Source organism: Petromyzon marinus, chromosome 44 (assembly GCF_048934315.1).
Source record: "Petromyzon marinus isolate PM22_M1 ecotype Great Lakes invasive population chromosome 44, UKy_Petmar_22M1.pri1.0, whole genome shotgun sequence".
Taxonomy (NCBI): Eukaryota; Metazoa; Chordata; class Hyperoartia; order Petromyzontiformes; family Petromyzontidae; genus Petromyzon; species Petromyzon marinus.
Window position 1 is genome coordinate 137,959 of NC_133710.1, and position 260,451 is coordinate 398,409.

General features: G+C 45.7%; 6 protein-coding genes across 12 annotated transcripts; 3 read left to right on the forward strand and 3 right to left on the reverse strand.

Annotated features, from left to right (window-relative positions):
- The first annotated feature begins 4,248 nt into the window (after nt 1-4,248).
- Nucleotides 4,249-30,784, forward strand: LOC116951814 (uncharacterized). Of its 2 annotated transcripts, none has more exons than XM_032970543.2 (9): nt 4,249-6,161; nt 7,664-8,692; nt 17,150-18,104; nt 18,795-18,904; nt 19,503-19,677; nt 24,668-24,769; nt 26,438-26,537; nt 27,484-27,592; nt 28,311-30,784. In XM_032970543.2, the coding sequence occupies exons 2-9, from the start codon at nt 7,808-7,810 to the stop codon at nt 28,455-28,457; spliced, it is 2,583 nt and encodes an 860-aa protein (XP_032826434.2). In that variant the 5' UTR covers nt 4,249-6,161; nt 7,664-7,807; the 3' UTR covers nt 28,458-30,784. The 2 variants fall into 2 exon arrangements, with proteins under 2 accessions (XP_032826434.2, XP_032826435.2); XM_032970544.2 differs by having other exon boundaries at nt 4,249-6,131.
- A 3,815-nt stretch (nt 30,785-34,599) lies between these two features.
- Nucleotides 34,600-50,589, forward strand: PLEKHJ1 (pleckstrin homology domain containing J1). Of its 2 annotated transcripts, XM_032970709.2 has the most exons (7): nt 34,633-34,923; nt 43,973-44,040; nt 44,450-44,525; nt 45,513-45,603; nt 46,076-46,139; nt 46,673-46,758; nt 47,547-50,589. In XM_032970709.2, exons 1-6 carry the CDS (start codon nt 34,824-34,826, stop codon nt 46,736-46,738), a joined length of 465 nt encoding a protein of 154 aa, XP_032826600.1. In that variant the 5' UTR covers nt 34,633-34,823; the 3' UTR covers nt 46,739-46,758; nt 47,547-50,589. The 2 variants fall into 2 exon arrangements, with proteins under 2 accessions (XP_075930017.1, XP_032826600.1); XM_076073902.1 differs by lacking the exon at nt 46,076-46,139 and having other exon boundaries at nt 34,600-34,923.
- An 879-nt stretch (nt 50,590-51,468) lies between these two features.
- LOC116951840 (cAMP-dependent protein kinase catalytic subunit alpha) lies at nt 51,469-143,997 on the reverse strand. 2 transcript variants are annotated; one of them, XM_032970614.2, is made up of 10 exons: nt 143,481-143,997; nt 86,080-86,141; nt 81,441-81,569; nt 78,087-78,185; nt 75,611-75,693; nt 70,402-70,528; nt 69,974-70,069; nt 68,770-68,892; nt 63,564-63,728; nt 51,469-62,860 (listed from the first exon to the last, which is right to left on the reverse strand). In XM_032970614.2, exons 1-10 carry the CDS (start codon nt 143,524-143,526, stop codon nt 62,735-62,737), a joined length of 1,056 nt encoding a protein of 351 aa, XP_032826505.1. In that variant the 5' UTR covers nt 143,527-143,997; the 3' UTR covers nt 51,469-62,734. The 2 variants fall into 2 exon arrangements, with proteins under 2 accessions (XP_032826505.1, XP_032826506.1); XM_032970615.2 differs by lacking the exon at nt 143,481-143,997 and adding an exon at nt 90,215-90,543.
- Nucleotides 143,990-164,680, forward strand: LOC116951989 (uncharacterized). Of its 3 annotated transcripts, none has more exons than XM_076073901.1 (5): nt 143,990-144,079; nt 157,045-157,210; nt 158,107-159,438; nt 159,771-160,192; nt 160,408-164,680. In XM_076073901.1, exons 2-5 carry the CDS (start codon nt 157,120-157,122, stop codon nt 160,693-160,695), a joined length of 2,133 nt encoding a protein of 710 aa, XP_075930016.1. In that variant the 5' UTR covers nt 143,990-144,079; nt 157,045-157,119; the 3' UTR covers nt 160,696-164,680. The 3 variants fall into 3 exon arrangements, with proteins under 3 accessions (XP_075930016.1, XP_075930013.1, XP_075930014.1); XM_076073898.1 differs by lacking the exon at nt 143,990-144,079 and adding an exon at nt 155,013-155,643; XM_076073899.1 differs by lacking the exon at nt 143,990-144,079 and adding an exon at nt 155,013-155,545.
- On the reverse strand, nt 161,081-189,754 carry LOC116951990 (riboflavin-binding protein-like). 2 transcript variants are annotated; one of them, XM_032970948.2, is made up of 6 exons: nt 189,615-189,754; nt 169,193-169,358; nt 168,010-168,109; nt 167,193-167,321; nt 165,890-165,998; nt 161,081-164,677 (listed from the first exon to the last, which is right to left on the reverse strand). In XM_032970948.2, exons 2-6 carry the CDS (start codon nt 169,350-169,352, stop codon nt 164,414-164,416), a joined length of 762 nt encoding a protein of 253 aa, XP_032826839.2. In that variant the 5' UTR covers nt 169,353-169,358; nt 189,615-189,754; the 3' UTR covers nt 161,081-164,413. The 2 variants fall into 2 exon arrangements, with proteins under 2 accessions (XP_032826839.2, XP_032826838.2); XM_032970947.2 differs by having other exon boundaries at nt 189,600-189,726.
- Nucleotides 189,755-201,595: 11,841 nt separating this feature from the next.
- Nucleotides 201,596-208,251, reverse strand: LOC116951855 (uncharacterized). The gene has a single exon (XM_032970653.2). It carries the CDS (start codon nt 207,564-207,566, stop codon nt 206,154-206,156), a length of 1,413 nt encoding a protein of 470 aa, XP_032826544.2. The 5' UTR covers nt 207,567-208,251; the 3' UTR covers nt 201,596-206,153.
- Between the last annotated feature and the right edge of the window lie 52,200 nt (nt 208,252-260,451).

Consider the following 260,451-nt stretch of genomic DNA (forward strand, 5'->3'; position numbering starts at 1 on the left):
ATCACACCTGGCACGGCTGACAGTATGGGGTGGGGAGTCAAAGCCGGCCGGGCGCATGGGGCTTCTGACCACAGCGCGTCTTCTTCCGAGTGTCGGCTTTAGTAGATGCTCGCAATCATCGGTGTACATAACAGCAGCCGGTGCTGTATAGGGACACGTGTAAGTCATACCTGTGTGTACGCGAGTGTGTACGTGGTGGGGAGCGGTGGCGTAGCGGTTAGCGCGCAGCACTACGAACCCAGTGACCCCAGTTTTATTCCGGCCAACACCAGTGACAATTATCTGAACCGGTCCTGGGCCTCCTCCCCTAGGTCGACTCAGCCTCAAATTAGTACCTGGTACAGTGTGTAAAACATTTGCCACTGGGGAGGCTAAGGCGGTCGAGCGTGGTGCTAGCCACACACAACCACAGTTCACCACTAAGTGGCGGTGACGTGACCACGGCGCTTGTGCCAGGCGAGGTGCACTTTGAGGCCACGTGACGTGTCGAAGGCCCGCTGGCAGGAGGTCACGGAACATACCCAGGTGCCATGGGTTGATTGAGATGGCTGGCTGATGCACCACCTGTGCTCACCACTCTGCCAACTTCTGCGCTTTATCCGCCCGTCGCTCCGCTCGTTGTTGTGAGCGTCGCTCCTCTGTCCTCCGTTATTGTCGGAGGGCGAATTCCACCAGCGTTCTTCGCGAACCTCCTCCACATCAGCACATCTCTTCTCTAGCCCGCGCTGTCCCCGTTTAGCTCACTCTATGCGGGTGAACAGAAGCTGCTTGGGCATGCGATGGCTGGGAATGCGGGCTACGTGACCCAGCCAACGCAGCCTCGTCTGCCGGAGGAGCTCACTGATAGGACTGTGTCCAGATCTTTCACACACACAGGGACACACAGAGACACACGCGGACACACGGAAACACAGAGTCACAGAGACAGACACAGCAATCACGTGGACAGTCAAACAGGGACACACAGACAAACAGCGACACACAGAAACAGGGTACAGGGACACAGAAACGCATGGAGAGACAGAGACACGTGGGCCATGTACATGAGAGAGGCACACACAGAAAGGACAGGAGCGTATGGGAGATGGAAGGGAGATTGGGGTGGAGAAATAAGGGGTTAGAATGGAGATGGGACGAAGAGAGAGTATGAAGAGGAAGGGGAGAGCGAGGGAGAGGGAGGTGGTGTGGTAGTAAAGGGATGGAGAGAGGAGAGGTAACGAAGATGGAGGTGGGGTAGAGAGAGGGAAATGAGAGATAAGGGAGAGGGATGGAGAGAGGAGAGGGAGCGGTAAGGGAGAGGGAGGTGGGGTGGAGAGAGGGAAGGGAGACGGAATGGATAGAGGGGAGGGATGGAGAGAGGACATGGGGGGAGGGAGAGGGGATATGGGGGAGGGAGAGGGGGAAGGGAGAGGGTGCCATGGGGGAGGGAGACGGAATGGATAGAGGGGAGGGATGGAGAGGGGACATGGGGGAGGGAGAGGGGGGAGGCAGAGGGGGGAGGGGTGGCTGCAGGAACGCGCGCGCTGCTCGCAACGCGCGCGCCGCCGACATTTTCCCGACCGCCCCGCGACGCGGGTTCACAACGCGCGCGTGTGTACTGTGTAGGTGTACTGTGAGTGTATTGTGTGTACTGTGTGTGATGTGAGTGTATTGTCTGTGCTGTGTGGGTGTACTGTGTGTAATGTGAGTGTATTGTATGTGCTGTGTGAGTGTACGGTGTGGGTGTACTGTGTGAGTGTACTGTGTGTAATGTGAGTGTATTGTCTGTGCTGTATGGGTGTACTGTGCGTAATGTGAGTGTATTGTATGTGCTGTGTGAGTGTACTGTGTGGGTGTACTGTGTGTAATGCGAGTGTATTGTATGTGCTGTGTGAGTGTACTGTGTGGGTGTACTGTGTGAGTGTACTGTGTGTAATGTGAGTGTATTGTCTGTGCTGTATGGGTGTACTGTGCGTAATGTGAGTGTATTGTATGTGCTGTGTGAGTGTACTGTGAGTGTATTGTGTGTAATGCGAGTGTATTGTATGTGCTGTGTGAGTGTACTGTGTGGGTGTACTGTGTGAATGTACTGTGTGTAATGTGAGTGTATTGTATGTGCTGTGTGAGTACTGTGTGGGTGTACTGTGAGTGTATTGTGTGTAATGCGAGTGTATTGTATGTGCTGTGTGAGTGTACTGTGAGTGTATTGTGTGTAATGTGAGTGTATTGTATGTGCTGTGTGAGTGTACTATGTGGGTGTACTGTGTGAGTGTACTGTGTGTAATGTGAGTGTATTGTATGTGCTGTGTGAGTGTACTGTGAGTGTATTGTGTGTAATGTGAGTGTATTATATGTGCTGTGTGAGTGTACTATCTGGGTGTACTGTGTGAGTGTACTGTGTGTAATGTGAGTGTATTGTATGTGCTGTGTGAGTGTACTGTGAGTGTATTGTGTGTAATGTGAGTGTATTGTATGTGCTGTGTGAGTGTACTATGTGGGTGTACTGTGTGAGTGTACTGTGTGTAATGTGAGTGTATTGTATGTGCTGTGTGAGTGTACTGTGTGGGTGTACTGTGAGTGTATTGTGTGTAATGTGAGTGTATTGTATGTGCTGTGTGAGTGTACTGTGTGTAATGTGAGTGTATTGTATATGCTGTGTGAGTGTACTGTGAGTGTATTGTGTGTAATGCGAGTGTATTGCATGTCCTGTGAGTGTTCTGTGAGTGTATTGTGTGTAATGAGTGTACTGTGTGAATGTATTATATGTGCTGTGAGTTTACTGTGTGGGTGTACTGTTAGTGTACTGTGTGAGTGTATTGTATGTGCTGTGTGAGTGTACTGCGTGTACTGTGTGATGTGTGTATAATGTATGCACTGTGTGAATACTGTGTGTATTGTCTAAAGGTACGAGTGTATTCTGCGTGTGTGCTGTGTTCAGAGCGTGTGTACTGTATGTGGGTACTGTGCGTGTGTACTGTGTCCCTTGTGTACTATGTGCGTACGGTCTGTGGTCACAGCGTGTGTGTGCACTGTGTTCTGTGTGGGTACTGAGTGTGTACTATCACTGTCGTGTAACTATTTGTATCACTGTGTTCACACTGCGTGTGCCTGCCGGAATGGTGGCGCAGTGGTTGTCGCACCGCTTTACGAACCCGGCGACCCGAGTTTGATTCCCGCTCACGAACAATAACGGTGAATATATTGAGCCACTCCAGGGCCTCCCCTAGGTCAACTTAGCCTCAAATGAGTACGTGGTGTGGTATGTGAACATCAGCACTGGGGAAACCAAGGCCACTCACCCCCTCGTGTGGCGTGCCGGCCTTAATAGATGCTTGCTAATGTCATTTTCCCCCAAATCGGTTAAGGCTATATGGGGGATGTTTGTATTTTGTTTAGTGTGCATGATGTGTGTGCACTGTGTGTGTACTGTGAGGTGTTTACACAAGCGATGCGTTGTTGTGGGGATGTTCTGCTCCACGTGTTTATTATTTTCATGGCACCAGACACCGCAAACTCGTACGAGAGACGCACGCAGATATAGAGAGACACACGGGAAAACAGAGACATGGAGAGATGCACACATATAGAGACACGGGGAGAGAGAGAGACACGCAGATATAGACAGAGGACAAGAGAGTGGGAGAGACACGGGGAGACTTGGAGTGGGTGGTAGCGATGGTGGGAAGAGAGACGTGGGTGGGAGAGAAGGGGGTGCTGGGGTGGTTAGAGGAGCGGGAATTGAACCCGGTAACCCGGGTTCGATTCACGCTCAGGGCTAACACCAGTGACGATTATCTGAGCCCGTCCTGAGCCTCCCCTACGTCGACTCAGCTCAAATGAGTACCTGGTGCGTTGTATAAAACATCGCCACAAGGAGACAAAGGCGGTCAGGCTTGGTGCTGGCCACCCACCCCATCGTGTAACGTGTCGGCCTTCAAAGGTGCTCGCTAACAGCACTTGCCCCAACAATCTGTTATAAAGGCTAAACGGGGGATCTTTGGTTAGGGTACATTGGATGGGAGATGAGGAGGGTGGGAGACGAGGGTAGATGATGGAGAGTGCAAGAGACTGTGTGAGAGAGAGGGGTAATGCTGATGGGAGCCTTGGGGAGACGGGAAACGTGAAGTGGGTTATATGGGAGTCGCGTTCGACAGCACGACGGGGAGACGGGGCAGGGAGATGGTGGGGGAAGAGGGGGACGGAGGTGGAGACGAGAGGAGAGGTAGACGGGGTGGGTGGGGGGAGACTGTGAGGGAGACTGTGGGGAGGGAGGTGGAGACGTGGGGAGAGGGAGACTGGAGGGAGGGAGGGAGGGGGGCGCACGTCGGGCTGCGTGGGGAGGGAAACGCGTCTCGGGCTGCGGAAACGCGCTCCGCTCTCCCCCCTCTCTCTCCCACGCTCTCCCTTCGCTCTCCCCCTCTCGCTCCTCGATTCTTCGCTCTCTCTCTCCGGTCGTCGCTCCTTCCCCCATCTTCCACCATTACCTCCTCCCCTCAGTCCTCGTCGGCACGATCATCCCTCTCCCTCCCATTGCTCCCCCCCCACCACCTCTCTCTATTCGCGCTCCTCCAGGGCCTCGCCGACAAAACAACGCGGAGAGCGCAACAACAACAACATCCACAACAACATTCACCACGCGAACACAACAGCCACCACCACCACTTACGTCCACAGCTGTTGTTGATGCTACTGGTGGTGGTAGTTGCTGATGGTGGTTGTGACTCATCCGTGTGTGTGTGTCTTTGTGTTACGTGCTGCCGAGTCTGTGTCAGTTTCTGTGGCGCAATGGTCAGCGCGCTGCACTGCGCTACGAACCCGCGTGCGGCGTAACCACGGCCAGCATCAGTGGCGAGCGATACCTCGATCCCGGTCCTGGGCCTCTCTTAGGTCGACTCAAGCTTTAAAAAATGAGTACCTGGTACGATAACTGCACTGGGGAGACAAAGGCGGCCAGGCCTGGTTTTGGTCACCCCTTCCCATCGTTATGCGCCGTGCCGGCCGTATAGTCGGTGTTCGGTCACGGAACTTGCCCCAACAGTCTGTGTAGGCTACACGTGGGATCTTTGCTTTTTGTGGACACGTGTGTACAGTCTTTGTGTACAGTATACACGTGCGCGCGTCCACACCGTGCGCGCTGCTCTTGCTGCTGCCGATGTTTGCGGATGATGATCAACATCCCAAACACAACTACAGTAGCAAGAAACAACAACCACTCCCAACAACCTAAACATCGACTTATCAAGCTCCCCAATCACACACTGACCGCACCACAACCATCACCACGCGCTTCGTGAAGGCTTTTCCGCGGCCATCACCATCATCATCTACCCCTCCTATCCGCAGAACACCATCACCCACACCATCACCTCAATCCTCAACATTATTAACCTCCCCCATCTCTCTTCCGCTCCTCCATCTCCACATAGAACATCCACCCTTCCCTTTACAACTACAACCATCACCACCATCACCATTCCGCTTCCCATCACTACCACTATTACCACCCCACATCACCGTCCTTCTACAAGACAAGACAAAGAACCCCCCAATAGCCTTAACAGACTGTTGGGGCAAGTATTGTTAGCGAGGACCTATGAAGGCCGGCACGGCACACGAAGGTGGTAGGTGGCCAGAACCACGCCCGGCCGCCTTTGTCTCCCCAGTGCAGATGTTTTTTTTACTCATTTAAGTCTGAGTCGATCTAGGGGGGAGGCCCAGGACCGGTTCAAACATTCGCCACTACTGTTATTGGTCGTGAGCAGGAATCGAAGTTATGTCGCTGGATTCGTAGCTCAATGCGCTAACCGCTGCGCCACTAATCACCATCACCAGCTCCCCCCACACACCCCCGACCATCAACATCACCACCCGCATCATCATCACCATCACCACCTCCTCCGTTACCGCCCGGAGCTCGCTGCGCATGCGCGCGTTTGGCGCAGTCGAAGAAGGGAACGCGCGCATCGCAGGCGCTTTACCCCACTTAACTATCGCCACCGCTAACTACCGCCGCTAACTACCGCCAACTAACTACAACTGCTGCTGCGGAGGAGGAGGATAAATGCGAAGTGACTCGAGAAGCTACGGCGAAACCAGCTATACCATCACGACCACCATCACAACCACCATCAGCAAGGCAGCGCGCATGTGTTGTGAGTCTTGTGCGCGTGTTTGTAGAGGCGGTGAGTATAGAGTTGGTAGTCTAGAACGTACTAGACGCTAACAAGTATACACACGCGTGTGTACACTAGGTTATGCTACAAAGATAGACGCGTACACCACAGGCTAGTACACGCAGACGTATACCAGTTGACACCGAGACGTGTACACATACGTGGACGTGTACGCATGTACAGTCGTGTAAACACACGTGTATACAGACGTTCATACACGTAGCAACACGAACGTGTGCATACACGGATATACACGGGTTCTGTCGTCGTGTTAGTAGACGGGGGGCGTCTGGGGGGAGGGTGGTGACTGTGTGGGGCAGAGTGCACTCGCGCGGGTACTCACACGGATATACATAGTCACACAGAAACGGAGAAATAGCTAACGCAGGATTATTAGACGGTTTAACATCAGTGAGACGGAGAGCGAGAAAGACAAAGGCGCGCGTGCGTGCGCGCGCGCGTGCGGCCGTGAGCGGCTGGGAGAGACGCGGGTTGATGGAGGCGCGTCGCGCGTAGGGAGAGCTTGGAGACACGCGACACGTACCCACACACGCGTACACGTACCCACACACGCGTACACACACTGATAGACTCCGATACGCACGTACACACAGATACTCACGTAGATACTTACAACGGAGATATACACCGACACGCGCACACAAAGACGCACGTTATCGTATCACGCTCGGATACACGCTGATACGTACACAGCACCGGCAGACAAATACACATTTACATATGTGAATATTCATATAGATATACATACGAATAGACATACGCATATACTCATATACATACGCGTATCTAATCAAATACACGCAGGCTAGCGTGTAGGCTGTGTACACGTAATCACGTGTGCGTACGCACGAGACACACGTGTACACACACGCAGGTGCTTGTGTGTACACGTGTGTCTGTTAACACGCGTGTAGGGCTGAGTGCGCGTGTACCGCACAGAGACGGAGAGAGAGCGTCTACAGGGGAGGGGGGAGTACTCGGGGAGAGTACTCGGGGAGAGAGAGGGGGAGAGTACTCGGGGAGGGAGAGGGGGGTAGTACTCGGGGAGAGAGAGTACTCGGGGAGGGAGAGGGGGAGAGTACTCGGGGAGGGAGAGGGGGAGAGGCTCTACTCGGGGCGTGGGGGGAGATCACAGGGAGAGAGATTGTATTAGGAGAGAGAGGGGGTGGTGGATGTGTGTGCGGAGGGAGTGTAAAGGCCTGCGCCGAGGGAGAGTAGGGAGGGGAGAGTGCGCGTTCAGGAGAGAGAGGCACGGCGGGGGGTGAAGAGAGGGAGAGAGACTAAGGGAGAGTGCACAGGGAGAGAGACGTTGTGTAAGGAGAGAGAGGAGAGAGTGCACGAGGAGGAGGTAGGCACTCGATTGGGAGAGTGGTGTGTATAGACTCTGTAGAGTAGGGAGATTGTCCAGGGAGAGTGCGAGCGGTTAGGGAGGGAAGTGGGAGAGTATTGTAAGAGGCGCTATCGGTCGTCATTGTCTCGGGGGAGAGCAGACGGAGGGAGTGCACGGGCAGCTGAGGAGTAGTGACTCCTCAAACAACCACCACTCGATCATCGCCACCATCGCCTCCATTCGGCACCACCCCGAACCAGCCACCTCAACCACAGACATTAACAGCGCTTCCACCACCACCACCATGTCGGAGTCTCGCTACAAGGAGTGGATCTTGGACTCGATCGACTCGCTGCGCTCCCGCAAGGCGCGACCGGATCGCGAGCGGATCTGCCGAATGGTGGAGCGCAGGCACGGCGTGTCGGCGTGCCTCACGCAGGCCGCCCTCGAGCGCCTCGTGGCCTCGTCCCTGGTGGTCAAAGTCTCCTACAAGGGCTCCCACAGCTACAGGAACGCAGCCAAGTGTCGCCGCGGCCGCACTCACGGCATGGTCCTCCCTCCGTCGTCCTCACCCATCGGGAAGGAAAACGACGACGACGAGGATGGTGGTGGTGGTGTCGGTGAAGAGGAGGAGGATGACGGTGGTTGTGATAATGACGGTGGTGGTGGTGGAGGAGGTGATGGTGGAGGTGGTCCTGGAGATAATGAAGATGGTGGAGGTGATGAAAAGGTGATACCGGCGGATGCTCCTGCTGTTGAGGCTGGTGGGGATGATTCTGCTCCAGCTAAATCTGATGATGTTGATGATGGTGATCATCGTGATGGTAGTGATGGTTCCGGTGGCGATGGTAATGATGGTTCCACTATGGGAGGTGGTGGTGAAGCTGCCGGGTGCAGGAGAGGGCGGTCGAAGCCCATTCGTAATTTTGCCGCATCATCGATAACAACTTTGACAACGTCGTCGTCGTCGTCAACAACGTCAACAACGTCAACAACATCACCGCCCCAAGTGAAACTCGAAACCTCGCCTCGACTCCTTTCGGCCCGCGCTGCCCGCAACCCCGCGGCTAAAGCGCGGAGCTCCCCCACTCCACGGGACCGCGGCGGGGCTCAGTACGGTGGTGGCGTAGAGGAGAGCGGCGGGATCAGCTTGGGGAGAGCGGCGGCGAGGAGGAGCCTCAAGAAAAAGGTGAGGGTGGTGATGTTGTTGATATAGATTTATTTAAACCCTTTGACAAGGAATATCTCGTTTCCGAGGTTGTCCAGAGTGGCATTTGACACAGCACTGATGCTGTTTTGATGGAAGTGGTGTTGTGTTCATGTGGGCAGCGGTAGTTCGAATCCCGCACACGGCTAACATAAGTCGACTCGGTCTCAAATGAGTACCCGGTGCGATGTGTTAAACATCGCTACTAGGGAGACAAAGGCGGCCGGGCGTGGTGTTGGCCACCCACCCTTCCGTGTACCTTGACCTTCATAGGTGCTCGCTAACAGCACTTTCTCATACAGTCTGTCTTGTGTTGATGGTGGCGGTGTTGGTGTGAGCTTCAGTGGTGTTCGTGATCACACTGATGTTCCTCATAGTGGTGTTGTGTTGCAGACATCTGAAAAAAGAGCTTTTTAGCTAATCGGATTCCTCCAGTATACATAACGATTCTGATGTGGATGATTGTGATAGAGCTGCGGATAATGGGCACTAATTGGTGTTGATGGTTGAAATTGTGCTGCTGGTGTGACTGTTGTGGTTTATGTGATGGCAGTGATGTCGATGGGGTGGTGCAGGTTTTGTGGCATCCGATGATGGTGGTGATGGATTTGTTGGTCCTGTATTGATGTTACATTATCGATGTTGATTATGGTAATTATGATAGTGATGATAGTGATATTATTGGTAACGTTAACGCGGTTCCGACCATTCGAGTTTTGCGAAGTCGGGAATGGACGTGACGGATTCGGGACTGGGTCTTGGGTCTCGTGTCTGGGTCTCGTGTCTGGATCTAGGGTCTGGCCCTGAGTGGAGTCTTGTGTCTGGGTCTTGTGTTTGGGTCTTGGGTCTCGTTGTGTATGGCTCTCACGCGCGGGGGTGGTCTTCTCGTGTCTATCGCCGTCTGTATTTGGGTCCACGCCTGTGTATGGCTCTGGGTCGCGGGAGAGGGGGGGCGGGGGGCTGATGGGTGTGTGGGGGGGGGGTCCGCTATGCGCGGGAGGCGTCGGGTTACAGTTACACAGACACACACACAAAGACAAAGATCCCCCGTATAACCTTAACTGACGTTTGGGGCAAGTGCTGTTAGCGAGTAGCACCTACGAAGGCTGGCACGGGTGTTCAGCACCCACGCCGGGCGCCTTTATCTCTCTAGTGGCGATGTTCACGACACACCGCACCAGGTACACTACTCATTTCAGGCGGAGTCGACCTAGGGGAGGCCCACGACCGGTTTAGATATAACGTCACTGGTGTTGGCACGTGAGCAGGAATCGAACTCGGGTCACCCGGGTTCGTAGCGCAGTGTGCTAACCACGACACTACCGCTCCACAAAGACACACGCACACAGTTACAGCCACGCACTCACGCGAGGTGGGTGTAGAATCACACCGGCAGGTGTGGGTACACGCGTGTACCAAAGACAGGACGTATACATACGCATCCAGAGAGTTATTGACGAATGTGTTGTTTTGTGTGTATGTGTACACGTGTGTGCACACGTGTACACATACACACGCGTACACACACGTGCACACACACACACGTGTACACATACACACGTGTACACACACACGCGTGTACACACACACGCGTGTACACACACACGTGTACATACACGTGTACATACACACGTGTACACACGCGGATTTGAGATGCGGCGGTGGCAGCGCGCATTGCACCGACGGGCGCGTCTCTTCAACAAGGCAAAGACAAAGATCCCCCACATAGCCTCTAACCGACTGTTAGGACAAGTGCTGTTTGCGAGCACCTATTCTGGTCGGCACACGATTCGGTGGTGGAAAAACACCACAACACTGAGAAGGGTGCACACATTCACAGTTACACACGGTTACAAACACAGGGCAAAGATCCCCCTATAGCCTGAGACTTGTGGGGCAGTGGTGTTAGCCAGCACCTATGAAGGCCGACACGGCACACGGGGAATAATTGGTGGCAAAGGCACAGGCTCGCACACATAGACACACACAGCAAAACAAATACACGCAATAGCCATACGGACACGCACAAATCCAGACTAGGCGGGCACACACAGGGCACACGTACAAACACGCGTCTATACAAAAACACAAAGACAAAGGTCCTCCTTCCAGACTTAACAGACTATTGAGGCAAGTGCTATTAGCGAGCACCTATGAAGGCCGGCAGGGGGTGTGGGTACCCAGGACCAGGCCCGGCCGCCTTTATCTCCCCAGTGGCGATGTTTACACACCGCACCACGTACTCATTTGATGCTGAGTCGACCTAGGGGAAGCCCAGGACCGGTTCAGATAATTGTCACTGGTGGTGATGAGCGGGAATTGGTTAGCGCAGTGTAGCGCGGTTAGCGCAGTGCGCTAACCGCGCTACACTACCGCTCCCCACAAAGAGCACACACACACAGGGCACACGTACAAACACGCGCACACACATAGACACACACATACACACACAGGGCACACACATACACACAGGGCACACGAACAAACACGCGCACACACATAGACACACACATAGACACACAGGCGACCAGAGGCGATCACGCGCGCGCTCACACGCGCATTGCACGCACAAACGCCCTTGCGCGCAGACGCAAACACACAAAAAGACAAAGATCCCCCATATAGCTTTAAACTGACTGTTGGGGCAAGTGCCGTCAGCGAGCACCTATGAAGGTCGGCACAGCGCACGAGGAAGGTGGTTGTAAAACACCACGCACGGCCGCCTTTGTCTTCCTAGTGGCCATGTTTACACATCGTACCGGGTATTTATTATAGGCTGAGTCGGCCTAGGGGAGGCCTCCGTTCAGATAATCGTCACTGGTGTTGGCCGTGAGCGGGAATCGAACCCGGGTGGTCGGGTCGCCGGGTTTGTAGCGCAGCGCGCTCACCGCTACACTACCGCTCCCACAGGCACGCACACGCTCACACGCACACACACACGCACACACACACGCACACACACGCTCACACGCACACACACATGCTCACACGCTCACACACACGCACATACACGCTCAACACGCGCGCACATACACGGACGCTCAAACACGCACACACGCATATAAACGCACACAGACACACGTTCACACACGCAACACATACGCACGAACCCACAGGCGCTCGAACACAAAGAACCGCACACGTGCACGCGCGTTTGCATTGATAATTGAGATCACGGACACAGACGCGCGCGCACACGCAGAGACAAAGATCCCCCGTATAGCGTTTAACACACTGTTGGGGGCAAGTGCTGTTAGCGAGCACCTATGAAGACCGGCACGGTACACGGGGGGGGGGGTGGCTGGAAAACACCACGCCCGGCCGCCTTTGCCTCCCCGGTGCCGATGTATACACACCGCACCAGGTACTTATTTAAGGCTGAGTCAACATAGGGGAGGCCCGGGGCCGGTTGAGATATTCGCCACCACGGTTGCTGGTCGTGAGCAGCGAATTGAACTCGAGTCGCCGGGTTATTAGCGAAAGTGTGCTCACCGCTGCACCACCGCTTCCCGTAGGACACGTACATACACACACACACATTGGCGAACGTGCGAACACGTACAACACGCACAAATACACGACACAAACACGCACGCGTGTACGCACACACACACAGACACGAGCATGCGCTCACACACGGACACACAAAGGCACCGTCACGCACAGACGCCACGACGCACGAGCATCCACAAGGACATTCACGGACACACTCGCACACTCACGTACACACAAAGACAAATACCCCCCGTATAGCCTTAACAAACTGTTGAGGCAAGTGCTGTTAGCGAGCACCTATGAAGGCCGGCACGGCACACGCCGGGGGTTGTGGGTGCCAATGACCAGGCCCGACCGCCTTTGTCTCCCTAGTGGCGATGTTTACACAGGTGCTCATTTGAGGCTGAGTCGACCGAGGGGAGGCCCAGGACCTGTTCAGATGATCGTGAGCGGGAATCAAACTCGGGTAGCTGGGTTCGTAGCGCAGCGAACTAACATGGACACTTCTGCTCCCCTACATTTACACACGCACACTCAAGTACACAGACAAAGATCGCCCGCGTAGCTTACGCAGTTTGGGCAAATGCCGCTAGTGATGAGCGAACGATGAAGGTCAACACAATCCGCACGATCCATGGTGGTGTGATTTGCACCACGCCTAACCTACTGCCCACTTTGTATCCCTAGTTGTAACGTTTTTACACATCGCACCAACATGGGGGTGGGGGTGGCGCAGGACCGGTTTCACGTATTCGTCGCCGATGGTGGCTGTGAATGGGAATTGAACTCGGGTTTACAGGGTTCGTAGCGCATGGCGCTGACCACTTCGCAACCGCTAACCACTGCACTAGCGCTAACTTCTGCGATAACCACTGCACCACCACTCACACATGAACACACACACGCAGGCACTCACACGCACACTGATGATCACTCATTAACGCACACGCGTACAAAGATCCCCGTGTAGCTTTCATAGGCTGTTGAGTAAAGTGCTTATAGCGAGCACCTATGAAGGCCGGCACGGCACACAAGGGGGTGGGTTGGCCAGCTCCATGCCTGGCCGCCTTTGTATCCCGAGCAGCGATATTTACCGACCACAATAGGTACTCATTTTAAGCTGAGTCGACCTAGTCGAGGCCTCACGCAAGGACAGACAACCCCCACCCTCCCGTGTGGTCTGCACAGACTCTTTGTGCAAGTGCTGTTAGCAAGCACCTATGAAGGCAATCATGGCGCAGCACGAGGAATTGGCATACCTAGAACCTCGACCGCATTTGTATCCCAAAAGCGCTGACTTTTAGACACTTCACCAGGTACTCTTTTAAGGCTGAGTCAATGTAGGGGAGGCCAGCATTTAGGTTCAGAGTTCACATTGGCCATGAGCCGGAATCGAATGAAGGTCGCCGGTATTCGTAGCGCAGTTATGCTCACCACAGCGCCACCGCTCTCCTCACCCCACACAATGCGCGAACGCGAATCCCATATCACTAGGGAGGCTGTCTGATATCGATTAAATAATCCAGCAGTGGTTATTATAGTACCAATAGAGCATTGTATAATACTGTAGGTTTAAAAGTAGGACATGGAGTGGGTGGTGTGACCAGCAACCACCCTCGACCGCCTTTGTCTCCCCAGTGCCAATGTTCTCAAGCACGCACGTGCACGTTCTCACGCAAACAAAGACAGAGCTCCCCCGTATAGCCTTCACACTGTTGGGGGAAGTGCTGTTAGCGAGCACCTATGAAGGCCGGCACGGCGCATGAGGGGGTGCGTGGTCAGCAATGCTGATGATTACGCACCGTGCCACTGGAATGCAGTTTATGTTGAGTTAACCTAGGGGGAGACGTAGGACCGGTTCAGATATTTGTCACTGATGTTGGCCGCGAGGAGCTCACGATGGGACTGTATCCAGATCTCTTAAGGACATGTGAGCCCCTCACACAATTCAGTTTGGTTAAACCCAGGATGGATAGGCAGGCCAACCTGAATGTTTCAAACTGGTGTAGATGTTCTGTCAAAGGAGTCCCACGTTCCACAAGCGTAGAGCATGTAGGGCATGAATGTGGACGAGAAGACCCAGAGCTTCATATGGAGTATAAAGGCGAGGCAGTTTCCACATAGTCTGCCTATGAAAAGAGAATGCCGCTCGACTGACTCGGAGTGAAACCTTTGCGGCCAAACCGGAACGAGTCATAAGCAAACTTCCGAGATATGGGAACTCCTCCACTCACTTTACAACTGCCCCATCACTCCTGGGGAATTGAGGGGGTGCAGTATTTGATGACACAAAATACACAGGAAGGGTGCTTTGTTTTGGCACGTTCCAGGTTCATCAGTAGCCGCCATTCGCCACTAAGTAACGTGACTACGCGGCGCTTGTGCCAGGCTAGGTGCGCTCCGAGACTGTCGAAGGCTCGCTGCTGGCAGGCGGTCACGGGACAGACCCAGGTTTCCATGGTTTGACTGAGACGACTAGCAGATGGCACACACACACACGCTCGCGTACCCACACACGCTATAACAATCTCACACAGCCCCCCACCCACCCCCACATGCACATGCATACTCCCACGTACTACCCACATACCCCCACCTACCCCCCCCTCCCCACCTCAATAGCCCTCGCCCTAATCGGGGATCATCATTACTAACGGACACAGCCGCCACCTCCAGTGACGTCACTAATCGGATCTCAGCCTCTAGAGTTCCCCACGTGGGGGCCGCGGGGACCGAGCGGGGGGGGGGGGGGGTTTGGGGGGCGAGGGGAACCGGTGGGGGAACCGAGGGGCGGGGCTGTGGGGGGGAGTACCGGGGGGAACGAGGGGGTGGGCAGGGAGGGAACCGATGTCATCGCTCCCGTAACGTTCTGGTCACGGCTCCGCTCCGTGCAGTCAGAACAGAGCGAGCCCGTGGGATGCGGGATCCGCATTTGTTCCGCCTCATTTGAAACTGCGTTGCCTCCACCGTGTGCGGTCTGTACTGCTGCTGTCTCGTGTGTACTGCTGTGTTGTCTCCTTCTAGGAGTGCCTGTGTCCTGTGTGTGTGCTTTGGCCGTTCACTTTTTTTTCGATGAGCGGACGAGGAGCGGTGGCGCAGTGGTTAGTGCAGTGTGCCACGATCCCGGGCCCAACTCGAGTTCCATTCCCGCTCACGGCCACCAACACTGGTAACGAATATCTTGAACCGGTCCTGGCCCTCCCCTTAGGTAGAATCTGCCGTGATAAATGAGCACCTGCCGTGGTGCGTAGAAGCATCAGCACTGGAGAAACAAAGGCGGTCGGGCGTGGTGTTGGCCACAGCTCCATTCACTCGTGTGCCCTGCCGGTTTTAATAGGTGCTCGCTAACACCACTTGGCCCAAACAGTCCGTTAATTCTATACGGGGGGCAGGACCTTTGTATTTTGGCCATTGTTAGCCTGGCTGATTTGATTAAACAAACGACAACATGTTGCACGTACGAGAGGGAAAAAACCCCAATTATTAATTACGGCATCAATGCTGTGTTTCAGATCCTGTTCTCTTGATGAAACGCGAGAGACAATAATGGATTTTGATCGATGAATTCTTTGTTATATAACGTGCGATAGCGTTTGACCGTGGAGGGTGGCTGCCCCCTCCTGGTATTGGTGGGAACTGCGCCACCCTAAAAACCAAAATGTGCCAATTTTAACATAACAATCACAACAATAGCCGCTCGTTAGGCCCCCCTGGGTCATGTCGTCAAAAATACATAGCACCGCTATTAATTATAACACGTGTAGGTTTTCGCGAACAAAATATTTTTGTTTGTTTCAAATCACGTGAGTAAAAATGTGTGTTGTACACCCTCCACCACCCCACCACCTGCGCAGCCAATTCATTAAGTTGTTACGTGATGAATACACGTGGCCGCTTTACTCCTACTGCTGCAGACACATTGTTACATTATATGCGTGTTTGCCTTTTCCCGACTGCCCGCAGATTATAGTTTTACATCACCCGGGAGGCCGCCCTGGACAATACCATGGGTGTATTAACTGTAAAATGCACGCTGGCTGCTTGCTTTACATTGGACGTTCAAGATCCGCTGACGTCATTCCAGAAAAGAGGAGCCCCCACCTCCCCTTTCATTTTCGGCATCGTGCTCTTAAACGTTTCCATTTATAAAATTACACAGCAAATTACTCAATTGGGATTACACACAGAGAGCCTGTCATTGCTACCCTTATTGGCAGACTAAAACTAGACTAAACTTTTTTTAATTTGATCAGGTAAGGCCCACGAAGCTATATCGCTATTTATCAGAAGCGACCTTTCTATAACAAATGATAGCTCAACGAAGTGGCTTATCACACACATGGAAATTTATCGCAGACAAATACTCTAAATGCGTGATGTTGATTCTAAATGTGGAGGGAAAAACCGGAGGACCTGGAGAAAAATCCACATGACCACGTGGAGAACATGCAAACTCCAAATATACAGGCGTCGGGGTCAGGATTGAATCCACAACCTCCTGTATAGAAGGCGAGGTAGTTAACATCTCGCCACTGTGGCACCTCTATTGACAGACTAATACTCCCAGGTCACTCTTGCCAATTATGCTCATAATGATCTCTTTGAGTACTCACATTGTTCAACACATTAAACTTGAAACTTCATTCCATGGCAGCATCCCAGTGTGCGTAGTTGTTGTAGTGTAGCGGTTAGCACGCTGCACGACGAACCCGGCGACCTGACTTCAATTCCCGCTCACGGCCAACATCGGTGATAATTATCTGAACCAGTCGTGGGCCTCCCCTAAGCCGACTCAGCCTGAAATGAGTACTTGATATGGTGTGTAAACATCACCACTTTGGATGCAAAAGCAGGCAGGTGTGGTGCTGGCCACCCACTACCTCGTGTACTGTTCCGGCCTTCATAGGTGCTCGCTAACAGCACAGGGAATCTTTGTCTTTGTAGATGTTGGACGACGACTTCGTGGACCCGTCTGTGCTGGGCAAGCGTCGCCGTGACGGTGAGGCCCCCGTCACCACCATCAGCAGCAACAACAACAACCCTACCACCACCGCCACTGCCACCGCCACTGTCGCGACGGCGATCAGCGTCCGTGGGACGCGGCGAGCGACGTCAGCCAGGGTGCCCGCGCCGACCCCGGCGTCGATGCCGGCGCCAGCCCTGCAAGAGCCCACGACTCGTGCCACACGGCACGCGGCACCACACCCGGCCAACGGGTCACCGCATCTGGCACCGCACCCGGCCAACGGGTCACCGCATCTGGCACCGCTCCCGGCCAACGAGTCACCGCATCTGGCACCGCATCCGGCCAACGAGTCACCGCATCTGGCACCGCACCCGGCCAACGAGTCACCGCATCTGGCACCGCACCCGGCCAATGGATCACCGCACCCGGTACTGCGCCCGGCCAACGAGTCACCGCACCCAGCGAGCGCTTCACACTCGGCCGCCCCAGACACCCCCGCCGCCCACGCCGATGCCGCTGCTGCCGCCACAGCCGACAAAGCGGATCGGCCCGGGTCCGGTACACGGAGCTGGTCCGGCTGCGAGGCCAGGACCGCTCGCCCTTCCTCCTCCGCGTCCTCGGCGTCGGCCACAATTGGCGGCGGCGGCGGCGGTGGCGACGGTGGCAGCAGCGACTCCTCGGACTCGGATTGCGAGTCGAACGGCCCGGCGACGGACTCGGCGGGGACTCCGCCGCGAGGCCCTGGCAGAGAGAACGGCGGTGGAGTCGCTGGCGGCGGAGTCAATGGAGGGCGGCAGGAGGAGGCGGGCAGGGCGGGCCGGCCCACCAACGTGGAGGGGGTAGGCGGCAGGAGCCCGTCGAGCCAGCCGCCCGCTGCCCCTTCGCTGCCCTCGCAGCCCATGCTGCTGCCTCCCGATGCAGCAGGAAGCCACGGTGAGGACGGAAATGGGATCCTCCTGAAAAAAGTATTGGGATACAGTGAGGCTTTCGTGGGTAAACAAGCATAACAATAAACATACATTTGTTAATCTTGTAAACACACTGCAAGTATATGGAGTGTGGGTCTCCCCATGCTGTGCAAGTCACGGGGGCTCTTTTACCATACTTCACCAATCTGGTCAATGCTGGTCAATGCTGTTTGGTGGATATATGAAATAAGCCGCGGATGGAAATCAAACTCAAGTCCCAATCACAAATCATCACCTACGACTGATTCCATCCCATCCTGGCAGCTAAGCAGATTTTGAGCCTGATTAGTGCTTGAATGGGTGACCATCAGTGCTTGCCAGGTGTTGCAGGCATGTTGATGTGAGGGAGGGCTGGACCACAACAGGAGATGGCAGCACGACAAATGGGTTTGGTCCACGGATGGATTTGGTCCTCACCATCATCATAATCACCATCATCTTCTCTCCATCGTCATCACCTACTTAATCATCATGATCATCATTGTGCCTCCAAAGTTTATAAAATGTGGATCGCTTTGTGGGACTTCAACAGTAGTTGCCCCATGGATGACCTGGTTCCTGACATGGGAATGTGTAATGGTGTGTGATATCTGGACACCACCCCCCCTTGGCTCCCCCCACTCCGCGCACTCTCTCCACTGTGTTCTCTGTGCAGCTTCTTTGGTCTGCTCCAATGAGATGCCAGGCCAGAGCAGTGGAGTGCCCAGCGAGTGGATGAGTCCCGGCCGCCGCCGGACTTCGTGTTCCATCTGTGCCGAGGACAGCGTAAGATGCTCTCGCAGATTTCTACTTCAACCGCGTTCAGCAGTTATAGAGCAGGGGCTCTCGGGTGGCTTAGGGGGTTCATAATGGCCGTGTTGGAGACACGTGTGAGTCAACGCTGCCAAGATGCTGGGTTCTAGCCCTAGGCGTGGGTGCCTGTCTCTCAAAGGGTTCATAATGTCCGTGATGGAGATACTGAGCCGACACCACTGAGATCCTGGGTTCGTTTTCTGGTTACAGTCGCCTGTAATCAAACCAGGTTCTCAAGTGTAGTGAGTTGATGATCTCGGATCAGTCACTAATTACTGCACACATGCACAGACACAAAAAAAAAACAATTGTGTTAAATTTTTATCCTTCACTGAAGTTGGCATCGCCCAGCTGGGAGGAGTATTCAAAATGTATAAATACATGAGATGACTGGCGCGCGGCTAAGCCGACTGGACGGTGTGATGGTGGAGCTGCTACCTGGTGGTGCGAGAGGGGCCTCCTGTGAAAAGACCGAGCAGGGCAGTCCCACAAACTCTATCGTCACCATCATTGTCCGGCACTCATCTGCTACATCAGTAATGTGATTGACCATGTTTTTTGTTGTTCTCAGAATGCACTGCTGTGCTGTCGCACGTGCGGCAGCTGTTACCACCCGCGGTGTCACGAGGGTTTGGCGTCGCGACGTCACCACAACCACGCCAACCACGCTAACCACACCACGAGCAACGCCACCACAGCTACAGTCGTTGCCACCACCAACATCGCCACCACCGCCACCACACAAGGTGAGTGTCAGCATCAAACTCCTCGTGGTGTCCGTGGGTGGTGGTGGAGGAGCAGTGAGGAGGGTGTTGGGTTAGGACCTGGTTTTTGCAAAGGTTTATTTCATCACAGTCATTTCATTATAATAATCACAAGTAGTCATGATCATCACCTACTTTTCATGATCATCATCGCAACCCCCATTGCCACAATCTTTATGATAATCTTTATCACAGCCCCTTCTATCATCACAGCTCCATAACCATCATCACAACCTCATGATAGGCTGTAGGTAATGAAGTCGTGCTCCATGTGAAATGAAGTCACGGGCCGAATAATGAATTGTCACAATCCTGGTTTGCTGCTTGATTCAAAAACTATTATTTTATTTTGTTTTTACGCTGTCTCATTCGTAGCGTCTGCCTCGTTCGGTGTGATTTGTAAAATTATGCGTACTTTGCGAGATGGGGATGCCACCCACTCAGGTACAACGAGCCAGGTACGCATTACAGGCAGAAAAATATCTCATGTGAACGCATCACTCAAAATAACCACAAGGGTTGTTGAGAGGGGTCTTTTCCTGTAAGATCAGCAGTTCACTGGCATTCATTCAAGCAACCCCGACTCTTGCTGACAAGACACTGAATGTCGAAACCGGTCCATAGTTTTGTTTGTAATTGAATCAGTGTTGCTGCAATTATGTGCTCCCAGAAGGCCGTGCGGCTGTTGGGTTGTGAGATATATATTTTTTTACATGGAGAGACGGCCATGTGAAGGAGATTTCGTCCGCTTGTCTATTATGTTTCATGCAGATGCTTTGTCTTGAGTGGTGGTGGTGTTGTTATTATGATTATTACTACAATGCAACTACTGGGGAAAAAAATGGGCATTTGTAATGCCCTGGGAAGATGTGCAGACTTTCCCAGGACGATGCTGAAAATAACCGGGACCAGGTGCCATCTGTAGATGGCAGCTAAAATAGTATACAATTATATATATTTTAATCTTCAAGGATCGGCGGGATAGTTTTGTAATTGGTAAGTGGGACATTCATTTTGTCTTGGAACATCTGGATACAAACGAGACGATTATTTGAGGCCAGAAGTGTGTGTTTCGGACCAGTTGGTTTTGGTGGTTGAGCGGCCAGCTCGCAATGGAAAGGTTGCAAGTTTCAATCTTGGGTTGGGAGTTCACTTGACCCATCCTCCTTCTGGGGTCGATAAAATAATTACGTTGTCGGGAAGGTCATCATTGGTTGGCCTATGGATAAGACCCCACCTCCCATAAGAATGTGGAATTTCCACAGCCGAGTCATTGAAGCTAGAACTCACTTGACCATCGTCAGTTCGCAATGGCCTGCAAGGAACGTTAATCAGAAAATTATGTTGCCCTGCTTAATGCGTGAAAGCAGGGAGGCAAGGAAGTGGGACCGCTACACAAACACCAGCAGCAAGGCGTGTGCAGCAGCTGTTGCTGATAATGTTTTATGTTTGCAGTTGAATACATTTAGCATCTGCGGAGGAGAGATTGTTTGATGGTGTGCGTCGATGATTTTCCACTGTCCCTAGGCATCGCCTGATGGGATGCCGGGCAATGAATTGTATTTCCTGCTGTCCCTATGCAAATTGACCTTTCCTGGATTCAACTATTAAGTGGTTTTGTCTGAAATTGATCAAATTAGATGGTGGTGTGGCCGGTCCTGTAGTGAATTATTGAGTGGTGTGGTATTCTCTGTAGTAAATGAGATAGTGGTGTGGCCTGACCTGTAGTTACAAATTGAGTGGTGTGGTATTCTCTGTAGTAAATATAGTGGTGTGGTATTCTCTGTAGTAAATGAGATAGCGGTGTGGCCTTTCCTATAGTGAATGATTGAGTGGTGTGGTATTCTCTGTAGTAAATATAGTGGTGTTTGCGCTGACCTCTAGTGACTGATTGAGTGGTGTGGTATTCTCTGTAGCAAATATTGTGGTGTGGCCTAACGTGTAGTTACGAATTGAGTGGTGTGGCATAATTTACAGTAAATGAAATGGTGAGCATAGTGAATGAGACAGTATGGTTTATTGTCTGTTCTTGCGATTAGAAGCGGTACGGTTCAGGAGTTGGATGTCAGTGTCAACAGGTTAGCCTGGTTCAGATAATCGTCATTGGTGGTGTTGGCCATGAGCAGGAATCGAATTAGAATTGCCGAGTTCGTAACACAACACACTAACCATTGCACTACATATAAAGGCAGTCTCACACACAAGACAAAGATCCCCCGTGTAGCCTTCACAAACTGTAGGGGCAAGTGCTGTTAGCGAGCACCTATGAAAGCTGACACGGTACACGAGGGGGTGGGTGGCCAGCACCACGCCCGACCGCCTTTGTCTCCCCGGTGGCGATGATTACACATCGCACCAGGTACTCATTTAAGGCTGTCGACCTAGGGGAGGCCCAGGACCCGTTCAGGTAATTGTCACCAGTGTTGGCCGTGAGCGAGAATCGAACTCGTGTAGCTAGGTTCATAGCGCAGCGCGCTAACCGATACACGACCGCTCCCTACACACACACAGTCACACACCGACACAAAAAATACACTCACACATCGACAAAGATCCCCCGTATAGCCTTAGCAGACTGTTAGCGAGCATCTATGAAGGCTGGCACGGCACACGAGGGGGTGGGTGGCCAACACCATGCCCAGCCGCCTTTGTCTCCCTAGTAGCGATGCTCACACATTGCATCAGGTACTCATTTGAGGCTGAGTCGACCTAGGGGAGGCCCAAGACCGGTTCAGATAATCGTCACTGGTGTTGGCCTTGAGCAGGAATCGAACCAGGGTCGCCAGGTTCGTAGCGCAGCGCGTTAACCGCTACACTATCGCTCCCCACTCACACTAGCACACACAAACACACAGGATCACACCCTCACATACACTCACGCCTACACGCTCTCACACGTCAGATGGAATCTGGGAGGGGCTTTGCCCTTCTCTCAGACGATTGGTTGATTGGATTATTAGTCGCACTTCCTTACCCCCAGCAGGGGATATCACTCATTTCTCTATGCAAGTGTCAACGTGCTAGTGTGGGTGGGTGTGTGCGCACATGCATGCATACGCGTGTCGGCGTGTGCGCGTGTGCCTGAGCCGCTCAACACAACCACTCCTGCCATAGGCCATTGCACACTTCCTCATTCCCTTCCTCGCTCCCTTGCCTTCGTCCATCGCTCCTTTGCTGCCTTTCTCCTCCGTCGCTTCCTCCCTGTTCCCTCCTTCCCTCCATCGTTGTCGCTTGCCACCATTGAGGACTGCAGCCCGGCTTGACCCCCTCTGCCGTGACCCATGGACCCCACGCACGCTTGATCGTCAACCCCGTGACGGGAACAGCTTAAAACGCCGGGCGGTCGCTCCTGTTAAAACGTAACGTTTTGCTGCTGCTGATATCTCATTACAACCCGCCCCACCACAAAAAAAACGTAAATCTCTTGGGTCAGCAAGCCGGTGATAATGAAGGGCCGGTTGAGCTGCCTGGCTGACTGGCAGCTTGGCTGGCTGACTGGTGGCCTGGCTGACAGGCTGGCAGGCTGACCGGTTGCCTCGCTGGCAGGCTAACAGGCGGCTTTGCTAGCTGACTGGTGGCCTGACTTGGCAGGCTGACTGGTGGCTTTGTTAACTGACTGGTGGCCTGACTGGCAGACTGACTGGTGGCTTGGTTAGCTGACTGGTGGCCTGACTTGGCAGGCTGACTGGTGGCTTGGTTAGCTGTCTGGTGGCCTGGCTTGGCTGGCGGGCCAACTGGCTGGCTGACAGGCTGTCTGGATTGACTGGAGGCCTGGCTGGCTACCTGGCGGTCGAGCATTGGCGGTGGTGGTGCGGACTGGGATCATCGCGGGGTGATGCCGTGGCAGCGTTGATCGGTGAGAACGTGAGAGGAGGCAGACGCTGCGGTCGTTGGTGGCGTCCGTGATTCCGTTAGCCTGGTAAACGTTGCTGTTGTTTGTGCCAAGGTGAAGAGTTTGTTTTCATGGCCGAGTGTTTATTAAGGTGTGTTGTATGTGATGGGCTTGGTGAGCCTCGTGTGTCGTCAATGGGTGGATGACAGTTGTATCGGTGTTTAGTTACGCATGCTCTCATTGGCTGAGTTGATTCTGCAAAGTAGAGTTTCGTAAAGTGTGAACCCATTGGTCTGATAATTATTACTGTACTCATGTGTAAACAGACAAGGATATATGATGTCTAATGCAATTGCAAGTGAAGTTATAAAAATAAAAATTACAATTTAGCATCAAATTGTGATGTACATGGGAGACGAACCAAGGACATTTTTTAGAAATAATGGAACAAAGTTAGGTGCAGTTTAAGGTTGTTTAGCCATATGCATTGTAAGATGTGCTACGATTGGTGAGGCCACAGTTTGTTAGTTTAACCAAGTCTTTAAAAGACATGCCGCGATTGGATTGACCGAGTGCACGTTGTTTGGCCAAGCTGTGATTGGCCAGATGAAGATTGTTTGGTCAACAGCTTGGTACTGTGTCTTTGGGGAACACGTGGAGCACAGTGCGTGCGTGTCTGCCGTGGAGCACAGTGCGTGCGTGTCTGCCGTGGAGCACAGTGCGTGCGTGTCTGCGCGTGGAGCACAGTGCGTGCGTGTCTGCGCGTGGAGCACAGTGCGTGCATGTCTGCGCGTGGAGCTGAGAGTTCTGCGGTACGTGAGTGGACACGCGGGATTTGCGTGTGAGAGCGCGAGGCAGTGGGCAGCGGTGAAGTGTGGTTGGCCATGAAATGCATAAGATGTGCGTTTATTGGTGAAATGCACAACGTGTCTACGGGTTAATAGGGTATGGGGAGCGATCGTTTATTTGTTATCTAGCGCACGGCGCTACGAACCTGACAACTGAAGTTCGATTCCCGCTCACGGTCAACACCAGTGGCGATTATCTGAACCAGTCCTGGGCCTCCTCTAGGTCCACTCGGCCTTAAATTAGTACCTGGTGCGGTGTGTAAAAACATTGTCACTTTTTTATTGGTTGCAGGCGAGTGGGTGTGCACGAGGTGTGAGGAGAGCATGCTGTCGGGAAAGCCGTCCCCACCAGCTCCGGCCACACCACGCGAGGATACCGAGCACACAGCGGAAGGTGCGACGCCACTCTGCGCCCACGCCACACCAAACACACTACGCAGTACTACGCGTACACACTACCCAGTACCGTATACCACACACCACGCACACTCTCCACACAATGCTACACGTGAATAATACCTGACATCACACACCACGCAATACACCGATCACTTCACACCATCCACCACACATCACCCCATCCACTACATGCCACACCATATCTTATACATCACAACATATACTGTGCACACCACACCACACACTGTAAGCCACACACACTAAGAAATGCACCATACCATACTATCCACCACAAACCAGGCAAGGATGCGTTGGCCGGGTCACGTAGCTGTTACAATGTTTTTCCTTCGCATAACCGAATGGAAAACAGCGGTAAAACCTGTTTACCTTTTTTTTCTACTGAGAAACACAGGCAGCTGCCACAGTGGGTGGTGTAACGGTCAGCGCTCTGGACTTGCGACCCAGAGGTTGCGAGTGTGGTTCCATCTTCCGCGGTGGGGGTTTAATTAACGGAGGCAAAGTTTCCTTTAATGTCCCCTGCCTGAGCTTTTCCACTCAGCAGCGGCAGGTAAACTAAACTAAACTTTTTTATTTTACCAGGCAAAGCCCACTGAGCTATATAGTAGCTCGTTTTCAGAAGCAACCTGCCTACAAATGATAAGCCGATCAAAGTGGCTAATGACGTGGAAATGTATAGCAGCCATATACTTTAAATGCATGTTCATTCTAAATGTGGAGGGAAAAACCAGAGGACCCGGAAAAAAAATCCACACGACCACGGGGAGAGAGACATGCAAATATACAGCAAGCGTCAGGTTCGGAATCTAACCTACGACCTCCTGCATACCAGGCGAGGTTGTTAACATCTTGCCACCGTGGCACCTCTTCCAACATATCCGTTTAACGTGGAAGAGGAGCACTGATACCCTTCAGAGTGCCCCCTGTGCAGAGGCCCTTCTGCCAGCAAGCAAGCAATTTCAGGATTGCACCTTTACCTTTATACCCTTTACCTGAATTGAGAAAGGGACGCAAAACGCGGGGACTTGGGCCACCGTAGGCGCAGCGGCTGGAAGACAACTGCCACTGGCCAATCAGAGTCCTCACACAGTGTTGTTTTGCACATCCGCGCATGCCGATTTGTGCGTTCAATCTACACATTCCACAGTTGACGGCTGTAACCGGTAATCGATAATGCGAACGGTTGGCGGGTAAGCAGTTGTCGTTTCGTAAACCATAGTAGCCCGCATGCCCAGCCACTGCGTGCGCAGCCCACCCTCATGCGCCGTGCCGGCCTTCATAGGTGCTCGCTAACTGCACTTGCCCTACCAGTCTGTTAAGGCTATACAGGGGATCTTTGTCTGTGGGGCAGCGGCATGGTGGGTAATACACTTTCCTGAGTTCAACTCACGGCCTTGGTTAACATAAGTGGCGAGTGATATCTGAACTGGTTTTGCCTCTCCGCCCAGGTCAATGCACCCTGAACTGAGTACCTGATGCAGAGAGTAAATCATACAGCACTAAGAAGATGAAGATGGCCAGGCCAGGCTTCTGGACACACCCCCCTCTTCCCCTTGTGGCTCCATGTCAACAATGGGTGCTCGCTAGCAGCACTTACCCCAACATGCTGTCAATAGCTACACGGGGGACCTTTGTCTTTGTGTAGTTCCTGAGGTGCGCGGGGCTTCGTGTTTGCCGACTCCATCCGCATCCCCATCCCCAGCGAGCCAGGGAGACGCCGAACGGAGTCCGCCACACCACAACGGGTACCCCACACCGCCACTATCACCACATCACACCACTAAACCACACCATCACCATACCACACCAGCAACAACAGCTGCCATTCGCCACCAAGTGGTGGTGACATCACCACGGCGCTTGTGCCAGGCCAGGTGCACTCCGAGGCCACGTGACGTATCGAAGGCTCCCTTCTGGCAGGTCACGGGATATGCCCAGGTGCCATGGGTTGACTGATATGATTGGCAGATGCACCACCTGTGCTCCCTACTGTGCCAACTTGCTGTGTTTTAGCCCCCCGGCGTTCTGCTCGTTGTTGTTAGCATCGTTGCTGTCTGCCTTCAACTGCCTAGTTCTTCACGAGCCAACTCGACAGAGGCTGATCTTGACACTGCTGGTACCAAGTCATTAGCAAATCCACTCAACTCCATGTCCTCTCATACCACATAATTTCATCTCTTCTCCAGCCCTGTACTGCGCCCGTTTAGCCCCCTCTATCCAGCCATACAAAAACTGCTTGGTTATGCGGTAGCTGGGCATGCAGGCTACATGACCCGCATCACATCACTATATACCCACACCACACCATTACTATGCCACATGTCACCACGATGGGCGATATGGGTGATTTTTTACTTTGTGCGCGTATGTCTTTATCGCTCACTAGAACAAAAAAAATGGGAGCGGTGGCACAATGGTTAGCGCATCGCACTACGAACCCGGCCACTCGAGTTCTAACATTGGTGACAAATATCTGGGCCTCCTCAAGGTCGACTCAGCCTCAAATCAGTGCCTGGTGCATTTTGTACATACTAGCACTAGGGAAGACAAAGGCAGCCAGGTGTGGTGCTGGCCACACCATCTCCCCCCATGGGCCGTACCGGCCTTAATAGGTGTTCGCTAACAGCCCTTGCCCCAACAGTCTGGTGAAAGCTAGGGGAGTGGGATCTTTGTCTTTGTGCGTGCGTGCAGCGCCGAGGGGCTGAAGCTGCTGGAGCCAGCTGATTGGTCGATCGCCGACGTCGTGAGCTACTTCCGCACCGCCGGATTTGACGAGGAGGCGCGCGCCTTCCAGGAGCAGGTGGGGATGCAACCACGGCAACCACTACAACCACCGCAAACATGGCAATCACCACAACCATAGCAACCTCCATAGCCACAGCAACCATGACAACTAGTGCAACCATGGCAACCACCAGAACCTGAGTTGAACGTAGGGTAAGCGTCAATGTTTTTGTTGGAGTCAGGGTAAGGGTTCAAGTCATGTCCTATCACTGGGGTTGATGTAAAACGAAACTTTTTATTTTTACCAGGTAAGGCCCACTGGGCTTTTTAGACATTTTTCAGAAGCGACCTGGCCACCAATGATAGCCCAATTAAGTGGCTTATCACGTGGAAATGTATAGCAGCCAAATACAGGGTAAGGGTTAGTGTCAGGGCTGTGTCTGGTGGTTAGAGTTATGGTTATAGTCATAATTGGTGGAAACCCACCACCAGCGCCATCGTTGCCCCATACGACCATCACTTACATTAACATTAGCTGCCCCGCCCATGCTGCTGACACTTGGGCTACGCCCATTTTAAACCTTTATAAACAGTTTGCCTTGAGAGGCTAACCCCTTTTTCCTGATGACGACCGCTTGTGTTGTGATCGAAACGTCGTGGTTCGAAATGTTATTACTTTTATTCACTTTATAATTTTTCTATCTACGTGACTTTAAAAGAACCAAGGAATAAGACAGGGTAAGGGTTATAGTCAGGGCTGTGGCTCGGGTTCACGTTGTGGTCGTGCCGTGTAGGAGATCGATGGGAAGTCGCTGCTGCTCATGAAGAGGAGCGACGTCCTCACGGGCCTCTCCATCAAGCTGGGGCCCGCGCTCAAGATCTACGAGTTCCACGTCAAGGCTCTGCAGAGCCACCACTTCCACAGCGATGCCTCCTACTGACACGGCGACACCGACAACAGAGTGACACAGTGACACATTGACATCGAAACACTGACACAACGACGCCTCCTACTGACACAGCGACACTGACGCAGTGACACCGACACCGTGACACTGACGGCGACGCACTGACAGAGTGATATCCCGCAATGAAACTGACGCAGTGACACTGACGCGGTGACATCGACATGGTGAGATTGACACAGTGATATCTCATACTGATACGGCGAAATCGACACCATGGTAACAATACAGCGCACAGTGATACCTCACACTGACGCGGTGACACAGCGCCCACGACCTCGGCCTAAGCCCTTCGTGCGCGCCTGCGTGGCTAACATAAACACAGCCGACCTCTGAGGTTATAGGTCACCTTGAAACAGTCGCTCAGGGACATCATCGCCCCGTGGTCACAGAACTTCATGAGATGCGCGACACACAGAGACTCTCGGCAAGACACGGAAGAACGTAGGGAAACACGTGGAGACGTAACGCAAGAGTCTCGTCTGCGACGGCCGCGTCGGAGATGGGGGTTCGCCTGCAGAGCTCTACCCGGTGACCGACTATGCACTGGGGCCATCGTGCCATTGCTTACGTTGGTTGGAGGCAGCCTGTGTGAACGATAAACGCTCAGCTCCAGGAGGAAGAGACTGCTGATGTTGGACCCAGAGAAAGTGCGAACAAGGTGGGGGTGTGGTGAGGGGTCTGGCTCAGTATCACTGTCATCGTCGTCGTCATCATCACCGTCGTTTAATATTGACACCGCACCTCCCATGCAGTACGTCTCAGGGGTGCCCTGCAGCAGGGGGACCCCCTCGGTGGAAGCTCCCCCTGTTAGGCACAGTGAATGCGGCACCGGCCACACAGTGCTCGGAGTGGAGCGATGGAGAAATGGTGGGGATCGTGCGCCGGCTGGGTAAAATAGATATCTTGTGGATGCCCCTGCCATTGAGTATAATTGCACAAACCGAGCCGTGCCAGTGCCGTGCCGTGCCGGCTCAGCAGGCACCGAGTCGTTTTTCCACTGCAGAAGCCAAGCCGTGCCGCTGATGTCACGCACGAGAAATGGGTCAAATCACGTGTAGCAGTGACGCCGCCGTGTTCCCGCGGGGTATTCTTTGGTGATGCACGCAATGAATGCCGCCATTAGCCCCCCGAGCCAGGCTTGGATGTGGTTGTCGTGAGGCCTGGTGTAGCACAGTTTGGTGGCTCTGTCTCGGCCAGCCCGTGGACACGACTGCACATACATGCATATTCAAAAGAGAATGCAAATGGAAATTGTGTAGTTCAAGCCATTATTTCACGTTTGTGATTTTGGGCTTGGACCCTGGCATGAAATACATGTCGTGGGATCGCTTGTTACTCAAACGACGGGTGCACCCTTGGGTGTAATGCATCGGATCCGTTGCTCTGCTTAGCTCACACACACACACTGCAGCCACCTCGATTTGCGTGGAGAGAGGACTCTGGCAGGGTTGATGGTGGTGATCAAGAGGCATCGGGAAGTGGCAATTAAATTTGTATGAAATGCCACCCCTGCCTCACACCTCCACCATTTCGCCCATCACCACACGTGTCGTAGCATAAACAGTGACGCTTTGATTCGATGGATGTCTCGGCAAACTCAGCCGCACGTTACATTGCGTGTCATCTCAACGGTTCAAATGCCCTGCCAGGCAGATCGCCCTCCTCACCCCCTATCGGCAACTGTCCCTGCGTGGGACAAGATACACGCAGCATCGGCCTTGCAAGTGGGGCTTTGGTCTAACCTGTGGGTGTCACTTGAAGCAAGAGGTGTAGCGTGCTGTAAGCCATTACTGCTGTTCACGTTAACATCGCAACGTCTCAAGACGGGGGCAGGGTTATTGCAGTAATTTGATGTCGGCTGTTTTTTGCGGTGCTGAGCCAGTGGTGTAAATTGTATGAATGTTGAACTTCTTTCGCACCGTATGTAGCCAACCGTGTTAATCTTATGACGAGGTGGGGGAGGGGGGGGTTCAGTTTATCCGTAGCATGGCCACTGGATTCTTAATTCCGTTGACCCTGTGAGGGATGAAAGTTGGGTCGCACCCCGACCGTGGATTTGAAGTTGTAACCTTCACCCCTGCGAGTCGAGTGCTGCGGCCGTTGGGCCATGGCGGGCAGGCGTTATCACTACGTGTCATTGTTTGCTGTATAATTGCGTTTATAAAAGTATTGTCAAGTGTATTTGCGTAATGTGAGTGTCTATGTGGTACGTTTGGCGTTCTGAGTTACTACCCAAGCGACTGGGCTTGTACAAAGCAATGTTACTACATATAGCCAAAATTAAATGTTATTGCTTGAAAGTGTGTATTTTCTCGTTCATTCGTCGATTGTTTTATTTATACTAAGTTTTTATTTATTTATTAACGAATATGTTACCCCCCCAGCAATAAATGCAAGAAATGTGAGTGGCCTCAAATTCAGATTTTAGAGTCGACATTTACCGTGGAATGTCTCACCAAGCCTCAAAACTCGTTTTGAGGAGTGTGCTGCATTGGAATATTTTATCGAATTGGAATATTTTATCGAATTAGACGAGTGAGTCGTTCGCATGTTCAGCTTTTTGCCAGTCCACTGTTGGATGTAGCCACTTCCCGTGCCCGTGTTGGTCACGGCAGCTGTTTGAGACGCACTTCACCACGCTGGTCACTGACGGTGAAGATGCCTACGATCGGTTGAGGCATCTGTACCACTCGCCACCGATGTGAGCCATGGCCTGGAATCCAACTTGGGTGACCGCGGGTCACAGCGCATCGCATTGACCACCGCGAGACAGCTCCACCCGGGTTTTGTTCTGTGGCAGGAAACCGGAGTTCCCGGATAAATTCCAGTGCATACTTCTGGCCTCTCGATGTGCTGTGAAGAAGGGCCATTGTCCGAAACGTCACCCCGTTTTACTTTTGAGGCATTGTTATTGGTTAATGTGTCGAGTTCTTGTGCTTGTACACCACTGCCAACGCGGTATCACCGAATTACGTGTCCAGTTGGTACGGTACAATCGAACGTAGACATTAGGGTTGCCACCTGCTGTATGTAATGGGAAGAACTATATCGCAACCTTTCGGAAAGCTAGATAACTGTACATACATTCTTTGTCTAGATTGCTATTATTAATATTATTACATGAGTGTACCGTGACGACTTGCGTATTTCCCAGAACAGCAGCTACATCAACAATAAGGACGATTCCAGTATAATCCGTGGCATATCTAACAGGGAGGCTCCCTTTCTCTTGTAGTTCAGCATTGGTTTCTGGTAAGCCTGACTGCTGATGAGAAACTGCATGTGAAAACCGGTGCAGAGTTTTGATTGTATTTCGCTGAAATTATGCACTCCCAGAAGGCCGTGTGGCCGATGGGTTGTGTAAGAATTACTTATACAGTATGTAGTTTATGTAGACTTGCCTGTCAACCTATACGGTTTAACCGTATTATTGTACAGGGAAATCATGTCCATACGGCGTAAAGCCGTTTCACTATGGGCAAAAACACGTTGGGTTTTTAAAAAATCTATATGTGTTTCTCACTTGTAATGAGACTGTATGATGAACGTTGAGATTTATAAGGGCACCAATAAGGTCTGAATTAGTCTGTAATAGGTAGGGCACTGGTAAGGCGATGACAGGTATGATGTAGATATGATGTGAATGAGACACTTTGCTGTGTTACTTATTCTCCACAATCATGCTAATTATGTTATATACAGTGTATTTAAAATCTGCGGTCGATCATGTTTGGTTTATAATGGACCTTGTTATTTAAGACCGTGTGCCTCGTGAAGGTGATTCCAGTCACAGTGGTGACCGATTAAACTAATTTTATTTTTATTTTACCAGATCAGGCCCACTGAGCTAAATAGCTCTTTTTCAGAAGCGACTCGCCCATGTGGAAATTCATATCAGCTGAATACTCTAAAAGCATGTCTCTAAATGTGGACGATAAAAATCCACGTGACCAAGGTGACAGAGACACGCAACTCCAAATGTCCAGCAGGCGTCAGGGTCGGGATCGAACCCTCTATACCAGGCGAGGTAGTCAACATCTCGCCACCATGCCACCTGGCTCCACATTCACGTGTCAAGGGACACGAGGGGGACATCTGTGAGGAGAGACAGACAGGTCTGTCCCTGTGTCTCTGGTCTGTCAGTGTAGCAAACACGGTAATGGTAAATGCCCATTATGCAAAACTGCAATGTGCTTTAGCTATGAAGGGCCATTTGCGTGGAACGTCACCGATTGCATATTTTTTTCTTTTTTGAAGCCACTTCAAGGTTCTTGAGGGAATGTTTTGAGTTGTCCCACGACGACTGGGGACATACCATCCCGCAGTGTAAGTACGTCAAGACTATTCAATAACCGAGGTAACTTGCTAGTAATGTTCTTTGGGTCTTTCGGTAAAGTAACGTAGATGTATCTGCGGCAGTAGTTACATTGGGGAAACTAAGCGACATGTCTCGGACCGTGTTCGTGAGCTTAAGTCAGATTTGAAATACGGTAGCACCAATACCTCAGCCGTGGATGATCATTGTTTTAATGCGGTGGGCTCACGAAATTGATTTCTCTAAGACGAAGGTACTTTGTAAGCCCACTGGCTATAAACAAAGATTCGTTCATGAAGCCATCCACATATACACACACAATTTCAACCGAGAGATTTGGTGCACACTCAGCAATCATTGGAAGGACGTCATCAACCAGTTTAAGTCATAACTGGCTGTGATGTTCCCATCCTGCCACCTTCCAATGTTAGTTTTTATTTTCCCCGTGCCTTATATTAACATGCTAACTTCTCACATTAATATGCTAACTTTTAACATGCTAACTTCTCACATTAGCATGGTAACTTCTCACATTAACATGCTAACTTCTCACATTAACATGCTAACGTCTCACATTAACATGCTAATCTCTAACATTAACACGCTAATCTCTCACATTAACATGGTAATTTCTCACATCATGCTAACTTCTCACATTAACATGGTAACTTCTCACATTAACATGCTAACTTCACACATTAACATGTTCATCTCTCACATTAACATGCTAACTTCACACATTAACATGTTAATCTCTCACATTAACATGCTAACTTCACACATTAACATGTTAATCTCTCACATTAACATGCTAACTTCACACATTAACATGTTAATCTCTCACATTAACATGCTAACTTCACACATTAACATGTTAATCTCTCACATTAACATGCTAACTTCACACATTAACATGTTAATCTCTCACATTAACATGCTAACTTCACACATTAACATGTTAATCTCTCACATTAACATGCTAACTTCACACATTAACATGTTAATCTCTCACATTAACATGCTAACTTCACACATTAACATGTTAATCTCTCACATTAACATGCTAACTTCTCACATTAACATGCCAATCTCTCACATTAGCATCACTAGCCCTGCCCACGTCGTTGACCCTTGGGCTATACCCATTTAAACCTTTAAAACAGTCTGCCTCCTGATGACGATCGCTTGTGTTGTGATCGAAACGTCGTAGTTGTTTGTTTATTTTATTTTTATTAATTTGAACCTATCTACGTGACTTTGCCGAAAGACCCAAAGAATATGAATTCCTGCAGTTGCGAAAGCTTTAAGTCAAGATTTTGCTGGTAATAATGACGTTTTCTCGCGAAAGTCCCCAATGTTTCATTCGTTAATTTAATTTTAACACTTTCGCGCCTTTTTATGCGGTTTGAGACGATGACGTCACGCGCGTTAATTCGTCAGCGCGAACGCCAATTACATTCACGGAGTGACCATGAAATAAGGTGACGCACCCCGTACGCCACAACGACGTGACGTCGATAACGGCACCAAACAGGCCGTCGGCACTTGATAATGACGTCACGGAAACGAATTAAAGCCGAGGCGTCGTTCGACGCGGGCCTTCACAACGAACTCGTCTGACGTAATGACGCAATGGCATGGGTCACCTAACGCGATGACGTTTTGATTTGACCTGACGATGTGACGTCAACACAAAGGCGGATTTGGACGTGTTCGACGTCAGCGCAGTGTGCTTTGGCTGCCGTTGCCAACTTGATGACGTTGCCCGGAGGAAAAACCTGGCGCGATGACATCATTCAAGCGAGGCAGAGGTGGTCTACGTGATGACGTCATGTCCCATGTGGTGAGGGCGCCCTATATAAGGCGAGACGGACGATCAAGACATCTTGCAGTGCGGTTGGGAGCCGGACCTGGGACGCGGAGGGTAGCGATTTTGATCCCTAGGGACCTCGGGCCTGCTGGGGGCGGGGGGAGACCGGGGAGGACCCCGATAGGACCCGGGAGGAGACGGTGCCGGGGGGGTGATGCGTTACAACGAGCGGGAGTTGGTGAGCCTGGCGGGGCAGCCCTGCCAGAGGCAGGCGCGGGTGCAGATGCGCGCATGGGCCGCGGGAAAGAGAGAAGGCGAGTGCCACACAACCACCACCCTATAGACACGTAGCCCTCCGTGTCGCCTTAGCAGACTGTTGGGGGCGAGTGCTGTTCGCAAGTAACACCTAATGAAGGCCGGAACGGCACACGAAGGGGGGTGGGGGTGGCCAGCACCATGTCCGGCCGCCTTTATCTCCCTCAGTAGCGCTGTTTAAACGCCGCACCAATGTACTCTTTTGAGGCCGAGTCTTCCTGAGGAGACCCAGGACTGGTTCAGGTGATCGTCACTGGTGTTGGTGACCGTGAGCGGGAATCGAACTTGGAAAACCGGGTTCGTAGCGCAGCACGCTGGCTGCTACACTACCGCTCCCACCACCACCATCACTCAACAACAATAACAACCGTGGCGTTGTTACTACCACGACGCCTGTGCCAGGCGAGGTGCACGCACAACACACGCATTGTCTACGAGGGGTACGAGTATGTACTGTCTAGTTGTCCCATAGTATTACTGAAATGTCCTGCTGTGTTAGTGTTCTATAGTATAGTGTTCTGACTCGGCCTCAAACGAGTACCTGGTGCGCTGTGTGAACATCGCCACTCGGGAGACAAAGGCGGCCGGACGTGGTGCTGGCCACCCACCCCCCCCCCCCCCCCATAGGTGCTCGCTCACAGCACTTGCCCCAAAAGTGTGATCGGGCTACACGGGGGATCTTTAATGGTTTTGTTCGATAGTGTTCTGTGGTGTTCGTTATGCAGTGTGGTGTTCTGTAGTGTAGTGTTGTTCTATGGTGGTGTTCTGTAGTGAAGTGTAGTGTTCAATGGTGGTGTTCTGTAGTGTAGTGTTGTTCTATGGTGGTGTTGTGTAGTGTAGTGTTGTTCTATGGTGGTGTTGTGTAGTGTAGTGTTGTTCTATGGTGGTGTTCTATGGTGGTGTTCTGTAGTGTTTTATGGTGGTGTTCTGTAGTGCTCGTTGTGTAGTGGTGTTCTGTAGTGGTGTTCTGTAGTGCTCGTTGTGTTCTATGGTGGTGTTCTGTAGTGTAGTGTTGTTCTATGGTGGTGTTCTGTAGTGTAGTGTTGTTCTATGGTGGTGTTCTGTAGTGTAGTGTTGTTCTATGGTGGTGTTCTGTAGTGTAGTGTTGTTCTATGGTGGTGTTCTGTAGTGTAGTGTTGTTCTATGGTGGTGTTCTGTAGTGTAGTGTTGTTCTATGGTGGTGTTCTGTAGTGTAGTGTTGTTCTATGGTGGTGTTCTGTAGTGTAGTGTTGTTCTATGGTGGTGTTCTGTAGTGTAGTGTTGTTCTATGGTGGTGTTCTGTAGTGTAGTGTTGTTCTATGGTGGTGTTCTGTAGTGTAGTGTTGTTCTATGGTGGTGTTCTGTAGTGTAGTGTTGTTCTATGGTGGTGTTCTGTAGTGTAGTGTTGTTCTATGGTGGTGTTCTGTAGTGTAGTGGTGTTCTATGGTGGTGTTCTGTAGTGTAGTGGTGTTCTATGGTGGTGTTCTGTAGTGTAGTGTTGTTCTATGGTGGTGTTCTGTAGTGTAGTGTTGTTCTATGGTGGTGTTCTGTAGTGTAGTGTTGTTCTATGGTGGTGTTCTGTAGTGTAGTGTTGTTCTATGGTGGTGTTCTGTAGTGTAGTGTTGTTCTATGGTGGTGTTCTGTAGTGTAGTGTTGTTCTATGGTGGTGTTCTGTAGTGTAGTGGTGTTCTATGGTGGTGTTCTGTAGTGTAGTGGTGTTCTATGGTGGTGTTCTGTAGTGTAGTGGTGTTCTATGGTGGTGTTCTGTAGTGTAGTGTTGTTCTATGGTGGTGTTCTGTAGTGTAGTGTTGTTCTATGGTGGTGTTCTGTAGTGTAGTGTTGTTCTATGGTGGTGTTCTGTAGTGTAGTGTTGTTCTATGGTGGTGTTCTGTAGTGTAGTGTTGTTCTATGGTGGTGTTCTGTAGTGTAGTGTTGTTCTATGGTGGTGTTCTGTAGTGTAGTGTTGTTCTATGGTGGTGTTCTGTAGTGTAGTGTTGTTCTATGGTGGTGTTCTGTAGTGTAGTGTTGTTCTATGGTGGTGTTCTGTAGTGTAGTGTTGTTCTATGGTGGTGTTCTGTAGTGTAGTGTTGTTCTATGGTGGTGTTCTGTAGTGTAGTGTTGTTCTATGGTGGTGTTCTGTAGTGTAGTGTTGTTCTATGGTGGTGTTCTGTAGTGTAGTGTTGTTCTATGGTGGTGTTCTGTAGTGTAGTGTTGTTCTATGGTGGTGTTCTGTAGTGTAGTGTTGTTCTATGGTGGTGTTCTGTAGTGTAGTGTTGTTCTATGGTGGTGTTCTGTAGTGTAGTGTTGTTCTATGGTGGTGTTCTGTAGTGTAGTGTTGTTCTATGGTGGTGTTCTGTAGTGTAGTGTTGTTCTATGGTGGTGTTCTGTAGTGTAGTGTTGTTCTATGGTGGTGTTCTGTAGTGTAGTGTTGTTCTATGGTGGTGTTCTGTAGTGTAGTGTTGTTCTATGGTGGTGTTCTGTAGTGTAGTGTTGTTCTATGGTGGTGTTCTGTAGTGTAGTGTTGTTCTATGGTGGTGTTCTGTAGTGTAGTGTTGTTCTATGGTGGTGTTCTGTAGTGTAGTGTTGTTCTATGGTGGTGTTCTGTAGTGTAGTGTTGTTCTATGGTGGTGTTCTGTAGTGTAGTGTTGTTCTATGGTGGTGTTCTGTAGTGTAGTGTTGTTCTATGGTGGTGTTCTGTAGTGTAGTGTTGTTCTATGGTGGTGTTCTGTAGTGTAGTGTTGTTCTATGGTGGTGTTCTGTAGTGTAGTGTTGTTCTATGGTGGTGTTCTGTAGTGTAGTGTTGTTCTATGGTGGTGTTCTGTAGTGTAGTGTTGTTCTATGGTGGTGTTCTGTAGTGTAGTGGTGTTCTATGGTGGTGTTCTGTAGTGTAGTGGTGTTCTATGGTGGTGTTCTGTAGTGTAGTGGTGTTCTATGGTGGTGTTCTGTAGTGTAGTGGTGTTCTATGGTGGTGTTCTGTAGTGTAGTGGTGTTCTATGGTGGTGTTCTGTAGTGTAGTGGTGTTCTATGGTGGTGTTCTGTAGTGTAGTGGTGTTCTATGGTGGTGTTCTGTAGTGTAGTGGTGTTCTATGGTGGTGTTCTGTAGTGTAGTGGTGTTCTATGGTGGTGTTCTGTAGTGTAGTGGTGTTCTATGGTGGTGTTCTGTAGTGTAGTGGTGTTCTATGGTGGTGTTCTGTAGTGTAGTGGTGTTCTATGGTGGTGTTCTGTAGTGTAGTGGTGTTCTATGGTGGTGTTCTGTAGTGTAGTGTTGTTCTATGGTGGTGTTCTGTAGTGTAGTGTTGTTCTATGGTGGTGTTCTGTAGTGTAGTGTTGTTCTATGGTGGTGTTCTGTAGTGTAGTGTTGTTCTATGGTGGTGTTCTGTAGTGTAGTGTTGTTCTATGGTGGTGTTCTGTAGTGTAGTGTTGTTCTATGGTGGTGTTCTGTAGTGTAGTGTTGTTCTATGGTGGTGTTCTGTAGTGTAGTGTTGTTCTATGGTGGTGTTCTGTAGTGTAGTGTTGTTCTATGGTGGTGTTCTGTAGTGTAGTGTTGTTCTATGGTGGTGTTCTGTAGTGTAGTGTTGTTCTATGGTGGTGTTCTGTAGTGTAGTGTTGTTCTATGGTGGTGTTCTGTAGTGTAGTGTTGTTCTATGGTGGTGTTCTGTAGTGTAGTGTTGTTCTATGGTGGTGTTCTGTAGTGTAGTGTTGTTCTATGGTGGTGTTCTGTAGTGTAGTGTTGTTCTATGGTGGTGTTCTGTAGTGTAGTGGTGTTCTATGGTGGTGTTCTGTAGTGTAGTGGTGCTCTATGGTGGTGTTCTGTAGTGTAGTGGTGCTCTATGGTGGTGTTCTGTAGTGTAGTGGTGCTCTATGGTGGTGTTCTGTAGTGTAGTGTTGCTCTATGGTGGTGTTCTGTAGTGTAGTGTTGCTCTATGGTGGTGTTCTGTAGTGTAGTGTTGTTCTATGGTGGTGTTCTGTAGTGTAGTGTTGTTCTATGGTGGTGTTCTGTAGTGTAGTGTTGTTCTATGGTGGTGTTCTGTAGTGTAGTGTTGTTCTATGGTGGTGTTCTGTAGTGTAGTGTTGTTCTATGGTGGTGTTCTGTAGTGTAGTGTTGTTCTATGGTGGTGTTCTGTAGTGTAGTGTTGTTCTATGGTGGTGTTCTGTAGTGTAGTGTTGTTCTATGGTGGTGTTCTGTAGTGTAGTGTTGTTCTATGGTGGTGTTCTGTAGTGTAGTGTTGTTCTATGGTGGTGTTCTGTAGTGTAGTGTTGTTCTATGGTGGTGTTCTGTAGTGTAGTGTTGTTCTATGGTGGTGTTCTGTAGTGTAGTGTTGTTCTATGGTGGTGTTCTGTAGTGTAGTGTTGTTCTATGGTGGTGTTCTGTAGTGTAGTGTTGTTCTATGGTGGTGTTCTGTAGTGTAGTGTTGTTCTATGGTGGTGTTCTGTAGTGTAGTGTTGTTCTATGGTGGTGTTCTGTAGTGTAGTGTTGTTCTATGGTGGTGTTCTGTAGTGTAGTGTTGTTCTATGGTGGTGTTCTGTAGTGTAGTGTTGTTCTATGGTGGTGTTCTGTAGTGTAGTGTTGTTCTATGGTGGTGTTCTGTAGTGTAGTGTTGTTCTATGGTGGTGTTCTGTAGTGTAGTGTTGTTCTATGGTGGTGTTCTGTAGTGTAGTGTTGTTCTATGGTGGTGTTCTGTAGTGTAGTGTTGTTCTATGGTGGTGTTCTGTAGTGTAGTGGTGCTCTATGGTGGTGTTCTGTAGTGTAGTGGTGCTCTATGGTGGTGTTCTGTAGTGTAGTGGTGCTCTATGGTGGTGTTCTGTAGTGTAGTGGTGCTCTATGGTGGTGTTCTGTAGTGTAGTGGTGCTCTATGGTGGTGTTCTGTAGTGTAGTGGTGCTCTATGGTGGTGTTCTGTAGTGTAGTGGTGTTCTATGGTGGTGTTCTGTAGTGTAGTGGTGTTCTATGGTGGTGTTCTGTAGTGTAGTGGTGTTCTATGGTGGTGTTCTGTAGTGTAGTGTTGTTCTATGGTGGTGTTCTGTAGTGTAGTGTTGTTCTATGGTGGTGTTCTGTAGTGTAGTGTTGTTCTATGGTGGTGTTCTGTAGTGTAGTGTTGTTCTATGGTGGTGTTCTGTAGTGTAGTGTTGTTCTATGGTGGTGTTCTGTAGTGTAGTGTTGTTCTATGGTGGTGTTCTGTAGTGTAGTGTTGTTCTATGGTGGTGTTCTGTAGTGTAGTGTTGTTCTATGGTGGTGTTCTGTAGTGTAGTGTTGTTCTATGGTGGTGTTCTGTAGTGTAGTGTTGTTCTATGGTGGTGTTCTGTAGTGTAGTGTTGTTCTATGGTGGTGTTCTGTAGTGTAGTGTTGTTCTATGGTGGTGTTCTGTAGTGTAGTGTTGTTCTATGGTGGTGTTCTGTAGTGTAGTGTTGTTCTATGGTGGTGTTCTGTAGTGTAGTGTTGTTCTATGGTGGTGTTCTGTAGTGTAGTGTTGTTCTATGGTGGTGTTCTGTAGTGTAGTGTTGTTCTATGGTGGTGTTCTGTAGTGTAGTGTTGTTCTATGGTGGTGTTCTGTAGTGTAGTGTTGTTCTATGGTGGTGTTCTGTAGTGTAGTGTTGTTCTATGGTGGTGTTCTGTAGTGTAGTGTTGTTCTATGGTGGTGTTCTGTAGTGTAGTGTTGTTCTATGGTGGTGTTCTGTAGTGTAGTGTTGTTCTATGGTGGTGTTCTGTAGTGTAGTGTTGTTCTATGGTGGTGTTCTGTAGTGTAGTGTTGTTCTATGGTGGTGTTCTGTAGTGTAGTGTTGTTCTATGGTGGTGTTCTGTAGTGTAGTGTTGTTCTATGGTGGTGTTCTGTAGTGTAGTGTTGTTCTATGGTGGTGTTCTGTAGTGTAGTGTTGTTCTATGGTGGTGTTCTGTAGTGTAGTGTTGTTCTATGGTGGTGTTCTGTAGTGTAGTGTTGTTCTATGGTGGTGTTCTGTAGTGTAGTGTTGTTCTATGGTGGTGTTCTGTAGTGTAGTGTTGTTCTATGGTGGTGTTCTGTAGTGTAGTGTTGTTCTATGGTGGTGTTCTGTAGTGTAGTGTTGTTCTATGGTGGTGTTCTGTAGTGTAGTGTTGTTCTATGGTGGTGTTCTGTAGTGTAGTGTTGTTCTATGGTGGTGTTCTGTAGTGCAGTGTTGTTCTATGGTGGTGTTCTGTAGTGCAGTGTTGTTCTATGGTGGTGTTCTGTAGTGCTGCTGCCACGCTCGCTCACGCCACGAGGGGGCTGTCTAGAGGAGGGTACAGGACTTGGCCTACACTCTCACGCTGAGCAGACGTCCCACCACCACGACATTTAAGTAAACTTGGATCGTTCCGCCTGCCGCGCCGGTAGATCGCGTTGAGCCGGCGACCTCTGGAGCCCAGAAGCGCTGCCCTTAATTGTCCAACGGTGGCAGCTCCCTTCGTTTCGCAGTTGAAAATGTAACGCTTATCGTAGCTTTTTGCGCGAGACAATTCTATTTTGTGATAACGAGCTCCTCGATATAATTCGGCACCAATGATCGTGTTCTAAGCGAAACTTTGTCTCGTCTCATAAAATCGTCGTCCAGCGAACGTTCGTCTCAGGAACCGAGGGCTTTCTCTTCAGCTCCAGTGTGTCCCTGGCACGGCAAACGCCCCGTTATCCGGGCACTCTTTACTCAATTAACCAGCATCGGTCATAGACGACAACACCAACATTCCAGCAGCCACCCGGCATCTTGCCGTGGCTTCTCATAGATCCGTTGTTGTTTACGGAAGCTTCAGGACGCAGCTGCCGAGTGGTGACACTCACGGAAAGTGTACATACAAGTACTGTACAACTGTGTACTGTACTCTAAACGGCCCCAACTGCTTCTCTTCGATAAACGTAGAATTTCTCTACAACTGACGAGTTGAGTTCCTCTGTAAAATAGTATTATTTATCGTATCATATTTAAAATGTAGGACGAGTTTCTTTCTTGAAATGTTTCACCTATTTGGAAAAGTTTGATAACCGTAAGTATAACTGTTTAACATGTAGGCTTTCGCGACCAATATCCATAATACAATTTTTTTTGGGTTCGATCGCGTAAATATGTCGTTTAACCGGCCACCACCCGACACAACCAATGAGTAAGGTTTGTCACGTAAACAGAACATGCCAATTTGTTACTAGCACAGCACACCGGTGTGTTGTAGAGCAAAGCCGCAACATATACAGCCAAATCTGTCTGTCGCCTGATGAAGCTAGTTGTAATTACTGGTGAAACGTAGTACTCGGATTGTAAGTTTTGTGGCTTTGCTCTCCAACACACCGTGTGCTGTACCCGTAACGGATGACATGTTTGTCGGATTGGTGGCCGCTTTAACGACATTTACGCGATCTAACCCAAAAACACCCGTATTACGTAAGTATAATAACGCTCAGATTCCAGCATATTTGATTAATCGGCACCATCCATTCCCCATAAATGCTGGGTAAGAGAGCTTTTGTATATACAGTACCTCTCACTATTGCTGTGGCTACCAATGTGCCGCTACCAATGTGCCGCTACTTGTCAAGTCTATCAGCGACATGGAAAATATTTAAAATCCCTGCATCGAACTTTTTACTTTTCAACCTTGTTCTAATCAACACACTGCAACACACTATAAACTAAACTATTTTTATTTCACCAGGTAAGGCCCACTGAGCTATATAGCTATTTTTCAGAAGCAACCTGGCCACACTTGATAGCGCAATGAAGTGGAGTATCACGTGGAAATGTATAACTAAACGTACGTTGATTCTAAATGTAGAGGGAAAAACCGGAGGACCCGGAGAAAAATCCATGCCACCATGGGGAGAGAACGTGCAAACTTCACATGTACAGGCGTCAGGATTGGGAATGAACTCACGAGCTCCTGCATATTAGGCGAGGTAGATGACATCTCGCCGCCAAGGCGCCCATTCCCGTGACATAAATATCTTAATGTGAAATTCTGGTCTCATGAAATCCGTAATGATCTCATCTAATGATGATCCTAGGTCTTATCAGCCGCGGTGTTTTTCTCAACCTTGGTTTTGTTTGAGTTGCCTTGAGCAAATTGAAGGGGTTTACTGGAAAACAAAACTCTAACATACAAATTATGGTTTCCAGGAAGTATGATTTTTTGGGGGAGGGGAGGCACATCAAGTGGATGTAACAAATTTAATTACTACGTAGGTTTTTCTGTAGTTGGGCTGTACATCTCTCGGACGTTAAGGTTAGATTTGTTTTTAACTCGGTGAGATCTTAAGACACCTGGATGAGTTCCATTTGCCAGCGTAACCTGAGCCACCAAATTTACAAAAGCAAAGAAAATAAAGTCCAGGAAGAAAGAAACCGGAGCAATGTGGTGCCGGGTTGTACCACGTGTTGTTCAGCATGATGTCCGACGTTTTGCTCCATTTGCTGAGAGCTTCAGAAACTAAATCCATATTCTTGGTTCTTTCGGTAAAGTCACGTAGAAGGGAAACTAAATAATAAAAATATAAAACAATAAAATTCTCATGACGTTTCGACTGCAACACAAGCAATCATCATCAGGTGTGAAAACCACAGCAAGAAAATTTTTATTTTATTGTTTCCCTTCTACGTTACTTTACCGAAAGAACCAAGAATATGAATCCCTGCAGTCACGAAAGCTTTAAATCAAAATTCAACTGAATCCAGTTCAGTACAATCGGAAACCACATTTGAGAGAATTATTTAGTTCATTATGTAGCCATGTGTGTCGAGATTATTGTCTGACACAACTGTCACTGCAATTCTCATGAAAATTGTTCAATATGACCAAATTTTGTGTTGCTGCTCGACTCGCATAGATTCCCACAGTCAATTAAAGAGACGAATAGACTGACAATGACTCACAGATTCCTTGCCCATATTCATGCCTTGTTCAAGTTCTTTATTTGCCCTCTGCCTAGGACTGACTGCCTTAATCTTCAGAATAAATTTGCCCAATGTTTCTGTACAGTGTCTTGAGTTGTGATCACCTTTAGGTGCTATGTAAATAAATGTTGTATTGTGCTATGTGTTTTCTGTGTGTGCTTTGTGCTGTGGTTAAACTGCAGGATACAAAGAGCGAAATATCAAGTTGGTGATGAATTTCCTATTCTACTTCAGAGTCGATGAGACAGAGGTGACCCATCTCATACCACCACAACCACCTCAACTGCAATCCATCAATATACACAACCACCATTACAGCATTCACTGCTATGTACCTCAACTGGAACGGTAGTGTAGCAGTTAGCGCGCTGGCCTACAAACCCAGCGACCAGAGTTCCATTCCCGCCGACGACCAATATCAGCGGTGAATATTTTAACTAGTCCTGGGCCTCCCCTAGGTCGACTGCCTCAAATTAGTACCTAGTGCAGTTAGTAAATATCGCCACTGTGGAGACAAAAGACGGCTGGGCGTGGTGTTGGCCACCTACCCACTCGTTTGCTCTTCTGGCCTTCATAGGTGCTCGCTAACAGCACTGCCCCAACAGTCTGTTCAGGCTATACAGGGGATGTTTGTGTGTTTGTGTGTGTGTACGTATCAGCCGGTGGGAGCGCTGGTCCTGGAGGAGTGCGAGGTGGAGCGTAACTCACTACCCAATTCCAACTGCTTCTCACTCGGTGAGCACGCTGCCTCCTCCTCACCTCTTCACACCTCTTACCTTCCCCTAGATTTTCCCTCACCACCTCCACTCACGTCTGTCTCGCACCACCTCCTTAGCTCCGTACACGACCTCCCAGCTTCCCTTGCCTCCACACGTTGTCACCTCCACAAGACTGTATCCTCAATACCACTTCATCAACAACAGTCATCTCAATTCGCCTCCAAAAACAAAGACAAAGATCCACCGTATAGCCTTAACAGACTGTAGGGGCAAGTGCTGTTCACGAGCACCTATATTCACCTACTCACACCACCTCTCGTACATCTCCATCTACCTCTTTCACACTTTCTCAAATATCATTAACACCATCTTCTTACCTGACATACAGTGAGGGATAGCACACTGGACTTGCATTCAAGAAGTTGTTCGATCCACTGGCATGGAAGTTGAAACAACGGTGCAGGTTTCGTAAATTCTAAGTAAATGGGTACCACCACGGTCAAGGTCAATTGACAGGTCGCGTTTGGTGGGATAAAGTGTGGGTACTCCCACCTCTTCCAAGACATCTGGCCAACGTGGAAGAATAGGCTAAAATAAATATATAATTTTATTTCATTTTTTTAAATCTACGTGACTACCGAAATAACCAAAGAGTAGGCTAAATACCCTTTAGATGGTTTCTCCAGAGCTACCTCGAGTGGAGGTCCTTCCGACAGCAGTTACGTGATCAAGCACTTGGAGAGCTGCAAGGCTGCGCCCCGAGTTGGATTCCCGTTCACAATCAACATTGGTGACGAGTATTGGAACCAATCCTGAGCCTTAAACGAGTACAGGCACCCGTTGCTGTGTGTAAACATCGGCATAGGGGAGACAAATTCGGCTGGGGGTGGTTCTGGCCAACCACCTATCTCGTGTGCGCCGTTCGGATTTTAATAGTTCCTCACTAACATCACTTACGCCAACAGCATCTTGAAGGATATATGGGTGATCTTTGTTTTTGTAGTGTACCGGGGTGGGACGGAGCAGCGCTACTGCTTTGTATGCTCATCCATATCCGAGTGTGACGAGTGGATGAAGCTGCTGGCAAGAGCGAGGTGTGGGCTCCACACAAACAACACACACACATAATACATACACTCGCAATACATGGCACACCCGACACGAACAACACGCATGCTTACGGCACATAAACAATACTAAAACACGCACACTCGCAGCACGTGACCAATGCGTAACGCACACAACACCCACGCAACATACAGACGCCACACATAAAAAAACACGCACTCACAACACAGCACACCTCGCATAAACAAGACACATAACACACAAAGAACACGCACGCAACACACGTACCACACGTAAACACACCCACAACACTTGAAACGCATAAACCAACACCACACGCATTGCCCATACCTCACACACCATGCACGCCACTCACACACACTATTCCACGTGTCGCACGAACTCCCTTCATGTGTAACACTCGTTACGCCAATGTGGTTTTGGGTGGGGGGTTTGGTGTGAGGCGTTAAGTCCTCACGGATGGGTTTGTGTGCGCAGCTACGAGAGGATGAGGAGGAGGGCGATTGGCCTCCGGGAGGAGATCCGGCAGCGCACGGGGAAGGTACACAGTGGCACTTTACACTCTTACTTGGTACTCACTGTTGTTATAGTACACGTGTATGTGGCACACACCACTGTGCAGTGGACACCATCGTGTGGTACAGTGTTATATGGTGCACTCATTTTTGTGGTAATCTTATACGGCACAATGTTTCAAAGTACACGTGTCACATTTTCAATTGGCACATGGTACACAATAGTACGTGCAGCATTCACAGTTCACATACGACTGTGGCTGTGTCGCGTCTGCGTCAGGAAGCAGTTGTGCATGCCCTTGCCTATAAACTTGGTGACCTCGGTTCGATTCTGATTCTCAGGTATGTCTAACATCAGAAATTTCCCCTTGGTTTGCTCAGCCTGAAGTGAGTACCTGGTATGGTGTGTAAACATCAGCACTGGGGAGACAAAGGTGGCCTGGCATGGTGTTCGCCATTTCACCCCTTGGTGCTGTGCCAGCCATCATAGGTCCTCCGTATAACAGCACTTTCCCCCACAGTCTGTTTAGGCTATGTGTCTTTGTGCTCCGTGGTCTAGGATCCCCTGGAGCAGTACGGGATCTCGGATGAGTCGCGATTCCAGCTGGCACAGAGGAAGCTCTGACACCACCACCATCTCCCCAGGTAACACGTAGTGAGTCTCTCAAGTCAAAGTGATGAACTAAAACTAAACTATTTTTTTTATTTTACCAGGTAAGGTCCACTGAGCTATATAGCTCTCTTTCAGACACGACCTGGCCACAAATGAATGCTCATTGGAGTGGCTTATCACGTGGAATGTGATAGCAGACAAATACGCTAACCGCGTGATTCTAAATGTAGAGGGAAAAACCGGAGAACCCGGAGAAAAAATCCACACAACCATGGGTAGAGCACGCTAAAATATACAAGCGTTCAGTGTCAGGATTAAACCTACGACCTCTATACCAGGCTAGGTAGTTAACATTTCGCTACCATGGCACCCGTTTCCTGTTCAATAGAATTGAGAGGCGGTGCCCATATCCTTTCCATTTTGTAATCTTCCCCGGCCTTTGCTTGACATGGCGCGATCTTACTCCGCTGAGCGAAATAAGATTTGTCCAAAAGATGGGGCTTTCCAAGAAACGTGGTTGCCATGTGTTGGTCATATGATATCTTTACAGACAGACAGAACCCGGAGAGGAACAGCATAATTAAACTGGGTTCTCAAAAGTAGTGAGTGGATGGTCCATGGCCCAGTCACGAGTGGCTGAACAAAACAAAAATCTCTGTTAGTGATGAACTCTGTTGAGCCCGTTGAGTCGACACAACTAATTAAACAATGTGGGGGTTTTGAACAGCTACAGAGAGTTGCTGTAAAAGTTGTGTGTTTGCGTAAGGATGTCGGCAGAGGCCTGCGATGTCACTCCAGCATCGTCATCTGCGGTGTGCAGGAACTCGGAACCCTGGGCATGCCCCTGTGCGTTGGAACGTGGGAGGGGTGGACCATAGGGGACGGAGTGGACTGTGAATCGCTTCCCATTGCTGTCCTCGCCGGTGGACACGTGTGCATGCATGCACGCGCATACACGCTTGTTCATAGGTACACGTGCGTCCTGTGAAGAGCCAAAGAAAACAGGGTGGAGTCCATGGCCGTGGGTGGAGAGTGGCTTCTGGCTCCATTGCAGCAGTGTCATCATCACCGCCCAAGCGTTTTTATTTTATACCAAAAACCCCCAAGTTGCTGCGTGACTGGTGGCACGAGGATCTCACTGTATGGGGCGACATGTGGCTTGGACACGGAGAAGTTCTCAACCTCGTGTGCTCCTAACCACTGCATGGTGAAGTGGTGTCTGTGGGATGCAGTGCAGAGAGTAAGTTGCCACCCTTACCTGTGCTGAGCTTGAGTGTTATCCGCCTCGTAGGTATGTGGGTTTTCCTTGTGCACTCCACTGTCCGACCACATTGCAATGAATGCTGTCAAATGGAATTGGCCAAACATCCAAATGAAAGAGTCTTATAATTCTCAGCCTCGTGCGAGTAGAGATGTTTCAAACTGTTCACTGCCACGTCATCTCTCATCAACTGCAAATAAGAGTCGGTTAAAAAACCAGGAACGGGGGCCAAACGATGTGATACTAGTTTGTGTACATGTAGAAATTATTTCGCACCATACCTAACCAATCGTGGTAATTGGAGGTGCGGGAGAAGGACAACACTAAACGCAAAGCAGTTTGTGTGCAAGCATTGAACCTGGCCCACAGCGGTTCCATTCCTGGTCACGACTAACATCAGTGGAGAACTATACAAATGAACTGGCCCTGGGCCTCCCCCTCTATCTCCCACCCCACCCCTCCACTCCAACCCGCATTGATCAGTGTATTGAGGTATGGTCTCGGCATTCTCCACGATGAACACGGTGTGAGAAGACCTTTATCCACCAGTGGATTGACAAAGGGCTGTTGATAACATCTGGAGAGCACAGTTGGTGTCACCTTTAGAATTGGCGGCATATTTGCCTACAAATCGGTACAAACTGAATTCAGAAACCACGCCTCGTTGAGATACTGTTGGCAGTGGTGCACAAATAACAATACATCACGTTTGTCAATAGGATTGCCCTAAAGAGGAAAGAATATTTTAAATATAAATGTTTTAATATATAATTATATAAGAGGTGACACTTTGGGCAGTGGCCATTTTTATAGCAGAGATCATCAAAGCTGTTGTCCAAAATGTTGCCGGTTTTATATTTTTCCCTCTTTACAGTGGTATCACAGATGAACGTGAGTTTTGGGAAAAAGATGGCTGAAATTTTTTTAGAAATCCTGAGCGACCCTTTCACTGCATGGCAGTGATGTTTAACGCGGTTTAGCGCGGTTGTGTTAACGCTGAAGCGCTTACAACTCAAGATCATTTGCAGCCAACTTGGGGGTTGATCCACTCAGCAGGAAGTGACAACCAAAATGAAATGTGGACATTTTAGTGAGGTATCGCGTTTATGTGATTGTGATTTCTCCTCGATGCAATGGTGGACACTTCATCAGCTTTGGAAACGCGGGGCAGCGTGTTTAGGAACGGCACCTTCCAACTCGGTGCCAGGAAATCGGTCTCCATTTATCACTTTGAATCAAGCTGAGTGTCTTCGGTGGGAGTCAACAGAGCGCTGCCAGCAGAGATAGAAGTCTTATTTTCATTGCCACATTTGGGTATTCTATACTGCGAAGCCCCTGAGCCTGCGCATGTCTCGCATCAAGTGAACATGATGTCGTACACAATATTAGATATGTGACGATCCGTCCCCTCGGTGATTCGATGACTTGTCAGGATCTGAGGTCGATTCAATGATGTTTTTTTTTGTCTCATTTACAGCGCAGTTATGTCCTTGGTCTCGTAAGTTGCCTTGACCGTTTTGTATTTGAAAAGGCACATGAGTGCATAATGCAGGGTGTTTCAAAAAGATGGACTCGATTTCAAAGCAGTATATTTCACGATAGCAACATGTTACAAATACAAAGTTACCAACGGTTTAATGAGTTTTCAAGTTTTACTAACCATTTTATAAATGCTCTGTGCCCTCCACCTGCTGTACGGAGAACATCAAGATGTTGAATTTGTCCCAAACGCCTCTCAAAGTCTTCTTCCACTGAAGTCACTGCTTCCGTGATTATGTTTTTGAGGTCATCCAGATTAGTTGCTAATGGTGGCACAAAAACACGGTATTTTGGGCCACCACGCTCTTTGACATTGGCGGATCAATGCTAAAACGCCGTTGAAACGCACGCTGCACCACAATTACAGATTCAGTCTTGCTGAACTGTGGAACGCAAAACGCCCCTTGTGTTGCGGGGTCACGATCTTGCGAATGACTGAGCCTAGGGGCTGTTTGTGCGCTGGGAGAGGCATTTAGCGGTAATCATTTGAAACTCTGCCCCGCCCTTTCAAGTGGTAAGAGTTTCATTCATGGGCGGTTCGTGGTTGCAGAGATACAGCGGTTTCAAATCGGGTCCATCGTTTTGAAAGACCCCCTACATCTTAACGGCCCGATTTCTCACACACATGGAACGATGCTTGTATTGTGAGCTTATGCATTACAGAGATGATTTGATATGTGCCTAAATAATTAAATGCAAAAATAGCCTATCTCGGTAAACTGGAGCAATATTATTGAATAGTTTCTCAATGAAGATATTTTTTTTTAAAGGCCAAGCAGATTTTTCACTCGCCAAGGCCTCTTGCATAAATTTCATCAATGCAACTCGTCGCTTTCCACGTTATGCTTGCTGCAGACTGTGACTACTGTGATCATTGTCTGTGCAGGTCCAACTCGAGACTACAATTGCCAAAGCGCAAAGGGTCGTTTTAGGAGGATAGCCTATGCAATGAAAGTGAATACTACAGCAGTTTAAACTGTCCGGTAATAACAACATACACCAAGTGTTGTTTGGTTACCAATGTATGTAAAACTAGTTAATAATAAAGACAGGACTGGAGTGACTTGCCTACGTCTTTCGTGCATGGTTTTCGAAGAAATCTCGAGCCCATGAGCCAAATGGGGGTTCTGTTTGTACCACCTGCAGTGGCAAACACTTCTCAAAGGCACCATTTGCAGAAACATCGGCGTACATACTCTGTTTTATATGCACACTAACTTCTTATTTTTGTATTGCTTGGATGTTTAATTTCACTTCCCCCTCCCCAGTACTATGGCACTTTTTATCAACTGGTTTCCCGTACAAAGCTACCAGTGACCTTCGTATCATACGTCATCTGGAGGTACAATTCTCCGATAAATTATTAGCATTTGCCACCCAAGTATTAACTGATAAGCCATGGCTCAAGGTTTGTTTAGACGCTCACCTGGTTACATAGCAGACGCCACGCGTGAATGTCCAATTACTGCACAGGCCTCCAAAGTTGTTTCCCTGTTTGAATGTGCAGTGCAGCATCGGCTCTCCTTTGGTGGATCTCCAGGCCAGTGTTTGCACAATTCCAGATTCTCACGAGGGTTACCAATCTAAACAACCATATCTAACACAGGTTGCCGGTTCAATCTAGCATGGTAGTTGAAACAATGGTGTATGATTACAATAGAAAAAAAGGCCCACCCACCTTCAATGAATGGTGTACCCATTTTATGACCACCCAGCAGCATTAACTGTCCTCTAGTTTGTTGAACGACTGGTTGCATGTCAGGCCAGAATACTGTCTAGAGCCCATCCAGAGGATACTGTGGAGGACCTTCAGGCACCATTTGTGAACATGCAGATGCAGAGCTGCACACCGATGTTTTTTCCCAACACTATACAATATCAATGCAAAGATTCAAGTGGTGGATGCCAAATGCAATGCAAAAACAACTTTACTCATAAGAGGTTTGTACAAATGAGCAGTTTATTCATATTTTAACCTTACAATTTTGTACATAGAGTTACATAAAATCTACTACAAAGTCTGTTCTGCACAAACATGATCATACATGGGGCAGGGTAGCGCGAGTGTTGCGGCTGCACAGGACGGGGGGAGGGTGGTGGAGTGGGCAAAGGGGAGGGGTGCTGTGGGGGTTTAAGTGTCAGGGGATTGGGGGGGGGGGTGAGTGGGTGATTTGGTAGTCTGGGGGGCAGGGATGTGGGAGGGGTGGGGGGTGTAGGAGGTTCCTCGGCTTCAGCCCTTGGGTAAGCGATGCATGCGACATGCTGGGTTGGACATTACAAGCCAACGTGGGCTCAGTGACATGTGCCACAGGATGGGGTAGGGCATTACATAAACCAACGGTGGATGGGCACCATATTCCTCAGACTATATGATCCATTTTCCCCCTCCTGTATTTTAAAGCAAGATTTGGGGGGTGCGCGCGTGTGGGAGACCAGATTTGTGTAACCTGACGAAGCACAGGTTTGGGGTGCTTCTTACTTCCTGGCGTGAGTCGTACAATCCAAAGAACATGGTAGGAGGATGAGGTTGGGAGGGTTATCTTGTGAAACAGACGTCGGTTATAAAAGGATGCTCTAAACCGTCCCCAATCTGTTTTCCCCAGTAAATGAGTGCACGACGTCAATGGACGACTGCGTAGCTCCCCGAGGTGTCGGGTTGCTACCGCGTGATGTGCGGCACAATTTGCTCCACGTGCTGGGAGCTGAAATAACGTCAGACATGCCGGACAAAGTGGTACAACTAGAAAACACATCGAAGAGTTTGACATTGAGATGCCTGCTACAACGAGGACAGTCCGTGTGAGATTTGGGGAAAGGTGATACCAACCATAAGGGGACCCAATGAATTCTCACACGCACAAGCGAAACAAAGATCCCCCTGTTTAGCTTTACAGGCACACAGCTGAATCCCTATACCAGGGCTAAAAAAAGAAAGCAAGAACTCATCAAAAACCCATCCACGTTAACTCCCTCGACAGCCAGATCGCAGACACACCCTCAATCAAACGACCATCAGAGTTCCCCTCAACTGCCCCATGGCCTAATTTTACAGATTGTGGTGGGCAGGGTTGTGTGTTATAAAGACTTGATTGACCAAGAGGCACTGAACTTCAAGAATGATTTGAGCAGATTGGTTTAAACACCAAGGCCGAGGTTCGGGTTTGTAATTAAGGGGACGGGCTGGTGTGCGGTACTCGTAGTGCAGCACTATAGATAAGGGGTAGGGACAAGACAGCTGGGGAAATTTGTTTAGATTCAGGTTTTGACCTTGGTTGCCTTGCGGTAGTATTATGGTCATATTGGTTAGTGGGGGCAAAGGTTAGAACTAGGGGTTGTTTTGGCTAATTTGTTCGGGTAGGAGTAGTTCTAGGGTCTTGTTGGCTGGTGTGATTAACGGTTAGGCTAAGGTCTGGTAGGATAGTGTATTTTATGTGTGGTCTTCGAGGTTAGATCAGGAGTTTAGCATTTCTCTCAAGCCTTCACCACGCACTACTGCGGGCAATCGCCGGAAGACCACATTTGCATTATAATTGGCTGTGAAAACCTGCAGGTAAAATACAAAGTATGGTTCAGAGAAGGGTTGAGGTCTGACTAGATAATGTGCATAACCCTTGACGAATACACTTCTCATGATGCCAGCTGAGACCTCATTTTTGATGTTCACAAAGCCACTGGGGAGGGGGCAGCCACTCCAAAGTAGCCACAGCGACAAGGCTCTGCCCAGCGCATTTGGCTGTGGTGCCATGCCACTTGATGAGGGTACCGTGGCTCCCTTACAAAACCCAATGCAAAAACCCTTCGACGCGCATCGTCACAATCACTCGTGGGCCAGAATGGCCCGGATCGCCGCCACTGCGCGAGGGGACACGCGCTATCCACATTGGTGTTGGGAAGAGCGCTGTATACTGCAGCTCTTTCAAGGCTTCTCATCCGGCCTGCATCCAGACCTAAGCCAAGTTTGCAAGACGGGCAATGTGCGAGCTTGCCCAATGGGTGGCGCGAAATTGACTCGTGGCGGCACGAAACCAGTACCAGAATGAACAGGAATCTAAATATTCGCCGTGCAACGTTTGAAACGTCTGAGAAATGATATTGCACCTGTGATGGAGTGAGATGCCCAACAAAGTTTTGTATGCCGTGTACGGCAGATAAATCCCCCTTGATTATCGCAAATGGTGAATTGAAAATGTCGGTGCAGATTTTATGCAATCAGTGGACAGGTAGCCAGCTGTGTATTTCAGTGCAATGACCTCGTCTTGTACTTGAGTCTTTTCCCAGTCATGTTTATAGCCGAAATTATATCAAGTGTCCCTCTGGAGCCACAGGTTGTGAACTTTGATGCATTTACCCCCCCCCCCCCCCCCCCCCCGCTCATGCAGTATGGACACACCGCCGTCTACTGCAAACTTGAGATGGCTTGCATCCTTATAAAGTTGAGGACCTTGTAAATGCGGAGCAAAAAACCCCTCTCAGTTGTTCGCTTGGACCCACAGTTCTGTGTTTAGCTTGTCCTTCTGCCCCGCACCTCTGATTAGCACAGTTGGGTATGTACGGTGCGGGAGAAGTTCAACATACATACACTTAAGAGAGTGAGATCAGTGGAGGCCCCATGCAGCATAGTTTTACGTTAAAGCGGAAGAGATGAGGCTGTGGCGAATAAGCTGTTGGGAGAGTTTGTGGAAATTTGCTTGACCACTCCACAATTAGCTGAGACTCGGACTCGCCAGCATGACTACAACCAGCATCAGTCCCATCACTATTGCAACATCACCACTATTATCACCACCTGTACACCTTTTAACAGCTCTGCCATACTCCACGACTACGCAAAACAGCCAACACCTCTGCAGCCAACCTCACCCCCACACCACCAGACAGCCTCACAGGCACTCCCCTAGACTCATTCTCACCCTACACCTCCCACCCCCCAAAGATACCCCTAACTCCACCCTGACAAACAGCCTTATGCCACAATAATCATCGCACTCAACCTCACTCCTAACTCGTCGTCCCAATGCAGTCTCTCGCTTCGGTCGATGCAACACATTAAACGGCACGGACACAAATGACACGGTGGAGATTGACATGTCCCTTCAAAGAAACAACACACACAGAGAAACAAAACGCTAAGTTAACAGGAGTTGTCAGCGTGAGAGGTGACATGGAACCATCTACACAGGCAGTGGTGTACACGTGAGTGAGCAGCATGGGACGAACACATACACACTCAGGTGGTGGAGGAGTAAAACGTCTGTGATTGGATTACAAAAATCAGGTCCTGGTAAACCCAGATGAGTACTCAGTCTTCAAAGTGTAATCAGATTGTGATAACTCAGCGTGTACTGGTTGATTACTTGTCAAAATCACTTTTGCTATTAATAATTAGAAAACGATGAAAGACTTAAAGGGTGTGGGGGGGGGTCGCTTGGGCTAACGCAAGGACTGCAGCAGCCAATGAATACAGATCAGGCTACAAGGCCTTGTCGTAGGACAGAGTTGTCAAATTTGTAATAGGTGTACAGTAGGATTAAGCAATCATGAATGTAATCAAGACTAGGTTGCGAAAAAAATACCAAATATGGGATGACCGTGCTTTGCATAGGCTTCTAAAACCTCGAACAATCAGAGACCGATTACTTTGGAAGTCGCTCTCCCAACACCGACCGTGCATCACCGTCCACATCACTAACATTCACGCCGCGGAGAGCGCAGCTGCGAGGCAGTGTCTGCTAACGGCGATGGTCGTCAAATGTCTTTAGCGCGTGCGTGTGTCCAGCGCAAACGTAATACGCGCTCCGACACGGCCACGGAGGACAACCGCCTCGGCGCGTTACACAATCGGTTGCCACGTCGTTGGCCCGTGCGTGGTGTTGCGCATGGCTGAAACAATATTGCTGGAGTGGAGGTGTCTTCCTCTCAGAGAGCCGTGATCGTATTTAAAATGAAACCAGGTGACGGCCCACAACCAAATTACCTGCAATGCGCCCGAGTTTGTCAGATCTCGGAGGCTTAGGGTTGAGCCTCCATCGTGCCTGGATGGGCGACTTCCCTGCATGTTATAGATTGCGAGACTCCGCAGTAGGCAGTAGGGGGCAGTGCACTGATGTCTATGTTTTCCCAACTCTGCTGTGGTTGTCCCATCTGATGACGGACGCTTGTGTTGCGCCCGAAACGTCGTGATTTGATTTATTTTATTTTATACCTACGTGACTTTACCGAAAGAACCAAAGAGTATGAGTATTTCTAGGTCCCCCGAAGACATCGCAACACTGGGCTGCAACTTCACCCCACAAAGCATTTCCCCTGTTGCACGCCGAAACAAAAAAACGCCTGTGTGACGCAAGTATGCAGCCGCAGCAGATAAAACGGTCAGCTGCAGATGCACCGATTAACAATCGCTTGGATCGTTCATGTCAATTCAAGATGTCATGGTGGTCAAAGCCATTGATGCCACCACATCGCATCGCCAATGCTTTGTACCCTATACTCTTTGGTTCTTTCGGTAAAGTCACGTGGGTATAAAATCAAATAATTCACGACGTTTCCATCGCAGCAGTGGAACTGCTGAACCGGGTTTTAGCAGTTCCACTGCTGGATTATATTTTTTCCACCTGAGGACGACCGCTTGTGTTGCGATCGAAACGTCGTGATTTATTTTATTTTATACCTACGTGACTTTACCGAAAGAACCAAAGAGTATAGATTCCTGCAGTCACGAAAGCTTCAAATCAAGCTTTGTACCCTGTCAGGTTCCTCAACTGCTGCACAGTAGGTACGTGACCTACAAGCTTTGCCCGAACAGGAGGGCACCATCTGGTCTTAGGTCCCCCTTGGTCGCTGGACTCGTGGAGACTTCAGTCATGTCAGGAATATAACCTAGCTGCGAATTGGCCATCTGTCTGCAAATGCATCATATCCCTGATTCCTCGAGAATCTTGCTTCCAGTATACAGTGCTTTGGTAGTAAAAACAAACATAAAGAACTCAACACCAAAGTGGATGCAAGCGGGCCAATATTCTCATGCATGGAAGGGCGACTACGATGCATAATACAGGTGTTGTAGGTTGCTACGGGCATTCGTTGTCAGCAAAGGGCAGTGCTCTCACGTCTATGCTCACAGCCCCCATCAATTCGCACTGACCAGCATCGTGAAGCATCGTCTCCACTGGAGCCATGCATTTTTAAATCTTGATTGAAAACTAATTTATTTGGAACTGATTTTTCTTGTTTAGTTTGTTGTCCTTCCCCCGCACCTCCGATTAACACTGCTGGCTATGTACGGTGCAAAAGAAGTTCAACACAAACATGGTCAAATAACCCCCACAACCTGCACGGCTTGGGGAGGTGGCTCGTCCGGCAGTGGACTGACGACAGGGCTGTACTTTTTCCATACATTCTGAGGCTAAAAGCAGCACGAGAGGCTAATGGTGAGATGGGGCTCGCAGCTTAAGAAACCCCTACACTGGCTGAACTGACAGTGATGTAACAATACCGGTCCCAACCACCGAGCTGACTGCAACTCAAACACAGGAAGGATACTAACTGAACACAAAGCGCAGACTGTGCAATAGGACACCTCAATACTTCCACTTACATTCATACAAACATGCCTCTTTAGCCTTACAGATTGCAGGGTCAAGTACTGTTAGCGATCGCCTGTTAAGACCAGCATGGCACACGAGGGGGTGGTGTGACCAGCATCACAAGCAAGAGCCTTTGTCTCTGCATTGCTCATGTTTACACAATTGACCAGCCACTCGTTTAAAACAGATTCAACCAAGGGCAGGATCCGGAATAGGTTCAGATATCACTAATCATTGACGAGAATGAAGTTTAATTTATCTGACATATGTCTATGTATTGCATGACCCCACGTCCATGGAAATTATTTTAACGTCTCGGAAAGCATCTCCACTTTTTTCTCTCATAGCACCTGGGCAAGGAGAACGCCAATAACCTGGAAACTCAGTGCAGTCAGGACAACGGGTCAGTGCACTCTGAGGAAAAACACGACTAAGATTCGTAAGGCCAGCGAAGGGTGTGTTTATGTGTAGCGGTCTAAACCTACTGCCGTTATGAGAATCCTCATTGAACTCTGTCATGTTTACAATTCGGCAGAAAAGTGCATGGCAACTGGATAGGTTGTGCCCTCATTAGGGATCTACGGTAGATATCGGTGCTGCTATATCACTACCGCCTGTGACCAAATCATCCAGAATGCAGCCGATTTCATTGGATCTAGGAAGCTAAGTTGGGGTTGTTCCTGGATCGTGCTCGGCTGAGTGACACCACGAGGTATGAAACGCGTCGCAGGCTACTGCGGGCCTACTTTGTCAGCAGGTGGCAGTGCAGCAAATTCCATTGCTGTTACAGTACTATGCTCCATTGTGCATGCTTCTCACCACGATTACCAACACTGACCAACGTAAAGTATCGTCAAATAATCAAGGTCTCTGACAAGGGACAGGTGAGCAATCATGGCTGGGTAGCACAAGCTATCCAATGGTGAATATTTTGCATTCAAAAACCTAGTACTGCCGACTCCCCACGAAGTGGTTACTCATTTTATTAACCCTCAGGGAGTTTAGGTCGAGTTGGTTGCAAAGAATGGAAATTGTAAGCATCCATATGCGAGTTGAGTGCCTTAAGCACACCACCACCCAGTTGTATGTTTTATGATTAATTTGTCGATAATTTTCAACATTTGAGATGTATGTACAAGCCTGGACATCAAGAAAGCGGCATGTTCCTGTGAGCGGTCAGTCTTTAACATCCACGACTGCAGGGCAGCATGCGTTGGCAAATCCCATATGACAGTGGGAAATGAAGCCTCAAAACTGGGCGGGTGGTGACCGTGCAGACCACCCCACCACAATATTTTCTGACAGGTCGTTTTTTTTTTCCTCCAAGTAAACACCCTGTTTATCGTCCAACCTGGCGGTTTCTGGTAAACGCTGCTACCCAGAGGCTGAACATTGGTCAAAGTATGCAGGCCGTCCCACGAGTCATTAGCTTTGTAGAACTGTTACAACTAAAACAGAAGCTTACAGTGATGCGAAAAATACCACACATTTAACAATCCACCCATCTGGAAAAACACGTTGTTCCAATGAACTAATATCACACGTGTGTGCCCATGGCGACATCACCAGGAATGCACCCATCAGACCCCAGAAGCTAAGAGGATTTGAACCTGGATGATGCCTGTATGGGCAACCACCATCAAAACAGCAGTAGGCAGAGAGCAGCAAAGGGCAGTGCACTAAAATCCATTGTTTTGTAATACCCACCCACAATCACCAACGCATTCGCAGTGTGGCGAAGTATGGTCAAATAACCCTCAACTGCCTGCACGGTGTGGTTATGCCCTCATCCAGCCATGCATTGGCAAAACATGCATTTAGAGTATTTGGCTCCAATACATTTTCACAACAGCCACTTGGGGTTGAGCTGTCAATTGAAGCCAGGTCGCTTCTGAAAAAGCTAATAGCTCAGTGGTCTTTGCCTGGTATGATAAAATAGTTGTTTCATTTATATAATTAAAAAAGTAATTTGTTTACCTTTCCTATACTTTTCACTATCGTGTTGTTTGCTTTTGTAACGTACTGACCTGCCGACTAGACATCTGTAAAAAATGAGCTTTATAGCTCATCGGATTCCTCCAGGATAATAAACATTCTGATTCTGATGATTACAAATGCACCTCCCTTGTCATACGTGCTGGACCTCAACGGGCCGTGACCTGGATAAGCTAAGGAAGGTGATATCTGTTGTGACTGGTGGCCAGAAAAAACGTGATGAAAGTTTCAGGTATTGGAAGGTGATATCTGTTGTGACTGGTGGCCAGAAAAAAACGTGATGAAAGTTTCAGGTATTGGAAAAACTCTTGCAATTGAAAAGTGTCAAATCGTCTAGTGTGGAGCAGAAACATCGTCCGAAGACTTTGACCAATTTTGTTTTTATTATACCATGTACAGTCGCTTGAACAGCAACACATTATACACCGTATATATACAGTACTGTATATATGTGCGAGGGGACTGTCAATGTTTTGAGGACGCATTACCAACATTGAAACGTTGCGACCAAGTATTATGTTTAGCTTAAAGCTACATAATTAATAAACCTTCGAACAATTACAGGGCAACACAATAAAAGGCCTACAATCAATCACCCAGAATGCACCTCATCGTGTCAGCTCACTGAAGCTAAAGCAGGGTTGAAACTGGATAGTGTTTGGATGGGCAACCACCATGCATGACAGGCGTTAGAGGCTAAAGTGGTGGGCAGTAGAGGGCAGTTCAACAAAATTCATTATTGTACTGTCCTGCCAAGGTTATACTCCCCGACTTACAACCTACACGACTAACCAGCGTGGTGAGGTACTCACCCAGCAGTGGATTGACAACAGGTCTGAACATGTATATGAAGAGACCAATTACAGGGTAAATACATTAACAGGGGCAGCTACATGGACAAATGTAACAGAGTGTGGGTCTGTGCATGCTCCTCATATATATATCTGGTTTTCAAAACCTTCCACAGCCCCTCGTAAACAAAACAGACAAATGGGGTTCAACTGTCGAGTTGTAGAGGGCTCACTTCCCACAGCATACGACTTCTCTCACTCAGCTATGTAAAATCAGCAGCAGCAGCAAGTCTGTGGACCCTGGCATGCTTTAGAATGATAGGTTGAGGTTAGGGTTTAGACGTGAGAGCTACGGATGGATCTAAAGGTGTACAGGATGTTACCTACAGTGGTCCGTGTTCAGTCTAAAATAAAAAGGTGAGCCATAGCGTAGGATCTGGCTGGGTGACACCATCTGCAAAGTGATCAACAATTTGAAAATCACCAGTTCATATCGAGTTGGTGGATCAACTCAGTCCATCACCATCCTCTGGCTTCGATAAAATGAGTATCATTTTCTGGGAAAACATTCATTCATCACGCATAGTCAACAAAGAACTGTTGCACCAAACGTGTGACCTTTTGCGACAGCACTCGCATAATCTTCTCTAGCTGCCGTACACCAGCGTCGAGTGATGTTTGATCCACGGATCACGGTGGGGGCGACCACGGGGCAGTGCCATTCCTTTGAGGGTCGCAGCCCACTTCGAACGTCCACCGCCAACTGAAGACAATTAAACCTCAAAGAATGACTGACCCCCAAAATAGTAAAGTGAAATTTTGAAACACTAGATAAGGGCCGTCGAGAGACACGAGTGTCACCACATTGTTCATTTGGGCATGGAGAGGTGTTTCCTATGGACATGGCTTTGGAGGAGGCTTCGTGTTTAAGTCTAATAGGTGATGTGTTGAGTTAGATCGCTCACCTAAGCCTTGGTCACGTGCCGGAACACACAACCCCTTGTGTTGTCAGACTCGGTGAGATACTGGGGACCTCCTTGCTTATTGATAGACACACACCAACAAGTTCACATTTCCCCAGTTAACAACCCTGCAACGATCAATTTAGCAGTGATAGCTAAATCTTTCATCTTCACGCATTTCTGCTTGTTGGCCAAATAATATTTTAAAACACTGTGGACAGCCAACCACCTCCCCCAACCCTTGATAGTTATAAACATATGGCTGCATTGTATTTACCATGGCGTGGCCGACATTTTCATTTTATCAGCCCAACAGACTGACACATAGTTCCCCAATGGCTAGTACGTTAGTTCCCTTGCAATGTTGCTGCACTGGTGCCAAACAAGTTTTGATATTCAGTCACCTGAAGCCTGGCCTTGTCATTTTCTTTAATACGAATCAAATTTCACTGACAAAACGACCAAGTGCTTGCAACGCTTTGCAGAGGCAGGGTTTGAGCTCAGTGTTAAAAGGGTGGCACAAAGGGGCCTCCCTCCGCTCTTGGGGTATGGCTGCCATTTCTAAATGCACTTTTACCGGAGCACTCGCACGAGACAGTCGCTATGAAAGAGTAAATTGATGCGCAACCTTTCGAGTAGCCACATGTAAATGGCACTGTGTACCACTGCTATCACTGCTCTTGCTTGGGCTGGCAAACACACTCCGGCTCCCCTAACTGACCATTCAATCACTCGACAGTCATCAGACACTCCAGGGACAACAAAAAACTTCACTCTCATTATCAATCCTTTGCCTTGAGTCATAATTCACTGTCCATGCCGCGCTTCCACCCTAACCAAGAGAAGGTGCGGGAGGAGTCCCGATTAAAATATTGGCACTCGTTAAGTAAAAGTAAAAATAACATTACCGGCTTTTTTTATTGTAACAGACAACGCCCACGACCGAATCACTGACAGATGGAGGTAAACGAAGGTGGCAGGGGCTGGTAGGGCGGGGGGGGGGGCAGGGAGGGAAAGGGCCGAGGGCAGGCAGTGGGAGAGGACCCCCGTTTCTACGCAGCACGTGAAGGGGGCGGGGGAGAGCAGCAGAGCCGTGAGAAGCGCTCGGGACCAGGTATATACAGTGTGACAGCAGTTAGGAAGCGGGGGACTGTTGATGCGGCGAGCAGGCAGCAGCATATCCATGGGGAGAGGAGGAGGTCCATGGGTTAGGGTCAACCCTCGGGTGACGTGGAGGTGCGCGCAACACGTGCCACACCCCAAATATGCCACTGAGGGAGGGCGGTGGAGCAAGGCTGAGGGAAGATTTAAGGGGTTGTGTGTACACGTGTGTTGGTAAGGAAGGGACCGTACGTGTAAGTGTTGTTCGTGGGAGGTTGTGTGTGCACATGCCAAGAATTGGGAATGGTAGGGGGGCAGGGATAGACAGATCATGTGTACACGTGTGTTGATGGCAGGGCACGTGCCATATGTACGTGTGTTGATGGCTGGGGTCGTGAGCATGCTCGTAGTTGTTGTGGGTGGAATCGTGTGTACACATGCTTATTGGTTGGGAGGTTGTGTGTACACGTGTCGCTTGTCACTGCAGCAAGAGGGATCTCGTGTATACATGTGTCGAGGTGGGCTCGGCCAAGTGTATACGTGTCTCAAGAGTGGTGGGAGTGAGGGTGGAGGGGAAAAGTCATGTGTACGTGAGTGGCAGTTGTGGTGGTTATGGGTTGACATGTACATGTGTCTTGGTGCGAGGGTGGGAGGAGGGGGCGACCCCGTCTGCCTTTTAAACGCGCGGATGGTCGGACGGACGGACAGGGTGGACACGCAGTGGGCGACGCTGGACCGGGAGAGCGAGGAGGGAGGAGGCGAGGCGCAGGCGGTGTTCAGAAGTCGGCAAACTCCTTGGCGCACTTCTCAGTGGACGAGATGCGGATTTCCTCCTCCTCGTAGTCGTCAAAATTGCTGGCGTCGCCTGGGCCCTTGCACTTGGGAATGAAGGGAGCCTCGACCTGGAGGTGTGAGCAAAGTGGGCACAGGAAATGATAACAAAGGTCAAGAGGTCACCACTCCATTACAACAATGCTATCATACATCGTTTTACTTTCTTGTTTTAAATTGAATTCGCAGTCGACACCCAACCAATCCTAGGTCTGTTCTGTCTTATCAGAATCAGAAAATGTATTTATACTGGAGTAATCTCATGTTCTTTAGTTCTTTCGGTAAAGTCACGTAAAATGAGAATAAAATAATAAAGTAATAAAATAAAACACAATAAAATTGTCACGACGTTTCGGCCACAACACAAGCAGCCTTCTTCAGGTGAAAGAACAGAACTGTCGGGACGACAGAGCTGTCGGGACGACGGAGCTTCAATTGAAGCTCCGTCGTCCCGACAGTTCTGTTCTTTCACCTGAAGAAGGCTGCTTGTGTTGTGGCCGAAACGTCGTGAGAATTTTATTGTGTTATTTTATTTTATTATTTTATTCTCATTCTACGTGACTTTACCGAAAGAACCAAAGAAGATGAATCCTTGCAGTCACGAAAGCTTTAAATCGAAATTTAATCTCATGTTACAGAGCTCACACATCCCTCAAAGACCACTCTTATAGTCTCGTCATCACTGCCACCTGGTTTTAGGTTGTCCCCTTTGTTTCACAGTTGGGTTCAGGTTATCGTCAGTGGTGGTGTTGCCTTAGAGATAGGGAAAGGCACCTTGCGTTGGTAAATTGCGATCCAGTCGGTGGTGGAGAACCACTTATGGTTCTTGATGTCGTTGACACCGTTCTTGAGGTTTCCGAATCGCTTGGTGAGGTCCACTTGCAGCAGGTTCCTCAGCAGGTCCTTGAGGTCCGAGCTGAAGTGAGAAGGGAACCGCACCTGCAGCGACAATGGCAGTGAGGACATACGCAAGTGGGATGTAACAGGCAGCCTATTAGCTTCATTTATTTTTATGTATTGTCCTTAAAAGCTCTGTGCCGATCCACTGTTGGAAGGTCGGAAGGTCTCAGCATGCTGTGCTGGTCAAGTGGGATGTTTGACCACACTTCATCACACTGGTCACTGTGGATTGGTGAAGACTGGTGCAGATGTCACTTCATATACCGCATGTTAACCTTGACTTAGAATTTAACTCAGGTGGTTGGTTTCATGTGGCCCAAAAGCCATTATGGCACTATTCTGTCAAGTACGCAAACGTCAAGCGTATATCAGCAATGTATATAACAGCTACATTTACTCTTACTTACACCTTGTTTAGTTGCGATGGTTATCCCCATAAGCACATTCAATTGAAACAACCTATGTCTTCTAAAATCATGTGTCGATCACTATATTTTCCTGTTACTACAAGATGATTACCATTTTCAATACAAGGTGCACACGTTAAACACATTTCTTTACATATTTCAACAAGTGTTCCAGCTGTAATTGTCTTGATTGCAGAGACAACACAAAATCATGTACAGGTAGTCCTCTACTTACGATGGAGATGCATTACGACGACCCCATCGTAAGTCAAAATATCGCAAGTCGAAGATGGCCTAGCCTACCCAGGGGTCTTAAAGAATGGTGATAATTTAGCAAAATAGAGCAATTTACAGTACTGTACTGTATAAACTATATACTGTATGTATTTATTAATTACAATACTATATTGCACAGTGAAATGTAAACTAAATAAAACGCAAGGTAAATTCTTAGCCTATCTATATGAACTGCAATTTATAGAAAGTTTTTTGAGGAAACAATCCTATCTGCTATAAAAAACTTTTAACATGCATTGAACGTATTCTTAGCTCTTTCGGTAAAGTCACGTTGAAGGGAAACAATAAAATAATAAAATATATATAAAACAATTAAAATTCTCACGACGTTTCGACCATTACACAAACGGTCGTTTGTGTTATAGTCGAAACGTCGTGAGAATTTTTATTGTTTTATATATATTTTATTATTTTATTGTTTCCCTTCAACGTGACTTTACCGAAAGAGCTAAGAATATGAATTACTGCAGTCACGAAAGCTTTAAATCAAAATTTATGCATTGAAGGTATCGTATCGTGGTAACCCTAAAATGAAATCGCTAAAGCTATGTATCATACATGCATTGAACGTATTGTTCGCTGCTGCGTTTGCCTGCCGCGCGAAATCTAAAACATTTAAAATTTTGTCGTATCGCTATCGCCATCGTAAGATCGAAATATCGTAAGTCGGACCATCGTAACTCGGGGACTATCTGCATATGAAGTAAATATTATTGCAAACATGTGTATTCATTAAATGGGTATACAAATGTGGTACTCACCAGACACATTATATGAAATAACTAGCAGGAAGTACCCGGCGTTGCCCGGGAGAAAAATATATTTCAAAACTTCTCTTAAAAACATAGCAAACAAACAAATACGAAGCTATTGTGAAGTATCTACCGACTCTATAGTAGTAACTACTGACTCTATAGTAGCATCTACTGACTCAATAGTTGTATACACTGACTATAGTAGTAACTTAACTCTATAGTTACTTCTCACAAGAGCAGTATCTGCATACTGTAGTAACTGCTGACTCTATAGCAGTATCTGACTCTATAGCAGTATCTGCTGACTCTATATTCGTATCTACCGACTCTACAGCAGTATATACGGACTGTAGTAGTATCTACTGAGTCTATAGCAGTATCTGCTAATTATAGCAGTATCTAATGACTCTATAGTCATATCGACTACTCTGCAGCAGTATATACTTACTATAGTGGATATACAGACTGTTGTATTATATACCGACTCTATAGTAGTATTTACTGACTATAGTAGTAACTACTGACCCTACAGTAGTATCTACTGAATCTAGAGTAGTATGTATTTACTCTATAGTAGTATCTACTGACTATAGTCGTAACTACTAACTATATAGTAGTATCTGCTGACTATATAGCAGTATCTATATGACTATACAGTAGCATCTACCGACTCTGCAGTAGTATCTTCTGACTTTACAGGAGTATCTACAGACTCTACAGTAGCATCTACCGACTCTATAGTCATATATACCAACTCTATAATAGTATCTATCGACTCTAGAGCAGTTAACAACTAACTTCAGAGTGCCGTGGTAAGGCCTAATCATGTGCAGAGCCTCCAGCCTTGCCTAGATTGGCCAACCGGCCAAGGTGGCACCTTGGCAGGCTGGGGCTGGGCTGCTATACCTCCCCCCCCCCCCAACGCCCGTTCTACAGTAGCAGTAACTACAAACTCTACAGTATTATCTACTTACTCTACAGTCGTAATAAACCGACTCGATAATAGTATATATCGACTCTATAATACTAACTTCACAGAGTGTAGTGGTGAGGCCTGGTCCCGTGCAGAGCCCCCGGCCTCGCCTACTTTGCTCAGCTGGCCGAGGAGGCACCTTTGCAGGCTGGGCTGCTACGCCCGACCCCCCCACCATCCACCCGCCCGCTCTACAATAATATTATCCTAGGACTATAACAGTAGTATCTACCGACCCTATAGTAGTAAGTGCACACATTGGGGTGGGGGGGGGGGAAGAGGACATCACACTGTGAAGAATTTACCTAAGTGTTGTGTATTTTTTTGCATTTTTAACGCGAATGAGAATTCCCCCCTCCCCCCATCGATCGCGTCTGTGCGTTTGCCACGGCAACCACCACCACAGAGTCGGCGTTCTCACGCATGCGCGGATGCGTGCTCTGGCGCTACCGTGTGCTTATAAGAGTGTTAATTTAACTACTTTAAACTTATTCTTGGTTCTTTCGGTAAAGTCACGTAGAAGGGAAACAATAAAATAATAAAAATATAAAACAATAAAATTCTCACGACGTTTCGACTGCAACACAAGCAATCACCTGATGATGATTGATTTATTTTAATGAGGGAAATAAGTATTTGACCCCCTCTCAATCAGAAAGATTTATGGCTTCCACGTGTCTTTTATACAGGTAACGAGCTGAGATTAGTAGCACACTCTTAAAGGGAGTGCTCCTAATCTCAGCTTGTTACCTGTATAAAAGACACCTGTCCACAGAAGCAATCAATCAATCATATTCCAAACTCTCCACCATGGCCAAGACCAAAGAGCTCTCCAAGGATGCCAGGGACAAAATTGTATACCTACACAAGGCTGGAATGGGCTACAAGATCATTGCCAAGCAGCTTGGTGAGAAGGTGACAACAGTTGGTGCGATTATTCGCAAATGGAAGAAACACAAAAGAATAGTCAATCTCCCTCAGCCTGGGGCTCCATGCAAGATCTCACCTTGTGGAGTTGCAATGATCATGAGAACGGTGAGGAATCAGCCCAGAACTACACGGGTGGATCTTGTCAATGATCTCAAGGCAGCTGGGACCATAGTCACCAAGAAAACAATTGGTAACACACTACACCGTGAAGGACTGAAATCCTGCAGCGCCCGCAAGGTCCCCCTGCTCAAGAAAGCACATATACATGCACGTCTGAAGTTTGCCAATGAACATCTGAATGATTCAGAGGACAACTGGGTGAAAGTGTTGTGGTCAGATGAAACCAAAATGGAGCTCTTTGGCATCAACTCAACTTGCTGTGTTTGGAGGAGGAATGCTGCCTATAACCCCAAGAACACCATCCCCACCGTCAAACATGGAGGTGGAAACATTATGCTTTGGGGGTGTTTTTCTGCTAAGGGGACAGGACAACTTCACCGCATCAAAGGGACGATGGACGGGGCCATGTACCGTCAATTCTTCGGTGAGAACCTCCTTCCCTCAGCCAGGGCATTGAAAATGGGTCGTGGATGGGTATTCCAGCATGACAATGACCCAAAACACACGGCCAAGGCAACAAAGGAGTGGCTCAAGAAGCACATTAAGGTCCTGGAGTGGCCTAGCCAGTCTCCTGACCTTAATCCCATAGAAAATATGTGGAGGGAGCTGAAGGTTCGAGTTGCCAAACGCCAGCCTCGAAACCTTAATGACTTGGAGAAGATCTGCAAAAAGGAGTGGGACAAAATCCCTCCTGAGATGTGTGCAAACCTGGTGGCCAACTACAAGAAACGTTTGACCTCTGTGATTGCCAACAAGGGTTTTTGCCGCCAAGTACTAACTCATGTTTTGCAGAGGGGTCAAATACTTATTTCCCTCATTAAAATGAAAATCAATTTATAACATTTTTGACATGCGTTTTTCTGGATTTTTTTGTTGCTATTCTGTCTCTATCTGTTCAAATAAACCTACCATTAAAATTATAGACTGATCATTTATTTGTCAGTGGGCAAATGTACAAAATTAGCAGGGGATCAAATACTTTTTTCCCTCACTGTAGGTAAAATATATAGGGTCAGTGTTCTCTTGGTGAAATGAGCAATGGGGGAGTGCATCACCATTGGTGGACCTAATCCATTGGTCCACACAATGGAGAAGCCACTCAAAGCATAGAAAGAGCACTTGCTGTCTACCCACACACTGGTACGTATTTTATCGACCCCAGATAGATGTGGTTCATAGTCGACCCCAGACAAGGATTTACACACACATTTCTAATTAATACATGCCGTCTAATCACAGTGAGACTCAACCAGATTGATATTGATCAGCCATGACTGATCCACTGCAGGATGAAGGCCTCCCCCCAATTCATCACCATCTCGCTCAGTTCGGTAATGTAATAATCCATCAGGCACATGCACATGGTATAAATTCATTGCTTCATCGCCTCAATCGACGTCTTCTCAGACACATTATATATTTCCAAAATAAAATATCACATTGCGAAAAAAAAACCCACCGAGTATTTTAAAGACACTTGCCCATTTTATGCTCAGCACTTGCTACACTACGAGAGCCAAACACTGAAGCATAAAAACAGAGAGAGGACAATTTACGAGTGGGCAATGAGGTAAGCTGCAGTGCTGGGAAACGTGTACCTTCCCAGAGACGATCTTCTCGTATATCTGGATGGGTTGGTCGGCGAAGAATGGCGGGTATCCAGCCGCCATCTCATAGATGAGCACGCCCAGCGCCCACCAGTCAACCGCTTTGTTGTAGCCCTAAGTGGCACACATGTCCACACAATTAAAACAGCACCGCGCAACGGTGGTTCATGAACTATAAACAGCTTGCTCTCGATTATCTAGGTTACGGATTAACTGTGCTCATTGGCACCTTTTTATGCACAAGCTGGTTTAACTTTTGGCTGCTCCTCACTTGGCGAGGATCAGTGAGCAGCAGTTAACCTATTACTTGAATAAGGAAATATTGAATAAGGGTCACGTAGGCGGCGGCGCCAATTCTCAAAAAAACAGGACACATTATTGCCCCAATCTACGCCGGTAAACAATACATACGTTTTTTATATCTTAATTTTTGTACATTTTGCGTTACGTGTTTTGGTTTTACCAAGGGTTGACTGTACACATGCAAGCACACACACACTTTTTCAAGGTAACCACATGTACGAACAGCCACAAAGATCCCCTTAGCCTAAACGACTGTTCAGGCAAGAGCTGTTAGCAAGCACACAATGGGGTGGTTTGGCCAGTGTCATGCTGGGATGCCTTAATCTCCCCAGCGCTGATGTTTACACACCACACCAGGTATTAATTTAAGACCAACTCGAGTTAGATGAGGCCCAGAACAGTTCAGATACCACTTCACACCTATGTTATTATGCATGACTGAAAAACAAACTCAGGTGACCAGGATATTGGCACATAGTGCAAAAGCAATGTACTGTTGCTCTCTATGTAAGCACACAAAAAGACAAGAACTCCCATACAGCCTTCAACAGACTGTTGGAGTAAGTGCTGTTAGTGAACACCCTATTAAGGTGAGCCAGGGCATGGTGTGGCAAATGCCACGCCTGGCTGCCTTTGTCTCCCCAGTGCTGATTTTTAATCATGACACCGGAGACTCATATAATGCTGAGTTGTACTTGGGACATTCCAGGATCGGTTAAAAAAAGAACTTGATGTTAGCCATGGCCAAGAATCAAGCTTAGGTTGTCAAGTTCATAGTACAGCGATCAAACCATTGTACCACCAGTCCTCTCTCCCACACACACACACAGCAGCAGGTACATTTGTGATCGAGGCGGGAGTGTGTGGAACAGTTGAGGATGAGCCAGTGTACCTTGCTGAGGATGATCTCGGGAGCCAGATACTCTGGTGTTCCACACAGAGTCCAGGTTCGCCCCTTCACGCGCTTAGCAAACCCAAAGTCTGTCACCTGTTCACGCATGGAAATAAAAGAGTTGAAAATTAGGAAACATAAAAAAATGTTAGCCAGACCACTGCTGCACGCCAATTAAGTTACACGTGGAAGGATAGTGTTTTCCTGTTTTTCCACAAGAGTAGGCCCAAGGCAACGGGTTTACCGCTCGTATTGGTTTACCATGCAGTCTACTGGTGATATACTCCCCAATCTGCTCCCATATATACCTGCATGTGCCTTTTTCTATATGTAGCTGTGTGTACCTCTGTGTACCCTGAGTAAAATATGGGTTAAGTGCCTTCATGCTCCTGTATACTCCTATACACTTCGTGTGAGCCTGTGCGCACCTGGATGTATCCTTGCTGGTCAATAAGGAGGTTCTCAGGCTTGAGGTCCCGGTAGATGAGGTCCAACGAGTGCAGGTACTCGAACGCCAACACGATTTGTGCCGCGTAGAACCGTGAGTGAGGCTCACTGTAAAGACAAAAAGATCGCCCGTATAGCCTTAACAGACTGTTGGAGCAAGTGCTGTTCGTGAGCACCTATGAAGGCCAGAATGGCACATGATGGGGTAGTGTGGCCAGAATCACGCCTTGCACCTTTGTCTCTCTAGTGCTGATGTTTACACACCACACCAGGAAATCAGCCAAGGCTGAGTCGAGCTAGGGGAGGCCCAGAACCAGTTCAGATAACCGCCACTGGTATTGATCAGAAGTGAGAATCGAACTCAAGGTCACCAGGGGGTTTGTAACACTGAGTGCTAACCCCTGCACCATTGCACACACTTGGGCACAGCACACACATGTGGGGGTATACACACCAGCATGTAAGCATACACAGGCACACACATAGCCACACACGCAGGGATATACCGTATTTTCCCCCATATAGCCCGCATACGCATATAATCTGCAGACGCATATAACCCGCAAAAATAGCGTTTTGTGTAAAACAAATTTCAGATAGCCCGCACCTCCTATGCCCCGCATGCATTCATATCTTTAAAGTCATTACCGCAGCTTAATTCCATCATATTAATACAAAGTTTACATTTGTAATACATTCCACTATCAAATGTTAACATTAAAATCATAACGTGCACAAAGAAAACAAACTAACCGGAAACGAGTGAACTTAAAACAGTAAATAAGTAACAAAAGTAAATATCCAATAAATAAGTAACACATAACTGGTAGATAATTACCTTAAGTAAGCGTACTGTTAGGATTACCAGCATTCGACCTCATCATATTACAGCTACTGGACCGGTAGTTACCCCTGTACAGTTTTAGCACTGGTAGATTGCACACTGCGCAGACTATAGCTGCACTACGGTACGCCATTGCCTCCTGGCAACAAAGCCATTGGAAGTTTGAAACAAAGCTCACGGTCGCGACAGTATAGTGCTCAGCTAATAGCAGCGGCCTAAGGGACTCGGCAATTATGATTCCGTGTCCGGTGGACGCTTGTTAAGACCCTTCCCATTGTGCAATTCATAGCCTCAGCTGAAACTTTCGCACCCCCCTACAGCCACTGAAAGTGTTACGGTAAACAAAGTGCGCCCACTTCAAACATTGTCGTTTCATTGTACAAACAATTCGAATAATTTAAAACGTGATAAAATGTGCAATTTTAGTTAGAGTGGCAAATTCAGCAGTGCTTTCATTTAAAACGTGATAACATGTGCAATTTTAGTGAGCGTGGTAAATTCAGCAGTGCTTTAGTCAAAGATAAGTGTTGCATAGTGGATAGTCCTCCCATGAAAACATTAAACGAGTTATGACATGTCACACGTGTAAAATATTTTTGGGATAGCCCACGCCTCCACATACCCCGCAGGGTCTTGTTTTGTTTGTATAAAATGGTATACCCCGCGGGTTATATGCGGGAAAATGCGGTACACACACCGGCATGTAAACGGACGTGGGTACAGAATGTACACAAACACACACCGGGCATTAACACACTAGTATGTAAACAAACAGTCACAGCACACTTGCACACATGAGGGGATATATAAGCTGGCAAGTAAAATAAACAAAGGCACAGCACATACATATGGGTATGTAAAAACGAGGATGTGGTTCAATCAAAGTGTCTGAGCCGAACATACATTAAAACTACATACACACCCGAAAAAGAACCACACAATTATTAACACCTTCACCCTCATATCAATAATGAAGCTTTCAAATTCCCTGCAGAAATAACTTTTCATCCTGTCCATTCAGGTTCCCATACACAGCCTTCTATTAGCATTTTTTTGTAAAATCAGGGCACAACACCCCTCCACTTTGGGATAAAAACAAAATATAATTTTTAAAAACACTAAATAAATCCTAGTGGGATTTGAACCAAGCTTTCCCATTCACCAGTCAAAAAACATAACCACTTGGCTATGGACTTCACAGTCAGTGTGTCTTATGTGACCTTATTTTATTTCATTTCGTCAAAATCAACAAAACGTGACCAACGTAAATATTTAGTCACTTCGGAAAAAAGTAAGTCACTAGGAACCAGGTCTGCGGAATAGGCAGGGTGTGGGAGTTCATCCAACTGGTATTCCTTGACACTATTAGTCTTTGCAGCTTTACCATTCACATTAATTAGATTATTTTGCTGCTCTTAATTTCCACATTATAAGCCACTTTGCTGACCTTTAATTTATGACCAGGTCACTTCTAAAAAATAAGTTCATACCTCAGTGGGCTATGCCTGGTAGGATGGGGATGGTCTTAGTTTTATTTTTATTTTTTTTGGGTGACTGTTTACCTCTCCTGTACTTTGCACAACTATCATGTTTTGTATTGTTTTTTTACGTTCTTACCTGCGCCTACTGGGCATCTGTGAAATAGAGCTTTATAGCTCTTCGGATTTCTCCAGTATAATACATTATGATTCCGATTCTGTAATGGGGCAATGTCACGCACAAGCAAGGGGTTCGGTTCTCATCTTTCCATGTATTTTATCTTTTACTTATGCAGTTGATGGAGAAAGTCTGCATGATATTGCATTGAGCTGTCATTGTCTCTGTGTGTGGCATGAAGTCAATATGCACCACAGCTTTAGCATCTGAAAATATGGCATACATGATTTTGCCTGCAGAGCGGTCCAACTTGAACATTTTTGTTGCATTGGAGAAGTTAGATTTTTCTACTGCATGGATTTCTCTTTGGACTGAGGGTCCGAATGGTAAATCAAGGTATCATCACCAGTAAGTAATACTCATAATAAAGGTTTTTGGGTTAGATCGCGTTATTTATAAATGTGTCGTAACCCTCCACCACCCGACACGGCCAATCAGCAAAAAAAGTGTCACGTTGACAAAAGACAAATAATTCACTACTTTAGCCCACCGGTGTGTTGAAGAGTGAATCCACAACATTTACAGTTGTCAACGTGACACTTTTTTTGCTGATTGACCGTGTCGGGTGGTGGAGGGATACGACACATTTATAAATAACGCGATCTAACCCAAAAACCTTTATTATTAATAATATTGGTCGCGAAAGCCTACGTGTTAAACAGTAAGTAATACATTGCCTCAAATTTGTCCCCGTCTGCCTTCATCACTTCTAGATTATCATGAGAAGTTATCACACTCCTTGCCACGTGTCCGCATGCTCCGGGACCCAAGGTGCATATGCCTTGTTCATTCCAAAATTATCATGCAGAGTGTTTTCCAGGGATCCCATATACAGGGCAGTTTTACAAAACTATGTCCTTGCACGGCCTTGATGTATGCCTCAATCATTGCAGTCCCAGGCCGCCCTGACCTGGAGACATCATCAACAGTCTTTCTGCCAGGAGAAAGTTGTGAAACCCACATTTTAAGTGTTGCACATTATGGTGCATTTTCCCCAAACGCTTTGAACATGGATTTCAAACGTCCTTTCGGTTCATCAGCAAACATTCTATGACAGCACAATGATTTTACATTTTCAGCATCCTTCATGGTCTACCTATAATAGATGAAGCATGAATAAGGAAATAAGACGTCTAGAATACTGTGCCATGGTCATTTGCATACACGCAACATGGACTATAAGTAGCTGCAATATCAATAGCCTCTGATAATCCCCTCTATATTAGCCTCAGAACTTTTTGTACCACTGGCACATACATGCATACACATGTACAGAAGGACATTTACATATATGTACGCACACACAGATACACATGCACACCCACTAATGCAAAGATAAATATATTTTGTTTTGCCTTGTAGACAATGGGGGCATGGGCTTAGTGAGCACCTATTAAGGTCGACATGGCACATGAAATGGTGTAACCACAACCACGCCCTGCATCCTTTATCGCCCAATTGTTACATGCCTCTAAATCTCTGTTTATCAAGAGCCTGGCATAAGAGTCCAGGTCACCTAATTCGTAGAGGTGTGCATGCACACACATGCAATGGGAGGTGCTCATACCCACCAAAGGCCCTGAAACAGGAGTGAAAGTTCCCCATTCCAATAGTCTGAGCCAATCTAGTCTCACCATAGGGTGACCACTGCTGCTTCCATCCCAGAGAGTGGTACCAAATCTATCATAACCACAACCCCAGAGTGATAATGGTTTGAGATGATCCTTGACAAGGATTTGAACATGTAACCCTCCAATTTTCAAGAATAAAGTGCTTTATAACCTCAGCACCAGCTGGATCGACAGAAGTAGCGGAGGCAAGATGCCACATTTTACAACTCCCTTGGTACTATATACACCATGCTGGGAATTGCATGGAAGGATAGGGGAAACAACTTTGACATTCACAACAAAAGACAGAAAGCAATGAGATGTAAGACAACATTTGTTGCTTTAATCACAGCACCAACCGGCTTACATCTGTCTATATCAGGGGTGGTCAACATACAGTCCATGGCCACATGAGGCCTATTACTTCTAAACTGCCCGCAAACAATAATTGTCCATCACTGCAAGCATCTTAGTTGCACAATCTGGGTACTAGAGGAAACACGAGTATGCAATTAGTGCGTGCTCAGCCACTTCTGTAACTGAAGGTGTATCTTCATACTAGGCCGAGGCACATGTAATTTATCGCACAATTACTCGATAACACTAAGGTGTTTGTTTTAATATTATTACGCTTGTTCACCCAGGAAATATTTTTTCAGGATGGCTCCGCCAGGTTTTCGCAATAGGGAGCAATATCGAAAGTAAGTTGCAGGATTTTATTTTAGTAATGGGGTGTTTTGGCCAATACCTATTACATGTTTTTTTTGCTAAAGGAGGAAAATGGAGAATGTGGAAGAAACCCATGCAGAACAGGGGGGGGGGGAGAACATACCAACTTCACACAAAAAGGTGCCTAAGTCAGGAATCGAACCTAGAAGATTACGTATTCTGAGACACAGGTGTTACCAACTGCACCACACTCCCGTCCATCAAATTGTTAATGAGAAGTTATCCTGTTCGGCCCTCAGTACGGGGAAAGGTTCCCGACCCCTGGGCTACATGGCTTGTGTATCCACGTGTCTCCATCGGTACATCCATGTGCCTGTGTGCTTGTTCATCCGTGTGCCTGACTGTCAAGACCTGAAGCGGCCGATCCTGCGCAGATGTGAGAACATCTCTCCACCGGGCACGTACTCCAGCACCATGTAGAGGTTGGAATTGTCCTGTGGAACACATCGGGCATCACTACGTCCCTCTTCCGTCTCCCACACGAGCCACTATGGTTCACCGTAGACATGTAATGCTTTCAATAATTCATTGATTAACGAAATCGACGAACATGCTTGCGATGGGATACTATTATGCTTGACCATGTCAAAGCACGGGAGCCTATTTCCAAGCAGTGGCCATGAAGAGCAAGGATCGTGGGAACAGCAGTAGAATAATGAGAGTGATAGAAAGCCATGTCAATAATGATTAATGGAATGCAGCAAGACAGTCAATGTCTCACTGCCTGGTCAGTGGCTGTACTGCAGATGTGGTTGTGTTCGGGTCAGGGGATCCAACCTGGAGCACTCTCGGACAGTGTAAAGGGATAGTAATTGCTCGTGACAGCAGAGATTCTTGGAGGGCACAGAAGGCACTGATGGAGGGAGAGAGGGGGCGAGAAAATGGCTAATGGGAACAGACACGAGGAGGAGTATGTGGGTAATGGAGGCTTTTACAGCTATTTTACAGCCTATTTTTGGTGCCCTACAATTCGTGCCATTTTCAACGTGAAAAAATGACCCCTAATTAACATAGGCAAAAGCCACCCACCATCAGCGTTAGGCATTTATCAATACAAATGTAATCATTTACTCATGACACATACAACGAATGGTGCGTGTTAAGATGAGATTATTTCCAAATTATGCAAACATCATTAGACCTCCTTTGCCAGTACCAAAATGTAATAATAGGATTTTTCCCCTTTATTCTGGCAACAAAACTGAAACCTTTTTACAAGGATTCGTGTCTGCCTTTTGGCATCATCTGGTCGAGCACCAATTGGGTCGAGGCTCAAAAGAAAGCCGTCCCTTGGTGTGGACCAATCAGTTTCAAGGACAATGCATATATTATCATAGTATGTTTTTGTTTGCATTTTGACTGCAGGTATTGTGGTTATTGCAGACATGAATCCTTGTAAAAAGGTTTCAGTTTTGTTGCCAGAATAAAGGGGAAAAATCCTATTATTATGCAAACATGTTAAGGAAATATTTTATTTATGACTAATGGTCAGAATAAACAAAATGGCACTAATATTAACAAGACAGTACAAACAAGACAGAACAGAATGGTACAGCCAGTACCATGCTTGTCATTGCTCGTACATGTCTCTCTCTTATCTGTATGGGCTGGACTACCTCTCATGTGAACATAATACTGCTCCGTAATTGTTCAGCGCTATGTGAATATTTTTCAAAAACACTTTATAAAACAAATCTATTATTAGAGTACAAACCAAACAGGACAATAAAGGCAAAAAGCAACAAGACAAATAATAATAAATTATTTCTTTAAATCAGGGCCCTGAATCATGAAAATGTATCAATTCGCAGGGGGAGGCTTCGTGAGTTAAGTCTCGTGGACATTTATGATTTAGAAGGTGCAGAGTAAATGCATATACATAACACATAGTATGACAGTGGGAGGGTGTATGGGTCTGGTGGTATCAGGAACACACACCTGTGCTAGGCTCTATTAATATTAATTTAGAACAAAAAAATCAACGTGTCTCACCCCTCAAAGGGGCCTTTGGACAGTGCTCATCTCCGTTTATGCCACAGATCCTATGCACAGGAAGTGGTACTCATTCCTTTAGTCCGAGTGATGACAGGTTGAGTTGATCCCAAACTGGGATTTGATGGAACTAATTTGTTCAATATTCGGTGTTTCAAATAAAACACACTTCAATAACAATTATTAAGCTAACGACCAACCAGTTCATTTGTTGTTTGAGGCTAATATAAGGTGTTTGGATTGCTCACATTCATGGAGCTGAGGATTACAAAGAATCTGTGGCACACAGCGAACAGTGCCTGTCCACATTCGGCCGGAACAACTATCAGTTGTGGCAAGTACCGCAGCTGGCTAACATTACATTGATAGCGCTGCTTGTCCACAAGAATTAGGGCAACGTGCTTACCCAACGAGAACCATATAATCTTAGCAGGTAAGAGATATGTAGACAGGTGAAGGATTATGGGGAAGGAGAGGATGATGCACGAAGATTAATAGCGAGGGGTAAGGAGAGATGTGGGGAGATGTGGGTGCAAAGTCGAGTGGGGAAGGGTGAAGAGTGGTGGAGGGGAAATAAAAGATGAGATGGGAGCAGCGCTTGCCACTGCTATCCCGAAAGAAGAGCTTTAAAGAGCATTTCTCAAAGATGAGACAGTTGGTCAGGAAGCTATGATCAAGGATGAGCACAGTTGGCTACATATGGTAGGAAAGAAGTTCTACATACATACAGGGTTAAGAGAGACGATTTTGCAGGGGGGGATAGGAAATAGGAAGCACACGGAGTAACGGGGAGATTCAAAGAGGGATGCGGAGACCAAGGAAAGCACGGAATCACCTTGAAGCTGTATTCGAGGCGCACAAGGAAAGGGAAGCTGATGGCCTGCAGGATGCGTTTCTCATTGAGCGTGTGTTCCACTTGTTTTAACTTGACCACCTGCAGTCATCCGCACACGGCACACACGCCATGCATACACCTGTTTGTGGAATGCGTGTAACAAAACCAAAACCATTCGAATAACAATATAAACAAAAAAATAGGGTTTATTATGAACAAAAATAGGGGTATTAGTTGCACCAATAACAGCAATAGCAACAGCTATAACAACAGCAATAGAAATAGAAGCAAGTTAATAATGCTGTTCCACCTGAAAGTCCATTAACTGGATGTCTGACCAAGTGTTGTACATCGGGGAAAATCATAAGTGGACAGAGAGCACTCCGAAAATGATGTTGGCAATACAGCAAACAGATCACTGTTTCATATGTGCAGTGGGCTACTTGCTCTATTGTTTACAGTACAATAAATTAAATTATAACTGTGTTGCAGTAACAAACTAGATCTCTGCGAGTTACACCAACCTGTGCGAGTGTGGACGATCACTTCCTATTAAATAGCACTAAAGCAGTGGCTAGGGCCACCTTGCTGTCGCACTGGATGACAGTGCTTGTGTGTGTGTGATGGTGTGAGCCTACCAAAATAACCTACACCATCCATTTGGCCAGCTCCAGCCTGTACTAAGGTATTAAGGAGATTTATACGTAGGGCCAAATAAGAATGTGCGTTACATTTTTTTTGCCACATCCATAACTCAGAACAGTTCATCAGCTGTGGGTAGGGCCTAGAATGGATACCAAAAACTGTGGAAATCAAAGGCATCTACCAATTCTAATCACCACACACTTTTGTTCTCTTTGTGGCCTTGAGGCTAACATGCTGTCCCACCTGTTCACCTGACAATATTGGGTCAGCTGTAGCTTTGGCAAAAGGTTGACCACTTTCACCAACATTTTCATTGGATGATGACATTTGGCCAAAAAAATACAAATTCAATAGGGGGCAATATTCGGGATAAAAAAAAATCTTATAGATACTGCCTTCTGTCAAGTGAAAGTTATGCCCGATAGGTAGAGTATCTTTGTATGTGTAGAGACTTAACTCGGGGACAAGTAAGACTTTTATTTAACGAGCACCATCGGGATGATACACCACCCTACGTGGGTACACACTAGTACTGTTGCTCGCCTATACAAAACACCACGTGGGTACACACTATTACTGTTGCTAGCCTATACACAACACCACGTGGGTACACACTATTACTGTTGTTAGCCTATACACAACACCACGTGGGTACACACTATCACTGTTGCTAGCCTACACAAAACACGAACAGTCTAACACTGACGGCGCTGAATGCAAACAGCCAACAACGATCTAGCAGCACAATATCGAGTGAAGACGGCAGCAACGATGGCGACGAGACGACGACGAGATGGTAACGACGACTATCTTGAACAGCACGACGGGGATCCCACTTCCAAAAACAGCCACGAGGTCCCCTACAGGGGCTCTTCCTTATACTCTGAGCGTGGCCTCTCTCCATCCTGACCACGCCTCCTCTCTGGAACCTACTCGCGGGTTCCCTGACCTTTCCCCGCGATGTCCATCTCTCGTGTCGATCGTGGCCTGTTGATATGGGTACTGCCATACACAGCAGTTACCCTTTTTTGCCAGCAGCCAGCGCTATGCTACTACATGTGTATGATGTTTCTATGCGTTTAGGTGTATGGGCTGTGTGGTAAATGAGTGCTGTGTGGTGTATCGTGCACATTTATGGTGCGTGTGTGTGTGTAGTGTGTGTGTGGTGTCATATGGTGGGGAGCGAGAGTGTAGCGGTTAGCGTGCTGCGCAATGAACCCGGAAACCCGGCTTCGATTCCCACTCACGGCCAACACCAGTGACGATTATCTGAACCGGTCCTGGGCCTCCCCTAGGTCGACTCAGCCTCAAATGAGTACCTGGTGCGATGTGTACACATCGCCACTGGGGAGACAAAGGTGGTCGGGCATGGTGCTGGCCACCCACCCCCTCGTGTACCGTTCCAGCCTTCATAGGTGCTCGCTAACAGCACTTGCCCCCTACAGTCTGTTAAGGCTATACGGGGGATCTTTGTCTTTGTTATTGTATGGTGTGTGTAGGAATTAAATGCATGGTAAATATGTATGGCGTGTTGGTATGTACGGTGGGTGTATTTGTATGTTGTATGTGTAATGCCTTTGTTTATATGTTGTGTAGGTGTGTATGTAATGAACACTTGCCTGCGGTGAATGTTTATGGTGTATTTGTATTTACGATGTGGTGTATTGTGTGTATTATGTATTTTAACATAGGCCATTTATATTTGTATGTGCTGTGTGTGCGTTTGTAAGGAGAGGGTGGTGTGCATGTGTGTTTGTAGTGTCGTCTATGTCAGTGGAAAAAAAGGCTTTATACCTTGGTAAAAACTTTTTTTTTCTAGTTCATGCCGCCATCCACTGGTCACCTAGTTATTTTTAACGATAAAAAAATCCCATTCGGGTCACGGTACATGATGTATACAGAGTTCTGTTGTGGGCACTATGTTCCTGGCCCTGCGATCTTATACTTCCACCGCCCACAACCCATAAATCTCACTACTCTATGTAAAGCCAATTTTTAAGGTAGAGGACAACGCAAGGATTGTCAACAATGGCAGCAAGGGCTAGAGAAGACTTAAGTGGTACAGGTGCATGTGGAGCTGAGTTTACTTGCTGAACACTGGTATGAGGGTTGTCAAGATCAGCCTCTATGGAGGAGGCTCTTGAAAATTGCTACTGGGCAGATTGAGGAAGTCACCCTCCAACAATAAGAGGGCAGAGGAGTGACACGTACAAGAATGAGCAGAGCACCGGGGAGCTAAAAAACAGCAAGTTGGCACAGTGGAGCCCATAGGTGGTGCATTTGCTAGTCATTTCAGTCAGTCAACCTACATCACCTGGGTCTGTCTCTTAACCTCCTGTCAGTGAACCTTTGACATTTCACCTAGCCTCGCACAAGTTATGTCACCACCACTTAGTGTCAAATGGAAGCTGATGTTGTATGGTGTGTAGGTTGTGTGCGATGTGTGTGGTGTAAACGTGTGTATGGTATTTGTATGGGGAGTGCGAAGTGTGGTGTATGGTGTGTGTGGTGGAGAGTGGCCTTCATTGGTGCTCGCTAACAGCACTTCCCCCAAGTCTTTTCAGCATATTATGGGGGATCTTTATCTTTGTATTGAATATGGTGTGTGTGTTTGTATGGTGTGTGCAATGTGCGGTGTGTGTGGTACATCGTGTGTGCAATGTGTGAGGTGTATGGTGCACAGTGCTGGCTACAGCCTGGCCTCCTAACCTTCTGTTTGTCGAGGATCTTCATGGCGAAAAACTGGTCGCTGGACTTGTGCTTGACGAGCATGACGCGGCCGAACGAGCCTGTGCCAAGCGTCTTTATTCGCTCAAAGTCCTCCAGGCACGACGTGTTCTGTATGGGACACAGAAAACACACAATGCTCAACCCTAATACGCTACTCTTACCCCATCACCTAACCTGAACAATAACACTCACCCTTAAAACAAAAAAATTACTATTAACCTAACACCTACTGACAGACACAAACATTGAACGGAAACACTAACTCTAACACAATTTCAACTGAGAGGATGGGTACAAACTTAGCAATTATTGGAAGGTCGTAATCAACCAGTTTAAGTCATAACTGATTGTGATGTTCCCACCCTGCCACCTTCCTATGTTAGTTATTATTTTCGGCTCTCCGATTTTACATTAACAGGTTAAATTTCTCACACCAACACAGCCACCTCCGTGCCGACGGCTCTGCGATCTTACAATAACATGCTAATCTCTCACATTAACATAGCCACCTCAGCACGCTCACCGTGGAGGCCGCTCTCCGATCTAACACTGACATGCTAATTTTTACCTGGCAGCAATTTAATTGGTGGAAACCCACTGCCAGCGCCCGTTGTTGACCATTACTTACATTAACATTAGCTGCCCCGCCAATGCTGCTGACACTTGGGCTACGCCCATTCTAAGCCTTTAGAAACAGTTTGCCTTAAGAGGCTAACCCCCCTTTTCCTGATGATGACCGCTTGTGTTGTGATCGAAACGTCGTGGTTTTTATTCTTATTATTATTTTTTATATCTACGTGACTTTACCGAAAGAACCAAAGAATACTAACTCTAACCTTTATTGCCAACCTAAATATTGACCACAAACCTAGCCTTTAACACCTACTACTAACCCCAAAACTAATGCCTAAAACTTAAAACTAATCCCTTACCTTAACATCCAACTATTAATATCAACTATAACAATAACACATTACATGACATTATGAGACCTCCTTTGCCAGTAACAAGATATAGGAATAGGTTTTACCCTTTTAACTGGCACAAAAACTGACACCTTTTTTACTGGCAAAGGAGGTCTCATAATGTAAATGCTCACCCCGAGCCCTCAATACTCTGATAGTGCGCTGTTTTTGAGTTGTACGCCTTTTGGCGTCTTTTGGTCCAACACCAATGGAGACTAGGCTCTAAGAAAAGCCGTCTCGGGTGTGGACCAATCAAATTCAAGGCCAGTGCATATTATTATCAGAGTTGTCTTTTTTGTTTGCATTTTGACTGCTTGTGTTGTGGTTATTGCAAACATGATGCCTTGAATAAAGGTGTCAGTTTTTGTGCCAGTTAAAAGGGTAAAACCTATTCCTACATTACATGACGTTTATATGAACTCCAAATCCTACCACTAACCCCTTAAGCAAATATTAACCCTAACATTAACCCAACCGTTAACTCTGACTCAAACAATTAAAGCATAACTAGAGCATTAACCCCTAACCTTAACATCTAACGCTAAAAATAACCACATACTTTAACATTAACCACCAACCTCTCAGGTCTCCCTAACAAACGACATCTCAGATTAGCCTTAAACTTTAACACCAAAACCTTTAATTAACAATAATTACATTTCTTCTTGAAACAGCTGTATCCTCAGCTTGAGCATTCAAAAAGAAAAGCCTCAACCATCATCACTAGAATCACAAGATCACAGCATGTACGTTGTATTTGCATGCATAGATGCAAAGGAATAAAATACATTCATTTTCCCAGCACGTTTATAAGCAATATGCGCCAATGAGATGCAAAGTCTCGTTTAAAAAGCCCTTCTGATGGGATAGAGGCTAAAATTTGGCTCAACTCGACACAATATGCATGGTTGGACAAATTGCCTAATACAGATTCAGACTGGTGCTTTGGTCAGAGGGCTTAACAGTGCACAATTTCTATCAGATGTGCTTAAACGGATGGAGAACTGCGTCGTGCTATTTTAAATCCTCGAAAGTTTATCTCGGCCAGTGTGGTTTTCCTATGTGTGGTGAGTCCAACTGAGTCGCAGACGTTATCTTAGGAGCAACACTATTTATTTACACAACGGTATGTAACATAACACAATCTACACTCGGGTCTCGAATGGCCATCTAACCACGATACGGCAGAACTAGACATGGTTCGCAATCCCGGTCCGGACCACAAGCTGGGTCTCGGACTGCATGGCTAGAGGCTTCTTCTCCCCGACGAGGATCTTCGTAACACCCGCACACGAAGAACCTCGAGCTCGTCACGGGGCCCTTGTTATATGCCCCCGGGCTGCGGCTGGGGCTGGCTCCACCCTTCAACCCGGCCCACCTTCCAGGTCTCTCGCGCTCCTTCTCGAAGGTTCCCGAGAGCTCTTTTGGACCACGTGACCGCCCCGCAGCCCCCGTCCACCGATGGCCCCCCTCCAATATCATCCGGTCACGTGTCAGCAGGTAAACCAGCGTATCATGCTCCAAGGTAACCCTGGCTGGCTGACGCTCCCTCAACGGGAGCCCACACCGCACACTGCTCGGGGTGCCTCTGCGCTAACCAGCGCTCACGCAAGCCCCGCTAGGGCTGGTACTACATCCCGTAACCCGGGATGCCCATAATGACAACACATTACCCGCCGTAGCGTCATAAGCCCCGGCACCAGTGACAAGCACAGTCACTACATATGCAAAAACAAAGGAAACTCATGGGCTACACAATAACTGTCAGACAATCACAGCATGTATGAGACTCCAATGCAAAAAATTACAAAAAAATTGTTTTTATTAGTCTTGCTTACCCAGGTGGAAGCCTTACTGAGCATTAAGCCTATTTTTCAGGAAGGTCCCACCAAGCTTTTGCGGTGATGTTGCTACGTGCAATCCCAATTGATACATTTGCAGGCAATTTATTTGCATTGGGATATATGGTCAATAACAGTAACATTGCATGGTTTTTTTTAGATATGGGAGGAAACTGAAAAACCCAGAGGAAGCCCATCCAGAACAGGGGGAGAACGTAAATCTCGACACAGAAAGGGCCCGAACCCACAGACTCATCATTGGAGGCACCAACTGCTGCCCAAATTTGGATTCATTAAGGACTTAAATGTGACCAAATTTGTGGTGACATAAGACACTGTGCCCAAAATGGGGCCATACATTTAGTACGTACACAAAAAAATCTGTCAAAACTTGACCCCTCCCCCCCTCCCTGTATGCACACGTACTTTTGACACCCCCACCTGCGTAAGCAAGTACGTAAGCTTGACACACCCCCCCCCCCCCCGAATCCTATAGAAGGATTAATAATATTAATTTGGTTAAGCAAACAGATAGGCCACCGCCGGACTATCTAACTCATTTGAAGGCCAATGTAGACAAATTATTATCGAGACTTCACTCCCCCCCCCCCCATGCATACGTACATTGTCAGTAGACCCCCCATACGCAAGCGTACGCATTTGGGTTAACCCCCCTCCCCCCCTCCATGCATACGTACTAAATGGATGGCCCCAATCTCAGTTAAATTAAATGAGTCCTGGGTTTCCTACCCCCTTCACCAACCCGCACATACCAGCCTAGTAAAATATGTATTCTTTGGGTCTTTCGGTAAAGCCACGTAGATAGAAAAATAATAAAAATATCATGACGTTTCGATCGCAACACAAGCAATCGTCATCAGGTGAAAAAATATAGCGGGAGAGCTACTGAGGCAAGATTTAGTAAAGTATGGCCAAACAATCACCATGACTGACAGTGTAGAGAGACTTTCATTCAGCAGTGGATTGACAAGGGGCTGTATATATAGCATTTAAATATGATCACATCCCAACTAATTATTTTACAGCGAGGCACTTAAGATCTGAGCTCCTGTTAACTTGATGATGCCCAATGTAATATCCCCCCAAATGTGTACCCATTCACATGTTGTGAGATTATTCTCCAAACTAGTGTACCTGAAGAAGTAATACATTTGGCACGTTTGATTCACGTGACACTTTTATTAATTGCCTGTGTCAGATGGAAGAGGGTTTACGACAAACCTATTTACACGACCTAACAAAAATGAACCAATTATGAATCAGAGGCAGTCAGTTATAGGCTGAGCAAAAAGGAAAGGTCTTAAGCATGGACTTGAATAGCGGCCGGTAGAGAACAGCGTTTATAGTTGTGGGAAGGGAGTTTTAGGATATGGAACAACATATGGAATGAGTGACCTCCAACAGAGCAAAGGTTGAAAAACTCACAACTGTTGAGGTTTAATAAAAATTCAACGTATTCTTAATTATATTTGAAGTATAGCAATTTACATTTTAGATGCACAAACATTCGTTGGAGGCTGGCATCCCTAAATAGACTGTGGTGGAGTGTTGTTAGTGAGTGCCTATTAAGCCCAGCATAGATAATGTGGTGGAGCCAGTACCATCTATACCCACTGCCCTGAGTTTTTCCAGTGCCGATGTTGTCTGTATGTATGTTGAACTTATTTCGCACCATACATAGCCAAACGTGCTAATGTTGGCAAACAGCATCAGGAACCCATCTTGCATTGCGGCTCACAAACATTGATTGCTGTTGTGTGTGTAAAGCTGTGCGGTTTGCCTTGCTCTCACCTGCTGTGGGTTTTCCCATTTTCGCATAAAATCTTCCTTCGCCTTCGCCAGGAACTCTTTCACTGCAACAAGAAATGTTAAAAAAATAAGATGAGCAGGCTAAATCGTCCAATGTACATCCTCATATAGCACATACATAAGAACTCTCTTTTCCATTGTACAACCGAGCCATGCTGGGCCTGTACCAAACCAGCCTGGCGTGGCTCAGGAGGATCCAGGTTGTTTTTCCATTGCAGCATCCAAGGCATTCTACTGATATTACACACATTGAGCATGTGACAATGTCACACTTCCAAGGCTATTGACTGACGCAACGGATGATGAATGACAAAGCTCGCTCTTGGCCCTGCTTGGTCCAAAGCCAGATTCAAATGAGATCAGTCTTATGAGATCAGAGTTTCAGTTTGGTTCTGGCTCCGCTTTGCAAATAGCCAGTGGAAAACCACCAATAGGGTGAGAGCCTCCACTGGCATGGCTCAAGGGTATGAGTGGCCAATGGGACAGCCAAGGAGAACTGTCTAGATTATATTTTTCAGATAAGCCAGCAGCATGGATGCTTCATCGCATCATAAGTATACAGGCAATCCTCGGTTTATGCGCTTTGTGAGATGCCATTTTGGAATAACGCCCGCTTTGTGTTTAGACATTTTCTTGATATACGTGAGGACATTTTCGGAATGTCATCCGCAACGCGACATATGGCACCCTAGCCTGGCACCGCGACCCAATGGCAGTGCCAGCAGCCAGTGCAGGTGTGATAACTAGTGTACTATAGTGTACAGCATCTTGCTGCGTGTACACCAGCACTCTTCCCTTGTCTCGCGTCTCTCGTTGTGATCGTACGCTGTCAAGTTTACTCGTCTCCATCCATCCTCTCCACAACTCCGGCAAAGTTACAAGTAAGAATGTATTTGTTTTAATTAAAATTTCTATTTTCTAGGAAGTATATTAGAGTTTACATTATTTTCCTTTTAATTTAAAGTATTATATTGTGTATGTATTGTATTGATATAGGCTAGGATAATAAAGGCGAATATATGTCTGTGAGTGTGAGTGAAATCCCCTAACCCATTCCTTTACCATTATCTATGGGAAAATTGCTTTTAATATATGCCATTTTGAGATACGCGCGCTTTTTCAGGAACGCATCTATCGCGTATGTCAAGGAATGCCTGTATTATCCTCTCAACTTAACATACCTATTTCATGAGACTCTCCCCGTATATAAAAGAGCTTTCTTGTTCAGGAAACCAGTTTAAAAAAAGTATATCATCATATATCCCACTTGTACTGCCAGTCAAATCATGAAGCAAAGAAACATTTCTTGGAACTCCCTTATTCAGCATAGTATCACAAAGTTAGGACAAACTCCCGACGATACCAACATGGAACAATTTCTGTTGTTACTTATAACAGGCATCTCTCTTACATTATGCAAGATGGTGCTCCTTCACACTTTATAAATCAACAGATATTAAAAACTGCTTCAGGGCTGGACTAAAACCCAATGTTATAATCGTTTGTTTTTTGCACTATGTTGCACATTCATTATAAACAACGCTGTGTACAACCTAAAGTTCTATAGCACGCACACATCGATCTTTTGGCCAGAATGACTTTGAAATCAATTTTTCCCAAAGGCAATTGTTCAAAAGTCTGTACTCATTGCCAATAGAAAATATTGACATTGAAGCCCTTTCTCGGACAAATGGGTACACTTTCCTGTCACGGCACTTTCCATGTTTTTGCATTGAATTGCACTACCGTCACTTAATGTAAATACGGCACATTATCAAGAGAGAAAAATCACTTCCTTCTTCACACAGCCTGCCCCCCCCCCCTCTTTGTGAAGAGTATTAAGAGATTTACATTCAGAAATTTTTTAAAAGCTATTTATGCAGAATTAATTCGAGCAGTCTACTTGCTTGGCTGAATATTTATTCTCATGCATATTTTTTCTCCACCGTTTAACGGAACAAATAATATAGCCACTATAATACAGATCCTACTGACATTATTTATTGTAATTACAAGCAAGCCTTACATATTTGCACCACTACAGTATTTACAAATCACCATGTTTGACTATGCGTAGGTTATTGTTTTTTTAATGCAAAACTACTGAATAACCAACACCAAGCGAGTTGTGTTTTATTGTAAATGCAACTTACATGTAAAACAATGGTATGACAAATGTTAAAAGTTAACATTCCATTGTGTTAACCTTCTATACCAGCTACAGGTAATGTGCCTGCATACATGCATGCACATGTGTGTTGCAATGTCACATAACTAAACCTATTCACAAAAAGGATCACCTTCCAGCTATTCACATACAGGCTATAACTGGCATTCGTAAATAAGCTTGGATTTCCGTGCGTAAGGTATTGTCCACTCACTGTTCTCTCTCTAACAAGTGATCCATATTTCCATCGCGCATGTGTGCGAATCAGTGGCATCAAATAGCTTGTAGTGACATCATGACTAACGCCATGCATCCTGACGTCACGATGACATCACCGTGCACGACTCTACAACTCGACTAGAAAATTAGTAGCAAAATAAATGAAACGCTGGCAAGTAATCGAGCAACGGAAACGACACAGCCGCCAGAATCCTCTACATATATGAATGACCTCGCATTCTGGGTGTAATCAATAGACTAGTGTCAAAAATATTATGGCCCATAAACCTTTATTTAACATTTGGTAATACAATGCAATTGTGTGTGCAGGCAGTCCGATGTTTGGTCAGTGGGGGAGTAAGCATGTGCATGCCATGCATGTGTGTTCAGTGTGTTTCAACCTCTAGGTTTTTCATGTAAAGGAGACACCAGGCACAAACTGGCTGTCGCTTTATGTCAGATAAGGTGGTGTGCACCCCTTTGATACACCGCGTTGGAGGCAACGGTTGGTGGATCACGTGCAATTGTTACACTCCCAAACACTGTGGGGCTAGGTGAGCACACAATGATCGTGTAGCAATCGGGTCCTAAACCTGTCTCAAGACATTTGAGAATAATGACCAGGTACATCTGGGTTTTTATCAAAGTAATCTAGTTTTCCCCCGCATGTAAAAATTCCTTTAAAAATAACAACTTATCAGACGAATCTCCCGAAACCTGGTAAAATTAGCAGAAGCATCCATCAGTGAACTGACAGAATACTGTACATTCTAGATTTGAAGCTTTCGTGACTGCAAGGATTCACTCTTTAGTTTTATTCGGTAAAGTTACGTAGGTAAAACCTGGTAAAATTAGCAGAAGCAGCGATTTTTTGCAGTGACTGTTTCCACCTGAAGACGGAAGCGTGTGTTGCCTCCGAAACGTCGTGTTTTAATTGTTTCTTTTATTTCATTTTTATTTGTTTTACCTACGTGACTTTACCGAATAAAACCAAAGAGCATGAATACTGTACATGTATATTGAACAGAGGCAATGGATCATCAACCACAGGTCTCCCTTGAATCAACAACATACACATCAAATGGCTATGGCTGTTAAAAACATTTTTTTCTCAACCAGCTCTGTTTGGTGATAGACAGGAATGTATTAAGCTAGTCACTTGAGACCTGTATTATTGACTCACAAGACGAGCCAAACGGAGGTCTCACAGGAGCCACCCACAGGTGTATCTCGCAACAGGTAACCAAAAGTGTGATTTTCCATGCCCCTCGTGATAGCCTGTTTTTCTAGTTGAGCCCTACTGCAAGCCTGCCTTGGGTGCGAGGGTGCTGTCACAGGTGACTGCTCATGACATTTCATTTCTCAGGGCGGACGTGGCAGAAGCCAGGCGCAGCTCATTTTGCTCACGGGAGCAACGATAGAAATGGGCAATTGCTTCTGCAAATTTTCAGCCAAGGGAGCCCAAATAGCAAAACCGCCGGTGCAACAGAGAGGCAGCTCCATGCGAACGTGCCATTTGTGGCACCCAACCGCGCGGTGCAAAAACACGAAAATGCAACGTCTCTTACGGTGAGCGAGCCCTTGTCACGTACACCCCTACCGCGCGCTATAAATAGGCCGCTTTTAATGAATGAGCCGCGAAATGAAAGGGACTAATAATAGGCCGTGAAGAGAGGGTGGGGGGGGGGAAGAAGGAGCAGGGTCAGCCAACGTAGGTGACGTGAGCCTTACCGTCCATCCCGCACGCCGGGTTCCCAAATAACGTTGACGGTGGCGCCCAGACCAGTCTGGCAGGGTACGGCCGCCGCGGTGAACCCTGCCAGCGGGGCCCGACGGCTCAGCCGAGCGGGCCCGCGGCACAAACCACACAGGCGAACGGACGGACGAAAGGCAGAGACGAGGATAAAGATGACGATAACTGTGGCGGTGGAAGAAAGAGGAGCCGGACGGTTGATTACGAGCTGCTTGCCGGCTAAGCGTTGGCAGCGCTCACGGGAACGAACGCGCACAGGAACGAACGCACGACTGCCTCGAGCCACCACTCCCTCGCTCGCTCATTCCCTCTCACGCCCACCCACCACTCCCCTCCCCGCGAGCGCAAGCAGAACACCACACACGCACGCGCAGCGCGCACGCGCTTACTCCCTCGCCGACTGAAGACATTGGAATACCTGGGGACACATGGGCTGCATTTGCAGCAGGGAACGTATTCTGCCTGCTGCAAGACACTGTTTATTTTTACCTCCAAGCTACCGCGATGGCAATGTAATGAGGAAAGTGATCTCCTGAAAGCATAGCTTTTCCAGCGCACAGGCTGGAGTTATGTAGCCGTACATCTGAATGTGCTGCTCCTTCCTTGCTGCACTTGCAGCCCGTCTATTTTTAAAAGCAACACTGTACGGCCGAGCCTGGTCTGTCACTCTCTTGCCCAAAGACATCTAGTGATGCTCTGAAATGAAATAAATAAAGCGCAAGGATTTTACTTGTTAACAACATTGCTCGGGGTTGCTAATATCGCGTGAGAACACGGAGTTAGAGCTACTGATACCCTAGGTTTTAAACCAGGTTTCACCTTTGAGTAAACTGGGTTCTCAAGTGGAGAAAGGTAATGCTTTCAACCCAGTCACCAATAACCGTGCAACAAAAAGTATGGACATGAGACCAATGCAATGTGGGGGGAAAAAATAATTTTATTTTCACTTTATATAAATTTTAGCTTTAAAGATTCTATTTTCTTGCCACGCTACACTCTTTGCAGGGCATATAAAAAGCATACTTACTTTGTGTGGACAAAAGGTCTAATTTCAAATTAATTTAGAAGCTTTTCTTACGTCATCAACTCGGGCTAGTTTAAAATCACAAGGTGTTGCACTGTTCCCTGGGTATTTCAAACAGACACATCGTCATCTAATAACACGATACAAACAGAAAAAACTGGAATAAAACTGGGAGAAAAAATTAAACATAGGGAGTGTTTGAAAATTGCTTTAGATTTTCAGTTGCTGGAAAAGCATATTCAGGAACAAAAAGCCACGTGTTGATATGGTTAGAGCACTCATCCCATGATTGGAAAATGGCAAGTTTAAATCTGGGTCGAGGGTTGGCTCAACCCACCATTCTGCTTTGGTCAATAAAATCAGTACCACCTTGATTTTAGCTAAGAAGTGCTTCTCCACACAACTACTAAAACCCTCAACTTAAAGTTAAATTATTATCATGCTTCCATGCTTAAAAGATAATTGTAGTAACCCTTATCTGCTGGTAGCCCTGAGCCAGTTGTGGGAATGCCATGTTACCATAACAGGGCCAGGAAATTAACAAAACAACCCTTTGCTATGAATTGCATTACCATGGAAATAAATTATAACTTAGGTCGCAGATATGAAACAAGTCTCCGATTCGGCAATGTAAATATACTCTTAAGCCGTCAATGAACAAATGATATAGTGCGTGAAAGAATACATCACAGCAAAGTTCAGTGAAACGCTGCACGTACGTGGGAATTTTAAAGCCATGTACTACGAGAACAAAATTACTATTGAGTTGAATTATTATCCTAAATCATGGCAATTAATCAAATAGAGGATGGGATGAATTACTACATGCCTCATAACATGTTTCTTTTGCAAAAGAGATAATGAATTGCATTGAGCTCTCATCAGGTTTGAAACATGCTGAGGTAGACTGCTTCTCTCGTCTAATCACATATACACAGAAAACCAGGAGGGGACAGTGCAAAGTGCCAACTGGTTTCATTCTCACTACCCCCACTTCACCAACCCACACTGACTAGCGTGGTATAAAGTACAGTCTGTTCTTCTATAACGCGGTAGTTGCGTTCCTGAATAACACCATGTTATGGAAAAATCGCATTATAATAAATATAGGGTAAAGCACAGTTCGCGATAACACATGAGATGCGTATGTAGGCTGAAATAAGACTGAGGTGTAGCATCTAGAAGCATCCAGCAGCATCCCGCCTTGTGTGATGGTATGCTGAGGCAGCCGTACAACCGCTTATTCCTACTCACGCGACACAGTTCAGGTCACTCAATCCAATCATATCCATTTTTCTTGTCCGCATTATAAAAAGGTGTTCCCTAATACATTCATCAATTCGCGTTATGAAAATACGCGTTACAGCAGAATTGACTGGATAGTCTCCGATGACCAAGGGAGGTCATCGGAGACATCAAAATGGTAGCATTCCTGATGGGTCTCCAAGGCGGTCTCTCCAAGTTTCCCTGCTTATCTTTGGGGCAATAGGGACACCAAGGCACACTACCACAGGCTGGACTGGCCACAGTGGACCGAGTTCTTTGTGGGGAGGAACAACGTCAAGTGGGAGCCACTGGTGGACCCCTGGAAGGTGCTGATACCACCACTGCACATCAAATTGGGTCTTATGAAACAATTTGTCAGAGCTGTAGATAAGGAGTCGGCAGCCTTCAAGTACCTTCAAGACTTCTTGCCTAAGCCGTCTGAGCCAAAGGTCAAAGCCGGTGTCTACGCGCGGACCACAGATAAAGAAGATCCTCGAATGCAATGAATTCTCCAAGAAGCTCGCGAGTAAGGAGAAAGCGGCTTGGGACAGCTTTGTCGCAGTGGTTCGTGGCTTCCTGGGCAATCACAAGGTCGACAACTATGTGCAGCTGGTTGAGACTCTGGTGAAGAACTACAGCACAATGGGCTGTAGGATCTCCCTCAAAATCCATATCACCACTACCAAGGACAGTATAACGAGAACATGATGGGAGACTACATTTTGGGGCTGGTTCGTTAAAATCGTAAATCTCAAAAAACTACTCACTTCTAAATCTTTTGTAGTAATTTTTGTGTTAGTTTAGTATAAATACATGTTAATTTTGATTCATGTTGTTTTTTTCTGACTTTATGTGAACCAAGAGACACAAATTCGCCCGTTTTCTCATTGAAAAGAGGTAAATTTCAAAATATCACTGTCCCGGTTACAAAAGCAAAGTTTGTGGGGAATAATAGCCATTTTCTATACTTTTTAGGCCTAAGCAATCACGAAATAACACTTACTACCCAGGAACAAAATTGTGTTAGTGTAATTTGAGTGTGGCTAGGTCTGATCCATACTGGTGCCCAGTACTCAACTACGGAGTACATCAGTAGAACGGATGCATCAGCATCAGTTCTACAGATGTCGATGCTCCCCAACTTTTGCTTGTCAGTTGACCATTGTCTTCATCTTAGCGGCACCTCCTTCAAATTGTTGTGGAAAGTTACCATGTTGTCCAGCTTACCTCCTAGTTCGTTTAGAGAGGGGTAATGTTGCAGTGTTGCTGCAAAAGAACACTTTCAGGATGCACTAAGCATTTCTGTTATCATGATGAAAAGCAGCGAGTTGTTATGTGGGGGTTTGGCTTGAGCCACCATTTCCTGAAAAAAATCCCTCAATGGTGTTTAGGTCCCAGTTCAAGGTGGATTCGATGTCATTGGAGGTGGCTGCTTGTTTTGTCAGGGCAATAGCATCCGCATATGTACGTTCGGGTTAATTTGCTCATGGCATGTTGCTTGTGTCGAAATTGACGAGTGTCGGCGCAAGTAATGAGCGTTTTGGTAGCTCTGTGGTTGAGGAACCGGAGTGAGCTGTCGCCCAAATGGGGACACGTAGATGCATCGTCCATACCAAGCATAGTGTTGTGAAGCAGGGGATGATTCTTGTAAGCTTAATCTCCTTTAACCCACACCATGTTGTAGGCTGAGTGGAAGTTGGCAGCCTTCACGCTGCCCCGAAATCACGACTAATCATGTCTCCAGAGCAACAACTCATAATGGGCCATGAAAAAGTGGCTACGTCGTGATATCCTTACACGAAAAAATGGCGAGAATACCAAACATACTAATGATTTTAATTAATTTAGCAGTGGCTGGACAAGGGGCAAAGAGTATACATAATTTTGTGAAATGCACTACTGTATTATCCTAGCCATCCCACTCTCATGCAAATGATTTACCTCAACATGTTCCTGTAATGTTTATACCCAAGTCTCCCCTAGAAGCAAGCAGCTGAGTCTCATGGCACTCCCACCTGCTCCTAAATAAAGGACTTTTCTACACAATCCTGCAGGCAGGCGTGAGCATGCGTGTGCATGCGTGTGCGCAATGCTCAAGAGACCTCGGCTCAAACGACTTCAGAGTCTGCACACGCCGATTGCTGTCGGCAAACACGTGTGAAAAGCCCACATTACCACTGACAACACTGGATGGTTGAACACCAGGAAAGGGTTGTGCATCGCAGGAAACATTTTGTCACACAGAAGCGTGGTTTCCCATGTGTGATAAAGGAAGTTTTTTTAACCTTTTCCTCTCAATTTTATTCAGGCTGTGGCTGGTGTGAAGTTATAAGAAACAGAAATCTACATTTGGATCATTGACTAAACCACTTTTAAAGTCATGCTAATAAATAAATAAATACCAACTATTCACAATCCACCAATGAAGAATCCCCATGCCATGTCAATGTGTTTTTTTTACCATACTTCACTACGCTGGCCAGTATGGGTTTGTGAAGAAAGGGGGGAGCAGGACCAGTTTTTATATCAATGGCAACTGTTGTTAGCCATGGCCAACAATTGAACTCAGGTCAGTAGATTTATACTGCAGCTCGCAAAACAACTGTACCACTTTCCACTTCTCAGGTCAACATGTTACTGTAATGTTTACACTCAAAACTTCCCGTCGTCACTTTAAAATGCTTCTAATCCTTATTAAGTAACAGACCTTGTTTTATTATGCCCTATGAAAATTGTCCACTTAATGATCGTTTGTTGTGCTGTTATTGGGGACTGGTTGAGACTATCAACTTGCTACACTTGATAATCCAATTTAATCACAGGTGGCTGCCTGGGACCTCACGGGTGTCCACTCCATGCTTTGGATTAGTATTATCCCCCTAAACTACCTTGATCATCTTCTTGGTTCTTTCGGTAAAGTCACGTAGAAGGGAAATAATAAAATAAAAAAATACAATTCTCACGTTTCGGCTACAACACAAGTAGCCTTCCTCAGGTGAGGAAACAGAACTGTCGGAAAGACAGCGCTCATTTTATTATGTTGTATTTTTTATTATTTTATTATTTCCCTTCTTTGTGACTTTATCTAAAGAACCAAGAAAATGAATCCCTGCAGTCATGAAAGCTTTAAAGCGAAATCTACCTTGACCACTTCTAAGATGAGGATATTTCACTAGTAAAAGATACAGTTTAAAAAGTATACCTTTAGTTTGGCCTAAAAATGTCCTAGAACTCTTTATGTGAACGTTGCACCCCTGCAGTAACTTTGTTGCTTCTCTGTTTTTACACTACTGAGCTCTCTTGGCCATATTGCATTAATTTGTTGCCACCATCTTCAAAGCCAATAATTGACTATGGTTATTTGGAAAAAATATATTGGCTGATGTCACAGACTTAAGCTAGTCGAAAGTCTTCTACAGTCAGAAAGAACAAAATTACATTGGTTAAAATTGGGCTTAAACAGGTTCCCAAATGAATTACCTTCACAATCTGATATCTTAATTTTACAAAACCCTAAAAAACCAATAACATGTCTCCAATTTATTTCACAGCCCCTTTCATCAGCCCACTGCTGCATGAGTCTCCCCACGCCATGTGGGGAGACTGTTTCGTGTGTGTGAAGGCAGAGGAGAATAAAAGTTGGATTTTGGGTACACTTCCCTCTGCTGACAATGGAGGCTTGCAGTAGCCTATGACACCTGTTTTGTGCATGGTGGTTGCCCATCCAAACAATATCCAGATTCAAAGTCTGTTTCTCTACCGAGATGCTATGAAATTAGGCGCATTGCATGTGATTTAGTCAAAGGCATGTTCAATATATCAACACAAAAACTGGTAAATATGTATGAAGCTCTTCATACACGGAAATACAGTCTCTATTACACTTAGAAACAATGAAGACCGTGTTAGCTTTCAACAAGTTATTATATTCTTTATTTAGAAATTATGAATGTGGGTGTGTTAGAACTGCACCTGTTCATTGTTTATATAGGTATTCATCTTTAAGTCATCTTTATTACAATTAGTACGACTCTGGTTGGAAGTCAACAGTGAATTTTATATGTAGACTGGGGCACTGTTATGGGAATGCAGAAACAATGTGGAATTTATGTCAATGAACTGGCTCAGTGCCACCAATAGAAATAAGTGCTGTCCCACTGTTAGTATGAGAGGAGACACTTTTTTTTACCTGAAATAAAAATGAGATGGAGGAATACAAAGCAAATTATGGCTAGTTTTGCATCGTGATACAGCTCTATTTTCGCTGTTCCTGGCATGTTGATAGTACAACTGAAACACTGTAGAATACAAAACAAACCCTATGCTTGATTGCCATTTTAAATTGAAATCAAAGTCTTGTTATTTTTTCCAAACAAACATGTTTGTCAGAATGCTGGGGCTACCTGCCAGGTCTAACCTGTTGGAATGCATGTTACCATAAATAATGTACTGTGAAAATTCACACACACTCTCACACATGTTAAATGCCAAACAACTCCACCCGTGGGCCATTTTGCCCTCTTCTAGTGGGGCCAGATGATCTACTGAGTTATTTGCTGCTGTAGATTTGAAAAAGGTTCCATAACTTTCTGGCCTCACTGCATATCTGTGTGGCTTGTATCTTAAATTGCGCACTTTGAAGGTGTCTACTTCCAAAAAGTTACAAATGTTTATATTGCTTGAGAATAGGTTTTTTCCCCTTTTATCTGGCAACAAAAGAGGTGTTAAGTTGTTAAAACACCAAACTCAAACCTTTTACAAGGAATTATGTCTGCATTAACCACAATACTTGTGGTGAAAATGCAAAAAAAACCATGGTACTGGCATAAAGGAGGTCCCATGATGTAGATGCTCACCCCGAGTTCTCATTACTCTGATAGTGCATTGTCTTTGTGCTGGACGTCTTTTGGCGTCCTCTGGGCTAACACCGTTTGAGACGAGGCTCAAAAGAAAGCTGTCTCTGGTGTGGACAAATCAGTTTCAAAGACAATGCCACATATATTATCATATTTTGGTACTGGCAAAGGAGCTCCCATGATGTTTCTAATGCTTGTTTGCGTTTTATTATTATTAATAATTTATTCTAATACATGTGTATCAGCAGAGTACTTTTGTCAACATAGTGCTGGATGAGAGCTGCTCTAGGGGTCGTGGGGATTATGAGACCATTACTTCATTATGCTAGTCGTTGAGAGTTGGTCATGGCGGGGAAAAGAGACATGAGAGTGTAGATGTACTGTATAACAGTTTATATTGGTGCACTGCCTGCAGCTAACAACCAAACAGCCCCACAGTCAATAATATCTGTTCTGTTTATTCTGGCCACTTATTCAAGCATTATCCAGGCTCAACTCTGCTTAGTTCTCGAGATCAAGATTCCGCAGTGTCTGGGTAATTTAGAAAAAAGCAGTTATTGAGTCAGGAGAATCAAATCAAGACTTTTGCTCATCCACGTAACTAACATACTTGCTATTTATACACTGTTGTTCCACAAACTTAAGAAAATATTGACACACAGGGCAAGCGCCCCCATGGTAGTTCCATGTTGACACTACTCAAAATCAAGACAAGCAGCAACGTGTTGTCGGAAGCCAATTCTGCACAAGCGGCCACAGGAAAAACACAAACTTCATGCCCTCTATTGGGGGCCTTGAAAGTCACTGTGCTTACACACGGGCCACCGGTGTAGAGACGTATGGGCACGGACTGATGCTGGATCATTCTCAACCACTAGCCTTTTGCCTGTCCAAGGACGGGTGTATTGCAGTAAATCTGAAACTTGCAAGCGAAAAGCAGACCGTGACATGATATTCATTGCATTAGGTTTTACACGTAGGCTTTTGCGACCAATATTATCCATAAGAGGTTTTTGACGAATTAGATAATCTATCGAAATTGAAAGAAATCAAAATAACTTTAACCGTTCGGATAGCTACCGCCTTAGTGCTGCGTAGAAGCGAATAATAAAATAATATATTCTTTAAATGCATACCTACAAAGGGCAGCATACTTCAATTAGGGATTACCGTTGGTAGGGTTATTTTAATAAACACAATAAGACAGGAAGGATAAGTTCAAAGGGCCTGGATAATGTACATGCATAATATACGTTGCCTCAGTAATCCCCCCCCCCCACATTGCGCAAGAACGCAGAAGCATGGTCACCAACGTCTACGCCTCTATATAAGGACCGAAACAGTAAGATTTCTCCACAAATCTGGCTGTTGCCTGATGAAGCTAGTTGTAATTACTGGCGAAACGTTGTACTCAGATTGTAAATGTTGTGGCTTGGCTCTCCAACACACCGGTGTACTGTACTAGTGACGAATTGGCATGTTCTGTTTACGTGACAACCCTTACTAGTTGGCTGTGTCAGGTGGTGGCGGGTTTTAACGACACATTAATATATTTACACGATCTAACCCAAAAACCTCTATTATGGATCATTGCATTAATGCATGTGAAATTTAGAAGGGCGCGGTGACAGACCTATTTCATTCGAAGGTTATAATCCCTGGTTTATCATGACATCCTTTTTACTTTGATGTCTCAATAGCGTTACAGAGATCGCGTGACGTGAGGGCTCTGCCTTTGTCGCGAGGATTGTAAGTTGACGCCGAGGAGGGGGAAGGAGGCGCCTCGGCCCCCCATGTCGAGTGACGTCAGTGGCTAATTATTATAAATGGGAGGGGGTGTCCATTTGGAGGACGTCACCTTATGATTATTAATGAGGGGGGCTGTTCGATGTTGAGTGACATCACCTGTTCATGATTATTAATGGAGAGGGTGCTCCATGTGGAGTGACGTCACCTGCTCATGATTAATAATGAGGGGAGGTCCATTTGGAAGGCATCACCTGATCATGATTATTAATGAGGGGGGCTGTTCGATATGGAGCGACGTCACTTGCGCATGATTATTAGTGGGGGGGGGGGAGTACTCCATATTGAGTGACGCCACACGCTCATGATTATTAATGAGGGGTGGGGGGGGTGTCCATTTGGAGGACGTCACCTGCCATAGAATATTAATGAGGGGGGCTAGTCGATGTGGAGTGACGTCACGAGCATTAAGGACAGACATTCCTGGGTGATTATAGAAGGTATTAGAACGTAATCAACCAGGCTATGCTTTAATTGTGTGTTAACCGACTCTCTGTGTTGCATTGCATTACACTTCCTAATTTTACTAAATTTGCTTTCTCAAACTTCCGATTTTCTTGCTCTAAATATTGCCGTGCTGGTTTGTTTATAGTCCATTGTCTCTCCTCTGGCCACTATGGTCCAGAATTCCACACAACTCTCTAATTGTCCTCTACCCCAATCCCCCCCCCCTCTCTCTGCCACAACCCCATCTCTATTTAAGGCATCAACACAGTGGCGCTGTCTTTCTGTTTGTCATTCTTTGGCAGAACGTAATCAACCAGTTGGGGTGTTGACTGTTGTGTTAGTCGACTCCCTGTGTTGTATTGCATTATATTCATAAGTTTACTATGGTTGTTTTTTCTCATTCATTCTTACCTGATGATGGTTGCTTGTGTTGCAATCGAAACATCGTATTCCATTATTATTTGATTTTATTTTCTACACGAGTAATTCCTGCAGTCACGAAAGCTTCGAATCTAATGAAAATACTGTTGATTTACGTCACTGTCACGTTGGTGCCCTATCTGAGTCTGTAAAGGTAATTGGAGTAACGCTCGACAAACATCTCAATTTCAACTGCAGCATTACAAACATCTGCTGTGATTGGAACTATCACATCCGGGCACTCCGCAATATTAAGGCTGGTGGTACTGGACAAATTGACTGAGCACGCTTGCTTGCAGTATTGTGAACACATGACTAGATTCCTGCAATTCGCTGCTGATCATCTGGTAACCTCAGCAGACAACAGCACATTCAGCCTCACACGTGTCATCTACGAGGCATCACATCGTGACACGTCTACCACACTTTTCATGGGTTTTCATTAGCTGCCGATTCAGAAATGTATCGAGTTCAAGGCTGCTTCCATCACTCACCAGGCTCTTGACAGATTCGCCGCCCATCTGTGTTTGAACAACTCACAATCTGATCAGACTTATGTGATCAGCCAGCAAATCCTTGCTGTGATTCCACTGACCAGAACCGTAATGACCGACAGAGCATTTCAAGTCGCCTCTCCATCGGTGTGGAATACTCTGCCAGATTACCTTAGAGCCATCCCATCTCACGAAACGTTGAACAAAAACATTTCATAACATCCTTGTTTCATGCACCTTTTGGAACTTAGGACTGAAAGTCACCAGCGCATCTGCATTCAGGCATCGCCAAAGGCCTCCGCCTCTTGACAATGTCTCTAAAATATGGTGCTGGGCAAATAAATATACAACTTCAGGAGAAAACATTCCCACCACTAGTGACCATTTTTGTTGCATTGTTTCCCTCGACCTGCATTTTGGCTGCAAGGGGAGAAGAATGCGAACAAGGCAAAAAAAGGGCTTGGCAGTCAACATGTTAATTACGTAGTAGAGCTGTGGGCACTACACAAACTACCTATGCAACAATCACCGAGCCCTCTAAAAACACTGATGCACGTGAGATTAGAAGCATGTTGTCCTGCTGCAAGATGCATATTTTCCCAAAGCCACTCAACTTTGTTTTTAAGTTTCAGACTACTTTAATGAAACCTTGCTTAAAGTTGATGCTTATATTCATAATACATTAATTCAACTCTTTTTCACCTGATGACGACTGCTTGTGTTGCGATCGATACGTCGTGATCTATTATTTTTTCTACCTATGTGACTTTACCGAAAGAACCAAAGAGTATGAATTAAGCTGTTATTATCTCAACCCACTATTTATGATTATATTTCATATGATTTGTACAACAAAACTCCACTATAGGTTCTAGATGCACCACAACAAATTATTGTTATGCTTGTTTGCCTAAAACAGCCTCAATGAGTCAAGACTTTTTTTATACGAGGACCATGCCAACTTTTCAAGGGGCGATGTTGCAATGCGTAATCCGATTGTGTGTACATTATACTGTTTTTGGGCCCCAAAAATCACAATAACTATGAGTGGCTGCTCGCAATTAATCACTATTGACATACGGTGACATGTATAGGCATGCGATTAGACAGTGATTGCATGCCTATGGTCGCAAAAGCCTATGTGTTGTTAAACAGGCAAAAGCGGAAGAATTTATGTTGATTAACTGTGAATAACCCAACTAATCATAGATATCAATTGGAATTTACATGACTAGGTTAACCCCCCCTCTGGTCTTCGCATCTGTTTGGCTCACAAGTGACGACATCATATTCACCCCTCTATTTAAGAACGAAACAGGAGGATTTCTCCACACACAATTCTGGCTGTCGCCTGATGAGGCTGGTTGAAATTTCCGGCGAAACGCCGTACTCAAATTGTAAATGTTGTGGGATTACTCTCCAACACACTAGTGTGCTGAACTAGTAACTAATTGGCATGTTTTGTTCGTGACAAACCATACTAACTGGCTGTGTTGGGTGGGGGCAGGTTTCTCTACACATTTCTATTCATGCAATCCAACTAAAAAAAACTATTTTGGGAAAAAAATACCTCATAATATCAGCAACTGTGGATGGGTGACCCTGTTTAGGACAAAACATCGATACATTTCTGTAAACAGGACAGAGCAGGGTTATGCCCTTAACGTAGAAAAAAATATTTCCACTGCATTTCATTCATGTTAAAAACACAGAAAGAACACGCTCATCACGTGGCACTGTACATAACTACTGTTGTTTAAATATTTCAAAATACTAGCGCTGAATAAACATAAAAACGTATTCATTCATGAAGAACAGCAATTATTGGGGTTAATAATATGGGCCAAGCTTTCTTCCATCTGTGCATAATTAATAAGAGCTTTAACACTGGCTGCAAGACCAAGTGGCCGTTGTGTTAGCCCAAGCGTTGTATAGGTGTCTTGGTTCAAATACCACAGCTAAAAAGTTGACCAAGTAATTGTTTAGATTAAAGTTACTGTAAATAAAATACCCTGAAAATCACAAATCTGGAAGGATATGCTGTGGTTTGCAAGAGCACTTTGACTCAAAAAGGAAATGTTCAAATTAAATCCTTCTCTGGGGGTTTACTCAGCCTGTTATACCTCAGGGAAATTAGTGTCACTCTACAGTTGTCCTAAGGCTTGTTATACTAATTCTGATGGGTTATCAGATGTTATTGGCAAGTGCAATACATCTGCATCAATCATGATTCTTTTTGCCAGTTCTAAATGTATATAGAGCCCTTTTGTCAATCCATTGAGCAGGTGATTTACAGAAGGGCTGTACACCATGTTGGTCACACCACCACGTTGATCAGCGCAGGTTGGTGAAGGCCGGCAGCATAGACGTGGAAACATACAAGTACAGTACAACAATACACTTTGCTGAAACGTCCTCTGTTGCCCACAACGCAGATGCGCAGCAATATTACAATCTGTTTGTGCATGATAGTCGCCCATCGTAGCACAAATCTGACGAGGTTGAGAGCATTTTCTTTGGTTCTTTCGGTAAAGTCACGTAGAATGAGAATAAAATAATACATTGATAAAATAAAATAACACAATAATATTCTCACGACGTTTCGGCCACAACACAAGCGGCCTTCATCAGGTGAAGGGACGAGACTGTCAGCACTCCAGCGCTGTCCTACCAGACAGTCTCGTCCCTTCACCTGATGAAGGCCACTTGTGTTGTGGCCGAAACGTCGTGAGAATATTATTGTGTTATTTTATTTTATCAATTTATTATTTTATTCTCATTCTACGTGACTTTACCGAAAGAACCAAAGAAGATGAATCCTTCCAGTCACGAAAGCTTTAAATCGAAAGTTGAGAGCATTCTCGGTGACTTGGTCAAAAACGGCCTCATACAAAGTGGTATTCATTAAAAAACGCCAGACACACTAACATTGGACACGTAGAACAGTCAAAATAACAAATAATGATCCATGTTGTATCCACTTGTGGCTGAAGGCATCCCAATGCCATTGGCATCCCTCGCGCTGTTATGACGCCGAAATCCATCTCTCTTGTGCATGAGCCTTATCTCATCACTCCATCTCCGTGGTGTTCATAATCTTGGGTGTATTTTCTCATGTTAGTCAGTGTGGGTTCGTAAAGAAGGGGAGGGGGCAACCCCGGTTGTGATATCACTTGCCACTGATGTTCGCCGTGTTTTGCAATCGAACTCGGGTCACTGGGTTAATAGCACATGCGCAGCTTTTGCACGTCAAACAAACATCCCACTTCATCAGAGTCTGCCACCTCCTGGGCTAAATAAAACACCGTGCAAATCGAGGCTATTTTTAAACTACAGCACATTCATTTTTTCTGAAGCAATGCATGTTTTTTGGTGCAATGTCTCGAGTACACATTTTTTTTGTCAACAACAATAATATATATGCTTAGTTCTTTCGGTAAAGTCACGTTGAAGGGAAACAACAACAAAATAATAATATATATATAAAACAATAAAAATTCTCACGACGTTTCGACCATAACACAAACGGTCGTCTTCAGGTGTGTTGGTTTGCATAAATTCATTTTTAAACGGTGCATTTATTTATTTATAAAAAAACCGTTAGCGTGTGGCGCTAACGTTTTTATTGTTTTATATATATTTTATTATTTTGTTGTTTCCCTTCAACGTGACTTTACCGAAAGAACTAAGAATATGAATGACTGCAGTCACGAAAGCTTTAAATCAAAAAACAATAATATATCTTTGGAATGCATGCAGAATTCTGACTAAAACAATACAAAAAGTGAACACCATGATTACATTTTCTTTTGATGACATTCTAAGCATGTCTTCAGTAGGTTAAGAGAAGAAATTCCATTCAAAGACCTCAGAGAGAACATGTAACACCATCACGAGTCAGTTAATGGCCTCAAATTATAGCATCACTCCACCTACTTTCGAAGACCATTCGTTGTCCAATGATCTACTCTGTGATAAATAATTTCACATGCCCTGCAAAGATTGTTCATCACATGGCAATCAACATTTAAAATGTAGGTTTCTTCTGTAAAATTAAATTACGAATAAAATGTAATCTAATTGTGTTATTTCTTATTGAAATGAGACTTTCTACACGTGACCACCTGGTCTAATTGCAAGTGGCCAAATCCCAGATTTTGCACCAAGGCTCATAGTGGTGCCAATTGAGTGTTTGGTTATGAGCAACTTTCCTAACGTTTGTTTTTTCACTCCACACAATTAATAACTTTGTTATTAATTAATAACAATTAATAACGAGTTGATCATTAGCAGACACTATACTCATTGGGTGATATATGCATTGGATAATGCATACTCTATAAGATAATAGGTTTTCCCCTTTTTTCTGGAAACAAAACAAGTGTTAAGATGTTAAAACACCAAACTGAAACCTTTTACATTAACCACATTAACCACAATGCTTGTGGTCAGAAGGCAAAAAAAAAACACTAACATATGCATTGTCCTTGGAACTGATGGACAGCTTTCTTTTGAGCCTCGTCTCAAACGGTGTTAGACCAGGACTTTTGGCGTCCTCTGGTCTAAGACCGTTTGAGACGAGGCTCAAAAGAAAGCTGTCTCTGGTGTGGACCAATCAGTTTCAAGGACAATGCATCTATTATCAGTGCCTTTTTTTCTTCTTGGTTCTTTCGGTAAAGTCACGTAGAATGGAAATAAAATAATAAAAATAAAACAATGAAAAATAAAATTTTCACGACGTTTCGGCCACAACACAAGTAGCCTTCTGGTTCCTCAAGGACTAAACACTGAGGTACCCCCCCTGGTGAGACACTGTTTAACCAATACATACTTCACTTGGAATGGAACTTTCTACAAACTGAGGGCACCCCAATGGGCTCCCCCCTATCTCCGGTTATAGCCAACATTTTCATGGAGAAATTTGAGACTGACGCCATCCAGACTGCCACTCTGCGCCCAACCTTATGGAAGAGGTACGTGGATGACACTTTTGTCATCTGGCCACATGGCCGGCCTGCTCTAGACCAATTCTTCGACCACATCAATTCCATATACCCCAGCCATCAGATTTACCATGGAAGTCGAAAAAGATGGCAAGCTACCTTTTTTGGATGTCCTAATAAAAAAGAGACCTGATGGTTCAATAAGCCACTCTGTCTACAGAAAAGCTACCCATACGGATGCTTACCTGAAACCGGATTCCCACCACCATCCATCACAGAAGAATTCTCTCATCAAGACTCTGCACCATAGAGCCCAATGCATATCCGACCAGGAACACATAGGCAGTGAACTCAAGCACGTACACCAAGCTCTTAAGGCTAATGGTTACTCCGACTATACAATCCGCAAAGCTATCACTCAAACCATGAAGAAGGACCCTCTTGAGGAGCCTTTCAAAACCATCACTTTACCCTACATTGCGGGGATCACAAAAAAAATCTCCAATATCTTGAATAAACACAAGATCCAGGTCCGTTTCAACACATTACATAAAATCCGTGATCTGGTTCCGTCTGTAAAAGATGTGATTCCGGACATACAGTACCCTGGTGTCTACAAACTAAGTTGCCTCTGTGGTAGTAGTTACATTGGAGAAACCAAACGACATGTCTCGGACCGCATTCGTGAACACAAAGCAGACCTTAAAGACGGTAGGACCAACACCTCGGCCATGGCAGATCACTGTTATAATTCAGTAGGCTCACATGACATTGACTTCTCCAAGACAGAGGTTTTTGGCAAGCCATCTGGCTACCATGAGAGATTCGTTCATGAGGCTATCCACATATACAAACACAGAGCCAACTTCAACTGAGAAGATGGATTCTGGCTTAGCAATCATTGGAATGATTTGATAAACCATTTCGGGTCTTAATTGATTGTTCACGCTTACGGTGGCTTTCAGACAGCATACATGAATTTTTCGTCTCCCCCCTCCTCTTTTCCGAACATAGATGGACTCGTCCATCTAAACAAACTGTCAAATCTCTATCCGTGGTGCTAACATATATAAATAAATAAATACAGACCGCCACTTCTTTCAAATGTTCTTGCCGTTGGTTTTCACACTTGATGATGACTGCTTGTGTTGCAGTCGAAACGTCGTGAGAATTTTATTGTTTTATATATTTTATTGTTTCCCTTCAATGTGACTTTACCGAAAGAACCAAGAATATGAATCACTGCAGTCACGAAAGCTTTAAATCAAAATTTATATTGACGTAGTTTATACGGTTTATTGTATGATAGTTGGGTAGTTGCAGTCCTTTAGCGTCCATATACTAAATGCCTCTGTTGAGATGTAAACTTTGACTTTAACATAGCTATTTCCGTGACCAGTCACATGCTAATCCCTCACATTAACATCATGCTAATCTCCCAGTTACATGTTAATTTCTGACTTTAACACCCTGCTGATCCAACACTTTAACACAGCTATTTCAATGCTACATTCTCCTGTTTGATATGTAAACTCCTTTGTCAAGGCGCTTTACCTCTCCCACCTAGCTTAAAAGATGCTGCGAATCTTAGCAGTCATTGAAGCGCTGTCGTCCCGACAGTTCTGTTCCTTCACCTGAAGGCTACTTGTGTTGTGGCCGAAACATCGTGAGAATTTTATTTTTCATTGTTTTATTTTTGTCATTGTATTTCCATTCTACGTGACTTTACCGAAAGAACCAAGAAGATGAATCCCTGCAGTCCCGAAAGCTTTAAATCGAAAAAGTGTCTATTTTGTTTGCATTCTGACCACAAGTATTGTGGTTAATGCAGACATGATTCCTTGTAAAAGGTTTCAGTTTGGTGTATTAACACCTTCACACCTGTTTTGTTGCCAGAAAAAAGGGGAAAAACCTATTATCATATTTTGGTACTGGCAAAGGAGGTCCCATGACACTCTATAAGCTTTACAGTAAAACCTCGTTATTGTCGTATGTGATCATTCGTAATTTGGGGATAATTCGATACGGCTGCACTTTCGGTGTATACATAGCTTTGTATTAAGTATTAGTAATTCGCCATGAGCCGAATTGCCGTACCGAATGGTACAATTTCAGCATACACATGGAGCGACGCCGCGCGTCGACCAAAACAATGACACGGTCTAGTGACCTTGTTTATGCACTCTGTGCCATCAAACACTATCAGAAATGTCGTCCACATCTACATTAAGTAGAAGGGAGTGAAGTATAAATCCCTTAGTCTGCGAGACAAATCCCAAGTGTTAGATATAATTGATGCAGGCGTGTGTCAATGCGCATGGTGTGTGAAGAGTTTGACGTAAAATCAAGCACCTTTTACGACACCAAGAAAGGCCGGGAGAAGATTGGGAAGCGTGCCTTAACCTTGGAGGATCCTAGCAGTTCCAAAAAGGTACAGGAAAGGATCAAGGCCACAGAGTTTGTTGACTTGGATAGTGCAGTGTACAAGTGGCACAAACAACAGCGTGCAGCTGGCGTTAACGTTCGCGGTGTGTGGCAAGAGGCACTGGGTCGTACCATTGTTCATCATTCGCAATATTGGATAATTCAGCAAGAGCGAGAGCCCCATGTGTCGAATTCACAATGGTTTGCGAGAGATTAAAAACGTTTTCATGTGTCTTTACTCGTTTATTATGTTGTGTCAATTGAGGCCCTGGACACCCTTGCAAACGAGGTGTTTGATCAATAGAATTATTCAGGTGACATTTTCCAATTAAATAAAGTTTGTGCCATTAAAACTTGGCAAGTGAGACTTGCCGACATCTGGCGCAATAGCTAATTTAAGTAACTATTACTCCTAGCATTGTACAACACATTACAGTAAACAGTCAGAGAAAAAAGCATTTGATCCCCTGCTGATTTTGTACATTTGCCCACTGACAAAGAAATGATCAGTCTATAATTTTAATGGTAGGTTTATTTGAACAGTGAGAGACAGAATAACAACAAAATAATCCAGAAAAACGCATGTCAAAATGTTATAAATTGATGCATTTTAATGAGGGAAATAAGTATTTGACCCCCTTTCAATCAGAAAGATTTCTGGCTCCCAGGTGTCTTTTATACAGGTAACGAACTGAGATTAGGAGCACACTCTTAAAGGGAGTGCTCCTAATCTCAGCTTGTTACCTGTATAAAAGGCACCTGTCCACAGAAGCAATCAATCAGATTCCAAACTCTCCACCATTGCCAAGACCAAAGAGCTCTCCAAGGATGTCAGGGATAAGATTGTAGATCTACACAAGGCTGGAATGGGCTACAAGACCATTGCCAAGCAGCTTGGTGAGAAGGTGACAACAGTTGGTACGATTATTCGCAAATGGAAGAAACACAAAAAAACTGTCAATCTCCCTCGGCCTGGGGCTCCATGCAAGATCTCACCTCGTGGAGTTGCAATGATCATGAGAACGGTGAGGAATCAGCCCAGAACTACACGGGAGGATCTTGTCAATGATCTCAAGGCAGCTGGGACCATAGTCACCAAGAAAACAATTGGTAACACACTACACCGTGAAGGACTGAAATCCTGCAGCGCCCGCAAGGTCCCCCTGCTCAAGAAAGCACATATACATGCCCGTCTGAAGTTTGCCAATGAACATCTGAATGATTCAGAGGACAACTGGGTGAAAGTGTTGTGGTCAGATGAGACCAAAATGGAGCTCTTTGGCATCAACTCAACTCGCAGTGTTTGGAGGAGGAGGAATGCTGCCTATGACCCCAAGAACACCATCCCCACCGTCAAACATGGAGGTGGAAACATTATGCTTTGGGGGTGTTTTTCTGCTAAGGGGACAGGACAACTTCACCGCATCAAAGGGACAATGAACGGAGCCATGTACCGTCAAATCTTGGGTGAGAACCTCCTTCCCTCAGCCAGGGCATTGAAAATGGGTCGTGGATGGGTATTCCAGCATGACAATCACCCAAAACACACGGCCAAGGCAACAAAGGAGTGGCTCAAGAAGAAGCACATTAAGGTCCTGGAGTGGCCTAGCCAGTCTCCAGACCTTAATCCCATAGAAAATATGTGAGGGAGCTGAAGGTTCGAGTTGCCAAACATCAGCCTCGAAACCTTAATGACTTGGAGAAGATCTGCAAAGAGGAGTGGAACAAAATCCCTCCTGAGATGTGTGCAAACCTGGTGGCCAACTACAAGAAACGTCTGACCTCTGTGATTGCCAACAAGGGTTTTGCCACCAAGTACTAAGTCATGTTTTGCAGAGGGGTCAAATACTTATTTCCCTCATTAAAATGCAAATCAATTCATAATATTTTTGACATGCGTTATTCTGGATTTTTGTTGTTGTTATTCTGTCTCTCACTGTTTAAATAAACCTACCATTAAAATTATAGACTGATCATTTCTTTGTCAGTGGGCAAACGTATAAAATCAGCAGGGGATCAAATATCTTTTTCCCTCACTGTATAGCTACAAACCACATGACACACATTTCCAAACGGACACACAATTTGATAATAAAGATAAACACACTTCACTGACAAATTAGTTACAAACATGCATGTAAACTCCATGGAAACCACTATCATACCTCTCAATCCATACGGTTTACCCGTATTCTTGTAAAGGTAAAATTAGTTCTCAGGTCCATAAAGCATACAGCCGTTTCAATATGGCCAAAAAAATGTGTTTGTCTATTTGTTTGTGCTTCTCCCTTGTGATGGTACTTTGTAGGATGAACATTGAGATTTCTAAGAACACGGAGTGACCAATAACGTCTGAATTGGTCTGTAATAAGATAGGCACTGATAAGGGGTTGACAGGTATACACAATGCCCCGGACCGGTTCATTCAGTACCGTCTCTTGCCCTTCCTACTCTTACCCATAACCTGAGGGAACAATGCTGGCTCCGCAGCATAGATATGGCGCCACCGTGTGGCAAATGCCAGTAAAGCTGGCTGCATCGGCACATGACAAGGGGATAGGAAGGTTCAGAATGACTGATTCTACACAGGACCAAGGTCAATAAATCATGATAATTGTTTCATTTTATATAGCGTCATTCATGAAATTGGATCCCACAACGCTGCACAGCAATTATCCAGTTCCATACACAATACAAAAACAAAACCCCACTAAATTTTCATTTAAAGCTTTTGTGACTGCAGGGATTCATATTCTTGGTTCTTTCGGTAAAGTCACGTAAAAGGGAAACAATAAAATAATACCAAAAGAACCAAGAATATAAAAAAACCCCACTACTTAGCAAAAAAATTACATAAATTATGAGAAAAAAAGACACCACATGAAAAAATAATTATTGGAGAGAAAATCAATTAAAATAAATACATTCGTTCGGTCTCCATACCACAGACCACAATCCCAACATTTCGCCGGATTTTGGAGAACCTTCCCTGGAGAGGTGGTGGAGTGGCCAAAAAGTTACGAGCCAGTTTGACAATAATATAAATGCCTGCTTTCCAGCATATGCCTGGACAAATACATTGGCCTTTAGTTCAGATTTGAATAAGTTAATTTATTTCATTTGTCGGATGTGTAGTGGGAGAGTGTTCCAGACTGTGGGGGCTGTATATGTGAATTCTCGTCCACCAATTAATTTGTGTTAAATTTTTGGGGTGGACATCAAACCTAGTGAAGCAGAGCGAAGAACCTGAGGTGGGGAATAAACTGAAATGAGAGGGGAAAGATAGGCAGGGGCAAGCTCATAAAGAATTTTAAAAACAGTAAGAGCAGTCTTCTTTGGTTCTTTCGGTAAAGTCACGTAGAATGAGAATAAAATAATAAAATAACACAATAAAATTCTCACGACGTTTCGGCCACAACGCACGCGGCCGTCTTCAGGTGAAAGGAACAGACCTGTCGGGACGACAGAGCTTCTTAAAAGCTATTCTGGACTGAGTAGGTAGCGAGTGGAGGGATCGTAAGATGGGTGTAATAGGATGACAGCTGCAAGAGTGAGTACTCTTGCAGCTGCATTCTGCACATATTGTACACGATGGATAAGATCCAAGTGAAGACCATATAACAGATAATTGCAATAGTCTAGCCTGTAGGTAACAAATGCATGAATAATTGCTTCTGCAGCCATATCGGAGAGACAGTTACGGATACGAGAAGTTAAGGAGATGGAATTAAGCAGTTTTGCACATAAAGGAAATGTGAGAAGAAAAGGATAAGTTAGTCGAGAATTAAACCAAAATTCCGTGCCTGTTGACTGACATGATGATCAGAGTCAAGCAGACTAATACTAGAGTGATGAGAACTTGAGTTTTAGCGTTATTCATTTGAAGAAAATTTGCGGCGAGCCAGGCAGCAACTGCGGTCAAACAGGAAGACAGAGTGGAAGTTGGATTTATATCAGAATGACTGAAACTGATATAAATCTGTATATCATTTGCATAGAAATGGTGTTTTATACCAAAACTTGAGACGTGTTTGCCTAAAGGAAGATGATATAGATTTAATAGAAGAGGACCTAGAATATATCCTTGTGGAACACCATGAAGCAGTTTTCTGAGAGGAAGAGAAACCGTTTATAATGATGTGATACACCCGATCAGAGAGATAAGAAAATCAAGTTAGAAAGGCATCAGAGCAGCCGACATGGCTGTGAAGGCACTCGAGGAGAATAGAATGATGGATCGGGTCAAATGCAGAATATAAATCAAGGAGAACCAGGTAAGAAAGAGATCTGGAGTCAGTAGACAAGAGAAGATCATTAGAAACAAGTAAAGCAGTTTTAGTTAAAGTGATTTTTCTAAGAACCTGATTGAACCGGACCAGAGGTTATGTTGAAGAAGATGATTAATTAAATGATTGCATACAACGCGTTCTATTACCTTAGATAAGAATGGAAGATTTCAAACAGGGCGATAGTTTTAATGCATATCAGTATCAAGAGAAGGATTTTTTAGAACCAGGGTGATAGCTGCTACCTTGAGTTCCGATGGGAAGACTAAAGAGCATATAGATTCATGAATAATTTTGGTAATAGAATAAAAATTGCCGAACATGGAATAACCAATGAAAGAGGCAACGGGTCAATGCTGAGGGTGTTTTTTTTTAATGTTAACAATGTTTTCAGATAATAACGGTGGTAAGTGCAGGCAGGGAGGGATAGATGAAGGCCAGAAAGCACAACATGACATAGATGGGGTTATGATTTATCTGATATTTTGCACTATTTGATGGAATTAATAAACTAATTTCTAAAATCGAAACACCGATATAGATGTAGTGAAAGATTGTTTTTTTGATGTAGAAGAGTATTGTTTTGTATAATTTATTTGAGTCTCCCTCAGCTTCGTTGACCAGCCTAGAATAAGTAAGTTTTGGATTCAAGAAATGGAGAAATATGATGGCAAATGCTACGATTCAGTGAGGCAGAAAATGACTAATGCTGCTGATGCACCACATCTTACCATTTACTTTCTTTCTTCTCTGGTAGATCCCACAGCTTGTCAAGTCAACACTTTACCTCCAAGGTCTAAATTTATAGCATTTTACTTTCTGACAAAAACTTGTCATTGGTTCCCAACCTCTGGATGCACTTGTCTCAAACGATCTAACATCCCCCTTTTGATTACATCAATTATATTTACTGTTTCTCAATTCTTTCTTGCAATTTATATTCTGCAATTACAAGTTGCTTACCTTAGCCTGTCATGGAATGTATAACATTTCTGCAAGATGAGGGCCCCCTCACACCATGCAGGTTGTGGGGCTTATTTGACCATAATTCCCCATGCTTGCCAGTGCACATAGGTGAATGCAGGGAGCAATCCATGTCGGCATAGAAAACAGTACAGCAAACTTTTTTCTGAACTGCCCTCTGCTGCCCATCACTGAATCCCACAGCCCCATGACAAGTGCATGGTGGTCAACGATCCCACAGCCCCATGACAAGTGCATGGTGGTCAACTATCCCACAGCCCCATGACAAGTGCATGGTGGTCAACCATCCCACAGCCCCATGACAAGTGCATGGTGGTCAACCATCCCCACAGCCCCATGACAAGTGCATGGTGGTCAACCATCCCACAGCCCCATGACAAGTGCATGGTGGTCAACGATCCCACAGTCCCATGACAAGTGCATGGTGGTCAACGATCCCACAGCCCCATGACAAGTGCATGGTGGTCAACCATCCCACAGCCCCATGACAAGTGCATGGTGGGCAACGATCCCACAGCCCCATGACAAGTGCATGGTGGTCAACCATCCCACAGCCCCATGACAAGTGCATGGTGGTCAACCATCTCACAGCCCCATGACAAGTGCATGGTGGTCAACGATCCCACAGCCCCATGACAAGTGCATGGTGGTCAACCATCCCACAGCCCCATGACAAGTGCATGGTGGTCAACTATCCCACAGCCCCATGACAAGTGCATGGTGGTCAACCATCCCACAGCCCCATGACAAGTGCATGGTGGTCAACCATCCCACAGCCCCATGACAAGTGCATGGTGGTCAACTATCCCACAGCCCCATGACAAGTGCATGGTGGTCAACTATCCCACAGCCCCATGACAAGTGCATGGTGGTCAACTATCCCACAGCCCCATGACAAGTGCATGGTGGTCAACCATCCAAGCACTATCTCGGCTCAATCCTGCTCATTTTTCAAGACCTGATGAGAACGGATGCATTCTGGGTGATTTGGTTATAGACAGCAAATTAAAAGGGATTGTTTCAATTACTTCTACGGAGCTCAAATGCGCTGTTATTGGAGTACTTAACTCTAATAATTGGAAGGTTTCCAGTTGGCATACTGGTCGAATTTTGACTCAACCCATCATCCCTTTATGGTCAATGAGTAACCACTGTTGGATGTCACAAGTGGCCCTATTGTGGAGAGAATGACCCTTATATGTGAAAAAGGTATTTCCATCACTGTCCCAGGGCCATCAATGGAGATAAGGACCAACCCAACGCTCATTCATCTAAGTACAGAATTTGACTTCTAAGCTTTATAAATCTGTGATTTTTGTCATGTAATTAAATTTAAAAATATAAAAAGTTTCGAAATCGGAGAATTATATGTCATCGTTTTGGAAATGAAAGTGCCTGAATAAGTGCTAAAGCCAGATCATCTTATGTTGGCTGTGAACACGTTGTTAATGCACTACCAATAGGGGGCAGCACTGCCATGAATGTTACATTTTAAACTTAACACTTTGTAAACGGTAACAATCATAAATTCACTCTTTGGTTCTTTCGATAAAGTCACGTAACTGTAAGATAGGAGAGCGACCGCTCTCCTATCTTACAATTACATGATAATTTCTCACATTAACATCACTAGCCCCGGCCACTTCTTTATGACCCTTGAGCTACACCCATTTCAAGCCTTTAAGACAGTCTGCCTCAGCAGCAGACCATGCTTTCCCACCTGATGATGGACGCTTGTGTTGCGCCCGAAACGTCGTGATTTATCTTATGCCTACGTGACTTTACCGAAAGAACCAAAGAGTATGGATTCCTGCAGTCACAAAAGCTTCAAATCAATAATAAATTCATTTGATCACAAAAATTATAATAGCTATTGCAAACCACAGAGGTACTTTCTGTATCAGTGGGCTCTCACGGGATTGTATTTATATTGAATATGAAAATAATTCCTGACTATCCCCAACGGTACAATTTCATCTGAAACTTAAAAATAACTCTAGTTGTTACTGTAACCCAAACATTACTTATAACCCGAAATTACACCCGAATTCGAAGTCGAACCCCTATTATATACTGGGAATCATAACTCTTGACTCCAATGCGAACTTAAAGCCCTATTTAAGACCAAACGCTCACCTTAACCATTCATCTGTGAGGTTCTTTGAATGTTATCCTCTCATATGCATGGGTTCTCTTCAGATACTCTGGTTTCCTGCTACATGAAAACACTCATTCAGCATACTCTGGGATTAATTATTAAATAAAGCTTACTCCCCCCTCTCCCACCAGGGTGGACCAGTGACAGTCATTAGCACACTGCACTATGAACCCATCAACATGGGTTTGATTGATTCCTAGACACAGCAAACACCAGTGGTGAATTAAATTTGATACGGTCTTTGGCACTCACTTCACCAATCCATACTAACCAGCATGGTGAAGTATGGGTAAAGAGGCCCCCTTGAACAACATAGCATGGACAAGGCTTCATCCAACAGTGGCCTAGCAAAATTTTGTAAATGTATTTCATATTGAACCCAAACTAGAGTATATACTCAATAAGCGGTCACTAGTTTTAATCAAGGCTGGAATAGGTGAGAGCTGTAAGTAGGCACTTTATTCATCTCAATTCAAGATCGAATCAGCCTCAATTTTACAATGTCCAATCTGGCAATGCTTGGTACAGCAACTTTATTTGCTGAATCTCCATGTTTTTATGAAACAGTGATATGATGCATTATTTTGATTAGGTAAGGTGGCACCCTGCAATCCAAATTATTTACTCAACACGCCACACTCTGCACACACCCCCATTTCCCCCAATACCTTACAGATCCAGAGCGGAAATTGGTAGCACAACCTTAAGTGGCAAACGCTAGTTGTACAGACGTAATTTTACGTGGCCAATACAATTTAATTAGTGCCACTGGTTCTTTGCCCATTGAGGTGGCTATCCAGAAGTGAAATATTTAGTCTGGGTCCATGGATTATTATGTACGTCATAGCCCTCTCTTCCATGTTCTTTATCAATCCTCAGATTGCACATGCATCCCTCCATCCCCACTCTCCCACTCGCCTGCCCGCCCCACACCCCAGCCAGCTGTGCGATGGGATTAACCTTCGCAAAGCAGATGCTATATTTAGGAAAACGCCAAGCACTGCGCTCACACAACGTGGCCGGAAGTATACTGGATTAGGCCCCTGACTGGTGCCCTCCACTCCCCTCATCAATTATTGCTCATCTGTGGAGGTGACTGGGTTGCTCTGGGAGATAATACCATGCCAGTGTCAGAGCATTGAGCTGGCACAACAGAGATCACGGGTATAGATTGTGGGCACCGATCTGATATTACTTTAGGTTTTAGGGTGTTAATTATAATAATGTACTTGGAGTACCAAAAAATACCTCGCTGGGTCTGAAGGGTCCTACATCGGGATGTTTAGCCAATTCCACTTAAACGTGTTTTGCATGTGGGAGGAAACCAGAGTACCAAATAAAACCCACACACACGAGGGGATAAAACCCACACACATCTACAAGCCACCTCACAGAATAAGCCAACAATCTTGGCAGTCTCCCATTGCCGTACTAACCTGGCTCAAAGTTGCTTAGCTTCCAAGATGTGACAATATGGGCACATTCAATGTGATTTCGTAAGTTTCAGTACATACAATGTTCTCTATTCAGACATCATGATGGCACAAAATAAATGTTTACATGTTTTTGTACCGTTTGATGTGTCCACCTAAATGTGAACTTCTGTATATAAATGAACAGCTTTTCCGTGCTCAATATTATGAGGGGCAGAGCTCATCTCCATTGTCAGTTATCTGCCAGTGATGGGAATTTCACAGACCTATGTCGTCAGAGCAAACTCCTTCATAGGAACAAATACTGTTTACTTTATACATGGGAGTCATGTTATTAACCAAAGAAATAAGAGCCAAGTCTACCCGCAACAGGACCATAATTGGCTGAACCATGTATATATTTTAGTGACATCAATGAAACAAAAACATTATTTAAAAACGATAGAAAGTGTTCTGAAACTATGGCTCCTGGAGCCAAATTTAATTCTTATATACCCGGCTGGGTGGCACTTTCATAAGAGCACTCAATTCAAAATCAGTAAGGATGTGAGTTCAAACCATGGTCAGGGATCGAATAAACTGATCATCTCTTTAGGGGCCAATAGGATTATCAATGTGAAAAGTCGTTCTATGGAGAGCTTGAGCCCCACCATGGTGAATTTGGAATTTCCATCACTGGCTTAAGGCACACATGCAAATTAATGCATCCTAATAACTTAAGCAGGGACATATTTTGAATTTAATAACTTCATCATGAACAAATGTCACCAATCTTGGGTGGCGACATGTCCTAGCAGTATAGCACATTCGCTGCTTGTTTCACAGGTTCATGGTCCGCATCCAACGGCCGCCCTGATTTTTACTGCAGGTGTAAAAACCATGATAATTTGCGCCATCGGCTTCACAGCGGATGTTCAAGATATCTTTACATAATTGCAGGAGGAGGCCATCGTGTGCCAGTATCAGGGTCCAATTGAAAACACCAACTACAAATTATTAAAATAGGATTAGATATAAAACAACCACTGTCCCCTACTTGCAGACGAATACCCATTTGAGGCCAGGTGCAAAGTCACCTTTTGCACACAGGGACAGCTGCCACTGGGGAGCCCTTTCAAATGTGCTGAGATGAGATGTGATGTAAAGTGCTTTTAGACGCCACAGTGTGTAGGGCACGGTCTAAAAATCGAATAATTATCATTATCTTCCTACAAATTTTCATTGAAGGCTATGATTATCAGGGTGTGCATATGTGCCCAAAAAATTGTGGATGTGCAGAGGCAACTAAAACCACAGAAAAAAGTATCATCGGCTTAGTGTGCAGCTAATTAACGCAGTATTTATAGCAAAGCACAGACTTAAATTAAAATTTTAGAAATAATTCAGACCAGAGCATGGAACGCGTTAAAAACCTGAGAAGCAGAACATGGATTTGTATTGATTTTCCAATCAAAGTGAAGGAAAGGAACAATGTTTATCCGCCTCCTTATGTAAAGACACAACCAGGTACAAATGCTGTTGCTCACAACCAAATTGACCATGATGTATGTGCCTGGCTAGATGCAGTCTGAGGCCACGTAAATTGATATGTTTCATTAAGAAATGGAATAAGCAACTTAGAATTTGGAAAAGAACACAGAAAAAAGTATTTAACATACGAGAGCGTTGCAATGGGTGAGGCACCTGCAGGATGGATGAGAACAGTTTATTAATATAGGCATTGAAGTGGTACCCATAAGTCAGTAACTTGGGGAAAGATGTAAAGCCAGATGGTGGTGGTGATGCCACTGCAAGAACCTTGCAGGGTAACGGAAGTGGAAGTGCAGTGGAATAGCATCATTGGAATTGGTCATGATGCCCTTTAGTCCTTGGCCTTAAAATTGAAGCTCTTTGGCGGGAATTATTAGAATGGCCTGGTGACTTGAGTGGAATAGTGAAGGTTTGCTCATAGGAAATGGATGCACATGTTTACTGGTTTTGTAGACTGGAGTGGCTGGTGTCCACACTGACCCTGCTTGCTGCATTAGATCTGCCCAACAATCCATTTAATGGTGAACCTTGTTCCTCCAAACTCTTTTCATTATGAGTGACGATGAAACAGATGGGCAAGAGAGACAGACAGGGCTGGATCACGAACCTTTTATGAAAATGTGATCAATAGTTTAATTTTGTAACATTTCCTTCACAATTATTATACTCCTTTACCCAGGTCTCACATACTTTGAAGACGACTTCAGGATGGTCATGCCAAGCTCGAGCAGCAGGGGGCGACAATTGTTATGCTTCCCAAATAAAATGAGTAATTTTTCTAACTTTGCATTCATATGCGCATGATGACACTGATTTTAGGCTTAGTAAACAAACCTTACATCTGTATTGTGGTAAAATACGCAGTACGCACTGGTGCCCGAGGGCAACCGAGGGCAGGCAGGTGTGCTTGTGCAACTTAAGGTTGCACGTGCAAACCGCCACCTCATTAACGAGAGATTCGGTTGCAGACGGGGTCGCTCCGGGGTCGTATGCTGGCACCGGAGGTGTCGCCTTGGAGACGTGCGATAAGGAGTGATTGATGGCCTAATTGGCGCCATCCTGTCGGGCCCTAAAGAGACACAAGAGAGGAGCTGGATAATTGGGAGGAGGATATAAGGGGGTGTGTGAGAGCGGAGCGGGAGTTCTGGTTCTGGGACCAAGGTGAAGACATCTCGCCGCTGCCGCTCAAGCCAGGGACGAGTCGACGGGCGGGTGATGGTTGATCCCCCCGCCCGGATCAGACGAGTGAGTGGGTCTGAGGGAACGTAGGCGAGAGCAGCGGCGCAAAAGGAAAGCTGCTGTGTGCAAGCTCTGTGTGAGCGCGACTGTGTGCAAGCTCTGTGAGCTGCTGTCTGTGTGAGGAGCTGCTGAGAGGAAGAGCTACCGCAGGCAGGTCAGCGAGGTGTAAAGTAGATAGGGGAAGTTGGTTAACAAAGTGACCGTATAGACAGAGATAAGAGTGCCTACAACTGGTGCAAGAGTAGAGTAATAGTGTAAGCAGGTGACTTGAAACAACGTGTCCGACAGTGATTCTACACAACACTACATTTGGTGTTATAAGTGCCAACGAACCTGCGTCATCATGTCCAAGTCGGCGTCGAAACGAAGAAACCCACCTGCTGCGTCGTCGGACGATGAAGCGGAGCAGGATGTCGTCCCTCCAACGGCTCCGGTTGCCGGGGCTTCAAGCGGCCGCTCTGACTACGTGCTGCAGTCGGCACAGGAGACCGTGGCGAGCCCAACCCTGCCGCCTCATCCGCAGAGCTGGCTGGACGTCGCCGGTCATCTGGGGAGGCTGTTGTCGGCCGCCGCTCACCTGTTCGAGCGGATGACGGCCGTGTCGACCACCGGTCTTCCAGGGCGCGCGTCACGCCACTGTCGGGTTCGAGGCGTCGGGAGCGCCGGACCCGGCCGCCATTTCGGAGGCTGCAGCTGGGCTCCGCACGTCCGCCATTTTACGCAATCGGCCCACGCCGCAGCAGCAGCTGCCGTCTCCCAAGCTGGAGGACGCCTCCAGACTTCAACGACTGCCGCCGGTGCACCAGTTCGTAGCTGCGGAGGGCGATTGGACGGCCTTCCGTCGTCGGTTTGAGGTTGCCTAGATCTCGGTGGGATGGACGGCCGGCGAAGCGCTTCGAGCTCTTCCCACGGCCCTCGACGACGACTCGCTAGCCGCCTTCTTCGCCATCCCTGAGGCTGATAGGGCGACCCTCACGCACGCCAACACCGAGATGGCCGCTATCTACGACCCCCCGTCGAATGTGCGTCGAAGATTCCGCCTGAGACGACGGGGCGAGAACGATACGCCTTTGGCGTTTCGCAGTGCTCTCTTCGCTCTGGGGCACGCGGCTTTTCTGAAATTGGACAGCCAAGCACTGGACTCTCGCCTTGGAGCGACTTCTCTCCGTGGCTCGGGAGTTTGGGGTCACCCTCACGGTGACGGAGGACGACAACATCACCTCCCTGCAAGTGGCCCACGGCATCCAGACACCTCGACCTCAACGACCGGCCGGTGGTGGCGGCCAGCGCAGCCTCTGTGTGAGCGAAGCCTGTGTGAGCGAAGCCTCTGTGTGAGCGCGTCTGTGTGCAAGCTCTGTGTGAGCTGCTGTCTGTGTGCGGAGCTCTGAGTGCGGAGCTGCTGTAAGAGCTGGCCACAGGCAGGTCGGCGAGGTGTAAAGTAGATATGGGAAGTTGGTTAACAAAGTGACCGTATAGACAGAGATAGGAGTGCCGACAACTGGTGCAAGAGTAGAGTAATAGTGTAAGCAGGTGACTTGGAATGTGTTCAACTGAGTGATTCTACACAACACTCCACATGCCTGCACCACAGTAATCAGCCAGCACTAATGATATCCAGCATAACTATAAAAACCGCATTGATACAGGGATAATATATCACAGATCCTGTAATCAGTGGTGTACTGCATAAGTCAGTTCAATTCATTAAAAAATATTTGCATCGAAGCTGTGTAGATTACAAATGAAGCAAGGGCACATGACCAATGGATAAATTAATCCGTGATAAACTTGCGGATTATCAGGTTGAGTTTTTCTTAATTTGCCATATGGGTCTATGTTAAATATTTTTTTAAAAATGTATATATATTTAAGTCTCAATATTGCTAATATATTCTACTAAACAAATCACATTAGCACAGTTAGTCTTGTGCTGATGCATAAAAAAAGGTATTTCTGCATTCCATGCAGATCTGCTCCTGTAGCTCCTCATTAGCTCTGCCCATCACTATGGATCACGGTTTGTGGTCCGAATATTTTTTTTCAATCTGCTGTGATGTGCTATCAATTACAGAAGCAGAGGTGAACTACCAATAAGCCACAAATGACAGGGATTTACAGAATCTATGATCATAAATTATTTGATTTCTGCCATATTAAAACACATGATTTAAATAATACCAAGTCTCATGTGCAGCACGGTTCAGTAGGAAACATTAGTTTGGCGAGGGCAAGTGGAATAATGTGAAAGCCTTCAGAACACTGACCATAGAATTACTGGAAAGAGACGAAGTAGTCTACAGTAGGTGAGGATGCAGGCCAGCTTTTATTTGCTCACACCACTGATGGCAGAAGGGGCACCATTCAAGGAAGTTCAGATGAACTCCTCCTTGTGGGTATTTAACCTACCCTAGCCATCGAACAAAGATGGTCACTGCATCGCACGCGTTCAGATACACTTCTGCTGCCGTTGGGAATGCTCTTCCTTCCGATATTAGGAAGTCACTGGAGCTATATACTTTTAAATCTAGATTGAAAACTAATTTCTTTATACGTTTTTTGTGTTTAATTTGTTTTCCTTCCCCCGTAACTCTGATTAGCACGGTTGGTTACATATGGTGCAAAGTAATTTTAACATACATAGTCTCCCTAAGAGGTTTTTTGGGTTAGATCGCATAAATATATAAATGTGTTGTTAAAACCCACCACCACCAGACACAGCTAACTAGTAAGGGTTGTCACGTAAACAGAACATGCCAATTCGTCACTAGTACAGCCTCTATATAAGGAACGAAACAGTAAAACTTCTCCACAAATCTGTCTGTCGCCTGATGAAGCTAGTTGTAATTACTGGCGAAACGTCTTACTCAGATTGTAAATGTTGTGGCTTGGCTCTCCAACCGATCTAACCCAAAAAAACTCTTATGGATGATATTGGTCACGAAAGTCTACGTGTTATACATATTCTCCCACGCTGGGCAGATGTCATGGACAAGAATGGAGAACCCACATCTTACTCTGCCACACGTGACATGCTGATGAACTGTGGCCTACTCATTGATACTGTTAGGTGGGCAGAGCTGGACGAAATAAAAATAACTGCTAGTTGTTTCAACTGCCGTGCCAGGAGATCGAATTGAACTGGCGACCTCTGGATTATCAGTCCAGTGTGCTCACCATTACACCAGGATAGCATCCTCATATACAAGGCAAATAATTGAATTAAATCCGTGTATGTGGACAGCACAACTGCGATACAAAACAATAAATAACACTGAAGCAAAAAAAGCAAGCCCTTTGGGACAAAAGTAAGCCTGGGCAGCGAGGCTGCTACTGAGTTGGTTACGTTTTTCCACTATAGCTGAAGTGCTGTGGTCATGAGTAGACTACAGTGCTCAGAAACCCCCACTGCGGCATCACCAAAGCAACAGTACGTTTCCCATGCGCATGGCAGAAGAGCTAATCATGCCAAGTCCATGGTGGGAACCATGCTATGTCATGTGACAGGTGCTTCTCAAGATTTGTGGATTGGCACCCGTGTTCCTACGGGTCATTTTTATCAAGCCCAAAGTAATTTTGGAAAAAGTGGAGCCCCTACCTAGTGTACGAAATGGTGACATTCAGTTTGCTGGTTGAGTACTATGATGACAGTGCTGCCAAGCCAAAATAAAAACCTGTTCCAAAACTTGACTTGTCTGTTGTCACTGGTCGAGGAGAGTCAAGACGAAAGAAGCAGCCGCTTTGGCAGACAAGTGTCAGTAATACTGTCAGTGTTTAGGAGAGCTGCCGGAACCCGTCTCCTGCAGGCATATAGCCGGGTTTACAGAGGCGTGGGTGCCCACGACAATGGACGCATGAGTTAAAGTGGTAGTGGAGCACGGCTACAAGCTCAACTTCCAGGAGCTTCTGCGCTACAGTGGATTCCAACCTTCGCCTCCACCGGAGAATTCGGAGCTCGCTCAGGGGTTCGCCAGGAAATTTCACGGGTTATGAATATCCAATCCATTCCATACGTGGCTACCCACCAACAACGCTTTGAGTTTAACTCCAGACTTATCATGGTCAGAAAAAGCTCAGAGGGATTAAGAGTAATCTTTGATTTAAAGAGCACTTCAAGGAGTATTCTGCACTCCATAACGATCTCCCTGCAACAGGGAGAATGACATCAGTGGACCTGCAAGATGCCTACCTGCACGTGCCAATGCACCCTGAGGTTATATGCCCTTGGTCAATGCGAGTACTGAGCAATGCCATTTTGGTCTGGCCTCGGCCCCAAGAATGTTCACCAAGAACCTTGTGGCCTTTGGTGGCAGCGATAAAGTAGAGAGGAATTCATATTTACCCCTATCTAGACGATGTTCTGATCAGAGCATCATTATGTCCCAAGCTTCAGCGGGAAACCGAGATTGTTTTTCCACTGCTAGAGGACCACAGTTGGGAGGTAAAGACGGCCAAATGTGTCCTCTAACCAACTCAATGGCTTTACCAACTCGGGGCCGACATATGGACACACCTGGGTCTGATATACCTCACGAGCTGTAAGCCAGTCCAGTGACCAGGGCGAGAGACATCCTAGTCCAGGGGTCAGCAACTTGTGGCTCCGGAGCTGCATGCGGCTCTTTAAGGACTGCTTCGTGACATAGTGTTCACATGCGTTGCGGCTCTTGCAATATTGAGGGGGTTTTTTTACGAATAAAAAAATGGCTCTTATTATTTTGGTTGCCAATCCCTGTCCTAGTCCTTCTGGGACACATGGCCTCTACCACATGAATGGCAGCCAGGGCAATACTGCACAGGAAGCCACTTGATTTAAAGCTTTCGTGACTGCAAGGATTCATACTCTTTGGTTTTATTCGGTAAAGTCACGTAGATAAAATAAAACAAAATAAAAGAAACAATTAAAGCACGACGTTTCGGAGGCAACACAAGCTTCCTTCTTCAGGTGGAAGTCAACGCAGAATATCTGTGTCAGGAGCACAGTTCAGAGACGACCGGGATTATACACAGGTTAAGGGGGGGGAGGAGTCAGTAAGGGGGCGTGGGTGGGTGGGAGGGCTGGGTTAAGCAGCCCTTTGATAGACTGCTGGAGCAACAACTACTTCGCACTGCACGAGAGTGGGTAAAACCCATCTTTTGTTATGCTGCGTGGGGGGTCGGGGAGAGGGAGAGACATGTTGCATGTGTACATCTCCATTTTTTGAAAGCGGCAGCAAACGGCTGTTTAATTATAAGGTAGTTAAAGTTTGATAATCTACTACTAAGAAAAGGAAATGGCTGTACCAAAAAATTGAAAGACATCTAACGTTTGACTTGATTTAAAACACCTTTCCAGTGATTGCTCAATTTGAAACCATAGTGGCTATTTCAGCTCTCGCAACGTCCGCTTGGATGTGTCCTATGCCTTTGAGGGCTACATCGACCTGAGAGATGATATCATCTACCGGTATATGTTTTGGGGTGACAGCGAAATTTAAAAAAGAGAGATGATATAGTCATCCTCTCGGCTGACAAAGGCAATGCCACTGTAATTATGGATAAAAACTCATACAACAAAATCCAGGACCTACTCAATGATGGGAGTTACTCAAAAATTAAAAATGACCCTACTAACAGCCTAACATAAAAACCAACAAGATCATCACTAGTTCAACTTCCCTAATTGAACCAACCAAACGTCCCTCCTTAAAACCCTCCGCTGCAAGACCTCCCATATTCTATGGTCTTCCCAAGATCCATAAAGAAGGTACCCCACTACGACCCATCGTGTCCACTATCAACTCACCTACATACAAACTGGCCCGTTTTTTGTCAGATACTCTGCTTTCCTTCACTGGCAAGACCAGCTCAGCAGTACTTAACTCAACCCAATTGGTCTCTATGGTTAACGATTAACGGTTAACGATATCCTCGTCAGCTTTGATGTGGTCTCTCTGTTCACCAAGGTCCCAGTACCTGATGCCATCACAATAATCTAAGATTTTGTCCAACATGGACTTGACCTCGATGTACCGGCGTTGGTTAAGCTCTGCCTCACCAATACCTACTTTACTTGGAATGGCACCTTCTAAAACAAAATGAGGGTACCCCAATGGGTTCCCGCTTATCACCAGTGATAGCCAATGTTTTCATGGAGAAATTTGAATCAGACACCATCCAGACATCCACCCTCAGCCCTTCCCTGTGGAAGAGATATGTGGATGACACTTTTGTCATTTGGCCACATGGCCTCCCAGCTTTGAACTTTTTCCTAGACCACATCAATTCCAGACACCCTTCCATCAAATTCACCATGGAAGTGGAGAAAGATGGCAAGCTACCATTCTTGGATGTCCTGTTTGAGAGAAGGCCTGATGGCTCTTTGGGACATTCTGTTTACAGGAAGCCCACCCACACAGACTCCTACTTGAAACCTGATTCCCACCACCACCCGACTCAGAAGAACTCTCTCATCAAAACGTTAATCCATAGGGCTCATTGCATTTCTGACAAACACCACCTGACCAGTGAATTAAAACATGTACATCTGGCCCTCAAGATGAACGGTTATTCTGACCGTACCATCCGCCAAGCTGCTTCTCCCACCATACAGAAACAACCACTTGACACTCCGATCAAAATCATCACGTTACCATACATAGCAGGCGTTACTAAAAAGATTTCCAAAATTCTAAACAAACACAAGATCCAGGTCCAGTTCAACGCAGTGCACAAAATCCGTGATCTGATCCCGTCAGTAAAGGATGTTATTCCTGACTTACAGTACCCCGGTGTTTACAAATTGAGTTGTACCTGCGGGGACTGCTATATCGGGGAGACAGAGCGACATATCTCTGACCGAATTCGCGAGCACAAATCAGATTTGAAACACGGCAGAACTAATTCTTCTGCCGTGGCTGATCATTGTTACAACGCTGTGGGTGATCATGATAATGTTTTCTCCGATACCAAGGTTCTCTGCAAACCTACCGGTTATTATCAGAGATTTGTCCACGAGGCCATCCAGATTTACAAACACAGACACAACTTCAACCGAGAGGTTGGTTTTAAATTGAGCAATCACTGGAAAGATGTTTGAAATCAAGTCAAACGTTAGATGCCTTTCAATTTTTTGGTACAGCCATTTCCTTTTCTTGGTAGTTGTATATCAAACTTTAACTACCTTATAATTAAACAGCCTATTCTGAGCTCTTTTGGTAAAGTCACGTTGAAGGGAAACAAAACAATAAAAATTCTCACGTTTCGACCATAACACAAACGGTCGTCATCAGGTGTGAAAAAACCAACGGCAAGAAACATTTGAAAAAAGTGTCGGTTAGCATTAATTCATTTTTTTTTATAAATAACACACCGTTTAAAAATAAATTAATTAATGCGGACCGACACTTCTTTCAAATGTTTCTTGTCGTTGGTTTTTTCACACCTGATGACGACCGTTTGTGTTATGGTCGAAACGTCGTGAGAATTTTTAGTGTTTTATATATATTATTGTTTCCCTTCAACGTGACTTTACCGAAAGAGCTAATAATATGAATTACTGCTGTCACGAAAGCTTTAAATCAAAAATTAAACAGCCGTTTGCCGCCGCTTTAAAAAAATGGAGATGTACACATGCAACATCTCTCCCTCCCCCCGACCCCCCACGCAGCATAACAAAAGATGGGTTTTACCCACTCTCGTGCAGTGCGAAGTAGCTGTTGCCTCAGCAGTCTATCAAAGGGCTACTTAACCCAGCCCTCCCACCCACCCACGCCCCCTTACTGACTCCTCCCCCCCCCTTAACCTGTATATAATCCCGGTCGTCTCTGAACTGTGCTCCTGACACAGATATTCTGCGTTGACTATTCCACCTGAAGAAGGAAGCTTGTGTTGCCTCTGAAACGTCGTGATTTAATTGTTTCTTTTATTGTTTTATTTTATCTACGTGACTTTACCGAATAAAACCAAAGAGTAGGAAGCCACTTCATTCGGTCCTCCTACATAAATGGAATCTGACTCGGCATTATAAGATGCACCCGCAACTTTTGCTTTCAAGTACAGAGGAAAAAACGTGCATCGCATTCCAGAGAATATGGCAACTGCTATACTGTACACTAAACAGTACAGATGTGGTTAACTCTCAGGGTAACAGCCGATTGCACACCACTTTGGCATTCAACCCCAAAAACTATATACAACCCCAAAAACTATAACCTGTTGATTTTTAGTCTATTAATACTGAGGCTGTAATCATGGGCTTTCCAACATACGTTTTAAGCTTTGTTAATGGGAAAGATAACTTTATTTCACAGCTGTGTGATTTCCAGGAACATGGTCAGTGCTCTTTAGCCATGCCACAGCCTCGCTGGACAGCATCCACACCTGTTCATAAGGTGGGAACCAATGCAACACAACTATGTCACGATGCACGGTGGGAAATGTTCCCGTTAATCTGAGGAGCACAGCGTATACAGGGATATTTTGTTATCCATGATGGGGGGATTCCATGCTGCACTTGGAATTTGAAAAGTGATTTGGTAAAATTTGACTTCGAGATGCATATTTATTACCATCACCCTGTTATAGGTTATGGGTATGATTCACCACCCCCCACCCCCATCTCTCACCAGGCCCCAGTCACACAATGTTGGAATTCAGGATTGCGCATTCAGTTTAATAACTGTATTTAATGTTGAATTTAGTATCTTGGAGTGAACGTACAACATGAAATAAAAAAGTTATTTTTACACATGCAATTCCATTCATGTACAGAAAGCTTAAAAATCAATAAAAATTGATAACCCAATGTATCACTATACCCCTAATGAACTGATATTATTTTGAATATTCTTGGTTCTTTCGGTAAAGTCACCAAGAATATGAATTCCTGCAGTCACGAAAGTTTTAAGTAAAAAATTATTTTGAATGTTTAAAAGCGGACCTAAACTATGTCTACAATAGCTTTCAAATAGGTACAAATATAAAACATGTCTTTTCTAATCATTAAGGGGAAATTATGATAAGAGATTATTTCATCGATAGTACTCATTAATATTTCAACAATTTTATTCATTAAAAAAAACACTTTTCTTCTTAAATCGATTCGGCCCAGGCTTCTACATCTTGTACTCCACCTTAACAAACCTCCAATCTCAGATTCTTTTGACAAATTGCCTTTTTCCTTGAAGCTGTGGAAATCTCCTCGCTTCTTATATGAATCACTCATTACTTTCCAATAACGACATTTCATCAATGATGAGCACTATTTTTAGCCATCCCAACCTGAAATTACTGCCATTTTATGTACCGACTGTAAATGTAAACTCTCGTGAACTTTGCAGTACAAGTTACATCTATAAGAAATCAATTATTTGAGGCTGACGGTGACACGTCCATTTTATTACATTTGATATCAGTTGATTACCGAAGTCACTTACAACTGAATCTGTAATAGCTGCTGTTCATTGGCCATCAGAGAGAATATTACACGCTTTAAGCAATCCTGTGTTAACCCAGCACGACCGGTAAACACATGTTGATACTTTTACAGCATGCCTCACTCACAGAGGGGGTCGCCGAAATTTGTCAAATTTCATGCATTAGCATTAACGTGAATGCAGCCAGCAAAGCCACAATTTATGGATGGATGAAAAGTATTATTTCAAGTCATGGGAGAGAATAGGGCCAAACAGGGTCTTTGGTAAGAGACATAGTTGAAAGGTACAAACAAGGAAATGCAAACGTTCTTAATGATTTGTTAGTCTGCATTTGTTTAAAATATGCAACTGTAAAGTTGCACTGTAAAGTTGAATTTTGGCATGTGGTTACACTGAGATATTTGTTAACATGAATTCCATTGTTGATACGTTTTTTTTAAAAGCAGGAATACTTCAAGGGCCTACCCAAAAGTAGGAGACGGTAGTTCCCAAACCTGATGTTCGTGGCTCACTGGTGGTCCGCAAGGCTGTGGGAAGTGGTCCACGGAAACTGTTGCAGAAGCGATAATTTTTCTCACAAAAACACGATATTTTTAATGCCCATTACCAAAATATTTAGATGAGTAGATAAGAAAGGTAATTGTTATGCATTGAAAAAACCAGAACACTGTAGAGTAATTTTTATTGAGAAAATGTTGTTGGTGCATGATGGTCTGCAAAAAGGGGTGACAGCATTTCATGGTGACCAGAAAGGTTGGGAAGATAATTCCTAAGCTTGGGAATTCCAAAGAAAGTTAAAATCATTGGTCCGGACAAAAAGCACACTTAATAAAGTTTGTGGGAAAAAACATCTTTAACTTCCTGCAATATTAATCTGGTGCAACTGCTTCATGTGAATTGATGAAACACGAACATAGAAATGAAAATTGCTTGAGAAATGTACTAAATTGTGGGCGTGTAACAGTTAAGCCCCACCTAATGAATTGTCATTATTCAGAGTTGCGATTCGATTCTAAAATCAATCGTTCGTCTAATTTTTGCCAGTATTTTTGTTCTTACATGCATGATTCAAATGCATGTATTGGAATTGCGAGAATCGATGTATCATGACATACCCACCAAATTTATCTTACTATTACACTATTATTGCTCCCGACACAGAAAAGGACCGTACACTATTATAATCTACTACTAGAGAACATACATTAGCCATGATGTATCAATGGCTGGATGAAATTTATCTAAGTTATTACTATGAGTGCTCTATTTTTTCCATCCCTTAATCTTCTTTTTACAATTAAATTACTAACAAAATCTGACACCTCCATAACCAACATCTACTCTCGATATCTCAAACTCAAATCCACTTGAAAAGTATTCACCCTTTAATTTAAACTTCAATGTATCCATAGCACACATGACCACCTCCCTCTCTTCCTAAACATGATCAAACACTCCTGTCCTCTACCCCTTGTAGCTTTGTCAGATTCTTGCAGGGAGCATTGTCATTGGGCCGAAATGTGGGTGAAAATAAATCTATGTAATATATTAGAATCATGCAGTTTTATTACACATTCTAATACCACCACTGCCGGGTGTTTGAGTGAGGTGAGTGACGTCACGGAGTAAGTGTACGGTTGCTGTGGTGACTACGTGATATCATGACCAGTTCCAGGGTCGGCCTGGCTAGAAGGGCATATCACTGCACTACAGGCATTCCCTCGAGTAGTTACTGAGCATGGATATAGCAGGGCTATGCCAAATAAGGCCCACAGTGGGGACAGACAAAACTCTGGCAGCCTGGTTCCATCGCACCTCTGAGGAATCCTGTGAAAATTAGACCGTGCAAAATGTCAAAGTTACAGAAGGGGCTTACCATGAAACTATTAACTGTACATTTTTATGCTGGGTCTATTTTAAGCGACACAAGAATGTGCATCAAGCCAGATGAGAAAAGAAGGCTATGATAAACAGACCCGACCGTCCAAGTAGTACAGTAGTGTACAGTTATACTTCCCACCAGCAAATAAATGGGAGTGTAAACATACACGGGTGCTGCATGTAATTCAATCACCAACCAATTCATGGCTTTGAAAAAAAGTCCAGCAACAACTTTCAAATGGAAACTGAGTTTTTTTTTTTAAACAGTCTCTGCTATCAATTAGAAAGCTAAAAATAGCCGTGCAATTATAACTTATCTGCTCTGCAATTGACAATAAATTAATAAAAACATGCCAACAGAGCTAATAGTTTCGCACATGTCTGGGATGTGGTCGTAAAGCACATACCAGAGCTATTTAAATGTTTACATTCTTTGACATTGCAATGTTAGGGCCAATACGGTGGCTCCACAGCAGTGCAGCACATGCACACATAAAGAAGGTTAATGCAGGCGCAACTGCATCCTTAAGAAGCACATTTATAGTAACATTACCAGTACAGTTAATGTTCTGTAAACTCTCTCAGTAGTGACTTAATGCTGGCGAATGCCGCAGGTCTGGGTAGGCGTGCCAGCTGCATTGCCTGCCGAAAAAGTTCAGGCACAGCCGGTCGGAATTATCTCAAATGAAAAGGTTACTAAAACTTGATCTAAAACACTCGCACATCTGACATAACAAAACCAAAAAATATAGTAGGGTACTGTTTTAAGCAATGGCCCTTTTTGAACCAGAAGTCATTTCACAATCGGACATATTGGCTGACTTATGGTTGAGACCTCGATTTACAGTGTGGTGCATTAAAAACCCAGAGAAATTTGCCGAAGGTTGACATACCAGCAGTTTTTTACTTAACGTATAAGTAAATTTCACTTTGTAGCCAGAGTAAAAACATCCTAAGAATCAAAATATATACATTTAAACGGATTTAAATTGTGTTCTGCATTTATATACATCGGTAAGCTCATGCTCTAAAACTTTAGCCACATGATCTCTAAGATGTTCATTAAAAACAACCTCAATACCTCTCTACTTAATGAGCAAAGGTGTGGTACTCATCTGTCAGTGAAAGGAACCAGCTACTTCAAAGGACATCCACAAAATGTTACTTATTTTATTGACTGCAGAAGGATTAGCCGAGTGAACACCAGATCGGGATTTAAGGATACAACCTTTCGATTACAAACCAAACCACACTGTCACCATGGCAAATGTCATTAAGTATTGAAGTATTTGGAGCGGCGGTGGTGCAGTGGAGAGCATACAGCACAATCAACATAGCCACCCGGGTTCAATCCTCTGCCACAGATAACTGGACCTGCTTCCTCCTTCCTTTCAAACCTGCACCAGCAAGAGTACGCAGGGTCAAACAATCCCCATGCCCAACACCTTCATCCAGCAGTGAATTAAGGGCTGTAAACTATTATGTATTAAAGTATGATGGAATATAAAAAATAAAGTGAAAACGTTACATTCACTAAGGTGTTTTAAGTTACTTACATACAGTTTCAGTTTCTTTATTTTGGTATAGCCCTGTGAGCCATTCGGCTCTTGAATTGGGTGCAACCACAACAAACAAAAACACGAACAAGAAAACTAATCTCAAAGTGACTTTGTGTGACTGTGCAAACAGAAAATCCATGAAAAAAAACAGCAAAATATTCCTGAAAAAAGCACCGTACACCAACGCTGTGTGCAAAAAATCCCAGTGGGATGCAAGTCAAACAACAACAACCACAAGAAAACTTAGATTAAGGCCATCAGTCTAACTCAGTACTACAACAAAACAAACATGTCAAAACCAAAAAACGTTTTCGAAATCACCAAAAAATAAAGCCATAATTGCAACGTAACAGTGATCATGGTAATAGAAAATCTGCAGTCACATATATTCTACAAGCACCAACATACTCTTTGGTTTTATTCGGTAAAGTCACGTAGGTAAAACAAAATAAAAGAAAACAATTAAATCACGACGTTTCGGAGGCAACACAAGCTTCCGTCTTCAGGTGGAATAGTCACAGCAGAATATCTGTGTCAAGTGCACAGCTCTGAGACGATCGGGTTTATATATAGGTTAAGGGGGGGAGGAGCCAAAAAGGAAACGTGGGTGCATGGGAGGGCTGAGTTAAGCTGACCGAATTCGCGAGCACAAATCAGATTTGAAACAAGGCAGAACTAATTCTTCTGCCGTAGCGATCACTGTTACAACGCTGTGGGTTATCATGATATTGTTTTCTCCGATACCAAGGTACTCTGCAAACCTCCCGGTTATTACCAGAGATTTGTCCACGAGGCCATCCAGATATACAAACACAGACACAACTTCAACCGAGAGGATGGTTTCAAATTAAGCAACCATTGGAAAGATGTTATAATTCAAGTCAAACGTTAGCTGCCTTTTAATTGTACAGCAATTTTCAGTGGTGGTATGCCAAACTTCAGCTGCTTCTTTCGTTTTAAAAAAATGGGGCGTACTCGCACACCATCGCCTCCCCCCGAACCCCCCTGCAGCATAACAAAAGGGTTTTATATTCTTAGTTTTTTCGGTAAAGTCACGAAAGCTTTAAATCAAAAGGGTTTTACTCGCATGTGTTTGCAGTCCACTACCCCCTCCACCCGAACCTCCTACAGCTTAACAAAAAGGCGGCTTAACTCAGCCCTCCCACCCACGTTTCCTTTTTGGCTCCTCCCCCCCCTTAACCTATATATAAACCCGATCGTCTCAGAGCTGTGCACTTGACACAGATATTCTGCTGTGACTATTCCACCTGAAGACGGAAGCTTGTCTTGCCTCCGAAACGTCGTAATTTAATTGTTTTATTTTATTTTACCTACGTGACTTTACCGAATAAAACCAAAGAGTATGAATCCTTGCAGTCACGAAAGCTTCAAATCTATAAGCACCAACATGGTAAAACAAGTATGGAGGAATGAAACAAGATCCCAGGTCATAATAATTCACCTAATCATGGACGAGGTGAATCAGTACATTCCTGCTAAAATATGTTAAATGTACTACATTCCATGGGCCCAGTGTAGATATTTCCCTTGCCGATACGTAGTTGATTGTTTTCTCAAAAAGTAAAAAATACCAATCACTTACACATCTGAAGATATTACTACACACCTCAATGTTTAGTAGTGTAAAGAAATTAGTACCACAAATGTTTGCAACCTCATGTGTTACTAAGTTTTATTCTGGCGAAGGCATGAAACCTGAAGAAAGATTAAATCACAACCATTTTTGTTGTCTACATTGTACCTTCCACTTATCTATATACAAGGATTAACACAAGACCACAACCTCACATATATCAGTTCACAGAAACTAAACTAAAATTATGCATATTTTAAAAAATCAACATCTCCTTTCTCAACCCAGTAATGCAGCAGTGTTGCTCTTCATTGCTGGCACTCACGCAGTTGACGAAATGCCACATTTCCATCATAGGGACCGTGTCTCTCTTAAGGACAATGACCATATGACTTCCCTCAACTTAATGCCACAACTGGTACAATAATTTGCATATATGTGGGTGCCCTTGTGCAGTGCACATGACCCACAAAAAGTTTTTTTTTAGCAATGCTCCCCTAAAAAATAAGCAAATTGGCAAAATGCCGTTGCTCCCATAGAGCAATATAGTACAAACACATTAAGTGTACCCTTGAAAATCGGTTATTTGTAACTGATCAACTCCGTAGTTGTTTGATCTTCATCAAGTAACCTAAAGAAACTCTCATGGTTGCAAAACCATCTCGCCCACATCAACCTCGGTGCTTGTCATCCTTGGCTAAATTCCTTCACCTCCCTCCACAAGTTTCCCATCACCAGCAGTCCTCTACAAGATTGCCTGCCTGTGCCACAACGCCTCAACTTTCAGTCTTCTTTCTTGGCTCCTGTCACCCTGTACAATAGCTCATGGTACAACTCGTATTGCAGTGCAACTCACAACCTTCTCTCTACACCAATGTCCAGAACCGTCACGACCAGGCGTTGTTACTCCATGGCAGCTCCCGCTGTCTGGAACACCATCTTGCTGCACATTCTCCCCATTCAATCTACAACTACTTTTAAGAGCCACTTAAAGGAACACCTCTTTCACCTGACTTTTTAAGTGAAACTGGTTCCTCAATTCAGTCATGGTCATTTAAGTCAATGAAATATCAAGTGAAACTATTAACTCATGGTGAATAGTCTTTGACCAGTGAACACAACTTGTTCAACAAATACAGGGGTCCCCAAAAACCGTTGTGGTCAGGGACCCGAAAGTTGACTTAAACCGAAACGATGTATAAAGTGGACTTTCCCCCCATAGGAATACATGTTAATCAGGGGGGATAGGGACCCGAAGAGCGTAAATATTGCCTAAGCGATGTAAAGCAGGGCAATTTCTCCCATAAGAAACAATGGAATAAAGTAGGGATAGAGACCATAACTTGGGAAATGTTGTTTCGTACCTATCAACAAAAATACGTACTTTACATGTACATAAAAACAGGTATTTTACATGTACAGTACGTGTACTATGCAACACAATGTACACATATTTATAACCAATTCTAAGTTCAAGAACTTTAAACAGAATTCACTCAAACACTTAATTGAAAACCATTTTTATAAGCATTTGTAAGCAGTCCTGTACACTTGAAAAGTTCCTTTTTTAATAGAAAACGTATTTGTGACACTTTATACAATGGCATTTGTGTAAAAAAGCACGGAATTTGAAACAGCATTTTAAATATATTTTACCTTAACCTAAAATTTGTATGATCTTACCTTGAGTTGATGAGTTGTGTTGAAGGGTTGCGACGATATTTTGCGATAAAGTCCGTGCCAATTACAATGAGAACTTAGTACGCGCACGAGAGAATACGATGGGACTAAGTAGTTGGCAGCGCATGCGCAAGTTGTACAATACATCTACATCCCATCCACCCCAGAGCCGAGTTCAACTGAGCCGAGTCGAAAATGATAATTGAAAATGATAATTGAAAACAACAATAGTCAAGGGTGTTTGCCGTCAGCGGGATCGAAGTCAGTTTGCCGGGCTCGTAGTGCATCGCGCTAACCGCTAAGCAGCCACGCATGTTTTCTACACGGCTCAACTGAAATTAGTAAAAAAAAACGACGTATATGCGGAAAAATTTAACGTTGCGTTCCTCAAAAAGGCGGCGACGTGAAACAACATATATCGAGAGGACAAATGCCGTGCAAACTTTATTCTAATCTGCCAAACTGAAGTGCAGCGGCTGTTAAAAAGACCATTGAAGGCTAATGAATACCTATTCTTGGTTCTTTCAGTAAAGTCACGTAGAAGGCAAACAATAAAATAAAAAAAATTATAAAACAACAAAATTCAAGAATTACTCAACGATGGCAGCTATACAAAAATAAAAAGAGATCCCACAACAGCCTCGTCATACAAACCAACAAAATAATTTCTGATTCAACCGCTATAATTGATAAAACCAAACAGTTCTCGATGAAACCTTCTGCTGCCAGGCCACCAAGATTATACGGCTTACCAAAAATACATAAAGTAGATACACCCCTTCGTCCCATCGTCTCTACTATCAACTCCCCCACCTACAAACTGGCTCGTTTTCTGTCTGAAATCCTGCGGCCTTTCACTGGAAAAAACACCTCTGCGGTACAAAATTTGACTCACCTAGCATCGACAATCACGGGTATTTCCCTGTCCCCAGACGACCTGCTTGTCAGTTTTGATGTAGTTTCCTTATTCACCAAAGTTCCTGTACCTGACACCATCACAATCATTGAAGACTTGGTTCATCAAGGACTAAACACTGAGGTACCCCCCCCCTGGTGAGACACTGCTTAACCAATACATACTTCACTTGGAATGGAACTTTCTACAAACTGAGGGCACCCCAATGGGCTCCATCCTATCTCTGGTTGTAGCCAACATTTTCATGGAGAAATTTGAGACTGACGCCATCCAGACTGCCACTCTGCGCCCAACCTTATGGAAGAGGTACGTGGATGACACTTTTGTCATCTGGCCACATGGCCGGCCTGCTCTAGACCAATTCTTCGACCACATCAATTCCATACACCCAGCCATCAGATTTACCATGGAAGTCGAAAAAGATGGATGGCCGAATAAAAAAGATGGATGTCCTAATAAAAAAGAGACCTGATGGTTCAATAAGCCACTCTGTCTACAGGAAAGCTACCCATACGGATGCTTACCTGAAACCGGATTCCCACCACCATCCATCACAAAAGAATTCCCTCATCAAGACTGCACCATAGAGCCCAATGCATATCCGACCAGGAACACATAGCCAGTGAACTCAAGCACGTACACCAAGCTCTTAAGGCTAATGGTTACGCCGACTACACAATCCGCAAAGCTATCACTCCAACCATGAAGAAGGACCCTCTTGAGGAGCCTTTCAAAACCATCACTTTACCCTACATTGCGGGGATCACAAAAAAGATTTCCAAAATCTTGAATAAACACAAGATACAAGTCCGATTCAACACATTACATAAAATCCGTGATCTGGTTCCATCTGTAAAAGATGTGATTCCGGACATACAGTACCCAGGCGTCTACAAACCAAGTTGCCTCTGTGGTAGTAGTTACATTGGAGAAACGAAACGACATGTCTCAAACCGCATTCGTGAACACAAAGCAGACCTAAAACACGGTAGGACCAACACCTCGGCCGTGGCAGATCACTGTTATAATTCAGTAGGCTCACATGACATTGACTTCTCCAAGACAGAGGTTCTTTGCAAGTCATCTGGCTACCATGAGAGATTCGTTCATGAGGCTATCCACATATAAAAACAGACAATTTCAACCGAGAAGATGGAGTCTTGCTTAGCAATCATTGGAAGGACTTGATCAACCATTTAGGGTCTTAATTGATTGTTCACGCTTACGGTGGCTTTCAGACCGCATCCATTATTTTCGTCTCCCCCCTCCTCTTTTCCGAACATAGATGGACTCGTCCATCTGAATAACTACCAAATCGCTCTCCGTGGTGCTAACGTTATAAAAAAATAAAAGCCACCACTTTTTTCAAATTTTCTTGCTGTGGTTTTCACACCTGATGATGATTGCTTGTGTTGCAGTCGAAACGTCGTGAGAATTTTATTGTTTTCTATTTTTTTTATTTTGTTTCCCTTCTACGTGACTTTACCGAAAGAACCAAGAATATGAATCCTTGCAGTCACAAAAGCTTTAATTCAAAATTTTACTGAATACCTGTTACATTTCTCCTGTATTATTACACAAGGAGGCATTTCACTTTGCTACAGTATATGGACTAGAAGTTAATCATGCACCCGTCTTTTTCAAGGATGCCATTATTGGTGAGAAAATTGGAAAATCCTTAAATTAACTGTCAAATATATAATAAATAAAAGTATTGAGACTGCTCTAAAAGCAACATGTTCACAGCTTATCAATCACTAAGCCAAGGTCAATGTCAAGTGGAGATACATTTTAAACGTAATCTATTGTCATAAATTTGTTTTCGATTAGGTTTCATTCACCTGCTGATTAATCCAATGATTACAGTAACTGGTTGGACAACAATTAACAGGGAAATTGCGTCAATCACACTCCTAACACCACACCAACACTTGCGACGTGACAGGTTCGACTCGTAATCTTGCTCCTCTGTGATTAAAGCAGAACCATGTGAAATGGCATCGTAAGATTAAGAAAAACTTTTTTAGAGCACTGTAAAGCAAATGTATCTGTAGGATCTCCAGAAACCAATGGGATAACTTCATGGGTATCAAAAAAGAGTCTCTAAAAGTAAAATGAAGTTTGTCTACATGCGAGTGGTTGATCCTGTATATAAGACTACCTCTGCTCAGACACCTGGTGTGTGGAAGATACCAAGGAGACAACGAATGACCTTGTGGCTTATTCAAAAGATAGCTAGGAGTGGGAACGGGATATGTCCTGTTACATTCTGGATGCTGCCACGTGCTCTCTAGGCGTGTGTGCTCCCACACCTGATTAAGAATAAAACAATGAATCAGCTCAAGTGCCTTTCATTAATTATAAAACTAGGAGCGAAAGCATACAGTAGTTGTATAACAAAATCAGAGGAATGAGCAGCAGGAATAAGATGAAAAAGAGTTAGATTTATTAAGCAATGTCACTTTCAGACTGAAGATCAACCAGTTATGTATCTGGGTTTAACCCTGTTTTCAATATGTATTACTTTATACAGTTGAAAGTACACCCAATTTGAAATTTAGAGAGGTTAAAACTCTAAGACATGGTTTGGTAGATCCAGGTTTCAAAATTAAGCGACAAATTCCAAATTGTACCTTTCGTGGACCCAAAACTTTAGGCATGGGCAGATATTTGCACAGCAACAAATAAGTTATATACAGACAAGTCTATAAGGATGTCAACCTAACCGACAACGCTTTAGGATGTGTACACCCCTGAGGCTGCATTCACCACACCCAACAGCACTCTACGAACATATGACGGAGTCCCTCCATACCCAGGATTAAACGATGCAACCCCGCCTTCTTGAGCTGGCTGAATTTGGGGCTCCGTGGCCCGGCATAAACACAGCTGTATCGGATGAGCCTGCCCTGCAAGGGCAGCATTTGGGGCAAATAAAATAGCAATATATTGTTAATAGGCAGCTGTTTTGAATATGCAACTTTTTTTACTCTTACACCTGCGTTCATTTAGCACCCTCAAATGACCTGATTTCAGCACTCCATCTCCATGGAAAACACTTTCAGGACTGATCCTTTCGTCATTATTCGGATTCACCGGCCATTATTCCTCCTCACATTGTGTCCAAACCAAGCTCACATTTTCTTAACACTTGAAATTATGACATTAACCTACGTGTGTTCCCTAATCCATGTTTTCCTCTTTCTGTCTCTCAGTGTAATCTCAATCATACATCTCTCCATGCTCCTTTGCATACTTTTGAGCTATTGCGCCAACTTCTTCGTTCATGTTAATGTTTTTGATCTACATCAAAGCAGGAAATACATATTAAAAACTTTCTTCTTTGAACACATTAGCTTCTTATGACGATACTGATAATAAACCAAGCACTGGACCAATATTAGCATGGCCAATAATTAATTATCTCAAACACAATATATACATTACACTGAAATTTGAGGGTTTTACTACATGAGCAAACCACTCATCAAAATGGGCTTACAAGGCCTGGACATGAACACCATTGCCTTACAGTATGAAAAATAATTGAATGATCTGTTTGGCTAATGAGGTGATTAAAACAAAGCAGTATAACTCTTTGGTTCTTTAGGTAAAGTCACGTAGAAAGAAAATAAATAAAATAATAGAGTACGACGTTTCGATTACAACGCAAGCAACCGTCATCAGGTAGAACTAAATTTGAGAGAGACAAAACACAGACACGGAGACAGACATACAAGCAGAAAAAGACAACACACACATAGATAGAGACACACAACATAGACACACTGTGTGTCTGTCTGTCTCTGTGTCTGTATTTTGTCTCTCTCTCAAATGTAGTTCTACCTGATGACAGTTGTTTGTGTTGTAATCGAAACGTCGTACTCTATTATTTAATTTATTTTCTTTCTAAGTGACTTTACCGAAAGAACCAAAGAGTAATTCCTGCAGTCACGAATGCTTCAAATCAAGTTAGAGCAATATAACTTCATGACTCTAGGGCATGAAGACATTGTATTAAAAGCAATAGACAGCCCATTCTGCCAGTGAATGCACATGCAAAATTTGCTCAATTTCTGGGAAGTACAATGCAATGTAAATCTTATGAGCCACTTAGAAAGATGAAATTTATATATGACCAGGCAAGAATATGGGTTTGCTTTCAGCTTGGGGTGCAGTTCGAGATCCTTGCTAAATTTGTGAAAAATGCATTGACGGTGCTTGTCTCATACACATTTCTTTTCCAAAAGCAAACCCTACCTACTAACCACAAAGAACACCATGCCAAAACCCAACTTCCTCAACCAAAGCTGGACATGGCAAGGTTGGCCAGTGGTGGCCAAACAATTAACCTTCCCTCTTCTTAAACCCCTTGACTGCTCACTACCAAAGTTTCCTATTACCATCATTTCCTGAGTCACACCCGGCCAGTGTAAACTATCCCTGTCCTTCGCCTTTTCCTCCGTCAACTGAGCCCAACCATCCTTCCTACTCAGTCTCTCATTCCTTTTACTTCCTAATTACTTCCTCAGGCAAGCCAAGATTGGGCAATGATGAGCAAAGCAAGAAGGTCAGGACGTGGCTGGGCAGGGCCGCCATCTTTTCTCTGATGCCCTGCCAAGACCAAACCAAGGCAGGGACCATTGCTCCCTTACTGTCCCCTCTTCTCCAATGCCAGGTCATCCCTTCCAAAACACAAATGCCTCCACTGCCAGGCCAAGCTGAAAGACTAGGCAGGTCAAAAAATGGCTGGGCAGCAGACAGCATGTGAGCTAAGGTTTTGGTTAGTTGAGGGATAGATACAATACAAGGCATGGCATAATAGAACACGAATAAAGCAGTGCTGGAAAAAGCTGTTCAGAAGAGGGTAGAACGAAGTACAGTAATTTAGGACGGCCCATCACCAGCCAGGGCATCACAGGGAAGGACACTGCATAGCAGAAAATGGCATGAACCCATTAGACAGAGAGGGAGGGCGTGAAAGGCCCTCAAACAGAGGTGGAACAAGGCAGAGTATTCAGGAAATATGGCAGGGCATCAATTAAAATGCAGGGCATTATAGGGCAGGGTTGAAAGCATGAGGCAGAAGATCTCACGACAGCATATGACACCATATTTTTAAGACAGTGTACGCCAGTGTGGGAAAAGGCCTAACAGAGATAAAAACTGAGCATTTCAGCACAGTAGAGCACTGAGCATTACTATGAAAGAGCATTATAGGTAAGGAAAATGCAGCACAAGACATGTAATGGGAGGACAGGGAAGGGTAGGATTGGTGAGGACTGTTCAGCAGAGGACAGAACAGGGTAGGAGAGCACAGGACAACACACATTTAAACCGAGTACTAAGCATAAGGAGCATGGTAGGGCATCACAATCTATCTACGTGACTTTACCAAAAGACCCAAAGAGTATAAAGGGAAAAGGGCAGGGCAGAAAACGGCAAAATATTCCATGGCATATGCAGGGCATTCTGATGCAGGACATTAAATAGCACTACAGCGTATTTTAGTACAGGACATGACAGGGCATTACATGACATCACATGGAATTATGGAGCATGATACAACAGAATATTACAAAACATAACTGTACAGAACAGGGAATCATTGTACAGAGCAGAGAATTGATCAACAGTGCGTTAGAGGATGAGGACATATAGGCTATTACAACACAGGCCATCACATAACAGGGCATGGCAGCATCTGGCATTATACGATAGGGCATTACAGCACAAGGCATTATACAATGCTGCAGCACAGGGAGAACGACGAGACAGAACACAGGGCATTACTGCAAAGGGAAGTACACCACAAGACAATCAGTACAGTGCATTACAAGACATTACAACAGTGCATCACACCAATAATAATGAATGTACTGTACAGCGTTATGGGATGCAATTAGCATGAATAACGCTATATATAGGTAATAAAGTATAAACACATAGCATTACACCAAAGACTTTCGGAACGCAGTCGATATTATTACTTGAAAGGGCATTGCAGTGCATTGCAGCACAATTAATTACACTACTGAGAATCGTATCACCGAAGCATTGAAGGACATGAGATTACAACACAGGGCATCACAGCACAGGGAATGACAGCACAGGACATAAACTGACAGGGCATAGAGCACAAGGCATCACAGCACGTGGAATTACTAAGCCTTCATCGACTATAAAATCAAAGGGCATTAAACGAGATCAAAGCAGAGGGCATTATAACACAGGACAGGGAATTACAGTATAGCACTATACATCCCAACACAGGGCATTACAAACAATTACAAAACACCACATTAAAGGGCATTACAGAGCATCACACGACGGGTGAATTACAGTACAGAGCATGACTGTACAGGGCATTACAGGACACATTATTAGAGTACATGGCATGAGCATCACCCGACAAAGAAAGAGGGCATGTACAGGGCAAGGCGTCAACATTACATCACATTGAGAGCCATTACTGGGCACTACCGGTGACGACAGCAGAGTGCACTACAGCACAGATAACGACAATGGCAGAGCATTACAGTACAGGACGTGAGCATCATTGAACACGGCAGCAAAGGACATTAACAGCACAAGGTAACACAGGGCATCATCGGCCAAGACACCACAGAACAGGCCATTACAGGGTAGGGCACTTAACAGCACATAACAGCAAAGGGCATGACTGGATATAAATGCATAGGGCATTACGGCACATGACAGAGCATGACATGACAGGATAGATCATGACAGCACTTGACAACAATACAGTATATTACATAAATACTACATCAAAGGGCATTACAGCACAGGGCAGTACAGGCCACTGGCCCGTCCCCACCCGTGGCCGAGCGAAGGCCGGGCCCTCCCCTCGCCTGCCGTCCGCTCGGCTCTCACCGCTCTCCGCCTCGCCCCCTTTCTTTGTCGCCGCCGCGTTCCCCATTCGCCCTCCTGCAGCCTCCGTCCAGAGGCGACGAAGACGACGAAGGAGGAGAAGACGACGACGATGATGATGATGATGATGAGAACGAGGAGGACGCGGGGCGGGGAGGAGGCGCCTCCCCTCTGCACTCCCGCTAATTTATTAACAGGGCGCAATATTTATATATTTACTGTAGTAAAATTATATTATTTTGCCTGTTTTTTTTACAATTTCAAACACAAATGTTTAGTCCTCAGGCAATAATCCTATTGCAATGTTGTGTTAATTTAGTGTGGGTTTTCTGAGGTAAAAAAAAAAATTGGTGATATAAACTACAATTGTAACAGTCGAAGTATCGTATTGATTGTTATTGTTTAATCTTAATCTGTTGTCGTTAATTGTTTATTTATTGTTTGTTGTTTATTGTTGTTTTTAAGCGCGCGCGCTTCACGGCCCCTCGCGCCGACAAGATGGCGGGACGACCGCGCGCGAGACCCTCGGCGCATGCGCCCTCGTGGTCTCGGGGGCCCGATGTGGGCGGCCATCTTTGTACGGGAGACTTCCGGTGGTGGGGGTGAGTCGAAAGTACTCGGGAGAGGGCGTGTTAAACCCCTTACCAACATGGCCGTCTCCCTGGTAACTGTCGCTATGGAAAATAACGTCACCGGTTATCTCGTCCCTCTGATCCTCAGCCCATAATCTTCCGCCCCTCATCCCAGGGCTCCTCATGCCAACTCAGAGGTTTGTTTTAACCTCTAGATATAATGGGCTTTTGTGTACTATATAGTCACTGGGTGGTCCAGGCGTCTTGTGACTCCACCCCCCTAATTAATTGACACCTAACATCGTTTCCCTTCGCATATAAATTTATGTTTTAAATATATTGTACTTTTTAAAAATTACGTTTTAGAGAATGAATTGGGAGTCACAAGACTTCTGAACCACGCTGTACATTTTATCTCAGTGACAATACAACACATTCGCCAAAATACGTCTGCTAAATAACTTGTCGATCATTTAATCTCCCAGGTAAATTCCCGTATCTTTAGAAACTCCTTCACCCTGTTAGTGATTAAAGCCCCCTTAACTGTGGGTGGAGAACCAGACTCGGTTTAGATTCCCTCCGTGTAGTGGCGGCTCCTCATCTCTGCCAATAACCTCGCGAAAATATTTGGCATCAAAAATCTCAACATCCTTGTCCCACTTTCAATTTTGTGATCTTATCGTCCTCGTCTGGTATGCAGGAGGTCGGGCGGTTCGATCCCAATCCTGACACCTGAATATTTTCAGTCTGCATGTCCGGGTCCTCCGACAAGCCACTTCTTTGAGCTATCATTTGTGGCCAGGTCGCTTCTGAAAAAGAAGCTAATAGCTCAGTGGGCATTACCTGATAAAATAAAGCATTGTTTAGTTTTATTTGTATATCTTTCTTTAATGATGTTTACTTCACCTATACTTTGCACTGTTTTTGTATTGTTTACTGTTGTATTGTGACCTGCCCCGACTGGAGATCTGTGACAAAGAGCTTTATAGCTCATCGGATTCCTCCTGCAGTATAAATAAATATTCTGATTCTAAATCACTTTCAGAGTTTAGATGTCCTTTCAAGTGTTCGTACAATTAATCTATGGCTCTACTTTGCTGACTTTTTTTAGACGCGTGTGTTTTTACAATCCTACCGACCTCGGTGCTGTTTTTCTTACAAGATTTTGTTTGTTCGAGATGCGTTCTGCCAGCTTTGCTTCGTTCTTTGTGCTGGTATTGCCATGATGTTGATGCACGACTTTGCCATTCGCAACTTCACTACGTACACAGTTGTTCGTTTTGGTTCACGTATTTGTTTTGCTGTAGTAACCAAGTTTAGACGGTGTTTCCAGGTCCCCATCGAAAATGAGCATTCATTGCCCTATGTGTTTTACCTGTGCCAAAATAAACCAAACTCGTAACATTGTGTCTTGAATTGGAAAAGTATCTAACAGGCAACATTTCGGGAAATGGCCCTTCATACCACGTGAATAGAGATGCCAGAGACTGAATAAGTATTGGAGACTGCAGTTTACACCATGGGGCCTGTTCATGACGAATGTGTTGAGTTTTAAAAATATTTTTGTATTTCATTATGTTTTATTTTATTTATTTTATTTCCATTTCTACGTGACTTTACCGCAAGAACCAAGAAGATTATGCGTGCTTGTGCACCACTGCCAACGCAATATCACCTGCTAAGTTATTTCCATGATTGCTGCTACTGCCTGCCGATCACGTTGACTCAAATTTACTTTGATGGTGACCGCAGACAATAGGACCACCGTACAGTTCTTCAGGAACTGATGTTTTTTGCATCATGCAAAAAGGCTGAGTGCTTATATTACACATTTCTGTTTTCTTTGAAACATGTAACTTTGTCTCCAAAAAATAGTAATTTTGTCAATCCACCGCTGGATTGAGAGCCATTTGACCATACTCCACGGCAGCTGGCTGGTGAAGGCGTGCAGCATAGTGCAGTACAACAATGGATTATGCTATCTGCCCTGTGCTACCCATAACAAAGCTCCACAGCCACAACAGCAACCTATGAAACCTGTAATGCATGGCGCTCAACCATTCATGCACAATGCAAGCTCATACCTGCTTAGCTTCAAACATCTCATGAGATGGGGGCACATTACAGGCGATTTGGTCCTTGGCAATTCTCAATCAAATAAGCACCGATGCCTCCAATATTAATGTCAGAAGGGAATTGCTTTGACTTGAATCACTAGCATGAGCCCAATGAATTAGCAATTGAAACATTCTCTAAAGAAAACCACTGTGAGTGTCAATGGCGAAAAAGTGACACCACAATAAACCTGCACAGTACGGGAACTACACATTCATGCAAGGGCATTGAGTCTGCAATGTTTCCAGCAGATGGCGATGTGCAATATTTTAAAGGTAACCCAGGACACTTCACACGTCGGATAAATTTAAAGTAACATACGATAAACTATTTTTTTATTTTACCAGGTAAGGCCCACTGAGCTATATATAGCTCTTTTTCAGAAGCCACCTGGCCACAAATGATAGCCCAACGAAGTGGCTCATCACGTGACATTTCATAGCAGCCAAATACTCTAAACGGACGTTTCTAAATGTGGAGGGAAAAACTGGAGGACCCGGAGAAAACAATCCACGCGACCATGGGAAGAACATGCAAACTCCAAATATATCGGTGTCAGGGTAGGGATCGAACCCACGACCTCATGTATACCAAGCAAGGTAGTTAACATCTCGCCACCACAGCACCCCATGCAGACACTGGCCGTGCCATTCTGACTGCCGTGTGTAGACGTCTCCCAAGGGCCTTTTCACAGTCATCACGAGTAGGTGGATTTGGCTTTACACATTCAAACGGATACTTTTAATTAATCGAGATGGAATGAATACAAATCGAATATAGAAATAAATCTAATATGATGGGGGGTTTGTGCAGTCAATGATGACCAGGCTGAGACCTTCAACTCACGACACTTAAGGACCCAGGTTGATCTCTGGGTATGTGGGTCTCTATGTGAGTCGATGTAGATCTCTATGTGGGTAGGTGCATGGGCCTTTGGTGACGGGCAGCTGACCATATTAAAACTTCGGATCTTGAAATGTCCACCTCAGAACCGGAATATATACACGACGATATATAGTACGATATAAGATTAATTATAATCGTATCGTCCGTTTTACAAAATAATCGTACTATCGCGATTATCGGTGCTCATTTCATACATTCATTGACTTCCTTGGAAAATGTGTGTGGAATAACCAACTTACACTTAACGTTGTAAATAAATAGCTATACTTTAAATTCATGCTTAGTAAAAATGCTCTTCCGAATAATTACCGGGATGTGCGATCATATCACACCATAGTTTTCCGATGGCATTTTTATAATTGAAGTAATTTGCTTGTTACCGAGAGCATGTGCGTTATCGATTATGATGATGGCAAGCCTTCTGGAAGAATTGTCTAGAGTGAACTGCAGTTGGAGAACTTTTAAGTAAATCTTTATTCGTTCCTTAAAGTACAGCAAAGCACAAAAACAATCCAAAACATTTCCAATAACGATGACCAAGTTACGTGAAAGTGATATCGCGACAATCGTGACATTTTATATCGTATCGTGGATAATTATATTGTTGCGACTATAACTTGAAACAAGTGCACTTGGGTTTTCACAATCGCGACACTAGATGTCGCACGTACACATCACATTGGGAACACGCAGTGTACTCCTGTATCGTTTTAGTTCTGACATTCGTCAAAAAAAGTGTGAGTTTGAAAGTAAAAAGTATATAATAAGCGTCGTTTCGGGCAATAGCCCTTCTTTATAACACGCTGTATGTATGCCCAGCCAGCTCGCTGTGTTTACAATTCTTCTTTCTGGAAGACGTGCTGTTTCTTCAAGCAATAATAGTTTTTAAGAATGTGTGAGGTGGATAAAGATATATAGCATCTAAACCTTGAACATATATCTCACTTGTGACTGGGATGGCCATTTTTGACTTTCCCTCAAAGTGGGTATTAATTTTACCGACCACAGTGGGATGATTGGATGAATCAACTTCGCAATATTTGAACTCTCAACTTTCCGATTGCTCTACTGGTGAGCCACCTTGCCCAGGTGAAAATTTAACGTTGGGCCAACATTCATTGCATGCTTATTGGGTGTACGTATATTATTGCATGGGTGGATGAATAGGTTTTAAAGCACACTGCTTCACTTACACAAAATAATGAAGCAGACGCTATATACAGTACATCCTTCATATATCTGTCCCTTTACATAAAATAACATAAACGTAAATTTGTTTACACATCCCATCAACCACAAGGCCTTCTGGGAGTGCATCATTTCAGCAGCATTGGCTCACCTGAAGCAAAACTCTCAAATTACACTCTCACAGAAGTACGTGTGGTTGACGGGAAGCAACGATACAAAAACTACTTTTATATATCTTCTTTGGTTCTTTCGGTAAAGTCACGTAGAATGAGAATAAAATAATAAAATAACACAATAAAATTCTCACGACGTTTCGGCCACAACGCAAGCGGCCGTCTTCAGGTGAAAGGTACAGAACTGTCGGGACGACAGAGCTTCAAATTATTGTGTTATTTTATTCTCATTCTACGTGACTTTACCGAAAGAACCAAAGAAGATGAATCCTTGCAGTCACGAAAGCTTCAAATCAATACTTTTATATAATTTCATGTCTGGGGGGACAGACAGACAAACGAAGGAGATGTATTCGTCTGCTTATTTATTGTGTTGCTCACACTCTCCACAACGACGCGAACGATTATATTTTTGTTTTATTTACAAAGGGGCACCATGGCAACCAACACAGTGAGGACAACCGTGAGTGAGCCCCCAAGATTAAGTGTAACAACACCGATCCTACCCAACCCCTCTCCCGCCTGCCTGCCCAGCAACCCCCGTACTTGGCCTTCCCCAAGTTCGCGTGCCATCATCCAGTGTCAACAGAGAGTGCGCGCGTGTTCTTGTGTAGAGGTGGGCACTGGAGAGACAAAGGCGGCCGGGGTGGTGCTGGCCAGCCACCCCCCTCGTGATTCGTGCCGACCTAAATAACAGCACTTGCCCCAAGAGTATGTTAAGGCTATACGGGGGATCTTTGTCTTGTTTATAACCTGACTCCACAAAGTGGGATGTGTAAGAAAATACTTTTTAATATGTGGAACGACAAAAAATGGTAAAGAGACCGTGTTGTCTGCGTATTGTGTTGCTTATATTTCCCACAACGCCAATAAGACTTATTTTGTGTTATTTACAATGTAGCGTTGCGTCGAACTGGGGGACCCATCTGTAATAGACAGAGGGTCATTGTCGATAAACATATGGGCAGTTCACCAGCATTGGTGTCAAGCGAGACCCAAGTCTGCTGATGAGACTTTGAAATGTCAAAACCGATCCAGTGTTGACTACTGCCCACCAAAGACAAGAGCGTGACTGACTTGCGACGGGATTAAATTAACGAGTCTGAGTGAATACTGTGATAGTTTAGTTGTGTGCCTAGGGACTGCAGTGCACTGAGGAAAGCCAAACATTACAATTGGATATACATATATACTCAAAGGTACACAGATTTACTGAGGAGTTTACTTGGCTGAGATCATATTTACGGCGGGAGACTGAGAGAAAATTACGCACCCCAATGAAAGTGGACTAAATGTCTAACTGCTGGTTCAAATATAATTATTCTGTTACATTCCTCAGACTAAGACTGTACTAAACGTCCACAGATTTGAGATTTTCACACCCTTGCAAACATACTTTTTATCTTATTGCGTGTGTGACTTCATCAGCTACAATGAGGGAAAAAAGTATTTGATCCCCTGCTGATTTTGTACGTTTGCCCACTGACAAAGAAATGATCAGTCTATAATTTTAATGGTAGGTTTATTTGAACAGTGAAAGACAGAATAACAACAAAAAAATCCAGAAAAACGCATGTCAAAAATGTTATAAATTGATTTGCATTTTAATTAGGGAAATAAGTATTTGACCCCCTCTCAATCAGAAAGATTTCTGGCTCCCAGGTGTCTTTTATACAGGTAACGAGCTGAGATTAGGAGCACACTCTTAAAGGGAGTGCTTCTAATCTCAGCTTGTTACCTGTATAAAAGACACCTGTCCACAGAAGCAATCAATCAATCAGATTCCAAACTCTCCACCATGGCCAAGACCAAAGATCTCTCCAAGGATCTCAGGGACAAGATTATAGACCTTCACAAGGCTGGAATGGGCTACAAGACCATTACCAAGCAGCTTGGTGAGAAGGTGACAACAGTTGGTGCGATTATTCGTAAATGGAAGAAACACAAAAGAACTGTCAATCTCCCTCGGCCTGGGGCTCCATGCAAGATCTCACCTCGTGGAGTTGCAATGATCATGAGAACGGTGAGGAATCAGCCCAGAACTACACGGGAGGATCTTGTCAATGATCTCAAGGCAGCTGGGACCATAGTCACCAAGAAAACAATTGGTAACACACGCCGTGAAGGACTGAAATCTTGCAGCGCCCGCAAGATCCCCCTGCTCAAGAAAGCACATATACATGCCCGTCTGAAGTTTGCCAATGAACATCTGAATGATTCAGAGGACAACTGGGTGAATGTGTTGTGGTCAGATGAGACCAAAATGGAGCTCTTTGGCATCAACTCAACTCGCCGTGTTTGGAGGAGGAGGAATGCTGCCTATGACCACAAGAACACCATCCCCACTGTCAAACATGGAGGTGGAAACATTATGCTTTGGAGGTGTTTTTCTGCTAAGGGGACAGGACAACTTCACCGCATCAAAGGGACGATGGACGGGGCCATATGCCGTCAAATCTTGCGTGAGAACCTCCTTCCCTCAGCCAGGGCATTGAAAATGGGTCGTGGATGGGTATTCCAGCATGACAATCACCCAAAACACACGGCCAAGGCAACAAAGGAGTGGCTCAAGAAGAAGCACATTAAGGTCCTGGAGTGGCCTAGCCAGTCTCCAGACCTTAATCCCATAGAAAATCTGTGGAGGGAGCTGAAGGTTCGAGTTGCCAAACGTCAGCTTCGAAACTTCCTCCTGAGTTGTGTGCAAACCTGGTGGCCAACTACAAGAAACGTCTGACCTCTGTGATTGCCAACAAGGGTTTTGCCACCAAGTACTAAGTCATGTTTTGCAGAGGGGTCAAATACTTATTTCCCTCATTAAAATGCCAATCAATTCATAACATTTTTGACATGCGTTTTTCTGGATTTTGTTGTTGTTATTCTGTCTTTCACTGTTCAAATAAACCTTCCATTAAAATTATAGACTGATCATTTCTTTATCAGTGGGCAAACGTACAAAATCAGCAGGGGATCAAATACTTTTTTCCCTCACTGTATTTGTTGCTGGTGATGATGAAATCACACGAAGGACAAAGCTCCCCCGTATCGCCTTAACGGACTGGTGGCGAGTAGCACCTATGAAGGCCGGTACGGCACATGTGGGGGTAGGTGGCCAGCACCACCCCCAGCCGCCTTTGTCTCCCTCATGGCGATGTTTAGACACTGCACCACGTACTCATTTGAGGCTGAGTCGGTCTAGGGGAGGCCCAGAACCGGTTCAGATAGTCGTCACTGACGTTGGCCTTGAGCAGAAAACGAACTGGGGTCGCCGGGGTTCGTAGCGCAGCCACACAGACGAATAAATGTAACGAATTATGATTTTAATTCGACGGGGGCTGTCGTCGCGACGAGACAAAGAGTACGGCAAAAAAACACATTTACAATTTGAGTGCAATGTTTCGTTGGTGATTACAATCAGCTTCATCAGGCGATTTGCCATAATTGTAAATGTTGTGGGTTGACTCTCCAACAGACCGGTGTGCTGCAGTAGTAACCAATTGGCACGTTTTTGTTACGTGACTAACCTTCCTAATCGTCCGTGTCGGATGGTGGCGGGGTTAACGACACATTTATATTTACGCGATCTAACCCGAAAAACGTTTCTTATGAATAATATTGGTCGCGAAAGCCTACTACGTGTTAAACTGGAATTTAGCCAAATTGCAGTCAAATCTCTGAACTTGAGAACCCAGTGTATGATCACAAGATCCGAACAGTGCCAGCTCAGTGCTCTGAACTCTGAGCCACCTCAAAATTACAAAAAAATATTTCTTAATTCCCCAGCGCCTCTCTGTCCACCCACCAGTATACACATGGTTACATACCACAGTCGATCGGCAGGTGGTGGAAGAGTAGGCCAATTACTCTGTAGTGGTGAGCTCTGCGGAGCTCTATCAGGCGGATGCCCTTTTGCCAGCAGTAGCGTGAATAATCAGCAGTGCCACAAAAAAACTAATTTAGGCCTGTATATGTACCACTGCGAGACGTATGTGTGTATGTTGAACTTCTTTTGCACCGTACGTAGCCAAACGTGCTAATTGGAGGTGCGGGAGAAGGACAACAAAAACACAAAAAAGCAGATCCAAGGAAATTAGTTTTCAATCTAGATTTAAAAGTGCATAGCTCCAGTGATTTCCTAGTATCGGAAGGAAGAGTGTGACAGACGGCCGCAGAAGCGCATCTGAAAGTGCGCAATGCGGTAACCGTCTTTGTTTCATGGCCAGCTGCGAGGATGACCGGAGCCCCCATGGCAGTTTATGCTCCTTGATGAGATCAGCAAAGAGACAATGCACTTACACGCATCTCTCCTCTCTTCTGGTGCTGTAAGATATTCCTCCCGGTCTTGTCTTACAAATGTCAGAAGTGGCAATTACATAGCTGCACCTTTGCCTACATGACCATGAGAACACTTCCCCCCTCTTCCAGACACCGAGAACACCAACTGAGTTCTCCCACAGTTAACATAAAGGTCATCAGTCTCGCCTACGCAAAGCTAATTACTGTGTACGTTTAGCCAAAGTCGCTTACATGAATTAATATAGTAGGCCTAGGTGAACATGATAAACTATAAAACATAAACTATTTTTTTTATTTTACCAGGTAAAGCCCACTGATCTATATAGCTATTTTGATAAGCAACTTGGTTATCATAAATTATAGCACAACAAAGTGGCTTATTGTGTGGACATTTATAGAAAGCAAATATTTGAAACGCATTTTGATTCTAAATGTGGAGAGAAAAACCGGGTGACCCGGACCAAAATCCACGGGTCACTTGGAGAGACTCCAAATATACAGGCTTCGGGATCGAACCCACGACCTCCTGTATACCAGGCAAGGTAGTTGACATCTCGCCACCGATGCGTGTGCGTTTGCCTGTTCCTCTCTAGAGCCTGTCTTAAAACCATTATATTCCATGGACAGTGTGTGTATTATATGTTATAATTTCAGTGTCGTATGGATAAAAAAAAAGTCTTCGTGATTTTCGGCTGCTCGACTGCGCATCGACGCATTGGTGCTGAGCTCCTGTTTACAGTCCTGCAGAGCGAGTGGTGGGAATTTCAATTTTTTTTATGGCGGCGTCCATCCATAGGACAATCATTGGTGACTCCCCACGAAGTGGTCACTTATTTAATTGACTCCAGAGAGAGAGCTGATGGGTTGAGTCTACCCCTAACCAGGATTTTAACTCGCAACTTTTAAAATGTGAATCTCAAAACTATGCTGTGGGTTTAAAATTTACTTTTCTTTATTCAGGCTTTGTAAGTAAACATTTTAAAATTTCCGCAACAATTAACTGCGGCTATTTTTAAATCCACTGCCGGATGAAGCCTTCCCCACGCCGTGTGATTCGTGGATGAGGGGGGATATTTGACCATACTTCACCATGCTTGGCCAGTGCTGTGGGTTGGTGGAGGCGGTCACACCCATGGCTGGCTTAGATCTCACCCACCACCCATTTTGTCGTTGGCCAGGAGATGTTATGCCACCGCCTCACCCAGTGGAGGAGCCGTGTTCTTTACTCATTTTCAGAGCGGGGCCACTTTCGCCATAAGACATCCGTGTGAGGGCCGCCGTACATTTGAAACCATTTGGGTTTGACAACACGATGGTTGTTGTCACCATCTGTGTATTGTCAGGGGCCGCATTAAAGGCCACCAGGGGCCGCCAGTGGCCCGCGGGCCTTGCAATGAAGAAGCACTGCGGTCAAGTCTCGCAGAGTCTCAAGATTCCACTTCAGGATGGTCCTGCCAAGTTTTCGCAGTAGGGTTCCGATGCCGTTGCTGTGTGTAATCCCAATTGAGTACATTTTCAGGTATTTTTTTTCCGCATTTGTATGTTTGGCACATGCCAGTTACATTGTACGCTTCTCTAGCTATGGGGGGGCGGGCGGCGAATCCATAGGAAACCCAAGAGGACAGAGAAAGGCGACCTATTCGGCAATGGAACTTGAGCCCTTGCTGTGGGGCACAAGTGGGACCAACGCGCCACCCTGCCCTGCGTGCATTGGAAGAGTTGTGGTTATGCAATTACGTTTCCCGGGGTCTCGCTGGGAGCCCAACTGATTAAACAGCATTGAAGCACTGTACTGTGCTCTGTGATGTGAGGGCTGTGGGCTGTACCATTGCAGCGGGGTTTGCTTTGGGTGCTCAAGGGTGCCAATGATTAGCCCTTAGCTATTTCAATTCTAAATTCTATGCTAATTCCTATGTCAAGGGGTGCCTTTGCGGATGTGTATGCTTTAACTTTAACATAGCCATTTCTGTGACCAGTCACAAGCTAATCACTCAGCCATTTCAATGCTAAATTCTATGCTAATTCCTTTGTCAAGGCGCTTTGTTTCTTCTCACACAGCTTAAAGGTCGTGATCTGAGCGTGGCTTTTTCACTCCAGCGCTGTCCTCCAGACAGTCTCGTCCCTTCACCTGATGAAGGCAGCTTGTGTTGTGGCCGAAACGTCGTGAGAATATGATTGTGTTATTTTATTTTACCAATTTATTATTTTATTCTCATTCGACGTGACTTTACCGAAAGAACCAAAGAAGATTAGCCCTTCTCCATCACACCTGTACCTGTGCTGCAAGTGGTACAGCCCAACATGTTCAGACATCTCAGGTGTGTGAGTGGGATCTCGTGTGTGAGAGTGCACGAGAAGAGAGAGAGAGAGGGATTGCGAGTGTGTGAGAGGGATTGAGTGTGTATTGGGCAGATTGTGCGTGTGTGCGACTGTGAGAGTGTGAGAAACGTGAGTATGCGAGAACAAGATTGTATATGTGTGCGTGTGTAAGCGATCGGTTGTGCGTGAGATTGTGTGTGTGTGCGGGAGAAAGATTGTGAGTGAGAGATATTGTGAGAGAGCGAGAGGAAGAGCAAAGTTGTGTGAGAGATTGAGTGTGCGGGAGATTGTGTGTGTGAGATTATGCGTGTGTGAGTATGAGAGATTGAGTGTGCGGGAGATTTTGTGCGTGTGAGATTGTGCGAGTGTGAGATATTGAGACTGAGTGTGATATGTATCGAGTGTGAGGAGTGTGTAGAGAGATTGTGAGGATTGTAAATGAGTTCGAGACTGAGAGAGTGTGTACGCGAAATATTGTGAGCAAGACAGATTGTGTGTTTGGGTAAGATAGCTTATGAGTGTTGAGGAGTGTGACATACACATTGTGAGTGTAATTGAGAGAGGGTATGATTGTGCAGTCCACCTGTACTCTATCGGAAGGTGTGTATATGTGTATGCATCGTACCTTCTGCGTGTGGATGGAGGTATTTAATGTCCATCAGACGTGCGTATGTGTGCTGAGTGTCATGTTGAGTTTATGTGTTGTGTGTACGTGCTGCATTATGTATGGATGTATGGACTGAATGTGGTACGTATTGTGCAGTATGCTACCGTATTGTGTTGTATGTGTACATTATATTGGGTATTTATGTATCCGTGTGTGGTAATGAAGTGCAATGTATCTGTTGTAAGTGTGCATGTGTTGTATATGTACAGGATAGGGTAAGTTTATGAGTAGAGTATGTATTTTATGTACGTTATATGAAATGTATTGTGTATTTATGTATACGTGTGGTGAATGTGTTGAGTGTATTCTCTAAGTGTACCGTGTATATTTTTGCGTACACTGCTGCGTGTGTGTCATTTACCCCAAATTGTTACCTTTTGCGTGGAGTAAATATCATCACTGTGGAGAGACAAAGGCGGCCGGGCGTGGTTTGACCACACCACCGCGTGGGGGCATCGTGTGCCCGGGCATTCATAGGTGTTGCTCGCTAAAACACTCGCCCCAACAACCTGTCAAAGGTTACACGGGGGATCTTTATCTTTACAGCTATATGAATGGCAATTTAAAACGACGTGAGCCTGTATTGTGTGTAACTATTTAGTTAAGCGTGTCACGGCTAACATCAGTGGCAGGTTCCGGTCCTTTTGCTTGGGCCTCCCACGTCATCGATCCGTATTGACAAACGTGATGAAGTGTGGCCAACAAACAACAGTCACGGCCACGGGTGGAGAAGGGCTGCATTCATCTAGCAGTGGATAAATAGACAAAAGGGGCTTTAGAATTAACTCGGTGTGTTTGTTATGAGTTCGGGGTTTCCCTCTACATTTAGGAACGTGCGTTTAGAGTATTTGATTGCTATACATTGCCACGAAATAAGCCACGTCGTTGAGCTATCATTCCCGGCCAGGTTGCTTCTGAAAAACAGCTATTTAGCTCAGTGGGCCTTACCTGGTAAAATAAAAATACACGTAGTTTCGTGTGCCACTATCGGTGGGTGAGTGGGGAGCGGTGGTGCAGTGGTTAGCACTGGCGACCCGTGTTCGATTCCCGCTCACGGCCAACATCGGTGACGAATATTTTAACCGGTCGCGGGCCTCCCCTGGGTTAACTCAGCCATACTTGAGTACCTGGTGCGGTGTGTGAACATCATCGCTTGGGAGACAAAGGCGGTCCGGCGTGGTGCTGTTGGCCACCTACTCGTGTGCCGTTGAGGCCTTCATAATTGTGCTTACTCGCTCACAGCACCTGCCCCAACAGTCTGTGAGATGCTATACGGGGGATCTGTTTCTTTGTATGAGTGAGTGAACTTGTTTGTGCATCAAATGTTTGTCTAGACCCTCCAGGGCTTCTTTCAACTTACACGACCACCAAAGACGCGACCACCTCCTCCACCACCACCCACCCACGTCATGGCAGTGGCCCAAAGCAGAAAGGTCTCGGTGAGGCTCGTGGCACCGTCAGAGGAGACGCCACGGGGCACACAGCGGCCACGTGGACCAGGTAAGGAATTGGCATAGGTGAGGGCGAGCCACCTCTAGTACCCGACTGAGCACGGAGCCGGATTCGTTGTGATTGGTCCAGCCCAAGGGCCCTCGGGTTTTTGAGTTAATCACCCCCACTAAAGGACCTCCAGTCGAGGGCGCTCTCGAGAGCCGCTACGTCTTGGAGGAGGTGGGAGTACCCACACTTTACCCCACCAGACACGACCAAGCTGATCGACTGGTGGTGGTGTTACTGAACTCGTACTGCTGCTGGGTGGACGGACCGAGGTCGGCCCGGGTGGTGGTGGGGAGGTAATTTAGGGATTTAAGAAAGTTGGCTCATTGTTTAAACTGCTGCACCTGGAGATGGAATTGAACTGCAGCGTCTCTAGATTGTCCAGTGTTGGTGACCATTTACGTTATGGTGGCAGCTGCTCTCATAATAATAAGTACTATACCGCTGTGTAACGATATAAAACGCTAGATTGTGGCGCTCTGATGAACGATATGGGTTATGTGATGATTAAAACCATATCATCACCATGTGTGTAGTGTTAGTTACCGCCAGTAGTGTGCCGAAATTATCGTAGTTTTGTTCGTTTTAACTTTGGATTAGCTCTACAATTCGTATGTGTATATATGTAGGGTAGCCCAAAATCAGGATACGTTGGGTTATTACTATATAACTATTTTAACAAATCAAATCGGGTTATTTTTTTTTCTTTTTTACGAAGATCAAATTGACTGCAATTAGCCAGTCGTGACGGACTGGACTCATCAGAGTGCACGATGAGACATGCTCAGACCGACTCAGGGTGCAATGCGCTCCCGCTGGGACCTGTTGGGGGGTAACTCAATCATCGCTCCACCTGCGAGGAGGGGGGGGGGTCCCCGCTCTTCTCTGCCCCTCTGCAGGGTCGAGCATGGAGCTGCACGCGGCCGTGCGCAGCGGGGATCTGGCGCGGGCGCGCACGCTGCTGGAGGACGGGGGGGCCGATCCGGGGGGGCGGGGGCCCGGGGGGGTCACGCCGCTCATGCTGTGCGCGCTGCACGACGGGGAGGCCCGCGCCCTGGCTTGCGCGCGGATGCTGCTGCAGGTGACGGGAGGGGGGGGGGGGCTGTGTCCTGCGGGCCCCGGTGCAGTTGCGACCGTCTGCGCGATCGATGGTCACGTCGCCGTCAGTGCCCACCACACCGCCGCCCTCCTCGTTGACCTCCGCGTTGACCCCCGTGTCCACCACGCTGCCGCCCTCGTTGACCCCCGCATTGACCTCTGCGCCCACCACGCCGCCCCCCTCCCCGTGCCCACCCGTGAACCGTGTGCTGCCCCTGCTCCCCCCTCCGCCCCCCCCCAGGCGGGCGCGCGAGTGGGAGACAGGGAGCCGGCGGGCGGCTGGGACGCCATCATGTTGGCGGCGACGCTGGGCCGCGGGCGGCTGCTGCAGCTGCTGCTGGCGGCGGGCGAGGGGGGCGAGGTGGCGCAGCGCGAGCGCTCGGCGCGCATGACGGCGCTGCACCTCGCCGTGTGGGCCGACCGGCCCCGCGAGGCAGCCGCCCTCGCCGCGGCCATGCGGCGCCAGCGCCTGGAGCCCGGGGAGGCGCGGGATGCCCGCGGGAGGAGCGCAGCGGCCCTCGCCAGGGAGCTGGGCCGGGGAGCATGCGAGAGCGCTATCGGGCGGCCGGGGGAAGGGGTGGCGACGACGCGGGGAGACCCGGGAGGTGCGGAGGAGCGCGGGGATCGGATGAAAGGTCGGGACAACGGGGAGACGCCAGGAGACCTGAGGGGAGACCGGGACGATTTTACGGCAGGGCCCGGTGGTCGGGAAGAGGGGGTCCGCCGAAAGACACTCGGGGACGATGAGATCGGTTTGGAGACTCGATACGACACAAAAGTCGAGTTGGGTAAGTCAACCGGCCAACCGCGGCAGCTAGAGGCGATTGACTCGGAGGCACGTCTGGGAGGCAGCGTTGAGTCGGAGGCGCTCGCGAGGCCGACGGAGACGCCCGCCGAGCCGTGCGGAGTCGCGACCGGCTCCCAGCGATCTGCGCGCTTGCTGAGCGGGAGGTGGACGATCCCGCGAGCGGAAGGGCGGAGCCAAGGACCCGCAGAGCCGGCCTGGAGGTCGCTGGGTCAGCAGTTGGGTGTCGTCCTCGTGGAGGAGATGGCGCTGGGTGCGAGGAGATGCGGGGCGACCGGGCCGGCGTGTCCGCAGAGTTTCCCGACGTTCGCTACGCGACGCGTCCCAGGTAGGGTCGCCTGGTTTTCAGAGGATTGTCCGCTCTTTGATGTACCGTGTTCTCATTGCAAGGCGTAGTTTATTTTCACTCGTACTGCATTAAAAAAAGTTTTGCTGGCTGGCTGATGCACGGGCGGCCAAGTGCGCGGTGATGATGTCACTCGCAGCTCACAGAGCTCAGACGAGTTTGTCCTCTCGCCCACCCACCCTCCAACCTGACCGTTTGTCAAGCACCTCCGATTAGCGTGGTTGGCTACGTACGGTGCGAAAGAAGTTCAACGTACACATATTCCGCACAAATACACCGACGGTTGTTTTTTCTCGCTTGCGCGAATTGGCCAGAGGCGGCGACGCTCACGCCGGGCCTCCCGGCGTCTCTGCGGCCGCTCTCGGCCCACGTGTGGGAGAGGTCGGAGCGCAGGCGCGCGGCCCACGCGCGCACTTGCGCCTTCGCCCAGAGGATGCGCTCGCTCCGCTCGGGGCCTCGCGACCGCCGGGTAGCGGGGACGGCGACCGACACGGGGACCGCCGCCGTGACCACGGCAGGCGGCGCGAGGCCAACGACGGCGGCGGCGGGGGAGGAGGGATGGAGCGCCGGCACACGGAGGAGGGGAGCAGCGCCGGTGACGACCTCCTCCTCGTCGTACCCCACGTCCAGCGCGGGAGACTCGGCGGAGCCGCGTCCGTCGGGACCGAGGGGGTCGGGCCCGCGCGGCGCTCGGCCGCACACGGCGCCGGCGCTGAATGCGACGGCGTTCGGAGCGGTGAGTGCCGAGCGGAATTTCAGTGTCCCGCGGCCGCTTCTGTCCGGTCGTGACCTCTGAACTCTGTGATGTCATCTCACTGCTGCTGCTGCTGTCCTGCTGTCTCTCTCTCTGCTTCTCTTCCCCTCTTTCTCGGTCTCCACCCCACAATGTTGCCACCGCGTCATTGTTGCTGCCGCTGTTACCTTAGTCATCGTTGTTGTTCCTCATGACAGAGGGCACGGCCTTGCTCCTGGAGGGACAGCCTGGCTGACCTCTCCGTCTTCTGGGAGCTACAGTACTCGCCCTCGTACCGCAACGCGGCTGCGGGGCCTGCGCCGCCGCCGCAGCTGCCACCGGCGCTCCCGACGAGGGCCGCCTCAGACGTCTCCGATGCCGCGGGCAGCAGCGGAGGCGAGGGCAAAGGTCGCCTGAAGGGGGCGGCGGCGAGGAACAGGGGGCGGCCGCAGAGGGCGGTTTCGCGAGCTCAGTCCCGCGCGACGATGCCGAGGAAAGAGCAGTGAGTGCCGTGCCGCTCGTGCTGTGGGGTTTGAAACTTCGAACGGAGATGCAATGAAAAAATACCGCTGGGTGCCGTTCTGCATATGTGATGAATATGAATGCACATACGCGATATGGACACACGGCCTCAACGCTGACCCACAGCCTCGATGCTGACCTACAGCCTCAACACCGCACGCAGGGACGTGAGAACCCGTGAGGGCAGCGACCTTCGCTCAGGCAGGAGGAGCCTAGATGCATCGAGTTTACATCTTAAAAAAAAAGTCAGAAATCCGCCGCGTGACCACGTCGCTGTGGATCGGTAGCACCACGCCACAAACGTGAACACAGAGATAGCTCGGTAGAGCCAGAAGTCGAGAAATAAGTCTTACACAGGACACCCTGCAGTCATAGATTGGCATGTCTTTAATTGCAATGTAAAGCAGCCTTAATCGAAAGGATGGTTGGAGTGATATATTAAACTGCGTCTGTTAAAGCATTCAATTTAATATAAAGACATCGTCAAGACCATTTATGCATAGTCAGTTGTGTACGAGTAGTTTTGAAATAAAATTTTCGCGAAACCCGATAGAACAATTATTACATCCCAATTGCATCATCATTGGTGTCGTATCACGAGATGAAACATTGCGCCCCGTTTGAAGAAAATGCCATCGCGTCGGAGAACGGCGGCCTAGCAGATGGCACCGCACAACTCCACCTGGGCTCATTTAATCCAGACTCTGCTCTTTTATGCCATCATCATCATCGTTCCACTGCTGGATGAAGGTCTGCCTAAACCGCCACCACCGCCTCTCACAATCCCACGATGCAACGATCCCATGGCACATGAACAGATTTCGTCGCTCTATCTCCCCGGTGGACGTACTCCTGGACACATTCCATTGCTCGGCTGCTACTCCGTTATTATTCCTGACCGTTGTCGGTCCTCCCTCCTCGCCGCGACGTGTCCTATCCAAGAGAGGCTTACATTTCTCAATGATGCTTCAGACGTAATTGTTTTAAAAATAATAATTATCAGAAACGCAACACTAGCACAATTCTCTGAAGACGCAGTGGTCTTTAGCATAGCCTTCCGGACCGGACACAATTGTGCCAGTCTATTACTCAAATTGTGATATGATTGATGTTCTAAATAAACGTCGGAGGTGTATGTTAGAGTTATGCACGGCAAAGAAACGTCGTTGTGAGTGAACGCACACGTGGATGAGCTCGCTTGGCTTTCTGCTGTATCCATAGAAGCGCACAGGTATCCCTCGATTTATGAACGTTCGGTTTACCAAATTTCGCGTGAATGCAATTGACAAATTATAGACACTTTTGGATGATCGAAATTGAATTTCCGCGTTAATGAAATTTCACTTCGGCACGCACCGCGAGATTATTGAACAAGAAGCACGGGGGAGGCTGTCATCCGTCCGCGACAGCGTCACGGTGTCCCTGCAGTGCAGCACCAACGCCTCCACATCACCGTTACAGTCATGCCAACATGCAGCAGACCTTTTGGTGAGTTCCCTCAAAAGGTTCATTATTTTTATTAAAATTATTCAATCGTTTCATAATTTATGTTCTTTATCATTATTTTTGTCTTGTGAAAAATGTTATAGGTGTATATTTTTAGGTGAGGAGTAGAGTTGGAATAAACGAAATTTAGTTTTCCGCTTGTTATTTTAAAAACGCATCCCTGTCGTAAATTGAGCGATACCTGTTTTATTTTAATGCTGGTATATTGCAAGCTCATGTGCATAAGGAATATTAAGCTGATACAAAGCTTTTCATTTAACATCATCAGATTATGGCAACTTGAGGTCACTGTTTCTGAATCAGTGGCTTTCATACTCGACTCCAAGAGACTGGATTTCAGCTTCCAGGTTTAAAGATCCGGCTTGAGACTTTATTCAATGAGCACTGGGTCTCAGGATTGGGTGTTGAGAAACAGGAGGACTCAACTCCAGGAGATAACTCGACTGTGTTTTAGACTTCTCGTGAGAAGCAGTCTGCAAAAGACTGCGTCTCAGGACTGGGGTCTTGAGATTACGGTGACTCAGTGGTGGATTGCGGTACTTGACTTTAGGGTTAGAATCTTGACAATGTCTGCTTCCCAGCAGACGCTAAATATCCCGTGAAGTCTCTCGTAAGAGTAGGCCATCGTGTGTCAGTGTAATGGTCCAAATTTGCCAAATGTGAAACATCACCGTTACAGTTTCTCAATTGAGATTGTACTGACCGAGTACCCCCACCGACCGACTCCCTTACTGACAGACCACAGAGATTTGGCAATTGTAACGAATAACACTGCCTTAAAAAGAAACGTATATAATAGGTGACGTTTCGGGTAATGGCCCTTATTCAGAGCAGATCGAGACTCTAAAAAAGAGATACTTTAGATTGTGTTTTAGGATCCGTTTTTGGAAACTGCCTCCTGGGAGACCCAGTTTGATGATCTGAGGCTTTGAGTGCAGGGAGAGCAACAATATTCGCTAAACACGGCCCATAACTACATTTCATATGGCCCACAACGCCATTTCATTCAGCCCGAGGTCACGTGAGGCCTAACCCCCTTCGAAAAAACCTGAAAAACAAAATCCATCACTTCAAGCATCTTAGCCACAAAGATCCCCCGTGTAGCCTTAACAGACTGTTGGGACAAGTGCTGTTAGCGAGTAGCACCTATGAAGGCCGGAACGGCACACGAGGGGGTGGGTGGCTAGCACCACGCCTGGCCACTTTTGTCTTCCTAGTAGCGATATTTAGACACCGTACCAAGTCCTCAGGCTGAGTCGACCTTGGAGAGGCCCAGAACCAGTTCAGATAATCGTCATTGGCCGTGAGCGAAAATCAAACTTGGGTTGCTGGGCTTGTAGCGCAGCGCGCTAAACGCTCCGCTATCTTAGTCACATTAATTGGGTCGCCATCATTACTGGTGAATCCACTGTTGCATGAAGGCGTGTCCAATCCGCCACCATCATCATCTCCCACGATCATGCGATGCGTTACTAATCGGCTACGAGAGGGAGATGTGAAAGTCAATGTGTTAGCAAGAGGACAGCAGGCATGACATTGCATCAGTGCGAGTTAAAGGTGAGCCTCATTTACTTTTTTGCGGTGTTATCAGAAAACGCGAAGGTGTTAATGTGATTGCCCACCAAAGGTTAATTTAAAAGCCCTATTCGTAAAAGGTTCCCCAGTTCTGCATTCCGTGTTTCCAGTGGTCAGTTGAATTAAATATCTTAAGTAATATTGAACTATTAGTTGGCAATTCAAATGAGTGAGAACCTAGGGAAAATTTAACTTAAGGATTTTTGTGCATCTGCCCACAGATTTTCCACAACCGTGTAGTTTTTCACGGTGGTGCTGTTCAGCTCTGCGATGTGTTTTTCGGGTTGTGCCGCGTGTGCGGCGTTTCGCACCGTGTGCTGGGAGCTTTTTCAAGAACTAAACTGAGCGGCTCATTTTCTCTCTCTCGACTGTTTAGCATTGCTGGCTGCTGCAGGCTTTCCCATTTCTAGCCCAATCACCATCCAGTACTGGCAATACCAGCGACAGCCAGCAACGTTATATAATCTCAAACAAAAGTGAGCCACTCAGTTCAATTCCTGAAAAAGCTCCTAGCACGCAGGGCGAACCGTCGAACATCATGCTGAACAATTCACGGTGTCGCCCGGAAAAAAAAAACCTCATCGGAGAGTTTCCGGATTTCCCCTGGGGAGTTCGGCTCTCTCAGAAGCCGCTGCCGCTGCCTTCCACCTCTTCCTGGAAGAGTGCGCGTTTGGCACGGCGTGCGACGTCGCGGCTCGCAGCATTGCCCCTCGTTGGAGGGGCTGCGCTTTCCACCACCGTCGACGTCACGATAGCACCAGTGGCGGTGGCGGTGATGTCGCCCTCTCGGTCGCCCGGAGAGATGCACGGCTCCACTCCATGGGCCACGGGGAGGAGGGCGAGGCCCCAGAAACCCTCGCACAAATCGCGGCCGTCCCGGAACATCTGCGCGCACGTACAAAAAAACAGAACGCGCAAATACGGCTGTCGTTGCCGTCGTCATCGGTATCATCAGCCATGATCTATCAACTACTGGACGATGACGGCTTCTCCCAAGCTGTTACAGTTCTGCGAGGCAGCAATCCGCACTCAGCGGATTTTGTTGCTCCATCTCTAGAGGACGCCAGGTGGATGGCTCAGAGATCTGAGCGCTAAGCCGGCACCGCTGGGTTTGATTTCAGGTTTCAGCCGCCTACGATTAAACCGGCTTCTCAAGCGTAGTGAGTTGATGTCCCATTGCGTTGAATTTGGTTCTGCGCTTAAATTTGGCAAAATTCCAGCTCTGAAAATGTAAACATTGGTTTGACCGTCACGCGACGAACATTAATTACTCTCACCGAGTGGCGAATGCTGCCTGCCATGTAAGCCAGAGATCACTACTGTTGAGCCATCTTAGCAGTATTTGTGCGATATCCGTTTCCGCAGGCCGTTTATTTAACTTTTTTTATTGAGGCAATGCGCGAGCCCGATATATAGCATTATGATGCACGTACGCACCATTAATATAAACTAAACTGGTTATGAAAAGCAGGGGATAGAAAAATAGGAAATGAACCCATGGTCCCAACACAGACCGTACTTTAACACAGGGTGATGACTCACGACACGGATAGCGCAGTCGGGATGGTATTGGAGAAGAGATTAAAAAACTGCTATTTATTTTTCTCAACATGGTTTCCAACTCCTGTCAGACTGCCTGTGTGGGCCACACGGCCTTAAGCTTCAAGGTTTTTTTCGAAAGTATTATTTAATGGTAAATGCATGACAATATTTAAAAAATATTACATTTTAAAAATATTGTTGTTTATTCAGGAAAGCCTAACTGAGTCTCAAGATAATTTTTCAGGAGGGACCTGCCAAGCTTTCACAGTAGGGGCAATATTGCGGCTGTGTGTAATACCACTTGAGTAATTTGCAGGTAATTTTTCAGCATTCGGATGTTTGGGCAGTACCGATTTCATTGTTTGGAGTTTGTATTAGCTATAGGAGGGAACCGGAGAACCTAGAGGAAATCCATGTAGAACAGGAGGAGAACATACAAACTCCACACACACACACAGGAAGGGGCCTGAGTTTCCAATCAAACTCAGGTGCCTTGTTGCTGCGAGGCACCATATTGGCGCCCTAAAGGTGGGATACCACGGAGATGAAATCAACCTGAGAAAAAGGCACGCAGGCTCCGGGACAGAAGTTCCCTTCGACGCTCCAGTCCCAGTCATAGATCCAGTTGCGCACGCACGTGAAATCCTCGCGGCAAGCATCGAACCTGCAGACACGCACACAAACTGTTTTATAGCTATTTTTATTTTACCAGTTAAGGCCCACTCAACTGTATAGCTATTTTTCATAAGCGACCTGGCCACAAATGATCGCTCAACAAAGTGGCCTATCACGTGGAAATGTATTAGCAGCCAAATACTCTCAACACACGTTTCTAAATGTGGTGGGAAAAATAGAAGGGCCTGGAGAAAATCTCAGAGACCACAGGGAGAACATGCAAACTCCAAATATACGGCGTTAGGGTCGGGTTCAAACCCACGACCTCCTGTACACCAGGCGAGGTATTTAACATCTCACCACCGTGGCGCCGAACATCACGCGATACAACTGTAAAACACGTCAAAGAGGTGTACTGCCAGTAGATACGCGGACAATGTCCCCGTCATATGTCTCTCTCTCCATATATACTGTATATATAAAAAGTATCTCTAACAATCCGCCAGCCAAACGGCCTTCAAGGAGTGCATAATTTCAGCAGCATTAATACAATAACAAGCCAAAACTCTGAGCTGGTTTTTATCTCTTTTACAGCCTCACCTCTTCTCTACTGCCCATCCTCTTCCCTCACCCCTCCACTCCTTCCCATCCCTCCCCTACCCTTTCGTAACCCCTAAGTACCCCTCAACCTCAGTCACTCATTCCTCAGCCCTTACAAGACGCCTCTGCCATCCAGATAATTCTAATCTGTTACCGTATTTTTTATTTTGTTAAACGTGGAGCGTCAGTGTCTGGAATATTGTTATGCACACTTACCTGTAGTAGCACACATGTGTCCATAGGGGGTGGAACCCACTACAAACACATTGAGTGAAGGCATTCCATATATAACATAAAGAACGGCCGCCGTATTTCTGACTAACCTAAACAATTTTTTTTAGCAGGTAAGGGCCACTGAGCTATGTAGCTATTTTTCAGAAGTGACCTAGCTATCACAAATGATAGATCAACGAAGTGGATTATCACGTGGAAATGTAAAGCAGCCAAATACTCTAAACGCGTGTTTCTAAATGTGGAGGGAAAGACCGTAGGACCCGGAGAAAAATTCACGTGACCACGGACAGGGAGACACAAACTCCAAATAAACAGCCGTTGTCAGATTCGGGATCAAACCCATGACCTCCTGCATACCAGGCGAGGGAGATAACATCCCGCCAGTGCAGCACCCGCCTCCCCCACTTACCAGGAGTCGCAGAAGTGTGAGCACACGGGCACGTGGTGGAGGAGGCTGGGGTGAGCGCGGTGAGCCCAGCGCGATGCGAGTGGTGAGCAGCGGGAGTAGCACTCGACCCGCTTGAGGAACGACTCGCAGCTGCGCAGGGTCGAGATGCCACAACGGTTACACGAAGCAACGGCAGCAGTAGTGGCAGCGGCAGCAGCAGCAACCTCAACAACGATCATTATTCATCATTGTCACATTCATCGTATTCATCGCAATAATCGTACTGTCGACAACGTGTCATAATAAAGGTTGCGGAGGTCATGTGATGGTGGTCGCGGAATTCATGAAATCTCAACAAAGTCTAAAGTGGCCGTAAAAACAGATTAGATTTCGCGCTTCCTTTAATTCCTCACAAAATATGAATGCGCTGAAAATGGTTCCAATGGGGTTGATGACGTTTGTGTTCCGTTTCAAAGCTGTGGCCTCATGTGACTGAGGTCCACATGAAATTGATTTGTGGACCGTATCCGGCCTGCAGAGTGCATGAAATTAAGTAGCGGGCCCTACGAAACAACGTCATGCAAAATGAAGTCGTGGATAATGTGACTTAAGTTTTGCGAAATGCACTTTGTACGAAATTTTTCGCACGTCGCGTTAATTTCTGTTGTGGGTCTTTTGAGACGAAGTCGCGGGCCCCGTGAAACAAAGTCGGCCGCCTTCTCAGGCCCCGTGGAGCCACGGTGCGGTCCCTACGGCGCAGGTTGAACATCCTTCGCACCGTACGTAGCCAAACGCGTTAATCGGAGGTGCACGGCCGGTCACGCGAGCGGCGAGGCACCTGGGGGTGAGGTTTCCGCAGCGGTCCCATAGCAGCTCGTCCACGCGCACCACGGGGGACTGGGAGAGCTGCCGCACCGACTCCGGCGTGCAGCACGCGTCTGCAGCGCGGTGAGTGGAGGTGACGAGAGGTGGTGGAGGGAGGGGGTGGCAGGGGACGGTATGTGTAATTGGCGGTGGAAGAGAGGAGATATGAAGACAGCAGGTGTGGAGCGGATAGTAGGTGATGGAAGATGATGAGTGGTGAAGAGATGGCAGAGAAAGTGGTGATGGGAAGGGTGGCATCAGAGGTGAAGAAAGATTAACGAAGGAGATGGGCGGGGTAGGGAGAGAGATTAAGGGTGGATGTGGGAAGAGCAGAGAGATGAAGGGTGGAGATCAGCGGTGATGGAAGGAGAAAGGATGGCAGTGGTGAAGAGGCAGGTAATTGAAGGTAGGTGAAAGGAAGGAAAGTGATGGGACAATAATATAAGGGAGATGAGGAGAGATAAATAAGAAGGGTGATAGAAAGAGAAGGGGGTTGATGGGATGATGGGAAACGTTGTAAAAGAGAACCGATAACGGGAGATGGGAGAATGCGATGGTGATGCAAGGTGATGGGAGGACAAGCATTGTAAATGGAGGTGAGGTGGTGTGATGCAAGATGAATAGAAAATTAGTTTGTGTCCCGAAGCTTTTGTGAAATTCGGGATTTCGTCCAGGTTTATTTAAAAAAAAAATCAGTCTTCATACTCGAATCGGACTCATCATTGGGGACAGTCCTGAGTAGAGTGGGCGGGGCAACCTGGGCACAGGGCGGGGCCAGTTACAGAGTGGATGGGGCTGTGTGGCTGTGGGCGGGGTTGTGGGCGTGGCTACATCACCACCCCGTGCCCTCGTTGAGCCCTCCTGGCAATGTGGTTGCGTCAGCAACAAAAAAGTCACACGAATCACCGATGATGCAGTCGTGAAAGCGAAGGGAAATCAAGTGGACATAGGTGGGCAGGACGCATCCCGAGAACTGGCGAGAGACAGAATTAACAACCATGTGGGAGACCGAGAGAAGAGAAAGAGATGGACATCGCGCCTGAAGAGGTGCAACTAAATCTCTTGAAGGAAATTAAGGAATTTCAGGGTCATTTGCCCAGCAATGGAAAGATTCTTACAGGCTGACAACAATGATGGGCGTGAAAGGCGACACTCACTCTGGTTGTACTGGCTACAGGCCTGCAGGCCCGGCTCAGGCCCAGGCCTCGGCTTGCTCTTGGAGCCCGCCATGCAGCCACCTGCTCCTGCGGGCGATCCAGCAGAGGCTAGGCCGCACAGCAGCAGCAGCAGCAGGCAGCAGAGCCACGGTGGTGACATCGCGGCCTACAGCCACAGTCAAAACACAATCGCGATGTTTATTGTTCTGCAGGAGGAATCCGATGAGCTATAACGCTCTTTTTCACAGATGTCCAGTAAGGGGCACACGATCAGAACGTTACAACAATAGAAAAACACGATATGGGTGCAAAGTATAGGAAAGGTAAACATCACTTTAAAAAACTACAAATTTAAAACTAAACTTTTTTATTTAACCAGGTAAGTTATTTTTCATAAACGGCATGGCCACAAATAGCTCAACAAAGTGGCTTATGTGGACATTTACAGCGGCAGAATAATCTATATGCATTGATATTTTAAACTACATTAGAAAAACGTTTTGCTGTCTGGTTGGTTAGCAAGACGTGACGTCCAGAAGGAGGGACGGTCACGGCCAAATCACGCGCGGGCTGCCATATAAATACATTGGGTAGATTACAAAATCACATACTCTTTGGTTCTTTCGGTAAAGTCAAGTAGGTATACAAGAAAAATAAATTAAATCACGACGTTTCGGGCGCAACACAAGCGTCCGTCATCAGGTGGGAACAACCACAGCAAGAAACAATTGCTGAAGTGGGCAAAAGGGCTGCTGCAACAAGAGGCTATATAGGCAAGAGAAGGGGGGAGGAGCCAGGGAGGGTGGGGGTGTGGGGTAGGTGGAGTGGAGGCTACAAGTTAAGACACAAGCATGGCAAAAAATGCCGGGGTGGGGAGGGGAAGTGGGCGAGGCTGGGAGTGGGAGGATTAGGAAACTGGAGATGCGGATATGAAGGCAGGTCAAAAGCAGTTATGGTTTTACCTGGTTAATAACATCCTTCCAATGATTGCTCAATCTGTATCCATCTTCCCGGTTGAAGTTATGTCTATGGTTATATATCTGGAAGGCTTTATGAGCAAACCTTTGATAGTAGCCCGAAGGTTTGCAGAGCACCTTGGTCTCGGAAAAAAACTATATCATAAGAGCCCGCAGCGTTATAGCACTCCCAGCCCCACCCACTTCCCCTCCCCAGCCCGGCATTGTTTTAGGGGCGTGCTTCACACGCTATGCGTTTCACAGTTATGCGCTCGAGAGAAAAAACAGGTTAATTAAAAATGTAAAAATAACAATGCTTGTTCAGTGATCAAAATTCAAAGTAACAAAAAATATCTGTCGCAGGTGAAGCGACTGAACTCTGTCTGATGGCGTCTCGGGCTGAGCCATCGCAGATCTCAGTAGAGGCAGGCCACGGAAGCATTCAAGAAGCGCTGAAGTCATTCCTTATTAAGCAGTCATCATTTTAATCTTAATTATTATTTGTTTTAAAATTCCTTGTTAAGTAAGTTTTTGTTATGCTAGTAACAGTATTATGAAGTAATATATTTATACGTATTTTGTAAATTCAGGGCTAAAATAGATTACGTATTACTTCATGTGCTTCGGTGACGCAATTCCACCCCCCTTAAAACGTGTATGTCTATGGGCAAGCAGGCTTAATACAGCGCGGTTCGACTTACGACCTGCTTTTTAGGAACGCATTTCACGCGCTATGCGAGGAACGTCGCCAGTACATTACACTGAATGTTGCTGCACTGACCTCTACTGCCTACGACGTAGACCCTGCGGCATCCAATAATACGCACCATCCAGGCTCAAATCTGCTGAGATTGTGAGCTCTGAGGTTGAGTGAATTCCGCATGGCTTGGCCATGAGCTATTATACATTAGTTGTACAGGGTGGTCCAGATGCCTTGTGCCCCCCATTTTATCCTTTAATACGTAATAAATATTATATGGGTCTTTCGGTAAAGCCATGTAGATAGAAAAATAATAATACATGTAATATGTCCAAATAAAGTTGATTTAAAACATAAACTAATATGCAAAGAAAAAAATGTTCGGGGTAAATTGATCGTGGGTCATAAGACCTCATGGATAACCCTGTACATTTAAGGTAATTTTCGGCTGAGTTCACATTGACTATTTATGGAATACATATATGGGTTCCATCATCCCAGTGAGTTTGATTTGCTACACGGATGATCTCGTTGAGCCATTTTGCCCGGCTATTTCACAAGGGAGATCCGTGGTGCGTGAGCACAGCAGCAGCAACAACAAAAAACATCAATAATGCAGAGAACGCGTGCACGATCCTTAAGAGATATCGCACAACCAAGGAGGTATTTAACGGGCCGTAAAGGAAACGCACAAGTGTTCGTCAGAGTACGTTGAGACACAGTGGTGCTTATTCTGCAGTAGAAGGTCCCCCATGCTGGGGACGCTTTTCGCTGTATGGTCGTCGTCATCAGCTCTTGTGCAGGCTGCTGCTGCTGCTGGGTGGATTGTTGCACCGTGGGATTGTAAGGGATGGCGACGGGGTGGGGCGCTTCATCCAGCAGTGGATTGATCAAGGCAGATGATGGCGTTTGGAGGCATTTTGACTTTGATTCTTGTTGAAATATTATTCGACAAAATGACTTTTTTATGTTGTAGGGGAAATCGGTTTAATGCATTTCAAGCGATAAAACAGAGACATTCAAAACCACGGAGATTGCTGCGAGCGTACAGCCACGCACACTCAGGGGTCTGTATCAATTCATCTTGTGCACCATCATCAATCTCTCTCCTTGCCCCTCTTTCTTCTCTCCCTCCCTCGCTCTCTCTCTCTCTCCCCGAGGTACTCACACAGATTACGAATTAGCTCTGAATATCGCCGTTTCAACCCGTGTTCGTTAATCACTCAAACTGCAATGATTGCGATGACTGTGATTAACGTATGTAACAAAAACTGTAAATGAGTAAAAATTGCATGTTTCATGTGTGATGCTTGGGGTGAGATTTCGCACCTGCTCGGCAATTTGATCATAGGCTAAGTATAAAAGCTAAGCACCTTTGTATTTATGTTGAACTTCTTTCGCACCATACGTAGCCAACCGTGCTTATCGGAGATTTGAGTCTGGATAGTACTTCGTTGGTTCACCAATACGCATGCCGGGTTGTCATCATTTGTATATTCGTGCACCTCCCGCCAAAGATATCTGAAATTCTCATTTGGCCCTGAATTTCCCAGATATCTGAAATCCCCCTGAGGTTCCTCACCCCCTGAAGTCTTCACACACACACAGTCACTCGTTCTTGTGGAACGCGCTCCCTGGTCTGCCACACCAGGCAAACCCCAGCACCGATCGTTTAATGGGCCACACTGTGCCGATGATTGCACCTCCGATTAGCACGGTTGGCTACGTACGGTGCGAAAGAAGTTCAAAATACATAAACTTAAAACTATGTTTTTTTTATTTTCACAGGTAAGGCCCACTGAGCTATATAGCTGTATTTTTTTCAGAAACGACCTGGCCACAAATGATAGCTCAATGAAGTGGCTTATCACGTGCAAATTTATTGTAGCCAAATACTCTAAATACATGTTGATTTTAAATGTGGAGGGAAAAACTGAAGGACCCGCAGAAAAATCCACAAGACCACGGGGAGAACATGCAAACTCCAAACAAACAAGCGTGAGGGTCTGGATCGAACTCACGACCTCCTGTACACCAGGCGAGGTAGTTAACATCTCGCTGCCGAGGCGCTGATTTTCTCCTGCACATTGCTTTGTCTTCATTTGTCCTTACGTCCATCCCTGTTCAACATGGCCGTGCATCGCCGTTCTTTTACTTCCTTCCATTCTCTGGGTCTTCAGCAAAATAATCTCCCCTTGATCACTCGCTTTAGCGCGTTCCCTCGAACACATGCCCAATCCATATTCTCTTTCTCTTCCCAATTGATTTATGAGACTCATAGAAGCCAAAAGCAGTTCGTATAAACAAATTCAATCGGACAACGTTGGTCTGCTTGGCTCATCGGCTGACCTACATATTTGTAAAATGCATTTCGGTAGTGAAATACACTCTGGTCTAATGTCAATGTATGATCGTACTGCATTACATTTTCACTTCGTTGCGCCACCGGAGGGCTTGTGCCACGCCCATTTGTGAAACCTTTAAAAACGGTGGCCTTCGCTGACCTTACCCCTCTTTCCTCCTGAAGACGATCGCTTGTGTTGTGATCGAAACGTCGTGGTTTTTGTTTTATTTTATTTTTATTACCGAAAGAACCAAGAATAAGTCTACATTGTAGACTGCCAGTACGCTCACTCAGGTTAAGAACCAGGCTACAGTCTACATTATAGACTGCCAGTACACTCACAGAGGTTGAAAACCAGGCTACAGTCTACATGAAAGACTGGCAGTACACTCACCCAGCTTAATAACCATTGCTACAGTCAACATTATAGACTGCCAGTACTCTCACCGAGGTTAAGAACCAGGCTAAAGTCTACATTATAGACTGCCAGTATACTCACCAAGCTTAATAACCATTGCTACAGTCTACATTATAGACTGCCAATACACACACCACGCTTAATAACCAGGCTACAGTCTACACGAAAGACTGCCAGTTTTTAGTTTTTTTATTATTATTTTTTATTCTACGTGACTTTACCGAAAGAACCAAAGAATATGTACTATATTACCCACAAGACATTATGAGAGTGGTTCACACATTTCGTACACTTATACGTTGTATTCGATGCACTCCATAAATATTCCAAGTTAGAGACTTCGCATTGATTGTTATTAAAAGTAAAGTGGTCTTGGGCAGGACACGTCTGGAAATCAAAGTTACCCTAATCCATTTTTTGTAAAGCTCTCTTGAGATTTGATTGCAATGACAGTGCATGCATATATCATTTGTGGCCAGGACTCTTCTGAAAAAGAGCTACTGTGTATCGCTCAGTGGCATTTACCTGGTAAAATATCATTTAGCTTCTTCTTTGGTTCTTTCGGTAAAGTCACGTAGAATGAGAATAAAATAAAACAATAAAATTCTCACGACGTTTCGGCCACAACACAAGTGGCCTTCTTCAGGTGAAAGGAACCTATCGGGACGACAGAGCTACAATAACCATTGCTCATTCTACGTGACTTTACCGAAAGAACCAAAGAAGATGAATCCTTGCAGTCACGAAAGCTTTAAATCATTTAGCTTATTTAAGTTTTAATTGTTGAAATCAGCTTCTGGCCAGCAGCTAGTTGCATTGTTGCGTCGTGGGAGCATGAGATACGGTGACGGTTTGGGGAGGCATTCATCCAGCAGTTGATAGAGCACGTATAATGGTGGTGATATGCGTTGCTGTGGTTTATATGGAGTAGCCTGTGTTCAGATGTGCGATGCTGTGATGCAGTACATCAATTACACTGTACACCACCCATCTCTCTCCGCATTTCTCTCTCTGTGTGCCTCCCCATCTCTTCCACCCTCCTGCCTCTCTGCCTCTCCCCTCCCACCGTCTCTCGCTTATCCCCCTGCTGTCTGTCTCTCTCCCACTCCCCTCTCCCAATGCTCTTATCTTCTCTCTCCTCGCCCTTTGTCCCCCCCCCCGCCCGTCTATCTCACGCTCTCCCTGTCCCCATATCCTCTCCCCTATCGATCTCTTCACTGATCTCTCTCTTTCCCCCCTCCCCGTACGCCCGAGCAGTGACTATGAGATTGCCTCTCTCTCTCTCTCTCTCCCCTCCTCGCCATGCGCTCCGTCACCGCCGGCATTAAGATTCAGCTCAGCGCCGTCGTCTCCGCCACCGATAAAGCCGCCCCCCACCTCACCAGCGGCAGTGTTCTCGTGCTGAGCCCCCCACACAGAAGACAATCACCTAGGCGACGGCACGACAGGGCGCAAGCACACAACACGATGACGCAACGTGCAAACACACAACGCGACACGATGTGACACAACGACATGGAACGACACGACACGATGTGACACAACGACATGGAACGACACGATGTGACACAACGATATGGAACGACACCACACGATGTGACAACGATATGGAACGACACGACACGATGTGACACAACGATATGGAACGACACGACACGATGTGACACAACGATATGGAACGACACGACACGATGTGACACAACGATATGGAACGACACGATGTGACACAACGACATGGAACGACACGATGTGACACAACGATATGGAACGACACGATGTGACACAACGATATGGAACGACACCACACGATGTGACACAACGATATGGAACGACACGACACGATGTGACACAACGATATGGAACGACACGATGTGACACAACGATATGGAACGACACGAGACGACACAACGCGAAAACACCACGTGACACCACAACCGTATTTAGGAAGCCACTGGAGCGATGCACTTTTAAGTCGTCATCCAGATTGAGAACGAAATTCCTTTCGAACTACTTTTTGTGTTTCGTTTGTTTCCCACCCCCGCACCTCCGATTAGCACGGTTGGCTACGTACGGTGAGAAAGAAGTTCAACGTACTTGCATAAACAGTACAATGACACCATGACATGTGACACAACGTAAGATGGCAACATAACACAACAACATGGCACGGCAAAAGATGGCAATGTGGGATAACAACAAGACAATGCGACATGACCCAACAAAACATCCCAGTAGACAAGGAACGTTGGATAAGACGTTGGGCCAACGTTGGTTAAACGTTGGCATTTTAACCAGGGCGTCACAAGTCACAACAATACTACAGCGTGATAAGATGCTGCACAACAAAAGGCGACGTCACGACCACGTGACGCGTAACGAAACAATAGGACATGGCACGACAGAACAACGGTAACCTGGGATACAACACTCTGACAACACACAAACACTTCATCAAAGACTGCCGCGTGAATTAACTGCACCTCTATAGACTTTGAATCATCTCATAAAAAGAGTCAAATACGTCAATGAGATTTTGCTTATGATGCTGAACTTACACACCGGACAGAGCGTTCGGCGCTTGCTGCATGTTGACGAAGTTCACGGTGCGATTTGAGGCGGTCCGTCATGCCGCCTGCCCCCTCCTCTCTCTCCACGTGGTCGCGTGGATCTTTCTCCGGGTCCTCCGGGTTTTCTCTCCACGTCACGCGTTTAGAGTATTTGACTGCTGTACATTTCCACATGATAAGCCACTTCGTTGAGCTATTGTTTGTGGCCAGGTAGTTTCTGACAAAGGGCGAATTAGCTCAGTGGGCCTTACCTCGTTAAACAACACGTCGCATGTTGACATTAGTGTGTAATAACATCACGCAAAGTCTGCTTTAAAAAAACAGAATCCCCTGACGTCACTCGCACGTGTGTGCCGGCGTCAGGATCCGCATTATTCATGCGCACAAATTACACCGCAAATTACTCCACTTTGGATTATACACACAGCAGCAATCATCCCCCCTTACTTGCAGACTACTGCCCAAAACAGCATACTAAAACAGAGCTACCAAAACACAGCATACCAAAACACAGAGCTACCAAAACACACAGAGCTTACTTGCACCTGTACCGAACCATTTATGGCGCCTCTTACATTTGCACTTTTTGATTCGCACGTTTTAAATTTACGACCATGAAATACCCCTGTTTGCTAGTTGTGCAATATTCCTTAAGGACCCTTTACTGGTTCTCTACAATATTGATGTTTGTCTTTTGTTGTCGCTGCGCTCACGCACCACGGATCTTCCTTGTAACATAGCCAGGAAATAAAAGAAACTTAAACTTTAGGGGCAGGCCAGATGCACATTGTCCCCGCAAGGACAGCTGCCACTGGGGGTGCACTTTGAGAGGTGCTGAGATGTACAGCGCTGAGATGCCAGGGAGTATGCGAGGGCGGTTTTTTCAAAAATAATCATGATCTTTAGCATATAATAATGCACACAGTGGCACGTGCAACGAGTATATACACACACACTCTCTCTATGTATTGTAAAGACAAAATCCCAATGTAGCCTTTAACAGACTTGTGATAAATGCGATTAGCGAGCTCTTAAAAACCATTCGAGGGAGCTCAAGAGAGGGTATTTTTGGCCTACTCTTCCACGTTGGCTAGACGTATTGAAAGAGGTGGGAGTTACCCACACTTTACCCCATCGCACGCAACCTGCCGCTAGACCCACCGTGGCTCACCCAGGGTTCACCCATGTACGAGCATGTATGTTGAACTTTTTTCGCACCTCTAATTAGCAGGGTTGGCTACGTACTGTGCGAAAGAAGTTCAACATTCATCCTGCTGCTGGGTGGAGAGAGGCGATGGAGGGAATGTAAAACGTTCACAGCATCTTCGTTTCAACTGCCGTGCCGAGAAATCAAATATGTGTGGCGACCTCTGGATTGCAAGTCCAGTGTGCTGACCGTTACCTCACTGTGGCAGTATCCCTGAAAATATTGTCACCTCAGATTTGCATGGTTAGTTATGTACGGTGCGAAAGAAGTTCAACATACATACGACAACGTGCAATGAAATATACATTGCACGTTGGTGTTAAATTAAACCATTTCAAGCCTTAAGCCAACGGCAAGAAGCTTCATTGGTCAGAATGCGATTGATTAATTTTCACGTAATAAAACTATATATTTGTAAACATGACAACCTTGTCGGGTGGTAGGAGGGTTCATAACACGAATTCTGACAAAACAACCTCATGGCCTAACCAAAATACAAATACGGATTGCTGGCCAGTATTGGCTCAACTTTAAGTTGATACCATTATCGATGATGGTGCTTGGCACTAATCTGGAGGTAATCAGCCCGAGCCGATTTGCTCTACGGATAAATAATGTTTGCAATAATTTCCCTTCCTCTTGCGATACGGTTATTGGTTTGTCCACATTTTTATTGTTTGCTTTTGCCATTTTGATGACCCCATGCCACCGTTGCTCGCCAGACTCCATCCCGGTCTCTATAATTCTCACCTGGTTAAACAAAATCCAACTTGAAGCTTGGCATCAATTGCGCGATGAAAGTGGCTCACATGCGTGATCGTGAGACGTGACAGCCTTAAGAAGCAAACGGGAGCTTCGAACTGCAACTCACAGGCGCGGGTTTGATGATCCGGGCTCGGAGCTTTGATCTCAATCACTTGAAGCTCTTCAGTACTTACTTCTAGTTTCAGCAGCCTCAATTTCCACACCTCCCTGGCCAATCGTATTGCTTATTTAACAAAGTAGATAAGCAGATAATATGCCACCACATATATATGCACGTCTGTCCAAAACAACGCTAATGGATTTATTAGTGTCATATTTTTTGCGTCGAACTAGGACTCATATGTCATCTCTGGCAGTTGACGAGCATTCATTCACGCAAAGCCTGACTGCTTAATGAGAGACTGTGAGATTGTTGGGTGACAGTCCAACTGATATTTTAAATTCCCAAAGCTGGAATGTTTTGCGAGAACCAAATGTCTTGTGATGATGTTGAAACGTGGTCATTAGGACCAGTCTGAGCCCATTAACTCACGACCCGAGAGAACCCAGTTTAATCACAGCTCGGCCTATGTGTATCTATGGGTCTCTGTGTGAGCCTGTGGGTCTCTGTGTGACCGGGCTGAGACCATCAACGCACGACACTAAAGAACTACGGTAGTTTTAATCGCGATGGGGCAGGGACGTGGATTTGAACCCAGGTCATCTGCCGTGTCGGCTCAGTGCCTATGAATTCCGAGCCACTTGGCAACCTCCAACTAGTTTATTTTCCTTACTCTGCAGCATGGTCCAGATGTCTTGTGACCCCCAATTAATTGACCCCTTAAATGTTTTTCCTTCGCATATTAATTTATGTTTTAAATCAACCTTACTTATTATTTTCAGGTGGCTGATAATAAAGTTATGATGTAATTTGTACATTGCTCCATTACATTACACATCCATTGGTATACTAACATTAAGCCTTAGAGAATTAAATGGGGGTCACAATACATCTGGACCAGCCTGCACATTGGAGTATCTAAATTCCGTTAAAAATACGCGTTGTTTACAGGAATCAAATAAGCCATTAGAAAATGTAAAAGTAATGCTTCCAGTAACTAGAAAAAATGTATATTTAGTTTGTGTTCGCAAAAAACAAGAGTGTATATCCCTAAGTATATTTTTTAAAGTGTCGGTACTCCCTCCTCTTCCAAAATGTCTGTCCAGCGTGGAAGAGTAGGCCAAAGTACCCTAGAGACCTCCCACTGGTGGAGACCCTTCCACCAGCAGTGTCGTGAGCCAAGAAATTGCAGGGCTGTGCCTAAATAGGTGTTCGCTAACTGTACTCGAGTTCAGTAGGCACAACCCGACGGGAAGCTTTGTTTTTACACAGACATCAGAACAAGGCAGAGATGCATGCGTATTTAACGGGTTATTCAAACACTTACTTGCGATTCATATTACCCCTGGCGTAGCCGGCATTAATTGAATTTAATTGCTCGTTAGCGACATTCTGCCGGGCTTCGTTAACTGCGCTTAATGCGGGAACAGTGACTGGCTGCGCAGGCAATTCGCCCGCTTATCTCTTTAAAGGCTGACAGATCGTGGGAGCGTTGAGCCTGCACCAATGAATTGCCTCGGTTCGAATCCAGGTTTCAGTCGCCGCCCGTGATCGCACTGGGATCTCTCGTCCAAGTCACGGATGACTGCTCACAAACAACCTCCCCCCCCCCAATCACATTCTATTGACTCTCCGCTTAATTAGGCAAAATTCCAGTTCTAAGAATTAAAACTTTCAGGTCAACCGTCTTGCAAAGAACATTCCCCTCTCATGCTTCGCGGGCTTGAACGAGCGGCCCCACCCTCTGCTTTGGAACAGAGATGACTTGAACATTTGAATGGAACTCCGCGGTAGCTCCGTGACATCCACTTCCGTTGACAATGCCGATTGATTGTGGTGGTACACATTTACACCACTGGGTGGTCATAGGCGATTGGGTGGGGGGTTAGTTTAAGAAACTTGGACCGTTGTTTCTAAACTATAAACTAAACAATGTTTTATTTTATCAGGTAAGGCCCACTGAGCTATACGGCTGTTTTTCAGAAGCGACGTGGCTACAAATGATATCTCAATGAAGTTGCTTATCACGTGGACATTTATCGCAGCCAAATACTCTAAATGCACGTTTCTAAATGTGGAGGGAAAAACCAGAGAACCCGGAGAAAAATCCACGCGACCACGGGGAGAGAGAGACATGCAAACTCCAAATATACAGCAGGCGACAGGGATGGGATCAAATTGACGACCTCCTATATACCAGGCGAGGTAGTTAACATCTCTGAGCCACCGTGGGGCTTCAGTTGCCGCGCCAGGAGATCGAATCGAACCGGCGACCGCTGGATCGTAAGGTCCGGTGGTGCTGACTGATACTGCGCGGTAGCCTCACGATCTGTACGGCAACACGGACGATACTGATATTGTGTTCCTCATGTACAGTGAGGGAAGAAAATATTTGATCCCTGCCGATTTTGTACGTTTGCCCACTGACAAAGAAATGATCAGTCTATAATTTTAATTGTAGGTTTATTTGAACAGTGAGAGACAGAATAACAACAACAAAAATCCAGAAAAACGCATGTCAAAAATGTTATAAATTGATTTGCATTTTAATGAGGGAAATAAGTATTTGACCCCCTCTCAATCAGAAAGATTTATGGCTCCCAGGTGTCTTTAATACAGGTAACAAGCTGAGATTAGGAGCACTCTCTTTAAGAGTGTGCTCCTAATCTTAGCTGAGATTAGGAGCACACTCTTAAAGGAAGTGCTCCTAATCTCAGCTCGTTACCTGAGATTAGGAGCACACTCTTAAAGGAAGTGCTCCTAATCTCAGCTCGTTACCTGTATAAAAGACACCAGTCCACAGAAGCAATCAATCAATCAGATTCCAAACTCTCCACCATGGCCAAGACGAAAGAGCTATCCAAGGATGTCAGGGACAAGATTGTAGACCTACACAAGGCTGGAATGGGCTACAAGACCATTGCCAAGCAGCTTGGTGAGAAGGTGACAACAGTTGTTGCGATTATTCGCAAATGGAAGAAACACAAAAGAACTGTCAATCTCCCTCGGCCTGGGGCTCCATGCAAGATATCACCTCTTGGAGTTGCAATGATCATGAGAACGGTGAGGAATCAGCCCAGAACTACACGGGAGGATCTTGTCAATGATCTCAAGACAGCTGGGACCATAGTCACCAAGAAAACAATTGGTAACACACTACACCGTGAAGGACTGAAATCCTGCAGCGCCCGCAAGGTCCCCCTGCTCAAGAAAGCACATATACATGCCCGTCTGAAGTTTGCCAATGAACATCTGAATGATTCAGAGGACAACTGGGTGAAAGTGTTCTGATCAGATGAGACCAAAATGGAGCTCTTTGGCATCAACTCAACTTGCCGTGTTTGGAGGAGGAGGAATGCTGCCTATGACCCCAAGAACACCATCCCCACCGTCAAACATGGAGGTGGAAACATTATACTTTGGGGGTGTTTTTCTGCTAAGGGGACAGGACAACTTCACCGCATCAAAGGGACGATGGACGGGGCCATGTACCGTCAAATCTTGGGTGAGAACCTCCTTCCCTCAGCCAGGGCTTTGAAAATGGGTCGTAGATGGGTATTCCAGCATGACAATGACCCAAAACACACGGCCAAGGCAACAAAGGAGTGGCTCGAGAAGAAGCACATTAAGGTCCAGGAGTGGCCTAGCCAGTCTCCAGACCTTAATCCCATAGACAATCTGTGGAGGGAGCTGAAGGTTCGAATTGCCAAATGTCAGCCTCGAAACCTTAATGACTTGGAGAAGATCTGCAAAGAGGAGTGGGACAAAATCCCTCCTGAGATGTGTGCAAACCTGGTGGCCAACTACAAGAAACGTCTGACCTCTGTGATTGCCAACAAGGGTTTTGCCACCAAGTACTAAGTCATGTTTTGCAGAGGGGTCAAATACTTATTTCCCTCATTAAAATGCAAATCAATTTATAACATTTTTGACATGCGTCTTTCTGGATTTTTTTGTTGTTATTCTGTCTCTGATCATTTCTTTGTCAGTGGACAAACGTACAAAATCAGCAGGGGATCAAATACTTTTTTCTCTCACTGTAGATGGAACCCTACAATGAACGTGACCAACCTCATTCTCAAGAGCGGTTACCCTCCCACATGAACGGTGGCCAGCGGTTAACGCACTCCACCGTAACGGTTTCCCAAGTCACAGCCGACACCAGTGGGTGAGCGATATCTGAACCGGGTCTGGGCATTCCCTTTTCCAACCTGCACTGACCAACGTGGTGAAGTATGGTCAAACACCCCCCCCACACACACACAACCAGGACTGACATGGCATAGAGAGGCTTTTATTCAGCAATGGATTTTCAAAGGGCCGTTAAATAGTAACAGGACTGTATACACTTTCCATAATCTCATTCATAAAAGTGCTTTCAGCTGTGCTTATATAATGAAATATATATGCACATCCATATATTAATGCAGAGATACATTACATATACACACACACTCTCTCAAGACAGGGGCTCCCAATATTGCCTCGAAAAGACTGCTGGGGCAAGTGCTGCTAGCGAGCGCATATAAAGGTCGGCATGGCGCACAAGGGGGTGATGTGGCCAGCACCACGCCCGACCGCCTTTGTCTCTCCACGGCTGGTCACTACACACACTTACTTAAAGCTGAGTCAACCTAAGGCAGGGCAAGGACACACGCTATCACACACGACAAGACCCACGCGGACAGACACCCCACACAGACACGTGTCATGAATAACAGCGTTCCAGATTAGGGTTTATGGTAATTTATCTCCTCGCGTTGACACCACCGTATGTAAGATGTCTTTTCAGGGCAGTGAAATGCCACATTGCCCTCAAATCGCGACTAATTGAGATAAACACTGGAGCGGGTGCAGCATGTTACCAATCTGCAGCGTGTACTATAGTGTTTGGCACGTGTCGTGACGGGTACTGCAAGATCCGACCGTGTCAGTCCGGTGCTCGCCTGAGTTGCATTGCCTTCTGGTTACCGAACGAATTTAATCTCAGGTCGCACTCATTACACACAAAGTGCTTGCTTCAAATGAGCCACAATACCTCGCTGATCTCGTCAAGGAGCACAAACCATCGTCACGCCAACTCCAGTCAACCTCGCAGAGGCCGCTTTTGGCTCACCATCGAACAAAGACGGTGGTTACCGCATCGCGTGGCGCTTTCAGATGCCCTTTTGCTGCCGTCTGGAACGCTCTTCTGTCGGATATTAGGAAGCTAAAGGAGCTATGCACTTTTAAATCATATAGATTGAAACCTCATCATTTCTTTAGAACTTCTGTTTGTGTTTAGTTTGTTGTCCTTCCCCGCACATCCGCTTAGCGCGGTTGGCTACGTACGGTGCGAAACAAGATTAACATACGTACATACATTTTTATATTTAGGTGGCATGATCACAGGAGATGGAAGAAGGTGCGTCATTGAGAAAAAACAGAAGAATCACACTGGTGAAAGATATATAATTAAATGGGATCTATATTGAAAAATAAAAAAAATGATTAATGACAAACTAGAATTATAATACGCAGTGCCATGCGTGCAGGTCTGCTCTGCTGCATACAAACTAGAAGTCACAGAAATGTGTTCTTTTGGAAGGATGTTCAACATTTCACGGGCAAGATGATGACATGAATGCATTACGGGTAGCAGTAGGGAACGCAACAAGCGTATTCACATGAATAATTACAGAAAGCCAAAGTTAGATTTCTCAGACATGTAATGAGAGAACGAGAGACTGAATGTGAATGTTTCGACTGGAAAATCATACGGAAAAAAAACCAATGTATTCAATCATTTATGCAGGAAAGTAAAACTAGGTTGTAGGACTATGTTGTATGAGGGTCCTGCTGCCTCATTAGGTTTATATTTTAAACAGTTTTCAGCCAATTAATGACGAGTGTGTTTATTATATATGTGTGGGAGGAAACCGGAGCGCCCAGACAAAACCCACCTCATGTGCAAGGGGGGAACGCTCTATTCCACCACCCGTACAGATGGCAACAGATGGCAATTATTCCACTTGATGTACTGCTGCCTTCTCTCCTAGAGTCAGGGCATGGCACCTCACAACATCTGTGAGGTGATCCACGGACCATTGCTGCCGTCTCCACAGCGCTGCTGGGTTTAGAGGCGTGCGCCACCACCACCACCACCACGAGAAGCCGGGGAAGACCGCCGATTAAGGTACAGAAGGAAATTTGAACAATGGAATTGCAACTGGGAGGAGTATCTGATGCAGTGTTCTTCAGTAAATATCATGGACAGAGCTGCATGGAAGGAAGTCCACGATCACTGGTGTATTTGGCTGGAGCGACTGTGCACCTAATTTCATACAAAACTCGAGTATTTTTTATTTTAAAAGGCATAAGTCTTTTTCAGAAGTGACCTGGCCACAAATAATAGCCCAACGAAGTGGCTTATCATGTCGAAATGTATAGCAGCCAAATACTCTAAACGCAATATTCTAAATGCGGAGGGAAACACCGGAGTACCCGATTAATAATACATGCGACCACGGGGAGAACATGCAAACTCCAAACATGCACGTGTCAGGGCCGGGAGCGAACCCATGCCCTCCTGTATACCAGGCGATGTAGTTAACATCTTGCCACCGCAGCGCCTCAAGGGGCATTCTGAGATTCTTCTGGATCGCGGGAGATGATGTAAGTTTTGCGAGACCTTCAACGAGGAGTGGAATGACCATGGCGGTTGATGATCATGATGAAAGGGTACGCAGTTTAACACGTAGGCTTTCGCGACCAATATTATTCATAACAAAGGTTTTTGGGTTAGATCGCGTTTATTTATAAATGTGTCGTAACCCTCCACCATCCGACACGGCCAATCAGCAAAAAAAGTGTCACGTTGACAAAAGACAAATAATTCACTACTTCAGCCAACCGGTGTGTTGAAGAGCCAATCCACATTTACAGTTTGAGTACGACGTTTCGCTGGTAAATACTTCCAGCATCATCGGGCAATTCGCCAGAATGGCGAATTGCCCGATGATGCTGGAAGTATTTACGCGTTAACTAAACACTTACATTTTTATTCTTAGAACGAGCGTTCAAAAATAGGAGACCCAATGGAAAAAAAAATAATCGGAGTCTCCCCGGTGAAATTTTTTACTTTTATGTGCATTCAAAAATATATTCTTATTTCTTTTCAAAAGAAAATGCAAACTACCAAACTGCATCTGGCACGCAAACTCAAGCTGTGCTGGAAGATTGCTCTGCGTAATGTCATGCAATGACATTTACACGTTAACATTTTAATGGTTTGATTTTAATGTTTAATTTATCTTCGCGATGTAACTTCCACTGTAGTTTTCCACCTTTGCCGAGCCCAGCTGGGGCTGGACGCCAGTGTAGAATGAGCTTCGTAGCACATGGGATCCTTCCAGAATACATTGTCAGATTTTGGAATAAATCACTGTGTCCCAGAATAAATCATTGGGTTCCAGAATAAAACATTGCCTTGCATAATAGAACATTGCCTTCCAGTATGAATCATCGAGTTCTTATAAATCACTGGGTTCCAGTGCAAATCATTGGTTTATTCCACGATAAATCAAATGTCTATGTCTATGAATACCATGCAGATTTCATATTTTTAAATTCGCGACATTTTGCGTATTTGGACATGTTAGATATGCGTTTAGAATTTTTGGTTTGAAAATCTGAACACTGGTTTTAGTTTGAAATTTCCTTCCATACCGATCCGAAAATGTGATGTCACCGGCAGTGACGTCACTTCTCTGGCATCACTGCCATGCTTGTATTGCCACACGTGCGATGGCATGACGTTGCTTTTGCATATGTTATTAAATGAGAATGTTTACGTTACAAATATTATTTGACCAATGGCACTGTACGGTAAAACGTGCCATTGTTGTGTATTACACTTAAAGATAATTAAACTTAAACTAGCATCCCGCACATCCTTTGGACATGACCGTCTGTCCATCCCTCCCTCACAGGCAGCCAGCCAGCCAGCAAAACATTTACTCTTCTATATAGCCCTGCCTCTCTCCACCTTTCTCCTGCCGTATCTGTGTCGGGTATCCCAATTCGTCTCGATATCTCGCTTTGTCTCTGCTTCCATCTCTTTCTCTATTCCTCTCTCCCCTCTTCTATCTTTCCCTCCCTCGATTCCCTCTCCACTCTATCTCAGGGTTCTTAGCGAGTCGCACCTATGAAGGCCGGCACGGCACACGAGGGCGTGGGTAGCCAGCGACCACACCCGAGTTTACACACCGCGCCAGGTGCCCATTTAAGGCTGAGTCGACATAGGGGAGGCCCAGGACCGATTTTCAGATATTCGGCACTGTTATTGTTCGTGAGTTGGAATCGAACTCGGACACAGGAGCAGCTGTGACGCATCCTCGTGTTACGCGCTGAGATGCCTTCGGGTGTGTAACAGCATGTCCAGGTGCGCGATGGGCGCATCTTATATGTAAACAATGGTGAAAGTCATCCATCCGTGTGTGATGTTTGTGTACTAATGTGTGTGTGTGGCCTTCATAGGTGTTGGCTAATAACACTTGCCCCAACAGCCTGCTAAGGCTATACGGGGAATCTTTGTTGGGGTGTGTGCTGTTTTGATGTGCATACAGTGAGGGAAAAAAGTATTTGATCCCCTGCTGATTTTGTACGTTTGCCCACTGACAAAGAAATGATCAGTCTATAATTTTAATAGGTTTATTTGAATAGTGAGAGACAGAATAACAACAAGAAAATCCAGAAAAACGCATGTCAAAGATGTTATAAATTGATTTGCATTTTAATGAGGGAAATAAGTATTTGACCCCCTCTCAATCGGAAATATTTATGGCTCCCAGGTGTATTTTTACAGGTAACGAGCTGAGATTAGGAGCACACTCTTAAAGGGAGTGCTCCTAATCTCAGCTTGTTACCTGTATAAAAGACACCTGTCCACAGAAGCAATCAATCAATCAGATTCCAAACTCTCCACCATGGCCAAGACCAAAGAGCTCTCCAAGGATGTCAGGGACAAGATTGTAGACCTACACAAGGCTGGAATGGGCTACATGACCATTGCCAAGCAGCTTGGTGAGAAGGTGACAACGGTTGGTGCGATTATTCACAAATGGAAGAAACACAAAAGAACTGTCAATCTCCCTCGGCCTGGGGCTCCATGCACGATCTCACCTCATGGAGTTGCAATGATCATAAGAACGGTGAGGAATCAGCCCAGAACTACACGGAAGGATCTTGTCAATGATCTCAAGGCAGCGGGGACCATAGTCACCAAGAAAACAATTGGTAACACACTACACCGTGAAGGACTGAAATCCTGCAGCGCCCGCAAGGTCCCCCTGCTCAAGAAAGCACATACATGCCCGTCTGAAGTTTGCCAATGAACATCTGAATGATTCAGAGGACAACTGGGTGAAAGTGTTGTGGTCAGATGAGACCAAAATGGAGCTCTTTGGCATCAACTCAACTCGCCGTGTTTGGAGAAGGAATGCTGCTTATGACCCCAAGAACCGTCAAATATGGAGGTGGAAACATTATGCTTTGGGGGTGTTTTTCTGCTAAGGGGACAGGACAACTTCACCGCATCAAAGGGACCATGGACGGGGCCATGTACCGTCAAATATTGGGTGAGAACCTCCTTCCCTCAGCCAGGGCATTGCAAATGGGTCGTGGATGGGTATTCCAGCATGACAATGACCCAAAACACACGGCCAAGGCAACAAAGTAGTGGCTCAAGAAGAAGCACATTAAGGTCCTGGAGTGGCCTAGCCAGTCTCCACACCTTAATCCCATAGACAATCTGTGGAGGGAGCTGAAGGTTCGAGTTGCCAAACGTCAGCCTCGAAACCTTCATGACTTGGAGAAGATCTGCAAAGAGGAGTGGGACAAAACCCCTCCTGAGATGTGTGCAAACCTGGTGGCCAACTACAAGAAACGTCTGACCTCTGTGATTTCCAACAAGGGTTTTACCACCAAGTACTAAGTCATGTTTTGCAGAGGGGTCAAATACTTATTTCCCTCATTAAACTGCAAATAAATGTATAACATTTTTGACATGCGTTTTTCTGGATTTTGTTGTTATTCTGTCTCTCACTGTTCAAATAAACCTACCATTAAAATTATAGACTGATCATTTATTTGCCAGTGGGCAAACGTACAAAATCAGCAGGGGATCAAATACTTTTTTCCCTCACTGTACGTGTGTAATGGTGTTGATGTGTGTATGCATGTATTTTGGCGTGTGTGTACCTGCTCTGTAATTGTGTGTGTTGTATTGTGTACAGCACTGGTGTATTTTTTATCCTGTGTAAGTGTGTATTGCATATTTGTGTGCAAACGACATTTTGATGTTTGTGGACTAATTGATGTGTACTAGGTGTGGAAATTAGTGTATTCTGGTGGGGGTAGTAGTGATGGTGTGTTCTGGTTGTGTGGTGGTGATAGTGTGTTCTGGTGGGGGTAGTAGTGATAGTGTGTTCTGGTTGTGTAGTGATGATGGTGTGTTCTGGTGGGGGTAGTAGTGATAGTGTGTTCTGGTGGGGGTAGTAGTGATGGTGTGTTCTGGTGGTGTGGTACTGATGGTGTGTTCTGGTGGTGTGGTAGTGATGGTGTGTTCTGGTGGTGTGGTAGTGATGGTGTATTCTGGTGGGGGTAGTAGTGATGGTGTGTTCTGGTGGTGTGGTAGTGATGGTGTGTTCTGGTTGTGTGGTAGTGATGGTGTGTTCTGGTGGTGTGGTAGTGATGGTGTGTTCTGGTGGTGTGGTGGTGATGGTGTGTTCTGGTGGTGGTAGTAGTGATGGTGTGTTCTGGTTGTGTGGTAGTGATGGTGTGTTCTGGTGGGGGTAGTAGTGATGGTGTGTTCTGGTTGTGTAGTGGTGATGGTGTGTTCTGGTTGTGTAGTGGTGATGGTGTGTTCTGGTGGGGGTAGTAGTGATAGTGTATTCTGGTGGGGGTAGTAGTGATGGTGTGTTCTGATGGTGTGTTCTGGTGGTGTGGTAGTGATGGTGTGTTCTGGTGGTGTGATGGTGTGTTCTGGTGGTGTGGTACTGATGGTGTGTTCTGGTGGTGTGGTAGTGATGGTGTATTCTGGTGGGGGTAGTAGTGATGGCGTGTTCTGCTGGTGTGGTAGTGATGGTGTGATAGTATTCGAGTGTGTTCCCATGGCTCTCATAGTGTAAGTAGTGGTGGTGTGATGGTGTGGTAGTGTTAGCAGTGGTGGTGTGGTAGTGTTGATGGCGGTGTAATGGTGTGGTAGTGTTATTATTGATGGTGTGGTGGCGTTAGTAGTGGTGGTGGTGCGTTGTGGTAGTTGTGGTATTAGTAGCCTTAGTGCTGTGGGTATGCACAGGAATATTCTCACCATCTCTGCACCTACCCGCACTTGGGCTGCACTTTCTCAGAGGTGTTCCACCGAATGTGGATGGAGGATGAGAGAGCGGGAGAGCGAGGAGGCGTTGTGAGGAGCGAGAAAAGCGAGAGAGAGAGAGTGAGCTATGTGGGGGGAGAGAGGGAGGGGAGGAGGAGGGGAGGATGGATGTATGGAGGTGATGGTCGCAGACACAAACCCGAGACGAAATCAATTGTGAAAGAAACCACACGGTATTGATGAGTCCCAATGCGTTATCGATTAACAACAATATGTACACACGCAAAAAAATAATTGCCATGTCCCAAATAATGCTGCCACAGTCGTTCCGTAGCCATCAAAATGTGAATGAACATTCCAAACCTTACAATAGGAGACTTACAACAGAGGGCACAGCAGCGTGTAATAATTAAAACGTTTAGCATCGTCGAATGCGGTTATGCTGACAATATTACCTCGTGTAAAGCATCGAACAGCTCTTAGCACACATTCTCACTTGACAATGTGTCTTCGCGGGAGATGTTATCTTTAGAAACTAAAGATAACGCCTCCACGATTAACATCTTGATGAGACGCTTTATTGAGGCGCTCGTGGATGAACAGCGTCTCGACGTGACAGGATCCCGAGAATCTGCACACAAAGAGCGGGGCACGATGACTGTCTTATAGGGAAAGAAGCAGTCCGCCTGAGATCTCGACTACAAGTCTGTGGCTCTCCATGGCGGTCTATGTTTCTCTAGTTAATATGCAGCTCACTCTGTGACTCTCCATGGGTCCCTATGCGAGAATATGGATCTCTGTACACATCTTTGGATCTTTATTACAGTTATTGGTCTCGATATGAGTCTAAATTCTGTGGGTAGTATTTAGGTCACTGTGCGAGTCTCTATGGGTCCTTAACTGAGTATTGTATAAGGGAGACTATACAAGTATATGGTTCTCTATGACATTATCTTGGTCTCTATATGCGTCGATATGTATCTAAGTAATATGTGTGTCACTGCGAGTCTCCGTGAGTTGATGGGCCCCTATGTAAATATATGGCATGTGTATCTGAGTCCATGCATCTGTATGAGTGTCTATATGTGTCTGAGTCTAGGGGTCTGTATGTGAGTCGTTTGGTCTTTATGCGAGTCCATTGGGTCTCTGTGGGAGTCTGTGTACCACTCTATGTGAGTATCTGCATCTGTGTGAGTCTATACAATCTTAATACAATGTGAATTATACAGCATCGATATTTTACTGCATCCCAGGAGGCCAATCAGCAAGAATGGGCATATTTGTGTTGCATATAGAGAGGCAGTCGAAGGCCGAGAAGGTCTGAAGCCTGAACTTGACTATCTGAACCAACACAAATTACATTTAATTAGACCTCCATTCTATCTCCACATTTATAATCATATGTTTTAGACTTTCCAGACCAAAATAATCCAGTAAGCATTATCTTAAGCAAGCAAACTCTGCCTTGGTTTCAAGTCTTCTGGCTCTCATCAGTAGAGTCAACTTTGTCAAACAAATGTTGCTGATCGATAATATGGATTAACAAATGTTGCTGAGTTACTGGATATTATTTGCAAGAGCAATCCATGTACACTCTGGGACGCCGTTAACGCAAACGCTTATGTACAATATTCAAAATGTGACATGGAAACGCAACACATTCGGCAAAAACACGTTGGCCTGAATTATAAAAAGTATACACAATAGTTGACCTTTCGGGTTTTGGCAGATCTTCAGATAGGCCAGAGAGGTAGCGATAATTGTTCTTTGAAACACTAACAAAAAATCAGCTCCGTGTCTTCGCAGTGCTAAGTCAAGGGCTCCATGTACAACAGACGTGAGAATTGAGACGTTGGCAAAGTGTGAGGTGTATTTCCAAGCACGTCCTGGAAGAGAAGGCGTGCATGTCTCTAGAATTGACACCAGAGGGCAGCAGAGCACAACCGGCGTGAATTCAACGCAACCAACACAACCACAGACGGACACGTATATGTACCGATATATACCTACGAACCCGGCGCACCGAGTTCGATTCCCGCTCACGGCCAACACCAATGACGATTATCGTGGGCCTCCCCTAGGTCGACTCTGCCTCAAATGCGTACTTGGTGCGGTGTGTGAGCATCGCTACTGTGGAGACAAAGGTGGTCGGGCGTGGTGCTGGGCACTCGCACGGTCTCGTTGGACCCTTCTCGCCTTCATCGGTGCTTGCCCCAACAGTCTCTTGAAGGCTGTACGAGGGATCTTTGTCTTTGTATATTTACAATGCTTTGAAGAATGGCCCGAAACGTCACCTATATTTATTTACCATTTAAGGCCACACAGTGTTATAGACGAGCGTGTTGAGTGTTTGCTCTTTGTGCGTGTACGCCACTGCAAAAACGCAACAGGAAGCATCTTGACTAGATAATTCGTTGAATAACCGGATTATAAGAGGCGGTGCATCTTCCCCCCCCCCCCCCCCAATTCTGGGTAACGGTGAGTCTGATTGTCCAGAGAGTATGGTATGAGTCACACATTCGTTTATAATGCCACTGTGTTTAATTATCTGCGAGTGGTGGTACGGTAGTTTGCCCACTTAACCGTATCCCATGTCCACGTCATCTCTTAAAAGTTTTCGAAAAGCGTACTTTTAATGTTTTCTGATTTAAATGTAGAGTATTTAGATGTAAATAGCTTTCGCTGTGTACGTATTAACTGTAATCACTCCACTTAGAATATGTTGAACAATACTGTAATTTAATTTGAACAAACGTACAAACAATGTGTGACGTTTCATTTACCCGCTCATCCGCAAGTTTCTCATCCAGTCGATTTTCGGATTTTTTGGAATGAATCCGAAAATCGAAAACGTTTCTCAATAACACTGAGAGCGTTTAAAGCAAGGACATAATACAGTTAAATAAAGAAGGGCCGTTGCCCGAAACGTCCCTTAATATATTTTCTTTGAACGCCACACTGTTATTGACGAATGTGTGGAATTTTTATTTTTTTAATTTAGCACATGCTTTGCACGTGACCTTCAAAAATTATTTGAAACTGATTTGTTTTCAATTTACATTTTGGGTTTTCCGAATTCCCCTGCTCCCCCCTGCGAAGCGGGAACTTGAGAGGGCAAGCCGCAGGCGGCTGTCAAACAGAAACCACCTCTCGTCCAGTGGCACACGTGGGGGCACGAGGTCCACCTCCACACGTGGGGCCACGAGGTCCACCTCGTGCCTCCACGTGTGCCGCTGGGCCACTTCCCCTCCCCAACTGTTTTCGCAATGTCCGTTTATTAGTCGTTGTAAAATCGAACCGATAATTAATCGGCAATTGATCAGCTGAGCTCTATCAAAGACAAAGGCCCCCCGTATAGCCTTCACATATTTTGGGGGGAAGTACTGTTAGCGAGCACCTTCAGCTCTGCCACAGACCAGTAAGTAAATATATTTAAGCAATGTTTAACTTTTAACAAATACTTAACATGTGACCTCTTTCATATACCCACTACACATCTACCAGTACACGTACAAACGTTGTGCCAACGTTGACCCAACGTTTGCATGTTTACTGAGCTGGCCAGTGCGGAAGAGTAGGCCAAATACACAACCCTCCCAGAGGGGATCTCTAGAGTTCGGTGGCTTTCCACCAACAGAGAGGGCTTCATAATTGGAAAACTAATTTCGTTTTTTTAACGTTACATTTGGGCTGGGTTTTCCCAGCTCTGGACTCTTTCACAAAAACAGGGATACAGAGAGAGGGGGGAGCCGCAGGAGTGGCTGTCAAACCAAAAAAAATTGAATCTGCAAAATGGGGGAGGGCGGGGGGGGAGAGACGGGGGGAGGTAAGAAATAATAAACATTTGTAAAGTTCACACTGCACGTAGTACCACTCTACTATCAGCCTGGCAATTGATAACATTTCAGTCAAATAAAAAGTCCCGTGTTACAACCGACGGCTGGCATTTTCCACAAACCCTCACCCTCACCTCCCCACGCCGGCGGGGGGTGCTGGGGTGGGGGCGATTATAGAATGTCCGTAGGCGATTCCCGTAAGCCGAGCCGACACGGCGGTGCCAACCACAGACTCCCTCCCTCCCGCCACGCTCCATCACCCCCAGTCCCCTATGGGGGCGTGTGCGGCAAGACAGACGTGCACAGAGACAGTCTCGATGCCACACCGACAGTGGGTCTGCCTGTGACCGTGAGTGTGTCTGGCTGTCGGGGAGCGGTGGTGTAGTGGTTAGCGCTACGCTGCGCTACGAACCCGGCGACGCGAGTTCAATTCCCGCTCACGGCCAACATCGGTGATGATTATTTAAACCGGTCCCGGGTCTCCCCTAGGTCGACTCAACCTCAAATGAGTACCTGGTGCGGTGTGTAAACATCGCCACTGGGGAGACAAAGGCGGCCAGGTGTGGTGTTGGCCACTCACCCCTTCGTGTGCCGTGCCGGCCTTCATAGGTGTGGTACTCGCTAGCAGCACTTGCCCCAACAGTCTGTACAGGCTGTTCTTGGGCTCTTGTCTGGCTGTGTCTGTGTCCGAGTGTCTGGCTGTCTGTGTTTATTTTGCTGTGTGTCTGGCTGTGTCTGGCTGTGTCTGTGTCCGTGTGTGTGTCTGGCTGTGTCTGTGTTTATTTTGATGGCTGTGTCTGGTTGGTTTTGTGTGTCTGGCTGTCTGTGTGTGTCTGGATAGCTGAGTCTGCGTATGTCTCGCTGGCTGTGTTTGACTGGCTGTGTGTGTTTGCCTGGCTGTGTGTTTGACTGGCTGTGTGTGTGACTAGCTGTGTGTGTCCCGCTGGCTGTGTGTGTGTGACTGGCTGTGTGTCTGGCTGTGTGTTTGACTGGCTGTGTGTCTCACTGGCTGTGTGTGTTTGACTGGCTGTGTGTGTCTCGCTGGCTGTGTGTTTGACTGGCTGTGTGTCTCGCTGGCTGTGTGTTTGACTGGCTGTGTGTCTCGCTGGCTGTGTATGTCTCGCTGGCTGTGTGTCTCGCTGGCTGTGTGTTTGACTGGCTGTGTGTCTGGCTGTGTGTGTTTGACTGGCTGTGTGTCTCGCTGGCTGTGTGTTTGACTGGCTGTGTATCTCGCTGGCTGTGTGTGTTTGACTGGCTGTGTGTTTGACTGGCTGTGTGTCTGGCTGTGTGTGTTTGACTGGCTGTGTGTCTCGCTGGCTGTGTGTTTGGCTGTGTCTCGCTGGCTGTGTGTGTTTGACTGGCTGTGTGTCTGGCTGTGTGTGTTTGACTGGCTGTGTGATTATCGTCACAAGTGGGGAGCGGTGGTGTAGCGGTTAGCGCGCTGCTCTACGAACCTGGGGACCCGGGTTCGATTCTCGCCCACGGCCAGCACCAGCGACGATCATTTGAACCAGTCCTGGGCCTCCCTTAGGTCGACTCAACCTCAAATGTGCGCCTGATGTGGTGTGTAAACATCACCACTGGGAAGACAAAGGCGGTCCGGGGTGGTCCTGACCAGTCATTTTTGGCTGCCATTCCGTCACCATTCTCGACCGCGTGCCTTTTCGTCATGGGCATGTTTACACCGTACTTCATACTTCACCATACTTCATACTTCACCATACTTCACCATACTTCATACTTCACCATATTTCACCATACTTCATACTTCACCATACTCCATACTTCACCATACTTCATACTTCACCATATTTCACCATACTTCATACTTCACCATACTCCATACTTCACCATACTTCATACTTCACCATACTTCACCATACTTCATACTTCACCATACTTCACCATACTTCACCATACTTCATACTTCACCGTACTTCACCATACTTCATACTTCACCATACTTCACCATACTTCATACTTCACCATACTTCACCATACTTCATACTTCACCATACTTCATACTTCACCGTACTTCACCATACTTCATACTTCACCATACTTCACCATACTTCACCATACTCCATACTTCACCATACTTCATACTTCACCATACTTCACCATACTTCATACTTCACCATACTTCACCATACTTCATACTTCACCATACTTCATACTTCACTATACTTCATACTTCACCATACTTCACCATACTTCATACTTCACTATACTTCATACTTCACCATACTTCACCATACTTCATACTTCACCATACTCCATACTTCACCATACTTCATACTTCACCATACTTCACCATACTCCACACTTCACCATACTTCACCATACTCCATACTTCACCATACTCCATACTTCACCATACTCCATACTTCACCATACTTCATACTTCACCATACTTCACCATACTTCATACTTCACCATATTTCATACTTCACCATACTTCACTATACTTCATACTTCACCATACTTCATACTTCACCATACTTCACTATACTTCATACTTCACCATACTTCAACATACTTCATACTTCACCATACTCCATACTTCACCATACTTTATACTTCACCATACTTCACCATACTCCACACTTCACCATACTTCACCATACTTCACCATACTTCATACTTCACCATACTTCACCATACTTCACCATACTCCACACTTCACCATACTTCATACTTCACCATACTCCATACTTCACTATACTTCATACTTCACCGTACTTCACCATACTTCATACTTCACCGTACTTCACCATACTTCACTATACTTCATACTTCACCGTACTTCACCATACTTCACCATACTTCACTATACTTCATACTTCACCGTACTTCACCATACTTCATACTTCACCATACTTCACCATACTTCACCATACTTCATACTTCACCGTACTTCACCATACTTCATACTTCACCATACTCCATACTTCACTATACTTCATACTTCACCATACTTCACCATACTTCATCATACTTCATACTTCACCATACTTCATACTTCACCATACTCCATACTTCACTATACTTCATACTTCACCGTACTTCACCATACTTCACCATACTTCATACTTCACCGTACTTCACCATACTTCACCATACTTCATACTTCACCGTACTTCACCATACTTCACCATACTTCACTATACTTCATACTTCACCATACTTCACCATACTTCACTATACTTCATACTTCACCGTACTTCACCATACTTCACTATACTTCATACTTCACCATACTTCACCATACTTCACCATACTTCATACTTCACCATACTTCACCACATTGGTCAGTGCAGGCTGGTGAGGGGGTTGGTGTCCAGGACCATTTGAGATGTCACTCGCCTCCTGGCCGGGAATCGAACTCAGACGGCCCGGTCCGTGAAGCAGCACCGACACAATATGTATTGTATCAGTGTTTACTGGACTTCTGTGAAAAAGTGCTTTAGAGATTATCGGATTCCTCCAGTATAAATACATATTCTGAATGTCTGTATCACCCTCTCGGTGTGTCTGTATTTCTGCATGGCTCCCCCGAATCACTCTATCCCCAACATACGCTATGACAAGTGTCCAGTATTCTCACGTGTGTATGTCTGTCTGTAGACCTGAATATGGAATGCTCCGGTGGGCTTGACAAAGAAGCTGTACATATAGCCGTCCGCAATAATGCCACTGTAAAATAACTAGAAAATCGATTACAACGGGAGTATTGTTCATCCTGTACACTCACCCTCCTCCCCTCTGTGGACTATGTGCCTGACTTAATCCCACTGCAAGAGTGGGCGACTGTCACTGCTAAGAATACGAGGCTGTGTGCCTCTCTTCCACGTGTCCTCACATTCCCAGCTGCCCTATGCGGTTTTAGTGCAAAAAAAATTCGAACTCAAAAAAACATCGTACAACAACCGCTCCACTCAGCCAGTCTTATAATATAACAAATATATACGTAAATATATAAACAATATAGCATCCAGTCTATCTCATTCTAACATTCAACGTTATGCTAATTCTATTATTCTTCATATCCCCAGGATCTTAACTAGATAATGTATTGAAATAAAATTACAAGATAACTGTATAACCATTCGTAAAAAAAAAATCTAACTTAATACCCTTGAAACTTCACCTGAATGCACACATTTAAATGGGTACAACCTTTCACTGATAGCGACCACCAGCAGGCCTGATGGTGCTGGCTATATCAGCCAAACGTATCGCCCATTCACATGCTGGACTATTGATCTCCAACAACGCATGGGGGTTGTGCTGCTGAACCCTCGGGACGTTTGATTCGCGTGACGTCGTTATTAATTGGCTGTGTCAGATGGAGGAGGGTTTACGACACATTCTATGTTCGCCATCTGATCCCTAAAAAATCATTCTGAATCCTCGTCACGATCCATGGGCAGATAGCCCCCGTAGGTATCCACTACACATTTCTTAATTTGTTCCAACTTTCCTCTGCCTTGTGCCAATGAGTTCAAGTAGTGCCACATCTTTATGGCACCAATCTCTTATGTCATCTTCAAGCCAGTCCTGAATCATGATGCCCTAATTTGATTTTCTTTCGCTGAGATCCATTTATTCCACTGTCAGTCCAATTCCAAGCGTGCATGTACTATATTCTTGGTTCTTTCAGTAAAGTCACGTAGAAGGGAAACAATAAATTAATAAAAATATAAAACAATAAAATTCTCACGACGTTTCGACTGCAACACAAGCAATCATCATCAAGTGTGAAAACCACAAGAAAATTTGAAAAAAGTGGCGGTTTTTTTAATGTTAGCACCACGGAGAGCGATTTGACAGTTTGTTCAGATGGATGAGTCCATCTATGTTCAGAAAAGAGGGGGGCAACGAAAAATAATGGATCTGGTCTGAAAGCCACCTTAAGCGTGATCAATCAATTAAGACCCTAAATGGTTTATCAAATCCTTCCAATGATTTCTAAGCCAGAATCCATCTTCTCGGTTGAAATTGTCTCTGTGTTTGTGGATAGCTTTAAATCGTGCGTGTACTGTATGCTTCTTGGTGCACTCTGTATGCAACTTGAAATGTGCACAGATTGCAAGCGTTTCGCACATTGCTATGGATTTGCACGGAGTGATGACATTATTTAACGTGTGGGAGTGATGGTAGAAGCTCTGCATAGCGAGATGTATGGATGACTTCATCCAGCAGTGGACAATGGCCAATGATGATAGTTTCAAGTTCGAACTTCTTTTTGGTTTTACCAAGTCAGATCTCAAGAGACCAAGAGAAGACGCCAACGAGGTGGGATGTGGGAGACGTCATCACGCAGATGTGCCTGGTAACGTCACCGCGCACGTGTTAAGAATCCAGCCAGGCAGGCATGAATCCAGCCAGGAAAACTGTTTTTCTTTCCCTTACGGTATGATGGGGCCTGCTGAAAACGCGTGGCCGCAATTCGCGAACGTTGCTTCCTTAAGTCACGTGGTCTCCTAAGGACACGTGGCCTCCGCAAGAGGCTGAGTCACACGAGCACGCGGGACCCTGAGCTTCCCGTAAACATGACGTCACACTTCCGGAGGGGGGGAGGGTGCCCGTGACGTCGCAGCCCCTCACACCATATAAGGGTAAAAGGAAGTGCGTGGGCTGGCCTCACTGGAATCGCCCTGACGTTGACACGGACCACGCCTACCACGTGTTGGCGTATGTGCGTGTGTGTGCGCACTGGGTACCTGGTGCGGTGTGTAAACATCGCCGCTGGGAGACAAAGGCGGCCGGGCGTGGTGCTGGCTACCCACCCCATCGGGTGTCGTGCCGGCCTTCATCGGTGCTCGCTAACAGCACTTGCCCCAGCAGTATGTTAATGCTATACTGGGGATGTTTGTCTTTGTGTATATTGTACGGAGGAAAATCCCCAGTTCTGTTTTTTTAAACTTTACACAGCATTGTAATTTTTTTTCTCCCTGTGGGAAAAACCCACCGAGAGCCTTCCAGCTGCAGAATAAAAATAAACAAATGATCGATCTTCCATTTGATTAAACAGATTCGGCAATAACACTGTGACCTTAATTTATTTTGAAAAATTGGCAACGTTTGGGAAATGGGCTTTCTACATAGCGTGTAAATGATGGGCTTAATTTTTGTGCGCTCAAGAAAGGTCGTTTCCCATTACATGGTATATCATTTGTTTACTTTTTGGCCGCAGTGTTATTGACGAATGTTTTATTACTTTTTGGTTCTTTCGGTAAGGTCACGTAGGTAATAAATTAAATAAATCACGACGTTTCGGGCGCAAAACAAGCGTCCATCATCAGATGGGAAAGCATGGTCTGCTGCTGAGGCAGACTGTTTTAAGAGGTTTGAAATGGGTGTAGCTCAATGGTTAAAAAGAAGTGGCCGGGGCTAGTGATGTTAATGTGAGAAATTATCATGTAACTGTAAGATAGAAGAGCGGCCTCCTAAACGAGGGCACGGAAGTGGCTATGTTAATGTGAGAGATTAGCATGACCCTTGGGCTACACCCATTTCTAACCTTTTAAAAGTCTTCCTCAGCAGCAGACCATGCTTTCCCACCTGATGATGGACGCTTGTGTTGCGCCCGAAACGTCGTGATTTATTTTATTTTATACCTACGTGACTTTAGCGAAAGATCCAAAGAGTATGGATCCCCGCAGTCACGAAAGATTCAAATCAAGATTGAATGTTTTATTGTGTGCTTGTGCATCACGCACAGCCAAAACCAGCAGCTGCATAACCAAATAATTTGATTCATAATCAAGTTTTTTTTGGGGCTAAATCGCGTAAATGTGTCGTCAAACCCGCCACAATTCGACACAGTCAAATAGTAAGGTTTGTCTCGGAAACAAAACGTGCCAATTATTTACTTCAGCGCACCAGTGTGTTAGAGAGTAAACCTTAATTAGATGTGTGAGGTGGTGGCAGATTTGACGACACATTTATATTTATGCACTCTAGCCCAAAAAAAAACATTATAGATATTGGTCGCGAAAACCTACCTACCTTTAAGCAGCTTCTCAAACAACATATTTTTTTATTTTATTTTACTAAACGGATCTCTGAGCTGGACCTGAGGGTCGCTGCCTTTGGGCGAGTGAAAATTGTGCACGTTACAAATTAGCATTATTAAACCAAATTACTTGATTAATTCCAAAATTTGGTCTTGCATCGGATTGGGAACGCCTTCATCCAGCAGTAGCTGGACCATGCCTGATGTTGATGGTAATAATGAAGTTAGGTTAACAGCAATTGACATTAATACATGGACATTGTGATGTGTGTGCCAGCATTGGTAACACGTTATACATTGTGTCAAGTGCAAGTGTGTATTCAAGCTACGTGTAAATGTATTACAACACATTATGGCCTGGACACATTCCGCCTTCCTTTATATCTTCGGATACATTTTCAGGTGAGGCATATTAACCCATTAAAATAAAAATGCATTTTATGAGGTCACTTTGCAATTCGTTTTTTTAAGCCAGGGTCAAGAGGTCACCAAGTCCGCTGCTTTTGATGTCACCACACCTCGCCATCGCTTCCTTCCTTCTGCTAGACTCCACAGTCGACACCCGATATCCTAAGACTACTTTTACAATCTCATACAAGACAAAGTTCACCCGTGTAGCTTTTAACATACTGTCGAGACAAGTGCTGTTAGCGAGCAGCACCTACGAAAGTTGGCATAGCACACGAGGGCGTAGGTGGCCAGCACCACGCCCGGTGGCGTTTGTCCCCCCAGTGCTGATGTTTACACAGCGCACCAGGTACTCATTTAAGGCTGAGTCAACCAACATTCTCACCGCCAGCAGCATCTTCCTTTGTGTCTTCACCTTGGCTGTCATCCTCTGGGCGCCACTTTGATGCCTGTTTCAGCAACGTCCCCACCTCTATCCGACGCACGTGTCCCCCATGACGTCTGCAATTCTTCCGAGGCTCTTCCTAGGCCCAACTTAAACGTTGCTTCTCCTGTATTGCAATAATCCTACACGTGCACTGGTGTTCGAAATCCAGAAGCGTCTGGCCCTGTGTGTCTGTGTTTGTTTGGCTTTTTGTCTCAAAACACTTCCCGTCAAAATACAATTTTAGGGAGTGGTTCGCACGGAGAGCAGACGGATGACTCAGCAGAAGACCAATCCTAGACTCGTTTGCAACATTTATTTATTTTCAATCGTATGTAAGCCACACTCGCCACGATGTATAGCTTTCAATATGTAGACCGCGTTACGTGTAACAAATGCCCATTTCTAAATACACAGTGCTAGAATGCCTCTTTGGCAGAAAATACAAAAAACACAACTGGCACATCAGGTAACAGAAAATAAAGTTTTTTTCACTTAAGGTACGTTATTATCATTTATGTAACAGTAGCAGCTAAACACAAAAAAGTAGCATAATAATGTGGTCGTGCGTCACCGTTCGACAGCAGTGATTAATAAATTCCACATTACCGTGGCAGGGTTAGTCTGTAAATAAATCAAGACATCTCTCGCTGTTGACTTCCTGTGCACACGTGGCGTGGTCAACGCCAGGTCGTACTCATATCAGCCACCCCGATGAGATGATGGTGAAGACGATGGTGATTATAGGCTTAGTTGGACAAGTGCTATATATTGTACTGTGGTAGTATCTAAACTGAGAGATCAAAATATATAAATATTTCTTTCAATTAAAATCCTATATACAGTATCATTTAATTTGTTCCATAAATTACCAATTAGTTGCAAAAAAGGGCACTGAGGACAAGGCTCTATCCAGCAACTGGGAGAAATGTAAGCCCATTTTTACAACTCTACATTGTCATGGCAGGTGCCAGTCCATCAGTGACACCACCACCGCTGACTTGTACCAATTACCAGACATTCTCGCGAAGGTTGGAGCTTATTTTATCTACCCCAGAGATGATGATGGTGGTGATGATGATGATGGATTGACGTTCAAGAGTCCCCACTTTGTCGAGACGCACACCATCCTTCTTGTCTGCGACATCAAACATCAACCGGAAGCGCTCACAACACGCGTGGAGTGGTCACATCAACCAATGGGGTCTCAAGAGATCCCAAGCGCCACCATCGTAAATCCTTATATTACAGGTCCATGTAATATATAGACTCGCACGAATAAAGGAAACCATACTCCGTTATGCCTGGCTGTCAAAGTCTAAAGTACTTAACCAAAGCATTGTAGCCATTAGCACTTTTAGCATGACAGTACGTTTTCCATGTATTTGCATTTTTCATTAAAAACTAAATTAAAAATCGATTGAAAAATATTCACATAAAGCCGGTAAACGTTAATACATGTCAAAGTATCTCTTTTGTTTCAAAGACCACAAAATATAAGCAGGAAATGATACATCTATTGAAGATATAAAAAAGTGATAAAATGAATACAGTACAATGTGTAAGATGCAACATGTTTCACATTAGTCCGTATGATGGACTCCAAGTTAGTTTGACCAACCGCCGAGTTTAACACCGCAGAGTTGGTCATTGATAAATCTAAACCTGGCATGGAACACCACAAATGGATTCGGACTATATAAAAAAACGCTCCTCCAAGGGCCATTCCGCAATCCAATTATACCATGCCAGGCCAAGTTTGATAATAAAAAAGGCCATTCCAGATATTGAGAGCAAACCTCACTATTAAAGACACCACTTCATCTAGATAAACCACTTACGTACTCAGAACGATTTGTAAATTGCAAGCAGAACATCGTGTCACGTGGTGCGGAAAATTTTGGAAATTGTGAAACGTCATCTTGAAATTTGGATCTGTCTCGAATTCAGAGGGTCACCCTGTTCAGGCGTGCAACGGAGTGGCCTATTAACAGTGGTGGAAATTCCGCATTAAAATTAAACTATTTTTTTTATTTTTACCAGGTAAGGCCCAATGAGCTATATAGCTCTTTTTCCATAGCGACCGGGCCACAAATTATAGCCCAATGAAGTGTTTTATCACGTGGAAATGTATAGCAGCCATATACCCTAAACGCAACATTCTAAATGTGGAGGGAACACCCGGAAATCCCCGAGAAGAAAACACGCGCCCACGGGGAGAACATGTCAATTCCACATATACAGCAGACGTCAGGGTCGGGATCGAACCCACGAACCTCCTGTATGCCAGGCGAGGAAGTTAACATCTCGCCACCGTGGCGCCCTGAACAGTACCATAAAGTAGTACCAAATGTATTACCCCCCAATCCCTGGGGGTGATTATGGGTTGAATTGACGCCCAATATAGGTTTTCTTTTACTTTCCCAATGTGAGTCAGTCGGTGTAACCATAGTAACAATCGCTCGACCACGTGGAATGTCTGCTTGTGAATTACACCGTGCTTAAACGAATGTCAGAGCATCAGTTAATCTGTGTGTGCCGGGTGCCTTTAAAACACAAACACAGATCTATAGCAGCTACGCAATTGCATTTTACACGCGCGCGTGTGTGTGTGTGTTTGGTGTGTGACCGATTGGGCAATTCATGACTCACATTTGACTTCGAAAAAAATTGTCGATATGGATTTTGAAGTCAGATTTACACTTCACAGTAGTAAAATTATAATAGGACCTTTGACAGACCATCCATTACCGAACATCTTGTTCGAGTTGCCATGGTGCTGCTAACTAGGGTTTGGCTTGCGTACTGAGTGTTGGCCCTTTCTTACCGTACAGCAAGCGGGCATAGCAACACAGAAAAAATAACCACCACCACCACCATCACCAAACATTTTGGTGAACACTGTTGAGATTTGAAAACACAGCTGTCGGCGATTCATTGACCGGAGGGATCCGCCGCTGAGCTTGAACGCGCGTTGGGGCACCTTTAACTCCACGCTCCGCTCATCGTCAAATTGAAGACAAAAAACGGTGGCGGTGGCTTCCGGCGGCTCAAGGAGAGAGAGAGCGCCCGTGGCGAGACGCTCTGTTCTACTGCTGGATCCCCCCCGCCCCCTCCACCGAGCCAGTAGTGGAAACTCCACGTTCATATGGCAGGAGCCAATCACAAATATAGGACCATGTATATGACAGCTTATACAACTACACACACACAGTACTGTATAGTCAAAGGCAAAGTGTTTCAAATAAAACGAGTACTGGGCAGTGCCCATCACCATTGCTGGTGCTCGTGCCCACAATCATCTGGGGGGGGGGGGGGCCCAGTCAATCTATAAAACCAGTTCACGTCTCATTACATGGTTACGAATTTTACTAATCCACTTTAACCCCCCTCACCGAACCCGCCCACGGAGGGATGGGTCGCAAAGTCAACCACAGCCTGAATTCGAACATATGCATGTGTGCGTGTGTATTGGTTGGCCACCCAGCCAGCAGCTACACACACACATGGCACCGCTTACAACATTCAGCCTGTACAAGGCACTTTCAAATCCCCTCCCCTTCTGAGACCCATATATTGTCTATTGTATTACAAAAGGCCCCCACGTGTAACACTGCAAGCCGCATGAATCATCAGGGCCCCCCAACTCTGGCCTAGGAACGTTTCAGCCCCGCGGGTTTGCCGAGGGTAGGAGTTTAATAAAAAAAAATTGTGGTGGGTAGTTGTTGTTGGCAGTGGTGGTTGAATACGTCATCCACAACCACCACCCACGCACCCCCCTGGGGGCTTAAAGGCTTTCTCATCAAAGGCAGAGTGGTGGTGACTCACGGCTTTTTTTGCAAAGCCAAAATGCCTCCACAATTAAAGCTCACTCACTCGCAGGCCTTAAGAGTTGTTTTGAAACCGGCTTGTTTCCACGTTGCCACTTCCCTTGTGAAAACTGAAGCCCCCCGCCCCAACCTCCTTTTCGGTGACTCCACCGAAACTATCAAATTCAGACCACCACTGAAAGCTCCGACAGTTGCCGGTCCCTTTAAGGGAAAGATCTATAAACACATAAATATAGGTCATCTCAAGAGAAATGCCTCCTCCTTCTAAACATCTTTACATTCAATCTGCGGTCGCAAATATTCAATCGCACAATTTTCTTTAGCGCGTAAACATTACAATCTCATTATTTCAATTTCCGACCATGCTTTCGTATTTTAGTCGTAGAGTGCTGCAGTGGTATGTACTGTCACAGTACTATCACAGTAATGCAGTACTCATGTAGTACGGTACTACAGTGGCATGTACCATCATATCCACTGCGTTTTTCGACACCGTATCCTGCTAACGTACCACTCAATTAAAACTTGAGATATTACGAGATATTTTATATTTTAAATCGTAAGTGGGCACGCTGAACTTTGGGAAAAAAATCTCGATCGACAGCGCTGCATATTATTATGATCACAGCCAGTATTCCCGTCTCGAGAAGAATGATCCACGCGCATTGCCCTTGCAACTCGCTTGCCGCGACATTTGCCAAACGCACACGCGCGCCACTCGTCTCACGCCCTCCGCCGTGAACACGAGGAGCTCAGTCCACGCAAGCCCCTCTCGACGCATCATCATCATCATCTCCACGAGCTCCACAACCCTTCATGGGGGAAAAAAAAACACCCCCCCCACACCATCAACAACTCTCTCCCGTCTTTTTTCTCCTTCTCGTGGACGCAGCAGCAACTGCTGCTGCGGGTCGCTGCCGACCCACAGCTGCTGCAGCTGCCACCACTGTCGCTGCCCCATTGCTTGCCCTTGCCGACTCGTTGGCTCGGTGAATCGCGTGACCCCTCTCCATCAAACACCTGCGGCCATCAGAAGGCCTGCAGAGCCGTGCCCTGGGTGGCCCCAATGGCCAAGCGGCAGCCTCTGCCCAGGTGATTGAGGACCCTCTGTTTCAGCTTGTCCACCTGTTCTCTGAGAGTCCCCGCCGTGCCCGCGAGCTGCGCGTTGTTGGCCTTGAGCGCGGCCACCTTCTCCTCCAGGCGGGCGATGCGCTCCAGCTTCCTCTTGCGGCACTTGGACGCTGCGATGCGATTGCGCAGCCTCTTGCGCTCCACCTTCATCTTCTCCTGCGACTCCATGTCCACCGGCGCCGTGGCCCCTCGCTCCATGAGGTCAACGGGGCCGGTCACGACTGCCGCCGCCGAGGAGGATGATGTCGTTGACGAGGCGTTGGAAGGTCCACCCTCCTGCATGAGGTCGGGCACAGTCTGAAGGGTCTCCTCCTCCTTCAGCAGCAGGTGCTGGGACCTGGGCAGGTACTGCAGGGAGGTCGCGTGGCCCACGCTCTGTGCGTGCGCGTACAGGGCCGACGTTCCGTACTCGAGGCCTCCAGCGGAGGTCCCCGAGAGGCCCTGCTGGAGGCCGCCGCCGCCGCCTGTGGACGCCGAGGCCAGCCCGAGCTGCGGGCCGTAGCCGCCGAGGTCGGCGTAGCATGCGGAGGAGGCCCCCTGGCGACCATCGGCCGCTCCGTGCTGCAGCGTCGCGTAGCTGGGCTGCTGCTGCTGGTGGTCCTCGTAGGGAGCACAGTGGAGGTGGCTCACGACGGCAGGCGCGGGGGAGGCGCACGGCCCTCCAACGCCGCCGGGAACTCCTCCAGCCACGAGCAGCGAGGAGGAGACGCTGTGCCTGATGTTCTGCTTGTGGAGCTCCTCGAGGGCGCGCACGAAGCCATTGGCGAAGTTGTCCTTCTCCTCCTCGGCGCTGCAGCCGTGGCTGAAGGCGCCCGAGACCGTGCCGGCGTGCAGGCCCGATGACAACGGCGTGGACAGTCCCGAGCGGCCGCCACCGCCCTGGTGGAGATGGTGGTGGTGGTGCTGCTGTTGTTGTTGTTGCTGCTGCTGGTGGTGGTGGTGGATGATGAAGCGCTCCATGTCAGAACTCGACAGCCTCAGCATGGCCGACTCGGCTGGAGAAGACGACGACGACGATGATGAAGATGAAGCAGATGACAACGCTGGCGGCGGCGGTGGAGGAGGAAGAGGTGGCGATGGTGGCGATGATGTTGATGATGATGATGCAGACACGAGAGATGACGTCGAAGACGAGGGTGGCAGCAGCGGTGGGCCCACGGACGCGGTGGCCTGCACTCCTTGCAGAGGAGACATCTGTGCGGCCGCCTTGCTCTGCCGAAGGACGTTCTTGCTCGAGTAGCTGGCGAAGGCGCTCACTTGGCCGAACGAGTGAAGGCCGATCACGTCGTCGTGATAGAACGGGGCCTCCATGGTTACACGTGGAGCGCGAGCAAGAAATGTCTTCGACGAGGTTTTTGCCGAGAGGTCCGACTAGCGAGTCGCTGCAGTACACAATGTAGACTGCATGTGACGAATGTGTCGGTCTTCTTCTTCTTCTTTAGCAGCAGTAGGCGAAATTTGGCGAAAGTCTGCCCGCAGGAATCACCAAATCTTCTTGCTAATGTCGTCTTGGCGATACAAATGAATTGTATTCGAAGCCTACAGCTGTGCGTGACACGCTACGTATGACGACCGCCGCCTCTATCCATAGCACCGCGTGCCGCTGCGATACATCATCCACAGCGAGGGTGTTATAACGTGTCTTGTCGAGACAAATGTTTACAGCCACCACCTAACTGCTGGGTAAGTAATGTTTGACGATGAATAATGTTGATGTTTGACGATGGGTGTGTAGTTTTTTTTACGGAAACGTTGACGGAGCTTGTTGCTGCTGCGTAAACGAATCGCAGCAGCGATCCGTGTGTGAGCTCAGTGCTCTGTGGCTCCGAGCCTTATATCCACACACCCACGCCGCACACACACACACGCGTGTTACACACACGCACACGAATTACACACACACACGCCCCACGTGTTACACGCACACACAGTCCCCTCCTCCCACCGCACACGGAGCGAGTCGCTCCCATCGCCGCGTTCCCTCTCCTGACGTCAGCGCGCTCGTCTTGACGTCAGCGCGCTCCGAGACGCATCAAGTTCCTCCCTTACACTCTGAACAATACGGTAGTGGTATCTTACACTCTGGACAATACGGTAGTGGTATCTTACACTCTGGACAATACGGTAGTGGTATCTTACACTCTGGACAATACGGGAGTGGTATCTTACACTGAACAATACGGGAATGGTATCTTACACTCTGGACAATACGGTAGTGGTATCTTACACTCTGGACAATACGGTAGTGGTATCTTACACTCTGAACAATACGGTAGTGGTATCTTACACTCTGGACAATACGGTAGTGGTATCTTACACTCTGGACAATACGGTAGTGATATCTTACACTCTGGACAATACAGTAGTGGTATCTTACACTCTGGACAATACGGTAGTGGTATCTTACACTCTGAACAATACGGTAGTGTTATCTTACACTCTGGATAATACGGGAGTGGTATCTTACACTGAACAATACGGTAGTGGTATCTTACACTCTGGACAATGCGGTAGTGGTATCTTACACTTAACAATACGGTAGTGGTATCTTACACTCTGAACAATACGGTAGTGGTATCTTACACTCTGGACAATACGGTAGTGGTATCTTACACTCTGGACAATACGGTAGTGGTATCTTACACTCTGGACAATACGGTAGTGGTATCTTACACTCTAAACAATACGGTAGTGGTATCTTACACTATGGACAATACGGTAGTGGTATCTTACACTCTGGACAATACGGTAGTGGTATCTTACACTCTGGACAATACGGTAGTGGTATCTTACACTCTAAACAATACGGTAGTGATATCTTACACTATGGACAATACGGTAGTGGTATCTTACACTCTGGACAATACGGTAGTGGTATCTTACACTCTGGACAATACGGTAGTGGTATCTTACACTCTAAACAATACGGTAGTGATATCTTACACTATGGACAATACGGTAGTGGTATCTTACACTCTGGACAATACGGTAGTGGTATCTTACACTGAACAATATGGTAGTGGTATCTTACACTCTGAACAATACGGTAGTAGTATCTTACACTCTGGACAATACGATAGTGGTATCTTACACGCTGAACCATACGGTAGTGGTATCTTATACTCTGGACAATACGGTAGTGGTATCTTACACTCTGGACAATACGGTAGTGGTATCTTACACTCTGGACAATACGGTAGTGGTATCTTACACTCTAAACCATACGGTAGTGGTATCTTACACTATGGACAATACGGTAGTGGTATCTTACACTCTGGACAATACGGTAGTGGTATCTTACACTGAACAATACGGTAGTGGTATCTTACACTCTGGACAATACGGTAGTGGTATCTTACACTATGAACAATACGGTAGTGGTATCTTACACTCTGAACAATACGGTAGTGGTATCTTACACTCTGGACAATACGGTAGTGGTATCTTACACTATGAACAATACGGTAGTGGTATCTTACACTCTGAACAATACGGTAGTGGTATCTTACACTCTGGACAATACGGTAGTGGTATCTTACACTCTGAACAATACGGTAGTGATATCTTACACTCTGAACAATACGGTAGTGGTATCTTACACTCTGGACAATACGGTAGTGGTATCTTACACTCTAAACAATACGGTAGTGGTATCTTACACTCTGAACAATACGGTAGTGATATCTTACACTCTGGACAATACAGTAGTAGTATCTTACACTCTGAACAATATGGTAGTGGTATCTTACACTCTGAACAATACGGTAGTGGTATCTTACAGTCTGAACAATACGGTAGTGGTATCTTACACTGAACAATACGGTAGTGGTATCTTACACTCTGAACAATACGGTAGTAGTATCTTACACTCTGGACAATACGGTAGTGGTATCTTACACTCCGAACAATACGGTAGTGGTATCTTATACTGTGGACAATACGGTAGTGGTATCTTACACTCTGGACAATACGGTAGTGGTATCTTACACTCTGGACAATACGGTAGTGGTATCTTACACTCTAAACCATACGGTAGTGGTATCTTACACTATGGACAATACGGTAGTGGTATCTTACACTCTGGACAATACGGTAGTGGTATCTTACACTGAACAATACGGTAGTGGTATCTTACACTCTGAACAATACGGTAGTGGTATCTTACACTCTGGACAATACGGTAGTGGTATCTTACACTGAACAATACGGTAGTGGTATCTTACACTGAACAATACGGTAGTGGTATCTTACACTCTGGACAATACGGTAGTGGTATCTTACACTATGAACAATACGGTAGTGGTATCTTACACTCTGAACAATACGGTAGTGGTATCTTACACTCTGGACAATACGGTAGTGGTATCTTACACTCTGAACAATACGGTAGTGATATCTTACACTCTGAACAATACGGTAGTGGTATCTTACACTCTGGACAATATGGTAGTGGTATCTTACACTCTGAACAATACGGTAGTGGTATCTTACACTCTGAACAATACGGTAGTGGTATCTTACACTCTGGACAATGCGGTAGTGGTATCTTACACTTAACAATACGGTAGTGGTATCTTACACTCTGAACAATACGGTAGTGGTATCTTACACTCTGGACAATACGGTAGTGGTATCTTACACTCTGGACAATACGGTAGTGGTATCTTACACTCTGGACAATACGGTAGTGGTATCTTACACTCTAAACAATACGGTAGTGGTATCTTACACTATGGACAATACGGTAGTGGTATCTTACACTCTGGACAATACGGTAGTGGTATCTTACACTCTGGACAATACGGTAGTGGTATCTTACACTCTAAACAATACGGTAGTTATATCTTACACTATGGACAATACGGTAGTGGTATCTTACACTCTGAACAATACGGTAGTAGTATCTTACACTCTGGACAATACGGTAGTGGTATCTTACACTCTGAACAATACGGTAGTGGTATCTTATACTCTGGACAATACGGTAGTGGTATCTTACACTCTGGACAATACGTTAGTGGTATCTTACACTCTGGACAATACGGTAGTGGTATCTTACACTCTAAACCATACGGTAGTGGTATCTTACACTATGGACAATACGGTAGTGGTATCTTACACTCTGGACAATACGGTAGTGGTATCTTACACTGAACAATACGGTAGTGGTATCTTACACTCTGGACAATACGGTAGTGGTATCTTACACTGAACAATACGGTAGTGGTATCTTACACTCTGAACAATACGGTAGTGGTATCTTACACTCTGGACAATACGGTAGTGGTATCTTACACTCTGAACAATACGGTAGTGGTATCTTACACTCTGGACAATACGGTAGTGGTATCTTACACTCTGAACAATACGGTAGTGATATCTTACACTCTGAACAATACGGTAGTGGTATCTTACACTCTGGACAATACGGTAGTGGTATCTTACACTCTAAACAATATGGTAGTGGTATCTTACACTCTGAACAATACGGTAGTGATATCTTACACTCTGGACAATACGGTAGTAGTATCTTACACTCTGAACAATATGGTAGTGGTATCTTACACTCTGAACAATACGGTAGTGGTATCTTACAGTCTGAACAATACGGTAGTGGTATCTTACACTCTAAACAATACGGTAGTGGTATCTTACACTCTGGACAATATGGTAGTGGTATCTTACACTCTGAACAATACGGTAGTGGTATCTTACACTCTAAACAATACGGTAGTGGTATCTTACACTCTGAACAATACGGTAGTGGTATCTTACACTCTGGACAATACGGTAGTGGTATCTTACACTCTGGACAATACGGTAGTGGTATCTTACACTCTAAACAATACGGTAGTGGTATCTTACACTATGGACAATACGGTAGTGGTATCTTACACTGAACAATACAGTAGTGATATCTTACACTCTGGACAATGCGGTAGTGGTATCTTACACTTAACAATACGGTAGTGGTATCTTACACTCTGAACAATACGGTAGTGGTATCTTACACTCTGGACAATACGGTAGTGGTATCTTACACTCTGGACAATACGGTAGTGGTATCTTACACACTGGACAATACGGTAGTGGTATCTTACACTCTAAACAATACGGTAGTGGTATCTTACACTATGGACAATACGGTAGTGGTATCTTACACTCTGAACAATACGGTAGTGTCATCTTACACTATGGACAATACGGTAGTGGTATCTTACACTCTGGACAATACGGTAGTCGTATCTTACACTCTAAACAATAGGGTAGTGATATCTTACACTATGGACAATACGGTAGTGGTATCTTACACTCTGGACAATACGGTAGTGGTATCTTACACTGAACAATACGGTAGTGGTATCTTACACTCTGAATACGGTAGTAGTATCTTACACTCTGGACAATACGGTAGTGGTATCTTACACTCTGAACAATATGGTAGTGGTATCTTATACTCTGGACAATACGGTAGTGGTATCTTACACTCTGGACAATACGGTAGTGGTATCTTACACTCTGGACAATACGGTAGTGGTATCTTACACTCTGAACAATACGGTAGTGATATCTTACACTCTGAACAATACGGTAGTGGTATCTTACACTCTGAACAATACGGTAGTGATATCTTACACTCTGGACAATACGGTAGTAGTATCTTACACTCTGAACAATATGGTAGTGGTATCTTACACTCCGAACAATACGGTAGTGGTATCTTACAGTCTGAACAATACGGTAGTGGTATCTTACACTGAACAATACGGTAGTGGTATCTTACACTCTGAACAATACGGTAGTAGTATCTTACACTCTGGACAATACGGTAGTGGTATCTTACACTCCGAACAATACGGTAGTGGTATCTTATACTCTGGACAATACGGTAGTGGTATCTTACACTCTGGACAATACGGTAGTGGTATCTTACACTCTGGACAATACGGTAGTGGTATCTTACACTCTAAACCATACGGTAGTGGTATCTTACACTATGGACAATACGGTAGTGGTATCTTACACTCTGGACAATACGGTAGTGGTATCTTACACTGAACAATACGGTAGTGGTATCTTACACTCTGAACAATACGGTAGTGGTATCTTACACTCTGGACAATACGGTAGTGGTATCTTACACTGAACAATACGGTAGTGGTATCTTACACTCTGAACAATACGGTAGTGGTATCTTACACTCTGGACAATACGGTAGTGGTATCTTACACTATGAACAATACGGTAGTGGTATCTTACACTCTGAACAATACGGTAGTGGTATCTTACACTCTGAACAATACGGTAGTGATATCTTACACTCTGAACAATACGGTAGTGGTATCTTACACTCTGGACAATACGGTAGTGGTATCTTACACTCTAAACAATACGGTAGTGGTATCTTACACTCTGAACAATACGGTAGTGATATCTTACACTCTGGACAATACGGTAGTAGTATCTTACACTCTGAACAATATGGTAGTGGTATCTTACACTCTGAACAATACGGTAGTGGTATCTTACAGTCTGAACAATACGGTAGTGGTATCTTACACTCTGGACAATGCGGTAGTGGTATCTTACACTTAACAATACGGTAGTGGTATCTTACACTCTGAACAATACGGTAGTGGTATCTTACACTCTGGACAATACGGTAGTGGTATCTTACACTCTGGACAATACGGTAGTGGTATCTTACACTGAACAATACGGTAGTGGTATCTTACACTCTGAACAATACGGTAGTGGTATCTTATACTCTGGACAATACGGTAGTGGTATCTTACACTCTGGACAATACGTTAGTGGTATCTTACACTCTGGACAATACGGTAGTAGTATCTTACACTCTAAACCATACGGTAGTGGTATCTTACACTATGGACAATACGGTAGTGGTATCTTACACTCTGGACAATACGGTAGTGGTATCTTACACTCTGGACAATACGGTAGTGGTATCTTACACTCTGAACAATACGGTAGTGGTATCTTACACTCTGGACAATACGGTAGTGGTATCTTACACTGAACAATACGGTAGTGATATCTTACACTCTGAACAATACGGTAGTGGTATCTTACACTCTGGACAATACGGTAGTGGTATCTTACACTATGAACAATACGGTAGTGGTATATTACACTCTGAACAATACGGTAGTGGTATCTTACACTCTGGACAATACGGTAGTGATATCTTACACTCTGGACAATACGGTAGTAGTATCTTACACTCTGAACAATATGGTAGTGGTATCTTACACTCTGAACAATACGGTAGTGGTATCTTACAGTCTGAACAATACGGTAGTGGTATCTTACACTCTAAACAATACGGTAGTGGTATCTTACACTCTGGACAATATGGTAGTGGTATCTTACACTCTGAACAATACGGTAGTGGTATCTTACACTCTAAACAATACGGTAGTGGTATCTTACACTCTGAACAATACGGTAGTGGTATCTTACACTCTGGACAATACGGTAGTGGTATCTTACACTCTGGACAATACGGTAGTGGTATCTTACACTCTGGACAATACGGTAGTGGTATCTTACACTCTAAACAATACGGTAGTGGTATCTTACACTATGGACAATACGGTAGTGGTATCTTACACTCTGGACAATACGGTAGTGGTATCTTACACTCTGGACAATACGGTAGTCGTATCTTACACTCTAAACAATACGGTAGTGATATCTTACACTATGGACAATACGGTAGTGGTATCTTACACTCTGGACAATACGGTAGTGGTATCTTACACTGAACAATACGGTAGTGGTATCTTACACTCTGAATACGGTAGTAGTATCTTACACTCTGGACAATACGGTAGTGGTATCTTACACTCTGAACAATACGGTAGTGGTATCTTATACTCTGGACAATACGGTAGTGGTATCTTACACTCTGGACAATACGGTAGTGGTATCTTACACTCTGGACAATACGGTAGTGGTATCTTACACTCTAAACAATACGGTAGTGGTATCTTACACTCTGAACAATACGGTAGTGGTATCTTACACTCTGAACAATACGGTAGTGATATCTTACACTCTGAACAATACGGTAGTGGTATCTTACACTCTGGACAATACGGTAGTGGTATCTTACACTCTAAACAATACGGTAGTGGTATCTTACACTCTGAACAATACGGTAGTGATATCTTACACTCTGGACAATACGGTAGTAGTATCTTACACTCTGAACAATATGGTAGTGGTATCTTACACTCTGAACAATACGGTAGTGGTATCTTACAGTCTGAACAATACGGTAGTGGTATCTTACACTCTGGACAATGCGGTAGTGGTATCTTACACTTAACAATACGGTAGTGGTATCTTACACTCTGAACAATACGGTAGTGGTATCTTACACTCTGGACAATACGGTAGTGGTATCTTACACTCTGGACAATACGGTAGTGGTATCTTACACTCTGGACAATACGGTAGTGGTATCTTACACGCTGAACCATACGGTAGTGGTATCTTATACTCTGGACAATACGGTAGTGGTATCTTACACTCTGGACAATACGGTAGTGGTATCTTACACTCTGGACAATACGGTAGTGGTATCTTACACTCTAAACCATACGGTAGTGGTATCTTACACTATGGACAATACGGTAGTGGTATCTTACACTCTGGACAATACGGTAGTGGTATCTTACACTGAACAATACGGTAGTGGTATCTTACACTCTGGACAATACGGTAGTGGTATCTTACACTGAACAATACGGTAGTGGTATCTTACACTCTGAACAATACGGTAGTGGTATCTTACACTCTGGACAATACGGTAGTGGTATCTTACACTATGAACAATACGGTAGTGGTATCTTACACTCTGAACAATACGGTAGTGGTATCTTACACTCTGGACAATACGGTAGTGGTATCTTACACTCTGAACAATACGGTAGTGATATCTTACACTCTGAACAATACGGTAGTGGTATCTTACACTCTGGACAATACGGTAGTGGTATCTTACACTCTAAACAATACGGTAGTGGTATCTTACACTCTGAACAATACGGTAGTGATATCTTACACTCTGGACAATACAGTAGTAGTATCTTACACTCTGAACAATATGGTAGTGGTATCTTACACTCTGAACAATACGGTAGTGGTATCTTACAGTCTGAACAATACGGTAGTGGTATCTTACACTGAACAATACGGTAGTGGTATCTTACACTCTGAACAATACGGTAGTAGTATCTTACACTCTGGACAATACGGTAGTGGTATCTTACACTCCGAACAATACGGTAGTGGTATCTTATACTGTGGACAATACGGTAGTGGTATCTTACACTCTGGACAATACGGTAGTGGTATCTTACACTCTGGACAATACGGTAGTGGTATCTTACACTCTAAACCATACGGTAGTGGTATCTTACACTATGGACAATACGGTAGTGGTATCTTACACTCTGGACAATACGGTAGTGGTATCTTACACTGAACAATACGGTAGTGGTATCTTACACTCTGAACAATACGGTAGTGGTATCTTACACTCTGGACAATACGGTAGTGGTATCTTACACTGAACAATACGGTAGTGGTATCTTACACTGAACAATACGGTAGTGGTATCTTACACTCTGGACAATACGGTAGTGGTATCTTACACTATGAACAATACGGTAGTGGTATCTTACACTCTGAACAATACGGTAGTGGTATCTTACACTCTGGACAATACGGTAGTGGTATCTTACACTCTGAACAATACGGTAGTGATATCTTACACTCTGAACAATACGGTAGTGGTATCTTACACTCTGGACAATATGGTAGTGGTATCTTACACTCTGAACAATACGGTAGTGGTATCTTACACTCTGAACAATACGGTAGTGGTATCTTACACTCTGGACAATGCGGTAGTGGTATCTTACACTTAACAATACGGTAGTGGTATCTTACACTCTGAACAATACGGTAGTGGTATCTTACACTCTGGACAATACGGTAGTGGTATCTTACACTCTGGACAATACGGTAGTGGTATCTTACACTCTGGACAATACGGTAGTGGTATCTTACACTCTAAACAATACGGTAGTGGTATCTTACACTATGGACAATACGGTAGTGGTATCTTACACTCTGGACAATACGGTAGTGGTATCTTACACTCTGGACAATACGGTAGTGGTATCTTACACTCTAAACAATACGGTAGTGATATCTTACACTATGGACAATACGGTAGTGGTATCTTACACTCTGAACAATACGGTAGTAGTATCTTACACTCTGGACAATACGGTAGTGGTATCTTACACTCTGAACAATACGGTAGTGGTATCTTATACTCTGGACAATACGGTAGTGGTATCTTACACTCTGGACAATACGTTAGTGGTATCTTACACTCTGGACAATACGGTAGTGGTATCTTACACTCTAAACCATACGGTAGTGGTATCTTACACTATGGACAATACGGTAGTGGTATCTTACACTCTGGACAATACGGTAGTGGTATCTTACACTGAACAATACGGTAGTGGTATCTTACACTCTGGACAATACGGTAGTGGTATCTTACACTGAACAATACGGTAGTGGTATCTTACACTCTGAACAATACGGTAGTGGTATCTTACACTCTGGACAATACGGTAGTGGTATCTTACACTCTGAACAATACGGTAGTGGTATCTTACACTCTGGACAATACGGTAGTGGTATCTTACACTCTGAACAATACGGTAGTGATATCTTACACTCTGAACAATACGGTAGTGGTATCTTACACTCTGGACAATACGGTAGTGGTATCTTACACTCTAAACAATATGGTAGTGGTATCTTACACTCTGAACAATACGGTAGTGATATCTTACACTCTGGACAATACGGTAGTAGTATCTTACACTCTGAACAATATGGTAGTGGTATCTTACACTCTGAACAATACGGTAGTGGTATCTTACAGTCTGAACAATACGGTAGTGGTATCTTACACTCTAAACAATACGGTAGTGGTATCTTACACTCTGGACAATATGGTAGTGGTATCTTACACTCTGAACAATACGGTAGTGGTATCTTACACTCTAAACAATACGGTAGTGGTATCTTACACTCTGAACAATACGGTAGTGGTATCTTACACTCTGGACAATACGGTAGTGGTATCTTACACTCTGGACAATACGGTAGTGGTATCTTACACTCTAAACAATACGGTAGTGGTATCTTACACTATGGACAATACGGTAGTGGTATCTTACACTGAACAATACAGTAGTGATATCTTACACTCTGGACAATGCGGTAGTGGTATCTTACACTTAACAATACGGTAGTGGTATCTTACACTCTGAACAATACGGTAGTGGTATCTTACACTCTGGACAATACGGTAGTGGTATCTTACACTCTGGACAATACGGTAGTGGTATCTTACACACTGGACAATACGGTAGTGGTATCTTACACTCTAAACAATACGGTAGTGGTATCTTACACTATGGACAATACGGTAGTGGTATCTTACACTCTGAACAATACGGTAGTGTCATCTTACACTATGGACAATACGGTAGTGGTATCTTACACTCTGGACAATACGGTAGTCGTATCTTACACTCTAAACAATAGGGTAGTGATATCTTACACTATGGACAATACGGTAGTGGTATCTTACACTCTGGACAATACGGTAGTGGTATCTTACACTGAACAATACGGTAGTGGTATCTTACACTCTGAATACGGTAGTAGTATCTTACACTCTGGACAATACGGTAGTGGTATCTTACACTCTGAACAATATGGTAGTGGTATCTTATACTCTGGACAATACGGTAGTGGTATCTTACACTCTGGACAATACGGTAGTGGTATCTTACACTCTGGACAATACGGTAGTGGTATCTTACACTCTGAACAATACGGTAGTGATATCTTACACTCTGAACAATACGGTAGTGGTATCTTACACTCTGAACAATACGGTAGTGATATCTTACACTCTGGACAATACGGTAGTAGTATCTTACACTCTGAACAATATGGTAGTGGTATCTTACACTCCGAACAATACGGTAGTGGTATCTTACAGTCTGAACAATACGGTAGTGGTATCTTACACTGAACAATACGGTAGTGGTATCTTACACTCTGAACAATACGGTAGTAGTATCTTACACTCTGGACAATACGGTAGTGGTATCTTACACTCCGAACAATACGGTAGTGGTATCTTATACTCTGGACAATACGGTAGTGGTATCTTACACTCTGGACAATACGGTAGTGGTATCTTACACTCTGGACAATACGGTAGTGGTATCTTACACTCTAAACCATACGGTAGTGGTATCTTACACTATGGACAATACGGTAGTGGTATCTTACACTCTGGACAATACGGTAGTGGTATCTTACACTGAACAATACGGTAGTGGTATCTTACACTCTGAACAATACGGTAGTGGTATCTTACACTCTGGACAATACGGTAGTGGTATCTTACACTGAACAATACGGTAGTGGTATCTTACACTCTGAACAATACGGTAGTGGTATCTTACACTCTGGACAATACGGTAGTGGTATCTTACACTATGAACAATACGGTAGTGGTATCTTACACTCTGAACAATACGGTAGTGGTATCTTACACTCTGAACAATACGGTAGTGATATCTTACACTCTGAACAATACGGTAGTGGTATCTTACACTCTGGACAATACGGTAGTGGTATCTTACACTCTAAACAATACGGTAGTGGTATCTTACACTCTGAACAATACGGTAGTGATATCTTACACTCTGGACAATACGGTAGTAGTATCTTACACTCTGAACAATATGGTAGTGGTATCTTACACTCTGAACAATACGGTAGTGGTATCTTACAGTCTGAACAATACGGTAGTGGTATCTTACACTCTGGACAATGCGGTAGTGGTATCTTACACTTAACAATACGGTAGTGGTATCTTACACTCTGAACAATACGGTAGTGGTATCTTACACTCTGGACAATACGGTAGTGGTATCTTACACTCTGGACAATACGGTAGTGGTATCTTACACTGAACAATACGGTAGTGGTATCTTACACTCTGAACAATACGGTAGTGGTATCTTATACTCTGGACAATACGGTAGTGGTATCTTACACTCTGGACAATACGTTAGTGGTATCTTACACTCTGGACAATACGGTAGTAGTATCTTACACTCTAAACCATACGGTAGTGGTATCTTACACTATGGACAATACGGTAGTGGTATCTTACACTCTGGACAATACGGTAGTGGTATCTTACACTCTGGACAATACGGTAGTGGTATCTTACACTCTGAACAATACGGTAGTGGTATCTTACACTCTGGACAATACGGTAGTGGTATCTTACACTGAACAATACGGTAGTGATATCTTACACTCTGAACAATACGGTAGTGGTATCTTACACTCTGGACAATACGGTAGTGGTATCTTACACTATGAACAATACGGTAGTGGTATATTACACTCTGAACAATACGGTAGTGGTATCTTACACTCTGGACAATACGGTAGTGATATCTTACACTCTGGACAATACGGTAGTAGTATCTTACACTCTGAACAATATGGTAGTGGTATCTTACACTCTGAACAATACGGTAGTGGTATCTTACAGTCTGAACAATACGGTAGTGGTATCTTACACTCTAAACAATACGGTAGTGGTATCTTACACTCTGGACAATATGGTAGTGGTATCTTACACTCTGAACAATACGGTAGTGGTATCTTACACTCTAAACAATACGGTAGTGGTATCTTACACTCTGAACAATACGGTAGTGGTATCTTACACTCTGGACAATACGGTAGTGGTATCTTACACTCTGGACAATACGGTAGTGGTATCTTACACTCTAAACAATACGGTAGTGGTATCTTACACTATGGACAATACGGTAGTGGTATCTTACACTCTGGACAATGCGGTAGTGGTATCTTACACTTAACAATACGGTAGTGGTATCTTACACTCTGAACAATACGGTAGTGGTATCTTACACTCTGGACAATACGGTAGTGGTATCTTACACTCTGGACAATACGGTAGTGGTATCTTACACTCTGGACAATACGGTAGTGGTATCTTACACTCTAAACAATACGGTAGTGGTATCTTACACTATGGACAATACGGTAGTGGTATCTTACACTCTGGACAATACGGTAGTGGTATCTTACACTCTGGACAATACGGTAGTCGTATCTTACACTCTAAACAATACGGTAGTGATATCTTACACTATGGACAATACGGTAGTGGTATCTTACACTCTGGACAATACGGTAGTGGTATCTTACACTGAACAATACGGTAGTGGTATCTTACACTCTGAATACGGTAGTAGTATCTTACACTCTGGACAATACGGTAGTGGTATCTTACACTCTGAACAATACGGTAGTGGTATCTTATACTCTGGACAATACGGTAGTGGTATCTTACACTCTGGACAATACGGTAGTGGTATCTTACACTCTGGACAATACGGTAGTGGTATCTTACACTCTAAACAATACGGTAGTGGTATCTTACACTCTGAACAATACGGTAGTGGTATCTTACACTCTGAACAATACGGTAGTGATATCTTACACTCTGAACAATACGGTAGTGGTATCTTACACTCTGGACAATACGGTAGTGGTATCTTACACTCTAAACAATACGGTAGTGGTATCTTACACTCTGAACAATACGGTAGTGATATCTTACACTCTGGACAATACGGTAGTAGTATCTTACACTCTGAACAATATGGTAGTGGTATCTTACACTCTGAACAATACGGTAGTGGTATCTTACAGTCTGAACAATACGGTAGTGGTATCTTACACTCTGGACAATGCGGTAGTGGTATCTTACACTTAACAATACGGTAGTGGTATCTTACACTCTGAACAATACGGTAGTGGTATCTTACACTCTGGACAATACGGTAGTGGTATCTTACACTCTGGACAATACGGTAGTGGTATCTTACACTCTGGACAATACGGTAGTGGTATCTTACACTCTAAACAATACGGTAGTGGTATCTTACACTATGGACAATACGGTAGTGGTATCTTACACTCTGGACAATACGGTAGTGGTATCTTACACTCTGGACAATACGGTAGTGGTATCTTACACTCTAAACAATACGGTAGTGATATCTTACACTATGGACAATACGGTAGTGGTATCTTACACTCTGGACAATACGGTAGTGGTATCTTACACTGACCAATACGGTAGTGGTATCTTACACTCTGAACAATACGGTAGTAGTATCTTACACTCTGGACAATACGGTAGTGGTATCTTACACTCTGAACAATACGGTAGTGGTATCTTATACTCTGGACAATACGGTAGTGGTATCTTACACTCTGGACAATACGTTAGTGGTATCTTACACTCTGGACAATACGGTAGTGGTATCTTACACTCTAAACCATACGGTAGTGGTATCTTACACTATGGACAATACGGTAGTGGTATCTTACACTCTGGACAATACGGTAGTGGTATCTTACACTGAACAATACGGTAGTGGTATCTTACACTCTGGACAATACGGTAGTGGTATCTTACACTGAACAATACGGTAGTGGTATCTTACACTCTGAACAATACGGTAGTGGTATCTTACACTCTGGACAATACGGTAGTGGTATCTTACACTCTGAACAATACGGTAGTGGTATCTTACACTCTGGACAATACGGTAGTGGTATCTTACACTCTGAACAATACGGTAGTGATATCTTACACTCTGAACAATACGGTAGTGGTATCTTACACTCTGGACAATACGGTAGTGGTATCTTACACTCTAAACAATATGGTAGTGGTATCTTACACTCTGAACAATACGGTAGTGATATCTTACACTCTGGACAATACGGTAGTAGTATCTTACACTCTGAACAATATGGTAGTGGTATCTTACACTCTGAACAATACGGTAGTGGTATCTTACAGTCTGAACAATACGGTAGTGGTATCTTACACTCTAAACAATACGGTAGTGGTATCTTACACTCTGGACAATATGGTAGTGGTATCTTACACTCTGAACAATACGGTAGTGGTATCTTACACTCTAAACAATACGGTAGTGGTATCTTACACTCTGAACAATACGGTAGTGGTATCTTACACTCTGGACAATACGGTAGTGGTATCTTACACTCTGGACAATACGGTAGTGGTATCTTACACTCTAAACAATACGGTAGTGGTATCTTACACTATGGACAATACGGTAGTGGTATCTTACACTGAACAATACAGTAGTGATATCTTACACTCTGGACAATGCGGTAGTGGTATCTTACACTTAACAATACGGTAGTGGTATCTTACACTCTGAACAATACGGTAGTGGTATCTTACACTCTGGACAATACGGTAGTGGTATCTTACACTCTGGACAATACGGTAGTGGTATCTTACACACTGGACAATACGGTAGTGGTATCTTACACTCTAAACAATACGGTAGTGGTATCTTACACTATGGACAATACGGTAGTGGTATCTTACACTCTGAACAATACGGTAGTGTCATCTTACACTATGGACAATACGGTAGTGGTATCTTACACTCTGGACAATACGGTAGTCGTATCTTACACTCTAAACAATAGGGTAGTGATATCTTACACTATGGACAATACGGTAGTGGTATCTTACACTCTGGACAATACGGTAGTGGTATCTTACACTGAACAATACGGTAGTGGTATCTTACACTCTGAATACGGTAGTAGTATCTTACACTCTGGACAATACGGTAGTGGTATCTTACACTCTGAACAATATGGTAGTGGTATCTTATACTCTGGACAATACGGTAGTGGTATCTTACACTCTGGACAATACGGTAGTGGTATCTTACACTCTGGACAATACGGTAGTGGTATCTTACACTCTGAACAATACGGTAGTGATATCTTACACTCTGAACAATACGGTAGTGGTATCTTACACTCTGAACAATACGGTAGTGATATCTTACACTCTGGACAATACGGTAGTAGTATCTTACACTCTGAACAATATGGTAGTGGTATCTTACACTCCGAACAATACGGTAGTGGTATCTTACAGTCTGAACAATACGGTAGTGGTATCTTACACTGAACAATACGGTAGTGGTATCTTACACTCTGAACAATACGGTAGTAGTATCTTACACTCTGGACAATACGGTAGTGGTATCTTACACTCCGAACAATACGGTAGTGGTATCTTATACTCTGGACAATACGGTAGTGGTATCTTACACTCTGGACAATACGGTAGTGGTATCTTACACTCTGGACAATACGGTAGTGGTATCTTACACTCTAAACCATACGGTAGTGGTATCTTACACTATGGACAATACGGTAGTGGTATCTTACACTCTGGACAATACGGTAGTGGTATCTTACACTGAACAATACGGTAGTGGTATCTTACACTCTGAACAATACGGTAGTGGTATCTTACACTCTGGACAATACGGTAGTGGTATCTTACACTGAACAATACGGTAGTGGTATCTTACACTCTGAACAATACGGTAGTGGTATCTTACACTCTGGACAATACGGTAGTGGTATCTTACACTATGAACAATACGATAGTGGTATCTTACACTCTGAACAATACGGTAGTGGTATCTTACACTCTGAACAATACGGTAGTGATATCTTACACTCTGAACAATACGGTAGTGGTATCTTACACTCTGGACAATACGGTAGTGGTATCTTACACTCTAAACAATACGGTAGTGGTATCTTACACTCTGAACAATACGGTAGTGATATCTTACACTCTGGACAATACGGTAGTAGTATCTTACACTCTGAACAATATGGTAGTGGTATCTTACACTCTGAACAATACGGTAGTGGTATCTTACAGTCTGAACAATACGGTAGTGGTATCTTACACTCTGGACAATGCGGTAGTGGTATCTTACACTTAACAATACGGTAGTGGTATCTTACACTCTGAACAATACGGTAGTGGTATCTTACACTCTGGACAATACGGTAGTGGTATCTTACACTCTGGACAATACGGTAGTGGTATCTTACACTGAACAATACGGTAGTGGTATCTTACACTCTGAACAATACGGTAGTGGTATCTTATACTCTGGACAATACGGTAGTGGTATCTTACACTCTGGACAATACGTTAGTGGTATCTTACACTCTGGACAATACGGTAGTAGTATCTTACACTCTAAACCATACGGTAGTGGTATCTTACACTATGGACAATACGGTAGTGGTATCTTACACTCTGGACAATACGGTAGTGGTATCTTACACTCTGGACAATACGGTAGTGGTATCTTACACTCTGAACAATACGGTAGTGGTATCTTACACTCTGGACAATACGGTAGTGGTATCTTACACTGAACAATACGGTAGTGATATCTTACACTCTGAACAATACGGTAGTGGTATCTTACACTCTGGACAATACGGTAGTGGTATCTTACACTATGAACAATACGGTAGTGGTATATTACACTCTGAACAATACGGTAGTGGTATCTTACACTCTGGACAATACGGTAGTGATATCTTACACTCTGGACAATACGGTAGTAGTATCTTACACTCTGAACAATATGGTAGTGGTATCTTACACTCTGAACAATACGGTAGTGGTATCTTACAGTCTGAACAATACGGTAGTGGTATCTTACACTCTAAACAATACGGTAGTGGTATCTTACACTCTGGACAATATGGTAGTGGTATCTTACACTCTGAACAATACGGTAGTGGTATCTTACACTCTAAACAATACGGTAGTGGTATCTTACACTCTGAACAATACGGTAGTGGTATCTTACACTCTGGACAATACGGTAGTGGTATCTTACACTCTGGACAATACGGTAGTGGTATCTTACACTCTAAACAATACGGTAGTGGTATCTTACACTATGGACAATACGGTAGTGGTATCTTACACTGAACAATACAGTAGTGGTATCTTACACTCTGGACAATGCGGTAGTGGTATCTTACACTTAACAATACGGTAGTGGTATCTTACACTCTGAACAATACGGTAGTGGTATCTTACACTCTGGACAATACGGTAGTGGTATCTTACACTCTGGACAATACGGTAGTGGTATCTTACACTCTGGACAATACGGTAGTGGTATCTTACACTCTAAACAATACGGTAGTGGTATCTTACACTATGGACAATACGGTAGTGGTATCTTACACTCTGGACAATACGGTAGTGGTATCTTACACTCTGGACAATACGGTAGTCGTATCTTACACTCTAAACAATACGGTAGTGATATCTTACACTATGGACAATACGGTAGTGGTATCTTACACTCTGGACAATACGGTAGTGGTATCTTACACTGAACAATACGGTAGTGGTATCTTACACTCTGAATACGGTAGTAGTATCTTACACTCTGGACAATACGGTAGTGGTATCTTACACTCTGAACAATACGGTAGTGGTATCTTATACTCTGGACAATACGGTAGTGGTATCTTACACTCTGGACAATACGGTAGTGGTATCTTACACTCTGGACAATACGGTAGTGGTTTCTTACACTCTAAACCATACGGTAGTGGTATCTTACACTATGGACAATACGGTAGTGGTATCTTACACTCTGGACAATACGGTAGTGGTATCTTACACTGAACAATACGGTAGTGGTATCTTACACTCTGAACAATACGGTAGTGGTATCTTACACTCTGGACAATACGGTAGTGGTATCTTACACTCTGAACAATACGGTAGTGGTTTCTTACACTCTGGACAATACGGTAGTGGTATCTTACACTATGAACAATACGGTAGTGGTATCTTACACTCTGAACAATACGGTAGTGGTATCTTACACTCTGGACAATACGGTAGTGGTATCTTACACTCTGAACAATACGGTAGTGATATCTTACACTTTGAACAATACGGTAGTGTTATCTTACACTCTGGACAATACGGTAGTGGTATCTTACACTCTAAACAATACGGTAGTGGTATCTTACACTCTGGACAATACGGTAGTGGTATCTTACACTCTGAACAATACGGTAGTGTCATCTTACACTATGGACAATACGGTAATGGTATCTTACACTATGGACAATACGGTAGTGGTATCTTACACTATGGACAATACGGTAGTGGTATTAATACTTTACAATGTGCACAAGACGGAAGTCATGCATGGTTTCTCAAACGCCAGTCCTCGCGACCCACGAATTTACTTCCCGATTCAAATGAAAATTAAATCGCTGCACGCTCGGGGAACGGGTACACAACAAGCACACTGAGATCGCAATCTTAATTTAAATTGGCTCGATTAACGCAAACAGCGTCAATTGCTTTACTGGTCACGTGGGACGTGTTTAACAATCATCGGGCGCGCGTAACGTGGGACGAGTTAATTTGGTAAACGCGGAAAAGACGTCGCGCGGTGGGCCGCCGGGGACTGGCGTATGGCGGCGAACCCTTGCTGCGGGGTGCTTGTTCACTCGCAGTCCTTGCCCCGACGGCGCGTGTGGGCCACCCGGGGGACCTTTGTCTGTGGCTGAGTTCCAGGCTTGGGGGGGAGGGGTCACGCACGTGCGTGGAGCGACAAAGGCAGAGCAACGGCCGCACTGCGCACGTGCGAGTGTAGTGTGTGTGGTGTGTGTAGTGTGTGTGGTGTGTGTAGTGTGTGTGGTGTGTGTAGTGTGTATAGTGTGTGTGGTGTGTAGTGTGTGTGGTGTGTGTAGTGTGTGTGGTGTGTGTAGTGTGTGTAGTGTGTGTGGTGTGTGTAGTGTGTGTGGTGTGTGTAGTGTGTGTGTGGTGTGTGTGTGTGTGTAGTGTGTGTGGTGTGTGTAGTGTGTGTGTAGTGTGTGTAGTGTGTGTAGTGTGTGTGGTGTGTGTAGTGTGTGTGGTGTGTAGTGTGTGTGGTGTGTGTAGTGTGTGTAGTGTGTGTGGTGTGTGTAGTGTGTGTGGTGTGTAGTGTGTGTGGTGTGTGTAGTGTGTGTAGTGTGTGTGGTGTGTAGTGTGTGTAGTGTGTGTAGTGTGTGTGGTGTGTGTAGTGTGTGTGTGGTGTGTAGTGTGTGTAGTGTGTGTGTGGTGTGTAGTGTGTGTGGTGTGTGTGGTGTGTGTAGTGTGTGTAGTGTGTGTGGTGTGTGTGGTGTGTAGTGTGTGTGGTGTGTGTAGTGTGTGTGGTGTGTAGTGTGTGTGTGGTGTGTAGTGTGTAGTGTGTGTATAGTGTGTGTGGTGTGTGTAGTGTGCGTGGTGTGTAGTGTGTGTGGTGTGTGTAGTGTGTGTGTGGTGTGTAGTGTGTGTGGTGTGTAGTGTGTATAGTGTGTGTGTAGTGTGTGTGTGGTGTGTAGTGTGTGTGGTGTGTGTATAGTGTGTGTGGTGTGTGTGTGGTGTGTGTAGTGTGTATAGTGTGTGTGGTGTGTGTAGTGTGTGTAGTGTGTGTGTGGTGTGTAGTGTGTGTGTGGTGTGTAGTGTGTGTGTGGTGTGTAGTGTGTGTGTGGTGTGTGTGTGGTGTGTAGTGTGTGTGGTGTGTGTAGTGTGTGTGGTGTGTGTAGTGTGTGTGTGGTGTGTAGTGTGTGTGGTGTGTGTAGTGTGTGTAGTGTGTGTGGTGTGTAGTGTGTGTAGTGTGTGTGGTGTGTGTAGTGTGTGTGTGGGGTGTAGTGTGTGTGTGTGTGTAGTGTGTGTGTGGTGTGTAGTGTGTGTGTGGTGTGTGTAGTGTGTGTGTGGTGTGTGTAGTGTGTGTGTGGTGTGTGTAGTGTGTGTGTGGTGTGTGTAGTGTGTGTGTGGTGTGTGTAGTGTGTGTGTGGTGTGTAGTGTGTGTGTGGTGTGTGTATAGTGTGTGGTGTGTGTATAGTGTGTGTGGTGTGTGTAGTGTGTGTATAGTGTGTGTGTAGTGTGTGTAGTGTGTGTGGGGTGTGTATAGTGTGTGTGGTGTGTGTAGTGTGTGTGTATAGTGTGTGTGGTGTGTGTAGTGTGTGTGGTGTGTGTAGTGTGTGTATAATGTGTGTGTAGTGTGAGTGTAGTGTGTGGTGTGTGTAGTGTGTGTGGTGTGTGTAGTGTGTGCATAGTGTGTGTGGTGTGTTTAGTGTGTGTGTAGTGTGTGTATAGTGTGTGTGGTGTGTGTAGTGTGAGTGTAGTGTAGTGTGTGTGGTGTGTGTAGTGTGTTTGTGGTGTGTAGTGTGTGTGTGGTGTGTGTAGTGTGTGTGTGGTGTGTAGTGTGTGTGGTGTGTGTAGTGTGTGGTGTGTGTGTGGTGTGTGTATAGTGTGTGGTGTGTGTGTAGTGTGTGTGTGGTGTGTGTAGTGTGTGTGTGGTGTGTGTAGTATGAGTGTGGTGTGTAGTGTGTAGTGTGTGGTGTGTGTATAGTGTGTGTGGTGTGTGTAGTGTGAGTGTAGTGTGTGTGTGGTGTGTAGTGTGTGTGGTGTGTGTAGTGTGTGGTGTGTAGTGTGTGTGTGGTGTGTGTGTGGTGTGTAGTATGGTGTGTGTAGTGTGTGTGTGGTGTAGTGTGTGCGTGGTGTGTGTAGTGTAGTGTGTGGTGTGTGTATAGTTTGTGTAGTGTAGTGTGTGTGTAGTGTGAATGTGTAGTGAGTGTGTGATTGTGTAGTGTGAATGTGTAGTGAGTGTGTGTATAGTGATTGTGTGTGTGGTGAGTGTGTGTATAGTGATTGTGGGTATGGAGTATGTGGTCAGTGTATAGTGCGTGTATTGTGTGTGGTGAGTGTGTGCATTGTGAGTTTGTATAGTGTGTGTGTATTGGTTAGCGCGCTGCACTACGAACCTGGCGATCCGAGATCAAATCCTGCTGAAGGGCAAACACCGGTGACGAAAATCTGCACCGGCCCTGGGTCTCCCCTAGGTCGACTCGGCCTCAAATTAGTGCCTGGTGCGGTGTGTAAACATCGCCACTAAACATCGACGAAGGCGGCCGGGCGTGGTTGCTGGCCACCCACCTCCTCGTGATGCCGTGCCGGCCTTCGTAGGCGCTACTCGCGAACAGCACTTGCCCCTACAGCCTGTTAAATACTACACGGGGGAGCTTTACCTTTGACAGCCGCCCTCTTAGCGGCTCACTTGAGAGAGGGAGCTGGAGAATGTGGAGCCGAGTGGACTTGCCGAAGAAGCGGTACCAGGCTCGACATAGGGCAGTTGTATGCACGTTGAACTTCTTTCGCACCGTACTTAGCCAACCGTGCTAATCGGAGGTGAGGTCAGTGCTACGAGGCAGGGTCATTGCCCGAATCGTCGCCTTATATTAATATTGTTTATCTCTGTTACCGGATGTGTTGAGTGTTTTTAAATGTTTGTAATGCAGCACCACTGCCAAGGCAGTATTGCAGAATATTTTGACTGCAGTATTAGGATTCAAATGTATTCGTGTTTTTTTCTTCTTTGGTTCTTTCGGTAAAGTCACGTAGAATGAGAATAAAATAATAAATTGATGTAATTAAATAGCACAATAATATTCTCACGACGTTTCGGCCACAACACAAGCGACCTTCATCAGGTGAAGGGACGAGACTGTCTGGAGGACAGCGCTGGAGTCAGTCTCGTCCCTTCACCTGGTGAAGGCCGCTTGTGTTGTGGCCGAAACGTCGTGAGAATTTTATTGTGTTATTTTATTTTATCAATTTATTATTTTATTCTCATTCTACGTGACTTTACCGAAAGAACCAAAGAAGATGAATCCTTGCAGTCACGAAAGCTTTAAATCGAAGTATTTGTGTTTTTGTTGACGCTATCAGTGCGGAAGGGAGGCCCGTGAAGCTAGCAGGCTCTTTTTTAACTAGGGCGAGGTAGCAAGAATTACACCACAGAAACATATCAAACGATTCAACTAGCAGCATCAAAACAACAACAACACATCTTGTAAACAAATTAAAAAAAAACTGTACACACATTTGGCAGAGTGCAGAGAATCTGCTCATGATGATAACGACACGAGATGTCGTTATCATCATGAGCAGACGGATACTTCAGAGATGCAGGCGAGATGCAATGTAGACACAAGTTCGGAATCAAAATCTTAATGTAACCTGGAGGACAACAAATGAAACACAAAAACAGTTTTAAGAAATGAGTTTGAAGTCTATGATTTAAAAGTGCATTGCTCCAGTGGCTTCCTAATAGCTGGAGGCAGTCGTCATTCAGCAACGGCGGAGGATCGACGCTCACAACAACGAGCGGAGCGTCGTGAGGCTAAAGCGCAGCGAGTTGGCGCAGTGGGGAGCACAGGTGGTGCATCTGCCAGTCGTATCAGTCATCCCGTGGCACCTGTGGGTCTGTCGCCTCACCTGCCAGCGGCGAGCCTTCCACACTTCACGTGGCATCAAGATGCACCTAGCCTGGCACAAGCGCCGTGGGGACGTCACTTTACTGGCGAATGTTGTAACGCAGTGCCGCGTAGGTCAATGAGGCTGTTTGACCATACTTCACCACGTTGGTTGGTTTGGCCGGATATGCAGCCAAGATCGGTTCAAGATATCACTCGTCCCTGGTGTTCGCCGTGGCCTGGAGTGAAACTCAGGTGACCGGCTTCATAAGCGCTGTGTTTAGAGCCGCAGCACCACTTATGAAGCTTAGTTTTAGCCGGGTCTGTAATATTCCACAATACATTCTGGATCTTTCGATTTGGGCCTGGCTTCTCGTAACGCGCTTACGGCAGTTTACCAACAACCAGGAAAATAAAACAATTTTATGACAAACCATTGTATTGTACGTGAACACGAAAAACATTGCAGGTTCAACCTGGGTTTACAAACACCACCACCACGATATTTGCATACTTTCTAGACATGCATGCTGTCAAATGTAAGTCGAGGGGCATCACGCAGAAGATGCATGTTTATAGACAGATTGATTTTTTTGATCTCCTGAGTTCTGTGCCCACCACCTTGAGGCCTCGCATCAAAACCCGAATGGTAAAATTCCCTCTATAGTCGATTTACATTTTTTCACTCCCCCGTAAACGTCTGAACTACAAAAGTCGAAGTTGTCTCGGAGGTGGCCGGAAGGATCGGAGGTCCGAGCGCTGTGCTGTCAATCGCTGAGATCCTGAGTTCAAATGCAGACTTCAGTGACCTGCGATTTGAAGGGGGTTCGCAGTTGATGGTTTTCTCCTAATCGCTAATTATTATCTCTGAGACTCATAGACTCGCACTGAGACCCACAAATTCAGTATCAAAACCAGGAGGGCATTTCTCACTGAGTGAAAGCCGGTAGAGCTAAGAAGCTCTTTGTCAAAGGGCGAATCGGCCGGCAGACATCAAAGCATTCCACTAATATGGAAAAAAACATGTAATAGCAATTATGTTGTAAAATTACATTCAAATTTAAACTTTAGTGCTAATCGGAGGGGTGGGGAATGACAACAAATGAAATACAAATAGCAGTTTTTTTAAGAAATTCGTTTCAATCTAGATTTTAAAGTGCATAGCTCCAGTGCTTCCTAATATCGAAAGAGCGTTCTAGACGGCCGCAGAAGCGCATCTGAAAGCGCGCGTTGCAGTGAAAGCATTTGTTTGATGGTCAGCCAAAGAAAGTCACTGCGGCAATGCAAAGCCGTGCGAGATGGCGATGGCACGGGAAGAACTTCATCGTCAAACAGTGAATAGGCCATGGCTGACGATGAGACGATGCGGGGTTAGAATGGAAAGAGACACTCAGCCAGACAAAGGAAAACGGGCGAGTATTCCCAAATCGCGAAACGTTGTTTAGCATGCATACACACAAGTCCGCGAAACAATCGGAGCAGCTTGCAAAGGCTGTTTTCGTGCGCGCCGCGTTAGATGTGCCTCCAGACATCGCAATGTGACCCCCCACCCCCAACATTCATACATTAAGCATCGGTGTCTGGCTGAAATGTGTTTAATTTGCTGCGTCTTATTTATCCGTATGCATAAAGCATGCAATCCGGTCTCCGAGAGCACTGGGTTACGTGACAGGTAAATAATGAATGCCTCAAATTTCGATTTAAAGCTTTCGTAACTGCAGGGATTCATCTTCTTGGTTTTTTTCCGGTAAAGTCACGTAGAATGGAAATAAAATAATAAAAATGAAACATAATAAGATAAAATTCTCACGACGTTTCAGCCACAACACAAGTAGCCTTCTTCAGGTGAAGAAACAGAACTGTAGGGACGACAGCGCTTCAATGAACGCTGCTAAGCTTCGCAGCATCTTTTAAGTTAGGTCGGAGGAGCAGAGCGCATTGACAAAGGAGTTTACATATCAACAGGAGAATTTAGCATTGAAATAGCTGTGTTATAGTGTTGGATTAGCAGGGTGTTAAAGTCAGAAATTAGCATGTAACTGGGAGATTAGCATGCTGTTAATGTGAGGGATTAGCATGTGACTGGTCACGGAAATAGCTATGTTAAAGTCAGAGTTTACATATCAACAGAGGCATTTAGTATATTGACGCTAAAGGACTGCAACTATCCAACTATCATACAATAAACCGATGTGACAAAACTAAGTATAAACTATATCAATATAATAAATGTACTCAATATATTCTTCAATAAGTTGAGCTATTAACATAAAGTAACTGGGTATACACTACACTATATAATGAATACCATATAGTAAACTGATAAAAAACTAAAATATAAACTACATCAATGTTATCAATAAACTCAATATACTCCCCAATAAGCTGAGCTACTAACAATACGTCGTTATAAATAGTATAACATTGTAATGTTTAACATACTTCATAAGGAAATATATAGTATAGTAATTGTATAGTGAATATAACGCAGTGTGGTATACAGTAGGGTTGGTAGAATAATACATAGTGTAATACTACAAGTCTAATATTTTACAGTTTAAAGTATAGGGTAGTGTATAGTAACGCATTGTATAATTCAAGGGTGGGTTTGTCCATGGCAGTGTATATTACGGTGTATAGTCGTGTAATGTAGAAAAAATTTAGTTGGAGACATCAATATAATGCATAATGTTAGAGCTTACATTGGGCTGTGTATACGATATTATACAATGTAGTTTAGATTGGAAGGTATAACATTACAATGTATAGTAGTCTAGTTTATAACAGTTGTAACGCAACACAGGACAGAGCAGCGCATTGTGGCTGTTTCTCCCCCCTCCTCCGTTCCGAGCATGGATGGACTCGTCCGTCTGAACAAAGCTCGTCGCTCTCCGTGGTGCTAACGTTGAAAAGAAAAAAACGCCACCCATTTTTTCGCCATATGGCATTGTAATGTATAACGACTTAGTGTTAGTAGCTCAGCTGATTGGAGAGTATATTGAGTTTATTGATAACATTGATGTAGTTTATATTTTAGTTTTTTATCAGTTTACTATATGGCATTCATTTATTATATTGATGTAGTTTATACTTAGTTTTTTCACATCGGTTTATTGTATGATAGTTGGGTAGTAGCGTCAATATACTAAATGCCTCTGTTGATATGTAAACTCTGACTTTAACATAGCTATTTCCGTGACCAGTTACATGCTAATCCCTCACATTAACATCATGCTAATCTCCCAGTTACATGCTAATTTCTGACTTTAACACCCTGCTAATCCAACACTTTAACACAGCTATTTCAATGCTAAATTCTCCTGTTGATATGTAAACTCCTCTGTCAAGGCGCTCTGCTCCTCCCACCTAGCTTAAAAGACGCTGCGAATCTTAGCAGCGTTCATTGAAGCGCTGTCGTCCCTACAGTTCTGTTCCTTCACCTGAAGAAGGCTACTTGTGTTGTGGCCGAAACGTCGTGATAATTTTATTTTATTATGTTTTATTTTTATGATTTTATTTCCATTCTACGTGACTTTACCGAAAGAACCAAGAAAATGAATGCCTCATTGCCATGCAACACAAAATCGGAGTATATATATTTTATACAGAACCCATGGCCGCATGGCCTTCTGGGAGTGCATTTTATCAGCAGCATTGGTTCAATACAATTAAACTTCTTGGCGTGTCATCAGCAGTCGGACATGCTGGAACCAATCAATGCTGGTAAACTTCCCGATGTTTAAAGGGAAAAGGCCCTTATTGCAGAATATTGGTCCTAATTCGACGCCAAGCTATATAATAAACAGCACAATATAACAATTAAGCGTTATTGTGGAAAATGTTAATGGAAAAATACGTCAAATGAATCCCACCTTCCCATATTTGGGTGACTGTGCTCAAGATACGAGGAGAGGGTTATGACTTCAAATCCCGATTGTAAAGGGATGAAGCACCCGGCCAGTCATCCCTAAACGAGCACTAAACGAGTACCGCTTTGTGGGAAGCCAAAAACGGTTGATGACCAATGGATAAACTGGCCCCAAACAATGGGAATGTGAAATTTCTAGCACTGACTCAGGAACACAAACGAAGATTCGTGCCGCCCTACTTGTATTTGATCTCCTCCTTTGTGTGTGGGTGTTCTCCATGCACTGCAGTTGTCCACCGAACGGAACGTTCTTACCAAGAATTGACCAAATATCCTCAGCCAAGACCCTCCTGCCAATGTGCCTCTGGACTCACTGAGATGTTTCTGCATGAATGACGGTATCATTGTAACCTCGTCTCAGTGTGGAAGAGGAGGCTACATACCCTCGAGAGGGGCTCTCCAGAGCTCCTGATAGTGGTGGTCACTTCCGCCAACAGTGCCGTGAGCAGGCAATTGCATGGCTGCACCTTCACCTCATCATAATCTCATCCAGAGTGCCTTATTGTCTCATGCGGATACAATAGTACCATAAAAATAATCATTATCCGGGAAAACTTCAGTGAGTGATTGTGGAAACTTGCGGAAAACCTTCATGGCAATCAGAACCAGAATATGTATTTACACTGGAGGAATCCGATGAGCTATAAAGCTATTTTGTTCCACAGATGTCCACTATTTCTCAGATGTCCAGTAGTGGCGGTTGGACCATGGCCTACAGTGAGGGAAAAAAGTATTTGATCCCCTGCTGATTTTGTACGTTTGCCCAATGACAAAGAAATGATCAGTCTATAATTTTAATGGTAGGTTTATTTGAACAGTGAGAGACAATAACAACAACAAAATCCAGAAAAACGCATTTCAAAAATGTTATAAATTGATTTGCATTTTAATGAGGGAAATAAGTAATTGACCCCTCTGCAAAGCATGACTTAGTACTTGGTGGCAAAACCCTTGTTGGCAATCACAGAGGTCAGACGTTTATTGTAGTTGGCCACCAGCTTTGCACACATCTCAGGAGGGATTTTGTCCCAGTCCTCTTTGCAGATCTTCTCCAAGTCATTAAGGTTTTCGAGGCTGACGTTTGGCAACTCGAACCTTCAGCTCCCTCCACATATGTTCTATGGGATTAAGGTCTGGAGACTGGCTAGGCCACTCCAGGACCTTAATGTGCTTCTTCTTGAGCCACTCCTTTGTTGCCTTGGCCGTGTGTTTTCGGTCATTGTCATGCTGGAATACCCATCCACGACCCATTTTCAATGCCATGGCTGAGGGAAGGAGGTTCTCACCCAAGATTTGATGGTACATGGCCCCGTCCATCGTCCCTTTGGATGCGGTGAAGTTGTCCTGTCCCCTTAGCAAAAAAACACCCCCAAAGCATAATGTTTCCACCTCCATGTTTGACGGTGAGGATGGTGTTCTTGGGGTCATCGGCAGCATTCCTCCTCCAAATACGGCGAGTTGAGTTGATGCCAAAGAGCTCCATTTTGGTCTCATCTGACCACAACACTTTCACCCAGTTGTCCTCTGAATCATTCAGATGTTCATTGGCAAACTTCAGACGGGCATGTATATGTGCTTTCTTGAGCAGGGGGACCTTGCGGGCGCTGCAGGATTTCAGTCCTTCACGGCGTAGTGTGTTACCAATTGTTTTCTTGGTGACTATGGTCCCAGCTGCCTTGAGATAATTGACAAGATCCTCCCGTGTAGTTCTGGGCTGATTCCTCACCGTTCTCATGATCATTGCAACTCCACGAAGTGAGATCTTGCATGGAGCCCCAGGCCGAAGGAGATTGACAGTTCTTTTGTGTTTCTTCCATTTGCGAATAATCGCACCAACTGTTGTCACCTTCTCACCAAGCTGCTTGGCAATGGTCTTGTAGCCCATTCCAGCCTTGTGTAGGTCTGTAATCTTGTCCCTGACATCCTTGGAGAGCTCTTTGGTCTTGGTCATGGTGGAGAGTTTGGAATCTGATTGATTGATTGCTTCTGTGGACAGGTGTCTATTATACAGGTAACACGCTGAGATTAGGAGCACTCTCTTTAAGAGTTTGCTCCTAATCTCAGCTCGTTACCTGTATAAAAGACACCTGGGAGCCAAAAATCTTTCTGATTGAGAGGGGGTCAAATACTTATTTCCTTCATTAAAATGCAAATCAATTTATAACATTTTTGACATGCGTTTTCTGGATTTTGTTGTTATTCTGTCTCTCACTGTTCAAATAAACCTAACATTAAAATTATAGACTGATCATTTCTTTGTCAGTGGGCAAACGTGCCAAATCAGCAGGGGATCAAATACTTTGTTTCCCTCACTATATCTAGCAGTGGATGTTTATCTAACGGTGGATGGACCATGGCCTATGACGACGATGAATTATCGCCACAGTGTCTCTCGAACGTGTGTAGACACGTGTTCACGAGCTCCATAGAGGGAATTGTGCTCGGTGGCAGGGACAGAGCGAGGTAAGGCGGGGAGGGCGAGGAGGAGGAGGAGTGGTTTGTGAATGTAAACACACGCAAAAGACGAGGATCCCCCGTATGGTGTGAACATACTTTTTGGGGCAAGTTGCTGTGAGCGAGCACCTTTGAAGGCCGGAACGGCACAGCACCACGCCCGGCTCGCTCGCCTTCGTCTCCCCAGGGGCGATGTTTACGCACCGCGCGAGGTACTGAATTGAGGCTGAGTCGACCTAGGGGGAGGCGCAGGACCGATTCAGATAATCGTCATTGGTGTTGGCCGTGAGCGGGAGTCGAACTCGGGTCGCCAGGTTCGTACCGCTACACCACCGCTACACCACCGCCACCCACCCACTCACCCTCTTCACTCACAGGTCTATTTTAACCACACGCACACACAGACCTCCTTCATCAACATTCTATACGCGCGCACTGGACATTTACACTCCCATACAATTACACACAAATCTCGTCACCCAACACTGTTAACGCACACATACGAATACAAAGATCCCACCCACAGTCATAAGTGGCCGTCCATAAATGACGTCACACACCTGGGGGGGGGGGGGTCAGACATTTGTGACGATGTGTGACGAGGGGGGGGGGGTGAGAAATGTGTCACATCAAAATGTGCAACTTTAAATATAGACAACACGTTCTACTTAATTAAATAGACTTTTTAATACGTGTTTTCTCCTACAACATCAAAGTGCAGCGCCTCATTAAATACACACTACAATTACAATAGTTTAAAGCGATTTGAAGCATGTTTTATTGGGGGGGGGGGGGGCAGAGCTTTGTGACGTCATATTTGAGGGGGGGGGGGTCTGACTTCTTATGATGCCGTGTGACGAAGGGGGTGGGGGGGTTAAAAATCGTCCAAAATCGCGTGACGTCATTTATGGACGGCCCCTTAGCGAGCACCTATGAAGGCCGAAACGGCACAAGAGAGGGTGGGTGGCCAGCAACCACGCTCGGCCGCCTTTGTCTCCCCAGTGGCGATGTTTACACACCGCGCCACTTATTCATTTAAGGCTGAGACATACGCCACATACCATTACAGTTACACAACACTTAGACAATTACATGCACACCTGTTCATACTTCTTCACTCAACTGCCCGTACACGCGCACACCATAAAACATCAACAGCAGACATTTACCACTCAGTGATGGTGATGTCACTAAATAGCTTGTGCCAGGCTGTGTGCACTTTGAGGCCGCGTGAAGGGTGGAAGACTCGCTGCTGCCAGTTCACGGGACAGACCGAGGTGCTATTGGTTCATTGAGATAACTGGCAGATGCACCACCTGTACACCCCACTGCACCAACTTGCTGTGCTTTAGCCGCCTGGCGTTCTGCTCGTTGTTCATAGTTAATTTATTTGGTATGGCCCTGTGAGCCAATCGGCTCTTGAATCGGGTGCAACCGCAACAAACAAAAAACATGAACAAGAAAACATCTTAAAGTGATTATGTGACTGTGCAAACAGAAAATCCAGGAAAAAAATATCAAAATATTCCTGAAATAGCACCGTACACCAACGCTATGTGCAAAAATCCCAGTGGGATGCAAGTCAAATAACAACAACAACCACAAGACAACTAAGATTAAGGCCATCAGTCTAACTCCGTACTACAATAAACAAAAACATGGCCAAAACAAAAAAACGTTTTCGAAATCACCAAAATAAAAGCCATACATGCAATGTAACAGTGATCATAGGGACTGTGACCAAATTTTTAACAATAAACTACATAAATAAATTATAACACCAAAATCTAGAGACATATTTTAGGCCACTGAATAGCAGTGGCAGCTAGGGTTGTACAACTCCTCTAGAGCAGTTTTGAGTGAAGATCTCATAGGTAGTGATTCAAGTTGCAGTTTATTAGCAATAGCATTCCAGACCCTGGGGGCATCAATAGCAAAGGCCCTTCCTCCAGTTTTTGTACGGCAATAGGGAATGTGAAGCTGGTAAATGAGCGAAGACCTGAGGTCAAATTTGTTCTTTGAAACAGAGAGGAGATCCAGTAGGTAGTCTGCGGAATTTTTTGTAAGTACATCGTGAATAAATAAGATCTGGTGCACAAGCCGTCGAACATTAAGAGATGTTAAGTTTGACCCAATGTAGAGATCACAGTGGTGAGTCCTATATGGGCAGTTCAATGCAAATCTTAAGGCCGAGTGATAGATGGAATCAAGCTTCTTCAGTACAGTACTTGGGGCTGATTTATACACGATGTCACAGTAGTCAAGTAGAGGCAGTATGGTAGCTTTTATCAATTCCAAACGGAACATTGGGGGGAAGCAGTGGTTGTGTCGATACAGAAAACCAATTTTTATTTTTGTCTTTTTACCATTATAATCAATGTGATCTTCAAAACTAAGTTTTGAATCCAGGATGACCCCAAGATACTTATAGATCTTGACTTGCTCTATTTGATAATTATTCAAGGAATGTAATTGGGGAAAAATAATTTCCTGCTTTAGTCCCGGAGAGAAGCATAGCACCTTGGTTTTGGAGGTATTCAGGACTAGTTTAAGATAAACTAGCTGCTATTGTAGTTTGTTGAAATCACCCTGGAGCTTAGCAATCACGTCATCCGGAGAGCGGCCAGCAGTAATCAGTATCGTGTCATCTGCAAAAAGATTTACCCTGGAATGATCCAGTTCAGTGCCCAAGTCATTGACATAAAGGAGCGTCGCTCCTCCAGCCTCCTTCACGAACCTCCTCCACAGAGGTCGATCTTGACACCGCTGGTATCAGTCATCGGCAAACCCACTCAGCTCCACATCCTCCTGTACGCATCAGCCCATCTCTCCAGCCCATGCCGCGCCCATTTCAATCCGAGTTGCTTGGCCATGCGTTGGCTGGGCATGCGGACTCCGTTAGCCGGCCAAACCAATGTGACCTACTGGAGGACCTCACTGATGGGACTCTGTTCAGATCTTCCAAGGATTCTGCGATCTCCTCGCGCATTCCAGTCTGGTTAAACCTATGATGGATTGCAGACAGGCCAGTCCGAATGTTAATAACAACCACGGGTGTTCCTTTGAACTGGTCTGTGCAAACGCATTTAGAAGGGAAAGGCATAACCGTGGCCGAGAAGACCCGGAGGTTTGTGTGGGGCGACAGGCTAGGCAGCTTCCACACAGTGGTATCCGTGACGCTTTAATAAACAATAATGCGTGCCGCTCAATTGGAGCGAAACCTCCGCTGCCAAATCGGAAGTGGCCATAACCACCGTGCCCAGGTATGGGAACTCCTACACTCTCTCCACAACCGCCCTATTACTCATGGAGAGTCGAGGGGCGCGGTGTTTAATGACACACAGCACGGAGGCAGTGGGCGCTGTGTTTTTGGTGGGGCTGTTGGTGGGGCCCTCCCTCTCTGCGCCAGTGTCTCCCAACGCATTTTCGAAGCGAGTGGAAATTTCCAGGTGCTCCAACCACAGTGTTGATCCAGCAGGAAGCCATACCTTGACCACACTTAAAAGCATCGATCAGTCCCCCCAATTGTTTTTTGTGCCAGATAGAAATGCCACACCGATACCTTCTCGAAATGCGCCTTCAAATTACGCGATCCAAGAAAGCTTTGACCTGCCCACTACTGACACACGCAGTAACTAAAGTAATGTACATTTTGTGTTCGCGATATTTCTTAGAGCGCAGAGGCTTCCCTGAAGGAAAGCGCCGTGGTTCTACTTTGCGAGGATCACTGCCGTCTTGAGTTCTACTCCTGCAGAACTGGGTGACAGAGACGCATCACGGACAGTGACCGGCAGTGAGTTGCACGAGATGGGCCGGGCACGACAAAGGCTGCGAGGGCCACGTTAATACAAACACACACACAAGGAAAAGCTCCCCCGTGTAGCCTTGCACAGTCCTTTGGGGCAAGTGCCGTTAGCGAGCACCTATGAAAACCGACACGGCGCACGAGGTGGCTGGATGACCATAGCACCACGCTCGGTCGCCTTTGTCTCCCCAGTGCTGCTGTCTAAAATCCGCGCCAGGTTACTCAGTTAAGGCTGAGTCGACCTAGATGAGGCGCACGAGCGGTTAAGATATTCGCCACTCTTTGGCCGTGAGGGAGAATCGAATCTTCCGCTTGCGAATCAATAAACATAGGGACATAAAACACACACACATTAGCCAAAGGATGCCAGATTAGGCATGCGCCAAAGATGTGATGAGTACTTGACTACTCTGATCATCATCATCATCACTGTCGTGTACCAACTCCGCCTCCACAGCACAGTAGGTCTCTCAGGTACAGGGACATCGTCACTACGTCCTCCGGATGACGTCTCGCATCGCACCACATCTATGTGCTGCCTTCATGAGTCTATATATTTATATATATATATCTCCTTCTCTGTACGTCTCCAACTCTTGGAAATCTTTGAAAAAGAGCTTCATTGCTCATCGAATTTCTCCAGGTTAAATACAGATTTGGATTCCGAACTTGTGTCTGCATCTCATCTCGCCTGCATCTCTGTTGTTTCCGTCTTGTCGATCACATCTCTTGTCGTTATCATCATGAGCAGATTCTCTACACTTTCTGCCAAATGTGTGAACAGTTTTGATTTGTTTACGAGATGTGTTGTTGTTGTTGTTGTTTTGATGCTGCTCTGTTGAATCGTTTGAAATGTTTCCGTGGTGTCATTCCTGCTAGCTCGCCCCAGAGGAGTACCGTTAAAAAGAGCCTGCTAGCTTAATGAATCCTAATACTCCAGTCAAAATAGTTGTCTTCTGCAATACTGTGTTGGCAGTGCATGGTGCTCTATAACAAATAACAAAAACTCAACACATCCGGCAAAAACACTTCGGTAAAGAGATAAACAATATTAATATTAGGCGACGTTTCGGGCAATGACCCTGCCTCGTAGCACTTAACTCACCTCCGATTAGCACGGTTGGCTACGTACGCTGCGAAAGAAGTTGAACATGCATGCATATTCGTGTTAGTTTTTTTGTATTTTCAATAGGAGCTCATAAATTACAAAAGGGGGCTCTCACCGAAATAAATTCTGCTTAGGACCCCAACCCCCCACCCCAGCCTGCGAGAAGTTGAACAAACACTTCTCTCTCGTAGGGTCGTCATCTCGCTTCACGATCGCCGGCCCGGCCTACGCAGTAGTCTGCGGTCATTCCTCCGAAAAATTCACATCACAACATACCACACACACACACCAAAAAAACACTCTTCCGATCTTCCACCTCAAATATCGTAAAGTGGAAACCCGGGATATTATCTCGACTTATAGCTTAGTGTATCGGGTGTAATTTTGGACCGGGGCGAGCGTGGTTTGAAAGTGCCATCTCAGACTTACGGGAAAGAGTGCGCGATTACATTTTGGTTTCTGACGGCAAAATAAAAATACACGCACGCGCGTGTGTGTGGGTGGGGTTGGTGTACGTGTGTGCGTGTGTGTGAACCCACAGACCACCAATGTGCGCAACTCTTGGAACGCTTGGTGAAAATCGGGGCTTATCTCTCTGTATCAAGAGCGCTGGCTGCTCGTAGCGAGGAAATAGACGCGAGAAAGGTGTTTGCCGTTCTAAAAACTTGTATACTAATACTGCTTGTGTTTCAACGGTCCGAGTGGTTGCAGATTGCTCTCTCTCTCTCTCTGTCTTCAAGAGATGCTTGTGAAGCCCCTCCCCCCCAACCTAGCACGTGGAGCGAAACGTCGGACATCGTGCCGAACAACACGCGGGACGACCTAAAAACACATCGGAGTACCAAGGTCTTATTGGGGTATATTTAACTAATTAAACTACTTCTTTACTGCTGATGTGTTAATGGCAGTGGGACTTCTAATGTTGCATTGCAAGACCGCGAGACATGCCAACCGCTTGAGGGAGGCCTTCATCCAGCAGTGGATGGATCATGGCTGATGGTGATGAAGTACAGTATTGTACAAAGTTTATTCTTATTCCTATTTTTTATGGCGTTTGAAAAGAGTGACATCAACGGGGCTACAATAGTATTGTTCATGTTGTGAGCCGTGCCAAGGTATCCGGGGTGGGATCTGAGTGGAGTCCGCTCGTTCCACCAGAGGACAGCAGTATTAAAGGGTACATCGCAGATGATTGTGGTGGAGTAAAGTGTGGTCAGCATGGAAGAGTAGGCCAAGTACATCCGAGAGTACTACAGCAGAGGGGCTTCTCCACAGCCATTTATATCCATGGAGTCCCATCCGCCAGCAGCGGCGTAAGCAAGGCATTGCAGGCTGCACCTTTATCTATAACAGATAATCGAACTCGCATGCACAGTCAGTACTAAATCACACGCACACACAAAATAACACAGAACATACAGGCTGCTGGGGAGAGTGCTGTTAGCAACAGCTAGCAAGCATTATATTAGAACCAATTCGTATAAACTACCAGCGTGGTGAAGTATGGTCAAAACAACCCCGACAGCCGACACAGCACAGGGAGCGAGAGGTGTGCATTCAGCAGTCAATTTGGCAAAAGGTTGTCATAAATTACCCGTCCGTGGTTCTTGTTTATAATTTTACATTGGACGTCAGCGTGAATTCCGGAGCGTGGTTATTGGGGGGGGGGGGGGGAGAAGATCAATCTGCCATCTGTTACCGGCAGTGTCTCAACACAGCCACTGTCAAGGGCGAGTGTAAAGGAGGGGGGTGCAATTGGCAGCTACGACCTCTCTTTACCAATGAAAACTCACTCGATCACTGCCAATGTGAGGACATGCGAGTGCCACTCATCCCTATAGCGCGCTTGTCAATGTGCCCGTGTGTGTTGATCATCAGCACAGTTATGCAAATAGAGAATGGGTGCATGGAGAGACAGAGAAGAAAGAGTGCGTCAGAGAGGAAGACAGCTCCGGAAGGGATTTTTGTAACTTCACAAGAAAACTCAATCGCACATAACAAGCGTTAATTGTCTGAAAACATCTTAATATGTAGAGGACAACAGCGCTCGGACAATCGTTGTTGCCCGTTGATTCTCAGCGATTGTAAGATGCAATTTGCACGAATGATGACTCTTTCATGAAACGAAATATATACTTTATGTTGAAAAGGTCACTCTTCTAAACACTGTTCCTGGCCCCCTTGCTGAAGAACTTTAATTGAATCAGAGCATATGTCCCTTTGGTCAGACCTCTTGGCTCGCAATCAAAATGGCACGAGTTCGAATCTTGGTTTGGAGGTTTGACTCGGCTCATCATCATCGCCACCATCGTCATGATAGTCATCACCACCACCATCCTTTCAGGTTAATTATAGATGAGTAATACTTTGTAGACAGTTAAAAGTGGTCCTCATATGGAAAGACTGCCTCTGCCATAGGAATATGGAATTTCTGTGACAGGCTTAGGGCTAGCAGTGGTTTTAAATGTCGACTTGTAACACTTCTATCTCTGCTGCCCATGCCATTTGGACAGAGGTGGGGGAGGGTGGGGGCGGGGGAGTATAAGGGGGGGAGGGGTGGATTGAAAAAACTTGGCCCATTGTTTCATCTGCCGCGCCGAGAGATCGAATCGAAACGGCGACGTCGGGATCGCAAGTCCGGTGTGCCGCTCCGTGACAGCGGCCTGAATTAAATAAGTTATTTATTTCATGGCAATATTTTTCAAATATATTTTTGGAATATTTTAAGCAGGTTGCTACGCAATACAAGTCAACTTTAATACGTTTAATGCTATCTTTAGCCAATGGTGCATTATTATTCTGGAAGGCTAAGGCTTACAGGTTCTCGTTGGGCGATGTTTCCGCAAAACACTTGCGGTCAGAATGTTCTCAAAGTCTTTTATTCGCCGCCAGATTCGTCGGCAGTGGTTACTGTTCTTGTATACGATGGCAGCAAGACGGTCCATGAGCTAAAAGGCAACGTTGAGGTCTGCTCAGGAGAGAGACATTTGGGAGTTTTCCTCGTTCCTCCTATTTTGAAGGAGCGCAGAGCACCGTGAGTTTACTCTGCGGCCCAGAGCGTCTGTAAAACTCATTAACACAATCGATCACTCATTAAGGGTGAAAGGGATTATGATTCTTTTTAATACACCACAATTAGGGCATAGGGCAAGGGGAGTCACTTTTTTTAAAAGCAGAGTCTCACGATTGTAAACCAAAAGATGAAACCCCACGTTTAGAAGCGGTGACTCAGCAGTCGAGCGAGCGACTCACAATGCCTGGATCAGGGCTCGACAACCAAAACAACAAGAAGAGACAAAAAAACCCCTCAAATTTTCAAGAGGCACAATGCTTGTGGTGAATACGAGACAGTGGTCCTCAATAAAAACATCACAAAGAAGTCCTTAAAGAGTCGCGTTGTGCTCCAGAGGCACAGGTTGCTGACGCCTGGCCCGAGTGTTGTCCTAATACGCGCTGAGAACATTTTAATTCGTGCAGTGTATTCGTGGGCGTTGTGATGTTTACGTCACCAGCATAGCTGATATGATTAACGTGTTCTCCGTTAATATGCATACAGCACGGTACGTTTGTTTCTCCAATCTGACCTTGATAGGTGCTCGCTAACCGGCCAATTGGCTCAACTGTAGAGCGATCGTGAGGCTGCGAGTTCACAGCCCGCTCGTCGAGGTGGCGGGGAGGAGGAGAGTTGACTCATCACACTGTTCCTCTAGGGTCGGTAAAAATCAGTACCACTTGGTGGGGGAAGTCAAACAGTGGTTGTCCGATCGTAGTTAGACTCGCCCCCGGCATAGGAATGTGGAATTTCCACTGCTGGCTATGCAGCCCCGTAGACGTGAGGTGAGCGCCGATGCTTTTGATGCTCATCGGAGGTGCAGAAACTCGCTCTGATTTTTAGAGAGAGAGAGAAAAAAATATTCCTCACCCGTGACTAAGACCCCTTGTCCCGGAGTCCTGCGCACCTGCTTCGCTTTTGAGGCAGACACCTTTCTTAATACGCGCGCCGCTTTCATCAGCCGCTCAGTCTGGCTGCATCTCTGTAGGTCATTGTTCGCCAGTGTCCAAATAAAGAAATAAAGAGCGCCCGGGGTGACTCACGGGCTACGACCTCAAGACCAAAGCCGGCGCTGAAGAGACCCCCCCAGGGTTCAAGTCCGGACGCCGGTAAGGGTGGCCACCTCGTTCTGGTCTTCCCAGGATTGTACGGAGTGGTCCAGATGTCTTGTGACCGCCCGCTCGCCCCCCATTTAGTTATCTATAACTTTATAGTTATAAAGTGAAAAACTTTTTTTTCCTACCTACGTGACTTTACCGAAAAAAACCAAAGAGTATGGATTCTTGCAGTCCCGAAAGCTTCAAATTAAGATTATAAAGCGAAGTTCATGTAAAATATAAATTAATGTGCAAAGGGGAAAAAAATGTTAGGTCTCAATTGAGGGTCACAAGACATCTGGACCAGCTTGCTGAGCAGGCCATGCTGCTGATCTGGGATACATTTCAAGTCTTCCCGTGACATTAAAGTTCTCAGTTGCGTAACAACCAGAATAGTTCACCTGTCAAGGCAATGCACTTACATGTAGTTCTCCCCTCGTGTGGTATTTACGAGATATTCTTCTCCTAGCACGTCTCGGTCTTTTGAACTCAAAAGTTGGAACCCCCTCAGGCTCCGGCCACCTGTGGTGAATCCACGGTCTCGAACGCGGGGGCAGTCTGACCGGCACGCAGTGCTGGCCCGGCTGATAGAACTCTGTTCTCTTATTTTAATATATAGTCGCTGTATCTCTCCATTCCGCCTCGCGCCGCTATGAATACTTAGGCCAAAGTGTGTGGCGAGGGGGCCACACTAATCTCGAATGAGACATTCGTGGAAATTCCAAGTTCCCATAGAACGACATTTATATTGATTAGTTCCCTGCACAAAGCGGCACTCAGTTGATAATGTTATCATCCCCGCAGGGTAATTTGACTGAGTTCACTCCAGATCAGACCCGTGGTAACTAGCGCGGTGAAGTATGGTTAAATAACCCCCAAGAGCCTCGTCCAACGGTGGAGGGCGTTAGACTGAGACGTCGCTTTAACTCGGGTTCCACTCTTGGCCGTGATGTAGGAAAGTCTGGAGAATTAGGAATGGATCTTGATGTGAGCTTCCCCGATATCAGGGCGTCGGCAACCAAAACAACAAGATACATTTTGTTTGAATTCGGCAAAAAACCCTTCCATATTTAAAGAGCCGCAATGCATTGTGGTGGTGAGTACGAGACGGTGGTCCTAAAGAACGTCACGAAGCAGTCCTTAAAGAGCCGCAGGTTGCCGATCCCTGCTCTTGATTGTCTCGGCCTAGACTATTGATAGGACCGAGTTGCCATGTGTGGCCATCATGATTAACACTGGGGGAGACAAAGGCGGTTTGGGGCGTGTGCAGTGATGGCACTACCGCCCTGAATGTGTGCTGGCTCTAGTTGTGGTGGTGGGTCTGTGTGCGAGTGTGTGTCGGTGTTGGTCAACCCACCCCATCGCGTGCCGTGCCGGCCTTCAGAGGTGCTCGCTAACAGCTCTTGTCCCAACGGTCTGTTAAGGCTACACGGGGGATCTTTGTTTTCGGGTATGATTTAATCCCCATTATATCGGAATCGGCGGTGTAATGTGCTCCATTATATCAGACTATCACTGTTTTAATAACATCGCCACAATTCTCTGCTCTGTGTAGGTTAAATTTAATAACCATCTTGGTGTTGTCTCAAACTCGTTTCGTCCACTCTCTGCCTGGCCTCTCCATGTACGCGCTTCGAAGAAGAAGGAATATTCTCAAATACCTCAATGCAAGACCCTCGTGAGAATGAGTCTTGAGTCTCATGCGAGTCTTGTCGAGATAACAGCTGATACTAATTATGATGTACGCACCTGCGCATATCAATTACACGCGTTCGTCTGTCAGCAGACACCTGCCCCGCGTCTGCCTGCCGCCTGTGTCGTCAGGTGTGCATCAGGGGTGTGAGTCACCCGCCAGAGATCAACTCTCACCACCCACCCACACACCTCCTCCTCTCAAATTACCTCTCCCTTCATCTCCTCCGCCCTCTCGCTCCCTCCCCCTCCCTTCAGCTCTCTCTTGTCTCAAATGTTTACGATCTCTGTCTGTAAGGCTAAATATTTACATATGTTGATGTCTGTCTGCTTGTTTGTTGTCTGATTCGCTGTGTGTATCCGCATTCGCATTTTGTACATGCCATTCCATCTGCTTGTCTGCCATTGTCTCTCCGGCTGTGCTGATATTTGTCTGTTTCTAAAGCTCGGTTTAGGTCTGCCTGCCTGACTACTTGCTTTTATCGCTGTCCTGGCTGTATCGCTGTGTTGCTGTGTCTGTTTCTTTGTCTGTTTTGCTGTGGCGTGTCTGACTTTTCTCCCATCTATGATTGTAAATATCCTGCGGTCTGTATCGATGTATCACTGTCGTCTGTCTGTCTGCCCATATAGTGTCTTCATTCCTGGCCGTGTGTCAGTCTCAATATGTTGTTGTCTGTATTTGTGTTTGCAGTCTGTCTGTAGCTGTGGGTCTGGCTTGTGGAGCGGTGGTGTAGTGGTTAGCGCTACGCTGCGCTACGAACACGGCGACCCGAGTTCCATTTCCGCTCACGGCCACCACCGGTGACGATTATCTGAACCGGTCCTGGGCCTCCCCTAGGTCGACTCAGTCTCAAATGAGTACCTGGTGCGGTGTGTAAACATCGCCACTGGGGAGACAAAGGCGGCCGGGCGTGGTTGCTGGGCCACCCCCCCCCCCCTCGTGTGCCGTTCCGGCCTTCATAGGTGCTCGCTAACTACACTTGCCCCAACAGTCTGCTAAGGCTATACGGATGATTTTTGCAGTCTGTCTGTAGCTGTGCGTCTGCCAGCTGCTTGTCCGCCTGTACTGCGCCAGCTGCCTGTCGTCCCTTGTCTCAATATCTCCTGAGACGCTGCAACCCGTACAGAATAGAATAGCACCTAATAACCACCACCACCCATTCTCTTCCGAGACGCGTGGGCAGCGTGGAAGAGTAGGCCGAAACACCATCCTCTATGGGGGGAGCTCTCTCGCCCTCTCCCCCACCAGCGTGGCGGAGGGCGCTGTTGCTCGCAGTGGCGCTCGCGAGCCATCCCAGGGCTCTGCCAATGAAACGGCTTCTCTCTTTCCCATCACCGCGGGCATTGAATATTTATTTGATTTCCGACTAAAATGTTTTGTTTTTAACCAACCGTTTCTAAGTAGGCTGAGTGTGCCTGTGAGTGTGCCCGCCGTGTTCTGTTGATGGGAAAACCCAGGTGGGGAGGGCCTTCACCCTGGAATTCAAAGTAAAAGGGCTGAGGTGTCTCCTGTGATGACGCCTCCATCACGTCGCCGCAGCACTAGAGGAGTTGTACAACCCTAGCTGCCACTGCTATTCAGTGGCCTAAAATATGGCTCTAGATTTTGGTGTTATCATTTATTTACGTAGTTTATTGTTAAAAATTCGGTCACAGTCCCTATGATCACTGTTACATTGCATCTATGGCTTTTATTTTGGTGATTTCGAAAACGTTTTTTTTGTTTTGGCCATGTTTTTGTTTATTGTAGTACGGAGTTAGACTGATGGCCTTAATCTTAGTTGTCTTGTTGTTGTTGTTGTTATTTGACTCGCATCCCACTGGGATTTTTGCACACAGCGTTGGTGTACGGTGCTATTTCAGGAATATTTTGATGTTTTTTCTGGATTTTTCTGTTTACACAGTCACACATAGTCACTTTAAGATGTTTTCTTGTTGATGTTTTTGTTTGTTGCGGTTGCACCCGATTCAAGAGCCGAATGGCTCACAGGGCCATACCAAATAAATTAACTATGAACTAACTATGAACTATGAGCACACAGAGGGCACCACCATCCACCTTGGCACGTTCTTCCATAACACAGGTGTGGTGGTCACTCTGTACATACGCACACACTACACAGTACTTACCAGAACGGGGTCATTGGTATGCCCTGATCAAGACCCCGCCTGAGGGGTGGAGGCTGTGAAGTGTGTGTGTGTGGGATCCCACAGAACCCTGGTCCTAGACAGAAAGTGGGATCGAACAAACACAGGTTGTTGGTCTCAAGCCGAAGCCGGGGAGCCACCTGAAGAAGTAGAGACCCTGGACCCCAAGCCCCGACGTCCTTCTGAGGGCCGGGGCTCAGTGTGGTGCCAGTGGTCTGTAGGCTAGGACCCTGAGGTTCCCTCAGCCCGACGTCCTTCTCAGGACCGGGTCTGGACGGGCCAGTGGTCAGAGATCCACCGGTGCCAGCGGTGGGTCAGCCTCCCCTAGGTCCAGCTAGCCGGAGGGCTAGAGCAGTAGACGGGCCAACGGCTAGGGAACGATAGCCCGGAGGCTGTACCTCCTCAGGTTGTGGGTAGAAGGGGCCATTTCCCCTTCGTGTTAGGGACCTAGTGAGTAGTGATAAGATATAAATAAAAGTATTTGCTTACTACTACGACTCCGTCTCCATCTACGACTACTACACAGGTATTCTTTTGGGGGGGGGGGGGGTTATATCGCGTTAATATCAATGTGTCGTTAAGTCCGCCACCACCCGACACAGGCAATTAGTAATGTTTTTGACGTAAACAGAACGTGTCAGTGCAGCAACACCGGTGTGTTGGAGAGCAAAGCCACAACATTTACAACCTTGAGTACGACGTTTCACCAGTAATTACGACCGGCATCATCAGGCGACAGCCAGATTTGTGGAGAAATCCTCCCGTTTCGTTCCTTCAATCGAGGGGTAGATGTGATGACGTCACTTGTTAGCCCTTCTGGTGCGAAGGGGAGTGGGGTAATGCATGCATCTACATTACAATGGGTCTCTATTACCCGTTGGGTTTTGAATATGGTAATCAAGGCATTTACATGAAGCACATTGATAGACGTTCTTATTTGATGCGCTGCTCCTCCTAGTGGCGTGTAGCTTATCGCGACCCGGTTTACGTCGTGGATGCGTTCCTGAAAGGTGCCACGACGAATATCGAAACGACGTCAATCGAAGTGATTTACAGGGGGTAGGTGGTGGTGGTGGTGGTTGAGGCGAAGGCTGAGAGGCGACGGATAACGAGAAAGGACGATGCTGTCAGCGATGTGAGTGTGGGTTGAGGCGACGCAACTCAGGTCGTAGCGGTGTTAACAATAAAATGACAGACGCGTTTGAGAAACGACGTAAAATGGGGAGACATTAAATTGCGGTTTTACTTGTACTGTACAAAAGTGAATGTGCACCCCTGCAGGTGCCAGTGCTGGACCTCACCGCACAACGAGAGCAATATTTGTACAGTGCCACGCTTCTACGCTGGCCAAGACGACTTACCAGAGCGGGGGTTCTCATGCTTCGCCCCGCGGCACGTGACCTGCCGAGTGACTGGCTGTAGTGTAGCCTCGTGCTGTTTACTGCTACTGGATGGACAGAGGGGGGGGAGCCGGCATGGGGAGTTTAAAACTCAAAAAAGTTTTTATTTGACCAGTTAAGGGCCCACTGAGCGACCTGGCCACACAGATGATAGCTCAATGAAGTGGCTTATCACGTGGATATTTGTAGCAGTGAAATACTCTAAGCGCATGTTGATTCTAAACTTGCAGGGAAAACCCAGAGAAAAATCCACACGACGGATGGAATACGCAAACTCTAAATATACAGGGGTCAGTGTCGGGATTGAACCCATGGCCTCCTGTGTACCAGGCAAGGTATTTAACATCTAGCCACCGTGGCGCCCTTTAAGGAACCTGCACCGTTGTTGTTGTTTCGACTGCCGTGGCAAGCGATGGATTTGAACCGGCGACCTCTGTATTGCTGTTCCAGTGCGCTGACCTTTGGTTCCGTCGCAGCATCTCAACAAACCCAAAATTCACTTCGTCATCAGTCACGAACGTCAAAGGGTCCAATCCATTCATGCAATACTCGTCTCTGTTGGTGGCCCTAAGCCACTGGTGGAAATTCCACGTTCGCATGACAAGGACAAGTTCACCCATGGTATGACCACCGTTGACATCCTGCGAGTTGACCCCCGGATTGGTGGACTTGTGCACAACGAGCCCGATGGCTCAGCGGAAGGCTGCGACTTCAAATCCAGGTTGAGGGGGGTTAACTTAGCCCATCACCCATCCGGGATCGATGAAGCGAGTTTCACTGTGTGCTGAAAACAACAGCGGTTGTCCTATGGCAACACTCGCCTCCAACCCCCGCCACAGGAATGTGGAAATTCCACCGTGGGCTCAGGGCTGTAAAGAAACCACCCTGGCCTTTTTGGAACAATAAATTGCCCCAACAGTCTGCATAGCTAAGCGGGGGGTTTCTGCGTCTGTGAAGGCGTGTGTGTGAATGTACGTGTGTGTCAATGTGTGTGAATGTATGTGTGGTTATATTGATGGTGCATTGTTGAAATATCTGTGGTTTGGTTAGGCCCGAGTTGGTTGGACATGCATGTTGTTAGACAGAAATATTTAGGCTTTATGCTGTGCAGGAGAATTTCAAAATCCTAATGCTTTTATGTAGTGAGTGGTCACACATGTCTCTCTCTGTAGACCGCAGAGGTATGCGCTCTCTGTGTTACAATGGGACGCTGCCAGAGTCGGTTAGTAGGGCTCTGGACTTGCAAATCCATAGGTCACCTGCTCGATTCGAACTCCGGGCGCGGCAGTTCAAACGATGGTCCAAGCTTCTTTAATCCTTCTGTCATGTTCACCCAGAATTATAATAAATGGATGTGCCACAACTCTCTTTTACTTTAATGTTTTAAACAACTATATATAGATGTATTTTTTCATTGTGTAGAATGTTTTATTTTTATGCCTTGAGTGGCAGATTTGTAACAGAAAGGCACCACGTTTTTAAGCAAAAATAAAATTGGCTTCACACACTTTGTCAATGCGCAGATTGCGTTAAGTGTGGGTATGTATGTTGAACTACGTACTGTATGTTGAACTTATTTCGCACCGTGCGTAGCCAATCGTGCTAATCGGACGTGCCGGGGAAGGACCACAAACTAAACACAAAAAGCAGTTCAAAACAAATGGGTTTTCAATATAGCACGGTTGGCTATGTACGGTGCGCAATAAGTTCAACGTATATACATACTCGTCTAGCCAGGATGGATGAACAGACCAAAAAATCCTCTAGAGGGATCTCTAGAGCTCCCTACTAGAGCTCCCACTAGTCGGGGCCCTTCCACCAGCAGTGACGTGAGCAAGAAATTGCAGGGCTTTCGCTTTACCTCTACCTGAGCTACAATGGATTATATTGGCGGACTTTAAAACTATGAAGCTCTAAGATATTTTTACTTTACCAGGTAAGGTCCACTGAGATAGCAATTTTTTTAGAAGCAATCTGGCCACAAATTATAGCTAAACGAAGAGGCTTATTAAGTGGAAATGTATTGCAGCCATATATTCTAAACGCATGTTGATTCTAAATGTAGAGGGGAAAAACTGAAAGACCCGCAGAAAAATCCACGCAACCATGGTGAGACAGACACTCAAACTCCAAATATACAGCAGGCGTCAGGGTGGTGATCGAACCCATGTGCTCCTGCATGCCAGGCGAAGCATTTAACAACGAGCTACGGAGTCTCCCTGCTCAAATTAACAATGGGGTGGTGTAAATTCCACATTCCCATGGAGGTCAGTCATTTCACAGGACCAGAATGATAATTGTTGACTTTCCAGTGAGTGGTGTCTTATTGAGTTAATTTATGTTATTAATTTTATTATTAATGGTTGCGAGAAACTAACCAGATGGGTCGAATCAAGCCCCTACTCGGATTTGAACTCTGAGGGGTGAGAAGCTCTGAACTCAGCAAAAAATCCACACAGGTTTAAAAACTCAACAACAACAACAACCACCAACTCCACTGATCTTCAGGCTGAAGGGTATCCAGTGCTTTTTTGTAATCTCTAAAAATAAAGTTGGTTAACTTCACGCATTGTCGAACAATGTTATTATAGTCAATGAAGGAGGGCCACCCATTGACATCACTGTCCTTGAAGCTTCCAACTTTTATGAGAATTCCATTGCCACCACGGCTGTCAAAGGTTCACTTTCGAACACTGCAACTAGGGTTAAAAGCGGCGATGCATTCGCTCTGTTCGTCCATCTGTCCATGCGCAAAGGACAGCTTTTATTCCTCGTGTTCTGAAAGAGAAGATGCTATAGCACGCGGACGTGCATTACGTACAATATAAAAAAAACATCTTCACAAGAATAACAACAAAAACCCAATTAGTTTTGGTTAGATTGTGTAGGTATAATGTCAATGTGTATCTACAACCCTCCGCTAGCCGACAGGTCCAATCAAATAAAGTTGTCACATCATGGGCAAATATGTCAACTGATGTGACAGAGCAAAACTGGACGAATGTTGAAAATCCTAAGCAAAATGTAGACACTTGTTTTTAAAAAAATATATATGCGAATTTTCTTTGGAGATTTATAGCAAATAGGAAATAGCATCATACAGTACCGACACGACGATCTAACCCATTAAAAAAATAAAGCAATTATGCATCGAAATATTGTTTGTGAAAATAAGGATTTAGCCAGATAACTCCGGATGGCCTGCGTGCGGCCCAGATTCAAAACACCCCCCCCACCCGCCTCGATCACCGCCAGGAATTCTGGTGAGAGTCCAGTGGCGTTGCAACGCCACCAAAGTAACAGTGAAACGAGTGTGAGTCACGCGTAACTGTCGCGCGCGTTAGTTGTTGTGTGTGGGGTGGTGCGTACAGGCAGCAGGCTGAGGCAGATGTAGGTCAACCCGCCGCGTACAGTCTTAACCCGCGAGTGTTCCAGTTCTAAAAGCAGATGTGGGTGAGTGAGTGAGCAAGCCGAATATTACGCTCAACAACAAAAAAACACAACCCACAGAATTATAATACGGTACTCATGGCAATTTTTGTATGATGATAATAATGCCAATTATTTACCCAGCAATTTTAGGAGCGGATGTTTGGTCAATTCAGTTGGCGAGTTTAGCTTTGTGTGTAGAGGAAACCAGAGAGCCTCAGAGAAAACCCAACCACGCCGTATACCAGGGGGTGGTCCCAGCAAACGTGGGACGTTGGGCCAACGTTGGTCCGACGGTTCCAACCACATGTCAATGTTGGCGCAACGTTTTTGCACGTTTACAGTGCTGACACGGCATTGCCACTGAACAGCCCTATGCCTACAACACCTGGCAAGCCCTGGCGGTCACCAAATTCAAGTCCTAACCGGGCTCACACTCGCTCAGCTTCCGAGGTCTGAAGCGATGGGGCACACCTCTGGTTATGTGCTCATACGCACCAAATAGACGCCGACATTGGCAGTCATGCCCAAGCGCAGATCATAGCCAATCTGACCACCCCCCAAATATACAAATCTTACTCCCAAAGCTCGGCGATTGCGCAGCCTTTGTTGTCGCCTCGTCTCCACGCCACGTGCAGGGCCGCCTCGTGCCAATGCAGTCCCAGCTTGGCCGTGGACCGCGCAGCGAGCCCTGCAGCACGGGATCGGTGCGGTGGTGCTCATGGGTTCGTGTCATGTTCAGCGGTTCCGGCGTTGTGTTTGTCTTACCTTGCTTTGAAAACAAAATCTAAATACTGTGTAATAAAGCAATGCGAGTAACATTAATAATTTGCAAACAAACACTCTGCAACATGCGTCAATAACACCGCCACTGCCTTGGATATGTTTTCTGTATTGTTTTTGTCGAGTGTGTTGATTTTTCGTTGTTGTTTGTGCTTGTGTGCACCACTGCCGACACAGCAGCAACATCACCGAATTAGCCAAATAACCTCGAATTTTAGAGATACGGTAAGTATCTTACAGGCTGACGATTCAGGAGATGGGGCCTTCTTCAGGGCAGGGAAAACGAGAGTGTGGAAACATGGACTGAATCACAGCTGGGGGCCACACTCCGGGCTTGTGATGCGGTTCTATTAAAATACTGGGATATGTGAAGAAAGTTGACATGAGCGGGTTTTTAATTGACACGGGAAAAGATCAACGGTCCGAGTTTCAGGTTAATTTTGCTTAATCATGTGAGAACTCGAGAGAGCCAGGATAGAGGCGTCTCACTTCAAGGGTGACCACGGTCACCAACAACGCCAAACAGCAAAACAACAACAATGAAGCAAATAGAAATTGGGACAAATGCAAGTGTGTCACATGAGAAATCGAAAATGTTGTACAAACATAAATCCGCGTTAAATTACTATTTCCCCAAAGCGTCAGTCGGTTCGGTCAGAGGAGTTTTCGAGTGATCATAACACATTTAAGGAATTAAATTACGGAGCCATCTCTTTCACCATATTCTATCACCTGTGATGACGCAAGTAAGATGGTATTTACCCTTCATTGAGATTTTCGCAGCCTATATCCTAATTCATAATTGATTTTTCGGTCAGGCTCCATAATGATCTGACCAAATTTGTGTCGTTAAGAACTCTCCACTACCTAACACAGCCAACTAAATTTAATTGTACAGTTGTTTAAAGTTCGGATTACTATTGTTTGAGCTCACCGGTAGGTTGAAGAACCATTACGACAACTCATCAGTGAAGTACAGTGTCTATAAATGGATCACCCTGTACAGTGTTACTCAATCACCTGATAATGAAAAGCAGAAAACCGGTGCATGCTGCCAGCTATGACAAATGGGTCGGAAACATTGGCACTCAAAAACGCATTGGAACAAAAACCGAACAATGCCCAAAGAAGCAAGGGCGGGAAACGTGCTCGGAAATTACACTGAGACACAAGAAGAGGAACCCTTGAATGGGGAAACCAATACAAATCGGGGACATCATTTTGACTGTTTACGAAAGTGGTCTTGGGCAGAGCGCATTGCGGATCGCGGACAACTGGGACGATGGCCAATAGACAAGACTGGTGATGGAATGGCAGCCAAAGGGGTACAAACAAAATGCAGCTGAGAAGATGCCCACCGCAGAGATGAAGCGATGAGATCAGCTGTGGAGTGAGATGGATTGTGATATTGCAGGGAGGGGGGTGGCGACAGTGTGGGGAGACCCTTCATCCAGCAGTGGACAGACCACATTTGGCAATGGTGATTTAATAATAGAGTAGGTGCAATGATGTTGGCAGTGAAACACATTTATGTACATCATTACTGTGTTATATCGATTACACGATGCTCTGGAGGTGTAAGACACACCCCCAACTATCGATCTAACATACAGGGAGGGGTGTGGGTGTAATTCAGGGAATGCGGTCGTGATGAGTCTCGATAGAAGACCGCAAGAGGCGGCAGTGGCTTGGGGAGGCTTTCGTCCAGCAGTGGATTGACCATGGCTGATGGCGAGGCCTATATAGTAGACATGCTCTTGTGCTTAATAAGCAACTGGAAAACATTCATGTTTGAGACCACAGTATCGATTGTAAAAAATCTGCCAATCTCAATCCACTTCTATATAATCCCAGTAGTGTTCTGAATCATCTCTGGTTTTTATATATAAATTAGATTGCTAATGTCCCCCCCTCTCTGCTACTATGTCACCCGGTATTGCTTAGTTTTGAAAAAGCGAGCAGTGGGGGGTTTTGGACAAAAAAAATGTCACGACATTTTCCCCAAAGTCACAATTTACAAGAATTCTTGCCTGGGATTCGTTTTACTTTGCCCAAAGCCACAGACAGGCCGTTACTCGACGTTTATTCAATGCACGATGAATTTACTGATATTTACGTTCCGATAAAGAGCGTGATTTTTGTAGAAGTAGTAATAATATTAATATAAACAAACTGAAATGCTGTCTTTATTCAGGAAAGCCTCACGGCGTCTCAAAACCGGTTTCCAGGACGGTACTCTAGCGGCGTGTTGAGTCTAACAAAATATATCAGCAGACACTCCGTCTCCTTACACCCGTCCCTCCACAAAGACAACCAAAGTATTCCGTACGCAGTCCGTCGGCACCACGGCCTTCTGGGAGCAGATCATTTTCACAGCATTAAGTTTTTCGGATATCAGCAGTAAATCATTTTTCTCGAGTGCAGTATATATGTTTTAAGATTTTCAGCTGAGGTTGAAAGATTTCGTTCACTTTTGCTGCAGGTCCATCCGCAATTGGGCATCACAATAAATATCATGAAAATAGTCCAATGTGAACAAAACTTGGAGATATTGTTTGAAAGTCAGCAAAATAAAGTTTAAGGTTGTTCAAAACTTAAAATGCCTTTTTCGTGATCGGAAGCGTTTTGGATTTCGCATCGCGAATTTAAAACTTCTGAAGACAAACGTATACTGAAAAGCATCACGTAATCCTTGCGTATGCATGGGTTTTCCTAACTTGTTTAAAGTTGGGTTTGTGTGCAAGGAAACCAGAGAAGATGACGGGCTCGTGAAAGGAAAATGTTCATGAAAAGATACTTCACATTTACATTATAATCATAAGTTAATTTTACAAAGATTATGAATAAATATATCGTTTTGACTGCCATGCGATGAACATTACCCTGCAGCTGGGTGTGTGGGAAGGTGCATCCCATCGCGTGACGATTAAAATGTCACTTAAAGGGATCTCAGAAGCAGCTTGGTGATATTCCTGGCTTGCCAAGGATAACACGATACAACAAAGTGCAGTCCGATATCACGTCCCTTCTGTTATAGAAGAAGGGAAAGAGTGTTGCCCCCTCACACGCGTCACATGCTCTAGGTGCTCTGGTTTCCTACCACATGTTACACGCTGCCTTCCCTCTCGTCTGTAGTTCCTCGACGATTGTGAGAGATGCAATGTGCATGAACGACAATACGATAAAAAAACTAAGCTAAATATAATGCCCTTTCCCCGCACCTCCGATTATCACGGTTGGCCAAGTACGGTGCGAAAAAAGTTCAACATGCATACATACAAGTACGTTACATGTTAAATGCATATCCTGTATGTCAATCCATTGCTAAATTAGGTCCTTTCCCACGCTGTAGGCAATGCGGGTTATTTGACCATAATTGACCTCTACTGCCCACAAGGCCAACTACACCCGCTTTCACACATTGTGGTGGTCGCCCATCCAAGCCACCGTCCAAGCTCAACTCTTTGAGTCCCCGTACGAGATGCGATAAGATGTGGATTGTGTGCAGTCTACATTCGGCTGCATCTGAAGACACTCGCCACAAAGTAAGACATGCACAGAGCACGGGGGACGGAGCGGAACACGCCCGAGTCACGTCCAACGCAGAGATGGAGCGGTGAAATCGGCTCTCGTGCAGGCGTGTAGATTTCATTCGATCGATCCCAGGACTCTGAGGGATGAAGAGACATGGGGAGGCTTTAATCCGGCAGTGGATGTAAAATCCATCAAGTACCTGCACCACGCAAGGTGATTTCCATTGCTCCATCTCCACGCTCGATGTGCTGATGGGCGCGTTCCATGCCTTAGCTGCCATTCCGTCACTAGTCTTGATTATTGGCTATTCCTCCATATCGCCAAGACCTGTTCTGCCCAATGCCACTTATTTAAAGTTTACCTTC

Excerpts from the sequence above, each read along its gene's own strand:
- PLEKHJ1 (XM_076073902.1), top strand. The coding sequence starts at position 34,824 with ATGCGTTACAACGAGCGGGAGTTGGTGAGCCTGGCGGGGCAGCCCTGC. Across the intron at positions 34,924-43,972 it reads GGCCGCGGGAAAGAGAGAAG|GATACAAAGAGCGAAATATC; the intron begins GCGAGTGCCACA and ends GTTAAACTGCAG. Across the intron at positions 46,759-47,546 it reads CACCACCACCATCTCCCCAG|GAACTCGGAACCCTGGGCAT; the intron begins GTAACACGTAGT and ends TGCGGTGTGCAG.
- LOC116951990 (XM_032970947.2), bottom strand. Across the intron at positions 165,999-167,192 it reads TCACACTTCTGCGACTCCTG|GTTCGATGCTTGCCGCGAGG; the intron begins GTAAGTGGGGGA and ends GCGTGTCTGCAG. Across the intron at positions 164,678-165,889 it reads CCTGCGTGCCTTTTTCTCAG|ATGTTCCGGGACGGCCGCGA; the intron begins GTTGATTTCATC and ends ACGTGCGCGCAG.
- LOC116951855 (XM_032970653.2), bottom strand. The coding sequence starts at position 207,566 with ATGGAGGCCCCGTTCTATCACGACGACGTGATCGGCCTTCACTCGTTC.
- LOC116951989 (XM_076073901.1), top strand. The coding sequence starts at position 157,120 with ATGGCAGTGGCCCAAAGCAGAAAGGTCTCGGTGAGGCTCGTGGCACCG. Across the intron at positions 159,439-159,770 it reads CGCTACGCGACGCGTCCCAG|AGGCGGCGACGCTCACGCCG; the intron begins GTAGGGTCGCCT and ends CGAATTGGCCAG. Across the intron at positions 160,193-160,407 it reads ATGCGACGGCGTTCGGAGCG|AGGGCACGGCCTTGCTCCTG; the intron begins GTGAGTGCCGAG and ends TCCTCATGACAG.
- LOC116951840 (XM_032970614.2), bottom strand. The coding sequence starts at position 143,526 with ATGGGGAACGCGGCGGCGACAAAGAAAGGGGGCGAGGCGGAGAGCG. Across the intron at positions 81,570-86,079 it reads AATGGGAAAACCCACAGCAG|AACACGTCGTGCCTGGAGGA; the intron begins GTGAGAGCAAGG and ends TGTCCCATACAG. Across the intron at positions 70,529-75,610 it reads CGCAGGATCGGCCGCTTCAG|TGAGCCTCACTCACGGTTCT; the intron begins GTCTTGACAGTC and ends TTGTCTTTACAG.
- LOC116951814 (XM_032970543.2), top strand. The coding sequence starts at position 7,808 with ATGTCGGAGTCTCGCTACAAGGAGTGGATCTTGGACTCGATCGACTCG. Across the intron at positions 8,693-17,149 it reads GGAGGAGCCTCAAGAAAAAG|ATGTTGGACGACGACTTCGT; the intron begins GTGAGGGTGGTG and ends TTGTCTTTGTAG. Across the intron at positions 19,678-24,667 it reads CACCACCGCCACCACACAAG|GCGAGTGGGTGTGCACGAGG; the intron begins GTGAGTGTCAGC and ends TATTGGTTGCAG.